General features: G+C 38.2%; 1 protein-coding gene and 1 pseudogene across 2 annotated transcripts; one reads left to right on the top strand and one right to left on the bottom strand.

Moving 5' to 3' along the window:
* Nucleotides 1-7,546: 7,546 nt before the first annotated feature.
* LOC113259680 (ferritin heavy chain-like) lies at nucleotides 7,547-139,781 on the bottom strand (annotated as a pseudogene).
* A 40,152-nt stretch (nucleotides 139,782-179,933) lies between these two features.
* On the top strand, nucleotides 179,934-190,074 carry TCF21 (transcription factor 21). 2 transcript variants are annotated; one of them, XM_044386267.3, is made up of 3 exons: nucleotides 179,934-180,637; nucleotides 182,455-182,552; nucleotides 188,199-190,074. In XM_044386267.3, the coding sequence occupies exons 1-2, from the start codon at nucleotides 180,188-180,190 to the stop codon at nucleotides 182,542-182,544; spliced, it is 540 nt and encodes a 179-aa protein (XP_044242202.1). In that variant the 5' UTR covers nucleotides 179,934-180,187; the 3' UTR covers nucleotides 182,545-182,552; nucleotides 188,199-190,074. The 2 variants fall into 2 exon arrangements, with proteins under 2 accessions (XP_044242202.1, XP_057167013.1); XM_057311030.1 differs by lacking the exon at nucleotides 188,199-190,074 and adding an exon at nucleotides 183,409-186,373.
* The last annotated feature ends 29,540 nt before the right edge of the window (nucleotides 190,075-219,614 follow it).

The following is a 219,614-nucleotide window of genomic DNA, read 5'->3' as shown; positions in this document are numbered from 1 at the left end:
CTCTCTGCACATTTCCTTTTGTGAAGGATGTTGTCTCTCCTAAGGTGACACCTATTCCCTGGACATTGCCCGCATCTAGGATGGTCAAGACAGGTATAAAAGGGTCAACCTCCTTGCCTGGACTCAGGACAACTCTAAAGGGTCATCTCAATTCCAAAGGATCCTCTGAGGCCTCTGATATAGCTGAATCAGAATCCTCAGAATCCTCCAAAGAACCCAGAATCCTCTGGTATAGCTCAGCTACTCTCTCTGCCCAATCTTGTGTCCCTCAGCCCTCATGGGTGTTTCTCTCAAGGAAACTCACCAATTAACCTCCTCCGGGAAAATTCCTGCCTCAGTCTGTTTCCTGGGCCAGCTGAAGACCCAAAAAATTTCTTCAACATTATTCAGTTAATATTATTCAACACTTTAGCCTTTTTTGTGTGTGTTTCACTCCAGAAAATAGCATTCCGATATATGTTAGATCCTAAATCTAGTCACAGAAGAAGAAAAAGAAAATTGAACCACAAGGAAAATGTAATACACTAAAATCAGCTTTATTGGCATTGTTCATTTTAATCATAAAGTAAAAATTAATCAACACAGATGTAATTGATCAATGTAATATTTATTACACTGATTATAACACTAAGTATAAGATTTTTTATTAATGAAAATCTAAAGTATTTGTTCAATTAGTGGTTCATTTCACTCAAATCTTTCAAGCTTTCATATGCAAAGATGTCAAAAATACTTAATCCATAAGCATCATAGAGGTGAGAATTTAAAATGATATAATCATATCATTTCTTATGAAAAGCATACTTGAATTTACTAGAAAAAAATATTTTTATATAATATAATTATCTTGGTAAGTATTGCCTATAGTTTTGGGCTGTTGAAGTCTCCAGTCGATTGGTAACACATTAACTTTGCCAGAGAGCCTATGTTCATGGAAGATAACAGTAATGTTTCCTGTTTTTATTATAACATAACAACAGATGTGCATTAGATAATTTCTGTGCTCTACAACCTTCCCTACCTCCTTCAGATGTGGAAAGACAAACACTACATTTCTGAAACTTTCTTACAACCATGGACTGATTTTGCATCTTCGACGTGATTGAGTTTCCACCAGTGAGAAGCACTCCCAAGAGATTTAGAAGGTGGAAGGGTGGGACAGGCTATCTTTCTGTGGTCATGCTGGATAGACTGTGGATGTACAGGAGCCAGACTCTGTGTTCCCCTGTCTGTCTCCAGATTCTGGGTGTGGGATGGGTGGGGTGGCTGTGGTCTCCTGGCCTGTAGATCTCAATTGCGGTGGTGTGACCTTGAATGTAAATGTCCAGTTTGCAGCCTCCATTTCTGCTCCTCTAGCTTTTCCATTGATTTTATAAACATCTAATTCCCTGTATCAGACACCATGCACTTGAACTGCCTACATTAGTTTCTTAATCCTTTACCAAAACCTGACTGATGTGTGCTTTCCTACCTAAAAACATTTCAACCTGGTTTTGTTTGCACTGTCACTACTTCTGTTAGAGTATGAACGAGTAAGTGCATATGTAACAGTTTCCTCCCCTTCTTTGTTATGTAAGAGGGGACTTTCTCTATACCAAACCAAGATTTAAATATATATATTTTTAAAGTTCTGCTTAGGTGAGGGAGCACTATGGCTCTAGAACAAAGATTAGCTTATAAGTGTCTTTCCAAGCCAATGTAACCACACCCCAAATATCCGATTTCATCATCTGAAGTAAGAATCCTGTGATCCTGTGCCTGTAACTCTGTCGTCAAGACTGCTGTGTCCCCTGGAAGAGGCCTTTATGGCTCAGATGGAAACTGACACAGAAGGGCCACAAACTGAACTTTCCACACTGAAGAGTCCTCCTCACTCAGAAAAGGTGAGTTCTCCAGGGCTCTGCAATGAGAAACAAGCCCAATGAGTTCTAGAAAACCTGGCCCCTTAATCCTCCAGAGGTAGAGGAAAGGAGATTGCCAGACTGCCAAAGAGCTCTGTAATTTTGAGAAGAAGAACCCTTGTCTGGGACCAACAGTTACACCTTCTCCTCCGTGTCCCATGCCTGACCCACTAGGCAGAGCATAGGATAGTCTAGCAGACCTATGGCTCAGCAAACAGCTCATCAACCAAGGAATAATTGGTGTCTAACATTTAAACGCAAGACTTGTACTCGTGATAATTAAATCAATGATGTTTTTGAAATATTTGTTTAAAATAAAACAAATTAGAACAGATTGTTGAGTATTCCTATAACACTCACTTTCTTCTAGGTGCATTTTCCTAACATTGAATGAGAGAGCAAAACCCAAGTCTGTTTTATCAATAATACAGCCCAGTCTTTGAGAGTATATTATATAGCAGATATCAAATATGATGTGTATCATATGAAAACAGTTTAAAATTGCTAGTCTAGAGCTTACAAGAAAGATATTTGAGCCAGAAGATCTGAGTTTGAATCTCCCCAGTTCTGCTATTTAAAGCTATGTGTCCTTGGCTAAGTTACAATTTCTGAGCCCTGGTTTCACCATCTGTAACATGAAGAGAATGCTTAGATAGAATGTAGATTCCAAAAGGGCAAGGGTTATTTCTGATTTGCTCTCAGCTATATCCCCATAATCAAGCATTTAATCCAGCACAAAATAGGTTCTTTATAAATATTTGTTGATATCCACCTAATATGGTTCTCAATATTTATTGGGGATGAAAACATATCCACCAACTATTTAGCTAGTATGGAACGTAGAAAGACTTCAACTGCTAATATAATATTAGAGGCCCCTAGCCTTGAGTCCTCCTTCCTTTCGTCTTGGGTGATCCTTTAAGCCTGAGCAGGTGCTGATGAATTCTTAATCACCCAGTGATGTCACAATTGCCTTGAACCTAGTCATCTTTATCCTCAGTTTATAAATCAATTGACTTACTCCTAATACCAGCTCTTCCTCCCAGGTAATCCAAACTCTGTTTCTTCCTAGATTGGTGCCCATTTGACTTGGCAAATGTCTTTGAGCTCAGACCATTCCCAGGGCATGGGGTTGGCAAGAATATTCTCTCCCTGCAGTTGACCAGAGCCCATACTGAGGTTTAGGGCAGCACAGATGGCAGTAGCGTGATGGGGGCTGCTCTCTTGACTTTACAAAGGCAAGTGAGACTACACAGTAAGGAATTCTGGGACTGATCTCAATCCAAGAATCCAAGGCCTGGATGTCTCTGTCCCGGTCTCCTCAGCCTAGTGCTGACTTTAGGCAGCAAAAGAGAAGATGAACATTAGTCCCTGCTGTCAAAAGTTAGTTGTCTTTCAAGAATCCCAGAGAAGGCTGCAGCCTCCAGGTCCCCTTCCCAGGCAGGCATGAGGACTTAGTCTCACCCTGAGACCTGTGATCCTATGGTAAAGCATGGCATGCCTGCTGACTATTCCTTTCGAAGAAGAGTATGTGTTCTCTGCAGTATGGAGATATCCAAGGCTGATATCCAAGGCTGATATCCAACAATTAGAGCTGCTCTTGTGATTTCTCATCTCCTTGGTGGTTGCTTCTTGTTCCAGATTTGTTGTAACATTCTATCAGCCTCTTAGTCCGTCCATAGAGGAGTATTAATTGCTCAGATATCATTGTTTTCTCAAAGGGACAGGAAAGCCCATGGGCTGGGGAGGGGATGCAGGTGAGAGCTCCTTCTAAATAGACATGTATTGTTAAAGAGCCTTGCTGGTCCTTGTCACTCGAGGCTGCTTTATATCCCCAGGGGTCAGTGGGAATGTGGCTGAACTCTCCTTCTGCAAATACTCCCATCTTTAAATCTTGCTGCTGCAGGTGGGTGTAATTCTGGAAACTTTATAACTGTTCTTTATCAGGAAGTCACAGAGTAAGAGCAGAGCTGGAAAGAGATGATGATACTATAAAGAAGCTGCAAAAGAAGTTCTCTCCGGCTTGTATTTCAAAAAAACTTTGCCTGTCTTTTGTCGTTTATTCTCTGTGATTAAAATAATAAAATGTAATATAGAATCAGAGGCACAGGATTTTAAGCAGGGTTTTTTTCTAAGCTCCTTGCAGAATTGACTAAATCAATTTACAGTATTTTTTTGCTTAACGTTTCCAAAACTCTTTTATAATCTCTCTCATTGGCCTTGCTCTATTATTATTTCATATTGCACTTTAATTGTTGATAAAGTCCATCATCATGGCTTTGTGTTTTATTTGGTAGAACACCAGACTCACAGATGATTAGCAATAGTTTATGAAGTAAATTTCCTGAGAAGTTCAAGGGTCTTATACTGTGGGAAACTGAATGTCTAAAAGTAGTGTCTTTGATATTCTGTCAGTATAAATGGTATGGTCACAACTGCCCTCTCATCCAAAGATAGGAAAAGTAGCCAACGCCAGTATAAGACGATTAACATTGCTCATTGACCACTACTGATTTCATAATCAAAATGAATTTACAAAGTCCTTTTTTGGAAGATCGCAGTTTTGTCAAATAAGTGAGTTTTTAAAAATACATATATCTAACTAGTTTTATTTTAATCATCATATTTTTGTTAACAATTAAAATAGGCAAACAATGAAGTCTTAAAGAGAAAAACAACAAATCCATATACTGTCAACTCCATGGTAACGCACTTTCCGACACCACCTACAAATAAGTCAATGAACTATAATAACCCACTACATTGTTACATGTTAATTAGAGTTGGCAGGGAGAGAGGTGAGGAGAGCAGTGTCATTAGCCCAGAGAAAAGCAGACTGAAGGCCATACATGTGAAAAGCATTCAGCAACTAGATTTTATTTGTTTCATTCTAATCGGGGTGGTTTTTTGAAAGCAATAAAATATGCCACCCATCCACTTTTAAGGAAGGCAATTCAAACATCCCATTCAATAAATAAAACAATAAAAAATATTTTAACTTTAAGATATAGTTAAGAGAGCTGAAGAAGAGAAAGAAGAAATAGACATGCAAAGAGACCACACACAGTCACATAGTGAGAGATAAAGAAAGGGGCCTTAGGAAGGGAGAGACACAGCCTTTAACACAGAAACAAGCAGGACAGATTTTCACAGAGAAGTACCTTCATCCTGTGGTCTGTGAGTTTTTGTTCCTTGAAACCCATGACGCTAGTGAATGCTTTCCACAAAAGGAGCAAACAACTTGTCACTAGAAGCTGCTTGACTGTAGGCTGAGATTAAGTCAAGAACCAGATGGGGTCCATGAACCAGCCCTCACACTTCTTAATTTTCTTTTTTTTTTAAGATTTTATTTTATTATTTATTCGACAGAGATAGAGACAGCCAGCGAGAGAGGGAACACAAGCAGGGGGAGTGGGAGAGGAAGAAGCAGCTCATAGCGGAGGAGCCCGATGTGGGGCTCGATCCCACAACGCCGGGATCACACCCTGAGCCAAAGGCAGACGCCCAACTGCTGTGCCACCCAGGCGCCCCAACACTTCTTAATTTTCTTGGCCAACTTAATAAATTCTATCTACTTATACCAAATTTTACTAGAAAGTGTGCCAAACAATGGAGGTTTCTTAAAAAATTAAAAATAGAAATACCATACAATCCAGTCTTTACACTGTTGGTATTTACAAAAAAACAAAACAAAAAAAAAACAAAAAAGACAAAATCCAAAAATACTAATTTGAAAAGATACATGCCACCTTATGTTTATTGCAGCATTATTTACAATAGCCAAGGCATGGAAACAACCTGAGTGTCTGTCCATTGATAGGTGAATGGCTAAAGAAGATGTGGTATACACACACAATGGAATATTACTCAGCCATAAAAAAGAATGAATTCTTGCCATTTGTGACGACATGGATGGATCTAGAGGGTATTGTGCTAAGTGAAATAAGTCATACAGAGAAAGAAAATTTCATATGATTTCACTTCCTTGACAGAGGGGAGGTGGGTGGGGGATGCATGAAATGGGTGATGGGGATTAAGAGGTACAAAATATTAGTTATAAAATAAGTCACAGAGATGAAAAGTACAGCATAAGGAATATAGTCAGTAATATTGCACTTACTATGGTGAGCAATGCATAAGGTTTAGAACTGTTGAATCACTGTGTTGTACACCTGAAACTAATATAGCATCATATACCAGCTATACTTCCATAAGATAATGAATTAATTACATACAAAGGTAAAAAAGAAAAAGAAACAATAGTAATTCATTCTAATTCTCTCACTTTAAAATGCCAAATAGAAGGCTAAAGCTAATACTTTTAATTGACCAAAAAATAAACCAAAAACAAACCCCAAAAAACAGTGTCATGAACATTAAGAACTGGTATGACTTTTTCAGGAAGAAATGGAAGAGGGGTGTTTACCAGTTTTACACATATCTTTTTTTTAAAAGACCTCATTGAGAATCTAGGCCCTGAGAAAAATATGTCAGGGAGAAAAAGATAAGCAGTGAAAGAGCAAGCCAATAGCAGCAGCAACCCTGCGTGAACTTGGACCTGAAAGACAGAGAGAGCAGCAAGATGCCCAAAGGGATGATGGCTAGAACCCAAGCAAATGAGGAGAGCGGCCACTGCTGCCCCCAGTGTTCTCACCCCCGGGCTGGACCCAACACTTCAAAGCATCATTTAAAAGATGTATTTAAAGATAAACTTATGGGAAACTTAAGCCACACAGAGATTTTTTTTTTTGAACAGATTTATTGAGGCACAGTTGACATATATAAAGGGCACATATTTAGCATGGAGAATTTGAGCCACCCCTGCAAGATAATGAATATATTCGTCACCCTGAAATTTTCTTTGCACCACTTTGTAATCCCTACCTATTATAGCTCCTCACCCACTTTCTCCAAGCAACTTCTCATCTGCTTTCTGTCAGAATACATTAGCTAGGATTTTTAGAACTTTATAAAAATGGTATCGTATAGAATGTATTCTTTTTTCTTCTTTCATTTGGTATAATTATTCTGAGATTTATTCGTGTTGTAGAATTTACAAATATTTCATCCATTTTTACTACCGAGTAGTATTCCATTGGATGGACGTACCATACTTAATTTATACATTCACTTTTTGATGGAAATTTGAAATTGTTTCCACTTTTAAGCTATTATAAATAAAGCTCCCATCAACATTTATGTACAGGTCTTTATATGGACGTATGCTTTCATTTCTTTTAGGAAAGTATCTAATGGAAGTGCTAGGTCATGTGGCATGTATACGTTAAACTTTTTAAGAAATGGACTTTTTTCCAAAGTGGTTGCCCCATTTTACATCCCCACCAGTATTGTATACAGCTCTACTTCCTTGCTAACACTTGGTATGGTCAGCTTTTTAAATTTTTAGTTATTCTAATAGGTGTGTAGTGAAGTGTTATTTCACTGTAGGTTGTTTTAGGGTGTTTTTGGTTTTTGGTTTTGGTTTTTTTTTTTGAGAAGGAGCATAACAATATTGCTTTATTTGAAAGAATGGTACAAATGAAAGAACTTAAGTTGATGTTTTGGTACGACTTATGGAGAAGGTAAAGATAAACCCAAACGCATGCACAGCCTTGGTGACAAAAGAAGTCACCCCCATGGCTATGGCGAAACCAACCTAAGGCTTAGCTATCAGTGTCACTGTCTCCCAGGGTGTGCTTGTCAAAGATAGGCTCTGCAATGCCAGGATCCAGGACCCCCATCTTACACAAGTTGGTTACAGTGGTCATCTAATTCTTCAATGGGTTTTACCTGCTCATTCAGGTAATAAGTCCTAATGTAACCACACAAATAGAGGTCCATTTTTTTCACTGGCCTTTTTGTGCAGTTCTAGCAGTGAGCAACTCACACTTTTATTTTTATCAAATGTGACATACACTCCATTGCATTCAACTCACTCCGCAGTGGGCACAATCTGGTTTCTTGATATCCTGATGGAAGATGTAGTCTTTCTTGGTTCAACGTCTTCATCAATTTTCTGCATGCTCCCTCTTCTCATGAAATCAGTGAAGAAAACATTCGCTTCTTCAAAATCACATCATCCCAGTCAAAGTAGCAAAACGTGGACAGGTAGATGTAGGAGATGTAGAGTTCTGGGTCAATTTGGTGATTGATGGTGACCTCTGAGTCCTGGTGGTAGTTCAGGTGCACCTGCAAGGGGGGTTGGTCATCACAGCAGGCAGCAGGGGTCTGGAGACTGTCCAAAGGATCTGTGAGGAAGTGTTGGAGAGCTGGCTCTGAGTAGTTGGCTACCTGGGGTAGAGCTGGGAATGCAGGGAGAAAGACACCATGAACAAGATTAGATGATAAAAATAGACTAGGGGTAAAAAGAAAAGAAAGAAAAGAAAAAGAAAGAGAAAGAGAGACAGGAAGGAGGGAGGAAGAAAAGGGAGAAGGAAGCTACAACAAATACAAAAATATTTTTTAAAATCTACAAATGAATTAAATTAATAAAATTATCCAATAGAAAAATAAGTAAAGGATTTACTACAGTTGAGGGAAATGTAACTTCAAGTGTCATAATAAAGAAAATTTAAAAGATGCTCAACTGACTGCACCATCCCACTCCTGGTTTCAGCTGGGATCATGATCTCGGGGTCATGATCTTGGGGTCATGGGATGGAGTCCAGACTCGGGCTCTGCACTCAGCTCAGAGTCTCCTTGGGGTCTTTCTTTCTCTCTCTCTCTCTCTCTCTCTCACTTTGCCCCTCCCACATCCCAACCCCTCGCTCGCTCTCTCTTAAAATAAACAAATAAATCTTTTTAAAAAATGATAGATAATATCCAGTGAGATTGCAAGGATAGGAAGTTAGTACCTTTGTGTATTGGTTTAGGAAGTATTTTAAGAGAAGAATCTGCAAGTGTCATTAAAATACAAACTATATATAACCTTTGACCCAATAACCCCACATTTGGGATTTTTCCTATAGGGGAGAAAAGATTATTGTACAAGAGCATTGTTTATAGGGGGAAAGTCTTGGTAATAATTTGGATGTTCCTCAATTGCTAATTAAATAAATTAAATAATTAATTATAGAAAATCAATAAAATGGAATATTTGCACTATTAAAAAATGACTTATTAGGGAGAGCTGTCCATAATATGTAAAATGAGAAAAGACAAATTATAGATTAATGAGTAAATATGATATCATTTAAAAACTTGCTTCTATATATTTGTGTAAAAACAGAGCTATATACTAGAGATTTCTTACAAAACTCTTCCCTAAAATTCTGCTTATGATAGCTCATTCTAGCCACTGTATCCTGGTTTCTAGATCTTTTCCAGTGCATCACCAAGGGTTTCTTGCCTTTCCAATGTAAACAAATCTACAGCCTCCTGGGAGACCTGGCATCTCCCAGTTCCCTCTTTCACTGAGCACAACAGGCTCAGGAGTTCATCAGGATGACAGAGGCTGAAGATACATTATATATATTTATACATTATATATATATATATATATATATATATATATATATATATATACACACACATATATATATATATAGTGATACTTTTTCTCTGTCACAAAGGGAAATTCCAAAAATGCAGTGGGAAGCTTATAAGATGAGCCAACTGTTTTTGGGTGGCCATTTTTATTTAAATGACAATCTTACATAAATTAAGCATCCATGGGTAGGGAATGGTCTTATAAAGAATTTTCTTACAAGTAATTATGGATAATTTTAAGGTCATGAGCTTCCCAACACTGCGTTCACAAGAAGACTGGAAGACCTTCTCCATGGATGCTGGGGAGCAAATTTCCACATTAGGTGAGAGGCAAACGTCACTGATTTCAAAGGTAGCATTCAACTCCAAAAATTTATGGTTTTCGAACCCTTTGTCATAGTATAAATAACTACATTAAGTGAGTCGTTTTCAAACTCTATTCCACAGGGTTCTAATATCCCCAAGTATAGAAAGAGATGGCATTATTTTGCTGTCTGCCTCGGCTATTGCCTAGCAGTGTGTTCCCAGGGCCTGGGTGAGCAAAATTCATTAGGAGATTCCTTCTAGTTCAGAACTTAAAGTCATTCCATTCTCCACTGCTTTACACTCTCACTTATATAAACACATACTGGTGTTTTTGGTGATTCGAGCAACATTTCATACTTGAATGGCTTACTCTTCTGTGGGAATTTTTCCTCTGCTCACATGGATGGCCACATGAACCATTTCAGAATTCTGCAAGATGTAGCAATAAAAATGACTTTGGCCCACATGTTTGACTGGAGAGCTGATATCTACCCCAGATCAAATAGTTTTTACTCTATAAATAAAGGATTTGACCTGTTCATTTTAGCTCGCTTGTCTAAACATAGCTGTTCAGCTGAGAAGTGATCCAGATTTCAAGTGTCTGGGCCTTACATATATAACACACATGCACACATTTACACACATATGCAGACTTGTGTGGGTACACATACTGGCATTCTTCCCCCTTTGACCAGTTTTGGAGCATTTGCCCTAATTCTCCAGGGAATCCACTCAGTAAATCATCAGTACAGAGAGAAAGAACAATCCCAGGATTTTTTCCAGAGCACATCTGGCTTAGTAGGCACTAGAATGAAAAATAGGGCAAATACCAATCTTAAAGTGCATTGGCTGTTTAGTTTCCAGCCAAGAAAGCAACAAAGATGGAAAAGGGGGAGTACCTGTGGTCTGTGATTACTGGGGTGGCAGGCTTCCAGAGACACCAGGCCTTGACTTTGTTTTATCAGGATTCTTCCTTAGTTGCTATTAAGAAGTATTTTCAACAATCTCATTTTTATTAGCCGTTTGTGCCCATTATAGTTTTCTAGTTGCTAGTTTGTTATGGCTTTAACATAAATAAGGTTCTAAAAATGTCTCAAATGAGGAGTTGCAGGGCTGGGTATGCTATTTAGACCATATAAAAGGCCTGCGTAAAGGACTTCCCTTGTAATGGGACTCTTTTATATTTAATAGAACTGTCATATAAACATATACTAGCATTTAAAATGCAGTTTCTGGGCCATAAAATAAACACCATTTCTAATATTGCTGTTGGCTTTCACATGCATAGAGCTCAGTTCATTAAGTGCCCTTTACTCCATTTATGTGAAATATGTTTTTAACCACCAGAGAAGTATGTAAAGTACATTATCCCTTGAAATGCAGTCATTATCAAGGAAAGACTAGTGAAAATCAGATAGACCAAATATTTTCCATAGATTTAAGCAAATTATAGTTAATTTTAACACCTTTACAATACCACAAACCTGGTTAGCTTCCAATAAATTATTACTGATGATTATGATAATAGCATTCATAACTTGAAATATAAATGTGGACATACATCACAAAAAATTATTAATTTATTTACAAATACATTTATAATTCAATGTTCACCTGAAAGTTATATTATAGCAATAATTCATTTATTTTATCAATTAAAATAAGGTAGATTTAAATAAAGTAGTTCTTCATTGCCTATCTTTATAAACATAAGTAAAACTTCAATGTGAAGTTCTCCTATGAAATATGTTGATATTAGCAATAACCTGACTTATAGTTTTTTAATAAATGAGTTAACACGTTCAAAGTTCCTAGAACATTCCCAAGCACATAATAAGTACTCAATAAAGCTAGTACTAATAATATTGTTTTTTAGACCTTCGTTTTAGAGTAACCAGAAGTGAATATTTTGTTACATATGTTCAAAACTTTTTGTGAGACTTGATAGAAATCATGAGTGTGAATTTTGTGGTAAGTAGAAAGTGCTATGTTGTATGTCAATATATAGCATCAATCAATCTAGGTACATACATTTATTAAAAATATTTTCTTGAGCTTAATTTTTATGAACATTAAGGAGTTTGATAGAGTTGAAGAAGAATAAGATGTGATCACAGCCCCTAAAATGTTATGTGAACATAAAAAAGTTATTAATAATATTAACACAAAAATACTAAAATTAATTTTAAAAAGAAAACATTGAAATGGCATTACCAAGCAGTTGGGAAATTTTGGCATTTTCAATACATGGTGTTAGAACATTTGGTTATCCCTACAAAATACAACCCAGAAAAAGTAAATTCCTGGTAAATTAAAGACCTCAAAATGAAAATTAAAACTGCAAAACTTTTGGGAGAAAATCTAGGAAGATATCTTTATGACATCAGGAAACAGAAGAATTTATTAAACCAGACACAAAACCCACAAACTAGAAAGGAAAAAATGTTTGAAATTTATCTATTAACATTTAAAATTTCTGTGTGACAAAAGATAACATAAAAAAATTAAAACAAGTCACAGACTAGAGGAAGATATTTGCAGACATATTAAAGTCTCCTTTCCCCAAAATGGTATCTGGAATTCTTCATGCCTTAACAACCAAAAGACAACCCAATAAAAAGTGGGCAAAGGATTCACAGAGAAGAAAACACAATCATCAGTAAATATATAAAAGCATCCTCAACTTCATTACAATAAATGGATATGCAAATTAAAATGAGAATCAGAGGGTGTGTGCTTCTGGCTACAGTTGACTAACTTTGCATGAGACTATATCTTTTAACATGAAACAAAACAAATCTAGAAAAATTTAAAAATCTGTTTTAAGACTTCAAAGAGTAATCAAAATAGGACTTGAGGAGACAATTCCAAAGTAAAAGGAAGAACAAAGAGGTAAGTTCAACATTCACTGTTGCCTGCCTTGTAAAATATTTGCCAATTTGCTATTTTCAACCAAGATGGTAAAAGCCAAACAAAAACTGGTAACTATGAGATGAAGAAACTTTTCAAAATTTTCAACAGTCACAAGGGCTGGAGAGACAAAAAGGTCTCATCATAGGAGAAGATCCTGGTAAAATGCTCTGGGCATTCAGACGACACCCCAAAAAAACTATACCTTTAGACTAAGGAGGTTGCAAATAAACTACCTCTCACTATTACTGAAAAACATCTGGAATTAGTTTAACCAAAGGTAAGTTAAGATGACCTACATCTATTCTAATATCTGTTTATTAGAAGCAAAAGTTAGTCCTTTCTGCAGGAAATTAACATTATCATGAGCCTTAAATTCTCTTTAAACCTTTCACATACAGTGCCTGATATCCAGTGAAAATGACTGGTTATACCAGAAACATAATCAAATTATTTAAAACAAAGAGAAAAAAAAGATGAGAAAACAGATCAATAGGAAATTCAAGTATTAGAGCTCTCAAAGCAGATTTTAAAGCAATTGTGATTAATATGTTCCAGAAAAATACATGACAAGACAGAGACTTTCAGCAGAGAATTGGAATCCATAGAAAAGAATTAAGTAAAAATTCCAGTTAAAAGATACATGATAACCAAAATTAAAAGCTCAATGAACTGATTTAGCAGAATATTGGACACTGCTAAACAGAGATTCAGTGAACTGAAAGATTGGTTGATAGGAAAGAGCTTGAATGAAGTACAGGAAGAAAAAAAAGGAAGGTGAGTACAGAATGTATTTTAAGAAGTATATTGGACATGATGAAAATGTCTAGCATGTATAAAGGAGATTAATGTGTGTAATAATTGTAATATGTATAAGAGGAGAAAAGAGATAAAATGGGACAGAAACAACATTTGAAGAAACATGACTATGAATTTTCATAAATTTATAGAAAATAATCAAACCACATGGGGCACCTGGGTGGCTCAGTTGGGTAAGCACCTGTCTTTGGCTCAGGTCATGATCCCAGGGGCCAGGGATCAAGCCCCGCTTCAGGCTCCTTGCTCAGTGGGAAGCCTGCTTCTCCCTCTCCCTCTGCCTGCTGCTCCCCCTGCTTGTGTTCTCTCTGTCGAATAAATAAATCAAATCTTAAAAAAAGAAAGAAAGAAAGAAAGAAAAGAAAGGAAAATATCAAACCACAGACTCAAAAAGTTTTATGAACCACAAAGAGAGAGATAAATACAAAGAAAGGCCACAAAGATCTACAGCACAATAAAACTACTGACACAACAAAGATTCAGAGATACAAATACAGATACAAAGAAAATAACAAATGCATCCAGAAAGAAAATATGTTACCTTCAAAAAAGCAAGGAAAATACTAATAACTAACCCCTCAACACAAACATTAGAAACCAGAAGAAAATGACATGGCATTATTTTTTTTACATGCCAAAAGAAAATACTTAACAGTCTAGAATTTTACACACAGCAACAATATTCATCAAAATTTAACATAAAACAAACATTTTCAGGTATATAAAAACAGAGTTGGTCACCTGCAGATTCACTAATTAAAAGATTATTAAGTTCTTGGCAGAAAAAAAAGTTAGCTTGCATAGAAATTCAGAAAAAAATAAAGAATACAAAAAAGGATAAATATATAAATACACTTGAATGAATGCCTAAAAAATTGCCTAATTCATTGTGTGGCTTAAAATAATTGAAAAAGTTGGGGGACCTGTGTGGCTCAGTTGTTTGTGAGTCTGACTCTTGATTTTGGATCAGGTCATGATCTCAGGGTCCTGGGATCAGCTCTGTGTCAGGCTCCATGCTCAGTGGAGAGTGCTTGAGGATTCTCTTCCTCTCCCTCTGCCCCTCCCTCCACTCGTGTGCGCTCTCTCTCTCAAATAAATAAATAAATAAATCTTTAAAAAATATATTAAAATATTTGAAGAAGTAGAATACAAAATAACAATAGGTAAGAAAGGAGTATATATATTGTTGGAAAGTAGTAAAAGTAATAGTTTATATAGAAATGTAACAAATCACAGATTCATGTTTTAACCTTTAGGATAGCCAGTGAAAGATTAGTAAAATAATGAATTACAAAGTAATAGAAGGTTAAGTATAGAATAATAAAAAAAAAAACTTGATTAATCTAAAAGAAGACAAGTAAGGGCAAAAGAAGAGCAAATAGAAACCAAATAGTAAGATAACAGATTTAAACCCAAATATATTAGCTATTTGATTACATTTAAACAGTCTGAATACCATGATTAAGATAAAGTTTGTCAAATTGAATTTTTTTTAAAGTCAGCCATTTGTAATATACAAAATGTGCATCTTTAATGCATGGTTGTAGAAATGTTGAAAACAAACTTAAGAATAAGACATATATGCAAATATTAACCAAAAGAAAGTTGATGTAACTGTATTAATATCAGGAAAAAAGTAGGCTTTACTGCAAGAATCACTATTAGAGATAGGGAGGAATATTTTTAAATGGTGAAAGTTCTAATCTCCTAGGCATACATAACAATATCTAAAGTCTCAAAGTCTCTAAACCAATAAATGATGGACTCTTAAGAAGAAATGGACAGATCCAGAATCATTGGGAAATATTATTATGAAAATTCATAGGGATATGGACTATTTCAGCAACATAACCAGTTTGGCTGAATTGAAATAATATACAAGCTGTAACAGAATACACATTCTTTTTAGGTGTACTTGAAATACACAAACTGTAATATATATAAGTATGCTTGAAACCTTTGTGAAAAATGGCCATACATTAGCTCAAAAAGCAAGCGTTGAATCTCATTAGTAACTGGGAAAATACAAATTAAAGTCACTGTGAGGGGTGCCTGGGTGGCTCAGCTGGTCGATTGTTGGACTCTTGATTTCAGCTCAGGTCATGATCTCAGGGCCTTGGAGTGGAGCTGAGCCAGGGGCCCCACACACAAGTGTGAGTCTGCCCATCCCTCCCTCTGCTGGCACTCTCTCTCTCTCTCTCTCTGCTCTCACTTTCTCAAATATAAATAAATCTTTAAAATCACTGAAATTCCGTTATTACACATCAGAACGACCAAAATGAAAAATACAGAAAATATCTCTTGCTGAAAAGAATGTGGAACCACTGGAATATACTGCTATTGAAAGTGTAGGTTGGTATGACTACTTCAGAAAAGTTTTTGGCTGAATCTCCTATAATGGAACATATGTATATACCATGATGCAGCAATTCCATTCCTAGGTCAATATCCAACAGAAATGAAAATACATGTTTTCCAGAATATACATAAGAATCTTCAGAGCCAAACACTGGAAATGACTCAAATGTTTATCCACATTAAATGGATAAATAATTTGCCGTAGATGCACATAATGGAATTTTGCAGAGCAACGAGATTGGCTAACTACCCCCATGTTCAACAATATAGTAAATCTCAAGACATAATGTTGAGTGAACAGATATAACACAAAAGATTCTGAATCTGATATTGATTTTAATACTACTCATTCTAGGTAAAACTTATCTATTGTATTCATTTTTTAGGGTTGTCATAACAAAGCACCATACACTGGGTGGCTTAAACAACGGATGGTTATTTTCTCACAGTTCTGAAGGCTAAGAGTCTAAGACCAAGGGGTCAACAGGATTACTTCCTCCTGAGGCCTCTCTTCTTGGTTTATAGATGGTCTGTGTCTTCACATGGTCTTCCCTCTATACGTGTCTGTGTCCCAATCTCCTCTTATAAGAATACCACTTGTGTTGAGTTAGGGCCTACCCATATGACCTCGCTTTAACTTAATTACATCTTTAAAGACCCCATATTCAAATACAGCCATATTCTCAGGTACTGTGGGTTGGGACTTCAATTCAGCCCATAACCATATATATAGTTAAAATTCAGAACAATGCTTACCTTTAGGGACAATGGTGGTGATAATGACTGGGAAGAGGCATGAGGAGCTCGGGTGTTCTGGCTTCTGATAACACACTTAGCATTATCACCTAGTAAATATTATCACTTAGTAAATACTCATTAACTTATATACTGATGATTTGTGCACTTTGATAAATGTTTGTTGTTCTTCATTTTTAAAAAGCTTAGTAAGAAAATATAAATTAATAAAAATAAATTTACACCCATCAGATGGCCAAAATATAAAAAATGCAATGCAGTGTGAAGATTTGGGCACTGCTGGGAAGTTTAGAGTGAACCACCTTAGAAAGCAATGTCTCAATTGCTGTAATGATAAAAAAATAATTGATACTTATTAAGCACTGTTCCAGGAGTTGTTATTTAATATGACAATGTTACAAGTTATATTTTCTTAAGGTGTGAACTGGGCTTCTATACAAAAGAGGCTAATAGAAATCCAATAGTTAAATAAGAAAGAAATCTACTTATTTTCCCTGTAACAGTCCAGCAGTAGATGGCTAACAAGGCAGCTCCGCCAGGTTCGATATGGAGATTCCATCTCTAGGAATAGGTTGCTCATCTCTCACCATTACCCAGAGAGCAGGAAGCGGCAAAGGGCAGACAAATACACACAGGGATGTATCTCACTTCCGTTCCTATCCCGTTAACCATCATGTAGCCGCGTGGCTACATCCAGCTGGGAGGATGTTGAGAAATGTAACCTGTATCTGGATGGCCAAGAATGCACCTGAAACTCTTGGATGGACAGAAGGGAGAAACGATATTGGAGTACAACCAGCAGTCTGCCATAGGCGATTACTACTACTATCATTGTTTTAGAGATTAGAAGACAGAGTCAAAGAGGTAATGACAGAGTCAAGACCTGAGTTCACACAAACAAACACACGTACTGTGTGATGCACTGCCTCTCTGCACCTAATAAGATTAAAAATGTAGAATCTATAACCAGCTATTCTAGCACACATGCGTAAAGAGACATGTCCGGGGAAGTTTATTGTAGCACTGCTCGTTAAAACAAAAACCAAACAAACTAAAGTAAAAACAACAGTCAGTAGAAACTTCACAGCCATTAAAACTAGATTTCAAAATGGAAAAATCTTAAGAACACAGTGCTGAAAAAACATTGCAGAAAGAATACATACATGATGTCATTTGTGTAACATTTTAAAAACAGAATAATATGTATTGTTTGTGACTAAATACATAGGTAGTAAAAGTACAGCATATACATGGAAATATACAGATATATCAAATATGGCAAAATATTAATAAATACGTAGTTTTAGATAATATTATTTTAACGTTTGTGTTTTTTGCATGTTTTAAATGTTACTAATGATGCCTAAAACCTTCTTTTTAAGTGCAATGACCCTACAGTGTAGATTTTTGGGGGGTAGTCTTAATATAAATTACTCTTCCTATTTTCTGTAAACTATTCATGTGTTCCGGGGATACCAATGTCTTTTGGACTGTTCTCACATATAGAACTGATACCAAGATCATCATCTTGGTTTTGCATCCGGACAATGTAGTTGGCTTATGTGTGGTCACTTACTCAGCTAATGTAGGATCAAAGCTTGCACTTACCTTGTGCAACAATCACGTTATGTAATTTTGCATGGTTCTTATCCCCCTACACTTTCAAAACTTCTTCCCCTTTCATCTAAAAATGTTTTGGACTAATTCTAATTGATCTACCATGATCAATTATCAGTTGCATCTCCAGGTAGAAAACGTGATTCACATATTTGTGACTGGAAAAAAAAAAAAAACCTCATCACACTAGGCTAGGTTGAATTTTTAAGTGAAACAGTTTCTTGGAATTGAGTTCATATAGTAAAGCTGAGGTTTTGCTTGGGTTTTCTCATCTTTTCTAGGTGAACACGGGAAAAGGAGAGTGAACCAGAGAGGCAGATTTATAGTTTTGAAGGGCAGACCTAGATGTGGTAGCGAGATTACAGAGTCAAGATTTTTCAATTGCATTTTCTAATTATTTGTAAGGCTCTCCTTCTCTCTTAGACTGATTTAAATTAAACCCAGAAACACTGCCCTTGTTGAAAACAATTTTTGGTAATAGCAAAGCAGAATTATTATGATCTTCATTATTCTTTTTCTTATCAAATGCTGACATATTCAAGATAGATTTGTGAATTATTGGTACCTAAATAATCATCTCCTTCATCATTTAAAATGGACAATTTCCTAAGTTAATACTTAGGTCCTTCTTTAATAAGACAGAAATAAAATAAGGATGAGGAGTTTCCTCTTGTATTTGAATCAAAATTACTTTATTACATAGTATGGTTAAAATCATCGAAGACAGTTTCCGTGTTTTAACAATGGAGTCTCTGCAGTTTATACGGATATTGTGCTAGGAAGGAAAACAAACTGAGAACTTTTATAAGAGGGCATTCTTGGTTCAGATGCATTACAAATGAAGTGCTATCACTTTCAGACCTAACCAAAAAAAAAAAAAAAAAAAGACAAGGTTTTAATGTTAAAACACTACAATTGATTTATTGATACTATGCTTGTCAAATACAGGAGAAACTTTTATAATGTTGATAAGATAAGCATAGAATTTAATTTGGCTATAGATACAATTTCTTGAAGGTTCTCTGAGGGTTGGACTGATTGATACAGACCACTGGAACCTCCCTGTATTCTTAGTAAACTGGAGGAAAATAATGGCCTCATCTTCTTCAAATGGCTAATCTTCTCTAGCTTCATATCTAGGGGTTCACTTAAAAAGTGCCTGATAGCAAAGCCTGTGAAATTTCTTTCTTACAATCCCTTCAGAGTAAGTGAAGCAAAATTTTGATCAGTTTTATTTCCCAGCTCTAATCTCTTCTCTAATCTATTTTAATCTAGTTTTCTCAAAAAGGAGCCTCTAAGACAAAGCCTTGCATGGAAATAGTTTATTTGGGGACTGATCTCAGGAATAAAGGAAGAAGGACATGAGGAGTAAGAGAGGGAGGAAGGGAAAGGTAATCTAAGGGTGCATAGTAAACTGGCCATCGTGATGAGGGCTGGTACTCCATCATGCAAGGAACTTCTCAGGATCCTCATGAAGTATGTGTAAGATTGTCCAACCGCAGGACAAGAAGAGAGAAGTATTTATTAATCGGCTCCATTGCCTCTATTAGTCAAAGGTGGTCCCAGAGATACTAACTTCCTTGCAGTCCTGGTTCGTGCATTCATGAAGGCCGAAGGTGTTCGTGCAAGCAAGCATCCTATGTTTCAGCATCAGAGATATTCTGGGGTAGGAACTGAAGGCTATGTGGCACAGTTCTGAATGAGGTGTTGTCAAAAAGCATCTGAGCAAAACTAGTGGAAATCTGCAGAGGATATGAAGTGGTACACAAGAAGTGTATGATGTAGTCTACCTTCTACCTTCTGTGCCTTTTAGATCTTCTTGTGCCCTCCATTCATTGATCCCATCAAATCAAATTCAGCCCCAAGGTCCCTTATAGGTCATGACCAGTTGCAAAATCTATGACAACTCAATACAAAAGGCTCAGTGCAACAAACTACACTCCCTTGTTATCCGGAGTCTGAAACTGATACGTACCCCCTAATTCCTCTACTAACCATTCTAGAATTCTTTTACTCTTTGCCTGTGCCTCAGCCTGCCTTGGTGGCTTATCCAGTGTGACCTAGACTTTCTCCTCGAGAGACTCTAAGCTCTTAAAGCCTTTCCTTTTTAAAGCTGCAATTGTTATTTCTCCCTGCATTCACCATTATCACTGAGCACAGAATCAGACAACCTAGAAATGCCTTGTGGTCTAAACAGAGCCTCTCTGTTCCCATGATGTGGCAGCAATCCTAGATCTTCAGGGAAATTAGAGTCAATGACTTTAAGTTACCCCTTTCTTTGTTAACATGAGGAACCCAAAGTGACCAGGTTGTAGTTGGAGCTGTAAGTTCAGAGGAATTTTTACTGTGTTCGCTAGTAAAAATGTTCCCTTCCTGGAAACTGGGACTTTTGATCTGACAGATCAGGAACGGGAAAGACAAATTTTAAAAAAGGATCACTCTGACGGTGAAAGCATCCTATGTTACTTCTGTTCTTTGTTTCCCTGACCCAGTTATTCTAATGACTCAGCACCAAATGGTGTTTTATAGTAGCTAGTCAAAATACTATTATCCAAAGTTAGGTATATTCTTTTCTTCTCCATCTCCTATGGTGTGATTATGTTAATCATTTGTAATGCAGTTCAGTTGGTCTGTTAGTGTTTGTATTCCATTTTGAATCTCTCCTCATCCTGATTGCTTTAAATTATTTATTTATGGGGGGGAGGGAGTAGGACATGTGTAAAAACTGTTACTATGTTTCTAAAAGGCAAAGATACTCAAAAAGGTGGACTTAGAGAAGTGCTGTTCCCTCTCACCCCTGCTAACCTGCTCTCATTCCTCCCTCTTCTCATAGTACTTCATTTTTCAGACTTATCATCATTAATTTGACTGCTCCCTATGTTTAGGCATTTAGTTTGCTTCCAGTATTTTGCAAGTGCAAACAATGCTGCAATGAACAACATATGGGTAGGTAGTTGCCTACTTTCAGAGGTGTGATCGCTGAGTCAAAAGGTAGGTGCCTCCATAGTTTTGTCAGGTGTTGCCGGATTTCCTTGTATCTCTTGCACCCCCACCAGCAACGTGTGGGAGCGCTAGCTTCTGCATAGCCTCACCGACAGGAAGTGCCATCATACTTTTTATTTTTGTCAGTCTGACAGGTGAGAAATGGTATCTTAGTGTTGCTCCAGTTTCCACTTCTCTGTGAGTGAGGTGGAACATTTTAAAATATGTTTGAGAGCCCTTCTTGTCTCTTTCTTGTGTGTCATCCATTCATATCACGATATGTACCATTTGTACCTTAGTCTTCCAGTCATTTTTGCCTTCGTTTCAGTCTTAGCTGTACATTAATATACTTTAAAATACTCACCCTCAATTGTTTTGCTTTAATTTCCCCAGTCACCACTATATTAGATTCCTCAAAAAGAGCCAATGAGTCCAGAATCTCCTAGATTTTTATGTCAAAACCGCTTTTTCTATAACCTTGATATTTGAAGGACAGCTTAAGCACTAGGATGTTTGGTATGAAAGAAAGGAGATACACATGTATTATTGAAGGGCTAAATACAATCCCTGCAATACTGAATTTTAATTGGAAATAACTGTGAATTTATGACTTATCATATTTGTATGCATGTGTGTGTGTGTGTGTGTGTGTGTGTGTGTGTGTGTAGCCCTATACACTGATAACTCTTAGAAGCACTGATTAGCACAGTAGGAATGAGAATCTCTAGTGCTCAGATTATGGTCTTTAAATACCATTTCCCATTGCGAGAACCCACGGCTGATTCAGGCCTAGGGCAGAAAACGTTCAAGATGCCATAGAACAATCCTGTAATAACTAATAGCTAGGAAGCACTAGGGTCATGTCAAAAGGACTGAGGAGCTAACTTGAAGAGGATCTTATTGTCCAAAAATGGAACAACTTGAGCTTAAAAAGGATAATAATGGCAATGGATTGAAATCTATCAACTGTGTTTTAATCCATGAGTTTATAGGTTTAAATGAACTAACTGATCACTTTCAGATGGAAATAGGTAACCAATTCATCAACTTGAGTAAAAATAAATAGAGGGAAAGAATAAAGTACTCACCTTCCCTTTCCATGAACTATACTACTATCTGGTAATCAAATAGTAGCTGAGGGAAAGTATCTCCTTAAAAGGCAAAAACTAATAAATAGGAATTACCCAAGACTTCTAATTTCATTCCCGATGTATAAAGAGCTTGGAAATCATCGCTCATTTTTACAACAAGAAAAAAGCTAAAGAAACTGAAAATCAATTACTTTTTTGGATGCATGAAAGAAATGAGGTCAGAAGAAATCTGGAGAGACAAGCGAATTTACACTATCATAGCCCAGTTCTGCTCACCAGACAGTGGATATGCAACAGCTACAAACTAGTGAGAACACTTACATGGGAATTTTGACAGGTTGCTGGTAGCTGAGTTTGGACTAACTCAAAAGGCAGAAACTCCTGGGGCCACAATACTGGGGTCTCTACACTTTCAATCATCTTACCTCCAGAAACCCTGATATGTTCTCATGGTGAAGATGTGAGAAAGACCCCTTCTACACTCTGGCAGGTGGGGAGAAAAAGTGATCTCCTCCCCCAAACTATAACCTCAGCTTTGGAGCAATCCCAATAGATGAACATGCTACAAAATACCTGACCAGTGCTCTTTAAAGTTGTCAAGATCCCTAAAAACAAGAAAAGTAAGAAATTGTCATGGCCAAAAGGAGCCTAAGGAGACATGATAAGTTAACGTACTATAGAATCCTAGATGGGATCCTGGGGGGGACTGGTGCGGGATGAAGAACATCAAGTATAAACTCAGAAAATCTGAATAAAGTATGGACTCTAATAATAATGTATCAATATTGATTCATTAATTATAGCAAATGTGCCATACATATTACACTAAGTACTAACTGCTTATTTTTTATAAATCTAAAACTATTCTAAAAACTAAAGTTTACTAAAAAAAAATAAATTAAAAACTAATACACAAAAAATAATTTGTGGAATTTTAAAAATAATTTTTCAACCTGAATGAATTAATTGAGCTAGGTCATTTAGCATCAATAGTAGCCAGTATGTCCAAAACAGGGATAACCAGACATCATGTGCTTCCTAATGAAAAATGACACATGCAGTCTTGCGTAAAGGAATGAAGCAAAGTCAGATCACAGCTCTGGATTCAGCTGCCAATTTTCAGGAAATACAGAGCATGGAGGAACATGTCGAACAGCACCAAGAGTGTACAATCAGGAAACTCCAGACTGTGTGAATTATAGGGCAAATGGCCTGGGCTTTTCAACAAATAAACTGTAAAGAGAAGAAAGTGATGGAAGGGGAATCTATATGTTAAAGGACATCAAAATTTCATTACATTTTTTAAAAAGCAAGACTAAAAAATGTGACTATCTTCCTTCTTTTTTTGATGGTCCAGCATTGAAATCCTTGTGTAATGTTAAGGATTTCTGTCATAAGGGTCAGATATTCTATTCACTAGCCTCCTTTGTGAATAGGGCTAGGCACCCACCCTAGCTGCCACCAATCAGATGACCCCACAGGATCACCTAGACTTTCTACCGCATCACCAAGAGCCGGTGCCCCCACACCGGCAGTAACTACTGACTTCTCCAAATACCTCAATTCCTCTCTTGGTCTATTTAGACTGCTGTAACAAAATACCATAAACTGGTGGCTTATAAACTACAAATATTCGTTTTTCATAGTTCTGAAGGCCACAAGTCCAAGATCAGGGTACTGGCAGATTCAGCTTGTCTCCTGGTTCAGAGACAGCCATCCCTCTGAGGCTTCTTTCATTAGGGCACTAAACCCATTCGTGAGGATCCTACCCTCATAACTTCATCACTTTCCAAGGCACCACCTTCAAATTACCATCACATTGGACATTAAGATGTAACATGTAACTATTGGGGGTATGCAAACATTCAGTTCATAACAACTCCAGTAGCATAGCCCAAACACTTAATATAAGCCTCAATCTCCTCCAGGAAATGCACTGGGTCTGTGGCCACTTCTCCCTCCACCCTTTCTACCACTATTTTTAAGGGTCAAAAAAGACCTACAACCTGAGACTAAGACCCAGCTACCCCAGATTTCCTTACCCCTATTAATAGGGAACTGAGGGTACAACCCCCTTCCCAATCCCCTAACGCACATTCTCTGCCTTAAATTCATCCAGGAAATACTTTCATTTAGCTTGTTATTTCTGTTTATATAAATCACCACAAAAAGCCCGGGCTCCCAGTTAACCCTTTATATCTTTTTATTCCTACACTGCCACCCTCTCCTACCATCTCCAATCCCAAAAACCATTTCCCTGTCCCCTCTGAAATTCAAGGTCCAAGTGCCAGATTGTATTTCCACAGTGGCCACAAGATCTCCCATCCCTATGTTCTTGCAATTTCTATTGGAATGTCACTCTTTCCATGAGAACTCTCAGACCATTCCATTTAAAAATTCCACCTGTAATCGACACCTGCCCACACCTCCATCTTCCTTATCCCCCTTACTCTGCTTTCTTTTTTCCTAAAGCACTTATCACCTGCCATCACTTTACATGACTCCTTTACCAACTGTTTATGGCCTGTGTCCTAATGCCCCACTTGCCTCCAGCCCCACTAGAATATAACTTCTAAGAGGATGAAAGCATTCATTTTTTCCCCTCAATGATGTATCCTAAGCTCCTAGATTGGAGTCACTTACATTTTAGGTGCTTAGTATATATTAATTGAATAATGATCTCTGGATTTTGAATCAGGAATTGAAATCTCAAAGAAGAAAAGTCAAAATGATTTTTCATCCTTATTGTGGTGACTCCACCCTCACTTTCGCAGGAGGAGCATGGAGGGCAGCAGCAGTAAAACCAGCATGTCCGGGGCGCCTGGGTGGCTCAGTTGGTTAAGCAGCTGACTCTTGGTTTCAGCTCAGGTCATGATCTCAGGGTCCTGGGATTGAGCCCTGCATCTTCGGGCTCTGCACTCAGTGGGGAGTCTGCTTATCCCTCTCTTCCTCTCCCTCTACCCCTCCTCCAGCTTGCTTGCACTTTCTCTCTCTCTCTCTCTCTCTCTCAAATAAGTAAATAAATCTTAACAAAAACAAAAACAAAACAAAAAAAGCATGTCCAGAACCCTGTGATCCTGTGGTCGCTGGCAGTGTCAACACTGACCTCACACCCATCGGCTGTGGCTCGAGTTTGGCTATGGTTTCTGCTCAATCTTTTTCCTTAGTGTCTGCCTGTTTCTTGGGACTCATTCTGCAGCCATCTCAGTCATTGATCTTGTAAGTGGGACAAAGTCCTCTTGAATAATGATCTTTTTGCTTTAATCAGTCATCAAGAGCTTATTTCTTCATGAAAAATGAAGAACACCTAGCTTTGGTGTTTTTGAAAACAGATGAGGATATATTTGAAATACTCACGGGTTCAGAAAAACATCACTAAAAGTAAAAGAGAAAATACTACAAGGTGAGGGGATCCCCTTCATTAACTATCAACATATGCAGATTAGACAACCTAACCAAAAACTTGGAGCCTAGAAAGCCACAAAATGTGAAAGCCCAAGTGCTCTTCATGTTTCAACCAAGCCCACAGAAGCAGCCTATTCCTTTACTTCTCTTGGTAGGTCTAGCCAGAAAGGCACAGCCGTGAACAGACAGCTCTTTTAAAAAGCCATCACTTGGACGAGTGTAATATAAAAGGCCATCCTTGGGAGAGCCCCGGCACACATCCATATGGTTTGTGAGTCTTTTCCCTGTGACATTTTTATGAAGGTTATGTATATGTCCCGTTCATCTTCATTCTCCTGGTGCTAATTGCTGTCTATTGGACCTTGCTACTGTGTACAGAGACCACATGCTTCCCCTGACACTACCCCGGCTGCGGTGTGCCACATGGCCCTGCTGTCCTCAGATAAGAACCTGCTGCTGTCTGACCACAACAGCTGGAAATGTTCTCCCTTGTTGAGCTTATCTTGTTGAGACTCAAGCTGAGCTATGACACAGTCGACAAGCACACAGAATGAGTGGATTCTCTGGGGGCAGCTTCTGGCAGCCAAAAAGCCTCCCATGTGCCGTTGGGTGCAGGTTTCCTATTTGGAGTTGATAGGGAGCTTTGCCCTGGATGCTTCCTGTGTGTTGAAGACAGAAAAGAGGTTCCAGGAGGGACCCAACTGCAACTTTTCCAACAATCAGACTTTCTCTGGACCTCTCAGCAATATATTTATTTTTCCTTGGTTAGGGACAGAAATACATGGAAGAGGATAGTCCTTAAGTTCTTCCTTTCTCCTTCATCTCTGTAATTTATAGTGTCTGCAATCTAGGAATTGCAACACTTACAATAATTGGCCTCTGTTGAGATTACTCTCTCCTTGTGCTACACCTCTTCCCAACCCCACTTTGAGTTACCCAGTATCCAGAATTCTATGTTTATCATTCCCTTGCTTTTAAAAATGATCCTACCAATCACATATGTCTGTATGCTTAAACAACATAGTGTTTAGTCTCTCAGTTTTATAGATACGATGCCATACTATTACAGATTTCTGGAACTCAGTTTTTTCCCCCACTTACCAATGTGTTTCTAAAGTTCATCCATGCTGTTCTGTGGAGTAGAGATCATTGACTTTTCCTGCTGTATACTAGACCAGAGTGCATTTATTCCTTGTTGACATTTGGGTTGTTTCTGGCTTTTAGAAATCTGAATTGGAGCTGCTCTGAGCTTTCTTGCCCGTGGCTCCTGGAGCACTCTTGCCACTCTTCATCTAGTGTGATCGCCTTAGAAGGGACTCGCTGGCTGTTTGCTGCACATCACTTGTTAGGCCAAATTATTTTCCTAAACAATTGTTCTACTTTATTAGCAATCTACGAGTTCTCATTGATTCACACTCTCTTAACATTTGGTAGATTTGATTTTGCAGAAGATTCATGAGGGAGAAGGAATTTTCCCTGATTTGAGAGTCTGGGCTAATTAATGCCTTTCAAGTAGAGAAAAATGCTCCTCTCTGTCATGCTTGCATGTTTGAGTACATGAGTCCTTTTTTTTTTTTTTAATGTACTTTATTCATACCGGTCGATTCAACCATTGCTTAGGAGTGGGGCCTGGCAACAACCTTCAGAGAGACCACCAGAGAGAAAACATCTAATTCTCTCATGTACCATCTCAGATCTCCCTACCTTATGGAAGTAAAGACAGTAATTTTTGGGCTCCCTCATTCTTACACAGAAAAGACAGGCAGGTGATGTCTACCCTGGGCATCCCCACTGCTCAGGTGTTGAAAGTAGCTCTGTGCTGGATGGTCCTAATTCCACAACTTGAAAGCATTCAGGCTTGCTTTTTGCAAGAAGTGGGTGTGGTATGTCTGGAAAGGGAGAGGCAAAGATACAGACTTCACTGTCTCTTCTTACTAACTTTAGAGTATGTGTGTTATCCTCAGAAACAAGGTGAACTCACTAATGCCCTGATCTGTTCTGCACTAACAGGAGAGGTCTAGCATTCTGATCTAAGTTACAAAGAAGCATTTCACCAGGACTTTCAAGTGGCAAGAACTTCAAGCTAGGTAAGGAAGAGGACAAGGCAGAAAGGCAACTGGAAAGATAACGACATGCCAGTTAGTTGACTTAAGCTTGAGGCTAGACCAAATTTCACGCCAAGAGAATGTAGGGAGAAAATCATGATTGTTATTTATTTATATGAATTCAATTTTCTTCCCAGCAAACCTAGAAATTCTACTTACCCTCTTCAGAGATTTGTGTTCTCCTGTACAACAAACCTTGAAATTATAAAATAAAGTCTGAACTTTTTCTTTTCTGATATCAAACATTTCTATATTTAAGAAATCCACGTTTAGGACTGCATTTCATAGTGATCAGCTGGCTGTTCCATGTTACATAAGCACAAATCTGACTTTTGGTAAATTATCTACCTCCAAATTTTTCCTAAAGTCTTGGAAAATACATGTTATGTTCGAGGTCACAATTTGTTCTTGCCATTTCTGAATATATCTGTGTGTGCTGATTTATGGAATGGTAGCCCTTCCCAAACAGAGAAGACCTTGTTCATTCGGTATGTGCACTTGGATATCGTCATCTTCTCCTTCTTCTCCTCCTCCCCTTCCTCCTCAGCTCCCCCTTTCTTCTCCTTCTCTCTCCTTTCCTTTCTTCTCCTTCTCACTCTTCCTCTTTTTCTCCTTCTTAATGAAAATCTTCTATTGGAAAAGTGGTGCAATAAGGAATGATGAAATTTACTAGCTTAAAAAAATTCTGAATTGTAAAAATGCAATTCTTTAGCCAAAAAACACTTCCTCTCTTGTTCCTTGTCATTAGAAGTATGTATGTGTATAATAAATAGGCTATTTGCCATTGCTTTTTATTCCCTGGAAATAGACTTTTTAATTCACTAGACATTTTCCAAATTAAGCAAAGGAAACTGGAAGATAAATTTATGACTACAGTTTCTGGGGAATAAACATGAGGCCAGTTGGATATAATTCCTGTGAAGTAAGGGTGGTGCAACAGAGCAATGAAATCAGAACAGTCTAACTAGCCAATAAGAATGATTCATAGAATAATATAATCTTAGGTTTGAAGGGATTCTTAAAGGTCATCTAGTCCAGGAACATGATTTACACCAAAGAATTTTTTCACTTGGCAACATAAAACCAAAGTTGTGTAGTTTGTTTTCTAGAACCAATCCAAATTATTCTGGCAAAATTATATTTGTCTTACACTGTAATAACAAATTTAATGTATTAGAGGTTTTCAACCTGTAATCTATAAATGGGCCACAAGGGGAGCCCAGGGGCCCTCTGAAATGGAATGTAAAATTGTGTAGGACTGTGTATATTTGTGCTTTATTCTAAACAGAAATATTGGTCGATATAACCTAGGTAAACAAAAGCTCTTTGGGATTCTCAGCAATTTAAAATATTTAAAGGAATTTTATAATCAAAGAGTTTGCAAACCTTTGTCTTATACCCTACTGCTATCTTCATTTCTTTCAAAAAATAAATACCTAGTGTATTCTCCTGGGCCTCTAAAACAAATACTTTTAATGCCTCCAAATTAGACTGCCTGCTTGTATCTCTCCCTTTCCCACTGCCAAAGACTAATCACCATCCTGGAACTTAAAGTTTTATCATACAATCAGAAGTAACTCTTAAAGATAATTTACTTATTTTTATAGTGATGAAATTGAAGTCCAGGAAGGTAAGTGATTTGTCTCAGGTCACATGGGTAGAGTCAGTCCTAATCTGGATTCAAAACCTCCAGACTTGTAAGTCTAAGCCTCACAGCTGGCATTTAAGGTTGACCCAGTCACTTGATCTACTTGTCCTACTATTCTTCTTTTTTTTTTTTTAAGATTTATTTTTATTTATTTGAGAGAAGAGAGAGAGAGCACAAGCCAGGGGGTTGGTAGAGGGATTGGGAGAGGGATAAGCAGACTCCCCACTGAGCAGGGAGCCAGACAACCACGCAGGGCTTGATCCCAGGACCTTAAGGTCATGACCTGAGCTGAAGGCAGACGCTTAACCACCAAGGCGCCCCTAGTTCTACTGTTCTTAAACACCCTTGCTCTAGGCATCTCATTTCTTTTATAGTCCCCTGAACCCACCAGACTCACCATTACCTCCAGGTTAAGAACTCCTGGTTTGAAAGAGCTAGTCTTTGCTCTCACTCTTTCCCATACCCAGAATGGTTCCTACCCTTTAAAATTCCATTTATCTCATTTATTTTCTATATTAGAGAACAAATGCACGTAACTATGCCCTAAATCATCCATGTAGTACATTATCAAACAAGAGTTCTTGCCTGGCTCCCTACCTCAGAACCCTACTGCACAGAAACAACTACTCAACTCTTAACCATTTCTTCCATTGTGTATCACCATATTTCTTAATAACATGTTTTTAAAATGATGTTTCTTAATGTGTTAACATTGGAAATTATCTACTGACTACCTACTCCTAGATGGCCAGGATTTAACACCTACCAGAGCCACACAGACATGCCCTTCCTCTTATTCTTCCAATATAGTTGTATCAGAATATTTGGCTGAATCAGCATTTAGTTTATCGGATTACACCATATAAAAAATTGCTGCTATAAAACTATTTTGTAACTTCTTGGTTTTATAATTTATTTTTTAATTTACATGCAGCAAAAATATTTATGTGGGTTATTTCTGGACTCTTTTATTCTGCTCCACTGAGTGATGAGGATATCCTTTCACAAATACCATCGTGCCTTGCTTCCTGTTCCTTGACGGTAAATTTTAAAAGCAGGGTTCTGAGTTCTCTCATTTCTTTCTTCTTCTTCAAAATTATTTTGGCTCTTCTAGTTCCTTCCCCTTTCCATGTAAATTTTAGGATGAGAACAAGGGATTCTTTGGAAGATACTTTTTATCCAGAAGAATATTTTCTGTTAGGGGTTCACATGCCTGCTACTGAGACTGTATAGTTCCACACCTGAGACTGGCCTTGAGGCAGATCCCAGACTGAAAAATGAAAGAAAAATGCAGATCCTCCTGATACTCTCCAGCTTGCAGGGCCTTTATTCCTTTTTAGATGTGATGGCATTTAAATAAGCAGATTTTGAGTAAGGCAGAGTACTCTCCATAGTGTGGCTGGGCCTTTTCCAATCAGTTGAAAGCCTTCAGCCAAAAGAATGAGGTCTTCAGAAGAGGAGGGATTTCTATCTCTTTGGGCTGAAGACGACAATAGCTACTCTTCCCTGGGTCTGCCCTGCAGATATCAGACTTGCTAGCCCTCATAATCATGTGAGCCAATTCCTATACAGATACAGATGCAGACATAGATATAAATTTTATAGAGATGTGCATCTTATTTCTTCTGTTTTTCTGGAGAACATTGACAAATATGGATACCTAGATACATAATATTTTTAAATCAATAAAGTAAATAAAAACAAAGTAATTTATAATAAAATTATGTCAAATCCAATATATAAATATTCAAGCAGTGTCCCAAGTCACGAGTGCTGCATAGCAAACAATCCAAAGTTTAGTAACATAAAATAACAACCATTTTATTAGACTCGGAAATTCTGGGTGTTAAGAACTCAGAAAGAGCAAAGCAGCGACAGTGTATCTCAGCACCAAAACATCTGAGGCCTCAACTAGAAGACTTGAGAGCTAAGAGTGACTCAGTAACTGCGACTAGAATCACCTGAATGTTCATTTACGCACATCTAGGGCTGGATTTTGGCTATAAGGTAAGACTTCAGCTGGAACTATTGGGCAGACCACGTGCAAGTGGCCTCTCTATGTGCTTGGGCTTCCCGTTGGCATGGTGGCTAGGTTCCTAGAGCATTACAAAAGAGCTAAGTAGACGTTGCATCACCTTTCACGACCTAACCTTTCAAGTCACATAAGGCAGGAGCCCACTTAGATCCGAGGGTAGAGAACCTAGACTCCACTTCTTGATGGGATGAGTGCCACAGTCACATTGTAAGAGGATAGATGGACTGATGAATGGTGCTGTGGCCATTTTCGGAAAATGCAACTTATCATAAGCTAGATATAAAATAATTCTTTTTGTGCTTCCAAAATATTCTATGAAGGACAATTCCTGATCCAATTGAGAATTAATATTTTAGAGCTATGGGAAACCACTGGTGAGAAAAAAATACATACAATCTTATCTTTATACAGATCACTTTTAGAGCAATAGTGATTAGAGTATGAAATAAGAGTAAATATAGGTAAGTCCCTCAGAAGGTTCCAGATAAGAAATAATGATAGCTTTAGACCAGGGTTGAATGGGAAATGGAGAAAATTGCATGAATTTGTTAAGTTTTGAAGAAAAAATCCATAAGATTTGCTGATTAATATATACAGGGGGAGGTGATGAAGAGGATGTCATGGTGTCGACAATGATGCCTAGTTTTCCTGTTGGCTCATGGGGAAAAGGTTTGGAGAAAGATTACAATTAAGTTTTTAATCTGAGTTTTTAGAACCATATTTAAAATCTTTCTGAAATTATTGTTTCTGTAAGGAGAACAGAATTAACTTAGTGTTTGCTTAGATAATGGTGGCGTGGTGAATTAGCTGAGAGGAAAGTATTTTATTTTTCACATCTCTAGGAAAATGATCCTTCTAAGTTTTAAAGTTGAGCCATTCTGTCACCATTATATCATCTTGGCCAAACACAACTAATCTTACCAGTTCTGCCCTAAATTTATAACTCGAAGTGTCAAACTTCAGCTACACCTGTTGATATTCTCTCAGAAAAAAGAGAAGGTCTTGATGCAATTTGACCAGAGATCTGACTGGAAAGAAAAGCCTGTAGTGACAGTGGTGATAATGGCTTGCCAATACTCTGGCTACAAAATAGCACATTTTGGAAAGGCAGAACAGCAAGAGAAATAACCTGAAAGGAAAGAGTGCTCAATCTCCGGAGGTACTTGTTTTTTGGCCATTTCTTCCCGCCACTGTCTTCTGAAACAAAAAACTAAAAGAAGACAAAGAAGATCCTTTCTAAATTTTATTGTTTTACTGGAAAATAACATTTTGGAGGATATTAGTTTTGCCGCTGACCACTATGGGTCCTCTTAAAATGAGAATGGTATTTATATAAAATACAATAGTGTATTTTATAACATTTCCTTTCCCACTTTTGTAAAGAGTTAATTTAAACTACTAAAAAAAGGGGGAGTGGAAATGAGTAGGTTCTAATTTTCTGCTATGGGAAGAAATCAGAAATTGAATGAATGATATACTGTATTTACTTTCACTCTTAATTTCTTAATTTACATATATATTATAGGAAAACGTGTGGCATGTGTAGTCAGATACACTTAAGTTTGAATAAATGTGATCTGGAAAGTACATGTTATTTCTTCCCTTTGGCTTTCTCATCTTTCTACAGTGGAGTTCACAATACCTCCCTAGAAGTATTGAGGTAGATTTGAAAGAATAGATGTAAAGGACATAATCATAGTACCATAAATATAGTATGCATTTAGTAAATGTTTATATATTAATTTCATTGCATTTTTACTAATTCATTGTCATAGGTGATTTAATCAAAACACGTTTTCAAAGTATAGCTAGAGCAAGTTGGATCATTTTTCTTAGGATATGTCAGAACACTATGACACCAAACCAAATTGAAGAAAACCGCTGTAAAGACACAACAATAAACATGTGAAGTACACACTATCTTGAAGAAAGTTCTAGGCCTTCAATATACAATAATTTAGAATGCAAAGCTTGTTCTTGAGGTGTTTAGAAGCTACATGTTAAAGGACAATGCATGGGGGGAGGAGAGAAAGACATATTTGCAAGACCCTTAATTTAAAATTTAAAATTATCATCAAAAATCCTGATTTACAGTGGGGAAAGGAGGACCTACCGAGCTGTGCATTGTGAAATATCATACTCAACTTATATTCTTGAGATAGACTCTCTTGAGAATCTTCAAAGTATATATACACATTGGAGAGAATACTTAATATTGGATGGGATTCTAAGGAAAGACATGCATAGTCTTAAAATTAATTTCAGCAAGTTACAATAAAATTTTAGTTTTAATTTTGTTCAAAAATTTGTTAAAAATTGTGTCACTCCCTTTTTAGCATATGATTTTCTATAATCTATTTCTTACATTATTAGACTGATTATTTTCATTCTCTTTTCATGAGCGTAAGGATAAGAAGATAATAATAGCTTAAATGAGGATGCAGTTGAAATGTTCCTAGTTTGACTATAATTCCTAGCATACAGTATATGTTCAGTAAGTATTGAGTGAATTATTTATCTGCTTCCACACTGAAGCAAAACAGGAATATAATATTGACTACTACTAATAATATTGTCTAGTCTACTAATGCCTGCTATCAAACCAATGATACTATTCAGCATAAATAATGTAATTTATTAATATGGTTCTTTTCATGCTTTTTTCTAATAAAAGGAAGATGGGAAAATCCCAGTGCCTTATGAAAACTGAGTGGACGGTTATAAAAAGTATTCTTTTATTTATTATTATAATAATAGGATAATTATATTAAAATATGACTTTTGTGGATATCAGGTACTATTTTAAAGGATTCTGTAGGATAAAAGAAAGTTAGACATATTTGTGATATTGTCAAAAGAGAATCTGGAGAACTATAATTGCTCTACCAGATGTAAAGTGGAGCCAAGTCTCATATAAATTCAGTAATAACGTTTGAAGTTTACTTTTTTTTAAGATTTTATTTATTTATCAGAGAAAGAGAGAGACAGAGCACAAGCAGGGGGAGCGGCAGGCAGAGGGAGAAGCAGGCTCCCCGCTGAGCAGGGTGCCTGATGTGGGGCTGGATCCCAGGACCCTGGGATCATGACCTGAGCCAAAGGCAGACGCTTAACTGACTGAGCCACCCAGGCGTCCCAATAATGTTTGAAGTTTAAAGTGAATTATGATTTTAGTCTTTGATCTAGCCTAATTTTCATTGAGTTATGCTAATAGCTGGTGTACATACTAAACTGATAAGACTGTTTAAATGTATTCATAATTCTTAGGCTAATATTTAAGACACTTTCAGAAAAGATGTTCTTAAGGAAAACGCATGTAATAACTGAACAAGAAAATCTATTCAGAGTGGAATTTGAAAGAGACTTATGTACTCTAGTCATTTTTCTTTTTGCAAAGAGCTGTTTTAGAATGAGTCTTCTCATGAGGAGATGATATTCTGTAACATAAATGATATGACTGTTAGAGAATTACAGTATAACATTCTAGCACTTATCAGCTTATTATTCTGATGTGTCATCTGGATTGTGAGGACCTTGATGCATTGGCATTAAGTTTGATTTAGTTGTCTTTGAATTCTCCCCAGTCTAAGACAGTGACAAATAGGGACAGAGAAGACAATTAAAAGCTTCTTACCTGGGCTGGATATATTTTCACCAGGGACAACAAGTTTGCATTTCCCACTGCCCTCTACCCTGTGTATTCCTGGAACTGAAACCAACAAGTACATCTTCCAGACCCCTTTGCCAGCGGAATGCAGTTCAGACACTGCCAACAAAAGCTTTTACAGGCAATGTGAAAGGCTGAAGGAGGTGACGCCATTATCGCCCCTTGGGCAAGTGGATTCATCAGATGGCAAATGTGAGGTTCTGTAATGGTTTTAGGCAAACTTCTAACCACTCCCTGACGGTGTGGGCAGTTGAAATCTTAGCTGTGGTTTCCTGCCATTTCTACTATGTCATTCCCAAGCAACTAATACTCTGTTATGTTGATTACTGCTGGCAATACTGAAGTGGTGTCTGTATCACTAATCAATCTATGACTTAAAATACTGAGTAAAGTAATTGAATGAAGTTACTTCAAAATAAATCTTCAATTAGGGATAAACCAAGAAGATGAACAATGAACATAAAATAAGGCAAGCTGATTTTATGTACCAAACCTGCAACTATAAAAGCATAAGTCAAAAATGCCACTCTTGGGGCGCCTGGGTGGCTCAGATGGTTAAGCGTCTGCCTTCGGCTTGGGTCATGATCCCAGGATCCTGGGATCGAGCCCGGAGTCGGGCTCCCTGCTCGGCAGAGAGCCTGTTTCTCCCTCTCCCTCTGCTGTTCCCCCTGCTTGTGCTCTCTTGGTCTCTCTGTCAAATAAATAAATAAAATCTTTTAAAAAAAAATGTCACTCTTCACATCATGTATCCTAGCCATTAAACGTAGATAATACCAAAATTCTCACTTAATTCATTCTTATTCTGTTTAGGTTGCCATAACAAAATACTGTAGTCTGGGTGGCTTAAACAGCAGAAATTTATTTCTCATAGTTCTAGAGACTGGGAAGGCCAAGATCAAGATGCCAGCAAGGTAGGTTTTATGTTGAGACCTCTTCTCCTGGTTTGTAGTCTGCCACCATTCTGCTTTGTGCTCGCAGGACCTCTTTGTGCACATAGAGAGGTGGGAAGGGAGTAAAAGGGAAAGAGGGGATAAGACCTCTCTCTTCCAGCGATCCTAACAGGTATGACCTCATTTAAGCTTAATTATTTCCTAAAGCCCTATCTCCAAATACAGTCACCCTGGGGGTTAGGGTCTCAACATACGAATTTTGGGGATACACAATTCAGTCCTTAAGATTCATTGAGGAGGACACGTATTGTATGGTGCACTGGGTGTTATACGCAAGTCATGAATCATGAAACTTTACATCAAAAACTAGGGATGTACTGTATGGTGACTAACATAATATAATTTAAAAAATATTATTTAAAAAAAAACAAAAAGCAAAACAAAACAACACAAAAAAGGTTCATTGAGAATTCATTCCACATAGTGAGGATTAAAACCATAAAACTGAGAAAAATATTATAAAGACCAGAAGTTCAAATTGTTGGCATATTGACCTCCTGCATTTGTAAGCTTAGAATAACTATCTCTCTTATTTTTCTTCATTTTAAATATTATAGTTATCTCCTATCCTAATTCAGTCTATTCCTTAATAAAATTAATATGCACCTTTTGAAGAAATAGTACTCTGATAAAAGTCAGTTACACTTATCATATAGTAATCAAAATTCTATAGACTGAAATATGCCACTGATTTCTGTTTACAAAGAGATTTACAATATCCTCTTGTTTCTACTTTAAATTCTGTAATGTAGATATAAACACCAAAAAATCTATTTTCAAAACTTTCTCCCTTCTCAACTATTCCATTTCTATCTGAGGCATATAATCCATACATTATCCATCTCTCATTTCTTTATAATTTTCCCAAATTTCTGTACTAGTTTTTTCATTGCTTCTCTGTAAGATTTATAATAAAATTACTTTAAAAATTACTTAAAATTATTAAAAATAAAATAATCTTTGAAGATATTTTACACATAATCAGACTTTCTCATTATCTTCATCATCATCCTACTTTCCTTAACTCACCACCACTATAGTTTGCTCACTATATTCTTTTCTAATTAATTATGTGAAATGTACATATTTTAATCGATTTATAATATTATTTCTGATATTAGGTATGGATTTCATTTACTCCTTGACATTTTCTATGATAATCATCTTCCTAAAAGTGGCAAAGCATGACAGTGAAAAAAAGCCCTGAACCTGAAGTTGAGACTTGAAGTCTAGTCCTGCTTCTGTCACTAACTATGGATCTTGAGTAACTTGGCTACCTGCCTTGTCATCTATAGAAGTACACCATTAGACTATATATTTCCAAACTGCTTCTAACTATGAATTTATTTGTTACTTCTTTTACTTACAGATTCATTGAGCATCTACACTGCAGATTCTATACTAAGCACTATGATAAGATTTTTTTTTTTTTTTTTTTTTTTTTTTTTTTAGTAAAAGATGCATAGCCTCTTATGGAGCTTACACCTTAGAATGGGAGACAAAACAATGTGAAAAATAAATGAAAGAGGAAAGAGGGAAGAAGCCTCTTCACTCTTGTTCCTTACGGTATCTGTAGTAGTTTATGAAAGTCTGACATAGAGTGATAATGAACATCTATTAAATGAATTGATCAAAACGCATGAAGGGATCAATGTAAAGTATAAAATGAGAAGGCATAATAGACTAAGTTTTACATATATAGATAAAATCTTATTTGATGATATAAAATATAATCCAAATTTTGGGCACATTTTTGGCATTTAATCTCAATTTAATCACCTTATACCATGATTCCAAATTAATTTATATGTTTTCTCCACCAGAAATAGTAACGATGCTTAAACATTGAAAAATCTGAGAAATAGAGTCAAATAGACAGTAGACTGCTTAATAATACCTACAATACCAGCAAGCTTGATTTAAACTACTTCTCAAAAATATAAGTTTTAGATGTTTTCTCCAATTGTGCTGATTATGCTACCTCCAGCAGTTAGTGTCTGAAAAGGGGAGAGTGATGTTTCAGCAGCCTAGCAATGTGAGACACTTTTCATTCTGTCCTTTCTGATTTACAATTAATTGGACATCCATAACCGAAGGGGCAAAAAAAGGGGGCCTCTGCACAGCATTCCAGGACACCTGAAAGATCCACCATCTCTGTGCCCAGAAGTCAGTGGATTGGACTATGGAGGAGGCAGCAGAGTGAGGAAAGTGTCAGTGGAGCCAGGGGCAGCAGACGCAGTGCTGACAGAGAAGGCAGTGGCCAGTCAGGCAATGAGCCAGCACCACCCTTCTGGCAGAAGAGGTAGGGTGGGGCCCTGCCCAGGCTTATGCACTGCAGCTGGAGGGACCACTTGCTTTCTTTTTTTTTTTTTTTTTTTTTTTTTTTAAAGATTTTATTTATTTATTCGACAGAGACAGAGACAGCCAGCGAGAGAGGGAACACAAGCAGGGGGAGTGGGAGAGGAAGAAGCAGGCTCATAGTGGAAGAGCCTGATGTGGGGCTCGATCCCGGATCGCCGGGATTACGCCCTGAGCCGAAGGCAGACGCCTAACCGCTGTGCCACCCAGGCGCCCCGGGACCACTTGCTTTCTATGCAAAGAAATTACAATCATTTGGGGGAAGGAAATTAAAGTAGGCAGGTGAAGAGAACTAACTGAAGAAATGTGTCTCCTGCCTGCACCAGGGGCAAGAAGTCCACCCACAGACCTCTGGAACCCCCTTCAGAATCCCCCTACTGTGTGTGGGCACCCCCAAAGCCCCAAGAGCTAAGTACATACATCCCACCTCCACTCTGCCACCACCCTTTGCTTTTTCATTTGTTTGTTTTCTAGGCATATGCTCTCAACCTTAGCAGTGAAATCAGATCTGGTAAGAAAAACCAAAAACCTGTGCTATAACACCAACTTCTAGAAAAAAGGGAAGAAAAAGGAAGGCTCCTAAGTACCCACCTGTTGAATTGTTAGAATCAAAATAAGCAAAGCCTTGCCTAAATAAGAAAGATGTTTGCAGTGGCAAGCACTGGCAGAAGCTCTTCCCATGGACACCATGAAAAATCATGGTAATACAGTATCACAAAGAGGAAATTACAATTTCCAGCAGCCAAACCCAAAGACATAGAATATGAATACATGAAGGAAAAATAAAGGCTTTCCCAGACAAACAAAAGCTTAGGGAATTCACTACTGCTTGACCTGCCTTACAGGAAACGTTGAAAGGAGCACTTCAAGCTGAAACTTAAAAAGACAAAAGTACACAAACTCAAATTAAGGTGATAAGTAGTCTGTCAGCATTAGAACACAGTGACTCTTTTTTAGAATAGTATATTAAACACTTAACTATAGCATAAAGGTTAAAGGGAAAAAAGCATTAAAAATAAACATTGTTACTACAGCTTGGTAACAAAATCACAGTACAAAAAAGATAATTTGTCACACCAAAATATAAAAGGGGAAGAATACAAATTGGAAACTTTATAGGTGAGTGAAGATAACTGGCTATCAGCAGAAAAAAAAAGACTATTTTATCTATAAGATGTTTTATGCAAGCCTCATAGTAACCGCAAAGTAAAATCTAGAGCAGGGACACCAAACATAACAAAAGGGGAGACTGAGGAAATCACCATGGAAAACCACCAACTTACAAACAGACAGAAACAGAAGGAAAAAGAAACAATGAGAGACAAAATAACCAGAAGTCAAAAAATAATGTGACAGGAGTAAATCCCTGCATACCAATAACAACTTAAATATAAATAGATTAAACTCACAAATCAAAAGGTACACCATGGCTGGATGGATTAAAAAAACAAAACAAAACCCAAAAAAACAAAAAACAAAAACCCAAGACCTAACTATATGCTGCCTACAAGGACTCATTTCAGCTTTATTGGCATACATAGTCTCAAAATTAAAAAGATGGAAAATGATATTAAAGCAAACAGAAATAAAAAGAAAGCAAGCATAGTCATACTTATATCAGACAAAATAAACTTCAAGCCAAAAAGTATAACAAGAGATAAAGAAGGTCATTATATAATACAAATGGAGTCAATACATCAATAAGATATAATAATCATGAACATAGATATTCCCAGCATCTGAACACACATATATATATATTAAGCAATTAATAACAGGTCTTAAGGGAGATATAGACAACAATACAATAATTGTAGGAGACTTCAATATCCCACTTTGAGCAATGGATAGATTGTCCAGACAGAAAATCAACAAGGAAAAGTTGGAATTGAACCACTTTAGAACAAATAGACTTAATAGACATATACAGAAGATGCTATCCAATAGCAGCAGAATTATCTTCTTCTCAAGTGCACATGGGACATTCTCCAGGATACATCATATGATAGGCCACAAAACAAATCTTAGCAAATTTGGTATTAAAATCATATGAATTATTTTCTCTGACCATAATGTGATGAAATTAGAAACGAACAACATGAGGAAAGTGAGAACTACAAATATACAGACGTTAAACAACAGGCTTCCAAACAGCCTTTGGGACAAAGGAGAAATCAAAGGGGAAATTAAAAAGTATTTCAAAACAAATGAAAATGAAAACACAACATAACCAGTATTGTGTAATGCAGCAAAAGCACTCTGAGAGGAAAGTTTATAGCAACAAATACATATATTAAGAAATTATAGAGATCTCAAATAACATAACTGCACCTCAAGGAACTAGAAAAGGAATAATAAATTAAGCTCAAAGTTAGAAGAAGAAAGGAACTATAAAGGATCAGAGTGAAAACAAATGAAATACAGACAAGAAAAACAATAGAAAGGATGAAGAAAACTAAGAGCTTGTTCTTCAAAAAGATAAACAAAATTGACAAACCTTCAGCTAAATTAACTGCAAAAAAAAGAGACTCACATAAATAAAATTAGAAATGAAAGAGGAAACATCACAGATGATACTACAGAAATACATAGAATCATAAGAGACTACTTTGAACAACTATATGCCAACAAATTACACAGCCTAGAAGAAATGGATACATTTCTAGAAATGCACACCTCCCAAGACTAACTCAGGGAGAAACAGAAAATCTGAACAAACAAATAATGAGTAAAGAGATTAATTCAGTAATCAAAGAACTCCCAAAATAGAAAACTCCAGGACAGGACAGTTTCACTGGAAAATTCTACTAAACTTTTATAGAAGAATTAATACCAATCCTCCTCAAACTCTCCCAAAACCTTGAAGAGGGAAGAATGCATCCAAACTCATTTTACAAGGCTAGCATTACTTATACCAAAACCAGATAAGGATGTCATAGGGAAAGAATTGCTATAGGTCACATCCATGATGACTATAGATTCAAAAATTCTCAATAAAATTCTAGCAAACTGAATTCATGTTTTTTACACCATGACCAAGTGGGATTTATCCTTGTAATGAAAAGATGATCCAGTGCAATGAATGTAATGTAATATATCCATAAATCAATAAAATGAAGGATAAAAACCCCATGATCATAACAGACACAGAAAAAACACTTGAAAATATACATCCTTTGATAATAAAAACCCTTCGCAGATTGGGTATAGAAGGAACATACCTCGACATAATAAAAGCCATATACGACAAACCCACAACTAACATTATACTCAATGGAGAGAAATTAAACAAATTTTCCCCAAGATCAGGAACAAGACAAGGAAAAAGAAACAATGGAGAGACAAAACAAGACAAGGATGCCTACTCTCATCACATCTGTACAGTATACTATTGGAAGTCCTAGCTAGAAATTAGGCAAGGCAAAGAAATAAAGAAACATCTAAATCAGAAAGGAAGAAGTAAAATCGTCATTATTTTCTGATGATACGATTTTGTATATAGAAAATCCCAAAGAATCAGTCAGAAAACTGTTGGGATAATCAACATTTTCAGTAAGTGGCAGGATACAAAATCAATATACAAAAATCCACTGCATTCCTTTATAGTGATGATAAAGAATCTGAAAAAGAAATAAAATTCTTTCAATTCAAAAAACATCAAAAACAATAAAATACTTAGAAATGAATTTAACTAAGTAAATGAAAGAACGTACAATGAAAATTACAAAACTTTGCTAAAAGAAACCAAAGAAAACGCAAACAAATGGAAAGATATCCCATGTTCATAGATGAGAAATTTATATAAATTTTTAAAACGATAGAAAGGATCAAGAAAACTAAGAGCTTGTTCTTCAAAAAGATAAACAAAACTGACAAACCTTCAGCTAAATTAACAGCAAAAAAGAGAGACTCATATAAATAAAGTTAGAAATGAGGAAACATCACAAATGGCATACTACCTTAAAATGGCCATACTACCTAAAGCTATCTACAGATTCAACACAATTCCCACCAAAATACCATAGGTATTCTTCACAGAAATAGAAGAAACACCCCTAAAATGTGTGGAACCACAAAAGACCCCAAATAGCCAAAACAGTCCTGAGAAAAAAGAAAACAAAAACAAAAACAAGACTAGAGATATTAACAAAACTAGAGATATTTTGCTTCTGGGTTTCAAACTATACTACAAAGCCACACTAATAAAAACAGTATGGCATAAAAGTAGACACATCAGCTAATAAAATGGAATAGAGAACCCAGAATTAAACCCTGGCATATATGGTCATCTAATAATTGGCAGAATCAAGAATATCTAATGGTTAAAGAATATTCTCATTAATAAATAGTATCAGAAAACCTGGAGAAACACATGCAGAACAATGAAATTGGACTCCTATTTCACACCACTCATAAAAATTAATGTTAAATGGATGAAAGTCTTTAACATAAGAAGTAATACCATAGGGGCGCCTGGGTGGCACAGAGGTTAAGCGTCTGCCTTCAGCTCAGGGCGTGATCCCGGCGTTATGGGATCGAGCCCCACATCAGGCTCCTCTGCAATGAGCCTGCTTCTTCCTCTCCCACTCCCCTTGCTTGTGTTCCCTCTCTCACTGGCTGTCTCTATCTCTGTCGAATAAATAAAATAAAATCTTTAAAAAAAAAAAAAAGAAGTAATACCATAAAATTTCTAGATAAAAACATAAGAAAGAAGCTCGTTGATCTTGGTCTTGGCAATAAGTCTTTAGGCATGAAGTCAAAAGCACAAACAACAAAAGAAAAAAATCAACAAATATGACTGGATCACTCAAGAGCTTCTGCACAGTAAAATGAACAATTAACAAAATGAAAAGACAACCAAGCTGAAGCAACCATCAACTTAATATAAACTGCTATAAGATACTATATACAAACCTAATGGTAACCACAAATCAAAAGCCAGTAACAGATATGCAAAAAATAAAGAGCAAGGAATCCAAGTACATCGAATCGTGAAGAGAAGAGGGAAGCAAATCATGAAAGAGGGCAAGAGAGAAGAACTATAAAGAACAACCATAAAATAAGTGACAAATGGCAATAAGTACATATCTATCAATAATTACTTTGAATGTAAATGGACTAAATGCTCCAGTCAAAAGACTGAATGGATAAAAAAGCCAGACCTATCTTTATCCTGCCTCCAAGAGGCTCATTTCATACCTAAAGTCACATGCAGATTGAAAGTAAAAGGATGGAAAAGCATTTACCGTGCAAATGGAAGTGAAAAGAAAGCAGGGTAACAATACTTATATCAGACAAAATAGATTTTAAGACAAAGACTGTAACAAGAGACAAAAAAGTACACTATATTACCATAAAGGGAATAATCTAATACTATATAACAATTGTAAATGTTATGCACCCAATATGGGAGCACCCAAATGCATAAAGCACCTAATAACAAATATAAAGGAAGTAATCAATAGTTATACAATAGTAGTAGGGGACTTTAACACCCTACTTACATCAATGGACAGATCATCCAAACAGAAAATCAACAAGGAAATAGTGACCTTGAGTAACACATTGGGCCAGATGACTCTAACAGATATATTCAGAACATTCCATCCTAAAAAAAGCGGAATACACATTTTTTCAAGTATACATATGCACCTCCATGTTTATTGTAACATTATTCACAATAGCCAAGATATGGAATCAACCCAAATGCCCATCAATGAATGAATGGATAAAAAAGATATGGTATGTATTATTTAGCCATGAGGAGGGAGGATATCCTCCTATTTGCTACAGCATGGATGGACTTTGAGCACATTATGTTTAGAGAGATAAAAGAGAAGGACAAGTCCTATATGATTTCACTTAAATGTGGAATCTAAACCCTGTAGGGCACCTCGGTTACTCAGTCAGTTAAGTGCAACTCTCGATTTTGGCTCAGGTCATGATCTCAGGGTTATGAGATCAAGCCCCACCCAGTGTGGAGCCTGCTTGAGATTCTCTCCTTCTCCCTCTGCCCTTCCCCCCAGTTCGCATGCTCGCTGTCTCGCTCTCTCCCTCTCTCAAAAAAAGAAAGAAAAAAAAAGAAAAAAGCAAACCTGTAAGAAAAACAGAGAGTAAATAGTGGTTATCATGGAATGTGGGAAGTGGATAATGGTGTTTAAGGGTAGAATTTTATAGCAAGTAGTAAATAATCCAAAAAGACCTAATGCACAGTATAATGAATATAGACAATAATATTATACTATAATCATGTAATGTGATAAATATGGCTACATTGGCAATTGTATTACAATGTATAAATGTATCAAAGTAACACTGTACACTCTAAACTTAAACAACGCTCTACAGCAAATTTACTTTTAAAAGAATACATAATCTAGATTAAATATAAATTTTGTCAAGCCATTACATAATTTAACAAGTTCTAAATTCCATGGAAAATGACTATATCATCCCTGACTGTAATAAAAATTTTAAAAAGAACCCACAAATATAAATCTTGCTTAATATACTATTTGTATAATACAAATTATTATTATTCAATAAGACATATTATTATTTATAATATTGACATTATTTTTAAAATACAATTAATTGCAAGAAGCTTTCGGGGGGGTAACTAAAGGAGTACTACAGTTGGACTTTGCCATTTTTAATTCATAAATATTTAATCTTACCTTAAAGGCAACATTAAATATGTGATCTCATATACTACAAAGTTTTTTCACCAAGAATCTCCGGAGGAACAGCCTAATGCATTAACTTTAATCTGGTTTTTCGTTTATTCCCCTCCCCCAAAAATTTCTTTACATTGAACACTAAATTGAATGCATTAATCTTTTCTGCTTCTAATGTATATGTTACATTTTTTTCTTTGACCCTTGCTATCCTGAAGCAGCAACATTAAATTCCCTTTTTTCCAAATTACAGTTTTAGATGACCATTTATCAGGTGTATATTAGAGGATAGTGTGGTTTTTAGAAATTCCATTTGCTATATGCTGTCTGTTATCTTTGCACAGAACTTTCATTTGTCATGGGATTTAGCTCTCAGCTGTGTTTAGTTTTTAGGTCTTGAGAACAAGTCAATCCATATTCAGACACCTAATGATATAATTTATGCAGTGCAAAAGACTTGACTGCCCTCTACCAACCTCTCTGTAGACAAGCCTTTTGAATGTAGAGTAACAATAAAAAAAGGATTTGTTGGCAAATCTCAAAGTTTCATAAAAAACATGACTCTATAACTTAGACTTAAAGACATTTGGCACAGTGTCAGAATCTCCTAGAATATTCATTTACCCCACACTAGCCCAAAATAACCAATGTCTCAATGTGTCTGTTGATTTGTTTTGAAATCTGTTCAAAACTAAAATGTAAGAGACTGGTAACACTAACTCCCATGAAATGAGAAAAATCCCACAACATGTATGACCAAGAATCTACCCCATGTTTTCCATAGAAAAATTCTCCCTTGATATACATAATTTATAAAGTAACAAATTATCTCCTGCATCCTACTTAGGAATATGAATGTGAAATAAATAAAAGTTGATCAGGGGATCACCTAGCATTGTTTTAATGCCAAGATTGTTTATAGTTTGTTTGAAAAAGTAATGACTAATTTTAAAATTGAGCTCTTATTTTATCCCATTAAGATTTATCTTGCTGCTTTAAAAACTGAATTTAACACTACATCAATCATTTTGTTTGTGAGAGTCCCCAAAATATTCCAATCCTTATTTAAATAGCATTTTATCAGGTATTCATTTCAATTTTAAATTTATTATATTATTTTGCCTCCATTTATAAAAGAAAGCTTTATGCTATTATTAATTTCTCAAGTGATTGCAGTTAGTATCCTAAATTATTGATTTCAAATAACTTTCCATCTTTCCATAAAGTAAGAGCCAAAGATTTATGAAAAAATACTAGGCAGTCTGAAATTTAGTATATTTTCCAAATATTTTATATTTGTAATGCCTACTTTGGGAGTTAATTCCTAATGGCCCAAAGAAATTTTCTACCCTTTGATGAAGTAAAAGCCTTACCAAAATTCATGTGATTTTGGCTACAGAGGTCTTTATCAAAGTTTATCATAAAATTCTAAACTACCCATCATAAAGCTATACATGAAGTTTGGATGCTAGTAAAATTAGTTAGTTTGGGAAGTAATAGTAATTTAAAGAGGTACGTGAAAGCCTTAGGACAGTACCAACAATGAACTAACTAAATTTTCTATGATAATATGCATCTCTCACATATGTATTAAATAAATGGTTGTTATCAATGAAGTGATTTATAGGTTATCTGGGGACATACCTCATAAACACATAGTCTTAGTGGATTTGCCTTATAAAGGTCAACTAATAAAGAATTCAAATGGTTATTACTCATTTTCCAGCTTCAGATCAAGCCCTGGCACGGAAGAATGGAAGGAACTTCTGATCTTCACATTCCCCAGGAGTCTGAACTCCCTGCTCTAAGGGCGTGGATATGTTGATACCTTTTATACCAGATTTTTCAAATATTTTTGACAGCAATCCACAAGAAATACATTTTGCATTGAAATACAACACACACACTCACACACACACACACACACGAAAAAAATTTCTACCATTGCTACATATGAAGTATACATATTTTCTCTGTTCTGTCTTGTCTTATTACATTTTTTTAAATGTTGTGTCTATATGACCAAGTTGATTTCATGACAACTAATGGATCATGGACTACAGTTTGGAAAATACTGTTCTAGACTATATCTAAATATTCATTGACATAGTCAAGAGTTTATCAGAGAAGAATGGAACAATTTAGAAGATAATAGTGCAGAGCACTAGATATAAAGACTTCTCACATCGGCTCAGGATCAGACAGGACAGTGGGCTTTATTGATGCTAATCTACTTCCTAGATCCTAAAGGTTTAGAGTGCATTTGAATTTCACCCTGGCATAAACACATTTGCTAGGTTATCTTTAGCTCTTGCCTCTCTTTGTCTCCCACACTAAATATTTTACTATCTTTTCTGAAATATCTCTTGAGCTTTTTCTTTCCTTTCTATTCCCATTGTTAAGTACTCTAGTCCAGGATCTCATTAATCGTACCCAGATCATTGCAGTGGCCCCTGAGTGCTCACCCTATGTGGCTCTGCAAGGCTTATCATTATTAAGTGTCATTCAATTATGTCATTCACCCTGATTAAAACTCCATAATGATGCTTTACTTTCCAACATGTGAAGAAACCAAAGGGGATTAATATTTGCAGAATGCTTACTTTGTAGCAGGAATTAAGCTGTGCTTTTAAATTTATTGATTATTCCCCTTAATTCTCAAGATTAACCTATAAGGTAGATAATTATTAATCTCTCTTTGGTAATTCAGAAAGAAGCAGTGAGAATATAACTTACTAAAAAGAAAAATCACATAACCAATGTATTAGTTCCCTATTGCTGCTGTAACAAATTACCACACACTTAGATAATACTTCCATATATTACAAATATAAATACAAATGTATTATCTTATAGTCTGGAGGTCCAAATTCTCACTGAACCAAGATTAAGATATTGACAGTGCATTGCTCCTTCTGGAGAATCTAGAGAAGAATCTATTCCTGCTTTTACCAGCTTCTAAAGGCTGCCTACATTCCTCTACTGATGGCTCTCTTCCATCTTTAAAGCTATCAATCAGATCCTCTAATCTCTGCTTCTGTGGTCACATATGCTTCTCTGATTCTCCTGCCTCTCTCTTTCCTTAATAAGGACTCTTGTGATTACATTAAGTCCACCAGGATAATCCATGATAATCTCCCCATTGCAATATCCTTAACTTAATCACATCTGGGAAGGCCTTTCTGCCAAATAAGGTAACATTTGCTGGTCTTACTCAGTCTACTACAAGTAAAATTAAAAAAAAAAAAAAATTAAGCACACATGGAACATTCATCTAAGATAGGGCATATTCTGGGCCATAAAACTACTCTCAATAAATTTAGAAAAAGGGAGATTATACAGAATATCTTCTCTGACCACAAGGGAATTAAACTAGAAACCAATACGAGAAAGATATCTACAAAAATCCCAAACAATGGAAAATTAAATATACTAAATTATCCAAAGGTCAAAAAATAAATCACAAAATACATTAGAAAATACATCTTACTGAATGAAAATTAAAACACAACATACCAAAAATTGTGGGATATGGCTAAGTAGTGCTTTATATTGCATAATCACAAATTTAAGTATGCTTATATGACATTAAAATGGCCTAGAAACCAATAATCTACAATTTTGCATTAAGAAACAAGAAAAAGACAAGGAAATTGAACTCAGAGTAATAGTATGAAGAAACTACTAAAGATAAATCAGAAATCAGAAAATAAACAAAAATAGAGTAATCCAGTGAAATAAAAATCTGGTTCTCTGAAGAAAATCAATAAAATTGCTGTAGCTAAATCCAGAAAAAAGAATAAAAACACAAATAACCAATATAAACAATAAAAAAAGACATTTACTTTAATCCTGATGATATTAAAACAATAATAAGGGATTATTAGAACAAACTTTATGCCCATCAATTTGGCAATTTAGGTAAGATGGACAAATTTCTTGAAATATATAAATTACCGGATTATTTCTCTACCATTACATAAATTGATTTCATAATAAAAAGTAACTTCCCTGCAAGTTGGTATAGCCACTCTGGAAAACAGTGTGGAGGTCCCTTAAAAAGTTAAAAATCGAGCTACCCTATGATCCAGCCATTGCACTACTGGGTGTTTACCCCAAAGATACAGACGTAGTGAAGAGAAGGGCCATATGCACCCCAATGTTCATAGCAGCAATGTCCATAATAGCTAAATCGTGGAAGGAGCTGAGATGCCCTTCAACAGATGACTGGATTAAGAAGCTGTGGTCCATATATACAATGGAATATTACTCAGCTATCAGAAAGAACGAATTCTCAACATTTGCTGCAACATGGACGGCACTGGAGGAGATAATGCTAAGTGAAATAAGTCAAGCAGAGAAAGACAACTATCATATGATTTCTCTCATCTATGGAACATAAGAACTAGGAAGATCAGTAGGGGAAGAAAGGGATAAAGAAAGGGGGGTAATCAGAAGGGGGAATGAAACATGAGAGACTATGAGAAACAAACTGAGGGCCTCAGAGGGGAGGGAGGTGGGGGAATAGACCCTAGGAGGTGGGATAGACCGGTGATGGGTAGTAAGGAGGGCACGTATTGCATGGTGCACTGGGTGTTATACGCAACTAATGAATCATCGAGCTTTACATCGGAAACCAGGGATGTACTGTATGGTGACTAACATAATATAATAAAAAATCATTAATTAAAAAATAAAAAAATAAAATAAAAAAATAAAATGGGGATAACTACAGTACCTACCTCATAGTATTGTTCCAAGAATAAAATGAAAAAATATACATATATATATGTTTAAAAAAAAAAAAAGTAACTTCCCACAAAGAAAATTTTGGACACAAATGGCTTCACTCACTAATTTAATTAAATTAGGATGAAATAATACAAACTGCACAAACTTTTTCAAAATATAGAGGAGGAGAACACACTTTCAAACCCATTTTGTGAGACCAGTATTACTCTGATAACAAAACTAGATAAATACATCAAAATAAAAAGAAAACTCTAAACCAAATTATAACTGCATAAAACTACTCTTTACGATCCTGATCAAACTACATAAAACTCTAAACCAATACCTCTCATAAATTTAGATTAAAAATTCTTAACAAAATAGAAAAGTGAATCTAACAATACTTTATTCCTTTTGGGCAGATTTTATTTTTTATTTTTTTTAAGTTTTATTAATATAGTTCTTTTTTCTCTGAATTTTTATTTAAATTCTAGTTAGTTAACTAGGAGTAGAATTCCATGATTCCTCACTTACATGTAACACCCAGTGCCCATCACAAGTCCCCTCCTCAATACCCATCACAAGTCCCCTCCTCAATACCTATCACCCATTTAGCCCATCCCCTACCCACCTCTCTCCATCAACCCCCTCAGTTTCTTCTCCATACTTAAGAGTCTCTTACACTTTGTTTCCCTCTTTTCTTTCCCTTCCCATATGTTCATCTGTTTTGTTTCCTAAATTCCACATATGAATGAAATCATATATTTGTCTTTCTCTGGCTGACTTATTTCACTTAGCCTAATACACTCTAGCTCCATACACATCATTGCAAATGGCCAGATTTCATTATTTTTGATGATTGAGTAATATTCCATTGTGTATATATACCACATTTTCTTTATCCATTCATCAGTCAATGGACCTTGGGCTCTTTCCATAGTGTGGCTATTATTGATAATGCTGCTATAAATATCAAGGTGCATGTATCCCTCTGAATCTGTATTTTTGTATCCTCTGGGTAAAATACCTAGTAGTGCAGTTGCTGGGTCATAAGGTAGGTCTATTATTAACTTTTTGAGGACACTTCAGAGAGTAATGTCTGCTCCTCACTTCAGCCTTCTAAATCTTGTACAGACTTTACCAATGCAAGCCAACCTAGAAATACACAGGGAAAAGAATTCTCAGAAACAGTTTGAATTTGACCAAGTTGACACTGCAAGCTACAGAAGAGACCATTCCCTATAATAACAAAAACAAACGAAAAGACTTTAGAAATGAATCTGAAAAGAATGCACAAGAATTTCATGGAAAATGTTTACAGTCTAGTTTTAGGACATAGAAGAAAGCCCCAATAAATAAGAAAAGATATTATGTTTGTGGATGGTGTGACTTAAACCTGTAAAGGCAATGATTTTACTCCCAAATCAATCTATAAGTTCTTTACAATCCCAATCAAAATTTGACATTAATGTTTTGAAGAACCTGTCATATATGGACTGATAATTATATAAGAATAACTATCCAGAAAGAGCTAAGCGAACTTGAGCAAGAATAACAAACCTGGGGGACTCAGCCTATGAGATGCTACTGTGTATTCGAAAGCTGTAATAATAGAAACAGTAGAGGAATTGGTGAACAGATCAGTAGGAAAGAACAGAATGCTCACTAACAGTCATATACTTACAGACACTCTATATTAAAGATTGTACTATAAATCGGTGAGGAAAAATGGATTGCATAGTTGAGGGTTTGGGAAATTGGCTTTGCTTTTTGTAGCAAAAGGAAAGGGAGATTTCAATCTTAAACCACATTCCAAATATGAATTCAAGATAAATTAACTACCTAAATGTGAATTCTAAATCTATGACACTTTTTAAAAAAATGAATAGCCTTGTAACTTTGGTATAGGGAAGAACTTAAACAAAATAAAAAGGCCTAGACTCTAAATTGAAAAAAATATATTTATCAAACTCATGGTAATTAAGTTTTTAATTCAACAACCCTCACATACAAAGTTTTAATATGTGAATGACAGATTAGTAGAAAATATTAGCAAATACCTAAAACTAACAAGAGATTAGTATTCAGGATATGCAAGGAACGCCTACCAAAAGAAAAAGAAAGAAAGAAAGAAAGAAAGAAAGAAAGAAAGAAAGAAAGAAAGAAAGAAAGAAAGAAAAGGCAAGAATGCACAAGAAAAATCAATGAATGATATAAATTGGCAAGTCACAAAAGGGAAAAACATAAATATTCAATCATATGTAGAGATTCTTAGCTTCACTTGGTATCAGAGAAAAATAAATCAAAATAATAATGAGACACCACTTTTTGTTAACTGATTGTAAAATTTAGAAACTTGGAAATGGGACATTTCGTACACTTCTGGTGAGAGCCTACCTGGAGAGCAACTTCTATTCTTTTAATGACCTTAGAATCCCACTCTCGGGTTTACGCCTAAAAAAACGAACAAGAATATTCATCACAGTGCTGTTTAGGGGCATCCTAAGTGTTCATAACTAGGAAAATTGGAAGTAAATATGGTAATTCCACACATACTCTGTGATGATATGCGGCAATTAAAAATGATACCACTAAATGTATACATGACATATGGATAGATCTTTAAAAAACCTTGTGATGACCACTTTGAAAAAAAAAAAAGAAAAAGAAAACCAACGAAAAAGAACTACTATAATGCTTTCTGTAGTGATTGCACCGTTTTGCATTCCTACTACAGTGCACAGGAGTCCCAATTTCTCCACATTCTCACAAATGCTGGTCTTTTGTGTTTCTTGTGTTTTTTGTTTTTGTTTTTGTTTTGGGACAGCCATCCTAACAGGTGTGAGATAGTATCTCACTGTAGTTTTGATTTCCGTTTCCCTGAAGATTAGTGGAGTTCTTTTTATATACCTTTTGTCCATTTTTCCTCTGTAGCAAAATGTCTATTCAAGTTTTCTGTCCTTTCTTAAATCAAGATATTAGTTTTTTTTACTATTGAGTTGTAGGGATTCCTTCTGTATTTTGGAAACTTAACACTTTATCAGATGTATGGTTTGCAAATATTTTCTCTACATCTAGTTTAGATATAGAATCCATATGATATAGATTGCCTTTCCACTCTGTTGTTAGTTTTCTTTGTTATGCAAAAAAATTTCAGTTTGATATATCTATTGCAATGTCAGCCATCCCATACAACGCGAACTTTGGTCTGCCTTCAGGCTAAAAGCTATGTAAAGTGGGCAACTTACCCCATGTTGTTGCCTCCTTCCTAGTGTTCACTCCTATCCAAAATCTGCTTGCTTTTGCTCACTCATCAGTGCCTTCAGGATGCTGCTCTTTTCTTTTTTCTTTTTTTTTTAATTGAAGTGCAGTTGACACATAATGTTACATTAGTTTCCGGTACACAGCATAGTGATTCCACAAGTCTATACATTATGCTATGCTCACCACAAAAACAGATGTAGCTACCAGCTGTTACCATACAAGGCTATTACAATATCATTGACTATATTCCCTATGCTGTAGCTTTTATCCTCATGACTTATTCATTCCTTAACTGGAAGCCTGTGGGAGATACAAGTTGTTCTCATTGTTAAATGTAGTTTATTCAGAGTTTACAATTGTTATCTGCAAGAAGACAGGAATCATTAGGAGCTCACTCAGCCAACTAAACATAGATATCTGAGATAATGAACTATAAAATGCTATTGAAAAAAAAAAGAGCCATCTCTTCCCCCAGACTCCCCCATGAGTGTTGGTAACAGCAATGGTCACCTGTGCAGGACAGTTCTATCTAGCAAAGAAGGAATCTCCCAGGGTCTGATGGCATGGCAGGTGACAAGCAGGGCAGCACAGAAGCACTTGAAGGGTCCAGTCCTGAGAAACTTGGAGGTAGTGTCCTGGCAAACTCTTAATATTAACTGGAGACTACTTTCATAAGGACTCATTTATGACAATAAGCCCATAATGGGATTTATTCTACTTTGTTCTAGATTATACCTGCAAAGACAAGGAACCATATTCTTACAGGTGAACTGAAATATTTTGTTCATAAAAGCACAAAATGTTGAAGTAATCTCTACTTAAGTTATATAAGAATAAGGTAAAGAAAAAGAAAGCCAATGCTGATATGGAGAACTTTCAATTTAAAATAAATACTCAATATGCAATATTGTTCTTTCTAATATAACCATAATGTTTTGAAACATTACAGACCTATAGCACTTAATATTTACCTGGCTTATAAACTGAATTTGACATTCATTTATTCCTTTTGGAAGGGTTTTTATCACAAAGATATTAGAATTAGAATCACTATTCAACCCATAGTCTACAAATATTTACATGTTCAATTAAGGAGGATGAATTTTGATGTGCCAAAACCCATTAAATACATGAAGATGTCATAAAAAGCTTGCTTATCTACATGTGAGGAAGTAAGTGCCACTTTCAGATGTACAGATGTGACATTCCTTGTCATCAAAACCTTGTAAAAATGCAAAGGTATAAAATGTATAATATTATAGACATGTTTAGCATAAAGTATAAACATCGAGGCAGAGTGGTTTGAGTGTAAAGACCTCAGCTAAGTTTTCCTTGAACTTATTACCTTACAAATCTAAACATGAGTCTAGGACCCTCACACAGGCTGAGGCAGCTGATTATTACAAAGTGGCACAAAGATGTAATAGACAGGGCAAGTGGCTAAAAGCTCTACTAAGCACACATTAAAAAAAAAAAAAGCAAAACCTCTCAGTCGGTTGGCTTAGCAGTCAAGTAATTCTGAATTATGAAATTATTACTATATAGTGATATGTATAATCTGTCACCTTTCTAAAAATGCATTGGAAAGAGGGAAGACAAGTTAAATGTCAAATAGATAATTCAGCATATAGACTAGAAACTAGATGGGTAGATGGGTGGATGGACAGATAGTGGATGGATGGATAGATGGATGGATGGATAGATAACAGAAGCTATGAAAATAGATGAAATCTACCAGAAAGAACATATGTCATGAAAAAAAAAAAGAGCCCAAAACGGATACCTGAGATGAAAGGACATTTCAGCAATGGGGACAGGTAGATGATCTGACAGAGGAGACTGATAAGAAATGTCCAGAGAGAAAGAAAAACAGGAAGACATGGTACCACTGAGGCCAAAGGAGGACAGTTTGTGGGAATGAGAAAGTATTCAAGAGCACTGAATGTTACTGAGAAGGCAAATAAAATGGAGACTATAATCTGTACTTTAAATTTAGTAACAATCACACTAATAGCTGCTCTGGGTTGCAGAGAAGATTCCTTCTTCACGAAATGGAAATAAGCTATTTTTAATGTTTTTCTGAGAATTGTTCTGTTTGCTCAGAGACTCGAGCTCTAAGTGTGGTTGCCTTCATATCATTTCATAACACTACCTTACATTAAGTATTGGTCCTTATTTACTTCATTGTTTATCATCTCCCTCAGGCAATAAAATCGGATGGAATAATACAAGGCCACAATTATATTTTCTCATATTTCTGTGACACACATGCCTAATGGAGGTTGCACAAGAAGTAAACTTACATTGACTTCCACAGTTTGTTCGTTGTGCGAGATGATGTATTTTTTATCAAATTATTTTAACATTGTTAGGAAAGCCTTGCCTTGCCTTTTCATTTCCATAGATTTCAAAATAAAAACACAGTTTCACTTTCAAAATGATTTAATTTATCAAAATGAAAGAGCATAAAAAGGTATTTATTAATCACTACTATCCTTGGAAAGCATGACAAAGAGCAGATTTGTAATATATATTCATGAGGGAACATTTCTAATATGACAAATAATAATGCGACCCATTCAAATTAGTATCTTTGTATTCTTTGGGTAAATTCCTAGTTGTGCAATTGCTGGGTTATAGGGTAGCTCTGTTTTTAATTTTTTGAGGATCCTCCATACTGTTTTCTGGAATGGCTGCACCAATTTAACATTCCCACCAACAGGGCAGGGGGGTTCGCCATTCCCCTCATCCTCTATGGGGATTAAGGAGGGCACTTGGAAGAGCACTGGGTGTTGTATGGAAGTGTTGATCACTAAATTGTACACCTGAAACTAATACTACACCATATGTTAACTAACTGGAATTTAAATAAAAACTTAAAAAATATATATGATCCAAATGCTATTTCTTCTTTGTTGTTGATATTGCTGTTGTTTTTCTTTTCTCTGGTTTAAAATATTTTTGTTTCTCTATTTACTTTTCACTGTCTGTCTTCCCATTAGAATGTAAGTTCCATTAGCACAAGGACTTTGTAATGTTCTGTGATACCTGTAGCACCTAGAAAAAGTGCCTGGCTCATGGTAGGCTCTCAATCATCGCGTGAATAAATAAATCGACATGATTGAGAGGAATATCTTCTACCTGAGAGAGGAAATTTTATCATCTAATCCATCTATTCCAATAACTTATCTCACAAATGCTTTCATTTCTGACCTGTTTAATGAAATGGGTGGATTTCAGCATGACAAATCCATTTGTTTGGACAGCTGTTACAACTTATCACTTATGTCAAGCCAATAAGCATCATATATAAAGACAGTTAAAGTAATTGAACTAGTCATATGACCAAATGTTATGAAGAAGTATGTACTTTAATCAAAGGATTTTTTTCTTTAGGTGACTCACCACCAAGATTATAGTTCTTGTTTTAAGCTTTTTCACACTGGGTACATTCCTCATATTGGGCTATAAGTCAATGTCCTCTCTCACTCATTATTACTAAAGCTAGTTAATTATTATGTCACTTAATTGTTTTTGAGTCTCCTCTAAATTTTGGAGCTTCCAAATGATACATATTAAACAGGGAGAGTATCAGGTGTATTTTCCTTATAGGAGATATTAACTCTTGTGAACCTCGCATTGCAATTGTAGACAATAGATTATAATCTAATGAATATAATCTAATAGAGTCAGCAAGATCCATGTTTGAATCACAACTCTGCCACTTACTAACATTAGTGGACTTAGGTTAAATTAGTTCATCTGCTAATTTGCAATTTCTCATCTGTAAAACATGTCAAAAATGCTTAGGCAAAAGGTATTTAATTAAGAAAAATAAATAACATTATATATATACGACAGTTCATGACCACTCAGTGCTCAACAAATGGTCTGCTTCCTTACTGTTTTGACCCCAGCCTTTTTTTCTTAATTTCAGCTATATTTCATTAAAAATTAGTAAGTTGATTTTTTAAATTGAATGTTGCTTTCAATACTACAGAAAAATCTATTTTAAGAAATCCTATGATGAAGCTTTTTATTAAAAGAAAAATCCTTTTAAAACACCTGGGTGGCTCAGTCGGTTAAGTGTCTGCCTTCAGCTCAGGTCATGATCTCAGGGTCCTGGGATAGAACCCTATATCGGACTCCTTGATCAGCAGGGAATCTGCTTCTCTCTCTCCCTCTCCCTCTGTGTGCTTGCTCTCTCTTTCTCTCTCACAAATAAATAAACCTAAAAAAAAAATAAGAATTATAAAATTTTTTTTAATTTAAAAAATATCCTTTTGTAAAGCAATTAAGAGCCACTGATTTTTATATTTTGATGTTTTGCTTATATCATGATACATTTTTTTAAATTAAATGTTTTCAGTTAATGCTATGTGTATCTTCACTTCATAATTCAATGAAATTTTTTCATTTTTTCTCCAAACATGTAATAAAATGAATAATATAGTAATTTTTTATCTCTATAACTTTTTCTTTGTTAAGCGCTCTCCTAAACTAAACTAAATACATATTTTTAGTCTCTCAAATATTTTGACTGTTGTTGATTTTTAACTAATTTTTGTCAGTCTATATGAATTTCTGGTAGTCACATGGGGCTGAGAAGCTATGAAATAAAGCTGAGCATCTTTCCATATCTAAACATATATATTTGAGTCATAGAATCTTTAAATTATTTTTATTATAGGAGACTATGTTCTTTATACAGTTAATTTAAACTATAATTTTCTTTATAGCTTTTTTGCTTTAAACTATATTTTTTTCTCTGTTATAGCTTTTTTGCTTTCTACTCTTTTATTTATCTCAAGTAATCAGAAAAATTAAGTGTACTGTGGTTACCTAATCAACTGCGTTATGCATCCATAGAGTCTGGTAACAAGCCTTCTACTATATGTTAAGAGGACTAGCACTTAATGAGGCTGTCCATATCTGAATGCATACTGATGCTTATTAACCAAGATCTTTAATATATGAGATTATTTTTTTAATCCTAACAATGTCAACTGTAATAGGAATAGAATTTCCTTTCAGTTCATAAATAGTACATACTTGTCTTTACCAACTTTTATATTTCTAGTTTCTAATCCTCATTCCTAAACAAGCGAAAAAATAAGAACAAGTACACTAGTATTCTTTTTCTTTTTACATAATACTTCAGACTCTATGTCAACAAGGTATCTGCTCGCCTATTCCTCAGTTGCTTGAATTATTTTTCACCCACTTAAAAGTGACTTCAGCTTTTAAATTATTTTGTAAATGTCACTAATTTGATTGAACTGTGTTTTTAGTAGATACTCTTCTCTGTGCCTTCCTTCTTCCTCTTCATTTACCGCCTCACTTCCCTGGTTAAATCCTTCTTTACTATCTCTGACAAACCTTCGAACGTGAATGCATCCTGCATCTGGCTACCCTTATCATACTACTCAGCTTTTCCATTTTCCTCCTTTTCCAGAATACTTTCTTTTGATTCTGTTCTTCATGAAGATGTTAGATAATTATTAGTGTTCTTATTATACGTTCCAAGGAAACTGACATTCTCATGCTACTGTAACTGAACTAAAAATATTCTAGAATTTTTCTGGTATTATAACCATGGTTAGTTATTTATGTCATTTGAAAAGTTCAGTGCTGCTTCATCAACATAAAACATTACACAGGTATATCTACCTTGAATAAAAATGGCTTCACATGGAAGCTTAAGAATTATTCCATGTTTAGTGAAACACAGTTTGAAGTTAAAAATAATTTACTCATAAAACTATTCTTAAAGGAAAAGCATTTTCTGCCTATGACAACTGATTGTATTGAATTTCCAGTTTTAGCCCAAACATTCAGGCTGTAGCACCTCTTTTGGACTGTTTTACTTGTTTGAATATGTACATTATGACTTAATCAATAGACATCAAATGTTTAGGTGTTATGCATTAGGTTTTATGAAATATCCAAATGAAAACTAAGAGAAGGAAGAAAACAAAGAAACACAAGAGGCCTCCCTGGTTCTTTCCCATCAGCATTTGCAAGAATGCTGGGTTTTCCATTCTACTTAATAGGTCTGATCAGTTTATATCCATGCTCTGTAAGACAATGAAGAACCCATTTTTGTCTTCTCTAAAGGACTTTACTTCCCTGTTATGAAAGCATTTGTAAGACAATTTAGGAGCGTCTCTCAAACTTTGTAAAATAAATTTTTTAAAATCCAGGTTTCGTGCTTTTCTGTTGGAGCTCTCTGACTCCCTTACTTGAAGGTCACTATTCAGGTTATTCCCAAAATCTTTTTTGACAGGTGCTTCTTGAAGCAGTTGAAGATATGTGAGCAGGAAAATGAAGTGTGAGGGTGGGTGGAACACTAGCTTCATGTCTACTTAATGAAATATGCAGATTGCAGTCAAACAACAATGACAGCAGACTGAGCTCTAGAATATAGCACAAGTCAAAACTCAATGAACTCAATGAGACTTTTGTGCTAGGATTATGGAGAAAAATGTCAGTCTCTTTCAGGTATTCGCACACTCAGGGCAGGCCCCACACATGGGCAGCAAGCCGCACTGTCAGATAGCGGGGCTCTGAGAAAACCCCTGTCCCTAATGTGTTTCATGCTGAGCTCTCCCTTTGTCACTTGACCATTTCTATGGGTTAACACTCTCCCTGTCACTTTTCCCATTCTTTTCTTCTATGATAAGAAGAGTCCCTATAAACTCTAGAGGTGAGAAGAAAACAGATGGAGAAATGAAATCTGACTTGGATGTTGTAAGAACTGAACTATATGCCTTAGGAGTATATAGACTGACTCTTGCCACCAAACTCTTGGATAGGTCCAAAAAATCTTTGCCCAGCTCACAATGGTACTTAGGGTCAGACATAGCCATTTACAATTTATATAAAATACCCAGGAGAATTTTCTTGTGTAATTTTCCAATCTATTTTTAAATGTTTTTTTTAAATAAACTCTACTCTTGTTTGTTTGTTTGTTTCTAAGCTAATGAGTATAGGCAGAATACTTAAGGGAATTTAATTACTAGCAAAATTTTTCTCTAACACATTTATTATTAAGTTATTTACACTAGTTAATGTAAGGAAATGAGACCCTGCTTCTCTCCAGATTATCCGAGGCTAAGAGGCTGGCAGGGAAAAGACCGAGACTATGGGTTGGCATGGGTCAATGGCTTTGGGGGAAAAAATGCCCATCCTTTTTTATGAAAAAGACCTAGCGCAGTGAGCTATGGCTTTGGATGTAGAGGTTGTATGAATAAGAGTCATTTTTTGTTTTTGTTTTTTGTTTTGAGTAAGAGTCATTTTTGAAGGACAGAATGAAAACTATTCCTCACACTGTAGTCGTGGCAGGAAAAAGGTCTCTTCCCAAGAGAATTACAACTTGTCCATTAGAAAGCTTAACATCAAATCCCACACTGGAGAGATTTAAACAAGAGTTACTTGAGAGCTCAGTCTCCCTGCCGCAGTTCAGTTCTTAATGTGCGCAGAGACAGCCTGATTCCCACCCAAGCTGCTCCTACACTCGCTGCAACGTAACATGGAAACAGCAAGAGGAAGGGGAAGGAGAAACCTGTAATATGATCTATTATTTTGCAATTAACTCAAGACTAGCCCCTGTCCACTGTCAACACTCACACCACACACACACACACACACACACACACACACACACGGCTGAATCTGCAGAAACCCTGAATCAGTTTTTTCTCTGCTTCTCACTCTCAGGGGTCTAGGCCATCCTCACCTTCTCCAGGAAAACCTGGCTCCCAAGACCCTCCAGGACCGGGCACCGGGCTCTTCACCACCTGGGAGAAAGTCAGCTAGAGATTTCATGTAACTATTTCTCTTCCACCACTGTTTTGATGCCAGTTTTATGACATAGATTTCACCATGCCAATTAGTTGCAATTGATTAGAAAATCCAACTATTTTATGACTAATTATATTTGGCTTTAAGTGCAACTACTAATTGATCCAGGCTTCTAGAAAAACACTGGTTGCATCAATTATATAACTTTACCAGAAGTAAGCCTAATGCTTGCTAATTTATCCACACTGGCTAATTAAGGAAAATTCCTTGCTAAAATCGTAAACAGATTAGCATTGTTTGTATATTTTAGATTATCACTAAGGTATGGAAAATAAAAACATTTGCCAGTGCTATAAAATAAAATACAAGGCATCATTATTTGTACGTCTTTATTAGAAAACCCAAAAGATTTGGGGCACCTGAGTGTCTCCGTTAAGCATCTGCCTTTAGTTCAGGTCGTGATCTCAGGGTCCTGAGATCTAGCCCCACATCTCTGCTTTTCCCTCTCCCTCTACCCCTCCCTCCTGATCATTCTATCTCTCTCTCTCTCTCTCAAATAAATAAAATTGTTTAAAAAAATAAAAAGAAGATCCAAAAGACTCATTTGAAAACCTCTGAGAACTAATAGATTTCAGAAAGGTGGCTGTGAGATAAATATATGAAGAAAAAAATGGGAACTCCTATGCCTATAGAAGTAATTTTAAATATCCACCTATTATTTATCTATTGAGATATTACTAAAAGTAACAATAAAGCATATGTTACTTGTATTAATATTTTTTTAAATATGAAAGCTATACTTATAGAACAATGTGTCAAAGAAGACTTGAATAAATGATGTGATATCCCATGTTACTGACCACTGACACTATTTTAAAGATACTTATATGTCTGTAATTTCTTTTTGAATTTAACTGAACCCCAGGTCTCCAGATTTAATGGCACAGGTGTCCTGCAGGAACTGAGGCACTTCCTGATGAATCTAAACGCACACCTGGCCCAGGGCTTGGAGAAGATATAGGACGACACAGAAGGATCAGCAGGGTGAGCCGGTTGAGCTGGAACAGTGCCTGGTGACCCTGCACCAACCCTCTGAGTATAAAGTACAAATCGTCTTTTTGACAATTGGAGGGAACTTGGAGCTATAGGAGAATGGAATTTTGTGAAATGTACCTGCAAGTTAGCTAAGCTGATACAATATAACCGTAAGGATACAAGTCTTTTCTAAACTAGTGATTTACAAGAGCTGTGAGTAGAAAAGAATTTTCTAAGCATGATACCAAAGGCAAAACACATGAAAAGAAAACAAAAAGATCTGACTGCATAAAAGTTTTTTTTAAGTTTGTTTAAAACAACAATAACAGCAAAACCAAATGTAAGTAAAGAAAAAAAGAAAGGGAAATATTTACAGCAACTAGTGATAGATAAATGGTTAATCTTTTTAATATATAAAGCAGCTTTCCAAACTAATAAAAAAGAGACGAACGCTTGATACTTTATCGTATAAGGGATAACTGTCAATTTAATAAAAAGGAAATAAAATGCCCAAACACATTTTTAAACATAAAATGCCATTTAAAACCAAATAAATGTAAAATGCTTTCCTGCGATCGGTTGGCCAAAGTGTAAAAATACGTATGTATTCTAATTTGAAGAACATACCGGGAAATTGATACTTCAGTGTATTCAGACACTTTGACTCAGATTTTTTAAATTGTATTAATTTAGCCAGAGAAAATAACATGTCAAACTCTCACTATCACAGTATGCCCATGACAAAACAGACACCTAATCAATATTTTTTGAAAGGATGTGAAAAAAATACTTTGCTATAAAGATGTTTATAATAGCACAAAATAGGGGGGAAAAAAAACCTGAAATGCCCCAGAATAAGGCATTAGTTAAATAAACTTTGCTATCTTCATACAATGAAACGCTGTGCCACCATTGAATTATTTTTAAATGTGGAACTATATATACAAATATCAATAAATTAAAAATAAACAGTTTAAAAACTTTTATTATGTAATTTCATTTGTGTGAACAATGTCATATATCTACATGTCTATGCTCACACACAAAACAGGTAAAAGTAATGAAAGGGTACATACTAAAATTATTAGTAGAATCACTGTTCCTTTCATTTTCAATACATATGTATTATTAATGTATACAAGATGCATTAGAAGTTATTTTTAGGTACTTTTAAAACTCTTGAATACATGATAGAACTTTATTTTCCTTTTCTTCTTTTCCTGAAATGTCTGTGCACTTACTGAGTGTGTGAAGCATGAAGATATTGAAAAGAATTAGATGAATTCAGTTGGAAGGATGGGGGAAGGCTTCCTGAAAGAGGTGAAAATCCTGCTAAGTCTTAAAGAATGGGTAGGATTTTGAGTGGAGCGGTTGGGTGCAGGCAATGCCAGGGTGTGCATGGAAGGGGTGAGCTCAGTTAGAGGAGGGGCGGGTGTAGAATTGTGTGTTAGACATGATGCTGAAATGTAGATTGAGATAAAAATAATGATAGGCTTCTCCATCTTAAGTGAGGAGCCTGAATTTATCAGTAAGGATACTTCACACATCCGTGTTTCCCCTGAAGCAAGGCCAGGGAAATGTGTCTTTGACCTTCAGTTATGGGTCCCAGGCCTGGAGCACTGCAAAGGGCTCTGAGTCTAGGATTTTGGGCACAATTTCCTGATTAGATGGTCTCAGAGACTGACCCAGGCGATTTGTTTATGAATGCAAAAGTGATATCACTAAACCTCCTCAATATACGTTCTGCCCAGAGAAATCATTTTTGAAAATGGATATCGATAATCTAAGTCAAGGGAGTATGAGGTACCAAATTTCTTTGCTGTGGCTAACATAATTGGTAATAAGGGAGAAATGACATTCCTTTTTTTTTTTCCTTATTTCACCCCCCATAATGTATGTGTAAGATATTTTTCTCTGGAATGTGTACATATTACTCTTGAAAGTAAGCCTTGTCCCAGGGGTTCAGGACCTCATAGCCTGGAGACAGATCAAGTAGCTCTGGATCCATGAGACTCCATCCCCACCGATCTCTACTCCCTTCGAAACCCACCCTCCTGGTTCTAGGAGTCTTTGTCTATATGCACATGCAGTTCGCCTGTCTTGAGTAAAATGACCAGTTGCTTCTGGTCAAAAAAGAATTCACGTTGCTTTGTGTCTGTCCATTTTCATGGAATCAATTGACCCAATCAAAATCATCCAATAAGTTTGTACTTATGTTTGGAAAGGATTCTTAATCATTCATCCAGAGAAACCACCGTGTGCTTCCCCTTTTCCAGGAAGTTCTGTCTGACAAGAAAAGCATAGTGGTTTGTTATTACTTCTCAGAGCTGCCACTGAATGCCAACTACATGCCCCTCCAGCTAACTGACACTGGGAGTGGGAATGAGTCCCCCCAGATAATCACTGTATACCCAATGATGAAATGGAAACCAACACCATTACCAATCATGCTTACCCTCCGGCTTCTAACTAGGAATAACAAAATAATTATGGTTTTTATTATTGATGTAGATCAACGTCCGTACTCCTGAGATAAAATGCTTTGTTCTCACCCTCTCCAATCCACGTTTACCACATCCTCATTATCATTTGCTCTCGTGTTTTAGATGATTGGCCAATTAATGTAAAATGCTACTAAAGCTAAAAGCCACAGACAAGTATTTTACTATATCTCTTCGAAATGGAAACTCTCTCTTCTGAATAGAATTTGTTATCTAACCAAATCACACAAAGCGGTGAATAATGAAAGCATTCTGATCCCTGGGCTACCCAGAAAGTCACTTCTACCAGATCAGTCATTGCCCATACTGCTGACATGTAGACAAGACCTGCTTCATTTCTGTATTTTGAAACAAATTCTAAATTTAAAAAAAAGTCAAAAATTAAACTATTTGAAAATGTGGTATCATGAACATGTATCACAAACCCACAAAGCCAGAAATACGATGAATAGTGTCCCTAACATTTAAGAAGAACACGGACTTTAGATCATCTGCGTCCAGATGTACAACTAATGACCAAATTCTCACCAAAGTTATGTGCAAGGGTTAAAAAAAAAACATTTCAGATGTATAAGTCTATAAAGGTGTTAGAGCCCTAGATATAATGGAAATTACGTGCAATTGCATTTTGGGGGTCATGAATCAATTTTCCCAGTGTTTTTGCTTTGCTGTCCTATTGCTTTCCAGAATTTGATGTTTCTCATTTACAAAAAAATTGGGATTTATTTCATCTACCAAAAAAAAAGTTGGACTTAACTCTATCACTTGTAAATATTTATGCATATTTCCAAAGAATACAGGGGCTTAACTCCATTTTTCCCTGATTACTTATATGCCTAATACATCATGTTAGAGCTCACGTCTTGCACTTTCACAATAAAACGTTCAGATGAGAAGGCGATAACCCAAACAACCTGACAACGAATCAGCAGACACTTGGGAAAGAAAACCTGAAGTTAGATATAATCTATAAAACTGGTGCAGATTTCATTTGACGGCTACTTTCTACTTAAAAATTTGTTGTTGTTGTTGTTCAAGGATGAAATTTCTGTTCACATTTCACAGGAGCTTAATAAACGGCTTGACAAATGACCAGCTGGTGTCAGCGACCCTACCCCACTTCTCTTCCACCTTCACTCACATGGCAAGTGGGATACGAACGCGTTGTTCTATGCTGGGTTCAAAAATGACGCTACGGCAAGTGATTGCCCCACTGCTGTGTGTGACTGAGAAGCCCAATATGGCGCCAGGAGTCCTTCCTGTCGTTTGCACATATGAAGCTTGTTGGGAGATTTGTGACTGCAGCTGCTTTTGCAAAGCCTGCCATTGTTTATATCTCTGCCTCCAAAATACAAAATGGGCCGTTGCTGGGAATGAACCACTTCATTTCCTGACCACTGCAAGCCAGACTGATGTCTCTGTTGTTCTTTCCCAGATGTTCCCCAGAACGGCCATATTGTTGGAAGTTGTGTTTACCTCGATCAGAGATGAGCAAGATAAGTTAACTTAGATGATGAGCGTCCCTTTGGTTGACGATTGTGTGCCCTGTTGTGATTGACAGTAAAAACTGAGAACCGATTCTAAGTTCCTGCTCTGCGTTAGATAGCTCTGAGAAGTGGTGAACAGCGTAGAAAGAAGTAGGAGGCGAGGGCCCTGCCGCTGAGGTGTTGAGTAGGTGGACACACTGTCACAATGGTGCGAGGCAGTGAGTGACAGGGCGTGTACGGAAGCCAACCACAGGCAGAGACCATTTCAGCTGTGGGTGTGGAGGAATTCCTCATGGAACAGAGTACCTTTGAAAAAAGATGACCAGAGAGGACACTTTGAGCATGGGGAATAAGAAAAATGATACCAAAGTGGCCTGTTGACAAGGAGTTTTGGGGTAGTGAGTATACAGGTTGGGCCCAAGGAAAGGACTATAGGATATAAGAAAAGAAAGTCAGAGGGAGCCTGGGTTGAAGGGTTTAAGCCATAATTGAGATTTCATGGAGGCTTTGAAAATACTGAAGTTAAGAAGCAAACAATCCATGAGCCTGATGAATAGTCCTGATTCTGGAAAAAAATTAATTGTGTGATACTGAACGAGGACTGTAACTTCTTGGGGCCTCGGGGTGCCGGGTGGTTCAGTCGGTTAAGTGTCTGCTTTCAGCTCATGTCATGATCCCAGCGCCCTGGGATCCAGTCCCCTACCAGGGCTCTCTGCTCAGCAGGGAGTCTGCTTCTCCCTTGCCCACCCCCACTCATACTTGCTCTCTCTTTCTCCCTCTCTGAAATAAATAAATAAAATATTTTTAAAAAATTAACCTCTCAGGGCCTCAATTTTTAAATCTGTAGATGGAGAGGACTAGAATAGAAAATAGTTCTCAACCCTGGGTACAGAAACATTTGGAAAATTATGAAGGAACAACTATGGCTCCCATAAAAATTTGAGATAGTAGAGTAATACTGGCCTCTAATAAACCCAGCTCGGGACCCCTGATGTCCTGTTACACACACAACAGTCCCAACCTGAAAATGTCCACACAGCTTTCCAAGGTCTGCCAGGCATGGGGTAGAAACCTGTTATTATTATCTGAGCCCAGAAGCCTATTTTGTTTGCATGAAAATATACAGTATTTTCATCCACATTTTAGTATATTTTCTTTCCCTAGAAATGAGACGCTTCTTGTGCTGAGTTACCAAAAAATACACCTATATCATTACATTTTACATTGTCATGTTCGTAGTGAGTCTAAGTATTTATGAGAATATAATAGTTTAGTCCATGTTACAAAATACCAATCTAAAATAAGCTATTGACAATATGCATTTACATATTGTCTTCTTTTAAATCCAAACTCAGCCCGAGGAAGGGCAAGCCTTAGACTGCTTCATAGTATCTTCTAGTATAGTTGCACTGAAGTCGACACATTGTTTTATTATAAATTACTTTTTGTTTTATTTCTTCTTATTATAGATAGGACATTTACTAAAGTTTAAAAATGGTGTGGGTATGTGGAAAAAACTATAAGTGATATTTTAGCTAGTGAAGAGACGGTACAAAATATTTATAATTCAAAGGGCACTGTGTCTGCTGGGTTGAGAGCCACCGGATGACATGGTCTCAAAAGACCTTTCCAGATCAAACTTCTGTTATCCTTCTAATGGGATTGAGGCTGAGGCTCATATGTGGCCAGGGAACTCTCAGAAGCTTAGGGTACTCTTTTTTTTTTTTTTTTTAAACAAATACAGCCATAGATTAGTAAATGATTCTTTAATGGACTGAAAGAGCAATGTCAAAACAAATCCGTCTTTCACTAACAAAAATATATTTATCCTTGGGATATTTACCCTTGGGGTAAACATAAGCATGAAATCCTCAGGACTTTTTAATAAAGTCCTCACCAAAAACAAAGGGCTTTCCCCTCTACTGTTCTGAAGCATGTTCCGGTACCCTGTCCCTGCTAAGCAGTCACTTACTCATCTGATCAATGTTATATGACATTGGAAATGTCACGATACCCATGTTCTCCCCTTCCCATTCCTACTCCACCTCTTGCATGAAAGTAATCACGGCAATATTTTTCATCGCGTCTTCAGTTCAGCAAACATTGATTCATAGCTTTTATACCCTCAGCACGCCTCGGACTCTCTCTCCAGCATACCTTGAGCGACAGTCTGGCTGGCAGCGGGTGCAGGCATAATGCAAGCCTGGGCTGTCAGAGCCTTCTGCTTCCTTTGCCAGCTGTGGGATGTTTGCAGGGGCCCCTGGGAGATGCTCTGCTAATGAGTTACAGGCTGCCTCATCTATCCAGTGCTTTGACTATCTGCCCAATCTTTCTAAGTTCCTAACCTCATGCTTCCTCTTTCCTCCTACTAGATGTCCTTCTGGGAGACACTGGATATGGGGATAAAACATTCTAATCCCGAGGCCTGCAATCTTGTCAGTGTGTACAACCCAGGGGTCTGTTGCTTTGTTTATCTTTCCTACTTGTCTAGTGGGAGGTTTGGCAAAATGGGAAGGATTCAGATTGTGAGTCTTGGAAAAATATCTGAGTGGTTTGTTGTTGTTTTTTAAAATTCCAGTCATTAATAATAGAGGGCTAAAACTGTCTTACTTGAAAATGAAATTCTGTGCTTTGAAAACAGTCATTTTTCCACTCAGATAATAAGGAAGATCTTTCGCATTCTAATATGTTCTTTTAAAACTCAAATGAGAGGTCAATTAATGACTGTTTCATGCAAATTGAGGAGAGCAGCCCAAAGTGTAAGATATCCTTACGTTAAAGATGCGAAGATGTGATTTCAGAGGTAGAATCTGCTTGTCTCCATTAAGCCACACATTGTTTTTGACATACTGAACAAATTGAAGGAAGAGGAATTTGGGGATAGAAATTTTATGAGTGCTTTCTGTCTTTTTCATAATAGCAATTTCGTTTCACATGAGGATGTACGATACACAGAAGCCTAACCGAGTCAGATGATGTTTTCACGTGGATACAGTCTGAAGAGAACAGAAGTAAAATGCCCCTTGATTAAGGATGACTGTTATGAAACCTGATCATGGTTCTCCAATGGGCTTAGAAGTCACAGGTCCAGTTCCCAGACAATAATAATGTGGATAATCAGAACTAGATTGATTTCGACCCTTGCTGTGGCCATATCTCTCCCCTGAACACAGAGGCCTTCAAAGGGTCCTGTTCGTGGAGGAGATTTTCGGTGAGCCAGGGGCTGGGACATTGGTTGAATAATTTCGGTCTCAGTGGAGCTGTTCATCACAGCTAAGCTTTGTGAGTGTTGGAATGATGTGTGTGTTATATTTGGGGAGGGTCTGAGCTTCAAAGGCTGTTAAACACAGTATGTGGTATCTTACATCACTTCTCAAATCTGTGTGAATTCAGAATTCTTCCTGATAAGGCCTTCCCATTAGAATGGGAAGTTCAAAAGTACAGTGCGGTTTGGATTGACTGTTCAACAATAAACATCCCTGTGAATGAAAAAGTCAAAAGCAATGGCGAAATCTGCTCGTCCTAAAGATCAGATGCAAAGCTTTGTCATTTATAAGATATCATTTATCCATCAACTACAGTGTAGCTTCTTCCTTTTACTTATTTCTTCTGATCCTGTATGATGGCTGATTATCATTACATCTTTGTAAGTCTGAACTTCAGGACCTTCAATAAAGGTCTTGCAAACCAAAAGAGCGCAATTTGTCATATACTGGACTTTGCCTGCTTTATAGAGGCTTTGAATGAAACACATAATTGAAGGGCTTCCTTTGTCTAAACTTTATCCACAGCCATAAAATAGGGAACAGAGAGAGGACTAGAACTATGGTGTTTCAATTGAAACCAAAACACTAAAAGTATTCTACGGTTCAAAAAACTTCTTGAGTAGATAGCCTATCACGTCTATGCTAAGCCATAGCTATGGTTAAATAACTAGTTCTCACTGCTAATCTGTGGGGTAGTTTATTAATCACAGAAAGTGTAATCAGTTAACTTAACCAAAAAGTTGGTGTAGGATATCATTCTTCTGCTGCATTGTAATCATTCAGTATTTTCAACAGCTCTACAGACACTCAGTTCATGACAGGGTCTTTTCTCGTAAGATAAGCATTCCTAAAAGAGTAGATTGAGAGAAAATAAAAAGCACTTAGAAAAAAATTTCCACTGACATAACTTTCCGTTAAGATAAAGAGTTCTTCCTTAAAAATTAAAAACAAAGAAAAAGAATAGAAGAAGAAAGAAACAACAATAACCACAACAAAAACCAACTTGAGCTATGGGTTTCCAGCAGCAAAAGAGAAAAAAAAAAAAAACCATTGCATATGGAGACTTGGTTTGGGAGATGACGCGTGTCATTAAACTGCTCACTGGTGTGATGGGAGAAATAGGGAAGTGCCTAAATTGGTAAGGTCTGGTAAATTCTATGACTTGAACATCTTAGACTAACTTGAGCTCCTTCATCTTGGGCCAGATTATCATTGGTGTTTGCAGCTCAGTTTGGTTGAAGAAGGGCAGTGTTTTCTTGAGAGTAATTGTTTAGAAACTGAGCCAGAGTCACGAACTGGGGAGTCAAAATAGCTGTGCTCTTACCTGGTTCTTTAGAACCAATAAGTAACAAATAACATGGATCCTGGCGCTTCAGTGTGTCCACTAACAAATCTTGATTCTGAGTATTTTGTTGGCTTAAGACCAGGTCTTGCACTTTATTTATGGAAACAATAAAAAAAAAATACAGTCATATTGAGAGCCCTTGGAGGTCTAAAATATGGCTGTAATGACAAGTTCGATGATTCCATTTGGTGATTATCTCTAATATGGCACCACTCTGATCATACCTTTAAAGATGTTCCTTTTTGAAAGAAGAAGCATTAGAATTTTATCAACTAGAAAACAGAAGTCTCTTCAGATTTATAGGTATTTTTTTACTCTTTAAGGCAAGAAGAGTGATTACTGCCCCATTTTCTATTCTTAGCACTATGATTTTAGTAGCTACCGATTTTGCAGAAAGCTGAAGAAGTCAAGTGCATTTATGATTAGTTCCACTGCACAAATAACCTTGTAAAACAAAAGGTTCTACTCCAACTGGTTGTAAAATTACTAGATTTGAGTGAAATGTTGTATGTAATGGCTTTCTTAAGTCTACTAAGGAAAATTATATCCAGTGGGGTAGAACATACTTTGAAATCAGAAATGCAGTGAGAAAGAAAATAGCCAGCAGTCATTCCCTCCCTCCCCTCACATACTGTTGGTGGCCAAATGCTTGAGGAGACAATAAATAAAAGCAGTGTCTTCCTTACTGCAAGATTGGATTCACTTGCTCTGAGTGGTATGGAAACCCAGAAAGGCCAAAGAGTCAAGTCCTGCAAGGTCCTGCCTCAGGACAAAACTTGGACTAGGAAATGTCACTTGGCTTTGAGCTACATGAAAGGATGTTTTTCAAAGTACTGGGATGAAATCTAGCTGAGAATGACAATTCTTGATGGCTTAAGAACACAGGTCTTCCCCTTGGTTTTTTTCTTTCATCTTTCTTTTATTCATCTGTATCACCTGTGCTTCCTTTCTCTCCAAATATGCCATAAAGACAGGGAAAAATCAAAACCAGATTGACCAGTTGTGTATTTTTTGATGTCGAGATGTTTGGAAACTACATCTTATTGTCCCAAAATGTTTTCAAGGCCAAGGAGCCAAAGGACCCCAAGGGAGCTCAAAGATTTGGAGCATCCAACAAATTCAACTTCTTCCTTTAGCATGTCTATTACAATCTTTGAGTCTTTAATATAATTATAAGCAATTGCCCCCATAGGGAGGTCTAACGTTCTGCGCAGTTACATTGAAAGAGTTGACCAGCCCCAGGAAACGAGAGGAATTTCAAGGGTACATTTCAAGACACTGTTTCTGTTGATGATAGTGTTTCAGAATTTATATTTATTAATATTGCTTTATTTTGGTCAGACTCCCACAGGAAATCCTGAGGAGTGTACGTTTCTGGCATACTTTATCTTAGATAGTTCCATCCCTTTGGTCTTGCATCCTGATTGCTAGACTGAAGAGTACCTCTGAAAGCCTCTGCTCTTTAATAGAGCTGAGGATGACAACAAGCAGGAACTTCAACACTCCAGGAAGACAATCTATCTACTTTCTCCACTTATCATTAAAATGTCTTGGAGATGTAGGTCATAACTGGAAACCTATAAATGATGTCTGTGTAGTAAGCACTTCCCACAGAGCTGGAGTCCCAAGTGATTAAAATTTATCACATTGTTCTTATGGTTACAAATACTGCTGATACATGTCATTGCTTAGAAAGTACTATTCATAACATTTTGATTTCAGTCCAACTAGTTTTTTCCCTGAATTTCCCATAAAATGCTCTTGATCTTTTTTTTAAAAAAGTCTAATCAGCTTCTCCTTTGAAAGAACAAAGAAAAGGGTTGATTGTTCTGTAGTTTAAATTTTGTTTGGTGTGATGTATTTATTGCCTGGTGGGATGCATCTAATTTTCCACTGGCTTTTCTGAGAATGTAATTAGGATAGAACTCAATCCTATGCTACAAGCAGGCTCTAAACGCTTTCATGAATTAAAAGTTATGGTGCTTAGTCTGTGGCTCTATTAAAATGATATGTAACCACAAGCCCTCATATTTAAGCAGTGCTTTGTTTTTCAAAACTCCATGCTTTGAATGTACAAATGTAACTTTCCGTTAGATAGCACAGCATGCTCTGAAATGATTTTGAGTAAGCCCTGAATATGGCAGGAGTTTTTCAGAACACGGAAAAACGAGGCAGTCCCTCTTGTAGTCTTCTGGAGATCTGAAGATCTAAAGTTCTGTCAACATGGTTTTCTAACCCTTATGCATTTTGCCATGTCTCTGAGAGTTCATAGCTTAATGCCTAGGGTTAAGGCAAGGTGTCCTCATTCAGTTCTGACAAGGTGTTGTTTTTTTTTTTTAACCTGGAAAGCAGTGGATTGAACTGGCTTCTATTTATTGAGAAAAGAAGACAGTGAAGGCAACATACCGCCTGCTTTCCTGCCTAAATGTCTATTTCCTGAAAGTTGAGGCAACTCTGGTTGGACAAATCTGGTTTGAGTTTTTATAACTGATTTCTGAATTCTGGAACTAAGTGTACCTGGTAATAATGTTGAGATATCAAGAAAGGAAAGAAAGCAAGATACCAATGGAATTTAACACCAAGAGTTTTTAACTCAGGAATATATTAAAAGTCTTATTATGATTTTGACTCCTTAGTTACGGAAAGTCCAATACCATCTAGCCATTTTAACCAACTAATATACACACTATTGTATGAAAATTTAACATTCTATATCTTACATGTTAATGTAATTTAACATCACAAGGGATCCTATCTAAAGATGCCCAAAATATTCACCTCACGGTTTTAAAAATAAATGGAAAAAGAAAATGTGAGCTTCTTCACTCAGAATTCAGTGGTCAAGAGTATTTGGGGGTTAAGTAGGCGAATTGCCAGATCTGGGAATTATTTTTTCAAAACAAAATGTACTAGTTCTTTCCATTGCTGACATAGTTGGCTCCATGTAGCTTTTGGAGCAAATTCTCTTTTTGTATAATTATCTTGCAGTTTAGAGTCATTTTGTAGTGGGGGAAAAAAAAAGCCAGCTGGTGACTAGCTAAAATGAAATAGAAGGGGTGTTGATAGGAAGGGGGAAAAAAGAATCATAGAATTGATTTTATGAATCTTATTAAAACAAACTCCAAGTGACTGACTTACTGCGTCATATGGGTATTTTATAATATCAAATGTTCTTGGAAACAAGTGAACCATTTTCTGGGGCTTGACAAGCATTAGTTATCTAGAGGTTTTTCATTGTGTGATAAAAGACTGGAAAGACACACTAGCACATAAGTGCAACCAATACAGAATTTGTGATCGTAACGGAATTTTACAGTTAAGGTACTTTACACACTGCTTCGGTCAGGGGTTTACGTGTATTTGTTATAACTCATTTAGCCCATTTACATTGAGAATTATATTGAAAAGGCATGTATGTAGACAAGATGACCCAATGACCAGAAAAACAGGCCATATCTCCTTGATACCTGAACATCATAATTAAAATTTCCCCTCAATCAGCCTGTTGCTTTATCTATGTGATTGGTTTTTTGTTTTGTGATGTAACTGAATTTCCTGAAATAGCTGATTGTTTTAGAAGATATACAACCCAAGACAACATATTTAAATATTCTAAACATCGTTAGAATTGTAGAATACCAGACGCAGAAGGTGCTAGATCCACTGTGTTAAGTCATTTCTATTCAGCCTCTTCCACAGGTGAGAAGTGCTGATCCCCTCAGACAGCCCATTCTAGCTACACGAGAGTGACTATAAGCTTAGCCTTATATGGAAATTCTATGTATTGGTCTGTGTATACATTTGACATCAAAGAATAAACCTTTTCCTCTTTAACGATAAAGCTCTTCTTTCCTCCAGATAAAAAATCTACTGTTGCAGCAGTTTTCCTTCTTTTGACACAGTTTTAAATCTATCTTCTCACAAAGTACATCTTTTGTTTTTGAAAGCATGCTCTCTTAAAGTTGGGTGCCTACATATGAACTCAGGTTTTTTAAAAAAAAAAAGTTTTGACTACTGTGGAATGTTGACCGGGATTATTCCAACTTCGTTAGCCTAAAAAGTTTACTCCAAAATTGACTTAAATTCTGTTAAACTTATGGGAGCCCCACCACTCTGTTGACTCATAATTAATTCACTCTAATTAAAAAAGCCTTGGCCATTTTTTCCCAGCATTTACAATACGAATTACTTTCCCACTTTGTTTTCTTTTTTTTTTTTCTTTTTTTTTTTTTTTTGTTTGTTTTCTTAACCCAAGTACAGGGCTGTATATTTATTGGTTATTTTCATTAAAATTCGTTCTGTGAGATTCAGCTACTTGTCCAGCTTGTCCAGCTCATCTAAAGCCCAGTGTTATCATCATCGGATTCAATAAAACCCCAGCTCATTTGACAAGATGTCTGCCAAACCATTGAAAACAACATCCACAAAGCAACCCATTCCAATACTTTAAACTCTAGCCCTTAAACCATCCTTGCTGATAGTTAAATCCTTCCTCAGGTAAGGCAAGATCTCAAATACACCATGATTTAAAAATGGACTTACCCTTTGTCAGTTGGCATCCTTAAAGTACTAATGGCACTTTATTTTTAAGCAAGAATAGCACGCTTACCAAAGTAAAAATAATCGGAAAACAATGAATCCAAGTGATTCATTATGACCAGCGTCTACTTTTGGTTATTTATCTGGTCTTTACATGAAAGTGTTGATGATGAAACTCAGATTGTGTTTACCACCGTTAGATTTTTTGTCTTTCCTTAACCTCATCTCAAGTGAAGACAGGCTTAAGCAAAAGACGGTGATATCCCCTATTAAATAATAAAACCAACACAAATTCTCCAAGTCAAATAGAAGTTTTATATACAACAGTTTTCAAAATATGTTTCACATAGGATTCATGCCATTGTTCATTAGATCCTACGAAATAACAAAAATAAAAAAATATTGTTGGCTAAATGCAATGTAAAATAACTTTCCCCAGAAGCACACTCACACACTAATCATAGGGAAAGAAGCCTTTGCATTTAACTTGAAAATGTACAATCATCAAAATGCTTAAGCAGCCCCGTGTGTAGGAGTGATAGGTCTCTCACATATTTATGAGCTGCCTTAAATCCTTTCTGGAGCAAAGAGAAAAGTAAATAAAAGACACAGTCACATATGTAATGAGGAGGGAGAGAAAAATCTAAATTGGTATGCAGTCACTGCTTTCACAAACCATTTTATTTTAAGTATGTTATATTGAAAAGTTTCGGAGCTCCATTTCAGCCGACACTACCAATGTAGGGACGTGTTACACCCTTCAGTATCACCGATACATTGGGCAGACGTGGTTAAGCAAAAATACAGTAACAAAGTAGCTTTTTTAAAAAAAATCCATTACCCTTCAAAATTCAAATAAATTTCAAAATGCCACCTGCCATCTTCAGGGTGAATCCTAATTGCTCTCATGGGGTACTCTTTCTTCTGTGACTCGGGGAAGAATTCCAGGTTATTGAGTCAGAGCAGAATAATTTTGGTTTAGTTTAGATAGGATTTGCACGGGATAATACAATTCCACCTGCCCTTTTTTCTCACCTAAAAATTAAACAGGGAACATATATACCGTATTTTTATATAAATATACTCTGCTGATTTTATTTCATTTCCCCCTCTCTCACCCTCATATGTCCTCCTTTTCTTTTTTCATTTTTGCAGAAAAGAATCATCAGACACTAGTAATCTCTTTGAAAGTTTGTTGGAGGTCATTTTATTATAGGACTCTTTGAACAGAAAAGTCCTTTTCACTAGAAAACATTCAATTCTTGTTCAATTGCTTATTGTTTTCAGCTTGGCATAAATTACACCAGCCATAGGATAAGCAGATATTCTTTTGTTAAGGGAATTCTGCTTTGAATGCTATTTATTCCAAGTAGAGCAAAGAATAGATCCCCATCCTTAAGCCTCCGGCTAAGTCACTCAGCATACCTCCTCACACACTACACTCCCAGCCTCACACACTCCCCTCCAAAAGGCCCCAAAGGCATACCAGGGCCAAATCAAACAAACAACCCTAAAGAATGCTCAGTGACTTGGAATTTCAGATAAACAACCAAAAAAAACGTGTTAATATAAGTATGTTCTAAGTATTGCATAAGATATACTTATGCTAACACATAATTTGTTATTTCTCTGAAATTCAAATTTAACTGGGTGCCCTACATTGTATCCAGCAATCCTACAAATACATCTATACCATCGTTCTGAGCCACTTCGTACAGATTTTTCCCATCTCAGATGACCGCTGTGCCTTGTCAGTATGGAAGACTCCGCTCAACTGGTTTTTTGTCCTCTATAAAATCTTGGCTGACCTACTCCATCCCAAGCCCAGCCAAGCTAATCATTCCCAACTTTGTGCTGCCTCTGTGCCAGTATCTACTTGAGCATAACCGAGTCACAAGCTGTATCTTAGCCATTTGTGTGTGTCTTGCTGTGAGCTCACTGGGACACAGGACCCTTCAACCATCTGCATCCCCAATGCTAGAATAAGCAGACATCGCAGAAGAACTTCCGGATCAGGTAAGGGCAGAGAGTTGGAGGCAGACAAAACCATTGGAATCCTGGCCACTTCCCCTCTGTAAATGAGACTGTGGTCAGCACAGACTCTCTGCCTGTTTCGCATCTACATATTTCTTAAAATAAAACACTCCCGGCCTCGTGATTGTTGAAAATTAAATGAAGGTATTTATATGTAAAGGTCAAGCACAGAGTGACCAAAAGAGTTACCATCTAATCCCACTGTCTTTGTTAAGGTAAGAAATGCTTTCAGAAGTACATTGTCTTTTTTTTTTTTTCCGGTAATCTCTGGAAAACTTCAATTTCAATTTTCGAATCGAGTTTCAAGTTGTGCCCAACTATGGCCTAATATACTCCACTTGTAATAATATATTCTAGTTGTTTTGCCAGCTTATTCTCAAATTCTGATTTAAAGATTTGCTTTTGGATGTTGTTCTTTTACAATCAAATAGCACTTCCAATCAGACCATATAAAATGAGCAAAACTCTGCTCTCAAAAGCTTGCAAAGGAAGAGCGTTTCTAAAAATTACTCTTGTCTCATGTGTCTGACTCACATTTATCTAAAAATAAAAGGAAAACTAGGAGAAAAAATAAACGAACAGAGGATAACGTGCAGCTTCATGTCTCTAAGTCAGATAACAAGATAATTTTTCTGCAAGCTCTATATTTCACTTTACTTTCCACAATGACCTTTCCACCCTCTAGCCCTATCACTGGAATATAAATCCATTAATGAGGAATCTTTTCTTCCCCTGTCCTTTTTCATATCAATCTCAGCAGGATGCTAGACTGTTCTTTGAGTTCATTCACTTTATAGCCATTAAAAAGAAAATATAGTCTGGAGACGGCCTGTCTCCAATTGGTTAAGCACAGGATGAAGGGAGAAATTCCTGAGTTTCCAGCTTTCATCTACCACTGATTTTCTGTGCAAACCCTGGGGAAATTTCAAAAACTCTTTTTTAGAAAATCTGTGAAATGGGTGAATTATTTAAAAAACATCATTCACCGATGCAATTTTTTAGCAGAAAACAAAAAGTTGTTAAAAGATTAATGTTTACAGTTAATGGTTTTGAAAACATGCTTGCCTGACTTGGGACACCATAGGATTTAACACCATTGCTCAATGGATGTTATGAAATGATAACAATAAAAACACCAGTAAAATGTAATGGTTACCACAATTTTCCCCAGAAGGGCATGCATTCTAATCTAACCTTTAAAGATAAAGAAACTAGGGGCACCTGGGTGGTGCAGTGGATTGAGAGCAACCCACTCTTGATTTCAGCTCAGGTCACGATCTCAGAGTGGTGAGATGGAGCCCCATGCTGGGCTCCGTGCTCAGCATGGAGTCTGTTAGGGTCTCTCTCTCCCTTTCCCTCTGCACCGCCCCCCCCCCCCCCCGCTCATGCTCTCTCTCTAGGAATAAATAAACAAGACTTAAAAAAAAAAGATAAACTAGAGGAATCTAGTGAAAAACCTAGTTGAAAAATCTAGTTGTCGAAAGAATGGAGAAGAATACATAGGAAACACCAGAATAAGTTGATGGACATCTTAAGATACATATAGGGTGGTTCAATTCATTCAACCATTTACTTATTCATTCCTCAAATGTTTAGTGACCATATACTATAAGCAAAGCTCTATGAGATACTTTTTCTGAGCTTAATTTCCCCAATTTCCTAATGACAATGAAACTATACTAGTAAAACATATAAAATATATAGCTCAAGGGTTAATAACTCAATGTTTTGAAATTTATCCTCTAAGAATTCTAAGATTAGCATTTGGGGCACCTGGCTGGCACAGTCGGTTAAGTGTCTGACTCTTGGTTTTGGCTCAGGTCATGATCTCAGGGCCTTGAGATCAAGCCCCACATGGGGCTCTGTGCCCAGTGAGGAATCTGCTTGAGATGCTCTTTCCTTCTCCCTCTGCCCCTCCTGTTTGTGTGGTCTCTCTCGCTCTCTCAAATAAATAAATAAATCTTTGAAAAAAAAAAAAAGATTGGCATTCACAGAGCTTTGCTGCCTCTCAGATAACATTTGCACATTTGCAGCCTGGCCTTCTCCTGAAGACGCAAGTAACTTTCACTCAACACTGTGCATGCCCAATGATACTGCCTTCTCTGCAAAGTAAGCTATGGCGGTTGCTAGAAACTTCAAAGACATTCCTGATCCTGAAATTGTCTGATATTAAAGGAGTCTGTAAGGGAGCAGGCTCACCAGGTCCCACGGTTTCTGGAGAGCGCGGTGCTGGCCTGGCTCCAATAGCCAACCACAGTATTTACTGTTTGCTTGTGATGTGCAGTGCTGTAGGGCATTTCTCCTTCTGCCGCTGGGACATCATATATATAAACCCAATGTAATGAAAAACTCCAAAGCTTCCCTGGAATGTCTATTTGATAACACTTAGTAAGACATAATCCATACCAAGAAAAGATGAACAATACTTTGAGATCCAAATTCTAACATTCCCATGGGTATCTTGTGCAATTAAACTTAAATGAGCTGTTCCTTTAGAGTAGGTTATGTATATTTTTAAAGAAAAGGGGAGCAGAATGTGTGCAGGTACGTACAACTCTGTGTGTTTTCCTAGAAGTAGCTTTCTCAAGATGGCTTAGGAATTCCATTCCATTCCACATTCATGCCCATAATCTGGAAGGATGTCTTGTGCTCTTCTCAGGACGACCTTACCAGCAGGTAGCCGCAGAAGACACACACAGAGCAGAGAGGGAGAAAAAGTGAGGCAAGAAGGGTCAATCCAGTGTCCTAGCTCTACCATCTCACATCTAGGTAAATTTCTTCCAATCAAGGAAGAGAAAGATATCGAAATAACAAAACCTTACCATGAAGATCTCAGCAAGGCACACTGAACACCCAGCACCGGTATGGCTGTTGGCATGGAGAAGGCTCTGAAACCAATCAGAACCACCCTGTCTGTTAGAAGTTCTCTCATTATACCGCATGCAGGAGCCACAAGTATAAGACCTCACATCCTTGTCCTTAAAGGGTGACCCTAGTGCAAATCAGGAGAGCAAGCTAAGAGAGACGCAGTGTACTTTTACTGCACTGCTTGCATTTTTGTAATAAGCATGAATCATTTTTCCAAAAACAGTAAAAATACTCCTAAAGAGAAAAAAAAAAGGAAAGGGGGGGAGGGAGGGCGGGGAGGGAGAGAGGCAGAAAAGAAGGAAACGTGCTTTATCCTTTGAGAATGGATACTCCTAGGAGCCTGCAGATTGCAAGACTAGGGACACAATCCTGTACCTTTAACCATATGGCTCTCTCTATTTTTTTAAGGTTTTATTTATTTATTTATCTGAGAGAGAGAGAGAGAGAGATCATGAGCAAGGGAGAGGGGTAGAAGGAGAAGCAGACTCCCTGCTAAGCAGGGAGCCCAATATGGGACTGGATCCCAGGACCCTGGAATCATGACCTGAGCTGAAAGCAGATGCTTAACCGACTGAAGCACCCAGGCGCCCACCACAGGGCTCTCTGAAGTACTTCATGATTTCTGAACCCAGATTCTGAATCCTGCAGCCATACAAGTTAGTGTAGGAACCTTGATTCAGCTTTTGTTTTCCCTTAGCTTCTCAAGAATTCACTCTGAGCGCTGCCACATAGAGCACTGAAGAGGACAAAGAACCCCTTCCAACTTCAAAGAAATAGCCAAGAGGATTCTCACTCAACGTTTTCCACACTGGTGGGAAATAATCATTCTTGACCTCTTTCTTTCTCCCTCCAGAGGCTCATGGCTCTTTGTAGACACAACTAGAGAGATTAAATGCTTTCTCCCATATTTTCAGGTCAAGGGAGCAAGGCCAGAGTTGTTCAGATGTTTACTGAATGCCTAATAAGCACAAAAACAGTGTACTTAGTACTATACAGGTCCAAAGAAATAAAAGATACAGTTCCCACTGGAGCCAGAAAAGTATATAAGAAAAAAATTGGCATAGAGTTTTCATAAGGTTATTGCTAAAGGCAAATATCCAGACCATGAGAGCTTTCTTGACCAACGTAGTGCATTTAATATACACTGTTTTCTTTAAAAATGGATTCATCAATAGCTGTTAAATGCATATATAATTACATGCACATATATACAGACATACAATCACCAGTCTATTAGAATAAAATGTTTTAAAATAGTTAAAAATGTACAAAGCTTAAACAATTACAAGGAAAGCGGAGATTAAGAATAGGTGACATTTACTGAGCATTTTTACCACTCCAGGTACTGTGCTAAGTGCTCTAGGTGCTTTGGCTCAATTATTTCTTGTAACAAACTAATGCGATAGGGATTATTACCATTTTATACCCAAGGAAACCAAGACTTAAAAAAGATTAAGTAATTTTTCTAAGATGTCACAACTAACCCCATGTTCCTGAAGCATTTGGTGATGTATTAGAGAACTGTGGTCAACGTACTACAGACACAACACTGGTCTGTTCTTAGGAAATTTAGTGTTTCAGGCGCCTGGGTGGCTCAGTTGGTTAAGCAGATGCCTTCCGGCTCACGTCATGATCTGGGGTCCTGGGATCAAGCCCCACATCGGGCTCCCTGCTGAGCAGGGAGTCTGCTTCTCCCTCTCCTTCTGATCCTTCCCCTGATTATGCTCTCTTTGTCTCTCAAATAAATAAAATTCTATTTAAAAAAAATAAAAGGAAACTTAGTGTTTCAAACAAACTCAAGAATGCCCTGCAGTCAGCCTCATCATTCTCGTCGGAGGAGAATGATTACAAGAAAGACTCAAAAGTGTATTGGCAAACTGGGTTATAAATAGGATTAACTGAGAAAAATGTTTTGATGGCAATGGACCTTTCAATGGACAGATTGGAAACTGTAAAGAAAAGCATATGGACAATCATTCATATTGCATCATTGAACTCTTACTGAACACCCAAAGTTTGCAAGTCCCTCCCTTTGATGATGATAATAGGGATATGAAAATGATAACCAGCTGCTTTCAGGGAGATCATCATAAACCCATGTGAGGGGATGGGATGCTGGGAAGGTGAAGAGAGAGGATACAGACAATACAATAGGTAGTAAGTCTTACTCTGGAGATATGAGCAAATGTAAAGAAGTGGGGTAGAACTACGCAGCCCAACTGCTAAAGCTGGGAGTGGATTTGCAGAGGCAGTCCGCGCCAATCTGGGCCTAACAGACTAGGCAAATTTCACCTGAAAAAGAAAGGGTGGGGAACGGGTCTCCCAGAGAAGTAGGTACAAATGCATGAACATTATGAGGTCAGGTTTTTCATGGGAGAAAAACTAAGCACCTCTAAAATGGAACAAAGCAAGGAATTACTTAGGGTAAGCTTGGCCATCACCTGCAGAAAAATAGGGCAATGGGGGAAAGGCAAAACCAATTAGGGTGAGAAGGGGGGACAAAGAAAAAATGGTTAAGAAATTATGGCTGATCATCAAGAATCAGGACCAAATGCTTCTCCTTTTCTAGCTCAGAAAAGGGCATCATAATTCATTCAGTTGTTCAACCCAGGAACTAAGGTGTCATGGGTGCTCCCTTCCATTCTCTCATTCCCTACACCACATCGGCCATCAATCCTTCGGTTCTGCTTCCTAAACCTCTCTCCTGCCTGCTCACTTCCCTGCACCCTCAGTGCTACTGAACTCGGACAGGTCTCTGTGTATTCTTGCCAAGCTAGTGCACAGTCTCCTAACTGTGCCCTCCAGCCCACACATTCTCCTTGGCCAGCACGACCTTCGAGAAAACACAGATCCAATCACATCCCTCTCCAGGGGCTGTCCAGTGCTGTTAAGGTAAAGTGCAGACTCGTTCTCATGCTTCACAAAGACCAGCCTCTACTTACTGTTCCCCATCCCAGGTCCCCATTCCCAGCTCCCAGCTCCACCACTCCCACCAACCACACATACTCTGAGATCCATTCCTGCTGAGTCACTTCCCTTTCCTGAGGTACCTCAGGCACTGTCTCTCCAGACTTTTACTCAAGCCATTACTCTGTTGAAACACTTTCTCCAGGTCTCACTTGGCTGACTTCAACGCACCCTGTAGCTCCTGACTTAACCTGCCACTGTTTCTCGGAAGCCTTCCCTGATCTTCCCAGCTGGATTAAGCATCCTCCCTCGATGACTACCTAATACATTGTTCTTCCTCTTCCCCAGCATTTAGAGATCACCTGTTTACTTATCTGTTTCTCAAACTGACTCAGTTCCAAAGAGCAGGACTACTTCTGTCTCATTCATTTTATATCCCTTAGTAGCTGGCACGTGTTAGACCAGTAAATGAATGACTGCGGGCATCTTGCTGACTCCGGGCCAATACTGAAAGGAAATGAGAGATCGGTGCATAACAGCGGACGAATCAAATGAGGACCAGCGACCAACTCCAAGAGCAAACCAGTAGACAGCTCAGGTTTGTCAGCGTTGATCCAGTGGGTCCGAACAAAACCAGACTGGGGGTGCCAAGGTGTTTTGTCTGCTTGCATCTGACCAGGTAGCTTAGTGGAAGCCAAGAAACTTAATGTTCCTTCAGAACTGAGAAAGGGTCTCTTTATAGCTGGAGTTCAGAATGTCCCATAAAGAAAAAAGCTTGCATAGGAAGGTGGGCCAAGTTGAAGTCAGAGAGTTGAGAAAACTACCAGAATAGGATCTGGTTTGGCAGATAGGAGAAAGATAGAAATTGGTTTTCAGTTTTCTACTGTAAGAAGATACCTAGAATATGGGACATCCTATTATCAGTAGTGTAATAGATAGCAATTATAATTTACTCCCCGAAACCCTATGTCCTTCACAAAGAAATGCAAGAACCTTGTTGTACCATCCCCTAATTTGAAGTAGTCTCTCTCCCCATCCGCTACCTTGCACTCGAACTTCAGGTAATTCTGTCGCTGTAGCAATCTTTCCTGGTGTTTACCAGTGTCCGTACTGGTTTGGATAAAGTGAAGAGCAAAACCAAATGCACCGAGCTCCCTCCTCAATAAGGAAAGTAGAAGACCCCAGATTTGGCTTAATGAAAATTCAAATAAATATCTGGATATTTGGAAAAGTCAGAGGAGAGGGCAGGAAATGAGCGTAGATGAACGAGCACAGGGGTGCCTGACGGAGACAGCAATAACGCACGCTGCCCTTCTGAGCTTTCGATCTGTGTCTCTCCCATGCAATTGGTGATTGGTCGCTTGGCAGCATCTGTCTAGAGGTAGGAGAAGCTGGACATTATCTGGGCTTTACATTGTGTAAAAAGTCTGATAACACTTTCTGTTTTTCAAGAATAATTTAAGCTTTTCTGAACTTTTTTGGGTAAAAGCACACTTAATCATCACGCAGCAAAGCTGGAAGCTGGCCAAATGCAGGACAATCAAAGGGCTTTCTCGCAAAAAGCCCTGAGCCGGATACCTCAGCTTCGGATAAGTACTAGCGGGAGAAATGCAAGGACCCTGGTTCTGGAAATCTTCAAAAACCTTCTGAGTTAAAGCAGATCCTTCTGCCCTTTGGAGTAAAACTCAAGACTGGAGCATGAAAAGGAGTGAATAGTGCACAAATAATAATTTTATTTAATACATAGGGAATATGAAAGTTCACAATCACAAGCCGTAAAGATCATTCTTCAGCAAGAATTTCTTCCTTAATTGACTTGTCTGAATGTCTTTCCTCCCTTCCCCCTCCAAAATAAACTAAACTATTACTAACTTTGGCAGTTTTATACTAAAATACAAGGTTATATATAATCTGGGAAAACCTAAGATAAGCACATCCTTCCTAATTGCTCTAAGTTATGTTTCTTGTAACTCCTCATGTTACAGTCTCTCACTGTATTTTCAGGATATTCATCACATTTTATGCCTCTAACTCTGGTGTTGGGCCTTTGGGGGCCTATTCTAGGGATGGTGATAGAGAAACAATTTAAGTGAATCCCTCCTTCCTTAACAAAACTAACTGCCAATGCTCCAATGTCACCAGCCAGATAGTTTGTTCCTCCACTGATAATAAAGCACTCATTTTATTTTATGAACAATAGTGCGAAGAAAGAGAAATCAAGGGTTTGGAAATGTGTTGGGTGAGAGTCACCAGTTCTAAGTCTGCTTTGTCCTTGACTGTAGTTAATTCTGTGCCTCACTTCCTTGCTTTACAACTGGGATTGGTATTAAAATGTTCTCCAAACTTCATTCTAAAATTCCACGAGTTCTGGACTTATTTGAGAGGTATCCTAGAAAAAAGTATATAGAATCGGTCTTACGTGACAAATATCACTGGTTTGTCTTCAAGTTTACTTCGCATTTCTTCCTTTTTAAAAAATATTCACCTATGTTTTAATACTTTCATAGTCTAATACTTTAAAATGTTGATCTACTTGGCAGTTTATAAATGTTAAAATTTAATGTCAGGCAAAATTACATGAATCTCAGATATTAGTTAAATAAACATTAATTCATACCTATCCCCCCCAAAAAAAACTTTAAAAGGCCTTGAAACTTCTTTTAAGTTTTTAATTTCCCAAAATAAGTCAGAATACATATTCCTACTTAAATGAAGGTTTGACTGAGTTGTGAATGTGGTAAGACTGACTAAAGAGACAAAAACTAGAATTATAAGAACTTGCTTTTTAACATTCTGAGAAATAATGCAGCTTGGAAAAATAGAAAACATTAAAAACGTCAGCTTGGAAAATATAAAATGTTATTGTATTCATTGTTGTCTAGTTCTCACTTGGTACATCAGCAGAGGACACATTGCGCGCACTGTCTATGCAGAGAGCAATCCTCTTCTAATCCTTATGTCCGTATATTTTCATGGATAGCAACATTAAAGTGCTAATACCCAGAGCACAAAGTATTGCTTTTCTTTTCAGAAAACAAAAAACAAAAAACAAAAACAAAAACCAACATATCCTCTTCTCTGCCTCTACTCCCATTTCCTATCTCATGTTGGAATAACTTCCATTATTCTGAGAACTTCTATTACAGATTTTTTGGCCTCTTTGTAGCTCATGCTCTGTGGAATAGATTTCCGTTCTTTCTTCAGTAAACATTTACCAAGGTGCTTAGTATAGCTGGTCAGTGACTTAGGTGGGAAGGCCACAAAACTAAGAGGACACAATCCCTCCCACAGTAAACTCAAGAAAGTATCCATCCCCTGTAAGGCCTAGTTATTTCATCTATAAAGCGGTAATAGTAATTATTGCATCAACTATTGTGAGGATTGAATGAAGTAATTTTTAAATCCATCCTGTTCCTTGAGTGCTATAGTAAAAAAAAAAAAAAAAAAACAAAAAACCCTCAACAAGGGAAATAATGTTTGAACTATGTCTCAAAAAGGATTGTTCCTCAGAGGAAGGAAGACTGGGGGTGCCTAGGTGGCTCAGTCAGTTAAATGTTTCACTTTGGCACAGGTCATGATCTCAGGGTTCTGGGATCCAGCCCCACGTCAGGCTGCCCACTCTGCAGGGAGTCTATTTGTCTCCCTCTCCCTCCGCCTCTCCCACTACTCATGCTCTCTCTCTCTGTCTCAAATAAATAAATAAAATCTTTAAAAAAAAAAAAAAAAGGAAAGAAGATGGAAAATACTCCAGATACTGGGAACATACAATCCACAGTCCGAACAGGCAGTGTGGGAGAACATGTCACGCTCTATTTTAAACAAGTGGAAAGTTATCCCATTAAATGAGGAAGAGAAAGCAGGATATGAAACTGGAAAGCTCGGCTGGTTTAATGGATTTAGTCCTGCAGCAATCTGAGAACAGACAAGGACTTTGAAAAAAAGAAAGTAAAATGATTCTACTTGTGTAGTAGAAAAATCGTTACGGCTTCCATAGGGAAAATGGGTTGGTTGTGCAAGAACCTGAAAAATGTGAAATCAAGTAAGAGATTTCAAAGACCAGACTAGGGGACCCTGTGTGGCTCAGTCAGTTAAGCATCTGCCTTCCGCTCAGGTCATGATCCCAGGTTCCTGGGATCAAGCCCTGCATTGGGATCCCTGCTCCACAGGGTGCCTGCTTCTCTCTCTCCCCTTCCCCCTGCTTGTGTTTTCTCTCTCGCTGTCTCTCTGTGTCAAATAAATAAAATCTTAAAAAAAAAACACACACACAAAGACCAGATTAGAGAAGATGATGTCCAAACTAAAACAATGGCTGTTATTGACTGATGAAAGTTGAACTGAGAAATATTTTATAAGTAGCATCTACTATAAGTGGTCACAGATTTGAGGTGACAGTTGACCCTGAGGTTTTCAGGTTGGTGGCCAAATGGATGGATATACCATTAAATAAAATAAAAACTATAGAAAAAGAGTAAGTGTATTGGGGATTGGGGTGGGGGACAGAGAAGAGATGTAGAAAGTTAATGATGGACATAGTTTTAGACAGGAAAAATCCAGAAGAGTACCAATCCTCAAGAGGGCAGGGCAAAGGGAAGGAACCAATGAAGAAAGTTTGTAAAAAAAAAAAAAAAAAAAAAAAGAAGGTATCATGAGGGGCACCTGTGTGGCTCAGTCAGTTAAGCGTCCAACTCTTGGTATCAGCTCAGGTCAGGATCTCATGGATCGTGAGATTGAGCACCAAGTCAGACTCCACTCAGCAGGAGACTGCTTGAACATTTTCTCCCTCTGCCCCACCACCACCTCCCTCAAATAAATAAATAAATAAATATTTTAAAAAGAAAGAAAAAAAAGAACAGAAAAGAAAGAAAGAAAGAAAGAAAGAAAGAAAGAAAGAAAGAAAAAGGAAGGAAGGAAGGAAGGAAGGAAGGAAGGAAGGAAGAAAGAAAGAAAGAAAGAAAGAAAGAAAGAAAGAAAGAAAGAAAGAAGAAAGAAAGAGAAAGAAAGAAAGAAGAAAGAAAGAAAGAGAAAGAAAGAAAGAAAGAAAGAAAGAAAGAAAGAAAGAAAGAAAGAAAGAAAGAAAGAAAGAAAGAAAAGGTATAATGAGAGAGAATAATGCATCAGGAGTCAAGGCAACAGAGTTTCAAGAAGACGGAATTAAATATTCGTGCTGATATCATGGAGAGCTAGGAGAAATCCTGCTCAATCTTCTAAACCCAGAATTAGGAGAGGAGGAAATGTACAGTCTCTCCTCCTGGTGGGTTTGAGGATGGGAGTGTTATCAGAGCAAATTAATGTTTCAGTTAAGTTGAGGTGACAGGAGCACCCTATAGAAAGTTTAACAATGTGGGGAAGAATTAGAAGACCCAGCATTTCAGTGAAGATAATTGGGAGGAGAGCCAGCAGGCAGAGGAGGGGGAAGTCACCAGACCACCAGGAAAGGACAAGACTGACCTGGAGAGAGATAAGAGGATGAGAGGATTAATGATGAGGGAACTCTGATTTCTTTTTATCTTTATCTTAAGTGAAATAATTTTCAGCACTTCAAATTCCTTTCTGGTATCACATTAACTTAATAATTTAATACTCTGGGTGTTCTGCAATTCTACCCTTATGTGAAGGTGCTCTGCCAATCTAAGCAACAGTGATGCCAACTACCAGAATGAGGAAGCCCAGGAAAGTTGTTGCAGAATTGCAAAACCTGTCCCGTTCAGGTGACAGTTCTCCTGTAAGCTTCTCAAGTGTCACCTCTGTATTTAAAGACAATCTTGATATGCTACACAGATAGCTATTTATGGTGGACTTTGGTAATTTTTCCAACAAGGAAAACCTAAATCTGCATTCTTCTGATTCAGCTGCTTATCCTTGTAAAACACGTACAGAACTCTTACTAGCCAAGCCAAAACATCCTGCCAGGACCACCTGGAACCCCATCATCACTACCTAAGAAAAGCTAGCAGAGTCTAGGTATGCCCCTAGCAGTTATTCAATAAACTAAGAAAAATAAAATTTGGGTAAACCACATGTCTAAATCACAAGATAAAGTTCTGAAAATTGTTTTTGTCACCAGATATGCCTTGTTGAGAGCCCTGTTTTCTTTTGCCAAGATGCTGAGTCTAATATTTTACAGCCAGCTTTTTCAGCAGTCCTGTGGTTAGAAGAAAAGACGGACTGCTATACTGACCACATTTGGACCAGCTGCAGAAATAATTTAATCAACCTGGCATGAAGAACATTGTTCAAGTGAGCAGTTTTCTCTGCTAATTAGTAAATAAACAGATTGTCAAGGTAATTTGTCAATATGTTTACCCTGGTATGGTAGTTTTAACATATGATCCCAAATTCCTTACTTCTCTCATCAAATGATGGGGGCTCAGGTCCCATTCCTTGATACGAGAAAGAGTTATGAGTGCTTCTGCCAATAGAGAAAGTATAAGTGATGTGATTCCAAGAGTAAGTTAGAAAAGGCCATATAGCTTCTGTCTGGTCCTCTTGAGACCCTCTCTGGAAGAAGCCAGACACCATGGAAGAAGTCTGACTATCTTGAAACTACTATGCTGGAAAGGCCACAGGTAGGCACTCAGTCAAAAGTTCCAGCTGAGAGCTCCTAGTGAACAGTAACACTGATTGCTAGCCATGTGATTCAGACGTCTTAGACATTCAGCCCAAACGAACTTTCAGACAACAATATCCCAGCTGCATGAGATACCCCAAGCAAGCATTGCCTTTTTAAGTGCTTTCTGAATTACTAGTCCATAAACCATGAGCAAAACAAAAGATATATATATATTAAGGTACTAAATTTGGAGGGGAATTTGTTAGAGCAATAGTAACTAAAACAGAATTTGTTAGCTGAAAGTGGATACTGCTGAAAACAGTAACAACACCCCAAAACATATTGCCTTTGGGACAGAGGACTGGATGGTGAGCAAAAGCTGGAAGGACCTTGAGGAATCTGTCAGAAGACGTAGGGCCCTTGAAGAAATTGTCAGTGAGAACTTAAAGGTAATTGAGAAAACTGTTATTGGTAGCTGGAGGAAAGAGTATCATTGTTCTGTATTGGTAAAGTTTATCAAAACTATTGCCAGGAGTAACATGAAAAATTGGAAATGTCCCTTATAAACTGATGATTCTAGCCAAGGACATCTCCAGGCAGAATGTAGGGGGAAAAATGCCAAATGGTTTCTTTTAGCAATATATTATAAGGCATGGATACAGCAAGAAGAGACAAAGAAAAAATTTTTCCATTTTCAAAATTATGTAAAGGAAATTATAAAGGAACCAAGGCTTGATTGCCTCAAAAATAGAAAGTATTTCCAGTCTCTTCCAGCAGAATATTCTCAAGGTCAAAAGGTCTTAGGATACATGTCAATCTGGAAAAATGTGGTTGTGACTCAAATTTTTAAACCTTTAGAATTATTTCATTTGGTACCTCAGAGACATTTTCCAACAACAAAGGGCCATTTAAGTCTAAGACATGTTTTGTGATATCCTCTGTTAAATAATAAGGCTTCTCACACAGTCTCATAGGAGGCCCAAAGCAGAGAAAGGCTTGCCTGGAAGAAATTTGTGATTGTTTCCATTATCTAATGGAGTAGATTTTAAATGGGTACACAGGAAGCTCATAAAGTGTTTAAAGGAATTATATCAGCTTAGACTGAAATGGACATAGTACAAAATGAAGAGAAGCCTTTCAGCAGGAAGCAGACTGAGAAATTATTCAGTTGCACCATGGGCCATTTCCTATGGAAAGGAAGGATTAATCACAAAATAGAACCAAGATTCTGAGGTCAAACTACTGATTCCTAATTTAAAAACGCAATATATGCCCGGCCATTTTTCCGATATACTACAGATCAGTGACTACTATACCATCTGTTTCCCCCTTTTTGAGTGGAATGTCTACCCGTTACCCAATGCCTATTCTACCATTTCAGATTGGGTGTGTGGAAACAGATGACTTGTTTCTTTGGGTTACAGATCTTCAGACTGAGAATGGTATTCACAGAGCCGAACTCGGGGAACTATATCTGAAGAAACTCTTCTCTCCGGAGCTGCTTTAGACAATGAGATTGTGAATCTTATCAGGCCTAAATGTGATGTTGTAATAGAATGAAATACGAGCTGAGGGATGGGGGTCGGGAGTCCTGAAAAAGGATCAGTGTATTTTGTGTGTGGAAGAAATGAAAATAATTTGTGATTAGAGCACAAAGCATGGTTGTTTAAAACATGGCTCCAAAGATTTTTGACATTCCTTCCATCGATAGGTGGGATCTATATGGATGGACTTATGACTGTTTCAACTAAGAGAGTGATTCTATGTCATTTCTAAGTGTAGATCAGAAAACTCCATGCAACTTGTGCCTGGTATTTTTGAAATTCTCACCCAGTGAAAAGTTTGCCCCCATGAAAGATATCCAATCACCCTGAGACCACCATGCTGGAGACTCACCCATAGACATTCCAGTCAACATCACTAATACCAAATACCAGCCATGCAAGTCAACTATCTTGGACGTCCAGCCCTGTCAAGTCTTTAGAAAGCCCTAGCCAATATTTAACTACAAGTTTATGTATAACTCCAAACGAGAACTGCCCAGCCAATCCCTTCTGGAAGTTCTAGCCCTCAAAATATTGAGCAAAATAAAATGGTTGTTTGGTGCAGCACTACTAAATGAAATAGAAATATTTTTAATGATAAATATTCCCTTCCAGGATGAAAGTATCTCCTTATGGTTTAAGTCAGAGGGAGGAGGAACAAATATTTGGCATAAGCCACATGGAATCTGGAGATAAAAGCTGGACAAAAGCTGAATATCTATTTATAGGAGAATACTTTAAAAATGGTATTCCAACTGTATAGAATATTTCAAAATCATGAAGTTGGAAATCGAGGGCTATTTCATTTGACTTGGAGGAATTTCCGGAAAGTAACGTTAAATGAAAAAAGTAAAATGAAGATGAGCATGTTAAATATCTTTTCCCATATATGTATCATTTGAGTGTGTGTGTGGAGAGAGAGAGAAAGATTATTTTCAGTACGTGTGTTCTGTACTTATGTGTATTTTTGTATGTATACATGTAATTTTTAAGCACGGATACAAACCAGCCTGTTAATAAAGCTGCTTTAACCACAGAAGCAGGGATGTATGGAGGTAAGGCTAATGTAGAGCAAGAGGAAAGAGAGGAGAAAGGGAAACACAAAGAATGCATTAGGAATATATGGTCGAACACGTACGAACTTAAGTATTTTCATATATGGTTACATAATTTAAACTATTCATATATGTGGTGTATATGTATACAGATTTTTTATATTAGGACACAACGACCATAGACTATGGATGACAGTATTATTAATGGCTGTCGGCAAGATTAAAAAAGGGAAACAGGGACAGGACAAGGATAGCCACGGCAAAACAAAGAGGACACAGCAGCCCAGGCGTGAAACTGGCTAAGCCCAGGAGAAACCAAAGTCCAGGTAACAAATCCTAATGGAATGGTGGCTAATGGAGGGGTGTATGGATAAGTAGATCAAGGTGAATAATCAAAGGCAATGGGAATCAAAAGACTACAGATACTTAACAACAGAAATCTTGGGCAAAAGCAAGGCAGAGAGTAAAGAATGAGATCACTCAAAATAATAATAAAAAAATAGGATGAAGTATTAGAAGAGGGACAAGATCCACAGTGCAAGCAAGAAATCTGAGCAGGAAATGCCATGGTCTTTCTGCATTTCCAGCCACAAGAACACCTGGGTATGTGAGACCAATCTTACCTTGGCCAAGGAGCCTCCGGATCACGTGTTTGTAGATTACTTAGTGTTGGCAGGATTATGTGATATAATCGTGTCTAATTAGTGGCTAGCTTAGAAACTAGAAACTCAAAGATTATTAAGAGTTAAGGGTCTTACTAGTTAGGGGCAGCACTTTCTGAGATTTAGAAGCTCTTCCAAAGAGCTTTGAATGTATTTCCCAGGCGCAAATGCTAGACTGTGTCTATCTGCTCACAAATTTGACACTAAGATAGGCCATTACAAATTTTCCTTGGAAACTTCATATTGACTTTTGTCACACAACTAATTTGGTTAAACCATTTTCACTTACTTGTTAGGCCGCTTGAGTTTCTTTCTCTACAGACAAATATCATTGTATTTGTTTATACATATTATTTAATTCATTTTAGAATCATAAAAATCCAGATAAGAACTTGGTGGTCCATATGTGAATCTACTAAATCCTTCAGGTGGGAATTATGAGTATAGTAAAGTTTGTACCGATCAAAAAGTGTGTCTATTCAAATGTGTCTACGATGTGCATCATGCAAAAATTATTTCAGGATTGCCTCTCTGCACTAGAGAAAACGGTACAACTTTGAGGAATAAAGTGACAGCCAAAGCTGTTCAGGGAAAATGTTTTCAAATAATTTCAGCAAATTTCACTCCAACAGACAAAACTAGCTCAGGCAGAGGAGAAACAGTTATTCTGACTGTTTTGTCCTTACCTAATTCATGAGGAAGAGATTATATTTTCACATATTTTTATATTATCTGTTAACTACATTCAACAACCAAGAGAGCACACACCAGTAGGTTAATAAAGTCTCTCCTAGAAAATAGAGAGGTGAGGGAGTTCAAATTTTTGTTCTTTATTTCATTCTGAATTTTTTTACAGTAGGTTTCTGATATTTTAATATAATAGAAAATGTGTTAAATGATTTTAAAAATAAAAATTTTGGCAGGAATAACATTGTCAATGGTTAGCTGCAGTACCTTGTTTTCTCTTAAATAATAAAAAGTTAAAAATTGTTTGCAGTGAAATTACGTTAATAAGGTATTACTAGCCTGTATCATTCAAGTATTATTCAATGATACATCCTATTGCCACAACTTGATTTTCAACTTTGGAATAAGGTATCTTGCCATCAAAGCATATCATTCACTAAATGACAGCTCTTCGGATATACTGTAAACATGTCATGAGTCTTTTTTCTTATTATTTAAAGGCGACGTTCTCTTTACTCTTAAACTCAGGATGCATTTTTTAATGGAATATTTAAGTCATTTTTTTCCTATTGAAAATTTGTTGGTTTTTTTGTTTTTTTATTATTATGTTTTGTTAGTTACCATACAGTACGTCATTAGTTTTTGACATAGTGTTCCATGCTTCATTGCTTGCATATTTTTAATATTTATTATGGGTTTTCTTTCTTTTCTTTGGTATAGATTTTCAGTGAAAGAAAAAGGAGACTATACATAGAAGTTCATGTCAGATTTTGGATGGCTAAACTCAAAATTGAAGTAAAAAAAATAATAAAGCTAGTCAAAACTCAAACTTGAAATTCCAGATGCCTTAAAAATTATTGAAGGTGAAAAGTATTTTTTATCATTGTAAAGTTTATTTTTAAGCCTATTTTTCAACTGCACCAAGTTAGATTTCAAGCCAGTTTGGACTCAACTAAAGTCTGAACGAGAGTGGGAAAAAATCTGTAATTCAAAGTCGTTTCAAATTTGGACATGTGAACGAACATGACTCAGATAGGGTGAGAAAAGTGCCCAAATGTCCAGGGCCTCACAAAACTCTAAATTTCAAGCTTGGCAAATCCTCCTGGTTTATACTTGATTTTAAAATATAAGCACATTGAAGATTCCTGGGCCTATCCTTAATATAAAACTATTTTCTTCAGTTATTACATTGGTTCCTATGTTAGGTACATATTCACTTTTTAAAAAACTAAAACAGATTTGTATATTTGACCCAGTTTCTTCATAATTCAGCTTCTATTAGTATGGAGTGAAATGTAGCCAGATAAAAAACATTATTCAAGTGAAGAGTGTCTGAAAACACTCTGTGTATCAGCTCTGACTAGTGTTTTCAGTCGTATCAACCACATATTTATACAGTTAAGTGTTTAAACAATGCCACTTAAACTGAGTAATAAAAATCATTGTTTGGATTCTTAACAGTGTTTTTCTACCTCAAAAGCAAGAGCAGAGTATCACGTAACTAGAACATCTATTTTTATTTTACTTTTTACCTGTAGTATAGAGTACTAAAGCCTGTGTCCAGAATAACGAAGGAGTTTTTTGGAGATAAAAATACAAGTTTAAATCCTAGGGAAAAAAACAGTAAAGTAATTCCTAGTAGAAACATTTGCAAATAGATCACATAATTTTTTTAAGGTATCATACAGGCAAGTAATAGATTTAAGGCCATAATGTTTTATTACTAAAGCAATTAAATAGAATTTGTTTGTGGTTTGCTGAATGTCAGAATTTATAACATATCAAACCAACACTATGTGCTCTGTGGGAAATTGTAAGACATGAAAGATAGGATTCTTTCCTCCAAAACCCCCTACATCTGTTTGGAAAAGGAACACAGATATTCATGATAAATTGAATGACTTAATTTGCCCATATTCACTCTTGTTCACAAGGGATCTAAGTCAGGTGGATATAGCTATTAATAAATAATAAAAATTACAATTTTCTTTATATTTTATATTCCCCAAAGGATTTGAGAGACAGAAAGTTAATAATAGAGCAAATTTTAATATAGGTAGGAAATCATAAAGGGAAAATGCTATAAAATTGAGAAGAAAAGAACAGATACTACTGCCCAAGGAAGCAAAATTAGAGAAAAACTGACAAAACATCATTGCAATAAGTAACCCCTATAATAACAATTAGCATTTTACATTCATTATTTCATTAATCTTCACAGGAACCACAACCACGAGAGAGCTTAAAATTATTCATGCTACATAAATGAGATGAAGGAGGCTCAAAGAAGATTGAGTGCACAGCCAGAAGCTCGATAAAGGTTGTCTTCCAGATCCAAACTTTGTCTTCCATGTGTTGATCGAGCTGTTGCACAACCAGACCTATTTTATGCCCATCCCTGGTTTGCCTGGCTTTAAGACATTAAAAATCTCATCCCTACGTTTCCTCTGATGACAGGAGGACCACTAGAAGCAACTGTCCAAATGGAATCAAAAATTTTTTTTCAACAAAAACATCCTGGAATGAATAGTGCCAAGCCATTTTGGAAATCAGAGTCAGATGGATATTTTGTGTTTAGGAAAAATAAAGGAAGTTTTAATACTGGTCACTTGTCAAGTCATATCACATCATGAATATCATTTTCAACAACAGGCAATAATATACATGAGAGCTACTGCTTTTCTTCAAAAGAAAATGATGTCACTGTCAAGTCAAGATATTATCCTGGTGGAATTGTTTTCCACTCTGATACTGGCCACAAGAAAATCTTGCAGGCATTAAATATTACCAAGGTTATCCATGACCATAGGAAAGGCTGTCCTTTCTGGGGAAATCTATTTTTATGAGAGAAGTGATGTATACACATTTATTTTAAGGCAAGTTAAAAATTCCTTGTAAGGATTCTGAGTTCATTCCTCCTATGCCTGAGAATATGATCTCATTTCTGGTATTCAGAAAGAGTGAAACTTTCCATATTGACCTACATATTTTTATGTCTAGTTTTCTTTAATAATAGCTGAATTTCATGAATATGATCATGAATATTATGAATATCATCATAATCCAGTGCTCCTAGGACATGATTGAAAAATTATAGATAATCACAATAAAACTTTCCTATTTAACAGTGATACCTAAATGCAAACTAATTCTAGAAATTAGAGTAACATAGTTCACCAAAAATATCTGCCAATGGTAAAATCTAGGCTTCATTTGTTTTTTTTTTTTATTTTGAAAAATAACATTTAAGAGACCAAAAAGTACAAAGAATAATATAACACCCATATGCCCACCATCCAGAATGAGATCTGTTAACATTTGCTCATATTGACTGCAAAAAAAAAAACCAAACAAACATACTATATGCACTTTTTAAAAAAATTAGGTAAGTCATATAAGTCTATATCAGAAGAAAAGAAGAAAGAGAAAGAAGGACCAAGGGACAGAGGGAAGAAGGGAGGATGGAATGAAGAAAGAAAAGGAAGGGAGAAAGGGAAAGGAGAAAGAGAAAAGGAAGAAAAGAGGCAGGGAGAAGAGAGGGAGGGAGGGTAATGGAAAAAAGTCCAAAGAGAACAAAAGGAATAATGTTGAAGAATTATAGATAAAATTAAAGACCCCTTTGACCACAACTGCCACCCCACCTCCCAATCTCCTCTGTCAGAAAGTGTCCACCATCACGACTTATTGTGTATCCTTCTAGTGCATTCTAGAATATAATGCTTGTGATTTACTCCATCATACTGATATATACCCACTATCATTTGACTACTTGCTTTGTTATTCAAAATTATATTTTGTGTTCCAGTCATATTGATATATATGGATCGATGCTATTAATTTTGGTTGCTGAATAAATTGTCTGAATTCAACACATTTTAATGACCAACATTCTTATTTGATGTTTCCAGCTTTCTCTATTGCACCCAAGTCTGCAATGTACATATTTCTGCATATTGCATTGCACACAGATGTAAATGTTTTTCTAGTGAATAAAACTATAAGAAAAATAGCTGGGTCATACGGTATGAGTATTTTCAATTTTACCATGAATTGCTAAATTGCTCGCCAAAGTGACTCTACAATTGTCTACCACCCCTGTATGTGACAGCACTCTTCTCTTTATCTTCACCCACCCATGAAATTGTCAGAATTCTAAAATTTTTGTCAATGTGATGACTGGAAAATGCTAGCTCATTGTTGTTTTTATCTGCATTTCCATGATTACAAGTGAGGTTGAATTTTTAATATGCTAATTAGCTACTCACAAATGCTGTTCTGTGATTTATTCATATATATTATTTACTATTTTTCCATTTCAGTGTTTTTTCCTTGGAGTTTTTATAATTATATGGGTAATAATCTTTTGTCTAGTGTATACATTAGAAATACCTTCTCCCACTGTGACTTGTATCTTTTGGCGTAAAGTAATTTTTAATTTTAGTATAATCAAAGGACTGATGAGTAAATTATAGATTTGCTAATATTAAATTCTCCTTGCTTTCCAATGACAAGCCCATTTGATTATAAGGTATTCTTAAAACTTTCTTGGATTTGGTTACCTAATATTTTAACCAGCAGCTTTCTATCTGTGTTCATAATTTTATAGGTTCATAATTTACCTTCTCTGTTATCTTATTAATCCAGGTTTGAAGTTGGCTTATATTAACTTCACTTCAAAAGTCAGTTGTTTTTTGTTTTCTGGAACAAGTGTTCTGTTTTTTGGAGCAGCTTAGTAAATCTCACCTGGAGACTGTCTGGGCCTGGGGTTTATAATTGGGGGCCTGCAGGGCTTATTTCTACTACTTCAATTTCTCTAATGGTTATTTATATACTCAAGTTTTAAAAAATTTCTTCCAACATCAATTCCAGCAGTTTATATTTCTACAATTTTTTGATGTATTAGAATATGATCTTTATAAATTCTCATATTTTCATTTATTTTACATTTTATCTATAGTTATTTGTTTTGCATATAACAGCATATGCTTTTCACACACACACACACACACACACACACACACACACACAGACTCCTGCCAAGGCTTTGCCTCTCTTAGTAATCTTTTGGTTATAGGTTATAATACTCTATTGTGCATTGGTAGCCTTGTTCTCTATTTCCTTGATATTGACACATATGGTGAGTGTATTTTTCTTCTTTGTTTTCCTTTTAAGGCATTTTTTAGAAAAGCATTAAGAATAATAAGAAGAACATGTTATATACCACTACCCAGCTTAAGAAAGAGAGCTTCACTAATAGAATTCAGGCCCTTATCTACGCTTCCTCAAGAATATCACCTATGCACCCAACATTAGAACAAAATACTACACTGAATTCTGTGTGCATCATCCCCTTGAATTGCTTTATAAAGTTACTGCATACAGATATCCCTAACCCATGCGTGATGCTGTTTTGCCAGATTGTAAAGTTTGCATAAATGACTATATATACATCTCTGGGAAACAAACAGAGAAGATAGATGATAGATAGATGATAGATAGATAGATGATAGATAGATAGATGATAGATAGATAGATAGATAGATAGATGATAGATAGATAGATAGATAGATAGATAGATAGATGATAGATAGATAGATAGATGCTTGTTTTGCTCAACCTTTGTCTGTGGGGTTCACCCATGTGTCCTGGGATCATCTCCCAAATACACTTCACTGGAACCTCTATCTCTGTGTCTGATGCTAGGGGAACCCAAACTAGGACACCTTCTATTACCAATGTATTCAGAAGATTTTACATTACGTTGTCATGGGAAGTGTTTAATATTTTAATACTCATGCATCTTTTGAGAAGGTGTTCCCCTTTATCTCTTAATACGAGGAATTTTAATGTCCAATAATCCGTCTATTCTACAACAACTCAGCTTAAGCTTGACATAATTTTTTATTTAGTTTGATAATATTTTGTTCAGTATTTTACATCTATGATCAAAAGTGAGATTAGCCCGTGATTTTCACTTCTAATATTCTCCTTATCTAATTTAAGTAACAAGGTTATACTAGTTTCATCAACAAAATAAATAAAAACAGTTGGGGACGAAGTGTTCCTCTTTTTGATTCTCCAGAAACATTGGAGTAAAAATAAAATCATATTTCTTAACTCTTTGAATTAAATTAGTTCTAAAACAATCTAGAATTTGCTTTTGTGTGAGTACATTTCTAACCTCGATTAAATTTATTTAACGGATAAACGCATTTTATTTCTTCTTGAATCGGTAATTAAGTTGTAGTTTTTCTAACTTTTTTGAGCTACGTTTTTGCACGTTTTGGAAAGTATTATTTCATAATTTTATCTTTTTAGTCTTAGCAGTACCATAGTTGTCTTCTTTTTCATTTCTAGTGGTGTTTATTTGTACTGTTTCATCTTTTCTTGGAGCCTAAAAATGTCTATTCATTTTTTTCCAAAAATGACCTTTTGTCTTAGCTGATTCTCTCTACTGTATATTTGTTTTCCATTTGATTAATTTTCACTCTTATCTTTATAGTTTCCTTCCTTCTACTTTCTTTGTGTTTATTTTGTTGTTCTTCTAACTTCTAAGCTGCTTAGCTCATTTATTTTCAACTTTCTTCTTTTCTAGTATAAGCATTGGGAGCCGTAAATTCACTATAAAGTATGCTTCAGTTAGGTCTTGCAATGCGGATGGATTTTTGCTATTTTTCATCTTTAACTATCGGTTATTTAGAAAGCCTGTTTAAAATTAATTTTCAAAGGTATGAATGTTTTTCTACGTCTCTATTATAGATGTTTAACTTATTGGAAAATGGTCTAGATGATAAAAATTCTATGAAATTCTGTCTGAGGTGGGGTGTTTTGACAACTGCTCCTTGTGTGATTGAAAGTGAGATGTAATCTCTCATTTATGGTTATTTATCTTTCATGTCAAGCTTGTTAATAACTATCCAAATTTTTCATATAATTATAAAAAAAAACCTTTGCAGCTTGATTCATCAGCTACTGAGAGAAGTGTATAAACTATTATTCTCTTTTTATAAATTTTTCCATTAGGACCTTACACATTTTGAGGCCATGCTACGAAGTCTATACAGATTACAGCTGATGAATTAAATTTTTATCATCACGTAGCAGTCCTCTTTATGACTGGTAACTTTCACTTCAAAGTCTATTTGACTCACATATCATCTATCTCTCTATCTCCTCTTTGATTATTTTGGTGGATATTGGTTGAGTATATTTTTTCCTTTTTTTTTTTTTTTTTTTTTTACTTTTGACCTTTCTGTGTACTGGTATTTTAGGTGTTTCTTTTTTTTTTTAAGATTTTTATTTATTTATCAGGCAGAGAGAGAGTGTGCACGCACATGAGCACAAGCAGGGGAAGAGGCAGGCAGAGCAAGCAGAGGGAGAAGCAGGCTCCCAGGTGACCAGGGAGCCCAGATGAGGAACTCGATCCCAGGACCCTGGAATCATGACCTGAGCCGAAGGCAGACGCTTAACCAGCTGAGCCACCCAGGTGTCCCTAGGTGTTTCTTTTCATAAGTGACTTTTTTGATAAGTGACTTTTGTTTTTTTATTTTTTTTTTAAAGATTTTATTTATTTATTCGACAGAGATAGAGACAGCCAGCGAGAGAGGGAACACAAGCAGGGGGAGTGGGAGAGGAAGAAGCAGGCTCCTAGCAGAGGAGCCTGATATGGGGCTCGATCCCAGAACGCTGGGATCACGCCCTGAGCCGAAGGCAGACGCTTAACTGCTGTGCCACCCAGGCGCCCCTGATAAGTGACTTTTAACTCTCAAGTCTAATGGGTTTCTAGTAAATACTATTACTTACAGTTCTACATTTCTTTCTACAATTTTGTTTTTTGCCCTATCTCCTGATTTTGCAGTAGTTCTCTCTTTTTCTTCTTCTTGCTTTCTTTTGTTCTGATTCAGTTTTGTCTCTTTAGTGTAATGCTCCAACCCAATGTATCCAGATATTGAATTTTTTATAATGCATTCGACTGAGGATGTCGGATGATCCACATCTTTCCGTAAGCTTGGGAAGTTCTTCACATGCTCTGCTTGACTGTTGTCTTTCCATCATTCTATTTCTGGACCTCTAATGTTACATCTGTTAGGACTTTCACTTCTATGCTGCAAGAACCTTAACCTACCTTTGTATTTTCTCTGTGTATTTTTCTCTTCGTTGCATCCTGGGTTATTTCTTCAGATCCTTCTCCCATTTTACTAACTCTCTCTCTGACACCCAAAAAAGATACTCAGAGAGGGGAGCCCAACCTTTAAGTCACATCAGGAATATGAGAAATATCGGGCAACTCTGAAATGAGAGATATCAGAAAAGCAGATATCTGAAAAGCAGAACAGAGATCTTAACAAATCAGTGTGTGGGACAAAAATCAACAGGTAGGGCTACCAAAGAGGGAGAGCACTTGAGGTTTGGCCTTGGAACCATTCAGGCCATACTCCAGGAGGAAGGATGAACTTCAAGCTGACCTGCTATTACAGCTTCAAATTCTAAATCCATACACTTAGACTGAGGTGATTTTGGATTGCAGGTGCCTACCCAGCCAACCTAGAGAAACAAGGTAAATCCTCTCCCAAGAAGAGAAACATTGCTGTGGTTCTGAAATGTCCTAGTTTCTTACTGTGGAAGGGCAAGTTCATCATCTCTAGCTTTCATGAGTGAAGACTTTGGCGTGTGATTACCCATGTTCTAGTATGGTTGTGGAACTCTAATGAGAAAAGTCATAAAACAGAAGAAAGGACCAATTGAGACATGCATTTGAGGTTTAGTTATGCATTTTGAAAAACTACACTGTCTCCCACAGCTTTTTTGTATTAAAAAAAATCACTATTATCGACTGGACTGATCTGCCACAGCTTCCATTAATTACATTGTGACAGATTTAAGTGATTCTATGAAGGAAATAAGGATACTTCTTGTTCAATATTAAGTGTTGGAAACATGTGATGACATCTGTGGTTTGTTACAGACTGGGAATGAAGAGATGTGGTTTTTTGGGTAATGTTTTTGTCACATACTACAACCTTGCCTGGGCCCATAATGCACTTTTTGGGTGCTTGTGAAATGTGGCATCACTGTATTTGGAAGATTAGTAGATTTGCAGGTTCACAGCTAAGAGATAAGATGCAATTTCTAATATGGAAAACTGTATTCATTATTATAACACTATTCTGTGATTTCGTGTTGCCTTCTATAGAGAAGAGGATTGGCCAAGTTCCTCTAGCATGGTGTGGATGGGCAGCGGTTGGATTTCAGTTAAATCCAAACCTGATTAATAGTCAGAATTGGCTGAGAAAGTTCTTAGAAATAAATATTCTGGAATGAATCTCACTCCAGCCTTGGAGTACCATCTGTCCTCCCCTCTAGGAACCCTCTTCAGGGTTCTCCTTAGTTCATTTCCTTCTCCTCCCTTCTAGAATCTGTAGTTAGATTTTTGCTTGTTACTTCTTTAAGTTCAATCTCTCCCTGCGGACCATGAAGTGGTGACTATTATCTTCTCCATCCTGTTCATAACACCTCCCACAAGGCCTCTGTAGTCGCCAGCTTCAAATACTTAATAATTTAATCTTTGAATTTGTGTTTTGTAAATGAAGTACAACAGGACAATGCAGAATGAGCCAGAAGGTTGGCGCCTCTGCCTGTGGGTGATCCTGCTGCCTCCCGTTTCTCCCTCCCCAGGGGAAACTGTTTGCTGCCTAACACCCTCCCGTCCCCTTCCCCCAATCCTGCCCAGCAAATGTAGCCTGCCTTGTCCTAAGGTGGGGGGCTAAGCATGAGTTAGGAGGGTGCAGGGCTTCCTCTGGTGCCAGTGAGGGTCCACATTTGCCCAGATGGGTTGATGTTAAATGACAAAAAAAAAAAAAAAAAGAAAGAAAGAAAAAGAAAAAGACAGGTTGAGGCATCACAGAGAAAAAAGGAAAACATTTTTTTTTTCTTGCTTTTTGAACAAGAGGCCTGGCATTTTCATTTTGTACTAGGCTCCCAGCAAATTACACAGCCAGCCCTGAGGGCAGGAGATATTCATTTAACAAAGAGCGCATGCGTATTTGAAAATTGAAAAAGCACCATTCCCCGGTTTAAGTCCTTAAGAGTAGGTTGCTATAAAATTAAGGCAAGTTGCCACGGGGTGGGCCGTGGTACCTCAGGGCGTTTCGCTCCAAACAAATAAAATTTTCCATAACTGACACAGACCGTGACCTCTTTTCCGCTAAATATGTTTTCTTGATGGAAACATGATTTTACTAAAAAGTTAAGTTAAAAAAATGTTAACTTCTTTTTTAATGCAACTTGTGTATCACAATTTAAAGAGTTGCATTTAAGCACCTTACTAACCCGTAGAATTATACATTTTTATTCTCTGGTCTTTTCACTTCAACTTACATTCTCCCCTTCTTTTTTCTTCCTTTGATACCTAAGGCCTTTTAACTTGCTTTAGATGAAGTTCCAATAACTTCCAGTTTGCTCTCTTGCTTCTGTTGTTTAACTCCTTAGGCATGTGTCCAAGGGTTTTCTTTCTCTAGGGGGCTCCAATTTTCCCTTCATGTTGATTTGCAAAAGTCTCAAGTGCTGAGGTGTCAGTGGAGAACCTTGAGTCCCCCAAGAAATGGTCCGTTTAAAACCAGGTGCAGAGATAGCCAAGAAGCTCTCTGGGAATGCTGAGCCTGTTGGTTGAACAAAGTAATCTGATTCTGAAGCAAGCTGGCTGAGGCACCCTGCCAACCAGCAAAAAGCCTCAGCTATTATTATTTTTTTTTTTGGCGGGGGGGGGGGGGGAGCATGCTTCATCCTTTACTTTACTGCTCACATGGCTTTACCAGTATTTTACCATGGTTCCATGTCTAGGGAGGCTGTTCCCTATATCCCTGCCACACCTTTTATCTTTAAGTTTCTCCATAAGGGATTATTTATGCAGGGAAGGAGCAACTTTATTCCTATTATTGGTTCTTCATTAGCAATAACCTGTCTCTCTCTCTCTCTCAACCACTCCTATTCCTTTAGGGATCTCTTGATCTTGACCCTGAGTCTGTTCACCAAACCCCAGCTGGAGTTCCTGATCCAAACTCCCACAGCACCCATCAGCCAGTTACTGACCAGTGCAGGCTATTTGGCCAACACTGGCATTACTAGATGAAGTAACTCATGACTACTCCCTGGATACCAGAAGGGGGTCAAGACTACTCCCGTCAAAGTGAATCAGAACTTAAAAGCACAGGTTTTCAATTCTGGTTGACTTCACAACTTATGACCTTTCTATTAGGTTGCAAAACTAGTCCTTGGTGATAAAAGCATAGAACAGTGTTCAAAATACTGAAGGATTTAGCAACTTTCATGGGGCCAGAGCTTGGTCTTAGAGGATGCCATCTTATTGCACTGGGATAAAGCCACCTGGTGGACCAGCACAGGACAGCATTTATGAACCCGGTGAGTGGGGCCATGTTCTTATTGATCCACCTTTGCCTTTGAAGCTAATACAAGCTGAATGCCCAAGCAGAATCACAATTTCCTATAGCCAATTCGTTGTATATTTTCTGAGTTCCTTTTAAGATAACCTTTAAAAGTTGCAGATGGGGATGACTGCAGAGAGAGGGAGCAACACTGAAGGCAAATTCCTATTTGTATTTTGGGCATTAAGAGCATTTCAGGACCTTTCCTGATAAGCACTAGTCCTTTAAAAGAAGAGAGATTTTTAACATTGCTATATGGAGAATTCTTGTGGTCTGGCCCAATACTGCTGATTGCATCCAAGCTAAACTTCTCTTTATCTGCAGATGCCCAGTGAGCTCTATCTTCCAGATTCTATCTTTAAGTCAGGACTTTCTTGCACAAGGCTTCTGAAAGTCCATAAACTCCTTGGACTTGTATGTCAAATAATGTGTATTATATGTCTGTATACATTTTTAAAAGGAAGTTCAATAGATTTTATTAGATTTTTAAAGAATGTTCATGATCCAAATTGTTAAATCTTTATCTTGATTGATTTGTGGCCAAATGGCTTTATTGACCAAGATGTGAGACATGACAACATTTCAGACCAAAGCCATCTTCGAAATCTTAGAAGACCCTGGCATAAGACTGACAGTTGAGCTTGGACCCTATAATTCATGAGCTCCAGAACTACAAATTATGATCCAAAATCATGAGATGACAATCCTCAGAGAGAGTAGTTTTCAGAACATTTATCATAGGAGCTAGGATTCCATAGGATGCCTCAAAATTTTCTGTAGGGAAAAAACAGTTGGGGCTCCATATGTAGCTGCAAGCCCACTAATTCCTGTATTATATGGTTTGTATGCTGCAGTTATGGTTCAATACCACTTTTAAATATTTTTTATTAGAAAAAAAGTTATAAGATGTTGTTTTGAAGTTTGAAAGTTATTGCTCTAAGTTGTCATAGCTCCTTTTTATCACTGAGTCTCAGGATCTGGTGGTTGGGACAACATAACTTTACCAAAACATGATGCATCCAGACACTGAATTTATTAATAAAACTACTCCCAGCATATATTAGTAAATACAATTTATCCTTCATGTCAACCTCAAACAATTGGGGGAGGATGCCCAGAAGACATTCATAAGAAGGATTCTGAGTCAGGGTGGCTCAGAAAGAAACAAGACTATAAATAATTAGTGATAACTGCCATAGTACCAAGAAGGTATTGTGTGAGATTTCTATCCTGGGTCATCTATGGAGAATAACTGGTTTAAGCCTACAGGACACAAAATATGACTTCTAATATGGTATTTTTTCTCCATGGAAACTGGTTCTTAAGCTTTTAAACATTTTTATCAATTTGATAACCTACAAACTCTAGAGACTCCGACCCTTCCAGTCCTTCCACTGCTTACTTGGGCAGACTGACCTTAGACCAACAGTTGCCAACTCTATTGGTAAATATTAAGAAATAATTTGAAGGGGAAATACCTCAACTTCCAGTTCTGCACAGACAGGAGTACCAATTCATAAATGGAGAGCCATGTGACCCAAATTAGTTATTAGCTCTTACTCAATCTTCCAGTGTGAGCTCTAGGGAAATTACCCCAGACCTCTAGGCTATTGAGTGATTTTATTTCATAGACATTCTTTCCTTCCATAACTCTTATCCCAGTTTATAATGTGTGTGTGTGTGTGTGTGTGTGTGTGTGTGTGCATGTACGCATATGAGATTACATTTTGTCTCTTGCACTAGTCTGTGAGCTCCGGGAAAGTCTATTTTTACTCACCATTTTGTTTCTGGGTTCTTTCATTAAAAGCCCGTCATACGTATTCTACTCTATGATGTATTACTGCTCCTATTTACTAAAATTAAACCTTACAAAGTGAAGGGACAGACAACAGAAAGGGAGAAGATGACAAAGGAGATAGGGAAATAAAAGTAATTGTCTTCATCTGAGAACCTCATGTACCCCTAGAGCATGTAGCCTTTAAGATCAGGAAGGATTGCTCCGGAACACAGCTGGGAAAGCTTGAATCACTCCATTTTAAAACCATCACTGAACATCCAATTTTGTTGTTTCTCCTAGGAGAACTCCCAGCTGCAACTCTGACCTTAGGCTGGCCCCAGCATCGCTGCCATACCTTGAGTTTTGTTGAAAGCCACTCTGAGTTCCCTGAGCAGCTTGTATAGTCTTCCAATCCTTCCAGCCTAGCATCTTTCCATTCCATAGTCCAATACTGTTCTGTTGGAGTTATGCAATAGAACGTCTGAAATTAGGCTGGGGAAGAGCTCAGAAATACCGAGAGTGGTGTTCCAGATGTCAAATGAAGAATACGTTTTAAGAAAAAGAGAGTGCTGCAGGGGTGCCTGGGTGGCTCAGTCGTGAAGCGTCTGCCTTCAGCTCAGGGTGTGATCCTAGAGTTCTGGGAGTGTTGGGCTCCTCCACTGGGAGCCTGCTTCTTCCTCTCCCACTCCCCCTGCTTGTGTTCCCTCTCTTTCTGACTGTCTCTCTCTGTCGAATGAATGAATAAAATCTTAAAAGAGAGAGAGAGAGAGAGGGTGCTGCAAACAGAACAATGAATGGACATTTTGTTGACAAAGATAGAAAAATAACTACCAAAATTATGTAAATAGCAAAGTCAAATGGTAATAAGGACTATGAAAAAAAATAAAATGGTTACAGGGAAAGATAATGGCAGGAGAGAAGGATGGTGACGTTTTTAATCATGCAATCAGGAAGTTCTCTTTGAAGAGGTAGTGTCTGAGCAGAGACCGTAGTTATGTGAAGGAGAGAGAGAACAGCATTCCACACTGAGGGAATAGCTCTGTAAATGCTCAGAGGCAGGAAGGAGCACCAATGGTTTGAATAATGTCAAGAAGACAAGAACGGCTCAAGTAGAAGGAGTCAGTGAGAAAATGGTAGGATAGTTTTGCAAGGGCCTGATAATGTAGAACAATAGATTTCTGAATGGGAACCAATGGAAAATTGATTTTAAGAATAGTACAGAGGAAATAGGAAGCCTAGTTAAGAGGCCATGATTGAAGTCCAGACATAACATGACAGTCAATTTTTCCAGAAAAGGTGGAAGCAATAACAGTGAGAAGTGGTCAAATTCAAAGTACATTAGGAAGGCAGATGCACCTGCACTTGCCAATGAATTTCATGTGGAGAGTGGAGAAAAGAGAGAAAGAAATCTAATATGATTCCTGGTTTGAGGACTTAAGCAAAATATAATACCACTTATTCAGGTGGAGAAATTGGGAGTGTTCTGTTTGGGTGGGAATACAAAGAATTCTATTTTGGACATATTACACTGGAGATGTCTATTAGACGTCCAAGTGGAAACTTTAAATAACCAGTTTACATACACACATCAGAATCTTAGGAGGAAGGTTGTAGCTGAAGAATATAAAGTTGAGCATACCGAGGTGCTGTAAATGATTACACGGAAGAAGGTTCATTAGGAAAAGTGTGTAAATAGAAAAAAGAGGGGCATCTGGGTGGCTCAGTTTGTTAAGGGGCCGATTCTTGATTTCGGCTCAGGTCTAAGATCTCAGGGTCATGAGATCCAACCCTGAGTCAGGGCCACGCTGGGCGTGGAGCCTGCTTAAGATTTTCTCTCTCCCTCTCCCTCCTTCCCCAATACCCGACCCCCACACACACATCGTGGACGTGTTCTATCTCCAAAGAAGAAGGAGGAGGAGGGGAGGAAGAAGAAGAAGGAGAAGAAAGAGAAGAAGGAGAAGAAGGAGAAGAAGAGGAAGAGGAAGAAGGAGGAGGAGAAGGAGGGGAGAAGAAAAGGAAGAAGAAGAAGAAAAGGAAGAAAATAGAGGGTGAGGGCGAGGTCTGCAAGCTAAGACGTGCCAACCTTTAGAGACCAAGTTAGGGAAGAAGAGCTGATAGAAGGGAAGGAGTAGTGAAGTTACAAATATCAAGAAAGTGGTATCACAGGTACTGAAGGAAAAATGTGTTCCAAGACGGAGAGAGCCATCAACAGTGCCACATACGGCTGAATGCACAACCAAGACAGGGGTGGAGGATAGTGCGGAGAACTGATCGGTGGCTTGGCAAGTTGGAAGCCAGAGGTTCCATGGACAAGTACAGTTTCTTTGGGCTAGAGATGGTAAAAATCTGATTGAAGTGGGTTCAAAATATTAAGGATATATTGAGTATACATAAGTCATCCCAAGGTTTTATTTAAAAAGAGCAAAGAAATGGCTTAGAGGAGGATGTGGGGTCAGGGGAGGGTTCATTTTTATTTAAGACAGGGGCTATTGCACTTGAAGCCCATGGGGAAAATCTAGTAGAGAAAGATAAAATAATGATGCAGGAGAGAGGAGATGATAGTTTCTGGGGAAGTGATGAGACAAGAGGCCTTATAGGAACACGGAGCTCATCACTGTAACAGGAGGGAAGGTGACATGCAAGCATATGTAAAGGTTGGTCAATTTAGTGATGGGAGATGAGGTCATTCTCTTCTGAATGCCTCTATTTTCTCAGAGAAATTCTAAGTGAGGTCATCAGCTGATAGTGAAGAATGGGAAGGTGGAGTTGAAAGTTTGATGACAGAAGAGATGATATAAATTTGCTTTCTCAGAGCTGAAGACAGAAAATACACCAGGGAAAGGCAGGAGGCCTCATTAAGATCACTTTCCCTACTTCCTTCCGTTGCTCATGGCCAATCTTGGACATAGGCTGCCCACATCCCCCAAAGCATGATGGTTAAAGAAAATCTATTAAATTATTCTTCAAAACTAAGATGAACTTTGTGTAACCACGGGCCCCAATTTACTCGTTTGTACCACATGCAGGGAAATCTTATTTCTTCCTACCTTAAGAGAGGGTATAGGGATAATATGCATAATGAGTGTGGAATCCTTTCAGAGGAGAACTGTGGTTGATAATGTTCGAGGCAGAAATGAACAAATCAAACACCCTATCTGCTGGGGGACTCTCCTTCTCTTTCTGGGTGCAATGGCCTAGAGATGTGAAGTAGACACTCTCTTTCATAGTAACACCGGGGCTTTAAATTTGCATTTTTCTTATTTTTAATTTCATATTTATTAGAGAAGTTTCGCTGGTGAGGCATGCCACAACTTGATTCCCAGCTATTGACATTCAGGTTGAAAAGGGGATGCAGTGGAAACAATTTAAAGAACTCCAGAAAGAGCAAATTAAACCCTAGTCCTGTTTTGTCAGTCTTTCGGAGCTGCTAAAGAGTTGTAATGCGTCAGTAACTATATCAAATTTAGTTAAAATCGAAGTAAGTTTTTACACAAAGAACCCTTCAGCTTAATAAGTCTAAGACATAGAGGGTAATATGATTAATACTTTTTTTTTACAATTTTTTACTTGTGTTTTGTTTTCGCAGCTTTGAAATAAAGCATTATTCATTGTATCAATGAAGACATGTGAAAATGTAGTCTTTAGAGGAAATCTGCCTGATTTAAATAATAAACAGACGTGATATTCTTCTGTTAGGAAAAAAAGAACACATTGAGGTGAGGGACAACCAAAGATGGTGGATAACACCAACGGCCCATAAATGTGTTCTGAGTTATTTGTCAATGTTGTGTTTATTTGTCTGATCCCTCCGTAACTTAGCAGTGTTATATGAGGAAGTGGCCGAAATTCCTAGAAGCTATTTTACACACTCACATAGCCTGAAGTTAGTAAATTCTGCAGTCCCCTTGGCAAACTCCTCGTGTTCTCCCTTTGGAAATATGATAAACTTGTTTATTCTGTTTGTCAGCTTTCCGTTTCTGAGTTTCTTCATCGAATTCGTTATCTTCTTTATGTAACCAAGCTGTCCCAAGCATTGTGTGGTCACAGTTGCAAAGAGAAAAATAAGGATATGAGTAATAATAAAGAGGACTAGTATAGCGCAGGCTTTGTTAGCTGTAAACGAGATTTAGCTTAACCCATACGGCATAATACTAAATATTTGTCTTCCAAGCTGCCTCTAAGAAATGAAGTGTCTTCTCTATCTCTGTGACAAGATGGAGTTTTTCCTCTGCCCTGAATGTCACACATTCCAGTGCTGGGATGGGGAGGTTTCAGAGAGGAATGACACGACTTGTTACTGAGGCTGGAAAGCCCTTCAGAAACCAGTGCCCTTGGCCTTCTAGGACAGCCCAAGAGACCACGGTCGTGTGAGCGTGCAGCTAGGGCAGGTGAGGGTAGCACAGGGGAACCAGATTTCCTTTATTTCCCTCATAGCTGGAGAAACCACAAGTAGGCTAGTCATGCGGTAGTGACTATCACCACTGAGAAATTTTTTTCTTCAGTAAGCAATGAGGATAGCCCCTGACAGACCAATACATCTTCATTTTAGTGGCAGTCCAGAGGGACTCTGAAGCTCTCCTAGGTTCTCACTGGGACAACAGTGACTAGAACAGGCCTGTTGGACAGTATAAAACTCTCAGGGAGGATCTCAGAGTTATCGTTGGGAGAAGAACCCTGGGAAAGAGGTAAGACATCCTCTCACGGGTAGACTTGGTGCTTATAGTCATGCAATTTAAATGCTATATACACCACAGCGAGAGAAACTATATCGTTTACATTTGCTACCCTGGAAACACAGGGAAAATGAATCACTTCGTTAAAGGAATCAGTAACTGTTTGGTAAAGTGATTCTGCCTAAAATTTGTAACACATCAGAAATAAGTGTTACAGAAGTAACCCAACCTTCCAGATCGTAGTATCAAATGGATTTGCTTCTTTCTTCTTAAAAAAAAAATTACAATTTTTTGCACATCTTGACCATTCAACCTTTTTAAATTGATTTAAAGAATTCTCAGATTTTTAAAGAAATTTTTTGAAATATACTGCAATATCCCTCATTGACCATCTCCTCATTGTTAAAATAATCAGTCATCTGGTTTGATGAGGATATTGTTTGGATAAGTCTTGTTGTTCCCTAAGAAACATTTTTTGGGGGGTGATAAAATTAATCTGTACACCTAGATCCATCACAATTCTGAGTTCAGAAGACTCAATAGACTCATTAAATGTATATGTTTTCTCAAATATACAAAATAGAAAATCTTTGGATTATTTTCAAAAGATAATAATTAATGTGTGCTTAGCATTTTAGGAAGTGTTTTCACATACATGATCTCATTTGTTATTCATTACAACCTCATGAGTTGGGAATGTCCCTATTTGATAAATAAGTTAACAAAGGCTCCAAAAAGATAATTAACTTCAACATCAGTAAGAGACTAAGATGTGATTCCTCTGTATCCAAATACCATGTCTTTCTCACTATAATGCACAGTCCGACATAACATGGTACTATAAACGTTCTGCAAAATAGAACTATAATCAGCCTTCGTGAAATCTCAGGATTTAACCATTCATCTACCTAGCTTGCTTTTAAGCTATCATCAACATTTCTTCACATTCCGTTCAATGAATGATCTTCCCTTGTAGTTGATGTGGATCTCAATAGTCAACAGCTAGTGGGTGTCTCCCCTGCCATATTTCTCTGGGTAACTAGCCACATACGTATGCCTTGTGGCCCTATATCCCTGGGTATACCTGATTGGCCAGAGGTAAATAACTCCTCCAAGTTGAGTGTCTCGGATTCTTTCTGGCAGAAATTTGGAATCAAGACCATGAGAGAAATAATCAGTGTCTCAAAACTCAAAAGTTAAATTATGTGTATCCTGAACCATGGAGTGACCGATTTTCTTCTATACTAGAAGAAGAAAGAAGCACATACCTGAAGAAGAGAAGAAAAGATTCTTGGCTTGGAATTTCATCAACTACCCTAATCGTCAAAATAAATCTCATTTTTTTTCTTTTTGCTTAAGCCAGAACCACCAGGTTTTTACTATTTACAAATAACATTTTAATTAATATAGCTGATAATGCACTAAACTCCTCTTAATCACTTCATTCTGAACCTTTGAGCAGAACCAAAACCCATTTAGATAGATGATTGGGGGTAGACAATAAAAATTTAAATTACTATAAATTGTGAGATGCTTCTCGTTAAAAACACTGCAAATAGATTTGTAGTAAAGAATTTCACCGTGCCCATCAGAAGGTCTGGCCTTTGTCATTGGCTACTCAGAGGGAATCTCCAGGCCCTGGGAACTTCATGCCTGATACAAGTGTCTTTGTCTAGGGCCTTGAATCACACTGAATAGTGTAACAGTGTAATTTAGAACAAGGGCTGGCCACACCAGACAGTAACAATGCATTTGGAGTGAGGGTTTTGGGTCATGTGGTATCAGTTGACCTTTGGAGAGACCGGGGACTGAAATCAACCACGTGGGCAGTAAAACATGCTTACACGATGCAGGCCTGATAAAAATACTGGACACCAACATTAGTGGGGGGAGCTTTACTGCTTAGCAGTGCTCAATGCTGACTGTCACACGCTGATACTGGGGAAGTAATACTGTCCTACCTCCGCAGGGAGCAGACAGCTGGAAGCTCCATGTTTGGTTCAGTCCTGGACTCTACCCTGTGTGTCTCTTCCTTTGGCTGATTTTAATCTGTTTCCTTTACTCTTTTCCCTCTAATAAGCCATAACCATGAGCATAACAGCTTTCAGTGAGTTCTGTGAGCCTTTTTGGCAAATTATCAAACTGAAGCCAGTTTTGAGGATCTCCTAAACTTGTGAGTGATATCAGAAATAAGAGTGGCCTCGTGTGGACTATTCCCTCTAACTTCATGGTTGGCTTAGCTTTTGTAATGAATGGTACTGTTTTGCTTTAACATTATTAGATAAAACAAGCTGTTTTCTAGGAGTTATTTTAAAGACTATAAATAGTCCTCAACTCAATCAGAGGGATCAAGATCCAAGAAGAGTTTGAATTTTATACATGCTTCTTTAATTGATAGCAGTGTTCATTTTATTTGTTACCTCTCTCCTTGGCTTCTTTGACTGTGATATTCTTGAGATGAAGGGCATGTGTTGCTCCTCACTACGTCTTCCAGTTCCTGGGATGATGCAGATACATAGGTGAAACTTAAAAATGTCAAATAGTAGTAGTAGGATGGATGGATGGATGGATGGATGGATGGATATCACAATTTTTCAGAGTTACAGCGTGATGTGCAATGGTCTAGTGACTTCCTGTGAGAGAGGATCAGAATAAGCCCATCCTTTCCTCTCTCAGCCTTGCCTGTGTAAAGAGCCAGGTTTGTACAGAAGCTTAATAGGGAATATTAGGGAAATCTTTCCCCATCTTTCTAAGCTTTCCCAGGCTCAGAACCAACCTCAATAGTGTGAGAAAAGGGAACATTCAAGCCAAACCCATTTAATAAACACCAGCCCCAGGCATGGTCACAAAAAGATAATGCAGTCCTGGACTTCCCAGAAAAAGTCTAGTCTATGTCAGCATTCAAAAATGTTTGTGTTAATTTTTTAAAGGCCTAATATTTAACTGTTTTTTTATTACTTCTAATAGCTCCTATCACTTCTCCTATAATGAACTCAATATTTTATGTATTTTATATATTCTCATCTACTCATTTCAACCTATCGGATTCAATCATTTTATAGATGGCAGAACAGAATCTTGGGGAGATTCTATTGCATGTGCAAGGCCGATGGTTGCAAGTGATATAACCTGGATGTGAAAATAACTCTTAAGTCCATAATATTCCCACTCTATCGTATCACTTGGCCTTTTTTTGTTTTCCAAGAATGCTTAGCACATGCAAGGCACTGTGTGCTAGAAATTCTAAGCAACAATAAAACAAATATTGCCCTGACCTCAGGGAGTATACATCCAAAATGGGTGTGGTCAGAAAAGAGTTCCTGAGGGGGATGGTATCTAAGCTCATGCTTAAATAAAGAGATGTATAGAAAGAAATTTGGGGGTGTTCTAGGCAGAATCAACAGAATGAGGAAAATCAAAGTAGAGCAAAGGATTATAGGGAATTCCAAGCAGCTCAGTTTGAATGAAATATACGAGTGTGCATTTTGAGCGAGCTCTCCTTCTCTCAATAGCTATGTGTTCTTGGTTACATCTTTTCACTTCCTAGAGCCAAAGTTTGCTCATTTAAAAAATCAGAAAAATAACACCTCCTCAGTAGCTGTTGTTTGGGTTGAATAAGGGAACAATAGAGCGATACAAACAAAAAATACTGTTTTTTGTTGGTGGTGTAGATATGGAAGTTCTCAACCAGGGGCAGTTCTGTTCCCATCTCCAAAATTTATGGACATGTCTGCTGTCACATTGCTTGGAAGGCTTTCCTGGCATTGAGTAGATGGACTGAGTGTGGCTAAATGTTCCATAATCCTTAGGACATTATAGTATAACAAAGAATGTTCTTTCCCAAAAGGCCGATGTTTGCATTGAGAAATATGGGAAAGAATAATAAAAGGCTGGGGAAGTGAGATGATTCTAGATCACCGTAAGCTTTGAATACAAGGCTACAAGTTCACTCTGTTAGATAAGGAATAGCCACTGAACTTCTTAAGCAGAAATGCTTAACATCAAGGCTTTTGGAAGATTAATAAAGCAAAGGCTTGAAGGATAAACTGGAAGTGGAGGAAACTGATGACAATGTTGTAAACTTGCAGATGCTCACCATTGCCTTAGCATGAACCATTAGAAGCTTGATAAGGGTGTCACAGGGCTTTCTGGCACCCTCAAGGAACTTGTGGCAGAATAGAAAGGAAGCACTTCCTTTGGCACATTTATGGAAACTATGAAAAAATTCCCATCCTTCTAAGTGGACACAGCACTTGTACCAGGATGCATGACTTGAATTTTAGCCCCTTTAGCTCTTGAGAGAGACACTTTTCTCAGTGATACTGTTGATATAAGAGGGGCTGAAAAGGAAAAGTCAAATTCTGAAAGGTACAGAAATGGGCAATTGACATATCAGGAAGGGAAAGAGGGGATCAAAGCTGACTCCTCTGTGTGAAGCTTGTATTTCTTGGCCAGTGGTGAGGCTATTAGAAAGAGATAGGTCATGAAATGTTTTGGAGGTGAGATTATAAGTTTTGTTTTAGATATTCTGAGATACAGTGCCTTCTTGACAATAACAGCAACAAAAATGTATTAAGGTAGTTGATTAGAGAAGGAAAATTAGAACTGAAGAGGAGTGTAGTAGAGTAGCTAACTGCTGTAACAAGCACGAAACCTTCTAATGACTCAAACACAATAGAAGTTATTTTTATTGTTGCTTATGAAAAGTCTAAGGCAAGTCTTTCCTGGTAGGAAGGCATTCCTCCACATGGCAAATCAGGGACTAGGCACCTCCCATGTTTTGACTTTGTCTTTCTCCTGAAATCCTTTATCATTATCTGCATCCAACCAGCAAAAGGAAAAAAGAGAGAGTAGAAGTACATCTACCTCTTGAAAACCTTGGCCCATAAGTAACAGAAGCTTATATCCCATGAGTGAGTCACATGGCCACATTCAATGGCAAGGGAGGCTGGGAAATGTAACCTACCATGTGTCCAGGAAAAAAGGACTCCGATTTTTGGTGACTAGCCAGTAGTCTCTGCCACAGAGTAGACCTAGCCTTCGTCTCTTTAAGCATAAGTTCTAGAGGATAGAGACAATGTGGGTCTTTTCCCTTCTATCTTCATCACCTTGCACGGTGTCCAATATGTAACAAGTATGCAACATTTGTCAAAGAAGGTATAGCTGAAGCTACGGGAGTGAAAAAAACTTCTAAAAGTGAAACTACCTAAAAGAAAGAAAGGAGAGAAAAGGATATTTTAATAATAAAAGTTATTTAGTATTGTTATTATTGTTGTTACCATTTGCAGAGTACCTATCACATACCAAACCTTCACAATGGCTCTGCAAGGTTATAGATCTTATAAATCACATTTTAAATATGAGGGATACCACCTCTAAAATGCACACCACCAGAGAAGTTTGGAGCCAGCATTTAGCCCCAGGTCTTCTGACTCCCCATGCCAAGATCTTTCTAGAACAGCAGCTTCCATTTAATGGGGGAAGGATGATGAACCTTGGCTATCATGTTGCACCCTAGAAAGAGAGATGTTTCTAGAACACATGGAACTGCCCCAAAGGTAAGTCAGGTGACTTGGCAGATTTTGCTTTCTTAGGTTACTTTGGGGCATGAGCAGAGCTGCCTGGGAAATCATGAGCCACTCCATATATAACCAGTATTGAATGTCAAGCTTTGTTGCTTCATTCAGCAGACCTTCCCAAGAGAACTCCCAGCTGTTGCTGCCGACCTTAGCTTGGCTGCTATCTTGCCATAACATTGGCTTTCCTGTTTCTGAGTGAAACTTTTACCATGTGATGGCCTATTAGTCGTCTACCTTCTTCAGCAGCCACCTTGGCTGATGTCACATAAATGCTACCTGCTCTTCAACAATGGAGAAGATGGTGCCTCATCAATTTAGGTTTTTCTTCATGCTTTTAAGGTTCACTAGGTGAGAACTCTAGGATCTCTCCTATTGATTTTATCTTCTAGAAGTCCCTTGGACCTTCCTCTTCCCTCTCTGCCCACCATGACTGCTATCAATTCTCTCCCAAACCATTTTAATAAGCCCTGAGCTGGTCTTCCCTCATTTCTTCTTATCTCCCTGTCTAATTTTTCCTCCACAGCAGAACGAGAGTAACTTGTTTAGATGTCCATGTGGTCTTGCTACCTCTTTGTTTCAAATACTGTAAGAACTTACTTCAGCCTTAGCAAAAAGATCACAATCCTTAGCTGATTTTATTTTTTAATTCTATTTTAATTTTCATTTGTCTAACTGCTGATGAGGCTGAGAATGTTTTTCATATTAGCCCACAATCTGGTTTTTTTTTCTTAATTAAGATAAAATTTAATTCAGTGAGTTGTTTAATATACATATACACATATAACCAGCATCCCAAATAAGACATAGAATATTTCCATCATCCCAGAAAGTTCCCTTGTGACCTGTTCCAGTCAGTTCCCAGTGCTTTCAGTTTTCCTAGCTAAGTGGAAATCTAATTTTAAATGCAACAGGTAAACAGGAGAAAATAGTATATTATCTACCACTTATCCCAACTCAGGACTAAAGCTTGGGAAGTTACACATGTGGCCCAATTCATATCTCAAATGTCCATTTGTCCTTAGCTAGACTTCAGACTCCAACAGCCGGGCTACCTGAAGGACCGTTCCTTCCTCAATTTCTGTGCTCCAGACACACTGGCCTTCTTTCATATTTTCACACATGGCCAGGCTGTTTCCTACCTTGGGACCATCACACACAGTGCCCTGGCTTGCTTTTTACCTACTTGTCTCCCATTCACTCTTCAAATCATAATTCAGTGGTTACTTCTTCACAAGGTTCTTCCTTATGAATCAGCCTAAATCAGGTCTTTCAGGGTTCCTATGCTTTTCCCTCATAATACAGATGACAACCTGTGATTATAGAGATGTGTGTATGTGATTAAGGGATTAATGTCTATTTCCTCCACTATTGTGTCACAATACTAGCCCAATACCAGTTGGCACTCAATGGGGATTTGCAGAGTGAGGAAAGAAATGAGTTTCCTATCTCAGAAAATGGAATGCATTTCCTTGGGAGAAAATCCGCACCACACAGAACCCTTGGAAAAGGACTTCCAATTTTGAATCACTTCATAATAATGCTACTTGTTTGCATCTTAATGAGTAATTTTATTTTAAATAAAAATATTTTACGGTTGGAAAGTTAATACATTATTGTGAACCACAGCAGGAACAACCCAAAATTAAACTTCCTGGTATTGGTGTCATTCTCTTCTCAGTACAAATTTATACTACTTTATATTTATTAGCAAAAACATAATTCTTAACGTGCTTTTCTGTTCATTTAGATTTACAATATTTAAGTTTTTGGTCTTCAAATTTTATTTTTCTCTTAAGGATTAATCCAAAAGTTTAGTAAATGAAGTATATATACAGTTCATGAATATATTTTAAGACTTTTGGGAAACACTCAAAAGAAAAAGCTATTTTGAGGATTAGGAAATAGCTTGTCTGGATATTGCCAAGTGAATTTGGAATAACCTTTCTGTGGGATGTAATGAAAAGGAAAGGCAAGAACTTCAACATTCTCAGCTCAAGGTTACAAGGGAATGTGAACAAAAAGTGTTTCTCATCCTGTTAACACTTGGACGCACAGAACATAAAAACAGTGTCTTCTTTCACTTAAAAAAATTTTAAACACACACGGGGAAACTTTGACCCTTTTGCCTTTTAGCTTCTCTGGGAGGGATTGACTTAGACTTTGAGCTCTTTTTCTCCTTCTCAACTTCTTACTGTGTATTTACTGAGCCTTAGATACCTGGACACCCCACTGTATACATATTAAGTGAGTTGGCAGTGGGAGAGGAAGAAAGAGCTGCCAGAGACTATGTGTCTAATGGGTAATGTCATTCTAATGTCAGGACTTCCCTCTTGCTACAAGCTGAAGCAGAAAGGAAAATGCTTCACTCATAATATGTTAAATATACATGCCCTTTAAAAAAATGAGCAAAGATAGATGGGTACTGGAAGAGTCAGGCCAAACAGTCAGGGCAACAACAAATTCTGAGACAAAGATGACAGTAGCTCTTAAGAATTAGGAACTCGGAAAGGTCTGTATCTTTTTTTTTTTTTTTTTTTTTTTGAGATATATTTATTTGAGAGAGAGAGAAAGAGAGAAGAGGAGTGGAGAAGGGGCAGAGGGAGACAAAGAGGGTGAGAGAATCTTCAAACAGCCTCCCTGCTGAGCACAGAGCCAGACTCAGGGCTCCATCCCAAAGCCCTGAGACAATGACCTGAGCTGGAACCAAGGGTCAGTCGCCCAACCGACTGAGCCACCCAGGCACCCCTGGAAGGGTCTGTATCCTGAATCAAATATTTTGCTCCAGAATTAAAAACTTCACAGACTTAAGTACTAGTTGGTTTATATGAAAACTGCTAACTATTGTATGGATGTTGTATATAAAATATGTGTATTAAAAAAACACAAAAGGATTTAAAATAAAATAAAAATGTGTTTAAGGAGGAATTTCATGCAAAAATTGCGTTTCACAGTCTGAACCCTAAACGCAAAGGGAAGTTCAGTTTAAACCAAACATAGTGTGGCCAGCGCCCCTACTGGAGAAGTGAGGCACTGCACACTTAGTTGCCGCGCCTTGTGGGCCTTGTCAATGCCTACCCATAGGGAGAAGTAAAGATTTGCCAGAACTTGGACAGAGGTAAAGTATTCTCTAGAAAGACGGTGCCAGCATGGTGCAGTGGAACAGGGCAGCTGCAGAGAGATAAACTAACAGTGAATATGAAATCCAAAAAGTGTTGCTACTGGATAAACAGGAATTCCCCAGTGAAAATGAATCCTCCCTGCCTATGGCAGTTTTGATGCTGACCAGCCTGTCCACCTCTTCTTTGGCCAGTGCTTCGCATTAGTGCACTTAAGCCAACTTCCTTCTATGAGAATACATATCATTTGTTAGAAAAGAACTTAGTAAATAATCCAGCGCATTAATTTTACAGGAAAGACATTATGACCTAGACCTAAATGTGGGGAAAATAGACTTATTCAATATGCTACTAAACATTATTACATTTATTCAATTACTATTGAACACAAATAAGTGCATTTATTCATTATACTACTAAATATAGAAATAAATAGATGTACTCCATGTAGTACTAATTTTGAAAATTAAAAAAATTATATTCTGAAGCTAGAAGCTGACAGAAACTGAGTAAGTAATGGTTTTGAGAAAATCTAATGAAGTTCTACCTGCAATTCACAAAGAATGAATATTGTATAAAGCAACAGAGGCAGGCTATGACAGGACAAAGCTAACTAAAAGCTGATTACATTTTTAAATTGGCCAAGAAACTACAGCAACTCTTACTTTAAAAACAGGGTCTCGGGGCGCCTGGGTGGCTCAGTTGTTAGGTGTCTGACTTCAGCTCAGGGCGTGATCCCAGGGCCCTGGGATCAAGCCCCACATCGGGCTCCCTGCTCCGCTGGGAGCCTGCTTCTTACTCTCCCATTTCCCCTGCTTGTGTTCCCTCTCTCGCTGGCTGGCTCTCTCTCTGTCAAATAAATAAATAAATAAATCTTATAAAAATAAAGATAAAAAAATAAAAATAGGGTTTCTTCCCTAAATACAGCCTCCTTAGAAGTAGCTGTAGTCTAGACTTCATCATCTGATGATGAGCAATCCAAAGCCCAGGCTCCCGAGATCACACAGCTACTAGAATGGCAAAATCAGGACTGGAACTCAGGTCGTTTTAAAGCACCAGAAACCCAGATCTTTGTGTGAGATACAGTCGCTGTCCTATATGTTTGCTCCCCAAATCCTATGCTTTAAAAATGTTTCCCTTCTTTGAAAGTGGTCATAGTATCCTTTTTTTAATCCTTATGTAGCATTACATAATACATTACATAATATATATCTGAATCTACTTTAAGCATTGATTAGTATTTTGTTGGTTGAGTCATGAAGATTTTTTATCATTAAATATATAACCAAATTTTATTTTATTTATTTTTTTTAATGATTTTTTATTATATTATGTTAGTCACCATACAGTACATCCCCGGTTTCCGATGTAAGGCTCGATGACTCATTAGTTGTGTATAACACCCAGTGCACCATGCAATACGTGCCCTTCTTACTACCCATCACCAAATTTTAAAACTGCATTAGTTAGGATTAGCTAAACTACTTAGACAAAGTGGTCTGGGAATTTTAGTAAATTCGAAGGAGTAGAAATTTATTTCTCATTTGCACAATCCAGAGCTAATATCCATGCTAGGGCGGTTCTCTCCCCAATCTATTGTGTGGCTCTTCCATCCTCTAAGGACGCATCATCTCTATCCAACTAGCAGAACCTGAAAGAGAATGTGGAGGACCCCACACACTTCTGAAAATCCCAGCCCAGATTGACACAAGTCATTTCCACTCAAAAGACAAGGGATAAGAGGAAGTGAAGTCTAGGCGTTGTCTGGCTACCATCCTTTTACTAAAGCAGAGGAGGGCCTGGACCTTGGTAGAGAGCTGACTATTCCTGCCACGGTCACTCACTCAAATCCCTTACTTAGGCTTAAGGCTTAAGCAGTGGGGGGAAAAATGTCATACCTATAGCTGCATTTTCCCCTTGGATTTCTTTGATTCATCTATTATTTACTGACCATCTAGTCTGTGCTAAACACCATAATAATAAATCCCAGACTTTTGAAATATGTATTAACTAATATTTACATCCTGACCTCAGTGTCCTCTCTAGTTGGAGAACTAATAGTACAGGATAGTATATAATTTCTTTCTCAATTTCAAAATCTGCAGTGCGGCTGCTGCACATCTGAGCTAGTCATTTCCTTATTAGATATAATCCTGATCTCTTTCTTTTTAGTTTTTATTTTGTTTTCTGTTCAGATGGTTTTCATTCATCAAGAGTTTCTCTGTCCCCAACATATTACTTCTGCATCAAATATTTGTATATGTGATCAATTCTTCATCTCCTCTCTCACTGAGTCTTACTGTAGACAAAGCGAGAAATGCCAGAGTCTTGGTGTAATTACAGCTTAGCCAAATGAGTACATATGGCGCAGTGTCAGCCCAAATCAACAGACCACCCACCGAGAGAGTGAAAAAGAAGACACTGGTTCCTCCCACAGAGAACTGGAAGAGCTCGTGATGGAAACGGGACATAATTGCGTTGCACCATTGGCAAGTGCAAATAGTGCCTAGCACAACGACACGTGCACCATGATATTTAATGAATATTACTGAAAGTGTGATAGTAGCAAGATAAATAGCTATTTGACAGATGCATGGCACAGTATCTTCCCTCCGCCACGTACCCTCCCTATTCCTAAAGGAGTAATTCTAGAAAAAAAATACAGTCGCTTATGGATATATACGACTGGGATGGTTGAACTAAGATTCAAAATACAGTTAAATAAAAAGGTTGTGAAACGCCAAGCTCCAAAATATTAAAAAACGTATTACCCCCTTTCTACTACATTCTAATGCTCAATAGAGTTGTTCACTTAGCAAAAATGTTAGTTTTTAAGTATTGGTTTAAATTTTGCCAATTGGAAGCAAAGAAAAACTTGCGGATGTGCTCTAGATAAGTGATTCTGAAATGGGAGTTTGTAGGAAAATATCCACGTCTCTGCAGAGATAATGGAGCTAAGAATGTGCAGTTTGGAAAACCTCCCCAAGCTGATTCCACAACTCCTCCACCCTCATCCTCGTTTAGAACCACTGTTTGGGCTTTACTTACTGACATAAGATTGAACTAATGTCATAGCTATGGAAAACCAGAACAAATGGCTAGAAACATTGCGAATGAAAACGATGGCCCATGGAATGTAAATCAGTGCAGCCACTATGGAAAACATCAAATATTAAAAATAGATGTTCCTTAAAATATTAAAAATAAAACTACCATACGATCTAGCAATGCCACCTCTGGAACTACTGTCTTGAAGAGATATCCACACCCCATGTTCATGCAACGTTACTTACACAGCCAAGACATGGAAACAACCTAAGTGTCCACTGACAGATGAATGAATAAAGATGTGGTGAGTGTATATATATAGATAGATATGTAATGGAATATTACTCATCAATAAAAAGAAAGAAATCCTGCCCTTTGTGACAAGATGGATGGACCTCGAAGGCTTTATGCTAAGTGAAGTAAGTCGGAAGAGAAAGGCAAAAGTGATCTCACTTACATGTGGAATCTGAAAAAGGTTGAACTCATAGAAACAGAAAGCAGATCGGTGGTTGCCAGAGACAGGGGTGGGGGAAAGGGAAATGGGTGAAGGTGGTCAAAAGGTTACCATCAAGGGCACCTGGTTGGCTCAGTCAGTTAAGCGTCTGATTTTTTATTTCAGCTCAGGTCATGATCTCAGGGTCATGATCTCAGCGTCGTGAGATCGAGCCCCACATCAGGCTCATGCTGGGCATGGAGACCGCATGGGATTTTCTCTCTCCCTCTATCTCTGCCCCCCCTAAAAAAAGAGAAAAAAAAGGAGTTACCACCAACTTTTTCTAAGCATTCAAAATTTACTTGGTGTTTTGATTTTCAAAGTTAACATCTATGATTTGTCACGTAAAAAACAGAACTTTCTCCAGAGTTTAAGATAAACAACAGACTCACCTTTTTTGATAGTTAGATACCTCTTGTCTCTGTGTCTGATTTCCACAACATAATAGTTAGTGACTGCAATATTAGCCAATGTCTTAAGGATATCAGTAATTCAGTAGATGATGCTGAGAGGGATGATATCCCAAGATAATAACTTATAAAAGAAGGCATTAAGCCAAATACTGAACAAATAACCAATTTTTAACACTCTAATATATTCAGATTTTAATAAATGATTAGTGCATCTTTGATAGGAACCGATTTCAGTTATTGAAATAATACCCAACAAACACCTTCCTTATTCAACGTGACTTTGTATATTTTCGTTCTATATAAATCTAAAGTAAGCCAAAGTGATTCCTCGTGATGCTTCAAGGTTTACTTTAACTCAACTGTGAAATCTGTTCCAATAATTTAAAATTTATATGGATCAAAGTCATGAGAAATGAAGTGAGTTTAATTGAGGGAGGGATTTAAATGAGAGGAAATGTTTAAGAGAAGAATTTGGATGAACTAGAGTAGCTTCAGAGTCAATAACTTCCAAGATCTTGTCCTATGCCCTACTCAGTTGCTCAGTTTCATAGACAAACCCTAGATGCTGTCATTAGGAATTATCACAGCCTTTCTATAATCTAGACTTTAAGCAGCCCATTTTCCAACCAACAACTTTTATTTTTGTACTTTATTCCTTCTAGTCTCCAACTTCAACAATGCATTCATAGGAATACCTCTTCACTCTCTCACTCCTCACTTCCCTTCTAAAATTCTGTGCCTAGTCCTTGTAATTACACCCCTCAATATACTCTTAAATCTTGTATCCTCCTTTGCTCTGTTGGATTTGTGGGGCAACTTCACACCGTGGCTAAATGCATTTTTCCCAACTCCATACTTACCCCCATCCAGCTGAACATGGATGGAGAAAAATACACAACCATGTCAAATCTCCAGCAGCTCTTCACCCACCCTCACTCTCAATGGATGCCCCTGCTTCCAATATTAAGGAGAAATAGAAACAATCAGAAGTGCCACAAGTTCTCACTCCAACAGCCGGTACCCATGGACCTTCATCTGCGTCCACCTGCCTTCTTTCCATCCTGTTCCTATAAATGAACTCTGTGTGGTCCTGTCACAATTAACATCCCCATTTGTGTACCACATCCAATCCCTTCTCACCTAGTAAAAGACATCTCGTCCAGCTATTCTCCTCTCTCTCTTCTGCCCCATCAGTTGTTTCCCACCGTGCTGTATCATTCCCATCAGCATATCAATATGCTGTTATTTCATCAATTTTACAAAACAAAACAAAACACCAAGAGTTTTTCGACCCCATTTCACTTTTCATCTTGTCTCCACTCCCCTTAATAGGAAAGCTTCTTGAAAGAGTTATCTACCCTTGCTGACTCACTCTTTTCCTACCAATGTCTCCTGAACCCATCTCATTCAAGCTTTCTCCAGATGACTCTCCCTAAGCGGCACGTGGCAAGATCATCAATGATTTCCACATTGCTGCATCCCAAGGTCAATTCCTGGTCCTGACCCCGCTTGACTTACCAGTACCCTATTACACAGATGATCATTCTTGTGATACTTTGTTCACTTTGCTTCCAGTACACCTCACATCCTGGTTATCTTCCTACCTTACCAGCTGCACTTCTCAGTCTCATTTGTTAGTGGTGGGAATACTCAGTTCCTGGACTTCTTACCCATTCGTTCACCCCGCTGGTAATTCTGTTCAATCTCCGGCTGATGAGAATGCAGATTCCTAGCCGGAACTTCTTTCTTGAACTTCAGCCCCTTATATCCAACTAGCTACTCAACAGTTCCACTTGGCTATCTAATAAGCGTCTTGAATCTCACTCATCAAAACTGAACTCCTGGTCACTCCAAACATACATAGCACCTGCACGTCTAGCAGATGTTTTCATTTCAGTGAATGCCAACTACATTTCTATTAGGCTACCCTGGGTGATGCTGCCACCTGAACACTTTATTGGCTTCCAACAACAAAGATGTCTTTCTTGCCACATATCACCAGTGCATCTCTTCAGCTATAAGCCACATTGGCTTTGCTCCAGGAACCAAACTAACACAGCAGCCTTTAGCTGGAGCACTGCTGGCTTTGTAGCTGAAGAAAATGTGATGTGGTAAGCCAAATGCTAGCCCTTAAAGCGTCCGCTTACTTATTATTGGTCAAACAAGTCACATGACCTCCCAAATTCAAGCAGACAGATGTGCAGGGTTCTCCCACAGGAAGGGACTCGACACTGAAGGAAGCCGAAATATTTGGTAAACAGTAGAACTATCTACCATACCAGTCCTCTAGTTAATTCAGCTAAAACTTTTGGGTCTTGTCTTTTTTATAAATCTAATCATCAATATATTAATAAATCAATAAGCCACTTACCAGTGCTAGCATTCTGGTCCAAACCACGATTTCTAGGTTCCTTACTGGTCTCCTTGCTTCTGCCCTTGTCTTTCTAGTCTATTCTCCATGTAGTGTCCAAAAGTGATCATTTTAAAACACAAGTCAGACTCTGTCATGCTTCTGCTCAAAACTCTCGAATGGTTCCCCATCTCACTCAGAGTAAAAGTCAAAATCTTTTGAACAGCCTTCCAAATCTTCCCAAACTTTGATCTTCCCGTCCATTGCCTCTCTGACTCCATTGCCCTCTTCCTCATCTCTGCTTTATTCTCTTCCAGCCACATGGACTCTGCCATCTTCAAATATACCAAGTACGTTCCAGCCTCAGGACTTGGCACTTGTAGTTTCCTCTTCCTGGAACACATTTCTCTCAGCCACATGGCTCCCTCCCTCCTCTTCTTCAGGTATTTGCTCAAATATCACCTTCTCAGTGAGTCTCTGCCTGCCAACTTACTTAGACTTTCATCCTCAGCCCCTCACCATGGCTCTCTTTCTCTCCCTTCTTACTTTACTTGTGACTAAAGCACTCATACCTATGTAACTTTTTGGTGCATTGTCTATTATCGCACTCCACTAGACTATATGCTCCTTGGCTGTATGGATTTTTGTCTATTTTATTCATTACTGTAGGACACTGACATATAGAACAATGTCTGGACAGTTGGCACTTAATAAACGTTTACTTAATGAATAAATTAATGAATGACACAAACCATGGAAAGATTTGAGGAACTCAAACATAAAAAAAGATGTAACTTAAAAGTGTGGAGAAAAATACAGTATCATTAATGAATTTTGCACAGCTAAACAAACCCCAGAGGCTTGATGAGTTATTTGTCTCAAATAAGATAAAATAAAAAGAATCTGAGGAGGGAAACAAGACACACAAAAAACACTTAAAACATAACTTCTAAAAGTGATATTAATGATATTAATGATCAAGGCAATACTGTCAAGTATACTATTTGATTTATTACAGACCGTTTAATTTAAATCTAAATTTGAAAGTATATGTATTTTAATCCTTTATCGCTACCAAAGCAAAAAATTAGTATACTCTTTCAGTATGATTGTACCACTTTGGGTAGAAAATCAAAATTTATTTCACCTCTGACTCCAGACTAAAAGGAAAGCCTTTCAGCCAGAATAATTATCTGCCTCCCAGGCTGACAAACCCTATTCTAGGGTTTCTCAACCTTGACACTATTCACATCTGTGGGAGTAATTCTTTGTTCTATGAAGCTGCCCTTTTGTATTATAAGATGTTGAGTAGCATCCTTGGTTTCTGTCCACTAGATGCCAGTAGCTCCTCCCCAGTTGTGACAATGAAAAATGTCTCCAGAATTGCCAAATATGCCTGGGGCGGGAGGTAAAGTGTAGGGATATCACTCCTGGTTGAGAATCCCTGCCCTAGAGCATGACAATGCCTATAAAGTTAGTTCTCCTGTATGGGTTCAAACTCTGACCCATAAAACGCATTGTGAGATGATTACAGAAATCCAATATCAAAAATAGGCAAGCAGATTCTACATGCATAATTTAGAAAAGTACAACGGGACACGTGAGTGGCTCCGTCAGTTGAGCATTCAACTCTTGATCTCAGCTCAGGTCTTAATCTCAGGGTGGTGGGTTCAAGCCCAGTGTTGGGCTCCACTCTGGGCATGGAGCCTTCTTAAAGAAAAAGAAAAAGTACTGAAAAATCTCCCCTTGAAAAAAGCATACCTGATTTTTTCCCCCTTGCATTACTTTGATTTGGCATTGAAAAAAAAAGATGTACCTGGAAAGTAGAACTTATTAAGCCATTTTGGTCACTAATGTTTTAATGATAGTCTGGAAACAGAATTCAGGGCCAAGAGAAAGAAAAAAAAAATGTTTTAACAGGGAGAAAGTAAGAAAACTCCAGAACAAGGAAAGAAGGTTCTCCAGTAGGGAACTCTAGTCATTTAAGGAACTACATGAGACCTTTGGCTACGGTGAGAAATGGAGGTTAAACCTCAGGGAACATTCCATTTGTTGACAATTGATTTAGCATCGGTTCTGCATAGTAACATTAACTGAGGAAAAAATAAAACTGAAATAATCAATTTCAAACAATATGACAATTTTCAACCAAGACTAACTAATTTTACTCTTTCTATGGTTTGTGCTAATGTGGTTCAAATTTTTAAATAATGGAAACGAAATTATAAAAACTAACAGGAACTTGGACATAAGAGTGTTGGTCAAGTCTGGAATACTTTTTAAATCTATTTTTAAATTAACTCTCCAGGTACTAAAGTTTTTTTTAAGTATCTTCTTAAGTCTTTTAGGATTAAAAAAAAATGTTCTCACTTTTTTCTGGCCATTGTTAAATTATCAGATTTAATGTTAAAAAAAAAAAAGAGGAATAAGGAAACTGATTTTGCCAGAGAAGACCCATCACTATTGTAAGTAGAGCAACCAGCAATGCTGCCTTGATTCTTTTGGTAAACCAAAAATAAGACTTTTTGGACATATTTTAAACCATAAACAGACTTTACGTATAAAAAAGCATATGATCAAGGTATTCTATATTTCTTTCTCTCCAATAAAGACATCCCAACATTTGAAATATGCATGGTTCCCATGACTTAAATCCATTTTTCAATTAGAAATAGTAATTAAAAGAACTAGCATAAATAATTCCACCTGCACATGTCATTTGAAACTTTATTCTAGTTTGTGGAGTAATTTAAATCTTCTCACTTTCGTCTACCTTTGTAGTGAAGCTTCATATAAGGAACAGAATCGATTAGTCTGAGTTTCATTTTCTATCCTCATCCTGAAAAAAAAAACACACGTAAATTACAACAGGACCGAAATGACGATGTTAATTGAAATTTTAAAAAATTTATTGGTTTCTTGGGCCTACAGATGAGATGCCTATTCTCTAAAATTATGCACAATTACACATACTTAAAATACTTAGCCTGACATCTGACTACAAATTGACAAACCAAAAAGAGATTTGCCGTCATTTGTTTCAAAGACTCTTGAAATTAGCTCTGTTTGATGGATGGTACTTTTATATGTTTGCATCTTATACTATAATTTCAAAAATGATTTTCAACCAGGAAAAAAAAGCTTATGCGTCAGTAATACGAAGTGGGGTTTTGAGTTTAAGAAGCAAACTGTGCACACAGCCCGAGTGCTCCAGAATCCATTAATAGAGGATCTTCGTTCATCAGCCAGAGCTGATTTTTAAAGAAATGTACTAAGAAATAGAGCAGGAAGAAACGTGCAGGAGCTTCTTGCCAAACCCCTGGCAATGCGCACATTCTTTAAAGTCTCAGCTTTTATTTAGTTGTATTTCCAGCAGTTTAGTTAATCTTTATTGACTTGTGTTTAATTCTCAGAAACAGGAACATATCTGCGACTTGAGTGAAGTTTCCTGGTGTGCTAAAATGGCCTTTTTACTTTCCTTTGCTAATTCTTGTGTCTCGTGAAAGATTTGGAAGTTTGCAAGACCCAAAATAGTTCCCTGAATACTCTACCCAGGGGAATAGATAACATTTTCTTGATGTGTGACCTATTTGAATTGTAGAAGAGCTGTTTGTGTTTTATTTGGGTTAGCACTAGTCAATTCCATTACTCGTCACTAGAGTTAAAAACCAAGAGCTCAGAAGACATTCTATAGACGGGGAAGATGAGCCAGAGAAACCATGGGGTGCATGACCCAGGCCAACTATAGGTTAGGATGCTGTGACCGTCTGAGCACCAGAAGTAATAGGGCAAAGGTACTTTTGATTGCATGGTGACAAAATAATCAAACTCAAAATATGTCAGCCTGACTTATCAATGCATACATTCTCGCAAAACAAAAACAAACTTGTTAGTGTCAAAAACCCAAGCCACGTTATCTCCAATTCCTGGGCCCCTAAATCAGTAGAGCCATCAGTCATGAAGTCTTGTCGATCGTACCTCAAAAATGTGTCCAACAAACCTTCTCCTCTCCCTTTTCATTGTCGTCGCCTAGCTTAAGACTTGCTTCCTTTCCCAGCCACATATTATGACAGGCTCCACCTCCAACCTATACCCCTGCTTCACCAGATTACTCGCACGAACTAGAAATACCAAGTACTGTTTGCTTGTTCCTTGAGTTCAGACTTTGTTACCTCTATTCACCCTTCAAGGCCACCCATGCCCCATACTTCTAGTAGAATTCTTCTCTTTTTAGCATCCTCTTAAAAATAGACCGGTATTGATAACACACCATTACCATGAGCATAGTAACTAGATGAAGGTAATTTGTATCTCCCCTATTACACAAGGTTTTCTACTGGGGAGAAGCTTGTCTCATTCGACCTTCATATCCAGCCCCTACAACCATGTCTAGCATCTGATTGGTGCTCAATAATGTACTTTGGTTTAAATAATCAAGTGACCACAGAACAATTGGTCTAACAATGAAGTGTTCAGAATTAGCAACAAGTGAATGTATTCATCAATAATATATAAAGGATTTCATTTGACTTCAGCATTTTTTGCAATCTTATTCCCAGGCTTTACGATACCCTCATAAGCTTGGGATCAGTTCGTGTTAGAAGACACTCAAGGAAGAAAGTGAGTTGGATTCAAACCTTCATTCTTAGTGGATGTGCTTAATAAACCATCAGCTTCCCTCTTCTAGAGTGAAAAGTTCTTGTATCTTATGTTTTATGTCATCTCAGCATGCAAATGAGTGCTATTCAAGGAAATAACTTCACTCAGCATTTGAGCAGTGTCACAAAGACAAGCTGATAACAGGAAAAATTAATAGAATTCATTTCTGAATGTTGAACCTGCTCTTACTTTTTATTGACTTTTATTTCCCTAAGTAGAAGAGCTTCCCATATGCCGTATACACTTACAAATTTCATCAGGAACAAGAAATATCAATTGACCAGAGCTATAATTATATTTTCTTCTCCTCAACATGATAAGAAGTACTTTGATACCTCTCTATGGGTTCTTTTCTACGTGCTGTATGTTAACAGGTTAAGAGAGCACAAAAATGTTAAGTATTTACAGTGTCTATAAACAATAGCAATATTTCACACTTAATACTCTTATAGATATGATCTGTATTTAATTTACCCAATTAAATATTACTAAAGCCTGTTTAGTTCAGAATTAGTTTTAGCCTCATTTTACAGATGAGGGTAATTAAGGAGCATAAAGGCTCAAATATTTGGGCATGGTTACACAGCTAGGAAGTGTCAGAGCCTGGAATCAAACCCTGCCCATGTTATGAGGGGGAAGAAGGAGGGAGAGGGGAGAAATGCCACCAAGCAGTTCACCAAGTTTTATTACAGTAACAATATGTATGACTTTTAATGTTTTTGTTCTTTCTGTGTTTAAATGCCCAGTGTATATGTAAGCGTGTATACATTTGTATGTTTTACCTTGAACTATCTAGAATCTTTTCTCTAGGATGGAGAAGTAGACAAAATACACAAATACATTTTGACGTGGAAGAGAGCAAAAAATAGCTTTAAGGATTCTAGGACTCAGAAATGACAAGTCTAGGAGAAGGAAGGGAAGAAGGAAGGGGGGGTAAACAGAAGGGGGAATGAACCATGAGAGACTACGGACTCTGGGAAACAAACTGAGGGCTTCAGCGGGGAGGGGTGGGAGAATGGGATAGGCTCGTGATGGGTAGTAAGGAGGGCACGTATTGCATGGTGCACTGGGTGTTATACGCAAGTAGTGAATCATGGAACTTTACATCAAAAACTAGGGATGTACTGTATGGTGACTGACATAACATAATAAAAAATTATTATAAAAAAAAAGAAATGACAAGTCTAGATATCATGAGATTAAAGAAGAGTAACCACAATTTTTTAAATTATCCTGGGAACAAAAGAGTTGGGACCTTAATACACTAACATTTAAAATCTCAGTTTCAGTAGAGATTGGGTTTTCATTAATGCTGGGAGCCGTTTTCCATTAGCAACGAAGCCCGAGCGTCCCCTTTCCTCAGCTTATGCCCTCAAGTGAGAACTGAATTATGACTGGTCGTCTTAGGAAGAAAATGACTATTACAGGACGCAGGATGGGGCGGGGTGGGGGGCGGCTAAGGAAAGGCCTGACATGTAGCTTGTAAAGTGCAGCAGCTGTGGCCTGTTTTCACGAATATCTGACATGTTTCTTTGGCCACTCGCCAAATTGAGCTGTACCCAGCACTTCTCCCATCCTTCCTGTGCCTCCAAGATCCTTTGTAACTGCTACTTGAGACTCCAGTCCACTCCAAATCAATCCCCTCGGTTCCTTCCTCCCCTTAATGTGCAGGCATCCCACCCTAATTAATTAACCCAACACCAACTTCATTCAGGACCTTCCCACACTTTGCCCCTCCACGCAGCCCAGAAACATCAGCACATTCCTTACTTCATCACTTGTCAACTCCCTTTCTGTTAAAGACCAGTGTCCCCTTTCCCTGACCTGGCCTCTGATTTGATCTCACTTTAAAGTATCCCACTTTAAGAGACAGTAACAAATGCTGCCTTTTTCCTGTTTGGTTTGTTTATTCACGTTCACCGGACCTACTATAATTAAAGCCCAAGGAACTAAGAAGAGCCCAGGAAGACACTTTATGCATTCGATACGTGGATAAACTCAATACTGGATTTGTAATGAAGCTTCACTTTGCCTATTACTAAATGTGTGACCTTGGGTGAGTTTCTTAGACTCTTGTCATTCATTCAAATACTTGCTGAGCACCCATGAGTGTGCTAGGTTCTATTCTAAATGCTGGTGCTGCAACGATAAAAATAACAAAAATTAAACACACACACACACACACACACACAACCTGCTCTCAGTGAAGCTTATATTTTAGAGAGAGGAGATGACCATTAGTAAGTGGTTGAGTCTAACAATATGCATGGATATCCAGGAAGAAATATAAAGCATGAGGGAAGAAGGGTAGGGAGTGCTGAGATTGGGGGGAGGGGGAAAGGTGGGAACTTGGAATGGATAATCAGGAGTCACCTGATGTGATGCTGGACTAGCCCTAAGGAGGCCAGAGAGTGAGCCCTGTGATTATCTGGGAAGAAGTATTCCCAACAGAGGAAACAGAGAGTGCAAAGGCCCTTAGTCAGCGGGGCCTTGCCTGGACGGTTGAAGGGCCAGCAGAGATTCAGCGATGGGGGCTGGAGAGGCCGCAAGGAGTAGGAGGAGATATCAGAGTAACAGAGAACATCTACGTGGTGATAGGGGCTATGGATTTTTCTTTCATTGAACTGGTAAGTTACTAGACGTTATTGATTAGAGGAGTAACATGATTTGACTTACTTCTAAAAAAACCTCAACTAATTCCTCATCAAATGGGAAAAAGTAACATGTGGTTAAGACCAGACTTCCCACTGGAATCCCTGTGCCACTGCTGACTAGCAGTGTGACTTTAAGCTAATCACTTAACCTTTCTAAGCCTCAATTTTCTCAGTTTAAAGTAGAATTGATAGTAGCTCCTACTTTCTAAGAGTTTTTTGGAAAATAAATTGAATGGTACACACTGTCAAGGTGCTTAGCACGGAGCCTACCACACGGAAAGGCCCAAGACTTCCTAACGTTCTCAGGCCTCTGAGGATCAGGGGATACGACGTACGTGGAGTACTTGGTATGTCGCCCAGCACCATGAGCACTTAGACGTCATCCTATCCTTATCAGTGACTAACCCATTGGCTGTTTTGAGATAACTTTGTACATTTTAAATTTTTATAATATTACCCTTAAAAAGAGAGTAGCAAAGATTCATGGATAATTTTCAGATATCTCAGGTAGTCGATATAGCATCGGTTGAGTGCTACTATGTGCAGAGCACCTTACTAGGCACTGGAAAGCCATACGTACTCAGGTGAAAAGGAAGAGATATAGTTAAAGATAGGTAGAGAGATAAAGATGATAGATGGATCGATGGATAGATAGATGGATGATAGATTCTTTATCTCATCTTACACGCATCTATCTTTTAACTATATAAATCCTGTAAAAGAAGAGAAAGAGTTCAGTGAGACAAGTGTCTATATTTTCTGACCCCTGTTGTGAAGGAAAATAAGACCTGGAGGTCTTATGACCAACTCCCTGGTCACATACCGGATCTGGAACCTGCTCTTGTCCATAGCGGTGACCCAGTGACTCCACGCCTTCTCTGCAGTTAGGGGTGTTGGAGGCACAGTGATTCTTCACAAGCCTGTTCCGTTATTCAAAAGTTACATGACTCACACCTCATTTCTTTCCTGGAAACTGGATCACCTTAGTCTGAGAGGTCGGGTCTCACCTTGCTCTCCCTTGCCCACCATCACCTCCCCTACCCCCCCACACACAAAACAAGCACACATCCCCAAGGCATGTGTCTTTTTGGAAACTCAATGACATAACTTAAATGTGGTTTAATAGCCCTTCACAAGGAGAAAGGGAAAATTACGTAGAAGCCTGCAGGAGAGTAAGTTCTGGTCCTTTCCTGCCCTTCACAAATCACTTTCTTGAAGGACAGACAAAATCTCATGTTTTTCTTCTCATTTTACCTAATAAAAATCCAAAGATGTCCTCTAAAAATGAGCTGGGAACGTATCCTTGTCTTATTGTTACTTTAAAGAAAAAAAAATGCATTATTCTTCATAGGGCCAGGTAATACTTATAGTAGACATAAGCACTAAAAAGATTTGGATGCCTTTCATGTGTAATTTAAAATAAAAATAAAGTTAAATATTCTAAAGACAATTTTATCTTTCAAGCGATACAAAAGTTGCAATATGACACAATAAAATAGTTTCTTGTTTGACTTCTGAGCCTGTATCACCCATTTCCTTCCTCCTTAGCCTACTTCTTTTGGTGCCCTGCTTAGCTGGTGCTCTGAGAAGCCCATCTTTATTTGGTGACAAGTCCAGCCCTAAATCTGTCCTGCCAAACCTGGTGCTCTAGAATGCTCCGTGCCACCTTTTCCTCCAGTAGTGATCAATTATACTACAGATCAGTTATACTCTTTTGCTTTATTGTAATGGGAGGCATCAAACCATCAAAAGAGGTAATAATGGCAGAGAGAAATGGCATTTAGGCCTTTATAGACAGAGGTGCATGAGTCGAATAACAAAATACAAAACATCAAGAAATCAGGTGTACCCTTTGTAAATACATCCTTAGAAAGGGCACAGTTAGAAATATTAATTTCAGGGGCATTTTACTCCTGGATATATTCTATTTTGTGTAAGCCTTTGCCTGCAGGGACAAGTGGGAGAGAATTAAAATATATAAGACAAACACTTCAACTGTCTTTATCCTCCCAGTTGATTTAAGAACACTTGAGAAGAAAACATGGTCTCCTCACATCAGAGGTAAGTATCGGTGGGCCCCATTTTTCCTGATACACTCCCACACTGTGAGTGAGATGGAAGGAGAGATAGGGTCGCGGCTCTGACTTGAAAATTCACAGCTTCTCCCTGCCTTCCAGTTTAAGGAGTCTTTTTTGCATAAATATCCAGGTGTTTTGGGTTTTATTTTGTCTCTTCCAGCCAAGGCTGGCCTCTTCTGATTCTACCCCTCTTCTCTTATCCTCCAGAGGGCGCCATCTCCACAGGGGACTCGCTGAGAGCTCCTACGTTTGGGGTTTGCTTTGAGTGGGGAAAGAGCTGTCTTGCGCCTGTGACAGACGCCTTTGTGTTGTCCGTGGCCCCTTGTGCCCAGACACGACTCGTCCATCTTCTGTGGAGTCGTGCCTCAGTGGTGCGCGCCGTCTTCATGCTCTCGCTCCCTTGAAGAGCACCCAGCGCCTCTCCCTGGGCGGAACCCATAACCCGCACAGCCCTCTTGTGATCAGCTGTCCTGGACCTGGAATTTCTACCCCGGGACAGAAGCTGGGACACAGGTCTTCCATACCCTTGCACCCTTTATTCGCTCCTCTGCCTGTTACCTTCCAAAAATGGAAGGGGCCAACTTTCCCCTCTTGCTGCAGTCTGACCTTTACCTCCTTCGGAATAGCTTTGGTCAACCTCTTTCCTAAACCATGGAGATGGGTGAGGAGCAGGGAGAGAAAATTTGGCTAGCGAATAAGGAAACATTAATTGAGAAACATTTCCAAAATATCACATTTGTTGCATGAGTAGAGTACTGGTCGCCTATATTGTGATGTCACTGGTTACAGGTGTCTCTCCCATACTCTGCTGGGAACACCTCAAGAAGAGGGCTGCTTCTATTCTGCTTTGGAATCCTGAAAAGGTACAGAGCACTGTCTTTGGCATTGAGTCAATCACTGACTGATAAATAATGACTTAGGTCGAGATTTGGGTGAGTTTGCATCTTCGTGTTCTTACTTTTGTTTGAACTTGACCCTATAATTGAGTGTAGCAGACAAATATCTAGTGGAAAATCTTCATCGATAACCCCATTCATACATACAATACATACAAATATTGGTAACACTATGCTAGCTAAAGCATCTGACTGTGTTTTTGATTGTTAATAGCACCATGATGGAACATTCTTGATTTTTAAAAAATTTAAAATATTCCAGAGAAATCTGTCAAAACAATTACAGCATCCTAACATCCATTTGATTGCCCATAGTTCTGAAGCCTAATAGTCTGCAATCGAGGGGTTGGCAGGGCCATATTCTCTCTGGAGGCGCTAGGGGAGGATCCTTTCCTGCCACTTCAAGCTGCCGGTGATTGCTGGCAATCCTGGGCATTCCCTGTTGTGTGGCTTTGTAACTCCAAACTCTGTGTGCATCCTCGCATGCCGCCCTTTGTTGCTGGGTCCAAATTTCCCTCGTTTTATAAGGACATCAGTCATCGGATTAGAGCCCACCCTTAACCAGTATGACCTTATTTTAACTTGATTACACCTGCAGGGATCCTACTTTTAAGTATGGTCACATTCACAGTTTCTGGATAGACATGGATTTGGCAGGGGGAGCACTATTCAACCCAGTATGACAAGTGTATCTGGGGACTTTGACACTCCAGTCCCAGTAAGTGAGAGAATGAGTAGACAAAAGTCAATAACAATGTATCAACCAACTTGACCTAATTGACGTAACAATGGTAATATGCAAAGTCTTTGCAAGTGCACCTGAAACAGTCACCAAAATGGGCCATACAAAAACCAAGTTATACTCAAGTCTAAAGGATTGAAATCATACGGAGTATGTTTTGTAATAAAAATGGAATTAAAATAGGAATCAGCAAAAGACGTACAAAACCCCCAAATACCTAGAAACTGCAAATACATTCTAAATCACACATTCCAAATAATTTTGGAATTATACAATAGCCTTCTAAGTTTCTTCCATGTCCAAGGCAGGAATCACAAGGACAAATTTTGAACTGGATGTTACTGAAGACATAAGGGGTCAAACACACTTTTTTTTTTTTTTTACAAACTTACCTAGAAAATTGGTATGTCGTGAACATTTGAAATCAAAACCTGTTAAAGGGTTGAGGTAAGATGGTCTCACCAACTGCAGTTAAATAAACTACCTTTATGTCAATTACTTGTTTTTAACGTGCTTTTATTTCATTAAAATATTGCTTCCTAAATATTAGCACATCTACCTGGGTCCTATAGAATTAAACTTCCCCGTAGACAGAAACAACCCAAGACTTCCATGCTTTTAGCTAATTGGGGAGATTTTAAAGGAAGTTTTGGAAAAATAAATAAATGTATATTCAATAGCATATAAGTGCATACATACATATTCTATATCAGATATAAAATAGAAACATACAAATTTGTCATAGGGGTCTCTAACCTGTGACCTGTGGTTCCGGGAGCATGATAAGCCTCGATGCACATTCAAGTTTTGTAAATACATGTGCATCTCTCTCTACTGCTTGCCTTTAATTCTTGGAGGAATCCGTGAACCCAAAACTTTAAAAACCAGTTTGAGAGATGAAAGTGTATTTCAATGGTATTCTTTACTCTCTACATTCTCTCTCTAGTGATCTGTTAGGGTCTTGGTCTGTTATTGATGTTTTGGATGTCCAAGCAGCGAACATTGCAAAACATTGAGAATAATCCTTTTAATGCAAAGAATGACCAGATGTGATAACATAACACAGCCTGTTTGGGACTCTTGATTTGTTTAAAATTTAAGTAGCATTACATCTCTTTACAGAACTGGCTTAGAATAAGCATGGAAACAGCTTTTATGCTGTGTATGAGGCCAAAAAATAAACGCAAGTCTGCACATTTTTTATTTGAAAGCATTCACAAATGACATGCAAGGCATAAACGTTGGCCAAAAGCCACAGCTAAGCATTGTGTTTAAAAAAAAAAAAAAACTCCGTAGGTTTTTGAGCCAAAAACTATTTAGGAATCACTTATTTCCCAATTATTAAATTAAGAATAAAACCAGGAAAAAATATATTTAATGGGATGTGCTTTAAGTATTGCCTTCCTGTCTAACGGCCATGACAATTTTAAAAATCCAAATACAATTGATCAACGGCCTATGTAAACAGTCATGCAGGACTGAAGAGGACACTCCTATTTATATTAACAAGAAATTGTGCTAGAGGCAGCTTGGTGAGATGCTGAGAAGTAAAAATAATGAAATAGACGCGTATTAGGAACAATGATTCTACACACATGTTCTGAATACTTCTGTTTAGATTAATGTTTTCCTGCAAATAAAACTGGTTATCATCTCATTGGCGTCAAATAATGCGGCTACAAAGATGAATCTTCAGTAAGCAAGGTATTTGGTCATTCAGGCCAAGATATGAGAGCTGTTCTGGGAAAGTATTACATGAGCAAAAACACTTTGGAATCTAACTGCAGCACATATAAAAGTTTTAACGTGTGTGACAATGCATAATGAAACTTCGAAATCCAAATTTAATGTCTTTAAGGTATAAGTGTCAACGTTATAGGGCATGGAAAGAACATGTCACTTCTTTGATATCCCATCTAAACAATATGGCTCTCCTCTGCCTCTGAGTAAAACATTCTGACACTCACCCTTAATTATGATGCTAACATCCATGTTGGAATCCATGTCCATCTTGGCAAGGTTTAGTAAGACGTACATGAGTAGATACCTCGAACAATCTCCATCATTGGCTTTCAGAAGGGGACAGTCTGGAAATGACATCACAGCCAAAACATCCTGTTCGAACCCACGGGTCAAGATTTAACAATATATTTTTTATATGAGGGGCTTTGTTTCAGGGTTCCATCAGAAGTGTAGCTAATTTATTAATAACTGTATACATGAACAAAAGTGGCATATTTATGAGTCCAGGGGAAAAGACACTTAGAAGGCAGTGTCACCTTCTCCTGCCCTCTAAAATTGGTCTCAGGACAGTGTTATCACTTCTGCTGCTTTGTCTTCCCTGACCATCTGTGTGTCCTAGACCTAACAAACCCACGTTCTCAAGCTCTGTTTCCGAACTCGGTCTGACTTCAAGCTGCGGTTTAGGTCCATTTGCTTTTTCCATTCGTCAGTGGTGATTCCCAAAAGAAGAAAAAGGAGGCATTCTGAGAAATGATGTTTGGTGATTGGAATCATCATCAACAAGAAATGCCTCCCTCATGGTTTCACTATTTTTGACTGGGATACAGAAGGCGCACGCTCCAATGTCTTCAGGGCCCAGGGGTTTAGAGGAGGTCAGTGGACAGTAACAGCGAGTGGCCTTCATGGTATGAGCAATCACTATTCCCATTCACCTGTCACTTTATGAAAAGAACACTGTGGCTTTTCAAGGTTATTTTCAAGACAACCTCAATATCTAAATTTTTATGTGAAGACTCCTGTTTGCTAGTTGCAGACACTAATTCTAAGTCTCTTAACTATTGTGTAGGCCTGCAGGCCAGACAAGGCAGCGAATGTCTCCTGTGCCTGTGATCCTGGAAAAAGGCCTCTTGAAGCCAGTGTTGCCATACTGCCATGAGAAGTTGGGCGCGTAATCTCATCTGGAGGATGACTGGGAAGACTGCCTTAGCAGCTTCTTTAGAAAAATGATGTCATACCAAATGCACTTTTGTGTAGCCTGCCTTTTTAGTTCCTATATTTACTTAAGAAATACCGATTCTTAAAAAAAAAAAAGGATAAATGCAATTCTTATGATAAGATTCATTGCAATTCCGTTTATCGAACATAAGCACAAGTACACCAAACTGGTCAAGAGTATAGTGTTGAGGATCAAATTAAAACAAAACAAAGGGCAAAGCAATTCTCCCCCCAAAATAACAGCTTTCCTTAAGCCACCCATTGGTTGTATGATAGAATTTTTTCAAAATGTTAAGAAATCTAGGATTATTACCCCGTGACAAAAAAGCCTTGGAAATCTAAAATGAAAATAGATAAAAATACATTCATTATATCAGGAGCGATGTGCTTGAGCTATAAGAACAAGATATTGGGGAATATCAAGTTGTCAGTCTGAAAAATGAATCAAGAGAGATGGGGGAAAGGCAGGAGGCTCACCGCACCCAACACTGAAAATTCTGTAGTGCTCATGTGATTGGAACAAGAACAGATAAATATAATTCATTGAAATCTATGATAAATGTACTGATGCATTATATATTGATATAATGCAGTGTATGTTAATAATACAGTAAGTCAAGTGCCAAGTATTTTGAACTCTCTTCTTGACTGGGCCTCTTATTAATTTAAATTAATATAAAATTAACGATAACATTTCTTATTTATTTGGGATTCATCAGTGGTATAAATTTCCATCCATGCTTTTCTAGGAGATGCTACTTAGTGAAATAACTGACCAACAGGCTAACTCATAGCTAAGAAACAAGAAATCAACATTTTGGAAGGTGATTGCTTTGTTGAGTCTCCCTCCATTCTGTGGCCTTCTCTTGACCAAAAAGTAACTATGTTACAAAAACATGTAGCCAGGAACAAGTGAGTTATGAAGCAAATGTGAAAAATGCGTATACAATACAGCAAGACGGAGAAAGGTTTTTCTTAGAAAAAACTTCTGTCAGCAGCTCCAAATACTAATACGGACTTCATTCCCAAACTTGTTTTCTTCTTAGATTCTGTTTTAAATAAAATGTACATGTTGCTTTAAAAACAAAATGTTGTGGCAAAATATATATCATTGGATAGCGTATTTTCAGTAGAGTCTCGGTCACATGCACAAATACTGGGTCCCATTACTATAACAAAAAAGCCCCCCAGGAAGGGGGAAATAAAAAACATTAAAGATTCTGTGTTACCTGTCTTGTCCTAATATTCAGAAATTATTAGGTCCACCTGAAGTTGATACAGCTATCCATATTTTCATTTGCTTCCTGGATAAAGCCACTGATAAATCTCTTTCCTGCTAAACATACAGTTCCCCATTTCTGAGATTCAATAAATCAAATTTATGAAATCATCTTGTAATACAGATGCTCCCTTTTCCCAACCCACATATTCTTATAAAAATTTAACAAGAAAATTTAAAAACATCTCGTCAACATTGTTTTTACAAAGCAACTGTTAGTTATAAACAGTCTTTTAGGTCTCAAGGAGATTTAAGATACTTCAAAGACTTGGTCTAAACCCCCTAAATCCAGGTTGCTCTCGTGAATTTTCTCAAGCATGGTATGTTAAGTTAAATGCTTAGATTTTTTTAAGTGTTTTGTTATGCGCTGGAAAAATTGAAACAGATCTCATTCTCAGAAGCAGACATTTCTGGAATTTCCATTTTCACTGGTTCCTTTCTTTTCAAAAGATAAAGAAACTAATGCCTATGTTCACTGTTTTTATATAAACATCTTTGAACTTCCTTAAGAAATAACCTGTCCCATCAGCCCAAGACAACGTATATGAACATATTCTGATGCATGTTAAAAAGAAGAATTCCTCACAACCTGGTTTTGCAGATTGTCTTCTTGGTTACTTTTCTTATCAGGAAAGAGGCTGATCTGTTTTCTTTTAGTATACCCTATGGGTCAGTGGCAAGAAAAAACAAATAAAGGCCATCTTGATAATTATTAGAAGTTTTTGCAAATATGAACTACAAGCGTCATGCTAATCTGAAGTGCTCGGTTAATATTCAGTGGTGCATAGCCAGATTTTTGAAATTCTGACTTGAATAATTTATAAAAGTATGCACAATGGTGAATATTTATTTTAAATGAAAGGTCATGGTGCATGTTTCTTTCTCTAAGCTTTAGGGGATAATATAGGTCAGGTTTTCCCTGGAAGGTTTGGATTACTTGGGGAAAAAAGAATCATAATTTTTGAGGGCAGCATTTTTTATTTCTCAAGAAAGATTCAGTTAGACCACAGAAATAATTCCTCAGCTTTTTACTGTTCTTTGCACTAATAAGAAAGAACGATAAGCAACAATTATTTATTGTTTCTTGTTTTAGTACATATTTCAAAATTTTTACAACAAAGAGGAACACAGATAGCTCTTTAAAGGTTCATTACCTCTAAAATAAAATGAGTAGCTCTTACCACTGACTGCATGTATTCCCCTCAGCTTCAAACTTGGAGAATACAAGAAGCCAATGCTTGTTCTGTTTGTTATAATGTCAGCCCTCTCCATGCAAAGTGACTGAAGCTTTAAGAGGCTTTCGTTTGCATGCCTCTTCCGCCGATGAGATGTGAATCTTCCCATCATATGTGTAATATGTAGGAAGTGAGAAATGTTCAACCGGACATGGAAAAATATCTTTAACAAAGAAAACCTTATTATGAAATTTATTCAGAATTGAGTAGTGGCTGCAATTATTCTTTGCTTTCTGCTTTCTGCATTTAAAATTTTTTACCACAATGAATGAAATGCACCTACTAAAAAACGAAGTAAATTCGAATCATGGTTTCTAAAGTCCCAAGGACTTGTGACTGATTAAACACCATCAATTCTGGCCCAGCGCCGGAACATACAGAGACATTAATAAAAACAAAAGGTAAGAGTTCTCCCTCCTCTGAGAAGAAAACAATTTTAACTGGTATTTAGTTGATATTTTATAATAAATTGCTGTCAAAAGAATGCTGTACATATAGTGAAAACTGAATTTATTCTGTCTCCCATTACAAAATTAACCCTTTAATAATTTTCTTTTTTATTTCATACTAACAATCGTAAACAAGAATCTTTCTTTTGAGCACTTATGTGCCAAGCATAGTTAGTGTCTAGAGAGCAGCACGTTTGAATTCTTTTATATTCCCTTCTCCCCCTCCCCCCCCCCCACACAGACCAAGCACAGAGTCATGTATCTGGGCATGGTAATTATTCAAGCAATTGTCGACACTTACCGGACAGAAGGGTGTTAGTTAGGCAATGACACTCTACCTGTGATACTTCAACTCAGAGTTACAGAAAGGACACTTTTTATAGTTCTTAAACACTCAGAGCTCAGGTTCCTACAGTGCAAAGATCAGTATTCACCCCAGTTGCTTTCAGTTTTCTCTTTGTTTTCTTCAAGATCCAGTCCCCATCCATCAATAGGGAATCTCCAAATGACTTATAAAAACACCTTGAAATTCCCAATGAGATACATGTTTATTTTCCACTCATTCCCTGTTCCCAGAACATGAACCTTGACAACCTATAAAGTAAAATAGCCCAAGATGTTTAACAGTCCAGATTATAATAGTAACCAGCGTTCTTGCAGTGCAAGTAGATAAGACAAGGTGATACGTATCCTTAGAATGAAATGAAAATCACGTAACTAGATTGCCAAACACTGACGAAATTTCTCCTTCCCTCTTATGTAGACCACAGGTGTCTGATTTCATGGTGTATTTATTGCATCACTTACTTTCTTATTAATTCACTTGTCTGTATCTTTTAAGTTTATTTTTTAAATTTATTTACTTGGGAGAGAGCAAGAGCTAGAGAGAGCACAGAGGGAGAGGAACCAGATGTGGGGCTCCATCCCAGGACACCAAGATCATGACCTGAGCTGAAGGCAGATGCTAACTGACTGAGCCACCCAGATGCCCCTGTATCTTTTAAGTTTAATTGAAAGCCAGTGCGCAGTCCATACAATGGTTTTGGGGGTGATTGTGTGCTACTAATGTCAATATATCTATAAGATTAATTACTGTATCCTATGCTGAGGACAGCTTGTCAGGAGGCCACTTGTCCTGCAATATGGAAACAACATGGAGTTATAAATCTCTGTATAATTAAGAAGATACACGTGTTTAGCTGTAAGAAGGTCTAAGCTTACGTATTCCCATGAAAGGAACTCAGGTCTCATTTCTTTTGTTGCAAAGACAAATTTCAGAGAATCACTCTGCAATGAAAAATCCTATGCCTAGGACACATAAGCACATCAAAAAGTTTAAACATTCTCCATTGAACTGCAGTACGTTCCTACGGTATTTAGCACCCAAATATTTTTCGTCCTGTGCAGAAGCACACATGGAAGGAAGCATTTCCAGAGTTCAGGGGGATGTTCGCTCGGCAGGATCCCTTTGGAAGTGCTAAAGCAGGAAAAGGGAGTCAAAAGCTTTGGCCAACGGGATGTCAACTGAGTGGAGTGTCTTCATCTGGACTCCATACCTCAGGAGTTCATTCTGCCGTGTCTAAAACCTCATACTCAGATCACTAACCTCATCCAATTCCAAAGCCACTTCTTGCCTACACAAAATTTTTAAAAGGGTCTTCAAGGTAAAGGATAGAGCGTGTGTGTGGGTTTAAAACATAGATGCATTTAATCAAAATGACACAAAAGAGAAAGGGAACTGGAGAGCCCTGAAGTCCTGTTGAATCTCATTGCATTAACTCTAAACCTCACACAGCTCAGGGAAATCTGTGTTTTCTTTCAAATAAAGTGTAATCCTGGATCGGGCTGCTGAGGTTACGGGGATTATGATTTCAACCCTACTGCCGTAGCTGAGGCTGAATAACTAGAATCTATCTCTTTAAAATTCCCTCTTGCAAATTAAATGAGCCCTAGTTTATTTCCTTGGGAGCGTATACATTGAGATTTTTACAAAGGTGGTGTTGCTGCTGCCAAAGTGGACTTTCTTTTTCTGAATTTTCTACAATTATTCACTATTATTAACTATCGAGTAATAACCACCGGCTCTGTAATTCACTGTGTAAACACATATAAACCTAAATCAGCTGGAACTAGGTTAGTTATATGGTCTCTCAACAGAATTGACTACATCTCAAAGATAGTAAAGTGTTGTGCACTACAGATTATATTACATGTAACTTGTGGGTTCCAAAGTCTCAGGTATTTTAGGAAATGCTATGTAGGAAATCGATACAATAAATAATACCCCAAGGCAAAAAGATTTTCATACTTAGTTTGGAAGTTGTATTTAAATACATTATACAAGTTCAATCTCTCTCAAATGATGCCACAATTCAAAAGTGGCCCAATCTTGAGCAGTATTTTATCTAATTTAATGGAAAGAATGTAAATTCTTAGCTACATAAAAAAAAAAAACAGAAGAAACTCATCAACATCAAAATATCAGCACTGTGTTGACAAGCAATCAATAAATATCTGTTGAGTGAATGTATGACCCTTTTTTTTGCAGAGAACATTTACAAGTGCTAACAGCTGTCCATTTTCTCTAATATCATACCATCTGTTCTCCTTAGAGTTCTACTTTGGAAGCAATAAATGTTTTAAAATACAGTGGGAGCCAGGTTCATCACACCTGCACAGCAGAGCACCAGAAGTGTTCGACCTATGCCTGGAAAAATGCAAATGAGCCTGCAGTCATAGAAATCAAATGCCTACTGAGGGAACCAAACGCCCACAAAAAGGCTGAAGCGGTTCTGCTTACCAAATGGAAGACAGTACCTTGTAATGTGTAAAATGAATACTCTGGGAAATACAGGAATTACAGTAGTAAGCAAGCATCCAAGAATTTAGGGTTAGCAGAATCAACAAAAGAAGAAAAAGTATCATCCAAATTGCATCACATGGAAAGTCCATGTGCACATATAGCTAATTCCTGATACCGCACTTGAATATAGATGACATTGGCTAACTTTATTAACTTGCCTATCTGCAAACACAACCATTTTCTCCTGTTTTCCAGGTTCTTTTCTTTTTATTGGTTCAAATGAATAGACAAATAACTCTTTCCTGCTGCAGTGTTTCTTAGGGATGAATCGTATGCACATATCAGGGAAAACAGTTCACAATGGGCAGAAAAACTTAAGTTAGAATTTTATTTTCTTCAAGAGGAAGAGCAAGTTTTCGTATTAACACAAGGATAAACACGTCATGCAGGGCTTGGTATTATCCATACAAGCAAAGCAAGAGTTCAGCATAAAATACTTGTCCCCAAGTGTCCATAGCAACATTTATAATAGTTCAAAAAAGGGAAACAACCCCAAAGAGCATCAACTATGAATGGAGAAATTAAATACTGTGCATCCATACAATGGCATATTATTCAGCCACAAAAAAGAATGAACTCCTGATCCATGCTACGACGTGGATAAACTTCAAAGACAACATAATGAGTAAAAGAAGCCAGACACAAAAGACCACACAGTATATGAATCTGTTTATGTGAAATGTCCAAAACAGGCAAATCTATAAAGACAAGGTATGTTGGTGGGGGAAGGAGAGAATGGGAGTGGCTGCTCTTGGGAGCATTGCAGGGGGGCAGTCTCTGTGGTGGGGGGGATGAAAATATTTTAGGTTAGATTGCAGTACTATTGGCACAATCCTGTGAATGTGCTGAAATACCTTGAATTGTATATTCTTCATGAGTGAACTGTATGGTACGTGAATTAGATCTCAATAAACTTGTTTTTCAAAAAGCAGAGGGAGGTTTGAATAATTACTGGGACTTAGATTTATTTGGGAGCACAATTAGTTACTTTTCCACACAAATTAAATTTGCTGGAACGTTGCTATCAGTGCTTTTTTTTGATAAGGTAATTCCTATATTTCAAACTATTTTTAAGGGCTTTTTAAATATCTTCTTTGAGAAGAATCTGGGAAACTTAAAAGGGTGACATTTTTAAAAAGTTATGTCAAAGATGGAGAATCAAAAGTGATACAGTCATCACAATTGACATTAGTTTTTACCTTAATCTTTGGTTCTCCATTCCTCGGTTGCCATTTTTCTGTCCTAATGCTATAATAATTTGATTTACCCAAATAAAGCTTTGCTTGCATGCTTGTCAGCAGTAATCTGAAGCTAATCATTTACCTGGGGCGTTCCCAAAAAATGACTTCTTTTCAGGTTAATAATAATAAAACAATACTGTTACTCTCTGTCACGCACCAAAATACTCTGGCGTGAGAATAGAAAATTCTGTTGGTTAACTGAGCTTGCACACTTTAATTGTGAAATAAATCCCTTAATGGACAACTCGGAAATTTAATTTGGGAATCCTGAGAAACTCCCTCCTGCCCCAGTCCCTCCCCCTTGCTCTCTGAAAGATTCAAGAAACAGCAATAACATTGACATTTACCTCTAATGTGTAGAATATTTCAGATGTTCTCCTTGGTACTCTCCTTAAAATCATACTAGCTTTCCTGGAACCCAGAAGATGCTACCTTTAAGTTACAATTTTCATATGCAGATATTGTCTGCCATTTCTTTTTGGCAGAAAAACAAAATGGAAAACCTTATAAACAAGAAATATCTCAAAGAACAAAAATTACATGTCACCCTGGGCTCCACTGAGAGCTCCAAATCTGAAATATGGAAAATTTTTCCCACAGGAGGATGTTACTAACTCCTAGCCTATATCTGTACCTTATCTTGAACCACTGTTTAAACTCCGTCTCTGACTGACAAGTCAGACAAGGTCTCCAGAAGTGATTTACAAAATGGGGAAACTCTCTGCTCAGCAGAGTTCCAGAAGTCTATGACCATAAGAGTGATACCACAGTAGAAAATGTGGAGCATCATGAATCTTGACTGAAAATTGCACCTCAAGCCAGCTGAGCTCATCTCAAGATGTCCTAGGTGACAGGGAAGTTGGAGTGAGACAGACTTCCTTCTCTGGTTATCAACCAAACTGAGTTCCTTGAGCATTTAGAGCTCTGGTCAGCAGCACAAAGGCAGGGCCAAGCAGAAGGCAATTCCAGAGCTATGCATTCCCTTTCGAAAGACAATTTTCAGGTGAATTTTCAAATAAAAGAACCTGAAAGTATCCACTATCTCTCTAACAAATTTAAATGTTTAGAAATATAAATACAGCATAGACTTTCTTTTCAGCATTTTATAATGGTTAAGAGCTTTGCACAATAATCATATGCCTGCCAAATAATTTGTGAAGAATAAAATTTGAAAAGGGTGGGATAAATTTGCATAAGAAAATTCTTTAAGGCAAACCATAAGAGACTCTTTTTTTTTTTTTTAAGATTTTATTTATTTATTCGACAGAGATAGAGACAGCCAGCGAGAGAGGGAACACAAGCAGGGGGAGTGGGAGAGGAAGAAGCAGGCTCATAGCAGAAGAGCCTGATGTGGGGCTCGATCCCAGATCGCGGGGATCGCCGGGATCACGCCCTGAGGGGAAGGCAGATGCTTAACCGCTGTGCCACCCAGGCGCCCCCATAAGAGACTCTTAATATGGAGAACAAACTGAGGGTTGCTGGAGGGGAGGTAGGTGGGGAGATGGGGTAACTGGGTGGGGGCCATCAAGGAGGTCACGTGATGGAATGAGCACTGGGTGTTATATGTACCGACGGATCACTATATTCTACCCCCGAAACGAATACTATATTATATGTGAACCAACTTGAATTTAAATAAAATTTTGGGGGAAAAAAATCTTATTACTGGACTAATTGGTTTTGCTTTTGTGAAAAGAAATGCTATAATAATGTTTTATTTGTACAAATAAAACCCGTTAAGCCTTCTTACAAATGCTTAGGAAAACAAAGTCCGTCTGCCCTTACATTTATCGTTTCTCTCAACCTCCTGGCCATCTACATTCACATAGAACTGATTCTTTATGAGGGACTCATCTTACGTGTGAAATGTAAATGATGTCGGCAAATAAGTCCACTGCAAAATTAGGTTACCTGCTCAACCTTTCTAGTTTATTTAATTCACCAAAATAAAACTTTGCTGCTTTCCTCGGAATTTTTTTTTTTACTTCAATAGTGCTTTCGGAAGCAAATGGAATATTTGGGTTATTTAGATATTTTACGGTTTGCTTGAAGATCTGCTTGATCCTTACACAAAGCTACCTGTGGACCGATCTCGGCCTCCGGTTAATTGTCTCACAGGAGCCCGCGCACGCAGCAGACAAGGATAGAGGCGGGGAAGCAACGTGTACAATAGCAATCATCGGGGCTATTAAAGTGGTTCCAAATCGTCCAGCTAGGCACTCAGGATTCGCAATAATTCCCGGTGTTAGCGCTCGCTAAGCGACAAGTTGATGGGGCAGGAGCTGGGGAGGAAAATGACCCTGGAAGCAGAGTGTTGGTTTTACACCCGCTGGGTATCTGTTACAAGGGAATTTCCTCTGGCGCCGGCGGGTATTTTGAGCAGGCATCCAGAGGGATCCCAGAGGGGAAGGATGGAAGTGGGGAAGATGGAACTTTAAGTTTGGGGATCAAAGCTTTAAAAATCCCAGAGGAAATCGTTAAGATCCGATTGATTGGCCCAAAGGCTTCAAGAGGGACGCGGTAGGTATTTCGAATTCCCGAGGCTTAGAACAGCAGGGCAAAGGGGGTGGAAAGGTAGGGAGCAAACAATATCCCGGAGGAGTGATCTTCACACCAAGACAAGGTGGTAAAATTCCAGACAAGCCCACAAAAAAGACGAGAGGCTTTTCCCTCGCTTTTTCCCCTAGGGACCCCAGAGGACGACGGCAGCCGGGCGGATCAGGCCAGCGTGCTGGGGCTGGGCTGCGACCCGGCGCAGGGCCCAGAGTCGCAGCCTGAGGCTCCCGGGATGGCCAGGGGGGCTGCCCTGCGCGCGGAGGCCAGGGTGAGCCTTCCCCGGAGGTCTGGGAGGCACAGCCATTAAAGCCCGGCTGCCCCCTGACGCGCCCAGTAAAAGTGATTGCGATTTATTTGGATTAGTCACTATAAAGGTCTAGGGAGACAGCTATTTATCCGATGCGGGACCTTGACAAATTGACTGGGCAGTGCAACGGAGGACAGTCCCTCTGACCCCGGGCCGTCCTGGGGCGGAAAGCAGGATCCTCCCACCTGCTCCCGACCCAAAGGGGCGCGCACGGCCTCCGAGAGGCGCGTCTTCACCTGCAGACGCGCTGCGGGGCCCCTGACTGGCCAAGTGCCCTCTCCGGGCTCCAGGGTTCCGGCTGCCGCCTCCAGGCCTGTCGGGGGAGATTTCCGCTCACTCTCCAGTCGCACCTTCCCCCCGGGTTCCGGGAAGGTCACCAAATCTGAGATCTGGTGGGGTTGCCCTGCAGGTGACCCAGTCCTGAGCCCACACTGCGGGGCCCTTCTTGGTAAAAATCATTTGGTCTGGCAGCATCCGGGTCATGTATCAGTGAGGTCGTTCAGAAGTCTTTAGGGTTTCTTGTGTTTTGTTTGTTTGTTTTAGAGCACTGGCAAATTCGAACCTGAAATTTAATTCCACTTACTATGTAATCGTGGTTCTTAATTGAAGATAACTTAGATCCTGGCGTCACCAATTCTACCCACAGCTATTGCCTTTACAGCTCCTACAACTAACAATAAAAGAACAAAGGACCGTCAAGTTCATTCATCCTACATTTCTGATCTTAATGCATTTCTTAGAACTTGTCATTAATATGCAAAGTGCTACGTTAAAGTCCTCTAAAAAACAAAGACTTCTGTACTAAGTATGGACCAACAAAGATAAATAGGTAAATTTCTAACTTGCAATTCAATCGAAAGGAATTTTTTCAACAGTATATGCGTTTAATGTAATTTATTGTTGCCTCAGCTTTAAGGCCAACGCTACATCATCAGGTAATGCGAAGATGTAAGGCTTGACACCTAAAATAGGTAATTCTGAACAGAAGCTGGGACTGTTGATAACAGGTAAACCTAATCACTTTGCTTTCAGGATCTGAAACAGCACTTTTTGGACAATCTCTAAAAAATTATGCATCAAGCAGTGATATTAATTTCTTTCATTGTTCGTTTTTATGTTGGTTAAAGACCTAAAACTGGGGAAGAAATCTGAATAAATTCTTCCTTATTCAGTAAAAGAAATCGGATCCCTTCAGTTAAAAAGATGAAAGTTCAGTGTGTCCCGAAGATGAGGGTTTTAGGTCTTTTGATGGAGACTATTTGAACCTGAAAATTTTGCGTAGCTATCTATCTTGCTAAAAGTCAGGGCGAGATAAAGTGTAATCTGGCTCTGATTTCTGCTGGAAAGAAAACATTGAAATGACTGCTCATTTATCACTGCTCCCCCTCCCCCCTCTTCCACCTTGGTGTAATTGACAATGTAACACCGAGCTGTTTGTGTCTTCCCTAGACTCTTGGAAATGAAACCAACCCCTGGGAAGGGAGAGTTCCAAACTATCAGGTTTATTATGTAAAGAAATCATAAGGAAAAGGGTATAGGAAGCAGTTGTAAAAACTTTACCATTATCAAGAACACTGGAGAACCATCTGAATTCTGTGATGATTCACCAGGTTTCTCTTCTTGCCTTAGTGCTTGGTGGAGCTGCATATGTACTTTCCTTAAGGGCAGCTACTTGAGTTCATCAGTTAAGATGCTATTGTGCCACTATTCCTAAACTGATTGCAAGAATATCTACTCTAGTGATTATAGAAATTAAAATGATGAGATCATGTTTTTTCTAATCCAGATAGTTATTTTAGCCAAAGAAAACTCAGAATTTCCAAATTAAATGAATGCCTAAAATCATACAAAAAACTCAGTAACCATATATAATAAAATCCAATCTCAAAAGTAATCATTTGCATAGTATTAAAATAGTAATAGGATACCTTTTCCAGTGGTCTAATCAAGATTTCTTAACACAGTAAGACCCAGTTTTCACAAGAATCCAATGAGACAGCTGCTTCCAAATACTGCTTGAGAATGGATAAATTAAGAGCAATGTGAGAATGTCCAAAATTATTATTTAAAAGATTTTACAATTCATATTCCCTTTAACCTAGGAATTCTATTTCTGAGAATTTATTTACTAGAAATAATTAGGAATGTACACGAAGATTGTACTTAAGGATTATTCACAATAACAAAAACTGGAAACAAATATATATGACATGAAAAATGAGTTTACCATTCAATTATGTCATAGAAGAACATTTAATGATATCCGCAGATATTTATAACGTGTAAGATAACAAAAGAGATTATTATAAAATCGAATTCCATTTTTGTGAAAAATATATTCATAGAAAAGATTTAATAAAATACATATATGAAGGTGGTTTATCACAGGATAGTGGTATATGACTTTTTGTTCAAAAGTTTTATATGATGGAAAATATGTCTTCTTTTGTGTCTTCTATCCATGTTGCTCTTTGAGCTGTTGGCTTTTTTCATATTGGTTTGCAAAGTTCTTAATAGATTAAGGATGTGGATATTCAATCTATCATATATCTCCAAATACTTTTTTATTTGAAATCTGTCTTTTGATTTTTAAAATGTGTATGTAAGCACATTTATTAGTCTTTCCTTTCATGACTTTCAAGTTTTGTGTTTGTTTAGAAAGTCCCCTCCCCATACAGACACACACACACACACTCTAAAATTATATATTTTTAAAAGTTCTTCATTTTCTTCTAGTAGTTTTATAGTTTTAATTTTTTTTTTACTTTTAAGTCTTTAGACCACGTAGAATGTATTTGGGTTCAAGCAGTGAAGTAAGGACACAGCTTACTTGTATGAAGAAATCTATTTTTCTATTGATCTGAAATACCACTCTTTTCAGAAACTAAATTTTCATTTATATTTGGATTTCTGGGCACTTTATATCGTTTCAGTAATGGATGTGTTTACTTAGGGGTCAATGCACAATTATTTAAATTAATATATTTATAACATATTTTTATATAAAGCATTGTTCCTCCTTTTTTACTTTATTACTAATCTTTTTTGGCAAGAGAAGATCTACCTTATGTAGTTTCAAAAAATCTTCAGTGTATTTGTGTTGATGTTACAATAAATTTATTTTTATAGGGAAAATTTATAATTTCAAAATATTGAGTCCTCACACCAAGAATAATGTGCATTTTCATAGCGGATTTTTTTCTAATTTATTAAAATGTTTTTCAGAGAGTTTTTACTGCCCAGGAGGAATCATATTCTACTGATTAGGAGTATAGGCTCTGAGGGTATAAGATTTTAACTAAGTAACGTAAACACTCTGTGCCCCCATTTTCTCACAAGTAAAACAGAAATAGTAATAGCACTTGCCTCAGAGAGTTGAAATAAGAATTAAATGAGATTCAGAGCACTTAAAACAGCATCTGGCAATAATAAGTGCTCAATAAATAATACCTATTACTAGGTAATTCACATAGCTTTTAAAATTTTTCCCTAAGTATTTAATCCTTTTGTTGTTGTTGTTGTTGTTGTTGTTGTTGTTATTGTAAATGAAATCTTTCCTTCCTTTTTATTTTCTAGCAGGCTGTTAACTTCTATTAAGCAAATTGCTGGGGTGCCTGGGTGGCTCAGTCCCTTGAGCCTGTGACTCTTGGTTTTGGCTCATGTCATGATCTCATGGGTCCTGGGATAGAGCCCTGCATCGGGATGCATTTGGGCTCCCTGCTTGGCAGGGAGTCTGCTTGGTGATTCTCTCCCTATGTCCCTCCCCCACAACCTGGGCTCAAGCTCACTCTCTCTCAAATAAATTCATAAATCTTTATTTAAAAAAAAGAAAACTGTTAATTTTTTACATAAATTTACAGACTACCATCTTTATTAGTTCTTTTATTTTTTCTACAGTTTTTCAGTTGGTTCTCTTCAATTACCCAGGTATATAATTTTATCATCTGAAAACAATTATAAATGGTCCTTCTCCTATGCAGTTTTACTAATTAATTTCTTCCTGTTGTTTAACAGGAAGATTGTCTTAGCTAAGACTTCTAGGACCATAATAATTAATAATGGAAATAATATAAACATTTTTACCCTTGACTTCAATGAGAATACGTCTAGTGCTTCATCACATGTTTTTGTCACATTATAGAGATTTCTACTGAACTATGTCATAATAAGGTTTCTCTTTTTTAGAGAGACAGAGAGCATGAGCAGGGGAGGGAGTGGCAGAGGGAGAGGGAGAGAGAGAATCTCAAGCAGGCTCCACATCCTGTGCAGAGCCTGACCCGGGGCTTGATATCAGGACCCTGAGATCATGACCTGAGCCGAAATCAAAAGTCAGACACTCAACCCATCTGAGCCACCCAGACACCTCATATTAAGATTCTTTAAATGAGTGGATGTAAAATTTTTTCAAATGCCTTTATCACATATAGATATGCCTATGTGTTTCTTTCCTGTAATCTATTAACAAAATGACTATATTAATGGATTTCCTAATATTAAACATCATTGTATTCATACATATAAAAGTGCATAAGTATACTTATATGTATCATACTTATCTGTTCATATCCTACTTAGTTCTTTTTACTCATACTTTGGTTAGGATTTTTGCAAAGATTTGCATAAAAATGGACTTATGTTCTTGGATATGGTTAATGGCAATTACAAGTTCAAGTACACTATCATTTTTGAAGTTTGGTATCAGTATTATACTTGCTTCACAAAAGTAATTTTGAAACTTTCTCTTCGTTCTATCCTCTGAAACTATTCAAGTACTAATGAAGTTATGTGTTCCTTAGAGACTATAGAATTCCATAATAAAACCATCTAGTCCTGTTGCGTTTGTGATGGAGAGTGTGGTGGAAAGTCTTAACAATTTTTTCTTTCTTTTAGGAACCATTAGATTTTTGTCTCTTCTGGTTTGAGTTTTACTGTGTCATATTTTCTACAAAGTCATCAGTGTTTTTTCTATAGCTGAACAAAGTAATATCTTTAAATTATTTTGATTCTCTAGTTATCTATGGTCATTGTCCCTTTCTCATTCCTAATTGAAAACTTATTTTAACATGTAAGAAAAATACCTACACTTACATTGCTTAGCTCTCATTTATTGATCTAATGGCAGTTCAGGAAAAAAAAATTTTGTCCAGTTCTTCTCGATTTCATGTTGCTTATCTGCCAAAGAACCTAATGAAAACAGCTTTGAGTTGCTGGATTCTTTTTATGTGCCATGCTCTCCTAAGAATACTTTGCATGTATTACCCCTTTTAATCCTCACAACAGAAACTGTTTCCCCTACTTTCCAGATGGAGAAATTGAAGCCCAGAGGGATCAAGTAAGTCTTCCAGTGACAAGGAGCAGAGAAGCATGTTTCAAACGTTGGCAGTCGGACTCCCAAACACATACTCTTAAGCCTTCTACTATACCACCTTCTTATCTACCACATTCGCTGTGCGAGTGAACTTAAAACACACCAGTACTAATGTCATGGTTCAGAAAATTCTCTAGAGAAACAATTTTTTGTCTCCATAGCAGGTCACAGTAAATTTTCATTATATCAAGTCAAGAGGAACGGCATGAAAGACACTACTGTTTTGTACATATTTGAAACACCGCATCGATATATGTGCCACGCTCAAATCTACCTCCCACCAAAAACTAGTACTGATCTCTATTTTAAAGGCAATGAAAAGCCAAGGGTTTGAAACAAGAACTGAATTGATTGGATTTTTGTTTCCAAAGATCATACTGGCTGTATCATGAAAATAGGTACAAATGGGCAAGAAAGGGCATGAGGAGACCACTTGGAACAAATCCATTTATGGTTATCAAGGTGAGCGAGTGGTGATGGTAGCTTGAATACTGATGTTGACTGGGAAGATGGAAGAAATGGATAGATGCCATCTATTTTTAGAAGGTAGAATCAACAGAACTTGATGATGGATTATCCTATACGGAAGGTGAGAGAGAAGAAGGTGTCGAGAACCAGTCCTGTGTTTCTGTGCGCAGTTGATGCTGACCCAGAGAAATGAGGCTTGCTTGCTCTGAGTCCATGGCTTGGAAAGAAAGCCACCCCAGGAACAAAAGTATCTCACTTTTGAGATTCATGAAAGTATGAACATAATAAGTTAATATACATATCTCATGCAATTAATATAGGTATCTCACATATTGCTAAGACAGCAAACTATGTCCCTAAAACACTTTGAGCAATTAGAAAAAGATGAGTCCCCAAGAATCCATCTCAGAGAAATCACCATTTCATCTGACAAAGAAAGGCATTCAGAAGTTTCTGTATGAAGTAATATTATCAGAAATGGGTCATTAAGGGGGCATTTGGGTGGCTCAGTTGGTTAAGCATCCAGCTCTTGGTTTTGGCTCAGGTCATGATCGCAGGGTTGTGAGATCAAGCCCCCCGTCAGGCTCTGCGCTGAGTGTGAAGTCTGCTTAAGATTCTCTCTCTCCCTCTCCCTCTGTCGCTCCTCTGCTCATTCTCTCTCTCTCTCAAAAAAAAAGAAAACAGAAGAAAAGAAGAGAAAAGAGAAAAGGAAAGAAAAGAAAAGAGAAAAAAAAGAGAAGAGAAGAGAAAAGAAGAGAAGAGAAGAAAAAAAAGGGTCATTAGGAAGAGGCCATGGAGAAATATCAATCAAAAAAAAAGTGGGTTCCATCAACTTCTCACTGCTTCTTGAATGAGTGAACTTAGCCAGAAAATCACTGTATTAGTCTGATGTCTGTAAAGAGCAACAATAATAACCACCTAGAAACAATATTGGAAGATTAATTGTCATGACATATATCAAGCGCTCAACCCACGTGGTATAAATATTTCCCTGGGAATCAGAGATTTTCCAAATTACCACATTTGCTCTTAATAAACAAGTAACGCCTGAGAACAAACCAGCCAGTCCACACCTTGATGCAAATTATTTACTGCCTTTTAAATAAAAAGAATATTTTTGAAGGCTAATATTGATGAGATGCATTTGTAATCTTGTAATTTCTTTTTTTTTTTTAAAGATTTTATTTATTTATTTGACAGAGATAGAGACAGCCAGCAAGAGAGGGAACACAGGCAGGGGGAGTGGGAGAGGAAAAAGCAGGCTCATAGTGGAGGAGCTTGATGTGGGGCTCGATCCCATAACGCCGGGATCACGCCCTGAGCCGAAGGCAGACGCTTAACCGCTGTGCCACCCAGGCGCCCCTGTAATCTTGTAATTTCTTAATATCTAATACAGGAAAGTTATTAAAAGGAGTATATAAACCTGTATTTCTATGAAATTACCAAATGCATTGAAGAAATGTAAAATGTAATTTTGTCACAGTGAAATTTGGTCTTTTGAAAGGCATAGGACACAGATTTCTTTCAATTATATTCCTTTGCTTTTAACTTCTTTAAAGGTTATATGGCAGAAAGGTGGTCTTATATTTGTATAACAAAGCTTAGTAGTCACCTCAAAATTATAACAATGATACAGATGTAATTATGTCATAATAAAAATCTTAAGAACTGCTGAAATATTTTAGTTGTCTTGAAGTTAGTGTTTTAGTCATTATTTATTAAAATACATCAATTAATACCATGAGCTTTGTTTTATTATATAGAGACCTTCGTAGTGAGTGCGTTTGCTCAAACATGCAGGATTGGAACTGATAGCTTACAGTTCACTAGAACTTCATATTTCACACACTACAATGATTAATTTCTCTAGAAACTTTAGGTTAAGGTATATATGTAAATGATCAGAGAAATAATATGTTTTATCTAGAGAAAATGGAAGAGAAAGGAACTTTCACCTGGAGCATTCAAGAAATACACAATAGAGTATGTCAAGTAAGAGTTAATACGTACTGAGCACTTAAGATGAGTTAGTGTGTGGGTGTGTGGGTGTGGGGGTGTGATAATACTTCGTCTTTGTAACATCTTCGTAGAGCTAGAAGAGGTTGGTCATGCCCAAGTTCTCCTACAGCCAGCAAGAAGCAGAAGTGGGATGACCCATCTGGCTCCAAACTGGACTGTGCTCTTCTGCTCTCAAGGGTACCCATTTCCCTCCAGCAGTGAGTTCACTGAAAGAAAATAAGGGCCACAGGAAATTAAAGACCCTTTTTGCACAAGAACTATTTTGCAGTCAAACTAACTCATCCTTTTATTTGAAGCACAAATTTAATTTGAAGTCAAAACATGGGGGAAATGAGAAAAAGAAGCCCATCCATCATTGGCATCTGCTGATGTGCAGTCTACCGGGATAACCCATTGCCTCAAACCGTGTGCTGTGCCTAACCAAGCATCTTGAATTGCAACCTCATGAGTCAGATGGGGACGAAGATGCTCAAGAGGCAGGTGAGTGATAAAGTCAACAGGGCCTTGTTTGTTACTTGACATATGGAAAGTTCTAGTAAACATTTGCCAAATGGTGAAAGGAGCCTGAGAGATGGCATGGATGGCTAGGCATATTTCTAGCATTAGTTGATATATTTAAGGAGAATCCTGCTTGGACAGGAATAATCCCTATTGCTTGTACTTTGATATTGTCAGTTTATTAAGTTTATTGATTTTATAGTATTATTAAAGCAAACATGATTATACAACTAATAAATTTTTAAAAACCCTATATTTTAAGAAAAAAATTTTCAGGGACACCTGGGTGGCACAGTCAGTTAAGCATCCAGCTCTTGGTTTTGGCTCAGGTCGTGATCTCAGAGTCCTGAGATCGAGCCCCACATCAGGCTCCTTGCTCAGTGCAGAGCCTGCTTGAGATTCTCTCTCCTTCTCCCTGTGCCCTTCACAGATGTGCTCTCTCTCTCTCTCTCTTTCTCTCTCTCTCTCAAATAAATAATCTTTAAAAAAATTTTTTCAAGGATTTTGATAATGACTTCAAATTTATTGAATCAAAATTCACATTTAATTGAAATCACAAATCTAATACATTAGATATATTTAAAGACTTCAAACAATTCACATAAATGATCAGAATAATTGTAAAATTTCTTACTATACATAAATGGATTAAAGTGTATTCATACCTTGAACTAAAATTTGCTTCTTCATTTTCCCTGTATTTACTCTCATTTTCAAAATTATTTTCCACATTCTAGACAGATGATATTCAAAATATCTAACAACTAGTATCATTGACCAATCAAAACTGGATGCCTGTAATACTGAAGCAAGCTCCTAAGCTCCCCCTCCTTCCTGCCTCTCCCCTTGCCCCAGGCATAAACCCTTCAGTACCTAAATCAGGGGAGATCTGCAGAAGTGCAAAGGATCGAGGAGGTACATGGTAAAGTTGGAATATTTACCAACCTGAATGGAAGTATTTCAATTTTAACCATTTGCATGGTCATCACTGTTCTTAACAGCTAAATATTGTCCCTTCTTAAATTATTACAAAACTCAGAGAAGTACTATGTTTTTACACAAACTAAAGTTAATCTGGATTCTTTACCAGCTAACCAATTATATGGAGCCCAATGTCTGTTCATACCATCTAAGATGACTTGAACCCTAACCAATGATGATCTAATTGGGCACCTTTTGATGGTTGGATTTTGATCACCATAATTTTTTAAAGAATATGTCTCTGACAGATGATTTCTGATACCTCACAACCTTAGCTATTTTCTCTGTTTGATGCTTATTTTTTAGAGTTATTTTTACAGTTTTGCTTTATCATCATTATAAAACCTTATTTTTATTCTCTTGCATAATTTAGGCCTGGGCTGGTTTGATCCGGCTGGAAGCCTCTGAAAATTCTGGTTCATTGTAATCCCAATTCTTCCTTCTTATCAATAACCAAGGCTTCCTTCCCATCAATGTTGACATAAAGAAGTTAGTTTATGGGGCACCTGGGTGGCACAGCCGTTAAGCGTCTGCCTTCAGCACAGGGCGTGATCCCAACGTTCTGGGATCGAGCCCCGCATCAGGCTCCTCCGCTGAGAGCCTGTTTCTTCCTCTCCCGCTCCCCCTGCTTGTGTTCTCTCTCTCGCTGGCTGTCTCTATCTCTGTTAAATAAACAAATAAAATCTTTAAAAAAATTAAATAAAAGTTAGTTTAAAAAAGAAAGTAAAGAGCTTAGTTTTGGACATCCTACCTATGAGACATATTCATATAGAAATGACCAGGGGGCATAGGAAAATTCATACCTAGTCCTTTAGGAATTAAATCCAGCATAAAGACCTAATCGGAGAACTACATGTATAGAAATGCTAATTAAAGACTTGAAAATGGATATGATCATTAAATGTAAAGGGAGGAAATGAGAAGAGCAGCAACAGAACCTTAGGGAGAACTCCCATTTAGGTGACGTGTGTAAGAAGACACAGTGAAAATAAAACAGGTGATCAAAGAGAATGTGAAGACAGCATCATGTATGTAGTAGATCCAAGCAAAGAGAAAATTTTAAATCAGAAGAATCTCCATCTAAGGCAGCTATCGCCTTACAAAATGCATGTCTTATATAGTAAGACTTGAAAGTCCAAGTGATTCCTTGATCCACAGGCTACAGAAAAGATGCTGTGTTAGCAGGCATGAAAACATTAATCTCATTGTACATCTCCATCAGAGCTCTTGGATGACCAAGGGCACTGTTAATGAGCAGTAATATTGTGAAAGGAATCTTTTTTGTGAGCGATAGGTCTCAACAGTGGGCTTAAAATATTCAGTAAACTATATTGCAAACAGATATGCTCTCCTACAGTCTTTATTGTTCCATTTAGTAGATTTAGATTATAGTAGATTTAGCATAATTATTAAGGGCCCTAGAATATTTTGGAATGAAAAACAAACATTGGCTTCAACTGAAAGTCATTAACTGCTTTAGCCTCTAACAAGAGAGTCAGCTTGTCCTTTCAGGCTTTGAAACCAGGCTAAGCTATTGACTTCTCCTCTCTAGCTATGGAAGTCTTAGACGGCATCTTCTTCCAATAGAAGGCTGTTTTGCCTGTATGAAAAATCTTTTTAGTGTAGCCACCCTCATTAATGATCTTAGCAAGAACTTCTAAATAGTTTGCTGCGAGCTCCTACATCACCAGTTGCTGCTTCACCTTGCACTTAATGTTCTTGAGATGTCTTCTTTCCTTAAATCTCATGAACCAACCTCTGTGAGCTTCAAACTTTTCTTCTGCAGCTTCCTTACCCCTCTCAGCCTTCACAGAATTGGAGAGAGTTAAGGGCCTTGCTCTGGATTAGCCTTTGGCTGAAGGGAATGTTGTGGTTGGTTTGATCTTCTATCCAGACAACTCAAACTTTCTCTATCAGCAACAAGCTATTTCACTTTCTTATCATTAGTGTGTTCACTGGAGTAGCACTTTTAATTTCTTTCAAGAACTTTCCCTTTGCAGTCACAACTCGACTGTTTAGTGCAAGAGGCCTAGCTTTTGGCTTATCCCAGCTTTCAATGTGCCTTCTTCACTGAGTGTGATCATTTCTAGCTTTTGATTTAAAGTGAGAGTTGTGTGACTCTTCCTTTCACTTGAACACTTAGAGACCATTGTAGGGTTATTAATTGGCCTAATTTCCATATTGTTGCATCTCAGGGAATAGGGAAACCTGACAGGAGAGAGAGAAAGAGAAAAAGAGAGCAGGGGGGAGAGAGACAGGCCAGTAGATGGTCAGTGGAACAATCAGAGCATACACATTTCTCAGTTAAGTTCACTCCTTTAGGGGCTCTGTTCATGGTGCCCCAAAACGATTACAATAGATCAAAGATCATAGTAACATCAAAGATCACTGGTTACAGATCACCATAACAAATATGACAATAATGAGAAGTTTGAAATACTGCAAGAATTTCCAAAATGTGGCACAGAGTCACAGAATCGGAAAGTGAGCAAATGTAATTGGAAAAATGGGCTGATGGACTTCCTTGATGCAGGGTTGGCACAAACCTTCAATTTGCTTAAAAAATTAAAAAGAACAAAAAACAAAAACCAGTATCTGCAAAGTGCAGTAAAGCAAGGTATGCCTGTATTTAGATAGATGATAGAGAGAGAGACATAGAACACAGTAGTTGGTGAACTTTCAGTACTTGGCAACCCCCACATCAGAAAAGAGGGCATTGGAAAAAGTATGATATATGACTTTCATTTTTTGATTGAGATATTTCTGCTTTGTTTGAACCACACTTATGCATAACTTGTTTACAATGGTAATAAAACATATATAATTTTTATAATAAATCAATGATGTATGAAGAAACCAAAGAAGATGAAAAACAGGAAAAGACCACTGTTTTTATCATCAGAAATTGATGATGGCCTTAAAAAAGCAAGTTCAGAATCCTGGTAGGGAAAGAACCCTGATTACAAGGACTAGAGGAAGTGAAAGTGAAGATCATAGATATGACGTGCTTGAGGTGTGTTTTGCTTGTTTGTGCGTTTTAAAGGTTGTATTTATTTATTTGAGAGAGAGCAAGAGAGAGCACGAGCGGGAGGAGAGGGAGAAGCAGGCTCCCCGCTGAACAGGGAGTCAGACATGGGGTTCAAACCCAGGACCCTAGAATCATGACCTGAGTTGAAGGCAGACACTTAACTGCTTGAGCCACCCAGGTGCCCCAACATGCTCAAGGTTTTTACCTTTACCTGGGGGAAGACTAGATAAAGCAGGTAATCACAGACTTTTTCAAGGTTAAGTCTCTGTGGTGTTCAGTGAGCCTGTCAGAGTCACTGAGTCTCCATGAGCTCTTTTGCTGGAGTTGTGGGAAAAGAGTATTTCTCCCTTTTCCACTGAGGTACTGTAAGGGAGTAAGTGTCTTCAAACTTTCAGGCGGTGATTCTGATTCCATTTGGAGCCTGATACAGAAGTCAACTCCCCAGGAGGCAGAGGATAAATGTGGGCTGAGTTTTAATGATGAATTTAAGAGCTAAACCTGGATGTACTGACCCAACTATATCCTTGGACTTTTCACCTGTAAGAGCCAATAAATTTCCCTTTGCTTATACCACAATGGGTTTTCTGTCACTTGAGGCAGAACCCATCCAAAAGGCCCATTTTTATTTGGAACTCTGTCTAAAAAATGTAAGAAAAAACATCTTAAAGTGAATTTCACAGATAACCAAAAATATTTAGCACGGCCATTAATTTCAGCGCCTGTCCTATAGCTCTTACCAGCCCAGCTTGCTAACCAACACTGAAATAACATTGGGCGTTTTGAATTTCACCTCCTCTCCTTTCCTTTCCCTCCTCTCTAATGGAAGTGCTTAATGAGTAGTGAAAAGTCCCAAAAGGTGAATGAGGAAGAGAACTGGATAATCAATCCCAAAGGCAGTGAACCCCAAAGATACTCAGTCTGTAAAAAATTGTTTGGCCTTACTAAAGTTACCACTTTCAACAGGTAGTCCTTCCTGGCATACTGTTGGAGATGGGATTGCAGATTTTCTTTTGAAGGTTAACATTTGAAATATTTAATACTATCAAAGAATGGCTTTATTAGAAATAAGAATCTATTTCCACATCATTTGAGAAGACAGGATAAGTTAATGACTTCGTAAAATATGTGGGTTGTATCAGGCTTGTTTCATGGTTTATATCACACAAGGATATAATTATACAATATTTAATCCACACAAAAGAAATTTACACAATACAGATGTAAGTTATGAACATGCTAATAAAAACCACTGTTATAAATGCTTGTTTTCCCCCCAGATTCATATGTTGAAAGCTAATCCCCAATGTCATGGTATTTGGAGGTGAGGTGTTTGAGTGATGACCAGGTCATAAGAGCAGAACCCTCATGAATGGGATTAGTGGTCTGATAGTAAAGACCCTACAGAACTCCTTAGCCCCTCTTACCAGGTGAGGACACAGGGAAAAGACAGAACCAGGAAACAGACCCTCACCAGACACACGAAGGCAAATACCTAGAATCTACTTAATATACCAGTGAATCTATTTTTGTGCTCCCTCAGAAACATCCTTCTACTGCCCTTAGATAAAATCGCTATACTGAGTTTACATATGTGTGTGTGTGTGTGTGTGTGTATACACGGTGAGTCTTCTGTGGCTTGATTTCTCATTCAATGTTTCATTCCTGTGATTAATCCATAATGTTGAGTGTAATTGTAGTTTGTGTAATGTTCCCTGCTGTGTAATTTTAACCCTTTATTTTCTGTCTTACACTGTTACTCATTTTTTTTTTCTCTTTCTTCGCATCTACTGTAACCTGGGGCACTAGAGGTGGGAAGAATATATCCCAACCAGTGTCTGTATACAGAGATCATGGTAGGAACATAGTTTCTCTCTCAGGAGTTATTGATACATATTTAAAAACCTGCTAACTCTGTTACAGCCTTCCCAGAACAAACTGCAGTGTTATTTCCATAAGAAACCTAAATAGAAACTATGAGAAACTAGTCATCATATTCCATTACAGTTTTCAAAAACTAAGAGAGAATACTTATCTCACTGTATTTCTTTTTTTTTTTTTTTTAAAGATTTTATTTATTTATTCAACAGAGATAGAGACAGCCAGTGAGAGAGGGAACACAAGCAGGGGGAGTGGGAGAGGAATAAGCAGGCTCATAGTGGAAGAGCCTGACGTGGGGCTCGATCCCACAACGCCGGGATCACGCCCTGAGCCGAAGGCAGACGCTTAACCGCCGTGCCACCCAGGCGCCCCGTCACTGTATTTCTTTAAAACACTTAGCATATAGTTGTTAATACTAAAGTATTAATACTAAATTAATACTAAAGTCCTTTAGTTGGCTCTGTGTTTCCATATTATGCCAAATACCTGGTTAAAAATTAAAATGCAAGAATATCATTCATCAGTTAAAAGGAACAAATTCTAATATATACTATAATATGGATGAGCCTTCAAAACATTATGCTAAGTGAAAAAAGGAAAATGCAAAGAAAGAATCATATATTTTCTGATTTATGTGATTTATAAATTATATAATGTGTCTAGAAAAGGCAAATTTACACACACAGAAAGCAGATCAATGATTGCCTAAGGCTGGGGCAGGAGTGAAAATTAACTGCAAATGGGCAAGTGGGAACTTTTTAGAATAAAGGGAATGGTCTAAAATTGGACTGCAGTGATAACTGCACAACTCTGTACATTTACTAAAATCATTGAATTGTAAGGGTGAATTTTATTTAAATAATACTTCAATAATTAAACACTCCAAAAATACTCCAAAATATAAAATATTTAAAAATATTTTAAATTCTCCAAAATAAAATCCAAAAATACTTTAAAAATATGCTCCAGAAAATAAATACTCCAAACAATACTCCAAACATTAAACTGCTTTCATAATGTCTCTGAACTACTCAATTGGATTCTTTTTAGTGTTTGTGTGTGTTTGATTTACGTAATGCAATCATAAATTGTTTGGGCTTTTGAAGAAACAGCTTCAGTCAGCTAAATTTTAACATTTACATGGACATTTAATGAGCCCATTTAAAAGTAAAACTCCAATGTGAGAGATCGGCATCTTGAGAAGACCTGCCCATGGAGATGACATGTCACCAAGAATGAGTTGGATTACTTGGCTAAGGGACCTAGAACATGACATTGGAAAAATCACCCCTGCTCCACATAGAAGCAGAGAAATCCTAAAACAGCAGCAGATCTCCCAAGGGATCCTATGTCATGAAGAGGAAGGATTACAGGAAACTTCTACTAACATTATTTTCCTTCCTGGAGCTCTGGGAGAGGTTTCAGTACCTCCGTGGACAGGTCAATAGCTACTTACCCTATAGAGTTACTCATGGCCCTCATCATAACTTATGCTTTGCCTATTCTTTTTAAACCCTCTCTTCTTTTGTCAGAGGTATTTAAGTTTCTTTGTTTTCACTGGTTTGCAAGCTTGGTTTGTGATGTGGTAGTTGTTAACTGGAGTAGCACATTGCGCACCAAACATACCTTCAAAGGAAACAAACTAAAAGAGCCAAAAATAAAAGGATAACTTGGCAAATTTGATCCCCTTCTATGGGATATAATTTTAAATATAAAACATAGCATTTTTACCTGAATATGGATGAGATCTAAAACTAAAAGATAAGAAATAAAAGAAAGCTAAAATATTAAAAAATATTTTTTGGTTTATAATTATATTTGTAGAACAGAGAAGGAAGGCAATTGTTTAGATCATTAAAGCTCTTTCCCAAAATATTAGTTTTATCAGTTATCTTTATATTTCAGGAGAAAAAAAAAACTGGCACTGGGTTGTCCTAATGTTGAAAGTTCCCCCTAATGGTTTTATAGAGAGACAAACAACATAAGTGAAGTGTGTTGGTGTAGAGTCGAACATTCCAGAAACAAGCATTCAAAAAAAAAAAAAAAAAAAAAAGGCATCATTGTTTTCAACGTTTTCCCTGTAGAGAAAATTGTAGGATGACAGAGTGTGCTGCCAACTTACGAGTAGCCATCAGCCTTATTTGCATGACGGTTCTTTTTTTATGTCATGAAAAAAAGAATATGGGTCCAGGTATTTGGTTTCTCAATAGAAATGAGTTTCTACAGTACTTTGAATAATTTTTTTTAAATAAATGTCAATCACTTGCTTTAAAAATTCATGAGTGTTCTGGGATGTGAGAAAGAATGTTTTATTCCTATATTTTTTATAGGTAAAGGATAAAAAAAAATCTACAGAAGCTTAAGATAACATTATTCTTCCAACCAGTTTCACGTGGTATGTGTCAATAACATTTCTAGTACCAACGATAGACGTCTAATACAACATGAGTTGTTTATATATATGTTTTATTTTTTAACAAAAGAATACAGCTGAACCAAAACAAACACCACTAAGAACTTTCATCATCAGGACAATCCAGTGCCAGGTTTTTTTTTTCCTCTTGAAAGTTAAGCATCTGCCTTCAGCTCAGGTCAGGATCCCAGGGTCCTCCCTGGGGCTCCCTGCTCAGTGGGAAGTCTGCTTCTCACTCTCCCCCTTCCCCTGCACCCTGCTCATGCTCTCTCTCTCTCTCTCAAATAAATAAATAATAACCTTAGAAAAATTTTTTTAAAGAAGAAAATGTTATGTACTCCCAATATTTGCTATGTTATGAAAAAGAGGAGAAATTCAGTTAGCTGTCCCGGTTTAGTGTAAGCTAGTTTCTGTGAGCAGAGATAGGGACGGAACAGCACCTGAGCTGGGCAGAGCGGCCAGCTGCAGTGGATCCTGGTCCTCCCTGGCTCCGCCTTCCACCAAATGCCCAAACAACACAGATCCTTACCTGTGCCCAGAATAAATTTTCCTTGGTTGTACCATATTCATGTCATCTTTTAAATTAAGATTTTTTTTAATCTAAAAAAGAGAGCATATCCTAACCTTTCAGTGTAGAAGTAATAATACAATTGAAAGAACCCAAAGGGGGGAAAAAAAGGAAATCTGTCTTACCAAGCTTCTTCCACAATGAAAAAAATTATCATAAATAAGAAAACAAAAGAAATACCACCAAATTTGCATAATTTACATAGTGTTTCTAAGGCTGGCTATTGTTTGGGAAGTCTATGAGACTTTTTTTTTTTTTTAAGATTTTATGTATTTATTTGGCAGAGAGAGAGACAGCCAGTGAGAGAGGGAACGCAAGCAGGGGGAGTGGGAGAGGAAGAAGAGGCCTCTGGCTAAGCAGGGAGCCCGATGTGGGGCTCGATCCCAGCGACCTGGGATCAGGCCCTGAGCCAAAGGCAAATGCTTAACTACTGAGCCACCCAGGCGCCCCTCTATGAGACTTTTGATCCAATAGCTAAAAGTCTACAAGGAATGGGGAGGGACATCATATTTATTCTAAGATTATCCAGCATTAGATACTGGCTTTGAACACTTTCTTTTTTATAACTTATTTTATTTAAATTCAGTTAGTTAACATATAGTGTATCATTAGTTTCAGATGTAAAGTCCAGTATATTCTCAGTTGCATATAATACACAATGCTCATTACATCACATGCCCTCCTCAATGCCCATCACCCAGTTACCCCATCCTCCCACTCCCCTCCCCTCCAGCAACCCTCAGTTTTTTTCCTGTAGTCTCTTATGGTTTGTCTCCTTCTCTGATTTTGTCCTATTTTATTTTTCCTTCCCTTCCCCTATGTTCCTCTGTTTTATTTATTAAATTCCACAAATGAGTGAAACCATATGATAATTGTCTTTCTTCTGACTGACTTATTTTGCTCAGCATACTATCCCCCAGTTCCAACCACAACAACATAAATGATAAGATTTCATCCTTTTTGATAGTTGAGTAATATTCCATTGTATATACATGCCATATCTTCTCTATCCATCTGTCAATGGGCATCTGGGCTCTTTTCATAGTTTGGCTATTATGGACATTGCTTCAAGACTTTGAACACTTTTTAAAGAAAGGCGACTTAAGAGGGAGCTAAGAATGCAAAATAATGGGAATCAAGTAGTTACTTGGTAGAGATAAAATATTCAAAGGTGAAACACTTAAGAGTTTCATGCTTTTCTTAATATAACTATAGACTAATTGTTAAAATTTCTCCTTACAGGCAAAATAGTGAACAATACATGCAATAATTAGTTCAGTTCTCAGATAATTTTTAAGACTTGATCTTTCATAATACTTGAAATGTATAGGAACATAAATACATACATAAAAATTAAAATAATACAGTATGTATTTGAGTAACATTAAAATAGAGGCTTCATGATTCTATTACCTGTCTCCATTTATGGGAAATCAGATGTAAATATATTATTAGAAAGGTATGATTATTTTCCTTCTGTTCTGTAAGTTTAAAACTTTTATTTAGGACTGTCATTTTGAAAAGCATTTTTGTGTGTTCGGTTTCTTGATTGGGGATTCCCCCCATCACTAGAAGTAAAGTTTGGCTGCATTCCCCATATATATAAAGATCCAATGTAAGTCTAAATTTTTTCACAATGCAAATAAATGACTAAATATATTCTTTCACCCACTCTGATTGTTTCAGTCCTTGGGGACCCAATGTGAGATCTTTGTTCAGGGCCATAGGTAGTGTAAGTCACAAAATGGAGACTTAGAGTGGGCTGAAGTAACTCCCCAAAATTCATGTCTACCCAGAACTTCAGAATGTGACTTTATCCAGATATAGGATCTTTGCAGATATAATTAAGGTAAGAATCAAGGTGAAATCATATTGGACTAGAGTGTGCCCTAAATTTAATGAGAGTATGATTATAAAAGACAGGAAAGGATGCAGAAACACAGCGAGAAGTCTCTATGATGATAAAGATGGAGAGCAGAGTAATGTGGCCACAAGCTAGGGAACACGTGGGGCCACCAGAAGCTGGAAGAGGCAAGGAAGGATACTTCTCTAGAGCCTTCAGTGGGAGCATGGCCTTATGACCATCTCGATTTTCAGCTTCTAGACTCCAGAACTGTAAGAGAATAAATTTCTGTTGTTTAAAGTCACTTAGTTTATGGTAATTGGTTATAGACGCCTTAGGAAATGAAGACAAGTTATGTGCTTTAAAATTTCTGAATATGTTTGTCATTCATGAATACCAAAGACAAGGGCTATTCAAGGTATTGGCCTTTCTCTGTGAGAATGAACTTGGAGGTCGGGATTCTAGGATGTGATCATTTTAGCCATTGGTGGGAACAGTTTTGCTTCTTTTGTTTTATTTGTTTTACTGAGATCTAAAATTTTCGAAGTTAGTAATATAAAACCAAAAGCAGGAGGCAGATCATTTTCATTGCAAATAGTTCATTTTCTTTTGTTAAGAAACCCAACAATGGTTTAGAATGTACCCCTACCCAGGCAAAAGGGAAAATCATTTATTAAAGGAATTTTAACATTTCTTAAAAATCACAGAAAATTCAAAAGTGGTGCTAACCTAGTATCAATTTTTAAATAACCATACCAAATGAAAGTGGTTGTATCTAACATTTAATCTTCGGTGATAGTTGTTTTTTTTTTTTTTCAAAGCAAAGTTACTTGCATAGTAGAGAGTTATGATTTTTATCTCTGGGGTCAAATGCTTGGTGATATAACTGACTTACTGTGAGGCCCTCACAAAACATACTATATTCCCCCATGATCTGGACTAAATAAATTTAATTTGTTTGGGGGGGGGGGGAATGATTGCTAAGGAAACAATCCTTCAAATCACCAGGAAGTAAAGGGAAAGACTAAAGTAGTCATAACTTAATACTGAATAGAATTTTAATTTTGTGACTGACACCATAGCTGCTTTTCATCCGAAATAAGAGAATTCTAGATTTTATTGAAATTACTCCTCCTCCTTGACCACATACACTTTTTTAGGATTTTGTTTTTAGAGAAAGCATTTCTTTATTGCGTGTTGTGATTCTTATTGAAAGGCTTATATCTTTTATAATTCTACCCCTATCCCAAAGTGAAAATGAAAAAAAAAAAAAATCCAGAATGTTACTGTCAAAAAGAGCCTTGGAGATCATTATAACATCCACCATCACAACTACCTCCAATATTTTTGAATGTTTACTACATGCTAAGCACTAAACTAAATCATTTTACGTATATCATCTCAGTTAATGCACCCCAAACATGGGGTCCATCCCTGCTATCACCATGTTAAGCAGGACACTAAAACCCAGCAATATTAAATTAAGAGACTAGTTCGAGTTTACACAACTGGTTAGTTGTGTAAGAAGAAGTTGGACCTGGTCTCTTCGTACAGTACAAAAGTGTTCTACTCTGTTACAGTGACTTAAGAGAAAAGAATAAGAAGAGCAAAAATCATGATCCTTTTAAGGACATCCATGTTTTACAATTCAGTGGGATGTGAGCATTATATTGTCCATTTAACATTTAGTTCACTCTTCTACCAAAATTTATTTGAGAAGTGTTTTATTCTACCTTCTTGGGCGGATAATCTCATTGTGGTCAGTTTTGCAATTGGGTTAAAAGAAAAAAAGAACTCACTTATTCATGTGAGGGGAAGTTTAGTATCTGCCTCATTCTAGCTGAAAATAATACTGGCTTTATCTAAAATATGTCAGAGTGACCAGTTAAAAAGACCCCAGTGCAGTTAATCCACTGTTTGTTTTGTCTATAAGTAATCCCCCAAAAACGTTTGGCAAATTTTATTACTGAATTGATCTAACCCATGACTATTTCTGTGTGGGAGCTGTGTGGTATATTCAAAGGCACTAGATAAAGAATTCCTAGATTCTTCTACTAATGGGTTCTTTAGAATTGATTTAGAGCTTCTGACTAAAGAATGGTCCTACTTTCTCTAGGAGGATTGCCTTTTGCAAATTTTAAGAATGAGTATCAGATGACCCTCCTCGTCATAGACCATGAATCTGGATTTTAAGCTCTTCCTCCTAGTGATTCCTCAAAAGAGAAAACTGAGACAAACAATGCTGGAAGTTTGTTATTCTTACTGTTGGCATTGACATTGGTATAACTACATTGATATACAGTAAACCCTTAAATGACACAAGTGTCCTAGGCATATTTTTCTTAATCCTGAGTAATTTGAAAGTTGGAAATAATAATGAATTAAAAAACACACATTTCTAGTTACAGTTTGTGTTCTCTCCCCTCCCCTGCCAAATTCGTATGTTGAAGCCCTAGAGAGATGTGACTGCATTTGGGTATAAGACTCTTAGGAGGTAACTCAGGTTATGACGTCATAAGAGTAGGTCCAGTAGGATTGGTGGCCTTATAAGAAAAAGAGAGAGATCTCTTTCATTGCACATACTCAGAGGGAAGACCATGGGAGGATACAGGGAGAAGGTAGCCATCTGCAAGCCCGAAAGAGAGCTCTCACCAGACACCAACCATGCTGGTAGCCTATTCTTGGAATTCCAGCTTCCAGAACTATGAGAACATAGGTTTGCTATGGCAGCTCAACCTAAGACAGTAAACTATTATCAAATCTTGAAAGTATGTCAGAAAAATAAATTTTTTTAAAAGAGAGAAAAAAGCTTTCTACTCACTCTCAACCTTGCCACCACATGATGGAATTGATAGAAATTAAATAAGCAACTTAGGGGGCTTTAGTGAGGGCCAGTGGTTGTTAGTAATAGCCTTAATGACCCTCACATTTTTCACAGGCCTATCCTCAAAAACAGTAACTTTATAAAGCCATTTACTAAGTAGAAATGAGTGACAACATGGTTGGAATGACCCACATTGATGAGTGCTCTCTCATACGCAGTCAAAGGTAGGTTGTTAAATAATTTCCTGAGCTCCAGGTAAGAACTGAAGCCCACTAGTGCTTGATTTGAACTAATTTTAAACTTCATAGACTTGTGATCTGCCTTTTTTCTATCAAACAAACTATTCTACTATTCCATATATATTAACTTAATCCTTTATGCTACAAATACACTGCCAGAGACCGAATTGGCTTTCCTTCTTTTTACTAATGGATTCCCCCAACTCTGAGTTTAAGCTGAGCATATTTAGAGACTGTATTTCCAAACCTCTCCTTTTCCAGCTAAAGAGGCCAATATGACGGGAGCAGAAGTGATACGTCCAGCTTCCAGATCTTATTATAAGAAATCCACTTGCCCTTCACCCTCTTTTTCCCCCTCCCTGAGAAGGGTAAGGGTAAGCTGACTTCACCTATGTGTGGGAAGCCACTTCCGCTCAGGGATGGCAGAGTACCAAGACAGAAGGAACCCAAGTCTCAGTGTGTCTTTGTGGAGCAGTCACTCATCTACCCTGGGCCCCCTGCACAGATAAGAGAGAGAGAGAGGTAAATTTGTGGTTTGTCTGAGCCACCACATTTTTGGAGTTAGTACTCTAAATAATGTGCATATCTTACAGTTTACAGTGTACCTTCCGTATGCTGTGGTCTAAACCATCCATTCCATCATTTGCAAACTATTTATTAAGTGCATATTACGTATCAGCCCTGCTCTAGGCTCTGAGCACAAAACTGAGCAAGGCACACAAAGTCCCTGCACTCCTAAAGCTTTCACTATAGTGAGGAGGGAGGAAGGGAGGGAGGAAGTCAACAGACAATAATAAGGTAAACGCAATTAAACAAAATAACTTCGGCACATATTAACTATTTAAAATAAGGCTCTAAAGTCAGATCGTGTTTAAATCTTGGTTTTCCATTTATTCACTGTAGTCACCAGCCTCCAAGGATGACAGCAGCCATCCATGCCCCAGCCAATGACCCATACCTCCTGGTATTGTATTCCTGTATAGGTTCCTCCCCCTTGACTCTGGGAAGGCCCGATGACTTGATTTTGACCAATAGAATGAGACAGAAGTGATGTTGTATGTCCTCCCAAGCTAGGTCATAAGAAGACTTTCAGCTTCCAGCTGGGTCTTGTAGAACGTTCACTCAGGAGGCCAGCTACCATGTAAGAAGTTCAAGCTCGTGAGACTTCCAGGCCGAGGAAGCCATGTGGAGAGGCTACATAGAGAGAGATGCCCAGCCAGGCCTTAGCTGTTCTAGCCATCCCGGCGGAGACACTGGGTATGTGAACAAAGAAGAGTCCCCTTTGGTGTTCAGCCTAATCGAGGCTTCAGATGACTCCAGCTCCAGATGCCTTCTGGCTGCCACAACATGAGACACCCCAAGTAGGAACCACCCAGTGGAACCTGGTTAACCCGCAGAAATAACCTAAGTCGCTAATTTGGGTTATTACACAGCAGTGGACACCTGGAACAACAACCTGCAAGAGGTGTGGGTCCCTGAGCCCTGTCGGAGCCTGGGGCCTTTTGGGGCTCCCAGAGGGCGGGGGGTTGGTCAGAGAACCCAGCTTCACGGAATCATACTGTAGGGCTACGGGAGGGGGCGGCGGGGTCCACCTTGACTCAGTGGGCTTCAGAGCACCCACATGAACGCACACCCGCACCCATATACGTGTGCACAGAGCCACACGTGTGCGCGCGCACACACACACAGGTGGGCACGAAAGGCCCGGGTGGGGCAGGGCGGGGCAGGGCGGTGCTGCCTTCTGCTGTCGACTCCGGGCAGCGCCCTCGGCTCTCTGAGCCCCAGCTCTATGCACTGGCATGTCCCGCCCACCTCGAGGGGTGGTGGGACCGACAGCAAAGGCCATCCGGGGCTCGCTGCAAGACACCCAGGACTGGGCAGTCACTACCAGCAGCATCACTTGGGACAAGCCTGATGGGAATGAAACACATTTCTTTATCTCTCTTTGAGTCAGTTTTCTTATCTGTAAAGTTCTTATCTCACCAAGTTCCTATTAGAATTAAACGGGTTAATCTGGAAAATGCTTACAACAGTGTCTGATTTGTGGTGAACATTTGGTAAATGTTGGCTACTGTTATTTATTACTAATAAGTAAAATGGGTTGATGGGACAAAAATATTCCTAAGTGGGTGCTCAGGGAAATTCTTGTATGGAAGGTGACATTTGAACTCAGAACTGAAAAATAAGGAGCCAACCATGCAGAAAGCCAAAGAGAAGCATCCAAACAGAAAGAACAGGGACAAAGGTCCTGAGGTAAGCAATGATACAGTGTCATTGAGGGACACAGACATGGCCAGTGTGCCTGGAAGGTGGTAAGCCAAGCAGAGTCATGCCAGCCATGGCAAGGAATTAGGACTTTATATCAAACACAATGGGAAGCTTTAAGGGATTTGAAGCAGGAGAATAACTTTGACCACCCTGTTGGAAATGGATTTTAGAAGGGCAGGAATGGAAACAAAGGTCCTCTAAGAAACTTTCATAGTCATCTGAGTAAAAGATTTTGATGACTTGAACCAGAGTTTAGCAGAGGAGATGGAGAAAAGAGGGGTGATGTGCTCATTGAATGAGTGGCCCTAGGCCTGCCCACCAGGTCCTCATAGTAGAGATGAGATTTTACCAAGGTTGTTCTGGAACTTACATTAGGAAAACCCCTTTAGACAAGGTTCTCAGCATTATACCCAGGAACGGCTTAAATCTATCTCATTTTATATAATTCAGGATTCAGTTGTTACAGGGGATAATAGAATATAAGTTTTCTCACACATCTCATTGTTATTCAAATAGGAAAAACAAGTCAAAGCACTCTGGCTTTGCGGAAGAAGCATTACAAGACAAATCAGGACACAGGTTCAAGTGGCAATATGGTCACGGATGACTTACGTGAACGTACACAGAATTCTTGGCAATTCAGGCCTTCCTTGGTCCTCAGCCCTTCCAATTCTGACAATCTATTACTTTGGGGCTCGATTTAAAAATAGTACATTACCTGGAAATATTTCATGTTCCTGAGGTCGGGAGTCACATTCAGTATTTTGCTGCTGGTCCTGCGATCTAAATTCCATGACTCTTCTCTCCTCCAGCCAAAAAGCACCTGCCACAAGGACATAATCACAAGGAGATAATCACCAGAAATAGGCTTCAATTCTAGTGCACATCTTCTCCTAACCTGACAGGAAGGAGGTTGACAGCAAGCTGCCCCACCTCTGTTTTATAGCCGTCAATAAACGTGTTTAGCATAAATGTGCTTTACAGGTATCTTTCGTGTAACCCTCAAGATTTATTCTTTTTAGGAGAATTTGGGAGGATTTTCTCTCAGGCTTTACATTAAGATACAGGCAAGTCATCTTCAAGCAAGCTTTTCTAAAACTTCACTGTTACGGGTGGAAAGTCTCTGGCACACATCTCTATTAATATTTTCATTTCATATAGCAGCTCTTCCCTAATAGTGACAAGAGAAGGGAGAGATCCTCCATCAGATAGAAGAATGGAGGCAGAGACCCTTACCCAGCACCTGACTAGAGAGTTGTTCAGGTTTTCCTTCCTTTTTTCCTGATAACGAGTAGGTCTGATACAATCATTACAGGATTGGAAGGACATGAAATCGAATTTGTAAAGTTTTGCCTCTCACTATCTGCCTGAGTTGCCTTCAGCCCCTTTGCTTCTTAAAGTAAACTCTGTCCTTCATGTGCACGGGCTTGGCTGCTTTCAAAGCCACATTAGGGAGCGTGTGGGATGCAAGGTTGCTTCTTGGATCTAAAATCCACGATGAGTTTGGACTTTCTTTGGACTTCACTGTTGGGTTTTTTTTGCCAGCTTTAAATCTTAGTGTTGTGGGTTTGGAGTTACAATTCGTTGAATAAAATGTGGAAAGGGCAGAGCAGGTAGGAGAACACGAAGAAGACGTCTGATTGCTGATCAGAATTGATGCCAGGTAAAGATAACAGCAACACCCGCATCACTACATTGACTATCCTTAGATAGTCACCAACCTCTCCTCCCTAGAGCTCTACTCGCTTACGCTGCCAAATATGACAGGCCAGCACCATCACAATTTGGAACACACAAGGAGAGATAATGCTCACTATATAAATTCAGTTAAAAAATGTAATTAAAAAGGGGAGGCACCTGGGTGGCTTACTCAGTTAAGGGTCCGACTCTTGATTTCCATTTAGGTCATGATCTCAGGGCTGTGAGATCGAGCCCCATGTCAGGCTCTGCACTGGGTGTGGAACCTACTTAAGATTCTCTCTATCCTCTTTCCCTCCCCACCCTCGCTCTTTTAAAAAAAAAATAGTAAAAATAAATAAATAAATAAAATCAGATTTCAATAGGCTTATAAGCAAGAGATGGAAAACAATCAATTAGCAGCAAACAGTACAGTGACAATTTTGGTGAATGGAGAAAGAGGCACTGATTTGCACAGAAAGTTCAGACATTGTTGAAGTGGCGGTCACCATCAAATAAACACATCAGGGGGTATTCATTAAAAGCAAAAGGGAAAAAAGAGAATTGGCAGTTTCACCAATTTGCCAGTCTGTGTGCTTCCTGGTCAAAAAATGGGGAGTATGAGAAAATAATTAAATTTTTAATTTGAAAACATAATTCCCCCCTCTCCTAGGAAAGAGAACGTGATGGCATATGAAGTCAGTTCGAAAGAAGCCTGTGATGTTTTCCTTCTCATAAAAAAAGGAAGCAAATTATTTCATCCAAGCACAACTGAATCAAATTTGAACTTCCTGAAAATTTATCAGTTGATAAACCAGGATTTAAGTTCAAGGACACATTCCACACCTAATCTTCATTTTACAACCTTTGGAGATAGATTTTCCTTAGCACTGAAATCTTTCAAAGATAGTCTTTCTTGCAAAACAAATCGTTAGAAGTGTGCAGCAAATTGGCCAGATGTCTCTGGGGCATAAACTCTCTCTTAAAAGTAAGGCAAGAGCTTTTAGTGACTACCTTGTGCTTTCAAACCATGAGCTTTCTCGTTGGTGTTTTGAAACAGTAATGTTCAAAGTATTTCTCTTGCTATCGAAAGAGTTAATACAGCTTCTCAAAAGTGCTTCTCTTCTCACAGAATATAGTTTATATTTGGGGAGAATTTGGCACAGCTTAAGTTACAGCCTAACTAGTTTTCTTAGTAGAATCCAATAAGGCATTTCTCCCACCCATTTGTCCCTTAGTGTTTATAAGCAGGGATGGACACAAAATGTCAAGAGGAAAGAAAAAAGTATTATTTATATTAATGTACTTTCTTCAAGACTTCACATCAAGATACCTAAATAACAGCCTTCTTCACATCTTCACATCCCAAACCAGAAACCATCCCTTGGAAAGTGTTCACAAACACCCCAAAGTTCATTACCAACCCCGTTGCCCTTCCCAGTCTAAATGTATCACCGCAAGATAAGTCGACTTAATTCTCGCTTATCTAAAAAAACAATAATAATTGCTAGGCACATAAACCAATTTGTGGCATGAAGCTAGTTCTGCTTTCTTCCAGAAATGGCTTTTCTTAAGTTTCAGACCTTGAAAAAATAGCAGAAGTCTGTTCAGCGGTACTTCTTTCTAGGACTGTTGCTGTCCCCCAAACATCACGAGCAGCCTACCAACTGAGGTGTGGCAGAAAACCAGACCTTCACCCTCCCCTCAAAAGAGTGCTCAGAGAAGCAAAATCCATACAGCTTAGTAGCTTGGTATGTGGTAAGGCCATGGTTCTGATTCTTAACTATTATCCCACTCCCGAGTCCAAATAAATAAATAAGTAAATTGTGGTTAGTTTGCAGATATCTCAGTAACTGTACAAACACACATTTCACAAAGTGCTGGCCAACGCCTGCTTGCACATAGTTCTTTTAACCTAAAAATAACTTTCATGTCTTCCTAAGAGCAAGAAAAGGGAGGGAAAATCAAAGAAACTAGTTTGGGAATCAGTGGGGAAATGTTTAACAGTCCTGCTGCGTGTTCTCTTAATGCTGTCTTGGATCTCAGATTAAATTATTATACTTTTTCTCTGTTGTAGTACTGGGTCAGTTGCACATGAGGACAAAGGCAACTTCAACTTGATATTTCTGTCATCCCTGCTGTGGGAAGAGTCCTGTTCCTGGTTTATAACATCAATCATTCTCACAATAAATCTTGGTGGTGGATATGGTCATTTAAATCTCCACCTGCACAAACAACAGAAAATAAGAGAGCTCATAAATCTCTACGCTGGTGATTAACAAATTTTGGATCCTGGGCAAAGATATTATGGGGAGGGGTTCTCACTAATTCATTAATAAAGACTGATTTGCTGACAATCTGTTTAGTTTACAGCATGGGGGAAAGCAAACAAGACCCTGCTAACAAAACAAAACGTTAGAGGTTAGTGAATTCCCAGCTGAGCCAGGATTAGAGATATGATATCTTAATGTAGGAGAGAGGGGTACAGAGCGTGAGCCAAAAGCTCAGAAGCTGCTCTTACACTTTGCTCCAGCCCCTCGTCTTCGATGCCTAATTGCAAGGAAAGAAAACCTGGAGAAGAATCAGTGAGAGAGATTCATGCATTCCATCTCCCCAGTTTTATTTCATTGATTTTATGCAATCTCTTGGTTTCTGGTTCCCTTTGCTTTTCCACTCATTCTCCAAATTTTCTTATTCTCCAGGAAAGATGGTCCAGGCTGGAGTCAGAGATAGGAAAAAAAAAAACAAAAAACAAAACAAAACAAAAAACCTTTCCCCAAAGGGATAATACTGCTTAGTGTTCTGTAATACCAGCTTCATGTGGGGAACCCCAGGTAGCAAAGAGGCCCTAAGGAAGAGGCAAAGGCATTGGGAGGGAGAAAACAAGTCCCAGGCAAGATAATATCTGAGAGCACCTAAGATTCTTAAGACATTAAATGCATTTCTAGAAAAAAATTTAGGGGGAAGTTTTAATTTTGTCAAGAAAAGATTATCAATTAACAAAATGCTTTCCACACACTCATATGACTCTGTCTCACCGCCCCCGACTCCCACTACACTGTGTGTGCTGTCCCGGGTGTGCGATGGTCAAGTATGTCTGTGTACACATGGGCAGTTCCTTGATAGGTTTAAAGTGACCAGGTGCAGACGGATATTCTGGTACTTTCTCTGCATCACCCTAAAGATTCAGTGAAGCACTTGTTTTGTTCATTTACCCAGGTTAAGGTGGGAAGATATTTTGGTAAAGCCACAGTGTCTTAGGGGTGTTGCCAGGAGGGAGTTGACCGCTGTCTGGATTTTAATTGGTGTTTTAATTGCAGAGAAGAGAGGACAGGGGGGTGCTTGTGAGATTTGTGTTTGGAAGGCCCAGAAAGAGCAAAAGGATCTGGTCATTTTCCTGAAGTCCTCAGTAACAACCAGCTATGACCTCTGAAGAGGGAAAGCGGGCCTGAGGAGATGGCCCTGGAGAGGGGCTGTGGGTGGGGCGCTCTCCTCTTCGGCTGAAGTGGAAGAAGGTGACTGGTATTTGCGTGTCGCAGTTGAGTTGATTTACATTACAAGTTGGAAATCAGGGTCTGTGCGTAAGAGTTTCCCTCCGGTTGTGAAAGGGGTCTAAGAGTCTGCTGGGGCCTAGCAGGCCCCTCCCCTGGGCTACAAGGATCCGCCTCTCTATTCCCCAGATAAATTCCTAGTGTCCACCAAATTCCTCAGCGCTCTCTCACACTCCTCTGCGGCCACGACTCCGGGGGTGGGGAAACGGAGCCAGTTCCTCCCCGCAGAAGCCCTCTCGCTGCCTTCTCCCAACTCTGCTAAGGGGAAGGCGTGTGAGACTCAACCAGATCCCAACTCCCATTCCCAACACGAGGTGGCTGCCCCACACGCCACACCCGGGGGCCCACTGGTGTGGGGCTCGCTCTCGCTCTCGCTCTCTCCCCCCCCTCTCTCTCATCCTCTCCCCCAAACATGTCCACCGGCTCCCTCAGCGATGTGGAGGATCTTCAAGAGGTGGAGATGCTGGACTGTGACGGGCTGAAAATGGACTCGAGCAAAGAGTTTGTGACTTCCAACGAGAGCACCGAGGAGAGCTCCAACTGCGAGGCGGGGTCTCCCCAGAAGGGCCGCGGAGGCCTGGGCAAGAGGAGGAAGGCGCCCACCAAGAAGAGCCCCTTGAGCGGCGTCAGCCAGGAGGGGAAGCAGGTCCAGCGCAACGCGGCCAACGCGCGCGAGCGGGCACGGATGCGGGTGCTGAGCAAGGCCTTCTCCAGGCTCAAGACCACCCTGCCCTGGGTGCCCCCGGACACCAAGCTCTCCAAGCTGGACACGCTCAGGCTGGCGTCCAGCTACATCGCGCACTTGAGGCAGATCCTGGCGAACGACAAGTACGAGAACGGGTACATTCACCCGGTCAACCTGGTAAGTCCGCCGGTGCGCCTGCGGCGATCCGAAGTCCCCGGCCAGCGCGCCCCCCCAGCCCCGTCGGCGGGGGGGAGGGGGGGCTGTGCGCGCACCTCGGCCACCACCAGCCCGGCGCGCCTCTGGGGACCTTTGCAGGAGATCCCACCCGGCCCTCGCTCTCTGCCTTGGAAGCCGCCGGAGCGGGGATGATTTATGCAAGTGTTTGACGTGGCAGCCCAATTAAGAGGTTGCAAGTGTACTGAGCTGGCAAAGAGGAGGGATCCCCGAACCCGCGCCAGCGCCGTCAGGGCTGGTGTGGCACAGGGCACACCGGCCAGATGCTGCGCGTCCAGCAGGCACTTTATTAATCCCTTTATTCTTCTTTTAGCTGAAGAACTTGATTTTCCCTTTCTCATTTTTGTACGTAAAAACACCCAACTCTGTTTCTTTCCCAAGTATACTTAAGACCATTAGATACGGACAAATTCATGCCCCCATAATGGTCATGTAAGTCCCAAACTACGGAAGTAGTTGGCGCTTCTCTTATACGTAGATTAACATTTTTAAATTCCAGAAGTTCTAACAAATATCAGCATAATCAGTAAATTCTCACAAATATTAGTGTAACAAGCGATATTAAAATATAATAAATAATATTACGATAAGTCATTCTCATTGAAGATTTAGAAACGTGTTGCATTTTATCTTAAAAATCAATGCCCATTCAGCCAGTCTTTTGAAATTAAAAAACAAAAAAGTAATGCTCATTAAGGCTAATTTTCTCTCAAATGCATTTTGTTATATAAGAAGTACCGTTTGTTTCCTTTTTTATTTGATTTAATGTTAAGACTTCCAGGCTGTAAAGAAAAACAAAGACCACAACTTTCTAGCACCTTTGTTTATATATGATAAGAATGAGAGGTTTTCCTCTTAAAAGTCGCCTTATCGGCCAGCACTAGTGGGAGAGGTTTGAAGCTTTGAATTGTCTTCTCACTGAATTGGTTTCAGGAATTGGGGGGAGGGGATGCAAAACCACATTTTGCCCTAGTAAATATATTTCCCCCTAATTAAAAATTTATTCTTTTTCGAAAAAAAGATGAGTAAATAGCTTTTTGAAATCTGGAACTAAAATGAAAGTAATCACTCCGTTTACAGCTGCTGCTGCGTTCATCTTTGAATAAAGAAACTTAAGTGAGCTTTATTATAAAACACCTCGGAGAAGGGAAAAGGCAATGCTCGCTCAGCCCAGTAGGAAGATGATCTTAAATAAAACATGCCTGTATATTCTTTTATTAGCATTATTTCCCCCCCTTAAAAGCCAGCGATTAATTTAGAAACCATGGTCAAAAGCCCGCGTTTGAGAGGGAGGAAATGAAAGTTGGCAGTAGGAAAATAGACAGGGAGGAAAGCGAGAGGGCCAGGAAACCTGGCCAGGGCCTCAGAAGAGGCGCCCGAAGGCCACTTTGCCTCGAACCCAGTGTCCACTTGGCACGAGGTCCTTCTCGGCTTCCCTGCTTAGGCTCACGGAGCAGCTGCCTCCGGGCTGTGCGATGGCCCCAGTCCCTTTGGGCTTTCCAAGGGCCTCCTGTCTGGGGTTTCTCTTACACCTTAGGATGAACCCCTTTGCTTTACCACCTCGATCTGTGACTTGGCGTCAACGCTTTGTCTTTACCCAGCCACAGGGCGCACTAAAACGCCAAGCAAACTGAAGAGATAACAGGTCTCTCCATCTCACTGCCTGACCTCACCTCTCCCTCTCCTTGGTCTCCAGCTCCGAGCCCACCCCATCTATCCTCCTAGGCCACTTACCTCCTCCACCCTCTTCTCTCCTGCAGACTTGGCCCTTTATGGTGGCCGGGAAACCCGAGAGTGACCTGAAAGAAGTGGTGACCGCGAGCCGCTTATGTGGAACCACAGCGTCCTGACCTTGGAGGTGCGAGTCTGGGAAAGGCGCGCTCCCGGGGGGGAGCGGGCCCCGGGAAGGCGACCCCTGCCCTCCCTGCTCTCTGTCTCTGCTTCCCCCTCGCAACGCTCCTCTCTCTGTCCCCCCCCCCCCCCGCAAGAACACTTTACAGCGACGAGGAGATTCGTTTCCAGACCTAACGAGATCAATTGTACTTACAAAGATTCCCATCTATTTAACTTTATTAACTTCTACCGTGAATGACTCTGCGAGCCTTGCTGGTCCAAGTGCAATATGTAATTATAAATATATAAATAGATAATAAGAGCCTATCAATGTGTATCTTTTGTACAATATGTTGTAAAATGTAGATCATAGAATAGCTGACTTTGACAGTCACATTTATAAAGTAATTCACTTAAAGATATATATTTTTTTCAAACAAGTTTTGCTACTTTCGAAAATAAATCTTTCTTTATATTGCTAAAAGCCCTGACATTGGTGTGATTTTTACAAAAAAAAAAAATCTAGACTAGAAAAGCGAGGGACTATGGGGGAAGCTTGATAATAAAAGTGATTCTTTTGAACCTCAATCCAAACTAGAATTCTAGAGATGGAGAAGATTAAACACAATTTCCACTGCGAAGGTGCAGCTCACATTTTGCACTGAAACCTCAAAAAGAAACTCTGGTCTCAGGTTTGCAGATTACTTTTAAGACAATTATAAATAATGTGACCTTGAACAAAAAGGGGGAAGGAGCAGGGTAACAGTTACTAGCAGTTACATGATTCAAGGGAAAAACACACCAAAAGGAAAATCCGATTTTCAAGTATTCCGCGGTGTAATTGATGACAGGAGCAGAAAGGTAAATTCCACGTTTTTTAGCTTTCTAGGCGCAGACAGGACCCAAACAACTCATAATGCCGAACTGGGAAGAAACAATGGAAGCTATGAAAAGCGTAAACACCGTAACCTTTAGGAAGTGCTGCAACATACATTATATAGTTCTTCTTAGTAATTAATGAACTACTTCTAACACCGCTCAAGCCTATGGGTTTGTTAGCCAGCGCCTTCAGCTCCCGGCCACGACTTCCGGCGGACTGGGTTTTAATTTAAACATCTTCCATGCTACGGAACAGCTCGTTGGGGAAGATTAAATTGAGATAAACAGAGAGGCGAGGCCGAAGAGCCTGGAACCCGGTTCACTCACTGCCCCAGCACAGCCCGCAGCGGCCGCTGAGCCAGATGCCACCAGGGCTGTTTAATGTTCGGGGTTATGACCGCAGTGTTTACAAGACGTCTTCGGTTATTTATACTGTTATTCCTCGCAGAGGGCCTTGAAACTTCCGCTTCATTTGCTCTTTCTTTTCGATTTTTTTTTTCTCTTTCTCTCGGCTCAGTTTGGTACCTGAAGTAAGAGCTCCCTCCGTCCACCTCGTGGACCCCCAACCAACCACAGGGCTGCTTAGGGGGTGGAACCCTGGGCCTGGACTTCTGGGAAGGAGCCGGGGACCCCGGTCCCGACAGGTGAACTGCTGTGCCAGGGCTCTTCTCTGCCGGCGGAGACTACCACATTATCAAGTGCAATTCTCCAGTCTCCGAGGGCTGGGAATTTAGCGCACTCCTAATCCGCCTGTCTGTTATTTGCACCTCAGAGGACAACTCGGGATGTCTGGCTTTCCTACCACTCCCCCAAACCCCTCTTGACCTTTAGGATCTCATTTCGAGCTCTGACCACCTCCACTTTCCCCAAATTCCCATGTTCCGTCACTTCAACCACAAGGCCAGTGCCCCCGGCTCCTCCAAACTTCAGAACCCAAGTCAGAGATGAGTCCCAGAGTGATTCAGTTGTTTGCATTTCACGATCAGCAAAATTTCCAAGCTCCCACTCACATTCTTATAACCCAAGCGCTCAAAATTCTGAGCACCCAACTCAGGTGGCCCACAGAGAAGAAATTTCTGCTTGCTCCTTCTGTGGACCCCAAACTGCAAACGGACTTTTTAAAAAGCCCTATGCCTCCTACCTATAATTTGAAGCCTTTGCTTTCGGCATGAGGCATGAGTCTATGAACAGGGAACATGTGAGTGAATCCCAAGTTCTGCCTCTAGCTTTTCCCTGAAGAAGGGCCCATCCTCAGTTTTCCCATCTCTGAAAATGGAGATAAACGTTAAAATAATCATACTCATACTTTTCCTCTTCTGCCTCACAAAACCTCAGTGGGACATAAATGAGATTATATTGTATGATCACTTTATAAAAGAAAAGATCTGCGCAAGTATCAGTTACTTTCACTAAGTAGCCAGAGGTGAGCTGTCCATGCTGGACCCAACCTGACAGTGTCTCAGGCAGGAAGCTCAAAGCCTGTGTGCTCATAAAGCGCAGGTGATAGTCTTTCTATTCCCCGAACAAAACACCTTTCTTTGATGCAATGCTGAGGGTTATGATTTCTCTCTCTCTCTCTTCACATGCCTTTACCTCTCCCTGGTGTTCTCCAAATTTGTCTAGAGCTTTCTACCAATGTGACTATTTCCTGAAAATCTAAAACCCATAATTCAGAGAGCAAGGACAGGGCCCAAGATCAGCAAATAGAAGGGATACACTGGGGTCTAGCTGTCAGGAGGGCCTGCCAACAGGGGCCTCAGCCACAAGGCAGGGGTGTACTTGGGGTCCCACGGTTGTTCATTGAAAGGAGCAGGCAACACTGCAGGAAGGACTGGGTTTGGGCTACCACTAGCCCCAGGAATGTGGCAATGTGACTGCCCAAACACTTGCATACACACATCCACAGTTTAAACACTTCTTCCCCATGGGCTCTTCTCTTACACCAGCCAGATCCCCAGCTCTCCCCCACCCACCAGGCCCTACTGTTGTCCAGGAACAGCCATCCTACCCTTGTCCAGTCCAGGTACCTGGTGTGCCTTGATTTGAAAAGGAGGCAAATGGCAGCTGGGGAAGGAATGGGGACCTCTTTTGCTGCTTGTCAGATAGGGGTGAGGGGTAGGGCGTGTCCTGTCTGTGAGCCTCTTCATTATGGAAACTATCTTAGAAGGTGCTTTCAGAAAGAACCAGGAGAACAACCAAAACAGATTATAGAAGCTTGGAAGATAAACATGTCTGCTAGTCCTCAGGAGGAGGAGACGGGTACTAAAACTGGCCTGTAGCTGCTGGGGAAGTCCCCCTTCTCTCTCTCTGTCTCTCTCTCTCTTTCATTCTGATGGCTTGTATGACTTCTTACAATTTATTATGCTTCTATCAGGTTTTTCCACTGTAATATTGGAGACTTCTTTTTAAAAAGAGAAGTGGTGAACGAGATCTGGTACCTCTGGATATATTTGGTGACCAGTAGGAAATACTGCCCAAGGAGCCTTTTAAGCCAGGAGCTCCGCAGTGTGTGTCATCCAGAATGACCTAGGTGGCTGGTGGAAGTCCATGATTGATTCATCCCTTCATCCCCTCCCCCAGTTCTGGATTCAAGAGGTCTGGGGTGGGGTCCCAGATTTTCTAACGATTTCCCAAGGGAAGTTGATGTGGCTGGTCCAGGAATCACCCTTTGAGAATCACTGTTGGGGGATCTCTCTCAGAGAAACAAAAGAAGTGAATACAGACAGAAAGAAAATATTTGGGAAAATTTTTAAGAGGCTGCATGTTCTGGGCTCCAGTTTCATTTGCCTTTCTATTCACCCCAAGATGGCATGCAGTGCATTCCTAATGCTTAAATGCCAGTCGGGAAATCAAATCACTCGTCCTCAGAAAATAAAAGATTTGTGTGGCCCTCGTGTATCATCGAAGTTTGTGTGCTCATCTTGTGCCCTCGAGACAGACTTTAGTCATCAGATGATGAGTTGCAGACCTGGAGGGTTTAGGGCCCTGCTGCTCTTGGCTCCTTTGCGACCCCTAAGGAGGAAAAAAATGGGCACCCGGGACTCACGCGCCCGTCGACCCCCGGTTGTGCAGAGGGCCCCAGCAAATATTTTCCTTTCACTCCAGTAGGAGTAGGTGGGTTGGTTCTGCGTCGGGGCCCTGTACGTCAGGCCCGCAGGAAGTCGGCCTGGGTTGGGGTGCACGGGCTCTAGGGGTGGTGGTGAGCGACGGGTGCGGCTGGCGGGCAGGTCAGGCACTGGAGCCCAGAGGCGGAGTAGGGAATGACGGGTTTTCCTTGGCGGCTTTTCTACTCCCAAGAGTTGATTGAAGTAGGCGGGAGGAGAAGAAAGGAGGCTCCGAGCTCCGAGCCCCAGCCTACACGGCCTCCTGGGTCCACGGGCTTCTCCGGGCACCGCCCCCGAGACTGCAGTCCGAGTGCGAACCGCCCCGCGCGCAGACGCCACCCCGGGAAGGTTCTAGGGTTAAGACCCCGCACAACCGCGGAGGGGAGGCGCCCGCCCCACGCAGCTTGCTTGCCGAACTTTCTTTCCTAGCTTTGCATCCTTCCCTCCAAATGCTGGCTGTGCCCCTGGAAGCTCGCGTGCTGCCAGCTGCATTGTTGAGAGCTCCTCCGGCTTCCTCCGGACTCCTGGGGTCGACGTGACTTTGATCTTTAGGTCTGGGTCAGCTCCGCAGATCCACCCTCCTCGCGGTTCACAGAAGGATTATCCGCCCCGGGGACCGGGCTTAAAATCCCCTCTCTGGGCAGAGGGAGGAGAAAAAGGTGGAAAGGGCGAAGGGAACTGGCAGCGTTTAGACCTTCGAGGAGACCAGACTTCTCTGAGCGACATCATCACCCTTGTCCCCAGAACCTAGCGTAGCGCCGGACAACTCCATAAATGTTAAATCAAGGATGAATTTGAATCATTGACTCTCTGAGCTTTGGTGAAGGAAGCTCGAGACAAGATATTGACAGTGGGGCTGTTGCTGTGCTTAAAATGAAACTCAGTTCTTAGGTTGACATCTCCGGTGCGTATTTGAGGAAAGCACAAAGCGAGCAGACGTGATGGGACTGGGTGGCATCATCTGGGAGTGGGATGTTTCAACTGCCCTCCGCCCGACACTGTGATGAAATCTGCTTTTTCCCTTTCCAGTAGAAGATGACATTATTACTTACGAACGTACCTGGCCTTTAGATCAGAATCATTAGCGTAAAAGGTGCTTTGAATAGTAGAAATAATAAAAGACACTGACTGTGTAAGAATAAAATGTTCGTGGGACGTTATTTTTAAATTAATCCAGTTGGTGATAAGGAAGTAGTCTGTTGCCTTTTACAAAGATGTAGACCTACACCTAGTCTGTAATGTAATGGAAGGAGCTTTTGAGTACTTGACCATTCAGACCTTGGTTCTTCCACCTGTAAAATGAGTATAATAATGACCCCTTTGGTGACATAATCCCTGGTACATGTTAACACCAATTAATACTAGTTTTCCTCTTCTCTTCTCCCTTTCTTCTCATCACTAAGTTATAAAAGTGCCTCAAAGAATGATATGCATTTACCCTAAATAGTTATCTAGCCAATAGGAAACAATATTAAATTCTCATGGTAATCTAAGTGCTCAGGGTATCTTGAAAGTGTTTGAAACAAGTTACATTCAGGTCTCAGTCTTTCTTATGGAGATCTCACCACCTTATCTGCAGTGGGTCCTGCTCGAAGTTCTGTATTTCAGCACTAATCACTTTATCAATAGCAGATAAGTCTTAATTTCTTTCATTTCTCTATTTATCTAGTTGTGTCTGTCTATTCTAGCTCCATGAGGGCAGGGACAATGATGTCCAGCTGGTTCACCTTGGTTTCCCCAGCACCTGGCACAGTGACAGATACATAGCAAGTGCTTGAAGAGGAGTGAATGCAAAAAGCTTAATAATAAGCTTCTTAGAGATGCCGCTGTCTGCTTGGTAAGTTCTTGTTACATTGCTATAACCACAGGCTAGTTCAAATATATTGTCAAATCTTAATTTTAGAATTTGGTGATGAACATTTCTTCTATAATAAAAATAAACCTACAATGAAAAAATCACCATCAAGTCCATCAAAGGGGAATTAACCTGAAACATTGGTTCTCATCACATCACATATGGATTTTTTTTTTTTTTTTTTTAGAAACTGAAGCCCCGGAAAGGTTCTCTATTAAGTATTGTGTCTTTCAAAACATTGTGGGTCTCCCTTCAATATTCTTATCATCACATCTAAATTGTTCTGGTTGGTTCCTGGGGTCTTTCGCTGATGCGTCTCACTAGAATCCCTTTCCCTTCTCCTCACTTTATGTGAGGACCACCACCTTCTGCTGCCCTCTGATCTCTTACTTTCAGGCGTCTGTCACCCGCTCAATAGCTCCTTCCTCCACCATTCCTTTTTCTTAACAGGCTTTCTTTTTTTCCCCTACCAGGGACTAAAAAGAAATCCAAGGGATCTCTAAACCCAGGAGAATTTTTCAAACCAGCAGGGGTCATTTTGATTACAAAGAACAAAAATCCCTCTAAACTGGCTCATATAAAAAGGGGAATGAGGCATTGTAAAGATAGTCCAAGGAATCTGGCTGACATCTCCAGGCAGAAAATAAACAGTAGGGAAAATCTACTGCGAAACTAAAAGTCTGGAGTGAAACACCCTCTCTTTCTCTCTGGGACCTTAGCTCTGTTTTTTCTGCCAGTGTTCTGCATTTTCTCCTCTGATTTTCTGTGCTGACTTGCTCTCTACTCCTCCTGAACTTTCTCTTTCGAATGTGGATAATCTGTGAAATTATTGACTGTGGCCCCAATTCTACATGCACATTCAGTTAGACCCCACAGTCCAAAATTTCAATCTCAGCATGTCTTAATTTGAATTCTCAAGACCGGGACCACTATGGACTTGATCTAAGAAGCTCTGATTAAATTCTCCAGGTCAGTTGTATGCCTCTTGCCCCATCAGCTACGGTTGGCTGGGGATGGATGGATAGGTTGGCTACTGGTTGAGGCAGATTTTTTGAGAGGGAGGCTCTATGTGAGACAGGAGTCTCAAATCTCTTTGCTACAAATGTAATCGAATGCAATTAGGGCTGGGATGTCTGCATATGGACCACCTGGCTTTATTCTGCTACACCAACAGTGGGCAACATGTGATGGGTAAAAAGTCATGTTCACAGATCTTATTGTATCTATGTTGTGGGAAAGAGTGGGGATAACAAAAGCAAAAAGAGATATATTCACATAACCCAAATCATCTACTTTATGGAATTGAAAAATTTTATTGAAAAAATCACCAGCATTCTTTAGCCAATAAAATGCTACTATTGGGCATATTTAGAAATATGCTGATTAGCATAGATACAGCTTTCTTAATATTTTTCAACCATTTGCATTACATAGAGCACATTCATATGCATTACCATATTTTATCTTCAGAACAACTGTAACCAGGAGGTATTATCATCCTCACTTCTCATATAGGGCAACTGAAACTCAGAGAGGAGGAGTAAATACCAGAAGTTATGTGGTGGATGAGTGGTAGAAAGCTGAACATAAAATTATTGTATTTAAACTGAAATGGGCTTCTGCCTTGAACATAGGAGAGTCCCCAAGATAAAAGAAATGAAGGATAGTTATAACCCTAAACTAAAAGAAAATTAAAAAAGAAATTCCTCCAATAAAATGATGACATGATGCTTTTTTTCAATTCAAATGTTTATTTTATACTTACTTAAAGATCTCTTTTAGACTTCTTGGTGAGTATATTTTCATCCTATGTCACCATTAAGAATACAAAAAAAGAAAATTATAACCAAAATAAGTTCATTAAAATATTCCAAAAATATGTTTTTACATTCAGAGTCAAATTCATTGCAAAATGTTGATACATTCTGTCATTAAAATCTGGTGATTTTCTACCCAGGATATATTAGTTAGTTTTTATCATATAATAAACCATGTCACAACCCAATGGCTTGAAACAATAAGCATTTATTACTGCTCAAAGTCTGCAGGTCACTCAGGCAGTCCTGCTGGTCTGGGCAGGGCCCTGCTGTGCTCACTGAACTTGCTCATTTATCTGTGGTTGGATGGCAATTTATTTGAGAGCTAGCTGATTAGGGATGGCCTTACTCACAGGTCTGGTGGCTGGCTGGCTATTTTATTGGCTGGATTAATGAGAGTGACCGAACAACATGTCTCTTGTCATCCAGTAGGCCTGTTTGTACTTGCTCTCATGGAGACTGCGGAGGAAACAGAAACAAGGCCTCTTGGACCTAGAGAGCATCACTTCAGCTGTGTTCTATGGCTAACGCCAGTCACAGGACATCCTAGACTCAAGGGATGGGGAAATAGATTCTATCTCTTGATGGGAGAAGCAGCGAAGTCACATAGCATAGAGTGTGGATCAGCAAATGGTGGAAATTTAGGACCATTTTTATAATTAATCTGTCATATTAAAGTTTTCCTGAAACTTCTTTATGTTCAAAGTCTAGCCCTTCTGAATCACTTCCCACTTTGAATTGCCAGTATCTAGTGATTTGCTACGCAGTTGTGTTTTCTGGGCCATTATGAGCATTACTTAGAAGAGTTCTCTGTGGTCACTGAGATTTTCTTCTAAGCCACTGATACCAGTTCTGCAAGTTTCAATGATTTTCTGATTTTGTCAGAAGGAAACATAAAGAAAGTATCACCATTAATTAATCACATCAACATTTCTTTCACTTATTCTTAGAAATTTTGGGTTTTTTTTCTGACTCTAGTTGCTTTGCTTGGTATGTGTAGTGGGCTGAATGGTGGTCTCAAAGATCTCAAATTCTAATCTCTGAAAACTGTAAATGTTACCTTATTTGGAATAGGGTCTTTGCAGATGTATTAAGTTAAGGATATTGAGATTGAAAGATTATCCTTGATTATTCATGTGGGCCCTAAATGCCATTACCAGTGTCCCTTTAAGAGAATGGGAGAGGGAGATTTGATACAGGGAAGAAGAAAAAGTGGTGTAAAGACAGAGGTAGAGATCAGAGTGATGTAGTCACCAAAGACTGGAAGAGGCAAGGAATGGATTCTCTTCTTGAATTTCCAGAGTGAGCAGGGCCATACCCACCTTGATTTCAACCCAATGAAACTGATGTTGGGCTTCTGGTCACCAACTAAGAAAGAATAAGTTTCTGTTGTGCTAAGGCACTAAGTTTGTGGTCATTGTTATAGCAGCCACAGGAAACTAATACAGGGTGCGATAGGCAATCCCTTGCACGTATCTCAGTAACGAAAATGTAACAGGGTCATCTGCTCATGGTTTACTTCCTTCTTAAGTTCTGTAAGGCACTTGGCTGTTGCTTTGTAAGAAAATACAGAATGGTAGTATTTCTCCAATGACAAAGGCCTTTGTCATTACTTTTCTATTTTCATGCCTTTTGGTGTATAAGAAAATATTTATATTAATTATTTATACAACAAAATAACATTTTTTTCTGATGCTCAGAGTTTAAACTTTTTAAAGCATTTTTAATAGCAATTGAACCCAGCATGGATAATACCAACAATATAGAAAATTCAAACAAAGAGACAAATGTTAAGATGCATCCCAATTTTAGAAACGTGAAAATGTGAAAGATCCTGTGTCTTACAATGATGATATACAGTAGCTCGTTGCATTCCATACGTCATCATTGAGTGTCCAGGATCCTATGTTACACACTGGCAATAGGTAAATGACATATTCTTCATCTCCAGCTTAGGTCTTCCTCTTCAGTAGTTACAGAATCTCTTCTCTTCAAGGACCTTGAAGAGCAAGGCTGTCTTGTATTCTTTTTTTTTTTTTTTTTAAGATTTATTTGTCAGAGACAGAAAGAGAGTGCACACAAGTAGGGAGATCAGCAGACAGAGGGAGAAGCAGACTCCCCACCAAGCAAGGAGCCTGATGAGGGACTCAATCCCAGGACCCTGGGATCATGACCTGAGCCAAAAGCAGACGCTTAACCAAATGAGCCACCCAGGCATCCTGGCAGTCTTGTATTCTGAAAACCACCAACTGTGCCATTTTCTGGAAGGGTAAGCTACTGGTAAATGCTGACTTCTCCTGACATACTCTAATCACTAGGCTACAGGCAGTTCAGCCTATCATTCATAAAGTTAGGTCAACATGGAGAGCTTCCTACCGCCTCTACCCTGCACTAACACCAATCTCCCAGTAGTGGGCAAATATCTGGGGAAGTGACTTCAAAAGGTCCTTTTCTGCATCCAAGGTGGTTGTCCTGGAGGCCTTTATTTTCCTAAAGCTAAAATTGGATTTCAGGCCATTTGGAGATAGACTATATAAGATGGGCCATCATTGTACTACACTGATATAGGAAGCCATTTTGCAAATAAATACTTTTGGTTCAAAGCAAAAGAAAAAAAAACACAAGATATGATGGGTGCATTAGCAGAAACTTATCTTCATTACTGGAAAATTAGCACCAAAACTATGAATGATAGTGACCTTCAGAGTCAGCCATACCACATGACAGCCGAGCTTAACTTTTCATTCCCCACCTGCCGAGGTTTTGCATCATCTCAGAAGCCTTCTCCTCAAACAATTTATAAATTTCCCAGATATTTTGTCTTCAAATCTGTCTTCGGCTTTTTCTTCTCTTTCGAATTGTATAAATCAACTCACAAATTATGTGATACTGAATTTCACTATCTTTCTTAATATTTTATATCAGTATATTCTAACTTACCAGAATAAAGGTTCTAAAAAGTGGTATTTTCAAATCTTTGTACATAGGGGGCTCAGCTACTAAGTCGCTCTGACCCCCACCTAATCATTTAATCTCTATGTGCCTTGGTTTCATAGTGGTGAGATTTCTAAAGTTCCTTCGAGCATTAAAAAAAAGAAAAAGAGAAAAAGTCATGATGCTAGAGAAAATTTCCTGTGATTTTGAGCCAGACTGCTGATATTTTGCTAGTTAAAGGCCCACCCAGTCTTAACTGTATGTTATAGAAAATCCCGGAAATTGTTAGTACATGACTAGTTTTGAAACCTCTGCTGGTCCTATTAGAAAAGGGTATGATATTTCTTCTAAGATTTCCTTTCCCACAAGTTACATACTATTTAGAGAACATTCAAAAACAAGTTTTATGTTCACATCTATTTCATTACCATTCTGGCTGTGGTCTGAGGCTCATCTCCACCAATGGCTGGATAAGCAAAATGGAGCTGAGAAGCGGAAGATGGCCCAAAGGTATGGCAATCTCTGAAGATCTACTAAACCTACAGAAGATTTAATATTTTTTTATATTTTGTTTATCCCATCCATAGTTGAGCTAACCATTCCATGATTTTCAGATAATTAGATGATGGTTGACTTTGTACTGTTTTACCCTAGGCCATGGTGCCCATCTTGGATCTTGGTCTGCATCTTCCAGAAGTAGAATTCTGAGCCAAAGAATGTGACTAATTTTAGGTTCTTCATATATGTTGCCAAATTGCTACTTATTTTATACCAGACCAGTAATTTCTAGGTGACTACTCAGACTAAATTTTAAATTTAACTGTTTTTTCTCTTGCCCATATAGGGAGGTCAGACCCCTAAGCAGATAAAAAGAATAATGGGTTGAGATAGAGTTTCTCTTTCTTTTTTTGTTTTTAATTTTATTTATTTATTTGACAGAGAGAGAGACAGCCAGCGAGAGAGGGAACACAAGCAGGGGGAGTGGGAGAGGAAGAAGCAGGCTCCTAGTGGATGAGCCTGATGTGGGGCTCGATCCCATAACGCCGGGATCACACCCTGAGCCAAAGGCAGACCTTAACCGCTGTGCCACCCAGGCGCCCCAGAGTTTCTCTTTCTGCCACTAATTCACACTATCACCCCGTTGGATTGACATACAACTTAAAAAAAAATACTATTTGTTCTTGGGCAGGGCTCAAGGATAACGTGAAAAAATAAAAATATCAAAACTGTGCAGCTACTGGGGAAAAGAGTTAACTGGTTTCCAGATCCTTGTCTTTCCATTCCTTTCCTAAGAACCTTCCCAAAAATTCTATCTTGTATGTCTCACAAGAAAGGCTTTTACTTCTGAACCAGAAATCCCCAAAACAGATTGTTGCCAAATTAAAATAGATTTTGTTAATTAACCTTGTTTCTCACAATAAAAATAATCTTTGATTATTTCAAAGCATTTGGAAAAAAAAGATTTATTCCTAGATTGATAAACATAACAAAATTAGGTTAATATTTATATGCAGTTTTTGTTCTACTTTTTGTCTCAATATTACAAGCTAAGCTTTTTGCCATATCATACAAATATCTTTCAGAAACATTATTTTTAAAGGTAGGGCAATATTCCATTTCATGCAAAAACCATAACTATTTTCATACATTTATGTTGTTTCCAATTTCTCCTATGATAAATAATACTACATTGACGATCTTTACACATCCTTATATCTTTCATTACTTCTCAGATTATTCCTTCGGATAGATTCCTTAAAGTAATTTTTTAAAATAAATAGCATAAAATTGCTTTGCAGAAAGTCTATACTCATTCAAAATCTCACCAACAGTGTATAAGAAGGTCCATTACAATGAACCCTTATGAGCCCTGAATATTATTTTCTCCATTTTTGTCAAAAATGTCTTATTGCTTTTTTTCCAGGTTGCTTTTAAACCAGGTCTTGGTAACTTTATTAATTTACTTATATGGCTTTTACAGAAGTCAGAGGAAGGACAGAGGGAGGGAAGGGGAGAGAAAGGCAAAAAGCTAGAGTGAGAGAAGAGTTTCTGTTCCCAAAATTTTTGAAGGGTTGCTCTGAAAACCCTTGTAGCATTTGGGTTGGGCTAGCTGCTGAGTTATGTGGTCAGTTGAAATTAGGCACCCCCCCCCCCGAGATCCTCTATGTAGTCTGGTTGCATTTATTTTGCAATTAACTTTACTGTTATGAAATATTGAGGGACATGTAGAATAGCTGCCAGGTCGTATCCCCTGTTTTGCATGGACCTCAGAAGTCCTGTGAGAAATAACTTGAGCCTTGCTTATAATTACAGTTAAAAGATGTACACATCTGATAACCTGCAGGTTCCCAAAGTAATCTGGAGTAGAGGGAGAACAGTAAAGGCTGAATGAAAAATCAGTTTGAGTGAGAAGGAGTGGAGTGGAGCGGGCTTAGCTGTGCAGCAAGGTGTGGGTATTGAAGAGGACACTTGTTCCAGGGAGAGTGAGAAACTGGGCTCAACTATCCCCCGAACCAGTCACCAAGGGCTGGAAGAACAGTATCCCAGGAGAACAAATTACTGTGCTGTGACAGACTCTTTTTAAGAGCAAGACATCAGAAATAGGAGATTTCCTATAGTTAGTGTGAAAAGAACACCAGGGAACTGGCCCAGGATTAGCAGAAGAAAGTCAGAAACTCATGGGAAGAGAGGGTCAGCTATCCCAAAGCAACTGACTTTGGTTCCAGCAGAAGAGCCACAGCTGTCAACTGAGCTAAGGGAGCCAGAGAACACCACTCTGATGACCTGAGAGACAAGCCCACCACCACTTCAGCCCAGCTCCTATGCCCACAACCAGTCTTCCAGAGGTTCCAACATTGAAAATGACCTATGCAGGATCATACTCCTAGGAATTCATGAAGCAAACCACCACAGCTTGCTAACCAAGGTGAGGGAGCTCTGAGCATTGGGATGTATGTGGTACAAATATGAAAGATTTATTCATCAATTGGTCAAGCCTTTTTTATTGTTATGAAACTTATGGACATGGTCTCATCTGGCTGGAACCTATTCATCTATTATTTATAAAGCGTGTTCATCTATTATTTATAAAGAAAACCTTTTTATTTCTCAAGTTAAAAACTTATTGGTTATTATAATTCCATCTTTATATATGCCAATGTGTGATTGTTAAAAATGGGGTACAGATCCTTCCAGTTTTCTTTGCTTAGAGAAAATATACGTATAGAGACTAACAATTATATATATGTATATGTTATATACATATATATGTATGTATTATATATGTATATATTATATGTATATATATGTATATAATATATATTATATTACATACACACACATAATACATACATGTGCATTTCACATGTTGATTAATAGTTTTAACTGCCTAGGGTTAGAAACATAAACCGGTTTTATTTTCCCATCATTACTGTGTATGTTGAATTGCCTTTTCCGAGTGGGGAGCAGATCCCTAATGATATCCTGGGCAGATACCACAGCGTTTCAAACACTTTGCTATTAAAAGACAAATTCAGTGCTTTCTAGTTTAAAACTCAAATCTCATATCTGATGTAAATTTTATCTCTGCTAGCCGTGGCCCATGGCTCCAGGGACCTGCTGTGGGTTCATATTTTGGCTCAGGCACCAAGTCACTGACTTGGGTTGAAGCGAAGGCAAAGAAGTCTGGCTCATTTCTTCCTCTATCTTATTCAAGAACTTATTTCTCTGGTAGTGGGTGATGAAAGAGAGTATGAGAGAGGATGCTTCTTTATTGACTGCCCCCTGTGGTGGTCCTTTATGAGTTGCTTCTTGCTTGCCCTGGCTGCCCTCTATGAAGCAAGGGTTCAAACACGCCTTTTCACCTGGGCCTAAGAGTTAAGTTCTCTTCAGTCTCTTTTCTGGAGGGGAGTGCACTGGGAGGAGAGAGTGCCATGAGGCCACACTTCTGCATTGTTCCCTGACATGGAGTTTGTCTCTACATCTTTCTGTCTAGCTTTCTCAATGCTTTCAGTTCATGCCTTCTTGCCACTGGTGTCCCCTTCCCCTGTGATCAGCTCTCATCTGTCTGCCATCTGTCTCCAGTTCTGCTTTCCCCTGTTCACATAATTACACAGGCAGATTGATGACTCAGCTGCTTAAGCTAAAAATCCCAAAAACTCCTTTGGGGAACAAAATGTCAGTCTCATAGTTTTCAAGGTATTCGTAAACAATTTATGCTTAAACAATTACCTTGACTCTCCCTCCTTTACCTGATTTCTGGAAGGGGTTAAGCCGTCCCCTTCCTTTTTCCATGGGAAACCAATGGAAAATAAGCAGAGGTCCCACCTAAGCCAACAGAATCTGACTCCAAAGACTTTTCCCTACTCTATCACTATCCCCAAGTCTTTTGTTTATAGGACTGTAAGAAGCACTGGGGTGATAAATGAGGTTGAAGGAAGGGGGTGGGTGATGTGCTGGGATAATGATTGGAGGCAAGAGGGCTAATCCACCCAACTGTGAGCTCTAATAAAGATGTTATCCCGCAAATGTTTGAGTTTCCTTGGAGAGTGTCCCTATAGAATAGGATACTTGATGTCCCTTTATCCATAGCTTATAGCCTTGGTTGCCAATTCTAAGCAACAGGAAAAGGCCACTCGACAATTTTTTGTATGAGAAATGAGAACATGCTATACATGTTTTTTACAGCTTAATTTATAAAAAGTCGTGGCTGCATATAATTTCAATTTTTTGCATACCACAATAATTTCAACGATTTCTCTATTTGTTGATTAATTGTTTCAAATTATTTTCACTTTTACAAACAATGCTAAGATAAGCATCTTTATTATTTATATACTCATGTTAGTAGTTGTGCAGAATAGATTCTCACAAGTAGGACTGTTGATCTTGTTAAAATTTTTTGGATAGCTACTATCAAATTACTCACCAAAATTTTAAGAAGTTCATAATCCCAGTACCAATTGCCTCATATCCTTGACAGTATTCAATGTTATCAAATTTTTTAAACTTTTGCTGAGGACTTCTGCTTCCAGGAAGCTGAAGCAGATATACTTTTCTCTATTCTGACTGCTAAGTACAGTTAAAAACTCTGGACATTTTATATAAAGAACATAAGATGAAGGAAAAACATGGAACAACCCCTACCCCCTACAGTGTCAGTGAAGACCATGTGAGGAAACTGGACTGCCATCCCCATGTGTTAGTAAGGGGGGCCCTTCTCCTCCCTGCTGGGGTGGTATTAGAGAAGGTCGAGTGGAAAGTCAAGACTTTTTTGGAAAAGGCAGAATTATGGAGACAGTGAAAGATCAGTGGTTGCCAGGAGTAGGTGTGGGAGGTGGAGTAATGCATAGACAGAGCACAGAAGATTTTTAGGGCCATGAAAATACTGTGCATGAGACTATAATAGTCAACACAGGTCATTATGCATTTGTCCTAACCCATATAATGTGCAACATCAAGAGTGAGCCCTATTGTAAACTATGGATGTTGAATAATAATGACGTGTTGGTATGGGTTCATCAATTATAACAAATGTACCACTTTGGTGTGGGGTGTTGATAATGGGGGAGGTTACGCATGTGTGGGGAAAGAGGGTATGGGGAAATCTCTGTACTTTTGTCTCAATTTTGCTATGGACTTAAAATTGCTCTTAAAAAATAAAAAATCTTTTTAAAAAAATGACAATAGATGCCAACACTGGGGTGACAAAGATGTCAGAATTATCCAACAAATATTGTAAAGCAGCTATGACTAAAAATGCTTCAATGAGCAGTTACAAACATGCTGAAACAAATGACAAAATACAAACATGAACAAAGAAATGGAAAGTCTTAGCCAAGAAGGAGGAGGAGGGGGAGGAGAAAAGGCAGAGGAGAAGGGGGAGAAAGAAGATATGAAGAACTAAATGAAAATTTTAGAACTGAAAAGCATAACAACCAAAATAAAAAGCTCAATGGGTGAGCCCAATGGCAGAATGGAGCGCACAGACGAAAGAATCCGTGAGCTGAAAGATAGGACAATAGAAATTACTCAATCTGAACAAAAGAGAAAAAAATATGCTGAAAAAAGTTTATTAGGTCTGCAGGGCCCTATTGGATTATTACAAAAAGAAAACCAAACCTGACGTTTGTATCATCAGAGTCCTGGAAAGAGAGGCAAAGAGAGCAGGAATGAAAAGGCGCTCAAAGATGTAATGAAAACTTCCTAAATTAGGCAAAGACACAAACCTACAGGTTCAAGGTGAGTGAACCCCAAACAGAACAAACCCAAAGAAATCCAGGTTAAGACATAGCATAATTAAAATTCTGAAATCTTTAGACAGAAAAAAAAAAAAGATATCTTGAAAGCAATCACAGAAAAATGATACCTCAGCTATGTGGGTAAAGCAATTAAAATGACAGTGATTTTCTCATCCAGAAACAAGGGGGATTGATAAGAAGTGAAATAATGTTTTTTAGGTGCTGAAAGTAAGAATTGTCAAGGCAGAATCTTATACCCATAAAAAATTTTTTTTAGGAGTGGAAAATCAAGACAATCTCAGATGAAAGAAAGCTATGGCAGTTTGTCGTCAACAGACTAGCCTTTAAAAAAAATGGCTAAGGAAGTTCCTAAGTAGAAAGAAAATTATATAAAAAGAAACTCTGGAACATAAAGGAGGAAGAAAGAACAAGGTAAGGAAAAATATGGGAAAAACACAATAGACTTTCAGTCTCTTCCTGAGTTTTCTAAATTGTGATTGACAAAGCAAAAATTACTATAACACTGTCAGATGTGGTTCTAAATGTATGTAGAGGAAATATTTATGACAGACTATTATATTACAAAGGGGAGAGGGTGAATGACATGAAGAGAGGTAAGATTTCTACACATCTTTTGAACCAATTAAATAATGACACCAGTAGACTGTAATACATTATACACACACACACACACACACACACACACACACACACACACACAAGGCAATGCCTAGAGAAACCACTGATAAAAATATACAAAGAAATGCACTGAAAAACACTATAGATCACAAAATGGAATTCTAAAAACATTCAAATAACCCACAGTAATACAGGAGGAATAAAAAACGAAACAAAAACAGAGATGAATGAAAACAAAGTGGCAGACGTAAGCCCAACATATCAATAATTACATTGAATATTACTGATCTGAATATATAAATTAAAGACAGAGACTGCGAGAGTGGATTTAGAAACATGGCCAAACTATATGCTGTCTACATGAATTCTCTTCAAGTATAACAACATAAGGTAAACTGAAAGTAAAAGGGTGGAAAAAGACGTATCACTCAAGCAATCCAAAAAAGGACGAATGACTATATCAATATCATAAAAAATAGATTTCAGAGCAAAGGAAATTAAAGAGACAGAGAGGGACATTAATATAATTATAAAATGGTCAGTCCACCAGGAAAATACAATAATGTCAAATGTGTGTGCACTAATCAACATAGGTGAAAAATATGTGAAGCAGAAATAATGAACTGAAAGGAGAAAGAAACAAATCCACAATAATAGTTAAAGAATTCAACACCCTTCATTCCACATTTGGTAGAACAACCAGACAGAAATTAAGTAAGGATATAGATCTTCAACAGGCTCTAGAGAAAGTGTTCCTTCTATTAAAATTTTCTAAAATCTTGGTTAACCTTGGAATTTATTTCTGCTTATTATAAATAAGTGATTTAACTTATTTTTTCCAAATGAATAGTGATTTGTCTCAAAATAATTTATTAAATAATTCACTCTTTGCCAATTAATTTGAAAAGTCAACTTTACCATATACTCAATTCCCACATATACTTGGACCTGTTTTTGAACTGTCTACTATCTTACTTGTGTGACCAAGGGAGGTGGTTTCTTTTTAGTAATATATCTCTATCCAACTTCTTATGTATAACAATGTATTCTTTTTGCTCCAGCTCAGCTGACTGTTAAAGTAATTTTTTTAACTTAAAGGACAACACAAAGTTGTAAATTTTGGTTATGATAATTAACAAATATAGAGAAGAACCAGAAGCATGTACGATCCCATCCCAACTGTCAAATACCCTAAAACTTGCCTGTGGTCACCCAGTGAAGCAGCAGAGAGCTGGTTGTGGGCCACTTCAGATTATCTGTGGTTAAGCTCCATTTACTCAACTGTGCTGGTTACATACTAACTATTATATAAAATAGAGTTCTATCATCTACTACTACTTTCATTTTAAGGGTGTTGTTGAGAACCTAAAAAAAGTATGCTTACCAATTTCACTAATATTCCAGAATACCGGTGTGGTTGTACCTGTCCTGTCATCTGGTTTGTTTCTCTTCTTAATACTATGACTGAGATAATATGTCTCCTCTACACAGATGCTTGAAAGATCATAGATAAATCATCAGTAGAAAAGTCACAGCAAATATTCAGGACCATGTAACCAATTTGATATGCTGTCTCCACCAAAGGATTCATCTTAGTTTTTTTCACTCTCATTACCCCTTTGTCATAGTCTCTTCTCTCACTTATTTTTCATTTTTATCCTGCCTTGTATTATCCATATTTAGTAAGCGGAATAATAACCTCCCAAAAATGATCACCTTCTAGTCCCTAGAACCTGTGAATATGTCATGTTACATGGTGCAACGATCTTTTTGACATGCCAATTTGGTTAGTTTCAAGTCCCTAGTGACTCAGTCATTAATCTAGATGTTGGTACGAAGGTCTTTTGTAGATGTGATGGAAGTCCATGATCAGGTAATTTGAAGTAAGAGAGATTGTCTGGATAATCTGGGTGGGCCTGAGTCAATCAGTTGCAAGCCCTTAAAATCAGAGTTGAGATTTTCCTGATGAATAAATTCCACCGGTGGACACCAAATTCAGTCTGTGCCCACGAGCACACTTATAGACCACAGCCTTTATCCACTGTTGGGATTCCACACAGCATTATGTCCAATCCAGGAGCTCACTTCACAGCAAATAAATGCTTCAATGGGCCCATATTCATGGAAATCACTGGTCTTACCATGTACCCCACTATCCTGAACCAGCTAGCTTCACAGAACGGTAGAACGGCCTTCCGAAGACAATTATAGTCCTAGCTAAGTGGCACTATCTTGCCAAGCTGGGACAATGTCCTCCAAGAGTTTCATATGCTCTAAGTCAGCATGAAACACATGCTGTGCCTCCCTTAGCCAGGGTTCTCGGGTCCAAGAATCAAAGCGTGAGATAGGAATGCTCCACTCCCTATTATCCCTAGTGGTTCACTATCAAAATTTTTGCTACTTGTCTATATGACCTTCCACTCTGCCGGTCTAGAACTCTTAGTCCCAAAGGGAGGAATGGTTCTACCAGGATATACAAAAATTATTCCACCGAACTGGAAGCTGAGACTGCCATCCCACCACTTTAAGGTCCCTGTGACTCTGAAAAAACAGGCAAAAAAAAAAAAAAAAAAAGTGGTTACTGTATTTGCTGGAGTGATTTGACCTAATTAACAAAGAATTTGGGTTACCACTACACAATAGAAGTAAAGAAGAATACCCAGCAGATATTTTAGGGCATCTGTTAGTACAGTCAATTCTCCTTATTTCTGGTAGTTACATTCTACAAAGCCTATAAATAGAGTTAGCAAATATCAAACCATTGCTCTTAGGGGGAAAATGTATATATTTTGTATATATACATGCATTTCTCACATAGATCTCAATTTTAAATCCTAAAACAACTCATCTTTGTAGATTCTATTTTCTTGGATGTTTAATTTTTTTGAAAGTGAAAATGAGGTTCAGAAGTGTGAAGTCACTTGCCTGAGTCTGCTCCACTAGCAGATGCCAGGTTTGGGATTCAAAGCCTGTCCCACTGGCCCTGGAGTTGGAGTTTCTTGCACGACACTGTACTATCCCCTACTCGCTCCATTCACTGGTCATCTCTGTATAGGACCTGAACCTGGAAGGCAGAGCATCATCTTGTTTGTAAGTTTACCTAGAAATAAGCCCAGAGACAATTCAAATTTTTCTTTGTGCATTTTGAGAATGACCATAAAAGCCTGAAAGTATTACTTTCAGATGAATTTGCAAATATTGACTCCTGGAAAAGTGAAGGTTGACCTATCTTGTATTAGTCAGGGTTCTTAAAAGAAATAGAATCAATAAGATAGATAGATAGATAGATAGATAGATAGATAGATAGATAGATATTGTAAGGAATTGGCTTATATAATTACGGAGGTTAAGCTATCTCACAGTCTGTCATCTGCAAGCCACAGACCCAGGAAAGCCAGTGAGGTTCCAGTCTGAGTCCAAAGTCCTGAAAACCAGGACAGCCAATGATATAAGTTCCAGTCCAAGTCCAAAGGTCTGAGAACCAGGGGACCTAATGGTGTAAGTCTAAATTTGAGGCTAGGAGAAAATCTACATCTCAGTTCAAGCAGTCAGGCAGAGAGTAAAGTCTCTTCTCTTCTGCCCTTTTCCTCTAACCCACTGCCCTCAATGGATCAGATCATGCCCACCCACATCTGGAAGGATAATCTGTTTCACTCAGTCTACCAATTCAAATGCTAATCTCCGTCCTCACAAACACATCCAGAATAATGACTAACTGACAATCTGAGCACCCCATCATCCAGTCAAATTCAAAATTAAGCATCACACCCTGTAATACAGTAAATGGAAAGCTGCAACAATTGAATTCAGCCAGGATTACTAATGACCCAGACCCTTTAGGAATGAAAGTTTGGGTCACCCTGCCAGGTAAAGAACCAAAATCAATGAGCTGTGTGCTGAGGGTAGAGGGAATAGGGAGCGTGTAGTGGAAGAAGATAGCTACCAGTACCAACTAAGACATGTAACCAGCTGCAGAAATTAAGGCTGTAATAGTTCTGAGTATTTCTTCCTTGTTTTGTCATGAATATGTTTATATGCATTTTAACCAATTATTTTTGTTTTCTTCCCTCTCTTATCCCCTTATCATATAACGTAAGATGTAATAATGAAGTTAATTTTGTATCACATCATTTAAGTTACAGTATGTCTCAAAGAGAAGAGTGGATATCACCCAAGCACTTTGCATCCTCTTCTGGAGAAGGGTTAGTGTGCTTTGGTTGTATGCAGGATGTGTGATGTCAGGTTGAAGTGTGACTTTGTCGTTGCCTTTATTTGGAGTGTAAGTGTCGTACACAGAGGTGTGCATGGATGCCAAATGGACAGAGTGAACAGTAATGGTCTAGTTGACACGTCAACTTGCCTAGGCTGTAGTCCCATTTATTAAACCAAAAGTCCGTAATCAATTAAAGTTGACTTTAAATAAGAGTGATTGTCTTGCATAATTTCTATGGCCTCATTCAGTCATTTGAAAGGCCTTAAAAGCAGAGTTGAGGTTTCCTTGAAGAAAAGGAAATTCCACCCGTGGACAGCAATATCAGCCCATGCCCAAGATGTCCAGCTGCCCTCCCTGCCTTGTCTAGTCGGCCCCCACAACTGCATAAACCAATTCCTTGCAATAAATCTCCTGATATGTATTTCCTACTGGTTCTGCTTCTCTGGCTGGTATACAGGCCAAAAGAGAATTAAGTCCGCAGATAGAATTAAGCTTGCTGATCGGCTGCAGCTGACTTTAAGATAGGGGGATTATCCTGTATTATTTGGGTGAGCCCAGTGAAATCACGGGGGAGTTAAATGTAGAAAAGGGAGGCAAAAGGGTCAGGGGCAGAGTGGTCCAGCATGAGAAAGAACCAACTGCTGTTGCTGGCTTTGAAGATAGAGAGGGGCCACAAGCCAAAATGCTGGCAGCTTTAGAAGCTGGCAAAAACAAGAATGGATTCTTCCCTAGAGCTGCCAGAAAACATGCAGCCCTGCTGACATATTGATTTTAGCTCAGTGAAGCCAATTCCAAACTTCTGACCTCCTAGACTATAAGATGATAAGTTAGTGTTGTTTTAAGCCATCGAATATATGGTAATCTGTTACAGCAGCAATTGGAAACTAAAATACCAAATCTATAACTAAATATATATATAAATGTGTTTATATAAATGTTGATATAAAAATTATAGCATTGACTTAACTTATTCTTTTTTTAAGATTTTTTCATTTATTTTAGAGAGAGAGTAGAGAGAGAGAGTAGTGAGAGGGGCAGAGGGAGAAGGAGAGAGAGAATCTCAAGCAGACTCCCTGCTGAGCATGGAGCCCAATGTGGGGCTTGATCTCATGACTTTGAGATCATGACCTGAGCTGGGATCAAGAGTTGGATGCTTAACCAACTGAGCCACCCAGGCGCCCTTTAATTTATCCTTCATGAAAGTCAGAAAAAAAAATTACCATTGGTATTAGTATTATGTGAGAGATTGTTTAAATCAAAGTTTCTACTGAGACAGTCCAATAAAATCAAAACAAGATTCATGATAGGGTCCCCTTATGAAGAATTTATAAAGAAAATTGTCTGGAAAATTGACTTCATAACCCTCGAAACTCTCAATCAAATCAAGAATTATAAAGGACAGGAGAGTGTGAAGAGAGTTAGCAAAAGATATAGTATGAGGTATGCAACTAAGTTGTGAGCCCAATCCCACCCCAAACCCACGAGGGAAAGGACGAGCCAACTATCTAATGGGGTGGGGAAGTTTCCCCAGGGCTACCCAGAAAGCTCAGTGTTTTCTTTCTGCTTGAGGGGGGTGCAGGAGGGCTGGCTTCTTCTTCGGCAGAGCCGGGAGTGGGATACTGTGCTAGGATCTATATACCCAGAGCTCGTCCCCCACCGGAGAGAGAGAACAGGCATGAGGGCACAATGGACCGAGTCTAAGCAGACCACCTGAAGGGGCAAAGGGACGCAAGCAGTAAGTTAAAATCCACACATAGAGCCTCAAGTGGCCTCCAAATGTGGAGATGCATCTCTCTGGAACAAGGGACAGTGCCCATAAGAGAAATGTTGGCTCTAAATGTCTGCCAGGTCCAGAACCCATGGAGTCAGATTATAATGATGCCTGTTCTTGTGAGATGTTTCCTTGCCCCTTATGAGTCTCTGGAACAACTCCTTCCTGTTTCAACTTTTCAGGGTGGGAAACTGGGAGGGTTGAGGGTAGAGGAAGAAAGAAAAAGGGAGGAGAAACTGAGGTGAGGCCAACTCTCTTCCCCTTTGCCACTTGCAGCCTCGGGTTGGCCTGTGCTGGGGATTTGAGGCTTAACACATAATATAGTCCAGAATTTCTCTTAACGTCTTGGGTTGGATATTCTAATTACTGGATTGAGCCTCCATGACACTTAGCACTGTCTCCTATGTAAGAATGAGCACAAAAGTGAGAAGACTTGCCAAATTTTCATTCAGGGGAATAAGAAGAAATTCCCCCACTGAGCACTGTTTAAAGAGGCAGTAGAAGAATGGATGAATAAATAAGTAAATAAAGTGTTTGAGTTACATCAGCACACCAGTTATATTTATTATAGGGACTTTCCATTCCTCACAGCATATTCCAGCTAGGCTGGAAAATCAACACAAGCTCTGTCTTCCCATCATACCCTGCTCTGTGCCACATACAAACTGGACACCTAGAATCATCAAAATTTCCTCTCTTATATCCACCCATTCGGTCTCTAATGCAGTCATCCATTACATAGTTTTTATACCTCAGTTCCTTCCTTTCCGGTTTCCCTACTCTCCCTTGTTCCATCATTATGGGTCCAGATGGCCTCATATCTTGGTTACTATAAAAGTTTTCTCATAGGTGTCCTTGATTAGGCTTTAGGATCCTTTCCAATTCAACTTCCTCTACACTGAAGCCAAACCTATGTGAAAATATAGTATCTCTCCATGCTTCTTTGCCTGGCGTTCAAGGCCCTCCACAATCTGACACTACCTTCTTCTCAACTCTATTCCTACTTCTTCCCTATCCAATATGTTTGCTCCAGGTAAACAGGTATGCCTCTGCATCTTTTTCCTTATGCTTGAAATACTGCCGTGACGGTGACTATATTTCAGTTTTGTGAAATCCTTTCCTCCCTTCAACATCCAACTCAAATGCCACCAACTCCACGAAGCCTTTCCCGATTGCCTCAGTTTGAAGGTTTAGCTGCAGTGTGAGTAACGTGGTTTCTAGAACAGTACACATCTGCCTAATTAAGTCAGCTAATAACTGGAAGAGGCCTAACATTTGCAGGTTCCCATCAATATTGATTTGACCTTTTAATGAAATTTATACATCTTGAGCCACGGATGAATTGACAAAAGGGACATGATTGACATAAAGAAGCAAAAATCTCCGTTCTATATTCAGAACTTCACAGGAAGATGTGAGAGGCAGGGGAAGTTTTGTCACAAGATAGTTACTACTATGGTGGAATAGAGTTAATTGAGTTTTCACGGAGGTCGGATGAAGGACTCACTTTTATAGTCTGTGTCCAATCAGAAACCATATAGTAATCTGAACAATGAAGGTTTAATTTAAAAGTTAACTACAAAAAGTAAAAATAAGAAAAATAAAAAATTAACTACAGCAGAGGATTAACTAGAAAGAAGAACTGGGGCTCAGAAAGTATACCCTTGAAGGGAGTAAACTTGGAAAAGAGGTCCTCTTTCCAAGGCTAGGACTCAGGCCTTATTGGAGGAGTCCCCAGGACAGAGAAGATCCCTGGATTGCTCTGGGCCAGAGTTGGTCCATAGTTGACTGGAGCACAGACTGGCAAGCAAAGAATTCCAGCTGGACGAGAGTGCAGGGAACACTCTTCTGGGGTGGAGGCAAACAGAGGCTGGCAAACTGGGAACCATGGCTGGGAGTCACTGGGAATGAGCCCTCTGGGTATTCCGCAAGGGAAAGCCATTCACAAGAGGTGCCACACCTCGGAAGTCATTGTAAAGCCACCAGAGGAGATACTGGGTACAGGTTCCCACAGGAACTGTTTATGTTGGCCACCAGACACTGCCAGCTGTCACAGTGCCATAGGAGCCTGGCCTACAAAAGGTGGCCCATCAAAGGACCCTGCTTGGAAGGAGCACTAGTAAGTGAATTTGAAAAAGGAGCCCCTTCCTCCTGCAATGTCCCTCTGGCGCCCTCTACTGACAAAGTGTAGCATTGCGCCAGCTGCAAAAGAGAAATGTGTACAAAATCCAGCTGCAAAACAGTGGGGTTGGGGCTGAGAGGCAATACATTGATAACTGGAACACTGCCCAAACCGTTCTTTTCCAGTTTTTATTTTCCTATTCATCAAACAAGATGGATTTGTAAATCAACTTCCCAAGTACTTAAGTCCCAGGATTTCTCTATTACCATCACCATCATCAAAGAATCCCAAGGGAACAACAGCAACAAATTATTGAGACTTGTTCTAGAATAGATGGTTACACACATTATCTCCTGATGTAGGATGCTATAATAGTCACTTTATTAAACAATAAACAGTATGTAGGTACATGGTATTATTCTTTCTATTTTAACATATGGGATACTGAAGTCCAAGAACGCATAGCTAGTAAGTGATGGATCTAAAAATATGAACCTGGGACATCTGATTAGAAAATCAGCACTATTTTCACAAACTCAGCATGAATTTCTCACCAAGAGACTAATTTTTTCTTTTTTGATGTGCCAAGAAATTCCAGGCGCCAGGCTGAAAATGCAGTGCCCTTTGAGAAACCCTGCTGGCCAGTTTCTTTTTGTCTGACGCATCATTTCTTTAAATGCTTAAAAAATGCAATAGAAGTTATGGTTTTCTCCATGAAATTTGATAGTTTTGTTGTGAGCACACATAGAGTCTGGTTGTACCCACATCTCCACTCCTGGGCGATGCGAACAGCTCATGTTTACGGAGCACTAAGTGCTAGGCTTGGTGCTAAGTGTTGTGCATGCCTTTTCCCACCTAACCCTTGCTACAGTCCAGTGGGTAGGTATTACCCGCCCCATTTTCCAGATGAGAACCTAAAGGCTGGAGAAGTTAAATATAACTTGACCAAAGAAAGTTATCACCTAAGTAGGGGAAGTAGGATTGGAACTCAAGTAGGATTTATTTCAAACATTCCTGATTTTTAAGTTTTAAAAATATAAAATGGAATTAATATATTTTTAGCTACATTCAATTAATAAAAAAAATTGCTGCCTTGAGATTATTAGGCTCCTTTAAGAATGTTAGGCTGTCTTACGGTGAGCAGCCCATTCCTGGGACTTACTGATACGGCACTCCTTGTCCATTTTCATTGATTCCAGGTGAGACAGGGCAGACCCATGTGTCCTTGACCCAAGCAATTTGCAATCGTCTAGGATAAGGATAGTTGCTGATATGGTAAATATTTTTGGCAAACTGATGTTTCATGGCCTCGTTTCTTACCCTGTGTCTGCTTGTTGAAAGCATCACATCCACTGAGGGGACCTCTGTGCAGCTCAACTAATGAGTCTCCTTAGGCTTCCACTTCTATGTTTAGCCCAAAATAGATCTCGACGCACATTTCTGTGACACTCAAACTAGAGCAACGCTTATATAACTACTGAAAGCAAATTCATATAAATATTTCATATTTAAGTATTTGCTTCGCTTAGACTTCATTAAATTATCTTATTTATGTCACATGGCTATCATGCCAGAAGTATTTGTGAAAAAAGTTAGGGACAACAAGAATTTCAAGAATTTAATAACCTATAACACATGGTTTTACTTAATTCAGTTTTATAAAATAAACTTTTGCCTATCTAGACCTACTTTTAAGATACAAATGTATGTATTTCTTCCATAGATCTCTCAGTCTGTGACTATCGATCAGTCAATTATTTTATCTTCCCGGGACTTCAGGCAGCTCCTGGTCTAATGGCTGAGCCAGGACCTCTGGATGTTGCCTAAAGAGAATTTCACATTCTTGTAAATCTCATTCAGTGAATCACAATGACAAGTACAAAAGCTAGTATTACTGTTCTAGTTAATGAAAATTTACTACGCATAAATTTCCTCTGTTCTCACAATTCTCTGTATAAATCCCTTCTCTCTGTTCACACCACAGGGTGGCAGCCTTGTTTCTCATTTTCAGTTCTGTATTTTCACACTAGGGATCCTGACTGTTACTGAATGGGTATTGGTTTTCAAAAGAAATCAACTGATGAAAACCATGTTCTGGAGGAAATGAGTAGGACAAATAGTGTGGGCTTTCATCTCCTCATTTATAAAACCAAACTGATCTCCACAGTCCCTTCTAGCTCTAATTAATGATTCCAAAGCTGACTTGAAACTGCACTTGAATCTAAGATTGTGAGAAGGGGACAGTGGGACAGAGCCTTCAGGGGCAAGCTGAACAGATGGGGCAAGCACCAGATGGGGGAAGAGGTGAGGGAGGGCATGAGGTGAAGGTGTTCCCAGCATTTTCAAATGCAGAAGGTATGAAAGCAACCAGCTCAGCAAACCTCTCTGACAGTTTGAGCATCTACAGGATGAAAGGAATTAATGAAAATTCTGATGGAAGTTATAAATGAGCTAGAAAACACTAGTTATAAGTTATTTAATTTCCACACCCTAGAAAATATCCTAAAATCAATCTTTATGTATAAAACTACCATCTCAGAGGAAAGTTAGAAAAAAAAAAATCATTGGTGATGGAAGTAACTCTAACTGTTGCCTCGAAGAGAAATACAAAATCACCCCAAGCCAATCAAGACATAGTTTCAGAGAGGATAATCATTACCTGATCAGTAATACTATTGTAACTCTTCTGAAGAAAAAGCAAGTTAACAGAAAGATAGCAATCGGCATGCTGTCTATAAGGGGAAGACAGAAGAAGAATTTAAGACCTCCTCTGCAGCATTGTTCAGCAGAGAAAGTCTTGACCATATTGCACTATATATTCGGTCCATCTGAAGTATGTGCACTTTGAGGTAAGACATTTACTATCCTAGTCTGATAATGCTTGCCATTAAATGTATCCAAGTATTCTTCCTGGAACAAATGTCCTGATCACTGGCTATTTCTGTTACTTTCAGTATTCATTTGGAGACAATATAGCAAAATGCTTCAGAGCACAAGCTGTGGAATCAGACCATGAAACGTCCAATTGTCCGGCCACTTGATTAAGTCACTCAACCTGACCCTTTCCCTCATCTTCAAAGAGATACTAGCATACCTCAGAGGGTTGCGTGGGAGGGTTACTGAGACAATGAACGTACAGTGTCAAGCAGAGTTTCTGGCACGTAGTAGATACCAACAAACGGCAGATATTGCAGGAACTGATCCTTTGCTAAGGGTTTTATTAGTTTGGGTGGGTTTTTAAATTGATTTTATTGGGGTTTCTAGACAACACCATCATGTCAACTAAAAGTCATTTTGCTCCGCCTTTATTACAATTATTTCTTTTTCTTATCTCATTTTATTGGCTAGAACTTCTAGAACAAAGAGGAGAAAATAATGGTGATAAGAGGCACCCTGGTCTTGTTCTACTTAGTTCTACTTTAATGAACATACTGCGAGTTCAGGCTTGACAAATAACGTAAACACGAAAGACGTTAAAATGTTCAAAGTTCAACTTTTCAGCCATCCTGTCTTCCTCCCAATAAGGTAAACACTATCCTGGATTTTTTGTTTATGGTACCCTTACTTGTTTTTTTTTAATGTGTTTTTATTAGTTTTTTTGAAAGCCTTGCTTCAAAAGAGCTTTTTAAGTTTTTTAATTTTGCTCATCTTTGAGCTGGTATCATACTCTATGTCGTCTTTGTTTGTAACACCCGATATTGAATTGATTAATCCCTGTGATCGCTTCTAGCTTTAGTTTATTCATCTGACTGCTATATAATATTCCCTTGTATAAACACACCATAATTTATCCAGTCTATTTTCAGGAGACTTTGGGATTTTTTTTTTTTTTTACCACTTCAGCTATTCGCAATGTGACTTTGAATATTTTTGTGCACGTATCTCAGTGCAAGAGTTATCCTGATAATTACTCACAAGATGAGATTGAGCATCTTTCCCTATGTTTGACTCATAGTTTTATTCATATTATCATGTTTCTTCTGTGAAGTGCTCTTCATGTCTTTAGCCCTATTTTTTCAACTGGGTTATCTGACTTTTTCTTTTTTCTTTTTTTTTTTTTAAAGATTTTATTTATTTATTCGACAGAGATAGAGACAGCCAGCGAGAGAGGGAACACAAGCAGGGGGAGTGGGAGAGGAAGAAGCAGGCTCCTAGCGGAGGAGCCTGATGTGGGGCTCGATCCCATAACGCCAGGATCACACCCTGAGCCGAAGGCAGACGCTTAACCGCTGTGCCACCCAGGCGCCCCATCTGACTTTTTCTTACTGATACACAGAAGTTCTCCTTTTCTTGTCCATGTTTTTACAAGGAGTGAGGACATTCATTTTAATGTTCTCAACTCAAGCTGCTTTATGATTGTTGTTTTTTGTATCTTGTTCAAGAAACATTCCCCAATCCCGAGGTCATAGGTTTGTCCTTCCATGTCTTCTTTTTAGAGTTTTGAAGCTTTGCCCTTCACGTTTGAGTCCTTAATCATGCTTGACTTGATCTGCCTGTATGGTGTGGAGGAGGGGTCCTAGTTTATAACCCACTTTCTTGACACTGATAATTGATGAGTCCGTTCTTCCCCACTGGAATTACGTGACCTCGGATATATATATCATGTTTCCCTACAGGAGTCTGACTTTGGCTCCTTATTCTGTTTCACAAGTCAATTGATCTAATCCTGCACCAATAGTTCATCATTTAATCATATAGCTTTATAATAAATTATGCTACGTGATAGGGCAAGTCTCACACTTTTCTCCCAAACTCATTCTTCAGGATTGTTTGTGAAGTTCCTCTAAAAATCTTCTGGGTATCTAGACTGGAATGCTATTGAATCTATAGGCCAGTTTAGGGAGAAATGACTTCTTTTAGATGTTGGGTTTTCCTACTTGTAAAAAATGGTGTATCTCTGCATTTGTGCAAGTGCTCTTCAGTGTAATTGAAGAGCATAATTTTTACATAAATGTCTTGCATATCCTACTATAAGAATTCATAAAGCTTTGTTTTGTGGATTCTATAATTATTATGTGTTTTTATTACATTCTTGCAACTCTTCGTTGCTAGTTGAAGTGCCTATGGTTGACCCTCAGCTTTTGTTCCTACTCTTTTCTAGTGTCACTGCTGTGTTGTCACTGGCACTTCCAGAGGAGTCTGGAAAGCTGAAATCTAGATCTTGCAGAATCTCCTTGAAGCTAGTTTTATCTTTGTGAAGTAGTTCCCACCAATCATACGCATTTACAGGCAATTTGGGAGACAAAAGTAAGGCAGAAGTCATCCTTCTGTTACTTCATCAGGTTTTGGCTAGGAGGCAAGGTCACCGAGGTACGGAGTCTATCTGTAGCCGTGTTCTAGAACGCAGTCGCATTTTGCAGGCATTGAGTTGAGAGGCAGTTGGGAAGTGGCTTTCTGGTTTCAGACTCCTGAACTGCAGCAGTGGTGGTATGTTACTGAAGGCGGTCACCTGATTCTCTCAGCTCCTGTGGTCTTCTTTGGAGGGTCACTCTGTGCTGTTCTGAGATTCATATCTGGAAACTCAACTCTTCCAATGATTTCATATTCTTCTAATTTCGTCTATTCAATTTCTTTCTGTTTAAGTACTTAGAGTAGCTTCTAGTTCCTGGTTGTTAGCTGATTTATAGAAATGCAACTGATTTTTATATTTTTATTTTGTATTTGACAACTTTGCTAAACTCCATTCTTATTCTAAATTTCCTTTTTATATAACCATTTCATCTGCTAGAAATAACCATTCTGTTTTTTAAAATCCTTGTATCTTTGATTTGTTTTTCTTGCCGTACTCACCTGGCTAGTACTCCACTAGAGAGCTGGTTGAAATAAAAGAAAAGTTTAACAGCAATTGTCCTTGTCTGAGTCCCATTCTTAAAGAGAAAGTGTTTGGTGTTTCACCCTTAGGTAAGATATTTACAGTAAAGTTATTGTTATTATTTGTAGATACTTCTTATCAGTGTAAGGAAATTTCTTTTTATTCCTGACCTTATAAAAGTTATATTTTAAATCACAAATGCATATTGAAATTCATCAGATTTTTTTATCTATTGAAATAGTCATCTGATTTTCTAAATTAATCTATTCGTTTAGTGGATTATATTTACTTACTTACATTTTTTTTTTAAGTAGGCTCTATACCCAGGGTGGAGCCCAACATGGGACTTGAATTCACAACCTTGAGATCAGGACTTGACCTGAGATCAAGGTGCAGATGCTTGACCAACTAAGCCACCCAGGTGCCTCTATTTATTTATTTTCATATATGAAAGCAACCTTGCCTTCCTGGGATAAACTTACTTGGTCATGGTATGTTTCCCTTTTTACATTTTGGCTAGTAGGTTAAGCACTTTATTGAAGTTAAATTGACATATAATAAACTGCATATATCTTAAGTGTGCAATTTTATAAGTTTTGAGATATATATACACTCAAAAAACCATCACCACCATCAAGATAATGAACATTTTTGTCACCTCGAAGTTTCCTCATGCCCCTTTTTATCCTATCTTCCTCTCACCCCTCTTCTGAAACCTCAGGGAACCACTGATATGCTTTCTGTCACTATACAGTAGTTTGCATTTCTGGAATGTTCTGCGAATGGGATAATACAGTATGTACTCATTTTGCTGACATTTTTTTTTGTTTTTTACTCAGCATAATTATTTTGAGATTCATCAATGTTGTTATTGCCCTTAGCAATAGTTTGTTCCTTTTTACTTCTGAGCAGAAATTCTGGTATTCCTTGTGTCCCCATTCTATGAAGATACCACCATTTGTTTACCTGTTCACCTGTTACTGGATATTTGCACTGCCTCTTTTTTGGGCTCTTAAAAACAAAGGTGCCATGAACATTTGTGTGCAAGTCTTTGCATGAATTACCACTTTACATTTCCATCAGTAGCATATAAGAGATATATTTTCTTCGCTCCTCAACACTTGGTATGATCAGTTTTTTTTTTTAATTTAGTTATTTTAATAGCTGCGTAGTGATATCTCATTGTGGTTTATTTGCATTGTTCTAATGACTAATGATGTTGAACATCTTTACATATGCTTATTTGCCACCTGTGTATTTTCTTTGATGAAGTGTCGAAGTCTTTTGCTCTGTGTTTTATTGACTTGTTTTGTTGTAATTGTCTTTTTATAATTTTTTAGAGTTTTTATTAAATATATGATTCGCAAGTATTTTCTCCAAGTCTGTGGCTTAGCTTTTCATTCTCTTCACATGTCTTTTGAAGAGTAGAAGTTTGTGGGACACCTGGGGGACTCACTTGGTTAAGACTCTGAGTTTTGATTTCAGCTCAGGTCGTGATCTCAGGGTCATGATCTCAGGGTTGTGAAATTCAGCCCCTTGTCCTGCTCCACTCTCAGTGGGTAGTCTGCTTGAGATTCTCTCTCCCCCTCCCTCTGCTCCTCCCTCACTCTCTAAAATAAATAAATAAATCTTAAAAAAAAAAAAACAGTAGAAATGTCTGTGTAATTTGACCTATGTATGTGTTGGGAATTGTACTTGAAATGTATTTATAGGGGGTCGCCTGGGTGGCTCGGTTGATTAAGCATCTGCCTTTGGTTCAGGTCATGATTTCGGAGTCCTGGGATCGAGCCCCACATCAGGCTCCCTACTCAGCAGATAGCCTGCTTCTCCCTCTTCCTCTGCTGCTCCCTGTGCTTGTGCTCTCTCTCTCTCTCTCTGTGTCAAATAAATAAATAAATAAATAAATAAATAAATAAATAAATAAATAAAATCTTAAAGAAAGTAAGAAAGAAAGAAAGAAAACCTGTTTATAAGAATAATTTGAAACCTAATAGAAATCTACCTTCTTACAGAGAGGTCTGTGTTTCTGCTAGGCATCTAGGGAAATCAATCAGTCTGAAATCATCTTAATATAAGTTCAAAGTTTGAAGTTTCCTGGCCCACTGAGGTGATGGAAACAACCACAAGAGGACTTCTCTACTTCAGGCACATTCTTACCCTCAGGATATAAGTCTTTTGTGTCTCACTTTGGTTTTAAGAAGACCTCCTATTCAACTTCCCACTCATGCGATCACTGGGCTATTGCTGTGCCCTTCACTCAGCGAGGGCACCAAAATACAAGTCCCAGTTCTTAGGACCGTCCAATGCTCGCCGAGCAAGAGCATCTTCTAATGCTTGTTCACCTTTCTCAGTTCTTCCTTGTTCTTAATTTTGGCCTTCCTAATTCTCTTTTCAGTAGTTGCTTTTAAGAAAAACTTCTGGATTTTTCTCCCAGAATTTTTAGTAGTTTTCTGTAAGAGAACTGGTCGATTACCAGAATCCAGAGGCCCATTCCTTTCTTCCTGCGTCATTTTTGCTAGTATTATTTTTAGGAAATTGCTCATTTCTTCCAAATGTCCAAACTTATTGGCGTAAGGTTGTTTGTAGTGTCCTCTTTTTATCTTTTTGGTACTTATCTGAGGTTAAGACTCTGTTTTTCATGTCTAATTGCTTTTATTTAAGCTTTATCTCTTGTTTTTCTTGGTCAGCCTCATACAATGGTTGTCTACTTTATTATCCTTTAAAAAAAAATCAGTAGAATCCTCCGTATTTTGTGTTTTCTATTTCATTAATGTCTGTCTTTATCATGTGTTTTTTCTATTTTCTTGGACTTTCTTCTGCTTTTCTTTCTCTAACTTAAGTTGGATACTTAGCTCATGAATGTTCAGGCTTTCTTCTTTAAAGCAAATAAAAATCTTATTAATTATATTATTCTCTACTAATTTTTATCTGCTTTACCTATTAATAATTCAGAGATTTATCGGCATATCTACTTTGATATAAATTTGTCAGATTTTAAATTTATATCCACTAATTTTTATTTTTATTTTGCTGATATTAATATAGCTACTAGTTTTCTATGATTAGTATTTTTCTGGGATCTTCTTTTTAATTTAAATTCAATTAGCCAACACATAGCACATCATTAGTTTCAGATGTAGAGTTCAGTAATTCATCAGTTGTGTATAACACCCACTGCTCATCACATCACGTACCCTCCTTAATGCCCATCACCCAATTTCCCCATTCCCCTACCCTCTGGAATCTTTTTCATTTTTAATTTTCATAATTTTTACTCTTTAAATGTAAAAAATATTTGGAGATCTTATATTTTCTTTTTGTTTATTTTTTAAGCTACCGGAACAATCTGTTTTTGAACTCAACATATTTATACACAGACTATAGTTGAATTATTTTTAGTCTATTATATTTTTTTGGCATTTTTTACATGTGAGTTTAATCTATTTACATGTGTTATGGTTAGTAGAAATTTATAACTTATTTCCACTATCTTTATGCTTTCTTTTTGTTCCACTTTTTCTTTTTTTCAAGATTTTATTTATTCATTTGAGAGAGAGAGAGTATGTGAGAGAGAGAGAGCACAAGCAGGGGGAGCTGCAGAGGGAGCCCAATGTCGGTCTCCATCCCGGACCCTGAGATCATGACTTGAGCCAAAGGCAGACCCTTAACATAGAGCCACCCAGGTGCCCCTGTTCCACTTTTTCTGTGTTTTTTTTTTTTTGTTTCTTAACGTTCTTTATACTTGTTTAATTGTCTATTTTTTTATTATTTAATTTTTGTTTTCTACGAGATGGGAATTTATACATTCTATTTTTTATTCTCTTTATAATAGTAGTAGTTTTTTAGTAATCTTATTTAACAACACAACAAGATCTAAAACTGATCATACTGTAACTTCTTTCAAACAATACAAATCTAAGGATACTTTTCCTGCATCACCCTGCTCCCCCAAGTTAATGAGAAGTGCATAGGATGAAATTTCCAGAGTAAAAATTAAGTAGATTACTTTCCCACCACTAGAGGGCGAGATATATTTTCGAAATAATTTTATATATTTCAAAATAATGCTGTTTATCTTAGTTGTGAATTGAATTATTGACTAAATGACCAAACCAACTTTTGTTTCAAGTAGGTGGCCTAAAAATAATACATCTCTAGCTTTTCAAGATTCAATTCCATTAACAGAAGAAATATAAACATAAAATTTAATTCATAGCAGCACAAAAAATGACTCAGAATATCAGAACAGCAGAGAGTTTCTGAATCATATTAAGTAGGCGTCACACAATAGTATTAAATCTGAGGTGGGGAGTGGGGTGGCAGGAGGGGGGGACAAAAGAAACTCCATTTTTTGTGTGTATGTTTGTGTTGTCTGAATTTCTACAAAGACAATGAATTCATGTGTCCTTCGTGTAGAAAAAAAGGTTGCATAGTCATTTATAAATAAAGTATATGGATAGAGATTTGATGATAAAACCTAACAGAGCTGAGGATCTTTGAAACTCATACATTTGACAAGTGTCATAAAAACTCCTCCAAAAGAGAACTAAAATTGGAGACAATGGAGCTTTTTAATCCATGTGGAATGTATTTTTGTTATGAAATAAAGATCTGACTGTATATATACTTTATCAGTGGATAGCCAACTGTCTCAATTCCATTATTGATTGATTACCTTTTCCCAAAAGAATTGAAATGCACTTTTATCATTTAATAATTTCCTTTAAATACATGGATCTCTGTTTTCTGTTCTTTTCCATTCATTTTCTGTCCATTCCTGCCCCAATTCTATCCTATATTAATTATTGTGGCTTTTTAATGTGTTTTTAGATCTGGCAGATTAATACATGTATATATACATACATTTTATGTATACATATATATTTTGCAAAGCTATCTATGTCACTCTCTTGCATGTTCTTTTTTAGATGAAATTTAGAATTTGATTAATTTTATTAAAAGTTATCATTAGCGGGGCACCTGGGTGGCTCAGATGTTTAAGTGTCTGCCTTCAGTTCGGATCATGATCTGGGATGGACCCCCAGGAGTCTGCTTCCCCCTCTCCCTCCGCCTCTCCCATTGCTCATGCTCTCTCTCTGTATCTCTCTGTCTCAAATGAATAAATAAAATCTTCAAAAAAATTATCCTTAGCTATTGATAGGGATAATATTACATTTACAGATACATTTGAGGAAGATCGACTTCTTTGAACCATTGAGCCTTTCCATCTTTTTTCTCCATCTACTGTCTCTGCTTCTCTTCCTATGTCAGCTTCGTTAACTGCTAGTGAACATTGCTCTCCTTACAGAAGAGGCTATATCCTTCCGTTGCCCTCAGTTCACACCTTCCCAGTTTTACTACTAGAAAAGGAAATTGTTCTTTTTCTCAGCTGCACCTCCATAAATCCTGGAGTAGGACGCTCTTTGGCCTGGCTTGGTCACATACCCTTTTCCTCACCAATCACAGGAGCCAGGAAAGCGGGATAGTGAGTCCACTCAGGAGAGATAAGCTGCACAGTCTTTTGAGCAGAGACAGTATAATATAAAGAATTTTTAACTCTAACAGGAAATTGGAGTATTAAGGGGTTAGCTAGCATGAAACAAGGAAAACCGGAAAGAATATAGAAAGGGCACATTTAAGGAGCAGGCACTACTCCTGGGGCTGAGATGGAGTGCCAAGGAACAGCCTTGCGCCCTCCCCGC

Source organism: Ursus arctos, unplaced genomic scaffold (genome assembly GCF_023065955.2).
Source record: "Ursus arctos isolate Adak ecotype North America unplaced genomic scaffold, UrsArc2.0 scaffold_13, whole genome shotgun sequence".
Classification (NCBI taxonomy): Eukaryota; Metazoa; Chordata; class Mammalia; order Carnivora; family Ursidae; genus Ursus; species Ursus arctos.
The sequence above is the reverse complement of the archived record's forward strand: the minus strand, read 5'-3'. Positions and strand labels throughout refer to the sequence as shown.

What these genes read in the sequence shown, in the direction of transcription:
- TCF21 (XM_044386267.3), top strand. Translation starts at nt 180,188, where the DNA reads ATGTCCACCGGCTCCCTCAGCGATGTGGAGGATCTTCAAGAGGTGGAG. An exon ending in ACATTCACCCGGTCAACCTG is followed by an intron (nt 180,638 to 182,454) that starts GTAAGTCCGCCG and finishes TCTCTCCTGCAG; the next exon opens with ACTTGGCCCTTTATGGTGGC.